At 49.4% G+C, this 288,358-nt stretch overlaps 1 protein-coding gene across 2 annotated transcripts; it reads right to left on the bottom strand.

Annotated features, from left to right (window-relative positions):
• Positions 1-63,534: 63,534 nt before the first annotated feature.
• ZFHX3 (zinc finger homeobox 3) lies at positions 63,535-199,048 on the bottom strand. Of its 2 annotated transcripts, XM_065745361.1 has the most exons (10): positions 198,894-199,048; positions 156,747-159,496; positions 152,940-153,436; positions 128,417-128,648; positions 95,031-95,138; positions 86,003-86,136; positions 85,599-85,799; positions 78,147-78,249; positions 71,394-76,844; positions 63,535-65,354 (listed from the first exon to the last, which is right to left on the bottom strand). In XM_065745361.1, the coding sequence occupies exons 2-10, from the start codon at positions 159,448-159,450 to the stop codon at positions 63,781-63,783; spliced, it is 11,004 nt and encodes a 3,667-aa protein (XP_065601433.1). In that variant the 5' UTR covers positions 159,451-159,496; positions 198,894-199,048; the 3' UTR covers positions 63,535-63,780. The 2 variants fall into 2 exon arrangements, with proteins under 2 accessions (XP_065601433.1, XP_065601434.1); XM_065745362.1 differs by lacking the exon at positions 198,894-199,048 and having other exon boundaries at positions 156,747-159,501.
• Positions 199,049-288,358: the final 89,310 nt, after the last annotated feature.

Below are 288,358 nucleotides of genomic sequence, written 5' to 3'. Positions count from 1 at the left end.
GCTCCCACTTCTGACAGTAGCTTCCTCTTCCCTTTGGGTACAGAGAACGGGGAACAGTAATGCACTAGTAGATGTGGGATTCCAGTGAAGGACTACAGATGGCTGTGTAATAAACAACTCTTCCTCTTCTTCCTCACTTAGCTGCCAGACAATAAATTCCTAGAAAACAGTGCAAATATCTTCATGAAACATTGACATGCAAACCTTTTCTTTGGAATTACATCTGTGCCTGGTGTTGAAGTATTCTAGCTCCTCAAATACCCTTTCTCAGCTCAGATAATTCGTTCAACTTAAAGATGCCTGGCTTCCAGTGGTGTTTTTGTCTGGAGCCTTCATTCCTTTACATGTAGTCCTACGTACAAGGCCAAGCCAGGCTTGAGGTACTCTGCCCTTGTCACGGAACAGAGGTAAGCCCAGTTAATGTGTCTCAGCTCACGGAAATCTGAGTAGTCGTTAGAAGTTAGTGCAACTTGCATTGGATTGCACAGACTCACGCCAGGAGCTGCACAATCCCAGCACCTCTGGGGAAACTGTACAAAGAAGGCCTAAAATTGGTCTCTCCCTGCCACCTTACAAAAAAAAAACATCTCTGAGAAAACACATAATACAAAATCACTGGTAATTTAGGGTGGAAGGGACCTCCAGAGGTCACCTCGTTCAGCCTTTTCCTCAAAACCTGTCTGCTCAGATCAGGTTACTTGGGAACTTGTCTGCATACGTTCAGCTTTGTCCATGAAGATAACAACAAAAATCTGCATATAAAAATATCACAAAATGAATGATTACTCTGGACTGGTTAAAAGCGCCCGTCTGCTAACACTTAGAGACAGATGGACCAGAGAGCCTTCAAAAGATCCCCAGGGGTTTACAAACTCCAGGTTCAGGGCAACTGATCTAACCTAGCTGCTATTTGAGCCATCACTTCTTAAACAGAGAAAAGAGATTATTCCCTTCCCCTTGGCAGCAGCTTCTTCATATTTGAAAGCTGTTGTCATATCAGCCTTCTCTACTGCTATTATGAAATTTGCACATAAGAGCCAACAGAACAAGACAGGAAACATTTTGGCATGCTGCCTTTTGTGCTTTTGCTGATTCATCTTGTTAGAAGCATCACACAAGCAGCCATTCTAGAAGCAATGCTGCATTAGCACCAAAGCTTTCCAAAGTTGATTCCTAGCCTCCATTTGCTTTCATAAATAAATGCAGACAATTCGGTTGCTATATTATTACAAAACACCACGAAAGACTGGTCCACAATAGCACTTTCCATCTAGCAAAGGGCTCCCACAGTTTCATTCACGCCTGAGAAATAACCTGTTCCATTTGCACAAGGACGCTGAAATGACTTGCTCTGGAGAGGTGAGCTGGATTCCTAAAGAGTTTGACCCTTTGTGATTCATAGTCAACAGATGCTCTTGAACAAGAGCAGGTCAGGTGGTAATCCCCTCTGTTTTGTCTGCAACAGAAAAGCAGCATAAGATACATCAAGAGTTTGCACTGAATTCCTGTAGCAAGTGTTTAGCTGCCTCCAGTAGGATGGCAGCTCGTGAAGCTGAGAACGGTGACAGCAGATATGAGAGACTGCAGTACAGTTACGCCTGGCCTGGTTTTAACAGCTCGCCATAAAGTATTTTCCTCCAGTACCACGTAACTAAGCATGCAGCACATTGCCTTTGAAGATAAACAGTCTTCTACGTCCACTAGAGGTCAAAAGGCATGGCTCCTACTTGGAGCTCTGTCATACACTTTCTTTATGACCTGGATCTATCACATGAAGGTTTAAGGAAGAACAAAGAACTTGAACAATACTGGAGCATTTCTCAATCACTTAATGGAAACACTTAAAAAACCTGATTGTAAGCTGCATTAAAAAAAAAACAAAAACCAAAATCAAAACAAAAAACAACAAAGGAAAGGCAGAAAAAAATACAAATCAATGAAATAACACCAAATGAATGAAGAACAAATAGCCAGCCAGTAGTTGGCAAGTGTCAGGGACCTGGCGAGTATAAGGAATCAGCAGAGACATCTCTGACATGTGGAGCTTGATGCCTGTGCCCCCCGCAGGGGCAGCGTGCTGCTCCGCACCGCAGCGCTGGCACAGCCCTGGTGGGCACTGCCCCACCTGCCACTGCTGGAGGCAGACCTGGACCCTGCAGGGTGCGTGTGGCACTGTTTCTATGTTTAGAAGAGGCTGATATGGCAGAGCTGTACAAAAGATTATCCTTCCTAAATTCTCATCTAACTTACTTTTATTGCCAAATGAACACTACACTGAACTGTGATTTGAAGCTGTAACCCAAAAGCCTACAGTCACGTAAAACCACCTTTTCTGTCTCCTCTATCTATTATCAGTATCTTTAGCTGGCAAATTATAAACTGTAACATTATTTTTTGTTGTTTTCAGTTATTTATTTTATAAAATACGTGTATGTTCTTTGCAGCTTTCTTTGCTCCTTTTTTCATAATAGCTTTAGTATTGAAGTAGGCAGATGTACCTTGAAAATTAGCAGGTCCAGAAGGAATTGACATTCAGGAACAATCTCTCAGGGTTCAGCCAGGGCAGAAGGAGAACTACAATTTCAGTTTGTGTAGATAGAATGAAGGGTGCCTTTAAACAGACATGCTTCTTTCGTATTCTGAAAGGAAGCAGATTGCATGGAATATCCCACCTGGGTGTAAAGAACCTGTCTGCTGAGTGCGACACAGAATCGCCACAGGAGGCTGGGGCACTACAAGAGTGGCTGAGATGCAGTGTAGTATTGAAAACACTGAGTGCTTTAAATGCACACAGTGCCATAAATATCTGCTGCACGGTGTCTGTGCTCTCCACAGCTGCACGCTTGGTGCACGTGCTCTTGCTCATGGCTGCTCTCTTCTTGTTCAGGGTAGAACGGATAAAGCCATTTCTCTTCTTAAGATCCACCAATAAAAACAGCCAACCACAGAAATACCAACAGTATTAATATTAAAGCAGGGAAGACAGATACCCAAAGCTCAGAAATGATGAAGACAAGCTGTTTGCATACACTACTGTCCCTGCAGGTAAGTCTTAATTATTCCCTCAGGTCCTCAGCCTTATTTCCCTGCTTGCGCTGGATGGCTGACAAGGAACAAGCCCACGTTCCCAGTCCAAGTGCCAATTCCATCCACAATGAAGCAGCTGTAAGACAGGACGACAGAAGAGACAAGGAGAGCCGTGCAATTGCTGCACCTCAGCTGTCAATGAGATTTTTGCCAGAAACGATAAATGGGAGCAAGATTGGCCCTAGGTGGGACCCAGCAAGCACGTTATTAGATTCCAGCTGCTTGGGAACCTCTTCATGTTTAGGTGCTTCTTTACATTTGGACATTAATAGCAACCCTAGTACTTTTTAGCATGTTTTCCACTATATCACACAAAACAAAGGTTATTGTTAGGCCAGTGCACAGACCTTTCTCCCCGTGCATTTTCAGCTGCCTCCTCTGCACTCCACCCGAGTTCCTCAGCCAGTAGTTCTGTAATAAGCCTATACTTCAGGAATGTAAAAAAGCCATGACTATGTTTTTCATGTTCATGAAATGATGATGAACATGTTGTGTTCTTTTTCAGTAGCTGGACAAAAAATTGACTTTTTCATGTAATAAAAATAGAAGTAATCTGGACTGGAATTAGAAGGTTTGAGGATTAAATCTTGAACGTGTATGGGTGAAAGACTTAGCAGGCTTACACTGGAAATCCAGTGTCCATTTCTGGAACAGGAACAAGCAAATGAAGAAATATTTGATACAAGCAATTTTTACAGTGAAACCTTCATCAAAGCTAGGTGTGGCCAAATGGGCAAGAAGTAATGCCAGATTTCAGACAGCCGCTGACAACCCAGCCTGTGCTGCACAGGTGTGAATTTGATTGCTGAGAGCTCTTCCAAAAAGATGAACAACTTCTGGCACTGGTTTCACTGCAGTCAGTGGCAGCCTGCAGATCTTGTTATCACTGGAGGCACAATAGCCTCAAGTGGACTACAGCCATCTTCACTGAAAACACAAACTGGTTTCAATGCCTTAGTTCATGAAAGCTTTGAGGGATCCTATCAGAAAGAATAGCCATTTCAAAAAAAAAAAAAAAAAAGAAGAAGAATCTGCTAGGAAAGACGAAAAAATTAATTATTAATAGCTTTCTTTGATTACAAGTCTTTAATGTATATTTCAAAACACTAGCTGATAAGTTTCTGCTGTATGGAAAGTTGGAAGCATAAATAACCATCTAACTACATACAAGCAGAAACAGACAAACCACCCCTTACCTTTTCCACAAGTCAGACATCGGAAATGTCATAACCATATCCTACTCTGACCTTACTAAATTATTGTCAAATGCTAGGGCTCTAAGCACCTCCCAGTAGGTGTCATTTTGTAAAAGCAGTTCTCTGCAAGTCCAGTCATTAATTTAATACATATATTACAAATGTAATTCATCTTTGCCTCCTCTCTCTTCCATAAGTCCTCTTGCCAACCAGATTGTAAATTAGATGCCATACTCAAGGAGCTCCACATTTTTCCCAAATTTGTATAACTGCTGGATCCTTTCTGCTCCTTCTCTCCACTACCTCCAAAAGTCATTCCTCCAACAGAAGGTTTATTTTGTGTCCTTTGACCTCAAATGTTGGTCGAAATGACCTCCACACCTGTAGCTTTCCCAGGTATCGCCCCTATTTCTTGGGGCTTGCAGTGGAGCTCCTGCTGTCTGACGTGCCAGGCCGTGCTGTGAGCGTTGGTCCCTCCCTGAAACAGCACTGAGCTCTGCTGGCTGCATCTCCCCGTCCCAGCACCAGAAGCCAGGGGGCAGAGGGAGCAGCATCCCTATGCCACGCGTCCCACTGCGCAGGGGGTGCTGGACACCTGCTCAGGATGTTTGCCAGTCCTGAAGCGAAGCTCTGGGGCCTGGTTCTGCAGTGCCCTGAAGCCAGCCCATCTGGGCAGTGCCGCCAACAGTGCTGCTGCCCGGGGCAGGCCACGTGCCATGCTGGGCCATGCCTGGCTGCTATGCAGCTCTAGGCCTGCTTCCCACACAGCTCCTCTGTCTGCCCAGAGCCAGCACGGGGCCATGTCCAGCTATGTTGATCTCCCCAGAACAAGCTTCCCCAGAACACAAGCACTGCATACACCTAGAGAGCCCAGTACAGACAAACGGGCAGCACGGTAAACGCCATATTTCATCTGCACACCGCCTTCAGCTTGCCCTCCGTCAGAAAAGTCCCTCTGCATATGATTTTCCTCACTCCTACTGATCACTGTTTTAATTTAAAAGGTTTTTTAAAGGATGTGATTTTAATGAGTGCAAGGCTTAGACCAGAAATACTGTATTTCTTTCTCCTGAATGATGAAGTAGGCACTTGGACTCTCTGCATTGATTTCTAATCTGCCATTTCATACTCTGCCAGTGAGCCCTGTAAACCAGGCTCATTCAGCTGTCCCACGAAGGCTTCCATAAATAAGAATAGCTGAGGCTGGTTAGGGCGAAAGGAAGGAACTGAGGATGGGAGTCGCAACCCTTAATCACCTACGGCTCTTCACCACAGCAGACCAGAGTAATAATAATAACAGTAATAATAATGAGAGAAGATGTGCATGGACTTTCATAGGGAGGAACTCAAAGCAGAGCTGTGTTCCTTGGGAAGCACACATCCCCCCCTTCCCAGGGAGGGCAGAATGATGGAGAGGCAGGAAATTAAAATGGCAAGGATCTTCTGATAAGAAATGCAAATTCATGGGGCCTTTGCAAGTAGATTCGCACACGACTCATACACAGATGCGCTCTGGAGTGCACATGGATTTTGTCTTATTCACAGTGTGCTCCAGACATAGGGCTGCAGCATAGCAAGCCCATTCCTGCTTCCTGAGAACCCACATTATCCAAACAGCACAGCAATTGTGCTCCCTTCAATCGAAACTTCAGATTTCTGGGGAGAAGCATCTATTATTAAAGTGACCAATATCTTTCCTTTTCTCAGGTGTAAAAGGGACCTTTATTCTTTGCTACTCGAAAGCAAAGTCAGGGTTTTCCATTCCAGGTAGCTTTGGTTCAGAGATCAAGAATCATTGTTTTCCTTTTCTTCAATACAGACATGTCAGAGATTTAATTTGCCTGTATTCTGAAGAGCCACATCATGCACACACCACCTATCTGGGTCTGGCAGTCTGCAGTGCCATCGGAGCGGATCCCCTTGCGTGGCTCTCAGCCATCCTCGTGCCCACCGCAATCATTTTTGTGAAGCCAGAAATATTCTTTAGATTCATCTATTGCTGTAAAGTCGGAGCTGTAAAGTCAGATCTTTTCCCCCTTTAAATGTGACTAGCTATTTACTCCCTAACAATTCTGCTTCAGAGCTGATTTAGCATTTTTATTGGAATGTGAAAGCTCTTAAAAGAAGAAAAAAATCTAATCAGGCAGAAGAGATAGAAAACTTGCTGAATTTTTTCTCCCCCCTTTGCACCCCTTCAATCCTATCAAAAGCACATCTTCCATTCATTGCTTCCCGATGTCATTATGACAAGCGGCTACAAATCAATAGCAGAAGCAAAGGCAGGCCTACCCGCACTCACCAAGTGATAAAGATTCACTCTCAACCCCGATTTGCTAATAGCACATAATAGCAGCCATTGGCGCCCTGCATTAAATCATACATTTCACTCTGCGTTTATTATGGGATTTTTAAAACTCCTCACCAAATTGGATTTTCTCGACGGTCTCTAATTTCCACATTTATCATTTAAAATTAAACTCCTCAGTGGGGAGGGGGTTGGGAAAAGAGGAAGGAAGAGAGAAGCCATGCAGTTCTGTATTTTCCTCTTTCTTTTTATGAAAGCCCATAAATAATCCCAGGTATCACTGCCACCAGCCCTGAAGTTTTTATATATATAAAATACCAGAACTTAGGGTAGAATAGCTTTAGGACTCTGCTTACCTTCATGCAGTTCTGCAAAAGAAGAGGAAATTAAAGAGAAGCCAATAAGGAAACAGATTTTAAGTAAGAAATCCAGTAAACAAAAGAGTCAGCAAAGCCAGCTGGTATGAAAACATAACAGAAAATTACTGTGGGCTTCCTCCACTAACAGAGCTAAGCAGCAGGGATGGGATGGACCGAAAGGTTTAATAACAAACCAACACAGAAACAAACAAGAACCCCATTCTCTGTTTCAGTTCACAGAAAATGTGTTTGACAAATGAAACAAAAACGTAAGAGTTTCAGGATGGTAGGAATGAAGCAGACGATGAGAAATGTGGGTTGGTACAGTCTCAAAGAACTTTGTGCTTGATGAGGTGATACGAACGACACGCCCTATGATCTTGGTGATCACAGGTCTGTAGCAGAACACAAGCGACCAGGTAACATTTTCTACTCCCCATCTGCTTCTAGTACGAGAGCTGCAGCGTTCAGTGTGCAGCCACTGCTCCCACCCCATGCACTGCTCTGCTTGGCACAAAAGCACTGAGGTTGGCCCTGAAAGATACATTTGGACCACAAACTACTTGAAGTGCTGAACACTAAGACATGAATTTGAATCTAATGTGTAGAAAGGAAAGTGGCTTCTGAAATAGAAGACAAAGTGATAATGGCATGGTGAACTGAGCTTTTGCTGCTCGTGACACCCAACCCTGAGTCAGCCTGCTATCCAATATCCAGTTAGCATCACCACCCCAATTCATAAACTGTGCTGAAGTTTTACTCAGACTCTGCTTAAAAGGAGCTGAAGACTTTCCACCTCTCCGAAGTGTTGAGAGCTTTCAATGAATACAGTGGTTACAGATGTAGGACCTGAGCCACCACTCGGTTCAATGAGGCACAGACTGCATCTCCGGTACCTTCATAGAGAGCAATATCAGAACATGAACCTGTCCAATGCAAAAATCAAATGACAACCTTCTGTCATGAGAGACATCTGCTTAAAATTAGAACATCAGTAAGAGTTAATGTGGGCACTGAGCAGAGGGAGAGAATGAAATATTTCAGGTTAAGAGCTCCTTTAACTTCAGCCGTCCCATAGAGTAAACAGCAAAGACAGACACTTCATATTAAGTGATTTTAAGGATTGCTGGGGCCTCGTCTCTTTTATTCCCTCTGTCTACTTTTTTTTTACGGCCTTGCCGATTCAGTTTGAGGTTTTCTGTTACCGTTTCATTACTTTTCAGTCCTGTGTCCACATTCTGGCCTATGAACACCCCAGGTGTCAGCCTCTGAATACTTACCCCTTCCATGCCACCCATGTACAGTCGTACCATTTCTTACTGCTCCAGAATCTGAAATATCCTGTGGTTTATTGATTCACATAACCACACTTTGTCACTGATCTTTATCTTTTGCATTCTTCCTGACTAGTGCATCAAAACTGGAAGTGTGCAACACATTACTCTCCGACTGATCTGCAAGGTTTTAAGACCACACAGTCAAAGTTCTCTCACAGCCTCCATCCTTCTTTCAGTCGCAGTGGATGGAACAGCATCCTGAACTCAACATGCTGAATTATTACAGTAATTCTGCAGCTCTTGAATGGACCACAAGTGATGACTTTAGAAAACTGCTGCTTTGATCCTGAGCAAAATGCGTGGGGAAATGGTCCAACAAGGAGCACTGAACCAACAGTTACTCTGCATACTCTGATCTCTGCCACTGTAAGAACGCAGACTGCAATCGCCTGTGAATGCTTCACATAAGGAGGAGTTCTTGAAATGGACAGCAAAGTCGAGGATACCCAAGGCTAAGTGACTCAGAAAAAGAATGCCACAGAAACGTTTTCAGCAGTTCTGATGGGGAATCATATCCTGGGTTTGCACATTTGTAGTAAAAACATGACAACAGAAAGGTTGATCTCATTTCCATACTATAATCAGCAAGAGATGGAAATTCATCTACAGAAAGACTAAGCAGATCAATCTCTGCATGTGCAAAGAAAAGCATAGACACACCTTTTGGCTCAAAGACCACTGCTGGTCATCCAGGTCTATCCACCACCTGGCCTACCTTGGCACAGAGCTGTACTTCATGCTGGAATGAGCTTTGAGCACTAAAAACTCTTCAGGAATTATTTTCCCAAGGAAACTTCCCAGTTATGGTCTGTTCTTGTTTAAACTCTGCTGCTCAGACACTTCACATTTAGAAATGATGATATGTACTACAGTCTTTCACGCATGTTTTGCGGTAATGAAATCACACAGATCAAGCTTTTACATGATCTGACTACACAAATACAAACATTAAAAACAAACAAACAAACTCCCACCAAAGGTGACAGCATTAATTGGTACTGCAGAAACTCCAGTATTATTAAACCAGTCACAGCTACCATGGGATAGCAAGTGATCTACGTCCAAGCACTGTACTGCCATGCTCAGACATCCCAGATGAGCACTGTGAACATCAGGCTGCACAGGGATGCTTGTGCTCTTTCCTGTTGGCACTCAGGCACTTCATAAAATAAAGTGAATAATCACTGGGCTGATATTATAGCCCAAGGGTCAAAGTAGTACTTGGAACATAAAACAGTCAAGTTCAAGCCATTACTGCAACGAACACTGAATGACTTACAGAAATGACACGGCTGCCACCACGCAGACTGCAAGAGGCTCACTGCAGGGCAGCAGCACCCTGACAACCACGCGCAGGCTGCGTCAGGCCGCAGCCCCAGGCCCTGGCTCTGAATCAGACAGGTGCGTGCTCCGACATCTCAGACAGACTGGGGCAGCACTCTAGTTCTTTCATCTCTGCATTGTTTCCACCAGCTGGTGTATCTTCTTCATCCCCCACTGCCCAAAATCAGTTCCCTCCCTCTGCTCCTGAAGTGTATATCTGTCACTACACAAGGCTTCTCCAAAGCCCGCATGGACAGTGGGCAGCGCAGTGTTCCAGCTGCCCAATATCAGCAGGTCTTGCTCAAGATTTGGGACCTGGAAATGCACATGAAAGGCAATAATGCCATGCAGACACAGATTTTGAGCTGTATGACAAAAAAAAAAACAAAAAACAAAAAAAACCACAGTTAAACATATCAGAACCTTAAAGCTTTCAAATTCAGAAGGCAAACAGCCTTTCCAAAATACTTAATGACTTAAATAACCTTAGGGTCAGAAGACACGTAAATGGTGAAATCTCCCCCAAATTTGCTTTTATACTTATTTTAATGCAGTGAGTAAGAGGGCTAGACAAAACAAATAAAGCTGAATTTCTACCAGTCACCTTCTGATGCTCCCATTTATGGTATCAGTGGGACAAGGCATAGCAGTCAGTTCTTCCAGATCATCCCCTTTGGGAGAAACAGAAAATATGGCAGAAACCAGAAAAGCAGTAATACGTTTTTATTTTCCTACCTTATCTGAGGGAGTGCTGATGAAGTATTTGCTTGTAGCTTACGAAGAGACAAATTCTAAAGAAACCTAGCAACAGCCGCATGCCCTGCAAGCCCTGATGTCCCAGAACATGCCGGTTCTATCCTAGGCCCACTATGCCAGCAAGCAGACCACAAACAAATGCCACTGAAACACTGGTGGTGCAGAGCACCAAGTTTAATGGGGCACACCCTGTGATATTCATTAGCGTTTAACATTTCTGTGCATGATCTCAAGGACTGATGTTTAACACACAAATAATCAGCTAGCCAGAGGCCAAGATGCTAGGATTCTGCTTCCCCTTCCGTGGAACTGAGACAGCCCAGCGACCTGAGCCAGCACACCTTGGCTCCAGCTCAGCCAAGAATTAGACACAGGGCATTTCAACAACATGTCCTCGCTGTTATAATTTGTTTCTTTCATTCTGTCAGTGCTCAAACTTGTTGACCTTCCAATCATACTTGCCCTTTCTATCCTCATCTTCGCTTTCAGGGAGGATAGTGGTTTTATTGCAGGGCAATTGGGAGTGTTCTCAGCGTAGTCATTTGTCCGAGGCAGTTACTGCATTACTGTTACTGATCAAACAGTAACGGAGCCAGGACTCGGGTTAAGTGGCATTCCTACTTTTGGAATGCTGAAGGCCAAACAGAAGCACATTATCAGAGTGATGAAAAAATGCCTGCAAATTGAAAGCAACGCTGTGTGCCGACTGCCTGCAGGTTCCGGCCGGGGCAAGCCTCAATATTAAACACATTCATTGTAAAGTGCAAAGCAACATTTACGCTTCATGAGGAAGATGGGAAAGCAATCAGCATAAGGAACAGGGCTAAAGTTTATGAGTATATGCCATGCCTAAATTTAAATTGATTCATTGCTGTCTTCTTAATATAAAAGTACATACAAATCTTCCAAAAATCCAGATCTTCCTCAAAAACATTCATTCAAATGGGCTGCTACAAAACTTAGACTGGCTAGAACATTTTGTTGCTTTTAATTGTATGAAAGGTTTCTAGGCAATAAGAATGACCTACATTTTCACATTGTATTTTACAAGAGAAAAGGTATGGAAGATCTCATCCAGAAATGGCATCCCTGTGCTAATGCTGTGCCCAAGTAAGCTCTGCCAACCAGTGGAGCCGAGCAGCACGGGGTGAGCACTCCGCTGCCACCACCACGCAGCTTTCAGACACCTTGCAGAGCACACCTTCCTGCACAGGTCCTCCTGCAGTGCACCTGCGAGGCAAGAACACACGAAAGCTGTTCTCACAGTGAAACAGTAACAGATAAGAAATGAAGACCTGCACCTTTAAAGTTCTTAAGTGTTAAATCTCTGATGCAGAACTGCAATTATATCAACTTATTCTGCCGACATGGATCCCGGAGATGCATATCCAAACCAGCAAAGCTGATTAGTAGTGCAGGAGCTCCCTGCATGCTCCTTCAAAACACAATTAAAAAGAGTTTTATTCAGAGTAACGCAGGGGTTACAGGGTCAGAAGAGTTTCCATTTCAAAAGGCAGCAGGATACAAACTAGCAGGAAGGGGAAAGTAAATTACCCAGATTTTGTGCTAGAAATATCATGGGTATTTAAGCAGTTAGGCTTCAATTTCCTACCAAAATTTTATCATACTGTTTCTAAGGGATGTAAAACACAGTAAATCAGTGCAAAGACAAACTCCTCCATGTCCGAGATGCCGAATAACTCCTGTTCCACCTACAAGTACAGATTGTGCCATCTCACTTCGAACTTCCCCACTAATTCTCACAAAGAAGAGATAACAATCCTCGATTTTCCAAATTTTAAAACTTGTTATGATTAACACAGACAGAATACATTAAAAATATGTAGAAGAAGCTGCAGTGAATAGATTTCTTGTCTGGCACTGCTTTGAGATGTACAAAATGCAGTCTCCAAAACCCATTCCGCTCAGCATCTGGCAGCCAGCGGTTCATTACCCCATCCCGCATCCCGGTCCGGGCAGTGTGTGGCCCTTCTGTAGGCTGCAGAGAAGAAGAGCATGCTCTTAGCATCGTTAGATTTTATCTACATTCAAAGGGAAGCAGTGTGCAGTTTCTGTGAAAAGCAGGGATCATCTGCAGGGATGACTAAAATCATTAAAAATGTACTTGGGTATAACTTAGGAGATAAGAGCTGCTGGATCCCACAGAAGCTAGCCAACACCAATAAAAACCCAAACCAACCAGGAGTCACAGCAGCAAGGAATCTGACTTTATCTAAATCTGAACGACCAATAAATCTTGAGTTATCAATGTGGTTTGAGATCTGCAGATCTCTGCCTTTCCTCAAAGCAGCACAGTTTGGTGTCGCCACTGGAGGACATCAGGAGAGTGAGCTCCTTCCTCACTTGCTGCCTTGTCCTTCATCTCTGCCGGCAGTGCTGACATAAAGGTAGAAGCAGAGAAGGGCTTTTCGACATAGTTTCTCTAAATATGTCTGAAGAAATAAACAGCCTCAGAACTCAAGTTGGTTTCTGTTTGTTTGTATGCTTACATAGATGTTAGTATTAATGAGAGACCGAGCACTTTATGGTGAATGCTTCCATAGGACGGAACACATACGGAGCAAGGCAATGCAGGCAGCTGCAGGACTCAGGCCTGGATTGCTAAGAACATGCTTCATGTGTGTCGTGCACAGCCGCTCTCCTGCCTGGGCAGCTTCAGCTCTGAGTGCTTTTTTCTTACTGTTGCTCTCAACGGAAGAACCAAATACTTCTTAAATCAGTGCAGCTCAGGCCAGTTTTCACCGTCCATGAAATCTTAGCTCAAAGGGAACATCCCACATCCAGAGTAAAGTGAGAGAGAAACATGTAAGCATGAATATTTTGCAGGAAGTAATCGTGTAGTGAAAACGTTCCCTGGCTCTTATGTACATATTAATTATTCCATGATATGCGGAACGCATAAATATTTGTACTAGTTTTTAAGGAACGAGCCTCATAACGAGTGGTTTCATCGGTCAGAGCACAGAAAGCAGGATACCCACGGGTAAGGCTGCAAAGCCCAATCCCTGCATTGCCTTCCTCAGCCCCATCATTTCTGAGCACCAGAGCTGCATTCAGGCGCTCTGCTGCTTCCCACTGCAGCAGACCTGGCCAGGCCGCAGCACAGCAGGCTGCCCTTTGTTCTTAGGATCTTGAAATTTGTCAGCTGCAGTAAGACAAACTGGATTTTGTATTTAATTTCACAGAACCTTCCCTCCCACCTCCTCTGTGCAGACTACAGCAACTGCTTTTCCCACGCTTCCTTCCTGAGCTCCGGCCCTTGGGAAAGAGGACGGGGCAAAATATTTACAAACCACAGACCCATCTCAAGCTGCGCCTTCCCGAAGGTTCAGCAGTGACATTCCTGCTCATCTTACCCATACTGAAGATCTTTAGAAGTTTTTGTTTTCAGGCATATCAACTCAGTTTATTTTCAGCCTGACTGACACCCACACCCAGGGCATGTCAGTGGGGCTGCACGCTGCTTCTCACCCCAAGAGCAGAACCCGTTATAAATAACACTAAAACCTTCGTGAAGATGACTGTCCTCTCCACAGCTTGCAGCCTGGAGGCTTCATTATTGCATCGACCATAATTCAATTCATCCCTTGCTAAAAGGTCTATTGCTGCAGCCAGCCCCCACCCTTGAAAATACGTCCAACTAATAATTTCCGATTAATGCAGTCAATTACTAACTCTCCCCCAGCCCCTCGCTATCACCTGATTGGGCAGTAAGGAAAGGAAGCAGCAACTAAAAAGGGAGAAATAGAAGTAGGGGTAAAATAGCAATAAAAAGTAATTACATAAAAATGCTAAACATATTACATCTGTTAGTTTGCTTAGCCCAGTGGACTCGACAATTCCAGGTTTTGCTATTGTCCATGCTCAGACAGACAAGAATAAGAGAAACGGGGAAAGGATCTTTCAATAAGATTATTAAATCAGTGCATGAAAAATAAGTCGTCATTACATTGCAAAAAAGGGAGAGAGAAACTCGCTGAAATTTCTTTCTGCAGATTTGCCTTTGTGATCTGCAAGGTGCTGTTCTCCTGCTTACACTCTGTTACCCTGGCAACGTACTCCTGTAAAATAAAGATTATTAAAGCGCATATGATTATTTGGCTGCACAGTGAATGAGGCAGCCGCTTCTGAAATTCCTTATCAGAGAAATTCAATTTTAGGCCAAATTGTGTTTTCACTGCCTCTCAGCTTCTCCCTCCCCCCACAATACCAATAAAACCATCATCTCCCCAGCCGTACATGATATTTTGTCACTAACTCTTTCATGCCTTTCCTCTCCCGTTCCAGGTTTTATTTTCATTCTGTCAAAGCAGAATGCTTTCCCCAATTTGTAGGGTTTTTTTTTTCTCCCCCACACAGTATTTTTTTTTCTGGCAGATTCAGCCTTTTCTTCCCTGTGCACGCAGCCAGCATCACTCACTCAGCCACCTCCGGCACAACAGCTGCAGCGGGAAGGGCACTCCTTCCCCGGTCCGTGCGGGTGTGCAGAGTCAGACCGTGGCAGAGCCTGAGGACAGGGATGGGTCTCGGAGGGGCTGCCTACCCGTTCTGACCGCGTTTCCTGCCATCTAGAGCCTGGCCTGCTCTAGAGGTCCCGGTGGCTTCTGCCTGCAGCTCATCCCAAAAGCACCTTTGGAGAGCTGTATCCAGCTCACAGGAATCCTCTCCTAACACCTATCAGCTGCCAGAACAGAGCTCTGTTCCGATCCCCTGCCCGGGCTGAAGGAACCCCCAGTCCTACACACGACACAAGCGGTCCCTGAAGCACTGTGCCCGCACACCGCCTGGTGGATCCGGGCACCGCCAGGTGAACCGGAGACAAAGGCCGCTTCCCAGACACCTGCAGGCAGCTCCACCATTAAACACAAAGCACCAGGTGTAGGCACTACCAGACCTTATCTCAACAACGTGAACGGGTCACGAAGCACAGCCAAGGTCTGGGGCACGCTTTGCCCTCCAGTCGCCCACGAGTGTTTATGGCAGCGTCGCTCGGAGGCCCCGCGCAGTCCAGCTTCCCCGCCGCCTCCCGCGGCAGAGCCCGCTCCGGCCGAGCTGCCGTCCGCCCGCAGCCGCGCGGCGCAGCAGGGGGCGCTGCCGTCCCGCCGGGTGAGCGCCGCGAGCAGCGCCGGGAGCCCCGCGGCCGTCCCGGGGCGGCAGAACGGCGCGGCGCTTCGAGGAGCTGCGCGCCCAAGCGCGAGTTACTGTCGGAGCCGCGAGAAGAGCGGGCGCTGGAAGGCGCGGGACTCGTTGCCGTGCTCCATCTTGCTCCAGTGTGGCATCTCTCCCGGAGCGCCTCCCGAAAGCCGGCTGCTTTCACGGCATTGCAGTTTTCAGGACCTTTTATTCGCCTTGTGCAGTTTAATTAAAAACAACGATCCGTTCAAGCAGATGAACGGGAAATAGGAGACCGCGCTGCTCTCGAAGAACCCCCACGCCCTACGCTCCCCGGGGCAGAGGGCCCGGCCCTGAAAGCCAAGCGGCGGATTCTGCTTCGTCGGCTGGTGCTACAAAATTACACCGACTCCGGAAAGGAAATGAAATTGCTTCTTTTAATATCGAAGTTGTAATTGTTCCGATTTTTCCTCAGTGTTTAATAACTGAGCCTAAGCAACCAATAGTCTTTGTGCAGCGATCACTGGGCAGCTGCAGCACAGCCACAGTGACAGAAGGCTTCCGAAGGAAGCACAGAGAAGATAAAAGCAATTCTCAGAGCTAACGTGTTTTATTTATTTATTTTATATAGATGGAACAGAGAAGGCACAATTACCTCAGACTCAGAAGATCTGCTGAAGCCCTGACCCACTGGAGCTTCCCACACCTCCCCCATCTTAAAATGAGGGGAATAACCACTGCCTACCTTGCAGATCATTGCAAGGATAAATACCTCGGGGCTGAGAGTTAGTTGATACAACAGAAAAATGCCACTATAGTCAACGCTACGTACCCCACATCTCGCCTCCAGTTTTGTTACACCCTGCAGAAGATGACTACAACTAATCAATTAATAAAGAGAGCGGAATAGGAAAGGAGATCAAACGGCAACGAGGAAATTTCAAGAGCTAGAACACACAAAGATCCAAGAATGTAAAGCCAATGCTTTACAACAGGTAGTACCAGTGGGGAGAAAAAGCTGAAGAAGGGTTACACAAGGCAAAGCAGAGGTCCACATCCATTTATATTAAAAATAAATGACAGTGAAAACCAGTGCTCATATCTAATACCCCTACAAGAAGCTGGCACGCCCTCAGGTAAGGTTCCAGAGGGTATTCTGGACAGGTGCAATGGACAAGAGGTGCAGAGCAGATTCCCAAAGTGTGCATCAGCAGTATTTTCCTCCTGAAAGACAGCAGTCTGAAAGCTAAACACCCTACACATGCAACATTGCTGAGCTGCATTTCTTTTGGCCTTTTCAAGTTGTTTTCTTCTATCAGTGACACACAACACTGCTTCCTTGGCTAGCACTGTTCCAAGGAGCCAGCAAAATACCCTTCCCAACATGGGTTTCCCAATACGCTGTGGTTCCAGAATGGGTGACAGTCAAACAGCTTGCAGTCAAGAAGAGCACTTCTGACAGGAGTTAGAACATTCAGAACTTAAACCATAGACTTGTATTTCTATAAATTCAACTTACAATGAAAACTAAGATGGGACAAGAATTCTGATGCAGAATACAGTGTGCTGGTGCTACGCTGTCTTGGATCACCTCCTGGATCCAGTGATATTAGGGGACCCACAGCTCTGCAGGCTGAGGGACAAACCATGGAAATAAGAGAATCTGTAGAGGATTTAGGGGAAAGGGACAAACAGTTGACTGTAAGTTCCCTGACTGCCTATGTTTCTGGTGTCTGAACTTTTAAAAGGACACTGGAAAATTGGAGATGGTGCAGAGAAGAGCCATAAAAATTATTTCAGAAACTGGAATAACTGCCTCAGAATGAGAGACTTAAGGAGCTCAATCTGTTTAGTTTATTAAAAAGATCAAGAGATGGCTTGATTACGATGTATAAGTACCTTCAAAGGGAGAAAATACCAGGTCCTAAAGGGCTCTTTAATCTAGCTGAGAAAGGCATAACAAGAACCAATTGCTAGAAGCTGAAGCCAGACCAGTTTAAATTAGAAATAAGGCACAGAGTTTTATAGTGAGAATGATTAGATATTAAAAAAGCTACCCTATCAAAGGAAGGAGGATTCTTCATCTTTTAATATCTTCAAATCAAGACAGGATGCCTTTCAGTAAAGTAAGCTTGAGTTTAAAAAAAAAAAAAAAAGAGCTTAATACAAGGGTAATTGAATGATATTTAATGACTTATCACAGGTAAGGAAAGCCCTAACATCTCAATTTGGAATGAAAGCTTGAAATTTGGCAGCACACAGCTTTGGCAACTAGTACACTCCATTTGCACTGTGCAAGAAAAACTGCCTACATCTGGCTGTGTTATTAGCCTCAGAGAAATATCAGAATACATATGCAATCGGAGATTTGATAGTTTAAAAACTGATATCGCTTCTCATTATTTAGTACATTCCATCTCCTATAAGGCCATGTGCTGACCAGACCCATGGCAATGTCACTCAAAAGAAATCTGTCAAAGCCCAGGGCCACAAGCATGCAGCCATATTTCTGGCTCGTAAACTGACGTTCTGTGTGATCAAACAGATTTTGGCTGCAGTACCATCTACAGCTGAAAGCACAACACCAGCTGTGCGATGCAGGGGCCACCTGCATTCTGCCCCTTTGCTGTAGCTGGATGTTCCAGGACTCACAGTTGCCCAAATACTCAGACTAGTTCTAAGACTGAGGTGCTTCTGAGCAGAATTACCTTCTTTGCAGAAATGGAGCACAAACAATGAATTGGTTTTTGGACTCAGTGCTTCCAACAAGCCATCTTCCCAAGAACACTTACTGTTATCTTTGACTAGGCACACACATTGCTGCAGCAGCCTTAAACGTTCAACCCATCCTAGTGTAAACCAGCAATGCATCTAAATACTCCATGCCATCCATGGAGGACGCCACGAGGGATCAGCCCAAGCAAAGAACAGAAATGCCTCATCCAGCTCACCTAGAGGGCAGGCAAGAACATCCCCAAGTTCTGACATAGTTTGGAAGACTTTAAAAGAGTAACTTGTCATCTCACCCTGGACCCAATCCAAGAAAGCCAATCAAAAGTCAGATCTGCCACAACAGATTGTATGTCCTTGAACACCTCAGCCAAAATGGGGCTTACCCTATAAGGAGCAATGCTAGGGGCAAGGTGAGCTGCTTGACAACAGTCCGCGGAGATCTTCTGAGGATCCAAGTTATTGAGAAGAAATATTGATAAGAAATCTACACTTTGAGAAGGAAATAGAATGAGATTATCAAATTCTTTTGCTTCACATCACTTAGTGGGAGGATCTTTGGTGGAAGCTCTAGATTGCCTCAACTGTACGTATAATTGCACTGCAAAAGTCAACTGGAATTTAAAGCCCTTGTCAAATAGTTGTTATACTTCATCTGTACTCAGCATCATAAAAGGATGCTGGACTGGGCATGGCCAGAAAGTTTTAATGAGGCTCGTGACTTTCTGTTTACTTGGGCTGGCATGAGATAGCTAAGATAAGAAGACTTATTTCTCCAGAAGAATGCTCAGAGACAGACTGAGAAAATATGCACCATCATAGACAAAAAGGAAGATGCGTTATGACCACTGCAGCAAGAAGGAGCAGTATCAATGTTCTAACTGAGGTCTGTATTGGGGCATAGACTGTTCCAGGGTCATCTCCTTATGCTGACAAAACTCCTTCTTTGAGAAGCACGGAGGAGTCACCCCCAGGAATAATAAAAAGAAATTCTTTTATGGCAGTAGTGAGCACAGGGATCCAGGGAAACTCATCTGTAGCCATGTTCTCTGATAAAAATCTAAATAAAACCTGCTGTCGTGACAATACTACTGACCCAAGAGTTGTGGTGAAGCCAGTTGTGGAGGGAGAGAGAGGCTCAACTAATACTCAGTTCTTTTGTCCTGAGCATGATATAAAATATGGAGCTGAGCCAAAGAAACACTTGGTGTTAGATGCCAAACCATCAGTCTGTTTCAGCTCTGGCAGCAACTGACTCCTGAAAGCAAGTTGCTGAAGGTGAAAAAGAATGGGACCGGTTCCAAGTCTACCACTTAGGCTTTATCACTAGACAACCAGAGCCAGAGTTCTCTGAAGCTGTGCCAGGCACCCAGACTCAACTCTTGAGCTTCTGAAGAAAGACTCACAAACTAGGGCCCCTGAGCAAGTAACTGGGAACTAGAACGTAAAACAGCATCAAGATCTTCTAGCCCCAGCTTCTCTGCAGATTGGTTCTGGAGACACTAACTGGGTGGAGAAGCACATGCCTATACAATTTGTGAAGTCTCATTGCCACAAGATTCAGATGCAACTTCAGTTGAGAACTTGGTGGTTCTCATGGTTCACATAACAAAGGCACACTCACTCAGTGACTGTACATTTGAATTCTCACACAAGACATAACCATTGTACTAATGAAGTCAAGAGAAGACTGAAATACATGTTAGTTGTGCCATGGTTTCACCATAGTCTGAAATGTTAAGCACATTACAATTTCCTTCTTAGGGCTGAGCTACTCTACATACTCTACATACTCTACTGCCCTTCTCCTCTACATTGTAAATAATCCTGAATATTCTGATTTCTGCTCTAATTCTTGGCATCATTGCAAGTAAATGCCCCTTTGTACCATCAAATCTTTGAGCTACATATATCACTTCTGTCCTACTTCCCCCTCACTACAATAAGGATTACTGAGATGCTCAATCAAATGCAGAGAAGAGAAACAAAGAAACTATAAAACAAGACCTATGAAGATTGGCTAAGGGAACTGGGGCTTAGTCTAGAAAAGAAAAGGCTGAGGGGCAGAGCTCGTGGCTCTGTACGACTACTTGAAAGGAGGCTGCAGCAAGGAAGGTGTTGGTTTCTTCTCTCCGCTGATAAGGGAAACAATGAAACTGTCTCACATTTTACCAGGGTGCAGCTATTTAGGATATATTTCTTCATGGAGGAAGCAGTCAAGCATCAGAACAGGCTGCCAAGGAAAATGGAGTCCCCATCCATAGAGGGATTGAAGAGATAGGGCTGTGGCACTCAGGGGCATGGTTTAGTAATGACACTCAGTAGGTAAGGTGGATGGCTGGACTTGAAGGTCTGTTCCTAAGTTATTCTAACTCTCTTCATCAGATGAAACAGCTGTGATGTGCTTATGATATTTCTTACCTGTTTCAATGTTTTAATGTGATGGGAAGTACAGCAATAGCAGAGAAGCACAATCCTTGGCTGCAGCAAATGAGAACAAGCCCAAATGCAGCAGTCGTGGATGCAGAAACAAAGGAAGAAAAATCACTTAACTTTGGAAGGCCTCGGGTATGCAGGGATCTCCAGAGAGATTACCCTCACCTCCATTGCCAACCCTTAAATGAGGGCTGGGAAGGGCTGATCCTGGCTCCATCCCTTCCAGTCACTCAGGTGCATAAACAGCTGAGCTCCCCTGGCCTGGCCCTGCCTTCCCACCAGGTTCTCAATCACTAGTTCAAGCCCCAACTTAGCATTTCTGTCACACCTGTTTTCTTTATATTAGCATTTGTCTTCTTTCAAAATATTTCTTGCACCTAATTCTGTTTCACTAGTTGCTGCATTCCTAAAAATTTATCAGAACATTCTGTACAGGGAATTCAAGAATTGGTCGTATTCAAAGCAAATGCAGAGCTGCTTTTCCTCTGGTCAGACTTCACATATCTTACAAAGAGCTGCAGTTTTCTCCCTTTTCACTCACCCTTTGCAAATATTTTAAAGTAGATTAATTATAATGTTCTACTTCCATTCTATTCTGAGAAATTACTCAAAAGATCCTACAATACAAACTTGGAAGAGAAAAAAAATCATTTTAATTACTAAAGACAAGATGAATACAGCACTTAACCTTAAACCTAGGATAAAAAGTCATTGTAACATCTTCCATTTCAGATTACTCATCAGACATTTAAGTTTTTACTAAATTCTAATGAAATCAGGGCTGAGAAAGGTCTGCACTGCTTAAGATCATCTTAAATGTGGTTTGCCTGTTTCTACACAATGAAATGCATGCAATGTGCTTTCAGGGATTCTTCAAGAATGTGCTATCATGTTTTATCAACACACAGTACTTATCAAGTGTTGATGCAAAAAGCCCAAAGGAACGTGTGTAAACTGACTTCTGAAGAAGAAATCACGAAGGAGACCTGAGGGAGTTCGATATAGACACCAGGAGAAAGATTTGGTCATCAGAAACACTCTTCCAGTGCTGTACGTAGCCAAGTGACTGAAATAAATCTGATACGCACTTGGAAAGGAACAGGAGAACATAAAAGAAATGCAATGCAGATTCAGCAATACAGATAAATATCAAATTGTATATCTCCAACGCAGTTTTGTCAGAAATATTAGACTTTTGGTATGGCAGGATGGTAAGAACGGGAACTTTTTAAGAGGAACGTAATAAAGCGACGCATGTCCTCGTACTTGTGATCTCAGCATGACATTTTTTAGTAACAGGTGAGACACTGGAACAGGTTGCCCCAGGATTTTGTGGATACCCTCTCTCTGGATGCAGACAAGGCCAGGCTGGATTTGGGTGAGCAACCTGGCCTAGAGGAGGGTGTCCCTGCCTATAGCAGCAGCGCTGGAAGCAGATGACTAACTTAAAGGTCCCTTCCAACCCAAGCATTTCTGTGATTCTATGAATTGGATATTTTCAGTCAGTTAACAGACAGACCTACAGTATTAATTAACTGATTAAAAAAGCAAACAAAAGCTACTGCGAATTTAAACAGAAAACTTTAAAAAAGGGTGTAATCCTCAAAGACGTAGAGTAAATAGCCAGCCTTTCACTTACTGCTGAGTATAGACCAGCGATGGCTTGGAGGCTTCACCAGGCTTCCAACAAGCAACATACATATAAGAAAATGCAGAAAGTTAAGGGTCCCTCCTGAGGAATACAGCTTTTTATTTTATTTATTTATTTAAGAAAAATTTAGTCAAAGAAGAAAGTAAACAAAACAAAAAAAATTACCAACCAAAGCTGACAAGATGTGTGCCAAAAAGAGAGAACAGAGTCCTCCAAGAGGCCCATGGTATCTCCCCACAGTAAGATTCGTACATCGGAATCAATGCTACCATGAAAAAACACCACAGCTGTGGTTCATTTTGCCTCAATGATCTCCAGCATAAATTTGCTTCATCTGCATACACAAAGAAGATTTTCTCACCTTCTAGCTATGAAAATCTGAAATGAGTTCTGTGTTCTCTGGCCACTCATAATACAGTCTCTACAATCAAAATGCAATTAACAACATTGCTGCTGCTAATGAATCAGCTAGAAAAGAATCTACCTCACTCTTATCTAATGTTAATTTTGCAAGGAGAAAAGTGAGGGACAAAGGCAAGAACAAAAGTTACTGTTCTGAGGTCAAAGTAAGCAACTGCAGTATTATCAGAACAGTAGAAGTACAATTAGTTGTGGTTTGAAAGAAAATCTCACTAAAGAAAAACAAAGGTCTGTCCAACTTTCAAACTCTCCTGGTTTAAAAACTGACAAATGGATGTCCATTCTCTCTTGACATTACCTCAGTCTTGTTCTGAAAGGCAAGCATTATCATTGTGGCAACAAGTAGAGCATCCACACTACTGCTGGCACAGAAAACACTTCAAACATAGGGTGAAAGTAAAGGGGCCTGATAGTGCCATTACCAACACCTGTGAGTTGTCTACAGACCCTTACACAGCTGGTCTGTGAGCAAACAAGCAGCAAAGGCTGGTCAACACGTAGAAACAACTTAAGAAATATTTCCTATTGATGCTCAGACTTTATTTTTTTTATTAAAGCAGCTACAGCAAATTACAGAATCTTTCCCCATTTTATTCCCTTTTTTTTTTTCCTCTGTTCTGTCTATTAATTCAATCTCTTCTGTCCTCCCAAAATTTGAAAAACAAAGCACAAACATCCAAAGCAAAATACATTCTCATCTCCTCTCCTCTAGAATAGCACAGGCTGTTCTCAGCTTCAGGTCAATAACAACAGAACTGAAAAAAGCTTTTCAATATTAATTTTTTAAGTTAGTCCAATTAATGATAACACCTTCAATCTCCATTAAGCTGTATTTTCCAAACATTTTAAAACATTGGATGCAAAATGCTGATGATGAAAGAAGCTGAAAGCTTGCTGCTAAGGCCTGCCAGGAGTGAAAACTTTGTCCCCAGGGAATTGGCTAGCAATTGGCCACGTGATCCAATGTTACATCAACCTTTGTCCTCTTCCAAGGGCTTCCTTTAATCCAATTGTTTAGATACAGCTTGACATTATTATCCCAGATCTCATTACCACATTGCCAAAGAACAGACTGTAAGTCCTGAATCAAGAAAGAAGTACAGACTGCAAAACGTAGTCAGTTCTGATACTGGCTACACTAAAAAACGGTCTGCTAGCACAAGTGCATCCTTGCTTGGACAGAAAGGTGGACAAGAGCAATATACTATCAAGAAAACAAAGAAAAGAAAGTTTAAAGTACTTCTCTGGCTCTAAGTTTTTAGATACAGTTTGCACCTACCAGGTGCCAGAAGGGCCAGAACCAATTCTGCAAGGAAGAAGAGTGCTTCTGGTTATTAATGTTCCAGGAGTGCAAATGATGCATTTGGAGAGTGACACAGAAGACATTCCAGTATGGGAATTCCAGGCTGAGGGCCCTTGGAAGCCAAGGAGCCGTGTCTGTGCTGTCTGCTATCCCGACACATTCAAAAGCTGTGACCTAATAGCCAGCATAAGTGGGACTACGTGCAGAATAACAGTGTGCTCTTCCATGGCTGCTAAGCACAAGAGTCGTTGCACAGCTTTGGTTGCTGTCTCTAAAAAGAAGTCTAGGTCCAAATTTTTAGGTCTTCCCAGCCGTGCAGAACAGGAAAGGAGGCAGACTGACAAAATCTTTGTAAGATCAAAGATAAGGCAGTCTGATGAATCACGAAACAGATAGAGGGGGCCTCTCAAGATCAGTCCTAATCTGCTCTTACTCCAAGGGATCTTGGGACGTGAATGATTTTTGGGAAAGATGTAAAGTCAGAATGAAGATTTTTAGATCTTACTGGCCTGAAGTCAAGGAAAAAAATACCCAACCTTAAACTTTCCATGCACACATTGTTCTGTTCCCACTACACAGGGGACTAAGTGGCACTTTAAAAGGCACCGGTACCTGCCAGTAACCATCACAACAGTGACCAAACCTCTGCAAGCCAAACCATCACAGTGCTACAACCCCGCCGGCCAAATCGTACCCCTGCTGGTAACCCTGCTCAAATAGCACAGTATGGATTTTCACAGATGTTCAGAAGTGCTACAGACCTGGAACTTTCTACACCAGCAGTGTCATGCAAGGCTAGATGGGAGACTTACATTAGCAAAGATCAAATGGGGATGCTTCCCTCATAGCTGAAATTGTGCTGTGGACCAGATTATCCCATTAGTCCTCCCATGCGAGAAAAACGTACAATTCCCCACCCCTCCTCCAATGAAAAGAACAAAGCCCATTGATTTTTCTGTTTATAGAGAAGGAAAAAAAAACAACTCAGGCAAAGCCCTCAGTCTGTAGTACTTGTTTTAAATAAGATGTTTTTTTTTAAAATTATTATTACTGAAGCAACTGCATCTCAAACTCTGAAGGCTGAGTGTTCTCTAACTCACACCTGTGTCAGTGTGGTGATTTCAGGGACACCTCAGTAACAGAAACATTTCTGAAGGAGGAGGATATCTGACATCTGACACAATGGTCTTCTACTGGAAGAAAGAGAGGCTGCAACGCTTTACTGTATGAACTGATTTAAATTACTGTTCTTATCTACTTAACTATTTACAGTAAGGGAAATCTATTCTATCAGTTTCTAGGATGCAAACAGAGCCACTGTAGCACCCTGACAACAAGTGTCTTTGAAGCAACTTCTCAGTACAAATTCTTTACAGGAACTGCTGAACAGTTCTTGGTTACTGTGTGAGAGACCTGGCAAAGCACCAAATGGTTTTGTGAAATGTGGAATGAGAGAGTCTGCAAAAAAGTACAGCTTCAGGTGAACAACTCTCCTTTTAGCAGCACACACAGTGTTATGAGATGCACCATCAGAAGTCCCTGCAGTCCCATTAGAGACTGTAGGACTCATCCCTGGAGGTGGACAACATCAGGTGCACCATGTGGCAGCATTCTATACCTCCACAGAAGAAAAAATTCAATCTTTCCCAACAGTTGTTTCAACACAAGGAGAGCCACATCACAAAACGCTTTTCTGCTGAAGCAGTTATGTAACTCAGTATATGTAAAGCTATGCTTAGTTTACACTTAGTTCTACACTTACACTTAGTTTGATTTAGACTGATTTAATTCTGCACTGATTTGCAGAACTTAATCTGTTTGCAAATGAGACACAAATGCTTCATAGGTGTTTACTCCAGGCTGAGTTTTGTTTGCTTAGTATCTATGACTCTCTAGCAGTTTCCCAGTTTTATCTTGATTATTTGTGAAATTTATTGAAAAGCACAAAAACTGCACTCAGAACGTCCTCATAGAAGACTACTGTTCACTACACAGAAATGACAATGCTCTAAGTGCTAAAAGACAACTGATGGAGTTCACACAGGAAAAACTGACTTCAGGACAATTCTCCTGAATGCCAGTAGGCAATAACACCAAGAAGATGTTTCTAGTTTGGGAAAACAAATCTCTGAATGTAGAAGACAGCTGAGAATAGGTCTGAACACTAGTCATTAATGAATGAATTGTGATATCAGTTGTTAAAGGTAATTATAATATTTATCTCCCAAAGCATGGACTTCTCACAGAAGAAACAGTGCAGGGAAGTGCACTGGAAGTCACTGAAAGATCAAAAATTAATATTTGACTTTGTTTTTTTATTTATCTGTTTAATAAATCACCAAAAAAGCAAGATATAAGAGACACACGGACTCATGACCCCGTTACCTGCCTCCTATGAAAACAAAAAACCTCTGCACCCACAAAACACACATCAACCATTCTGCGAAGACTGTGACCTGGGAGAACATTGCTTCTTACTCTGAACAACCTCTTCTGCTTAAGGGAAACTAGAAAGGGAGAGCACACAGCAGCATTTGCACTTAGTTTGTATACCATTCACCTTGGAAGTAAAGGCTCCAAACCTTCATGAGAGGTAATTCTACTCAGACTTTACCACTGCACAGCAAAGCAAATGCTTTGTGTTAACTCAGCATTATGACCTGAGACCACAAGCCATACTCCAAATCTAAACTGGAACAGAGGCAGCACTGCATCTTCTACCTTTGTCTCAGTGCCAAGAGAAAATCAGAAGGTCTCAACTATCTGTAACTTTTCAGTGTTGTAGACCTTATGGACATTTTCATATACAGTCTGATGTGCCTCAGCATTGCGCCACAACTGAGGGAATAAGGGTTTGGCCCAGCAGGTGAAGCTGCCTTCAGCCCATAGCAAAGGTCCTATGGTGTCAGGGTTGTTTTTTTTATTTTTTATTTTTAGTTAAACAGAAAAATAATATTGGCAAGTGATTTTCTTGTGGACACTAAAGGACAGGACAGCAGTGGTGCAACCAGTATTTTGCAATTGCAGAAGTAAATTTGAGCTGTTATTTGTATTTCGATAAAATAAAACTCTATACCTAAAACAATCAGCTAAAGGACAAATACAAGCACTGATCTACATTGCAACATAATAATGTTTCCTCAATAAATAACACTCAGTGAAATTCCAAATTAATTGAAGTTCAACAAAAAAACTACAGGAAATAAAAGAGCCAGTGAGTCAGAACTGCTCTCCTGTATGAGGTACAGGAGAAAGCTTCATTCCACAAGTCTGCTGGTTTTGAAATCAAGAAACAATGCTTCGGTTTGTTTTAAGAAATTCACTGCCTTCTTTGCCAACTCCAGTAAATTAGGAACCGAAGTCCAAGACAGAAGCTAAATAAGTTTCCATTTAAGCACAAGATGTGAGAAACTTCCAGGTGGTCAAGACAGTGGGCATGGCTCCCTGCACTTCTCCTTGGAGCCATCAGCAGCACCAGTCCTGCGGAAAGTTCCTTTATGCAAACAAGATGCACCACAACCTGACATCCCATCACATACTTGGTGCAGTCAATATCTCCTGTCTGATGAAGCCTCGCCTCCCTTGTTTCTGTTGACATATCACCCAATGGGAACTTATAAATATGTGGAAGGGGTGTGCATAGGCACCCTAGCCCACGATCCCAGAGATTTCACTTCACATACATTTCTGTGATGAAAATGAGTAGCACTGAGATTCAGCTCTGAGCTGCAGAAACATTAATAGCCTTATGCACATCATATCTGATATTTACAGTGTACTAACTGTAACAGGCACAAAAAACAGCACGAAAACTATCTGTCCAGGTCAGGGGCCTAGTGGAAATCACTCACGGTTTCACTGCCAGCAAACGGGAGGCAGCAGGCTATTCCAGTGCACATGGACAAAGTTACAGGCAGGAGAGCCCAAGAAGTAAACAAACAAACACAACCTTCTGAGTACCCCAGATAAGCACTGAAGGCTGACTGGATCATTTAAGGTTCTGTACTCAGCACTACTGTACACAGTGCTCGCAGTTCAATGGCTATTTACTGTATTCACTTCAATCTTAATTAACTGAATGTTAAACCATGAAACACCACTCAATTCCCATTATCTTGGTGAAGAATTTAGGAATGCAGAACTGTGCTATTTTATTCCACCTGTTGGTGTTTCTTTTCTTACCACTTTAATAAATCAAGCACACTCATACTTCTCAGCACACATCGTAAACCTCACTGCCATCCCACACACATCCACACCGAAGAAGGAAGAAATGGGCTGTTTTATCTGAGCAGGAGAGGTACAAGGAAACGGCCTTTACATATGTAAATGCTTCTGACAGAGCAGAAACCTTTCTCCGTGTTCATGGAAAACAAAACAAGCAGAAGGAGGTACAAATTATGGTAAGGGAAATTCAGATTAAGCAATGAAAAAAAACTCTCAAATAGAAAAGATAATTAAACACTGGAATAGAATTCCATAAGGAATTAATCTGCAATTCTATAGCAAGATTTCAAGGCCTTTTCTATCCTTATATCCAATGATAAATCCTTGACATCTTCCTTGGCCTTTTATCTCCTTGCAGAGTTCCACACAGTTCTTCACCATTGTCTTATAAGATAACTGCAGGGTAAATAATCCCCAAGGATGGTACTCAAAAATAGTATGGAAAATGGTATATTTTGGTAGGGCTATATAGACGGCGCACACACAGTTAGCAAAGAGAGTAGCTCACCTTTAGGATGATAGAGGCTTGCCGTGGACTCCACATGGGAGGGATCTCCAAGAAGAGAACCTTTCCTGGTGGTGGTCAGCCCTTAAATGGGGTCTGGGAGGGGTGGAGCCAGGCTCCACCCCTTCCAATCACACAGGTACATTGCCTTCACCTGTGGCCCTGTGGCTGACTCGGTGCTCACCTCAGGTGACCAATCAGTGGTTCAGGCCGTGATTCAGCAGTTCCCATACAATAACCAAGTCTGATGTTTTTCATTTATCAAATGGTGCAGGGCAAGTAATTTTCTGGAATAAGAAAATGCTTGTCTAAAAGCCACAGGTGGTCCATGAGTCTGACAGGCTGCATGCAAGGGCTGCCAGCTCTGGGAGGAGGAGCCTCCCCCAGCAGAGCTGAAGAAGAATCCGGTTCCTTGGGTCCTCCTGCTCTGCAGCCACTAGATACAGAAACATTTGCACATATCCCCAGATTGTTTTAAAAATTATCATCAGAACTTCAAGTTTCCTTGCTGCAGTTTTGAATCCTACTGTATTAAGCTCATCTTCAGGGCTAATTTTAAATTAGGTGGTGAAAAAATTTTAATTTATTAGTCTTGAAGATGAGTTTTGAGTTATATCGAGCGCTCTTCTACTCTGGATGTAACAAAGACTGAATAGAAGTCTCTTCATATGTTTGTGCACAAACAATATTTCAAAAAAGCTACAGTTGTTTTGGCAGATTACACACACTGTTCATCGTGTGGAATACGCTCCCATTAAGTGGGACATATGCAGGTTCTACTGTTATAATTCCTTCAGAGGAATTGCAGATTAAGCATTCATGCCATACTCACAATGGCAGATACGTATCTGATCTGAAACTTCAGCACTGTGGTGGTTAAAACAGTGAGAGAAAAACAACATTGTTTTGCACTTAGAAACCTGTTTCTAATCAGCTGAGCTACTCCTATGGGGTCAAATAAAAATGATTAGCTTATTAAAAGCATAGCTTTACTATTTAATAAGCAAAAATGATTGAAAATTCTGTTCCAGATCCTGATAATTTTAGTGTTTCTAGTTAAGCCTGCAAAATTGCATTCATTATTAGTGTCTAGATTCATTAACAATTCAATTTATAGATATTAATGCTTATAATGCATGCTTCGCTTGCCAAAACTTGAAGAGAAATTGTTTCAATTAGCTTTCATGGATCATGAATCCTACCGGCTGGGTATTTTTAGACAAAAGATACAAACACATCCCCAAGCAATGCTAATGCACAGCTGGGATTCATATGTAAGGTCAGCTAGCAGTTTAAAAGGAAAAACAGTAAATGACTTTTACACAGAAGAGTTAGAGAAGAAGAGAACCAATCAAATATTTGCAAGTTGCACTACTCCTCTAATAAGAGCCAGGATTCTCTGTATTTTCTGCTGTATTTCTAAGAAGTCAGACCAGCAATATATGATTCAATGAGTAGGTTTAAGGATGTTTTCAGCATGTGACTAAGACATAATGGATACATGTACAGGCCCAAGGCAAATTGTTCCATTCTCATTTTCATTCAGACTATGTAATTAAAATCAGTAAAGATGCACAGAAATAAGAGAGAACATGATTTTGCTCAACTCCTTTTTTTCTTTCCTTAGGTCAGTTATACTCAGGCAGAGGAAAATGAAATCTACACATTTTTGCACTATGCGTGCAACATAAAGGAGCCACAAGATGACAATAACAGATTGTGTTAAGCTGACCAGCTTGTTGGTTCAGGCATATAATGACCAGTGCTGTGACCTAGACATGATCAGAAGGACTGGAAGTAGCCCAAACTGCTCCCAGTTACACTGCACAAGGAAGAGCTGAGCTCTGCCAAACACTGAGCACTTGCTCAATTCACTGAAGCACTGTACATGAACCAAGGAAAGTATGCAGCCCCAGGACAGAGATTAGAGATTTTATCTGAGCACTTAAAGGAAAAGCACCCAGAATTGCTTACATCCACATACTGACCTTATTAATTAAAAAAAAAAAATTACTATAAAAAGTTTGCTTTTACTATTGTTGGTAATCCATTAACCTTCATTCTCTTACTACTCCATAAACACCTTCTGAAAAAGGTGAGATTTTAAATGCAGGTACTCCTGGAAGGTATCACAAGGTACACTGGTACAGTGTCTCTGAAGTCAGAGCAAATCCTTGGAGATGAGAAGCAGACCTGTCGTTCCTTCTTCTTAAGCACAAAGGTACATGGTGTGAGGACTTTTGCCAAGCAAAAGCTGGCAGTCTGCACTGAGCTTCTGAAATTAGACCATCTTCCAAACCTCAAATGTTAAACTCTCCGTGATCATTCATAGAGCTGAACACCTAAATAAAATACAAAGATGCTGGCTTTGCTTTTATTTTTCCATTTTGATGGTCCATATCCATTTCTATGGGCAAAGTCTCTAAAAATGGTGTCAGAATTTCCAATTAACTCTTTTAGCAATGGAAGCAAAAAAGAGCATAAACCCACAAACCTTAACTTGTACTACCCATGATCCCAAGTTCATTACTTGACAACTCTAGACTGAACAGTATGTAAAAAGGAGTCAACTAATTTAATAAGCAAAGCACTTCAAAAATATACCAGAAATGAAATGATAGAGCTAGCCTTACTGCCAACAGCTGTGGTCAGCAATGAAATCATTAGCAATACCACATTACTATTCGAGACCATAATTCATTTGGTTTAGAAAGTCCACAGAGGACTGTCTTGCTTTACCATGAAAAACTGAGAGCAGATTCCAATTACATGAAGATCCTGTTCTTTACGTCCCCCACTTCCTACACACATGCTTCTGTACGTCTTTTACCAGCCTCTGAACAGATGGATTATTGCTTTGGCCACATGCCCCATCTAAAACCCAGAGACCTCACTCCTGTGTTCATCCTAAAGTTGACAATCTCTTTTAAGTTATTTTCAGATCACCAGATTTGCCATAACTAAGGACCTAATGTAATCACAGATAGCAAAAATTTTCATTGCCCAAATTCTGCTATCTTTGAACGTTTACAAAAAGAATTTATTTCCTACATTGTTTCCCAGGTTTATTTCCTACCCCTGTTCCTAAGAACACCTGTACCTGAATTATGATGTTCAGCAAATTCTGTCCAATATGTGATGATACTGATGTCTCGTATTTAGAATTGTGTATAACACCACTCTACAGCCCACCTGGAAACTAAGTGGATAAAGACACTCCAAAAGCAAAAGGAGTGTGTATTGTTAGATTATGGAAAGGCACTGATAAACAAAAAAAGCCATTTTTGTTATTGTTTTGTGTTTCCAAACCACCTCTTTCCCTGTGCAAGCCAAGGTGAGACAGTACAACACAGGGGGCACACAAATGATCTCAAATACTCTTCTTTAGAGTATGGAGTACTCCCTTTAAGCCCTGTGTGAATAAAACCAGGGGGAGTCAGATTCAACTCTTATGTAATTGGGCCACTGTGTTCTGGCTTCACCTGCCTCTCCAGATGGTCTCAAGATGTTGGTCAATCTACAGCTCATTCCAATTGCCTAGCCCTGAAGTGAGTAACTGAACTCGGGCCTACATATGAAAGCAACTACACAATTCCATTTATTTTATTCTGTGCAGATGGGACACCAGAACACATGCCATAGCTGTTAAGTACCCAGAAGCAGAATAAAAACTAACAAAAATAAATTAGGAACTTCTGTTACAAGCAACTTGTCTTGTTCCCTTAGAACTCTTTGCATAAACTTCTTCCAATCTATCAGCATTATTCCAGGCTTGTCTATTTCCCATACAATCTCACTGTCATCAGGTAAGCACTTCCTTTTCAGCAGCCAGCTTCCAAGTAGGAGGAGGTAAGGCTGAGAGCTGCTGGCAAGTAAAACACGTGCAGGCATGTAAAACACATTCCTAACAGATGCAGGAAAAAAAATAAAGAGGACTCAGAACCAATGGTTCAGCGCTCCAAACTGTCCTGTCCTAATGAGTAGTCACTAAGGGATGGCTCCATCTACTGCAAGCACTTAGATGCAAACTATCCAGCCACCCACAGAAGACCTGGGAAGAGATACACGCATGGATTTATCTTCCCCCATTGCAGGAAGGTGGTCAGCTAACAGGACATCCAAACTACATATTTAAGGTTGCCAGAATCTTCACATGAAAACAAAACGAGTCATCCCTATTGACTGGAGGATGTAGAACTCACTTGCAAGCTGTAAACCTTCCAGTTTCTGCAAAACATCAACAAACTGAAGAGTTGTGACACTTGAAGGGAGTGGATTGGAGCCGACAGGTGCTTCTCCAAAGCCTACCTCACACAGGAAGGGTGCCAGTCTGTATTCTCCAGTACCAGCCTTAGCAGCATCAGAGTGCAGATGGATTTCTGCAGCTTGACATGAGACATGTGCTCAAACACTCAGCACAAGTGGTGAGCCCCCAGTACTGCACGATGTACATTTCTGCTTAGGGTATCTACAAATTTATTCGGATTTATATTTGTAACAGATGACCATTTCAGACCACTAGTGCTTAAAGCTGGCTGCAAGGAGCGACAAACCTTGCCCTCTCCAGCCCAGCAAATTGTTTTCTCATGCACTCATTTTAAATTTAGTTTCTGTTTCCTTTCTTAATCCAGCAAGAATGCAGCTTCCAACATTTGCTTCTCTTTTTACCACGATTGTTTTTGTTATTTCTTCAACTAAAATGAATAGTAAGTGTGACATTCAAGATGGAGATGCAATTCCTTACCTTCAGTGAGAACGTTCCTTGGTACTGACTTCCTCCTCCCAGCTCACTTACTAAAGGAAGACTGTTGTACCGCAGCTTTAATCATTTCTTCCTCCCATGGACAGCTAGGACAGTTTAAAAAAACGTATTATGTTTTTCACGTGAATTCAGTATTTTTCCTATTTTTCCTTCTTATGGAAAGCAGGAACAATTTCTAGGGAGAACAGCAACACAGAGTTGTTAACAAGAAATTATGCTTGTAACTTTTCCATTACCAAAGCTACCTTTGTCACTTTTAGATGCTTCCTGCCTTAGAACACCATGTTTCATCATGCTCACAATCCTCCTCTGCAGATGCTAGACTGCACTACCTCTGTTCACTGCAGGGAAAGCAAAGGAGTCACTTCCACACATTCCAAAGTTTTGTAACTATAACTATTTAAAATAATAGTAAAGTCTTTTACATGCCCTTCCCCAGTTTTGTCTTGTGAGATTTCACAGCATTCTCTACAGAGAAGATAGTATGTGAAAAAATCAGAGTGGGATAAACCAAATCTCTCTGTGGAAATGTTCCAAATATCCCTCAAAGTGTCAATTTTAGAATTACAAAGCAACTAAATATTAAGCCTATTTTAATACTTAGTTTTTATTTTAATCCAAAGAAAAATGTACTTTGAAAGATTCCCATCTCAGAAAATCATCATTCCAACATGAAGAGATAGGAAATGTACAGCTTGGAGGAAAAAATAATAAAAGCTACTTGTATGCAGGAATTGCTGCTTAGTTTAAAACAACACCACACAACAGAACAGCCACCTTCTGCCATTCTGCTCCCACCAACCCACGCCCATGGCGGGGCACAGGCTCCTTGCTGGTATCTGAACTCCGGAAAAGGAAGCCACTTCCTCATTAAGACATACCCAACTATGGTCATAGCACAGAGAGCCAAAACTAGTAACAGATTTATTATTACCAGTTTGGAAATAAAGTGTTTTTTTCTTTCTCTGTTACTCAATCCAGTTCATTATCCATGCAAAGTAAAGTTATTCCTGGCAGCCACAGAGACAAAACCAACTTCAGTACTGCCGGGGGTGGAGTGGTTGTTATGCAGAAGAAGAAATGAAATAGTTCAGTAAATTAGCCCAAACAAGATATGCTCTGGGATTGGTCTCTAGAGATTCAAAATACCAAATTCAGTGCTTTTAGGCTTATCGTACTTTTTATTTAATAGAGAAATGCCTGATCTGGGACTGCTGCACATCCCAAAGACAGAACAAAAAGGTAATTTTTTTCAGAGAGTGCCCTGAGGGTAACAGGAAGAATTACAGAAAGCTTCAAACCATTCCTCTCCTGCAAGTATCCCTGCACTCTGCACTTCCACTTCAGCAGCAAAGCACAGCCGGCGAGGAATCTGTGGTGTTTGCCAAAGACGAGGATGGCTGTCACAAAGCACAGCACTGGCTGCCTCACCAGCCCAGCATTTTCCTGGAAAAGCACGGTCTGACTTTGGTGAGGGGAGGCCCAGGCTCAGACCACGCAGCACCTTCGGCCTCGGCACACTTCAGGGCCACGTACCCACACCGGGGCCCTCCAGGGGGCCCTGTGAACACAATGGAAAAGCATCTGACCTAGCAAGTGTCCCCATGGTCAAGTTTCACTTCAAAGAGATATACCAATGACAACTGGAGGATGGAGAGATGACACCAAAACCCCACACCTACAAAAGGTGCACGCTGAGCTGCGACCAAAAACAGAGAAAAACACAGAATCCAATGGAGGTACTTAATTCAGTGGTACGTGGGCACTGCAATTCCATAAACAACGAACAACAGGAACACAAATGAACGCTGTGGGAAAAGAAACCTCCCACGTTTTTTCACTGTAGTAAAGTACAGACCACCAAGAACAGCTCGACTCAAATACCCAGCATTAGTTCCCACACGAGAGTTGTTATTGTTGGCTTCGACACCACGTCCAACAAGAACAGTAAGAACATGCATTCTGCTAATGTTTGAATAACCCTTGCCAACAAATTGATCCCACAGCAGCAAGGCTGTAGGAGATGGTTGCAAAAGATTAAGTGAGAGGTGGAGAGGGGGAGACACATGAAGCACTAATTCTTTTAGCATAGCTGTTCAGTGGGAGCTCTTTTATTTGCTTATTTTAGGTAGATTGTTTCTTTTCAGAGCATTGGTGAGCATCTGTAATTCTACATCCAAGGGAGATGCAACTGCCAGGGAAATACAGATTCCACAGATGTTAACCCACTGGACAGCCCACATGAAGTGAATCTCTAAATAAGGGCTAGAAGGCCCTTTCCAAAGAAAAACAACATTTTTCCAAAGTAGGCAATGACAGCTGTCAGCTTAGCCCCAGTCCAGCAGACAGCCTTCTGTATTCACCTGGTTACTCTACCACAAATCTATCCCTTCAGTAGGTAAAAAAAGATAAAACAGGTCACTGAAATGGAGAAATTTCCTGTGTCTTCTGTGTATCACTTCAGTTCTCTCTGTCTGAGAGAACATTTTGACATATTTAAATGGACTTGTCTGACACCAGCAAACCCAGCTCCTCACTAGCACACGAAGTCAATTTGTTGTGGCATTGGAACATCCAGGGCTCTGCTGTGCAGGACAGCAGTGTGCGAGGCTGAGCCAACAGAGCTCAGCTACTCGAGGGCTCGAGCCCATGCTTCTGCACACCACCACACTGCGTAATTGCTGCCCCAGAGCCAGCACAACAGAGTTGTAATCTACATGTCCAAACCTGGTCTGTTCTCTTTTCAGTCTGACAAATCTGCAGAAAACATAAATTGAGTTGTAATCTTATTCTTTCATGAACGTTTCTTCCCTAGGAAATAGATAAGCTTCCTCCAGAAACAGGTCACAGCACTGAGAACACCACTGGCTTTTGATAGTTCTCTTCAGGTACCTCCATTGCGTCCCACCCCTCAAGCACGTTCACCGGTTTGGCACATGAGCTCATGAGTTGTGCGTGCACATATGTTGTGCCATGAATGCGAAGAAAATGGAACAGAGTGAATGATTAAAATTACATTAAGTTTATAATTTTGTTTTAAACTGGTACGCCCTGATGGCAGCCCATCACTAAAGAGATTTCACCCTCTCATTCCTTCACAAACTCTTAACATTAAATGGGGCTCTGTGTCTTTAATCGTTGAAGCGATTTTCCAACTCACACAAGTAAACCTTCTCCATAGTACAGTCCCTTTTTAAGTTAAAAATAAATCACCCAACTATTTTCTTTTTTCCCACAGACAAGAACATTAAAACATTGACATTTTAATCTGTTCTATACAAGAGTGAGTTGTGTCAGCACACTGCTTCCAGCTACAACAACAGAAAAACCCAAGTTTAATTAAAGACAGTGGAGAAGCTGCCTTGTGGTGTCTGAACCACATAGCTGCATTACACAGTCTGCGCACTCACCATCTTCAGGCTCAGCTTCCTTGTGGATAACTGCCTGGCAGACAAGAGATGATGGCAAAGAAAGGGGAGATGAGAAAAAAGCATCTTTGTCAGAGAGGAAATCAGAAAGATGAGGATCGTAACTTTCAAAAATTTTACCCAGAAATAGCGATAACATAGCACAAACACCCTTATCACAAAAACATACTGAAGTTAATCATGCTTGTGGCAGCCACACCACTTCAGCTCTAGGACTCCTACATCCATGCCTTAACACTGAACAAATACACATCCCTGCCGACAAGTTCATTTCCCCAGCAAGTTCCACTGACATTCTGTTTCTAACAATGGAACCACAAAACCCTGGGTTTCCATCTCCAGATAAGCAGCAGAACTCCAGGAGACGCTGTCTGCACGGCAGAACCTGACCCTTCTGCAAGGATCCTCTGGCAGCTGCCCAGCTCTGGCAGGCTGGAGGCCCTGGGGCTGCAGCAGGAGCATGGTGGGGCTGCAATGGAGGAGGAAGCCTGAGGAGAGCAGAAGTAGCCCCCCTCCCATCTCCTGCCCATAAGCTAAAAGACAAAATGTTTGCAAATCTCAGGTTATGTCTACCCGTAAGTATGCAACACCACCCTTTACTTGCTGGAGAAGATGCAGTGCCTAGCACTACGCTCAAGTGTTTGATCCTGCTCCCAGAAATTACTTTGGTTCTGAAGCAGGACAGTGGCTCTCTCAAGTAGGAGACAAACCAAAATGAGTAGGAGATGCGTGAATAGCAACAATATGGAAAGCAGAGATGAAACTCAAAAACAAGCAGAACTAGGAGAAAAAAAAAAGCATAGGAGAACTCTTCTTTATTATGAGGGTCTGCATCTAATATTGTTTGCAAACTCTGTAACAGACTAATTTCAATTAAAAGAAGATATATCCTGAAAATGAACCTGGAGGGGAACATACACAGCTAAAATTGTACAACTTGCCTGTGGCTTGTAGTAAGTTATCTTCTGAACTCTGGTTTTTCAGCTGAATGAACAAAATTATACATGGAGGGGGACAAAAAAATATATCAATTCACCTCAAAATTTTATAAATTGCTTTGTAAAATCGTTTCCTGCCCTATCTGTTACATAGAATAGGAAAGATAGCTATATCAAGAAAAATATATTCACATTCTAAGCCAGTTCCTCAAAAACCAAGGCAAACCGCAGCACTTGAAGTCCAAACAAACAGAACCCACCACCACCCAGCTCTCACTAAGACACCTTCAGAAGAGCTGAATTTCCAAACAGAGCAGCGTGCATGCAGCTGGCAGGCCCCCAGCCCAGCTCTGCTCCCAGGCTGCTGAGCGCAGCGGTCCTGTCCAATGCATCCCCTTTTCCACCTGCATGCCCCAGCTGCCCAAACAGCTCCTGCCAGAATCCTTCCCTGAGAAAGAGAGGTATGCAGTGTGCGCTGGGAATGAATCTGTGTTGAGCATAGAAGCTTGCTTACACACACACTTTCCACACATGGGCATGCTCCTCTGTATTTACAATTCAAAGCACGTCTGTAATGTGTGTCAATGCTGCAATTTCTACTGCACAGCATCACCATTACCTTAAATTGAGATTTGTGAATGTTAGATTATGAAGGAGTCTCCACAAATGTTTTCCCCCATCTTCTTCTAAGAAAAAGAAAATCCTAAGAAAGTCAGTGAATCCAAGCAGAGACTTCAGAAGTCTCCTTTCAGGCAATCAAAGGCAGGATTTTCCTACCAGGCAGCTGTAGTTCATTAGATCCGCCATGGACCGTGAAAGCCACTTGCCAATATTGTCGAAAGACTATTACTCATTTCAATCTCTCTGAAGAGGACAGCTCTCTGACAAAGCATTAGTGAAAAACAGAGTTTGGGGCTCTGACTGAAGGGCTGGGCACACAGGCAGAAGCTTTATGCTAAAAATGATGCCAAATTTCAAAGGCAGATTGATGTCCCAGCTTTTCACTTGCAGAGATCAGATCTTCCATGTAGATTATAGAAGGAATAAAGATAAGCATGCCACGTGATAATCATCCTATACAACCTGACAGAAGCGTATTCCTGAACAGGTTTCTGCACCCCTTACTAATATCTGCAATTGGCAGGAGGAGAAAAAAAGTCAAATCTGCTAAGAACTTCTCATAATCCAGAGAAATTAATCAAAATAATTAAGAAATCTCTCCAAAATTACTTAAAAAATCACAGCAAAAAATAATGAGGAAGACTGGAAGACACCCATTTTTTCAGTTCCTTGAGTTAAATTTCTGCATAAATGATCACAAGAATAAGTCCTCAAAACTGCATGATTCTGTAGCACGTGCCTGGTTGGGCTCGGCCCACCCTCGCACTTGGCCACGTCCTCCCCTTTGGTTGCTTGCAACGATGTCCCCCTTTCCAACACTTTTGCTCTTCTGAGTGCAAGCTTCCCATCGCTCGTGTCATGCTGACAGCGGCACTCCAGATGTTTTAACAGCAGACTCCTCAGTTCCAGGCAGCATGACGCTGTGGTCAGACATGACATGCAGTGATGCACCTCACGTGGAAGGTTAAGTGTGTTTTGCATCCCGGCTGTTCCTACCGTCGACTGTACCTATGAATATTCCAATTGCTGTGGCTGAGCACATGAACTCCACTATCTTGTATGGGACAGCGGCCAGAAGAGTTGTCAGAAATCCAGCATCTCAACTAGAGATAAGATGATTATCTCTCTGACGGTGTCTGTTAATGAAGAGAGTAATCACTCCACCCAAAGCCTCTACTTGTTAGTGTAAAATCTGAAGCAATGGAAAGGGCTGAACAAAAGCATTCTCTCCTCATCCTTGAGGAATCAATAATCCACTTCATACAGTTCACTCAGATTCAATTTTTACAACTCTGTTTTTACAGATCACCAGAGAGAACCCAAATTCCTTTCATTCCTAACTTACACCTTACTTCAGAGAAGAAACTCTACAAAAAACTGTGATAAATCATTATGCATACACAGCAAACAGCCAAATCTAACCAAGTGACACGAGGAGGTGTTCTGTTAGGATTCCAGAGAAGTGACAGGTATATTTCACAGGATTTTTGTACTGCAATGTAAGTGATACTGTGCACACAATGAAGTTGACTTTTCCATAATGTTTTTCTCCAATTTAAATACATTCTCTGAGGAGGAGTGATGGCGCAGCCAATGAACCAGCAATTGCCCAGCCTAGATAAGCATTGGTTTCCTGTCTGCATAGGAAAGTATTTTAGGAAAAACCTTTCAAGAGTCTGATGTCACAAAAGCTACCTTAAATGACCTCATTTGCACTTCATTAAAAAGTCAAACTCTATTGTACCGAAGCAAGTAGCAAACAATGATTCTTCTTATTGTGTGACTGGGTATCAAAGAGAATCCTTTCCAAGAGAGTGCCAGGAAAAAAGGCATTTGTAGTAAATTTTATGAGAGAAGGATAAAAACAGGTAGTTCAACAGATTCCTGAAATCCCAGAAGTGGTCAATAAATCGACTTCTGCTTCACATTATATGAAGAGGCTGTACTTAGCAAATCACTGTGTAAGCTGCCTCAATAACAGCACTCCTGCTATCAAGTTTACTTGCAATGATTCCAACAAAGAAATTAATTTCTTAGACGACAAGAAAAGGTTATCTAGAATGGGGAAGACACATGAGACAAAAATTTCCACTAATAAAACAAATATCAGGCTCTGAACTGAATTTAAAGCTATCTTTTTTTTCCGCTGAAAGATCTGAAATCCCTACAGCCCCAACACCAGAGCTACAAAGAAAACATCCGTCAAACTGCATTTCTAAAAATAGAAGGGAAGCAGAATGAACAGTCCCTTTTTCAATATGTCATTCACTAACGCATCCCCCATTCCTCAGGAAATGCCCACAACCAGAAAAAACCTACTGACTCTGCAATCAAAGTTCTAGACTTAAAAGCAAACCTAACTTAGAGCTACTGCTTAATTTACTCCTCAGTAATGTTAGTGCAACATAAGGAAGACTCTACGCTAAGAACATTCCAGACTTCAGAATATGCCCAGATCACAAGTCACAGCATAAAGGTGTTTTCCAAGACTGCAGTGAGTAATAAAACACACACCTTCCCAGTCTCATGTAACTGATTTCACTGATCTGCTTATTCCCTGGGGATATTCATAGGTTCATAAGGTTGAAAAGGACCTATAAGATCATCTAGTCCAACCATCCTCCTATCACCATCCCTACCCAACTACTAAATCAAATCCCTTAGCACCTCATCTAAACGCTTCTTGAACAGCGCTAGGGATGGTGCCTCACCCACCTCCCTAGGCAGGCCATCCCAGTGCCTGACCACTCTTTCAGAAAAAAAACGTTTCCTCCATCACCCATCTCATTTTCCTTTTGAGTTACCACATTTATTTTTCATAAATCTTTCCATAAGGGGACACCATTTTGCTCTGAGGCACTCTTTATTCCTCCTACTGTAACACTTAACCTTCAGTTGCTGTTCTCTTAAGGTTTGTCTTACACGTAAGAACTGAGCAAAAGTTTGATCAATGAGCAAAATGGTACGTGTTTTATATGCACCTCATCAGGAAGTCAGTTATCAGTGCAGGAAAACAGGTGTTCGACACAGATTTTTAAAGTCATATGAAGAAGTGGAGTGCCCTCCTGTACTGCTCAGAAACCTACTCCCACCAGTTTCCTAAAGCAATTCATCCAACTTGAAATCTAAGAGCTGCGTGATCTGTATATCGGTATCAAACAATTAGCCTCAGTGCTAGATGGGTTGATTACATTGAACTTGAGTGATCAATTTCCATAGACTTGGTTTTAGTTGTAAAATTTGTATTTCTGTATTTCCCAGCTGTACAAATTCACATCTAAATAGTAATCAAATATAAACTGAAGTGGTGCAGTCAAATGAAATAACTCAGAGATTCAGGCCCTCACCTTCACCTACCCAAAACGTAACGAGGCCTTGAAGGTCTAAGCAGAGCACCTGATGCTGTCTTTCTGGACTATTACAATGAGGAACTCAAGGAAACCTCAGACTGATGTGGATGAATGCAAGCTTAAGTCCCACGGGATTCTGAATCTCCACGTGATTCTGCGAGGACATTTATGTATTGAGTAGCCTGAATATGCCAGATGAGAAAGAGTTAAGATCTAGGTTTCAATTTCTACAGCGATTAAATGAGAGGAACTTGTCAGGAGAGCTGTTAGGACCACTAACGCTCATTTCTAAGTATGCCCTGGAACACACAATGTATTGGAGAGGACAGAGAGAAATAATAACCTTTTTTTTAATTTAAAGGATTTACGGTGATTTGATTAACTATAGTGTGGTCCATCTGACACTGTTCTCGGAGTCACAGAATGGCCAACACACAGCTCCAGATAAGAAAGAACTGGAGAGTAATGTAATGCTAATTACATGAATTTTCAGGAGATACATTCTTGGATTAGCTTAATTTATAATTATAAGTTTATTGCTAATTAAAAGCACAGATATAACAGATTTTTACAAGGCAGCTGACTTGATGGAAAATGACATTTGATTAAGAAACTCAAAATCAACATGACACATCAAGCAGGTTAGGGACAGATAGGCCTCAAAATTTATTTGCGGATGAGGTTAAATACTAAATAAATGTTTCCAGCTTATATCAATTAAATATCAAAACAACAGAGAATGGGTTCTTTTATCCTACCTCTGAGAGCCTGACCAGCTTTGCCCATGCATTGGGGAAAAAAGAGTGTAAGATGATTACTGAACAAATTTACAGATTACCGAGGGATGAAAACAAGGATCAGCGATAGAAAGGCATTTAGTTTGCATGGTAAAGAAGAGTCAAGAAAAGATCATAGTTTTTAATACAGAGAACTGTATGAAAACACATCTGAGCTACACTTACAGGCTGGTGGCCTGTCCCGAAAGCAGGAATTCTAAAAGGTCATTGCAGAAGAACATTCAAAAGGAGCTTCAGGGAGATATGGTTGGCAAACAGGACTGTGGCGATAATTTTACTTTCAAATTTCCTCCAAAGCTAAAATTACACAAGCAAGGCTTAGCTGGAAAAACAGCACACAACAGATGGCAGCAGATAGGGCCCGATGCTGCACAGAAAACAAGAGAGGGCCTGGCAGCAGCACAGGGAATAATCCAGAACACAGCCACAGAAGTCTCTGCCATCACTCCCTCTTGGTCTTAAAACAAGCATCAGAGGTTCCACTTCCCTACACTTTTCCTCATAGTATACATATACAAATGGAAACCTAAAGCATTAAAAAAAAAGAAGCAAAAACAAAACCCACAACAACAAAGTTCACATCAAAATGTATATGGACTGCTTTGTGTGGCTGGGGACTGACCTAAACCAAAGAAGAAGACAGAACAGATGAAATGACTGGCTGAAGTCATGGACACACAATACATTTGAGCAAAGCCCATTCTTCAGAAATAACCAAAACAGTGCTCTAATGAGGTACGGCCAATAGCATTGACAGCATATTTCCCTTTAAAATACAAAGACTGCTGAAATGCCAGTTGCTTTGGTCTTGGCCCAAAATGGGAAAATAAGGGGAACTGTGACAGGAAACTATAGACTGTGAGATACAACAGCCAAGAACCAGTGTGTGCTCTGAAAAAACTCCAAGTTACTGTCACTGTGCCACCTGCAAGTTCTCTGCCACACACAGCCTTTGCTCTCACCGGTATCGCCTGGCTTCCCACCCCACTAAAACAACCACTCTCTTCCCCCAAAGCTACCAAGATGTTCCTTGGTACAGAAGGAGGGAAGCAGTGCCTCTCCCACCCCAGCATGCCGTTACACTGGACGAAATTCAGACACCTGAGACACGGAGGAAGCAGCATAACAGTGTGCCTCTGAGGTCCCATCACACATATATTCATTCCCAAGCTCTCCCACTTTTTCCCTTTGTACAGCGCTTTGCAGATAACGCACTGAATTAACATTTCCTTTTCCTGAAAGAAATACTAAAAAGCCATACTTAAGAGGAGCTGCTTACATATGTATGGCACAAGATGGCCTGCTGTCACCAAAGGAACAAAATTCCGCCATAAGTTACACAATTTTTTCATCTGATTTGTTGCAGTACCATTCAGCACTCCGCTGTTCTCCGCCTGTTACGGACCCATTCACACATCCCACCCGGCTGCCGACATCCCCACGGCAGGACACTAGGCATAATAAGCGCGTCCAGAACATGTACTGCTTTGGGTTGGCCATAAATATATGAAAAAGAGAGGAATAAAGAAGCCTCAGACAAGTTGCCTGCAATCTGGAACTTCAACCAACAGCTCCAATACTTTCTGCAGCAGAAATCTCCCTTCCATTAGGAAGATCTTGCATACCACGATGGAGCCACCTAGAATCTCCAACCCAAGTTTGTCCAAATACAGCCAACCCACCTGTGAGCAAGGCTCCAGCTCCACATCGTGGTTTTCCTGTCTACCACCTGCCTCCCTGCAACGTCAGTATACTTCAGAGTCTGAAGGGATGCCCAAACAGAGCTGGAGGGGCAGGCAGGAATCAATGGCAAAACAGAAACAAGCAGCTTTCAAATGATTTTGGACTCTTTAAAGTGGGGAGTTCTTATTTTTAGACCGTGTACAAGTCTAGCTCAAGGTGCTTTTTCCTTCATCCCCATGACAGTAGTTAAGTGAATACACCTGCCTCACCTCCCTCTTTTCTGATGGTAAACAGAAGGTCTTGCATTTAGGGTACAACGTGGAATACTTCAGAGCAGCCCTGTGCCAAAATGGCACATTTCTGAGAGATGCAAAGGTATTCAATAAAAAGCTTTTAAAGGCATATTTTTAAACTTGCAGCAGGAAAGCTTTTCTGTGTCAAGACAGTAATTCTTTTAACAGCATTGATCAAAATGTCATTCTTTTATGAGTGTACAATACCTTTTAATGGCATACAACAAGCCATTAGGGTTATACACCTCCATACAGCAGACAGCTTACTGGAAAAATAGGAACACTGGCCAAGAGACAACCACTGGTCTTTGTGCTTCTAAGAAGGCAGCTTTGTTCATCTACCCCAGCACCCACAAATCAAACGATCCCCAAATTAAGCTGAACTTCTCATCTCTTCCACCAAAGAGTTATTTTCTCTGTAACCTACTTACTTTCTCCTAAGAAATACCTTCTAAAAATACAATGAATATTCTGGCTTTCTAAAATTGGATTTGATCACCAAGGTCACATCCACTTCTTTCTTCTGACCGGTGATGATACTTATCCCCAGATCAGCACTGACTGAGGAATCAAAGGTGGCTGAATTGCACATAATGGTTTGATTCTCAGAAACAGGAAAAAGAAACCACACGCCCTTTCCTCACACTCAGAGACTTGGGATGGAATCTGTCTACAAATCATCCAATTCTTTTCAAGTGCACCAACCCTTCAGAAAGGGTAAGAGCACTGGTGATTGCATTTGCTCTGCTTGAATGGAAGGCAAGTGTAGACTCCCTAGGTGCATTCAGCAGCACTCTATAGCCTTATTTTAGTTAGCAGTATCAGCAGGAAAGGGAATGATTTCCATCAATCCAAATTCAAGGTTTTTTACTGTAAGGGCGGGAAAATATATATGTGATTTGATCATCTACGTTAATTGAGCTGTGGCAGCACCACACTTTGAAATACATATGGATAGTACCACTGTCTTCTCAGCTGTTTTTGAGAGCGTACCTGAGACACTGGTATAAGCAAATGAAGAACAGATCCTGATTAAAACATGGGGAAAACTGAAAAGAAACAGAAAGCATAAGAAATTTGAGGCTATATAACACAAATGCTGGAGCAAATTTAATCTCAATTAAGAAAAGTTTTTGGGGCTGCCAGTTCCTCTTTCATCTCTTTGGTTCAGAAACACAAAGTGCTGCTGTGCTTGTGACTTCCCGCTACCAGACAGCTGCCACAGCCCTCACCATCACAGCCATCACATGCAGAGTTTAACATGAAAGTTGGGTTTTTCACACCATCTTTAAACATATATAAACTCATCTGGAAACAATTTATGCTTCGTAAAATGCCATTATCTCAAACGACACCACAAAGCTGACTGTGCTTATATCTGCCCTGCATTCATTATTAAACAGAGTCAAATGCAAAGAGGTCCCTCCAGGGAGTTACCAGGTCACCCATAAAGTGCACAGCTGTGTGATGGCACAGTCAGTAACTGGGACCAAAACCCAACCAGACCCAGACATGAGATCTGTACGTACACAGCACAAACATAATGATGCTGCGCTCAAACAGCAGATGCATCACATCTGGCTAACATTATGATAAGAGCCAAGCTGCAAAATCTCAAGCACAACATGGGGATGATGACCACTGCAGAAGACGGCTGTGACGTGGGCTGTGCTGCCCTGCAAGCAGCAGCACACGAGCACCAGTCTCAGGCACTGCCCACTGTGTGCTCCTGTCGCTGTATGTGCCACCTCTGTCCAGCCCTTCCCTGCATGACTCCTTACATATTCAACAGTGTAACTTGTAAAATAAAGCTTAGAATAGTTTCTGGAAGGCAATATAACCAGGAATATACAAGCTGTCTCAAGCTACACTGGCTTCATGGTTAGCAGGGATCAGTTTCTTACTACCACACACCACAGATTAGAGCTGCCCTCTCAGTTGTAGTCTGGGGAGTAAGCATGTATTCAGGTGCACACTTTTTTAAAACAAACAACTTACTGTGTTTTTAGATAGACATTAACTCCTGCACCATATCTTGTGATGAAAATGAATTTCTTAGTGAATTACACAAAATTCTGCACAATAAGCATTGCAGCAGGATGAAGTAACTGCCATCCTGGTCACGCAATCACAGAATGGGAAGGGCTGGAAGGGATCTCCAGAGATCACTGAGTCCAAACCCCTGCAAAGCAGCTCCCAGCCCAGGTTGCACAGCTCGGCGTCCAAGCAGGGCTGGGATGTCTGCAGAGGAGACCGAACACCTCTGTGTGCAGCTCCAGTGCTCTGTCACTGCACTGGGAAGAAGCTCCCACGCGCATTGGTGCAGAACTTCTTGTGCTTCAGTTTGTGGCCATTTCCCCCTTCTCCTGTCCCCACAGACCGCTGACAGGAGGTTGGCCACGTCCCTCCCACACTTCAGATACTTATAAATGTTTGTAAGATCACCTCTCTGTCTTCTTTTCTCAAGGCTGAACAGCCCCAGGTCTCTCAGCCTCTCCTCATACAGGAGGTGTTCCACGCCCTTCATCACCATGGCCCTCCTCCGGACTCTTTCCAAGAGATCCTATTGTTCTTTTTTGTACCGGGGAGCCCAGACCTGGGCACACTACTCCAGGCGAGGCCTCAGCAGGGCAGAGCGGAGGGTGAGGATCCCCTCCTTCGAGGGCCACGATCCTTCAATGCAGCCCAGGATCCCGCTGGCCTTCTTGGCCACCAGGGCACACCGCTCGTGGCCCACCTGTCGTACAATGCGGTCACCCAAGTGAGGAATCGCTCCCTCCTTTCCCACCCGCGCCCGGCAGCCGAGCGGCAACGCGACGCACAGCGCTTCGGACCGGAAAGACCCGCCGCCCAATCCCGGGGAGGGAAACGCGAAGCCCCGCCCCTCGGCACCAGGAAACCAATCAGCAATCAACAAGGGTAGGGGCGGTGCTCGCTGCTTCCCTCCTGCAAGCCCTCACGAGTCCACTGGCTACGGACGCGTTGATTGACGTGAGCGCTGCCCAACAGAAGCTCGGTCACGGGATCCCGTGCGTCGACAATTGGACAGCAGAGGAAAGGGGAAGAGCTGCCGCCGGAGCTCGGGGGACGCAAACGGAGCGCTGGTTGCCATGGCGACGGCGCGTCGGTGCCCGGCGTCCCGTTCCCGCCGGCGGCAGCTCCCGGCTCGGTGGGCGCGGGGCGGGCCCGTGCCTCGGAAGCTTCTAAGCGTTGCGTTGCAATGGCGGCGGAGAGCAATACAAGCGCGACCACGGCCCTCGGTGCGGCTCCTCCAGGGCCTGCAGCAGAGCGCCGCGCGTGGCTGCGCGTACGAAAGCTGCTGTGGCTGCTGCCTCCAGCCCGAGCCAGGGGTCAGCACGCGGCCGCGGGACGGCCTGGCTGCGCTGCCTCTCCCTCGTGAGCGGGGCAGCCGCTTTCAGCAGTGCGAAGGTGGAAGTAATGGCACGAACACAGGAGAAGAATAACGTGAGATTTGGAGCTGGGAAAGCTGCTAGACTCTATTTATGAGGCCACATAGAAAACCCAATTACCATAGGGGAGAGAAAAAAAAAAAGTAATTTACAGACAAATGCTAAATCACATGAAACAAACGAGCGTGCTACAAGGCTGCCCCAGCACTCCTGGTAGAGAGGCAGGAACAAACCAAGCTCACTGGAATCCTAAAGCTGTGAATAATGACGCTCGGTAGCAGGATGAAGCTCGGCTGGGCTGGGGAGTGCTTGCACATGGAGCTGGGAGACAATGTGAGAAGAGCAGCACTGCAGCCTGAAGAAGAAATGCAATAGAAATTCACTTTGTTTTCCTTCTTCTGAACTGAAGTGCGATGGCAAAATGTGAGAGTGCCTGGAACTTTGTCCTTGCTTTGAAGAGAAATGAAGAAAAACAAACAATTTTGTAATAAAAATGTTAATAAATGTTAATAAAAATTTCTGGGGCTTTGTAATTAAAAGGAACTTTATAGACTATTTGTGTATGCATACTAACCCTGTGCTAATCCCACTGGCCTCAGGCACACGAGGTGCTTATGAAATAACAGGACGGTTCCTGCTACAGCAGACATATTTATCTAGCTCATCAGAAGGCCAAGCAAAAGAACCATACTTGGTGGACCGTCACCACCATTGCAAGAAAAAAATTCAACAAAACCATTAAAAAAAGAGTTCAACTGCAGAATATCACTGTACCCAAAGCACATCAGTGAAATACAAGTATTGTACACATAGGGTAACATCGTGGTTCAGTACAGCGAACGGCCATTCAGTTCCTGATTCTTTTTCCAGTCTAGGATATCACTTTAATGCGTGAAGTCCAGCGATACAGAAAGAAAACAAGAGTACTATGGGGATTAGAGTGCAGTTAAGGCCACTGCTGAGCACCAGTCATTACAATAAAATTGCATAATAATTGCTACTGCACACAATTATTTTCCTCTCGCTCATAACTTCTCCAAAACTTTCTAACCAGAAACTTTCATATCTTGAAAATGTATTTAGAATGTTTTTCTTTCAATATTCTTTCAGCTGAATTGTTCAAGGGTCAAAAACTTGAAATGAGGCACAGCAGCAGTCCACATGGAAAAGCAGAACCCCCCTCTACGTAGGTTGGCTTTGATTTGCCATTTATGAGTGCATGAAGTTCAGACTGTTTAATAAGCTGATTAAGACAGACAGGGATGTCTGCTGCTATTTGTAGCTGATGCAGCTAACTCCTCAGTTGGGAAAAGTTCTTTTATTTCTCCTTCAAGGACACATTAATTTGAGCAAGTCTACAGAAATACACCACGGGCATGTCCTGCTCTGGTCACCCCCTGCCTGATGTCAAACTTTTGGTGTTCAGCACTGGTGTAAGGAAATTCATTAGCAACCAGCTCCCAGTTTATATGATTGCAACTAATAGACTAAATCCCATCATGGCCTGGAACTGAGCCAAGGCCTGAAACTGAAATTATTGCCTAGTGAGTGATTTGCTCCAGTCAGTGAATCCAGAGACTTCCATTCTCATCCTCCTAGACCTACAGTATTGACAATGTTAATAAAATAGACCCTTACCGAGGAGAAGTGGCGGGAGGCCAGGACAATGCATCAAACTACCTTTCTTGGAGAGTCATCCAGCGGGCTCCTGCAGGCACTGCTCCCCTGCCTGTTTGCCAGTCCCTCCTCAGCAGGAGCACAGCCGGGTGAGCTGTGAGCTGGTGATCCTGACCCACCTGCCAGCAATCATCAGGTGATGCACAATGCTGGCTGTTTGCCACAAGCACATGACTCCACTGCCACAACGTGCTCTCACTGAGGCATAACGAGATTGCAGGTGTGGGGACCAGCTGGACAGACCTCAAGCTGAGTGCTGACTGGTGACAAAATGCACACCAAAGCATGTCTCCCTCTCCTGCTCCCCTGTGGCCTGACTATAGATGGAGCACTCCCTGCTGTGACACCTTCACACACGTGGGCCATAATAATGTGAGCCTGCAGCAGGGCCGTGAAGTGTGCAAGGCTCGACTCACACAGTGGCCAAGAGAGCATAGGATCTGCTGGCTGGCAGCATGCATGCAGGCAGGGACAAGGGACTCAGCTGTGCAGGATGAGCAGGTCTGGCAGATCAGGGAGGGGCCACACTTTGAATGCCTCTCCCCCCCCACACCATCACTCCTTAGTGTTCCAGAATCTTTGTGGTTTTCATTTTGATCAAAATCCCCTCAAACTCCTTTAGAAAAATACTCCTTTACAAGAGTAACCGAGTTGGACAGTTAAACACTCAAGATGAGAAATGCTATGAAGTCAAGACTATACACGCAGCCCTTAACTCTACCCCTTACATGTCTGCATTGTTACAAGAGGAGCAATTCCTCAACTCACAAACAATAGTTTGTAGTCTTTTCAATCTTTTCTGTAACCTTGTTCATGTGACACCCTGCAGCACGCTCTACCATGGCAATGCAGCCCATACAAAGAGTCCATTAAAGTAATTTATATGAGAAATGTGTAGTAAATCACAATTAGACAACATGCAACTTGTGAAGTAAAAGAACAGAATAATAGAGAGGGTGACCACGATTTTAGAATTAGACTACATATTAAGCACTATAATGCCAATAACACCAGCACTTATGTTTCGAGATGTTTTGAAAGCACTGGCTCTAGAGAGGGAAGGGAAGTCCTCCCCTTGTCTGTCTCCAGAGTGAGCCCTTGAGCGCTGCAGATAGGCAGGGGCAGCCGGAGCAGTCCGGGGGAGCAGTGGGGTGCCACGAGCTAGCAGGCATCGCACAGGGAACAACAGAGGGAAGGGCACCTAGCAGGACACAGCCAGGTGGAGAGAGAACCAGATTCAGGCATGGCCAAGCCCTGTGGATTATACACCAGACCTGTGCAACATCCCCCATCAGGCTTTCTCAAAGGTCTGCTTCCACTTCACTGTCTGCAGAGAACCCGCTTATTTTTGTTTGAAAGTCTCCACGTGGTTTTCTCTCCTGGTTTGCTACCTGTTCGTTCTCAGGCTGAAATCTGCTTTCCTCAGCACCCAAAAAGCTACTGAAACGTTACAAATGCCCTCACAGAGGACAGAGAAATGCTGTTGCCTTCCCCAGTGCTCATGCCTCGGGCTCCTCAAGGTCCAGTCTGAGCTCCCAGACCCTCAGACAGCTCCATGACAGTGAGAGCTTGGCCAGAAATCTGCAGAGGTAGCCAGGAGTGACTCTATCACCTTCCATGCTCTGGCATTTGGGGTAAAATTGAAAGTTGTAATTTCAAGGATTCAATTTTTTTTTTTTTTTTTTTTTTTTTTATTTCCCTTCTGCTTTCCGGGGAGCAGTGGCATGAAGAAGAGTGTTTGTTGTGATTCCTATGAGGTGTGAGACAGTAACTAATTACTGGAGAAGATGAGATACAGCCCTGTGATTCTCTGGAATATCTGCTAAGCCTCAGGACAGTTTGTATATGTTTGAGCCCCTCCTTGCAAAGAAAAGATAAACACAATGGAAGGCAGCAAGCAAGCAAGCAGCAGCTCTGAGCAGTCACCGGTCTCAGAGTTAATCCAGAACCTGGTAAATAAAGCTGCAGACAGTTAATAAATTAGACGAATAAAGCCTAGAAATAATATTTTACAGTAGGATTGGTTCATCTAGAGGGTACCTGGTGAACTCATAGGAAATGTGTGGAGAGAGGTAAAAAAGACACTAAATTACCTTCAGCTCTTTAAATTATTTCTGCAGATCCTATTACAGGAGAGAAAGGAGAAATGGCTGCAGAACAAATCATATGAATTCCTGTATCTAACAGTTCAACAGTCCCTTAAAAAAATAAAAAAATAAAAAAGGAGAGAGAAAATGTAAGCATGTGGTGGAAGCAATAAAAGACACATTCGTGTCCCATCCATCACCATGTCATCTTCAGATGCATGCAAATATTGCTCAGCAGCGCAGAGGACAGCTGAGGATTACCATGGCCCTGCACCAGGGCACCCTGCTGCTGCCGGCTCTGCTGCAGCAACCTCAGCTGGCCGGGGCCAGGCGGGTGTGCAGGTGATGCTCCTGCAAGCTGACTGATTTTCGCTTGAGCACAAAGATTTCCAAGTCCTGAGCTACAGCATCTCCTCATCGTCTCATCTGCTTGATCTGCCATTGCATAGTCTGGCTTAGTAAGAACTCTTGCAGCAGATGTGCTGTGTGCAGGCAAATGCTGGTAACCAGGAGCAGGGCTAAGGTGTGTCACATGAGGTCCTCAGAACTAATTGCTTGTGAGTGGACACTGCATGCAATTAATGCAAGATACAGATCTAAATGAAGGTGCTTGAAAATGAACACGTTGTCAGGAGTTAGTTGCTATTACCTGGGCTTAGCCACATGAATGAGAGCAGCTTGAGCAGCAGCTGGTCTGATTCTGAGCACTGGGACTGGGCTGCACACAGTTAGAGCCAGCACGCTAGCCTCAAAGTGTAAAAGAGGTCAGTGCACGTGCCTAAACCGCTGGCTAATACACATCTACTCTGACCCAGAAACATCCAATTACTGCATTTTAATCCCAAAATACCAGACATGAATATTCAGCCAGAGTGGATTCAGAGCTGCCTGCAGGACATCACTGTCCTCTGGAAAGTCGTGGCCCTGGGTGAGAAGTGTGAAGGCACTGTGCTAACAGCCAGAAGAAGGACCATCTCTGTCGCACCGGTTCTTCAAGCGCCTGCGTATCCGGTCAAGAGCTGCGCACATTTCCAGACTGTGCTGGGGCCTCATTGTAAAATCTTTTATGAGAGTGATTTACAGCTCCTTGGAATTATATTGTTTCTCAATGTCATGTCCTGCTTCACAGGACGTTGATGCTTTTGCCTTATTCCTACGGTGATCTCTCAGGTCTTCAGCAGTTTAACTGTATGTCCAGTGCAATAGACAAAGTGATCCACCTTCACCTGCATCTCTCACACTCTCATGCTCATGCAATTGCCTTGGAAAATAATTACAGCACAGAAGCTGATCCTGTTAGATTAAGACAAATTAAGAATCTAATATATAGGTTTGCTGTCAGGTTCCCAGGGTCAGGGGTCGATACAGTATATTGCAATGAGGCTATAGGTTACCTCTGCCCCAATATTTTATCATAATAAACCAAATGGGGATGAAACACCCAGCAGTAGCCCATAAATCTATTAGCTGTGAACTGTCAATGTCCCATATACCAGGGTAATTTGTTAATTCAGAGCTGGGTCTCTTTTTTCACTAGACCTTGTAAACTCCTTTCTGAAACATCAATAAACCATCTGCTTTGACTTGTTAATCAAACGACTTTATTCAGTCCAAAGCAATTTTTTCCTAATAAAAACAGAGTATTTATCTCCATGGCTATAAAAGAGGATTGTTTTCAACTGTTCACTTATAGTTAAGAAGCACATTTAGTTTGGATTGATTTCCAATGCTTCGGTCATATCTTGTCACTTCCCATTTCTTACACACAGCATCTCAGTTTAGCTCCTCAGCAGGGAAAGCACAGCCTGACCCAGTGCTGCAAGTGGCTCTAGAGGAACATCAGCAAGCAGTGAAAAAGGTCATGGAAATCAAACTTTAAAAGGCTAAACACACGGCAGCCCTTAGTGATGCTATCCACAGTGCTCCTCGTCCCCTCTGGCTGTCAGGTTGCCCCTAGCTTTCTCCCAGTCTCGGAGCGGACTTTCCTGTGGCTGTATCCCTCTGGGCAGCGATGTTCTCATCTCCTCCCCAGTCAGGCCAGGCCCTCTTGGTGTCGGTCTTGCCAGCAAAAATGAGGCGAGAGCCCCTGCGGCCACATCTCTGCAGCAGCTGATGGGGAGCAGTGCCGCACAAGGGCTGAGGTTGGTGCTGGGCTCTTTGTACCGCACCGACAGCAGATCCAGGAGCATTGACTACTCATCCGTGGACAGCACTCATATATGAATTCACCCCTTCATTCTCCTCTCTCCAAAGGGTGGGAGTAGGTGAAATCCATTAGGACACTGTTATTGAAGCATGCAATTCCCCCGTGCAGCTCAGAGGGGGAGATAATGGGCAGGAGACCTGGGAATGGGGAGAGGATGGTCGGGGCAGGAGGCACGTGTGCAGCCCGCCGCTTGTTCTTCGCTCCGGCAGTGTAACAGCTGCAGCAGCCGCTGAGGCATTGGCAGCCCTCTGACACAGCACAGCAGTCAGAGCCACTCACACCGAGCCCTGGGCCGCCCGCAGGTTGCTCCCTGCGGCCGTCCTCTCCCGGCAGCTCCGAGGAATCGGTGGGAGCCCCTCCGCGACCCATCGTGAGCCAAACCAGAGCCGCCCGTCGAGCGCCTTCCGCCGCGGACTGAGAAGCCCCAGACGCTCCCGGCGCTCCCCACGGGCGCTTCGCCCCGAGCGCGGCGGCGGTTTCCGCGAGTGACGCTGTGAGCGCTGCGCCGGGTGCACATCCTCTGCCAGCGCTGGTGCGGCTTCACCCCCCCCCGCGCAGCCGGGCAGGGCCGCCTCGGGGCCTCGGCTGTCATCCCGGGGCGCGGCCGTCCCGGCGCGGCTCCGCTCCTTCGCGCCGCCGAACGCGAGGGGCGTCCCCTCGGCACCGCGCCGCCGCCGCGGCCCTCACGCGATGCAACGTCCGCCCGCCCCGCAGCCCCCGCAGCCCCGCACGTGGCCGCGGTCGTGGCCGCGGTCCCGCGCCCCACGCGCACCTGAGGGGCGCAGCCGGGAGCGGTGCAGCGGCGTCACCCGCTGCTGCCGGAGCGCCGTGGCCGTCTCGCCCCGGTTTGGGGCGGCTGGGTCCCCGCGGGGCTGGGGGCTTTGCGGTTCTCTCCCCAGAACGTGCAGATCTGGAGCCCCCCCCCCCCCCAGCCCGGATCGGAGCACCCCGTAGGGGGGAGGGGGCAGAGAAACAAAGTTATTTATATAATGTGTCTCCCTGCTGAGCCCCTAATGGCTGGCGCTTTTGTTCTGCGGTGGCTGGCTGGCTGTGATGGGCAGGAAGCCGCAGTCTCCCTTTGTTCCACGGCCTTATTCAGCAATTTAGATCCATCATAAAAATCAAATATGCATGTTGCAATCGCCTTGCATATAACAGCTTCAATTTTCGCCTTTCTTTAATTTGAACTCCATGGGAGACAGAGGCAGGGCCGGGGAGCAAGGGGCAGCAGGAGCAGCACTTTGTGTTTTTGTTCAGCGGACTGTGAAAATAGGGAGTAATGAAAATGCAGAATTTTTATCTTTTCCTTGTTGCTTAAAAAACTGTGCAGAAATCCTTAATAAAGCTCCTAATTAGGAGGACGGGCTGAGCGGGGAGCGGCCTGCACAGCCCCATCCCGCGCGAGCGCTGCGTCACCACGGCCGGGCTGGCCACGAGCTGCCGGGCGCTGTGCCACGCGTCCTGCTTGCAGGGCTGCTTTCTCTTTGCAGAGTGGTGATGATTTTCTGTCCGTTCTGATTTGGTTTTGGCCTCTCTCCGACCCAAGGCACCCGCTCTGCAGCCAGGAGGGCTGCGGCTGCAGTGGGTTTGCTTTTCTCCTTGCACATCCAGCACCGCGGGGACAAGGGGGCATCAGGGAAAGTGAGGCGGTGACGCACTCGCCTTGTGCGTGCCATGGAAACGAGAGATGAAGACCAAACCAGCCAGAGATCAGAAAACACTAACAACCAAAATGTGAATCAAAATGCTGCCCGGCAGTGCTGCGGTGTGTGGGTTGGCAGTGGCTCAGGGACCAGGGGCAGGAGGGGCTGAGCACTGTGTGCATGCCCACATCTGCTCGTGTGCCTGTGCGCCCTGCTGGACCGGCGGTGGCTGGCAGAGAGCCCCCTCCCTCATGCTGAGAAAAGGCCCTTTTTTGCTGTGACAATTCAATATAATTGAAAGTTTGCTTAGGAAAGAGAGTCTTTTTAACTGAACATGCTCACAGCTGAATCGATATGAATTATACGGCACAGAAGATGCCTAGGGTATTAAAACATTAATTAAGTAACATCATGCTACCATCTAACCAACAGCACAATACCATTTATAGGTACCGCTCTCTTTTCTCTGGGGCGCAGTGTGAAGCCTCTTCCATCAGCGCCGAGGCTGCGGGAGACCCAGAGCTCCGCCAGTTGCAGCCCCTCTGCAGCGCGGGCTGAGCTCCCCCAGGGGCACGGCGCACACAGCCCAGAGCTGGCTGCGGGTAGGGGAGGACGGCCTTGGGTTGTGCAGCTCTGAGCTGAGCCGCGTGCTGGGGCCGGGATGGTGGCAGCGCTTCGGCTCCGAACTGCCCCCGCAGAGCGCAGCCGTCTCTGGATTAACTCACCGCATCAGCCCAGGGAACTAATGCACCGATTCTGCAATATACCAAAATAGAAAGTCATTGGAGTGAAATCAGTGTCTTCACCACATCCCCTCTGGCAGAGCGTTAATTAAAATGACTCTCTAGTGCTTTAGATCATCAGGTGTACATTGTTAACGAGCTTGGAGGAGAGAATGGGCTCCATATTTGTAGTTTAAGTACTGATGGAGTTAACCCTTCACCACTGCTGGCACAGCCCGCGCCTGGTGGCAGTTTCTCAGAGCATCCATCTGCGTTAGACGAGGCAGCTTTCTTAGAGGACTTCAGATGCCATTTAGCAAAGATGTTAACACAGGGCCCTGCTCAGTTCAGCGGCTGCATCTGCTGGTCTCAGGAGAGGGCTGGCATCCCCCCAGGCCCAGTGGGCCCCTGCTGCACTCCTGGGGACACAGCGGCCCGCAGTGCACAGCAGAACTTCTGCGTGGCCTCACTGGCAGCTGTCAGCAGGCAGATCTGGGGGGGGTCTTTTGGCTTTGCCTTAGTCCCTGGGTAAATCCTCTGTGTCCAAGACTCCTTCAAAAACACAGCTCCTCTTTGGCTCCTGCACCCAGATCCAGCCCTGTGCCTGGGCTGCCAGAGGTTTGTGCGTGAGGTTCAGCTCCATGGCAGAGCCCATTTGGGATCCCCTGTGGAAAACCAAGGATGAAAGCAGAGACACCCGAGGTGTTCCATGGTGTCACTGCGCACCAGGTGGCCCTGTGCTGGGCTGTGATGTGGGGGCTGACTGAGCCACCTCCGCCGTGCTGTGAGCCCTGAACAGAGCCCCTCTTCTGTGTGAGCAACAGCAAACCACCAAATCTGGGAGGGCAAGGAGGTGTCCTCCAGGCGGCAGCTGCTGAAAGCCCATGTGCAACATCAGTGTCTTCAGTGGCCCAGCGATCATCGCTCCTTTTCTTCTGAGTCTCCTCCTTGCCTTTTAGGCGATGGCAGTGAAAGGTTATTTAAAAAATCACTCCCACTCTCCTCTTAACAGAATCACTGCATGGAAAAACCTTTTTGTTTGTGTCAGAAGTTTGCACAATTTCAGCTGATGCACTGCTCTAAGCTGAGCGGCACTCGCAGCGGTTTTACTTTGCAGCTACCAGAAGCCATTTACACCTTTCTGAGCATTAGAGAGGTGCTTCCTCAAGCGTAGCTGTTTTAAACTGGAATTCAACCCAGGAATAAATAGCAGTGTTACATAATAAACGTACAAAGCTGCAGGTCTGTGAACAACACTGAAGTCATTAACACGGCACAGTGCAAACACCCACACCCGGTGACCCCGTTCCTGCTGCAGTCCCGTCCTTTTGTAGAAGCTGCAGAATGGATTTTTCCGATTAATGGGAAGGAGCAGATCAGCTGAGGCAATCCAGATCCCCACCTGCACAGCCTCACAGCAGAGAGGAAGCGCAACGCCCGTGCCTGGGATGGGAGGAGGGGGCTGAGGGGTCCTGCAGATGGGGGCTGAGGAGCAACTGCTCACCGCTGTGTGCACTGCTCTGTTTGCAGCCGCAGCGCTGCCAAACGCTCGGGCTGAGCACCATCAGCAGAGACGAGGTGCTCTGTGCCTGGTGGCAAACTGCAGTGAGCACCACCTTTGGCATTTCTACATCAAGAGACACCAAACTTGCTGTTCTCCAAGTGTATTTAGTTCTGTCCAGGTTTGCACACCTGTCTGCACCCACGATTTCCCTTTTCTGCCTCTTGTCCCAGCCCCCAGCATGTGGCTGTGTCCCCCCCAGGCAGCGCTTGGCCTCGGCCACACCGCTCCCACGTACCCACCGGTGTGCAAAAGCCCCTTCCCGTGGGCTGCACCGCTGTGTGCCCTGCCCGTCCCTGATGGCGCAGAAAGCAGACGTCCATCGGGTGACATGGGGAAAGAATTGGGGTTAGGTGTGATCCGTGAAGAACAGCATGGGACAGAGGCACTGAGCATGGCCCCGCAGTGTCTGCTGAGGGCTGCCCGGTCCTGGAGGAGCTGCATCTCACGTGGCTGCATCTAAAGCTGCAGTGCGTTATTTCTGGCCTGTGCTGGAACATTTAAAATGGTGTCTGACTGATGTCAGCCATTAAAATCGTTGATAACAACTTCCAGTGTTCCTGGAAAAACCTGTCATGTTTCAACATGAAAATGACATTAAAAAGCACTGTCGTCCTGATGACCCAGAAAAACCCAACTAATTTTTTTTAACACATATATAACGGAAAAATACGCACCCTCTGTAACTGAACTGACCCGTGGAGGATGCACGTGGTGATACATTGCGTCCCCTGAAATGTCACTGCTCCACGTAACAGAAAAATAGGCCATCTTCAAAGAGCCCCATGCAGTTATTGGTGGAAAATACAGCCAAGCTCTTTTGGAAATCTCCAGGAGGGAAATTATTCAACAAGGAAAAACACGTGAGCAATGCTGAGCCATTACAGTGCTGCACAAACCCACCAAGCTACCCTTTGCACAGCAGGGGTGGCTTCGTTGATGTCTTTGGGTGCGTCCGGGCGCATCTGCTTTCGCCGCCTTGATGGCCGCGGAAGGAGCCCCTCCTCTGCCCAGGGCTGCACACTGAGGCCAGGTTCAGGTGACTTTGGGTTGGCACCAGGAGTCGTCGGGATTCAATTTTGACTTGCTTTATTCTGTAATTCATGTTCTGTTGGAGCCTGAATCCATACAAGTGTTAGTCTTTCTTTCTTTTTCATGCAAAAAGTCTTCAGCAACCCTATTATTGGATTCACTGGCCGGCAGGCCGACGTTCTGACCACACACACTGCATCCCTGCTGGCTGAGCCCTGTGCCGGGCTGTGTTCCTCTGTGGACCGAGGAAGCCCCTTGCAGCCCATCCAAGGACACCCGCACAAAACTTCCCATCCCACCTGCATTTTTCTTTAATTATTTACTGCCTTAGTTATAAATTAGAGATGGATGGTAGCCCCCAGGGCTCTCTGTTGGATGTAGTCCTTACTAACGAATTTCAAGGATTTTTTGTTGCATGGGGCAATTTTTGGCAAAAGAACCATGGATTTAACGCTCACGGTTTGACACATGTTCCTCCCTGCCTGCAAAGGGAGGAGCAGGGAATCTGCTACTCACCTGCCTTACCTTTGCCACCTTTTTCTTTCACAGCGGAAGAAAACTGCTGGTGATTCTAGTTCACTTTTAGCTTACAAGTTTCAAGATGACCCCTACTCACAAAGGCATCATGCCTTCCCTGTAGATGTCCATTACAGCAACGTGCCCAGAATTCTTACGCAGCCATTCAGTAAAATTAAATACACTTATAGCGCCTTTTTCTCACACAAAGCATCCCATAATAGGAACTGTGCTGTTTGGCTCATTACTCCCACTTTGACATTAACGCAGCACCAGCCCAGGCATGCTGCAGCCCCAGTCTGGCTGCTGGGAGGGAAGCGGTCGCGCCGGCACTACCCTGGGCTCCAGCAGCGCGCCCGCCCCTGTGCCACGCCGCTTCCCCCCGACACGGACCCTGCACGGCACAAGCGGGGACATTGAGACGAGAGCTTTTGCTCATTTTTTTTTTTTTAATGTATCACAATGAGCAGGAAACATACGTGATGAAATATTTCCAAAGGAGTATATTCAATTACCATCTACAGTCAACTCAACTATGACAACAAAGTCTTTTGTGACAAATTTTTTCAAAGTTTTGAAAGTTCCATGTGGTTTCTGTTTCTGTTAGTCTCCATGAATTTTGGTACAGTTTGAGATCAGCATTGTTACAGTAACAAAAAAAGCTAACAAGACTACATTATAGAAAAACACCAAGAACATCATTTTTGGTTTCACTTGCTCTATTTTTTGTACATTGCAAAGGCTGTTCATACCCCTCTTCACCTCATTTATGCTTTCTGTTCTACCCAAACTCACCCCCCAAAATAAAACCAAAATAAAATAGTCAAAGCTTTGTGTTTCACAGTGGGCAGTATCAGCTCCAACCAACCAACCAACCAACCAACCAACCAACCAACCAACCAACCAACCACCAACCAACCAACCAACCAACCACCAACCAACCAACCAACCAACCACCAACCAACCACCAACCAACCACCAACCAGCCAACCAACCAACCATCAACCGACCGACCAACCCTATTTCTGCTTCTATTTAAAAGTTTAATTTTTGTTTTCTAAAGCAAAATATATTTCTATGAACACTGGGTGCGCTGGCGGTGCCGGTGCCTCCCTCGCCTGCTCGCGCCCCACCTGCCCCATGAGCACAGGTGGCCCCAACACGCGCCTTTCACCTTACTTTATTCTCAGTTGTATGAAACTTTGGCCATCTTCACTACTTAAAAAAACAGCTTTTTATTAAAAATAAAACAGAAACCCGCTCAATGCTAAGTTTAAAATCTTCTCCCCACGCCTCGCTCTCCCCGCTCCCGGATGAAGGAGATGGGCAGATGGAGGGCACGCTCGGGGCAGATGGATGCGGCCCCACCACGCGCCCACCCCGCTGTGTCCCATGGGCAGCGGTGGCGGTGCATGACCACGGTGTAGGGGGCCATGGATGGGTCCCGCGGCCGCATCGTAGCGAGGGGAGGAGGCAGCCTCGCACTGAAAGTCTCTAGAAACATTTACAAAAAATACAAGGAAATGAATTTATAAAACCTTTTAGTGGGTGGGAAGGAGGAGGGGGAAGGAGGAGAGGGAAATTGCACTATGACCAAGCAATATAATAATAATAAAAAAAACACAACAAAAACCAACAAAGAAACCAACAAAACCAAAGGGTTTCAAAGAGACCTCTCAGAACTTGACAGATAAAGCTAGTGTTAAATTGTCAACTCGTATCACAGAATCAAAAACAAACAAAAAACTTCTATATGGTACAGACAGAGTAACATACAACAGTTAAATGGCAAAAAATATATATATATATATTTCATAGAATTACAAACAAGATAAAATAATGGAAAACCAAAACTGTACAACTTTAGAATTTAAAAAATGTTCATCTCAAACACGGGGAGAAATACAAGAACTTCTGTTAAAAGAAAACAGTTTTGTTAAAACAGCGAATGCGCTTCGTGTTCTCGTTTCTGTTTCGACACCTTATGCTACAGCTGATACTGGTAGGAACATCGGATGGACTCTCTTTAGTATCGTCTACTTAAAAAACAATTAAAAAAAGAATTTGCACTGTGCATTAGCCTAGTTAGAAATATGTACAACAGTTCAGGATCTCGTCTTCCATCAAACTAAAACCAAAAATCCATAAAAACAAAGCAGTCCCGCTAAGAAATGAAACCCACGTTTGTCTCTCGGGGCGCTGCGGTCCCTCGCGGCGACGACACACGGCCTCGGTGCTGGGGAGCCCGGGGCGGCAGGAGGAGCCCGCGTTCACAGTTATCCAAGTTCCCTTTGAAGCAGGAGGAGGATGAGGATGGCAGGGAAAAGGCTCTTGCGCTTTCAGGGCAGAGGACACGGGGGAAAGGACATCGTTCCTGTTGACGTTTGGCTGCGCAAGTGGAACAGCAAGCATCCATCTGTCTCCAGGCTCTGCGCCTTAGCAGCACCAGCTTCAACTTTCCAAGTCCAGGCCGCAGGAGGGGGGGAGCGCGGCCGAGCACAGCGCTCGCACGCGGCCCCGCTGCCGCCCCGCGGCCCTCAGACGCGGCCGGGTCCTGGGGGTGCGCTGCGCGTCGTCCCTCTGCTTGCAGAAGAAGCACAGATAACAACCTGGGTACTTTTTTTTATTCTTTATTTAAACTTAGACTCGTTTGTTTAATCAGAAACAAATTCTCAAGTAAAAAGAATCCTTTTTGCTCATTCTGCACCAGTGGTGAAAGGGTATGTCTTTGGATTTTATTTAAAGCATGAATTTTCTTTAGAGAAAAAAATGTAACAAAACCTTGCTGTTTTTTAAAGAAGGAACAGAGCGCAGCCTAATTACACAAACAGAAACAAACGCGAACGGGTCGGGAACAGTCTTTGAAGCATTTACAAATGAGGAAAAGAAGAGGAAGAAAAAACAAAACCAAAAACCCAACAGGAAAATGGAAAATAAGTAAGAGATAAGTGCACGAGGGTAACAGACATAGGTAAATCGTATGTATTCGCCTTAAAAAGTTTCAAACCCCCAACAAAAAATATTCTGCAGGGGATCCTACTGACCCCCAAAACCCTTTGAACTTCTTTCTTTAGTTTTTATAAAATAATTATGCAACCACCCTCTAAGAAATGAAGGTAGCGACCATAAGTGGAAGAGTACAGGATGGGGGAAGTGGGGATAAAGGTACAAAGGGAGAGAAGCTTGGGCGAGTCAATGGATTGCAATCTACCTGGCTAGGAATGAACAAGACAACATCGAATGAGAAGCCGTCAGCTGGACCATACAAAAGCTAAATGTACACAAAAGGGTTTTTTCTTTTAAATCTACCATACTGCTTCAGTTCATTTCCAATGCAACAATCTACTCAACACCAAAAATGGTCATATCTATCATAAATACAGAAAGTCAGTTGTTTTAAAACTCATTTTTTAAGCTCCGAGTCCTCAACACTCTTTGTGTTTTGTTTTGTTTTGTTTTGTTTTTCTGAGAAGTGGGAGTGCTTAACTTTTCCCCTTGAAATTGGCTTCAGCAGAAAAGCTACCCTTAAAATCCCCGAAAAGCCAAAGCAGTTCACATTGTTTTGCTCTTGAATACTTTCTGCCCATTTTAAATTAACAAAAAAGAAAAAAGAAAAAAGAAAAAAAAAAAAAAGAAAAACAAATCCTTTTCTGGAACAAAAACAAAACCAAACCAAAAACCCCCAAACAAACAAAAAGAAATTATATATATATATATATATATATAAAACAATGATTCTGAAAACAGAACAAAGTGTGAGCGATTGACCTGAGAATAAAAAGACATTACATTTCTTTTTTCTTTTAGCAAGCCATTGGTATCTGAATGCTAAGATAGCAAGAAATTTAAAACTGTAACAAGGTGGGCTGCTTTCCCATACAGTGCATGCCGGCCTCTGCTGTGCTATCGACGTGGGGCGTTACTGAGAAGGGGCAATGTACACGGGTACAAGGGGCTTCCGCTGCGAGGACGCGACGGAGGCAGCACGGGCTCTCGTCTCCCAGACCAACAGTACCTTCAAACGGACAAATGTAACAGGATTTTCTTTTTTTCTTTTTTTTTTTTTCTTTTTTTTTTTTTCAGTTTTATTTTATTAAAAGGAAAGGAAAAAAGAAATGTAAAACCCACCGGCATCGTTATATGGGAAAACAACCCACGCTTTTTCTTTTTTTCTTTTTTCTTTTTTTGGTTAGAAGCTTTGGAATTGCAGTTAGTCTATTTTTGAAATTGGTTTGTTATTAACTTTTTTTTTATTTAAATTCATTTTTATTGTTCATCTTCAAAGCTTACAATCTGAAGGTGTCCATTCCTACGCTAGCTAGACCACTGTCCTTAGGGCAGCCGGGCTCCCGGGGCCCCTCCGCCGGGCTCGCCGGTCCATCTGACTTTTGGCTAAGATCCGTGTCAGACTCCTCCGAATAGTCGTCTGTTGGCATCGAGGGCTGAACCCCTGAGGTGCTGCATGAACTTGAGGTAACCGTTGAAGATGAGGAGAGAGGAGGGAAGGGCGGCGGCGGCGGCTTCCCCGGCGGGGCGCGGGGGGCGGCCGGGGGCCAGGGCTTTCTGGAGGCGTGGGGGGAAGCCGGGGGGGGCCGGGGGGGCGGGGGGCTGTCGTTTGAGTGAGCGGCCGACTGCGAGGTAGATGCGGTGCTGGGGTCGGGGGGGCAGGCAGAGTGAGGTAATAGACTGGGGTGCTCTTTGGCGTTTCTTGCTGCTCTTGTGATTGTTCGGTGTTTGTGCGGGGCTGACTCGAGATGCTGACTGAGGGCTTCGTCCCCACACACCGTGCTCTCGCACGCCACGCACTGGTACGAGCCGCTGCCCTGGCTGCTGCCGGTGGGCACGTGAAGCACCATCTCCTGCAGGTTCGCCACGGACTGGCCGAAGAAGCAGAGGGACTTCAGGTGGTCGCTGGCCGCCTCCTGGTCGCCGAAGCCCGCCTGGCACTTGCGGCAGACCAGCTTGTACTGCACCTTCGGGACGATGAAGGGGTCGCAGAGGGAGTCCGCGCCCTTGCCTTCTGCTTCGGGCTCCTCGGGGGGGTTGGGCAGGAGGGGGGACACCTCGCGGGGTGCGTTCTTCTGCTCTTCTTGCTTGGGGGGTTCTTTGGCAGGGTCTTTGTCCGGGGTGGCGGCCCCCGCGGGGACGGGGGTTTGGCTTCCTTTGGGCTGCTGCGCTTTCTGCTGCTGTTGCTGCTGCTGCTGCTGCTGCTGTGCCTGCCGCTGCTGCTGCTGCAATGCCTCCTGCAGACTCTGCTGGTATTGCTGGTACTGCTGCAGCAGGGAGCCAGGGGACAGCCCCAGCAGCGCCTGCGACAGTGCAGGGCTGTATGGGAAGAGCCCCTCCATCCCATACATGGGCTGCAGGTACCCACTCTGCAGGGCGCCGGGGATCTGCGGGGCGTAGTAGGGGGAGAACCCGGGGACGAAGTAGGGCAGGAACTGGCTGGTCAGCAGCGTGGCGGGGTCGGAGCTCAGGGCGGCTTGCAGCGCCTGGAGCTGCGCCGGCTCCACCGCGTACTCCATGGTGGGCAGCGGGGCCGCAAGGGCACCCGCCGGAGCCTCCCCCTTCTCCTTCTTGGGACCTGGCAGGGGGTCCCCCTTCCCCTTGGGCGCCTTCTCCTTCTCTTTCGCCTTCTCGCCCTCCTTCTCCTTGCGTGGTGGCGGGGGCTGCTGCTGCGGCTGCGGCTGTGGCGTTGTCGCCGGTGGCTGCTGCGGGGCCATGGCCGTGCCCTGCGCCGGGGTGGGCGAGCTGAGCGCTGCCGGGGGCTGCTTATTTGGTAATCCAGAGGTGGGAAGGCCGGGCGAAGGGACGCTTGTGCTGGGCAGGCCCATCAGGTTGGGTTTGGGAGAAGTTAAAGCTGCAAGAGGGAGGAGAGAGAGGTGAGGAGCCGCTCGGCACAGGCGGGCAGCAAGCGGCCAGTGGTGGTCCCGGGCCACAGGTGCAGCCCCTTCCCCACGTGGGGCAGTACCAGCCGGGCCCTGGTGAGCTCGTAGTGCCGCATGCCCCCGCTGCCTGGCTGTGCTCACGGCCTTACACCTGCCACCATGTCGCGCACAGCCACGGACGCCCAATGGCTGCCCAGCATCGGGCCCAGAGTAGGATCGGTCACTAGCACTGGAGTAACTAAATACTTAAAACGCAGGCTGCCTGCTGCCCTTCCGCAACCTGTGGCGCTTCTTGCTTTGCTGCTGGACAAAATGGAGTGCTCTGCAGTTGGAAATGGTGTTCAGGAGCCCCTTCCTAGGAAGAGCAGCCATGCTTAGCCCTCAGACGCTCAGACCGCCTCTTTGGAGAGGATGGAAGGATGGACGGATGGATGGACAGGCATCTGCCACCACCCACTGCAGGGGAGCCCCCACGCTCAGATTGATCTTTCAGGAGCTGACTGCAGCTCCCTCCTGACCGGCAGCTCAGCCCACATCTACAATCTCTCTTTCCCTAAGAGGCAGAAGGCAGAGCCATACCCAAGCAGTCTCAGTCAGGGGCAGCTGAGTGTGTTTGGTGAGGGAGTGATGGGGATGCACAGGAGGGCTGAAGAGGAGCATGGGGGCAGCTGAAGGGTGCAAAGAGATTTGGAGACAGGCTGCAGGATGAGAGCTCGAACTGAGCACTGGGCAGCTGGGGCAGGGCACTGGCAGTGGGCTGTGGGGATGTGGCTCCTGCAGCAGCAGCTGGGTGTCCCCAGGATGCCTGTCCCCATTCCCTGCGAGCTCGCTTTCCCTTCCTGCATCCGGGAGGAGGGCAGCCCACCGTGTGAGAGCGGGAGCAGCCAACCAGAGAACACCACCTTTACAAACATGGGTCAGTCATTCACCGCCCGCTCCAGGGGGCCTCGTCTGAGCATGGTGCCTGGACCACATGACCTCCAGAAGCCCCTTCCAACCCAGACTGTTCTGTAATTATATAAACGAAGGGAAGAAAAAATCTCCCCACTTCACGGGCAGCTGAGCAGAGGCACAAACCCTGAAGAAACAGCTCAGACCACGCAATGCACCTGGCTTTCCTGAGTAGCTTCAGCCAAACTTTCTGAGCTGTTGTCCCCTGCATAATGGAGCTGTTCCAGTCCCCAGGCTTGTTCTCATCAGATGAAAACTTTGTTCCTTTCAGCTTACAACTACGGGAGCCATGGAATGGATTAAACAACTTTGAAAGGACCATTTCCCACAGTAAATTAGAAGTTGCTTGACTCTGGCTTAGTTTTTTTTGTTTGTTTTTTTTCCCCCTGAATGACACAGACACAGGAAGGTCCTGATTAGACAGCACCCTGAGAGGGTGGACTTAGGAAACCAAACCAAGTCCTTGTCCTCTTCCACACTTTCCCTTTCAGCTTCTGGCAAAAATAAAAAAAAACTCTAAGCACTGTGAGCACCAGCAAAATGCAAACACAGAAGGTGCATCACTACCATGAAGGGACACACAGGCTGACAGCAGCAGATAAACAGTGCAAGGTAAGGATGGCTTCAAAGGAAACCTATAGCTCCGGGTTTTCTCTTATTGAACACTTCCCTACTGCATTAGCTTGTCTGGCAGATAAAGCTGGAGACAGAAGGAACCAGAACGGAACCATTTACTGTAAGTGCAGACTACAGTTTCCAATTCCTCAGAAATCTGAAAAACAGTTATTTTGGTCCTGACCCCTCTGAAATTCCACAGTGATTAACAGCTGATGCCATGGACAGGTCCTTTTCTCACACCTGCACTAAATGGGTGTTCCTCTGGCCACACATGCAAACAGAAGGGAAGTGCTGTGCCACGTGGCCCTAGTACTGGCACTGCCAATCCTGTTACAATCTCCACAGATTACAGAGCCCTGGTCACGGTAACTGAACTGGGCTGAACGGGCACGGAAGGCAATCTGTCCTAGTTGGGTGGCGTTCATGAACCACAAACTCCTGACTGAACCCCACCCTTCTGTAAGAGGCTCTGTGCACACGACCTCCATGTTATTTCAAAGTTTGTTGGGAGTTCATGCATCTCCCTGGGGCAAGAACATCTTGTTCTGGGGGCAGTTACAAGCACTGTAATGCTTCCTCAAGGAGATGGATGAACGCTGGAATGCGAGGTCTGCCAGTCCTCCCAGCAGCACCAGCGCAGCTCCCGGGATTGATTTCTGCTCTCACAGCTGATGGCAGTTGGGGCCACAGGAGCACGGCTCTGAAGGACTGATGCATTAGTCACATCCACTGCAGTCGGTGAATGCACTCCCAGAAAGGAACGCTTTGTGCAGGAAGTCCCTCAGTGCCATTAGGAGAAAACAAAAATAAAACAAAGCTCCAGTTTTCTCACAGGCACAGCCCTGTACGGTCAATGACTCCACAGCCAGGAACTGGCTGCAGGATCCCACCCCTGCTGCAAAACCCTTCTGCAAAATCCATCCTTTCATTATCACACTTTCAGTCCTTAGAGCCGCAGCACTGGGAAACAGCGACGGCTGCACAGCAACTCCTGCTTTAGGTTCTGCCATTCAGGGGGAGAGGGCAGGAGAGAAGAAGGTGCCGTTCTGGGGCACAGCGGCAGCCTGGAGTGCTGCTGGGGGCAGCGCAGCCGCAGGGCACTGCTGTGCACATGGCTGGGTGCAGGCAGCAAACCCAGCTGCTGCCAGGCTGCTTCGGCCCGTGAGCAGCACAAAAGGGATCTGCACACAGATGGGGCTGCAGCCAACAGTTCACCTGAGCTTCAGCTGCCCCATTTATCCTGATGGGGACTTCAACCAGCATCACTGATCCTGAGCACCAGGCAGTGGCACCCACAGCCCCACCAGCCCTGCTGCCAGCAGGGAGCTGACACGGGGGTCCTGTGGAGCTGGGGCAGAGTGCAGACCTGCACAGTGGGACTGCAGTGCACTGTGTGCTCCTCCGCCTTCTGGGTGCTGAGCCCTGCACTGCTGCCTGCACAACTGCGCTGCAGGAGCCCCTCACACCACGGTGCTCTGCAACACTGCGCAGAACAACAGGAATTTCTGCTTCTCATAACACGGCAAAGGAACAGCCTCCTCTCAGCATCACAGGTTGGCAGCTAGGGGGGACACAGAGGTGTCCAAAACCCATCTGCACGACACCCTGCTGCAAGTAGTTCATTTATCCCTGGTGTCATCCATGTGCTGTTGCACTCATCCACAGGCTTTGGAAAGCCACATGCAGATCTGGCCTCCTGCACAAACAGGAGGGGACAAACCCACGTCCCTCTGCAGAGGACAGCCTGGGGAAGGAAGCCAGCAGCAAGGTTCAGTGGTGACTGAAGCAAAGCCCTCCAAAAACCTGCACTGCTCTTGATGCTGTATTGAGACAATAGCGACTCATAAAGATCTGAAGTGAGCCTCCACACTGCAGCCTCACAGGTTTCAGATAAGGATGCATTATGGAGAGATGCCATTGAAACGGACGTTCCCTAACTGAACAGCCCCACGAGGTTCGAGCACGGGAGCAGCAGCCAATTCATAATGTTCCTGGATGCACAGCCTTATCTGCTGCGACAGGCTCTGAGCAGAGATGGCCTGACCTTTGGAGCTTTATCTAAAGGCCACGAATAGTCTGTTTGACTTTCTAAATAGCTCAGTCCTGTCTAGGCAGTCACTGATTGCTTTTAACATTCATAGTATGTAGCCCCATCTCCCCAGGACACATCCTGGTCTTTGGAGAAAAATAAAGGCAGCAATATATATTGAAAAGCAAAAAAGTAATTTTAGATCTTATTATAAATTTGGGGTACTAAGTAAACAGTGCAGAGGTGATCTGAGACAGCCTGACAATATGATCTGCCAAAGAGATTGTCTTGGCCTACTTCTGGCCACTGAACTGAGATCCTCTGCAAGAACAAGAACAGCACAAAAATATCCTGGCACACAATGATCCCTTCAGGCACACGCATAAGACCAGGCTCAAGGCACAGCAACGGGCAGCAGCCCCAGACAGAATAGCTCACAGCAACTCTTTTTAACATGGCTTAATTACAATGGACAGTTCTGCACCCACAGTTAGGAACTGTTTTATCTCTTCATGGGGATGGAGGGAGTTCTTTAACTATGCAAAAAGCCTCGTGGAGAACCTAGCTCCTGACAGAAAGCCCTTCCAGATAAACTCACTCTGATCTCTTCTGCTTCTGACATGAACACTGGGAACCAGACTACAAGGTAATCCCTTCTGCTGCTCGAGTAGAGGGAAGGATCACGGCTCCAAGAGAGCAGATCATCTTTGGAAAGGCCAGAACCCGACAGATGCAGTGACTGCACATTTTCCATTTGTCAGCAGAAAATATTTTGGAGATGAACAGTGATGAAGGAAAAGGTGAACAAAAGCACTTCCAAGGGGAGAGAAGGTTGCCTGTTTTACGTTATGGGTCTCTGGTGCTTTTTTTAGGATGTTACACCCAGTGTCAGTGTACCAGCATAGTAAATGTAGGCTCTGGTGATGTTACAGTGAGCATCTCTACAACATAACTGCTGGTACCAGCCACTATCCTTTTGTCTAAGTCTTTGATTTGCTTATCCAAAGATTTACCTCCTGGATGACAAAGAAGACATTCATTAATTTTACACCATTGTTTTACGCAGCAGCATCAGCATTCAGTTCCTCAATCTGTTGAAACTGGAACTGAAGAGATGGCCTGCTGACAAAAAGCATCAGAAAGTCTTTTTGGAGACTGATACCACTCCAGTTTCTGATTAGGAAGCCAGGAAGATGCTTAGATCGTACTCAGACTTTATAGCATGAACTATAATTCATCATTAGCCTCATCATTAGTACAGTAAGAGAAAGTTATTGTTTCTGGATGCTGTCTAATGGCATTCGATCCATACCACTGCAGTTCAGAAAACAAAGGTACATGCTGGTATATGTGGTGTAATGGCCCTTCCAGCCTGAGACAGGCTCAGCCTGTTGCTGAGACAAAATGCAGGAATCACTCCTTTGCATATCTGTGCAAACAGAGCAGCCCTGGTGAAAGGTGACTCGAATAGGGATCATCAGAAGCAAGCAGAGAAGTCTGCCGTGGGAAAGCAGGTCTGCTACAGAACATCAGTCCCACCATCACGAGTTGCAATTCAGATGCAGGCACATCCTTGGGATGATACTGATGCAGCAGGGGTAGAAGGTGGCCCCTGGATCAAGTTTTTGAGATCTACTCTACTGAACACTACTTCCCACTTGCAGTATTTGCTATGTATCATGTACTTTCCACCCCTCCCTCAGGTACAAGATAAAACTGCATCCTGAAAAAACAAAGTCCAGCAACTGGAACTAGGCCATCCAAACAAGTAGGCCAAATTTCATTTTGCAGTTAAGAAAAACCTTATTAAAATACAAAGCAGATTTATCACGTGACTTCACCGTTGTTGGCTAAGAAGGTATTTGCTGGTGGTACCCAGCCCGTAGCTCAGAAAACAAGCCACTGCCCCATTGGGGTTTGTCCCAGAGGTCACTTTGACGACATTACAACAAAATAGTACAGATTCTGTTACCATTGCTGCCAGGTACATCACATCCTCCCAGTAAGCAGTTCAGAATTACTGAAAACTTGGGATAGCATTACATAAACTGAATTTAATATCAAAAGGAAAGATATAATGAACAATGCACTCAGCACATTTAGTTCTTCTCATGTTCTATTTGATAAATCCTCTATTTTCACTTTCCTTGAAGGTGTGTCAGAATTATTATTCTTTCCTAATGAAACGGATACGCAGCACGTCTGGATTTTGCTCTATTTCAGATTTTGCTATCAAACCTGAATTCGGGAATTAAAGATAAAATATCTGTTGCTTATCTGCCATCATGTAAACATGCCTGACTAAAGGGCCATGCACCCTCTTATCAGTCATTCTGAAAGGAACATCCAGCTGTGCCAAAGATGCATCAAGTTAATCTGTGTCTCTGAGCAGTGTGATAATATCCATACCCACCTGTGTTGGATGGAGTGAAGCCTGGTAAGGATGGGCTGTTGAGGCCTGGGAGCAAGACTGGAGGGATGCCCTGTAGTGCTGGGTATGCAGCAGGAAGGTTAAGAGCTTGCAGAGGGGTGTTATCGAACATGCCCTGCTGTTGAGCTGCCAGACCAAGAACCTCATTGGCTTTTTTGATCCGGTCCAGCTCCTGCTGAGCCATCAACTGACGTACAGTAGCTGGGTCAAAATACTCCTTTTCCTTATCCAACTGGCTTCCAATGGTTTCTTTAACTTTGGAGATATGCTGTTGAGAGAAGATATGGTCACGTACAGACAGTCGAGCGCTGTACTTGATGCCACACAAAGTGCACTCTGTTTTGGGTCCCTCATAACTTGTTTGGTTAATACCAAAATGCTTGGCCATGCTGAGTTTGGACTTCTTCTCTTTTGCCCTAGCATTCTGGAACCAGACCTGAACAACTCTCTTTGGCAGTCCAATGTCATTGCCCAGGACCTCACACTCCAGCATGGTAGGTGTCCTGTAGTCATTAAAGCATGACTTAAGAACTTTTAGCTGGAGATTAGTCATCTGAGTGCGAAAGCGTTTCTGTCCGGGCCGATCCCCGCTCTCCCCAGATTTGCTGGCTGAACCACTTGCACCAGGGCTGGGTGAGCAGGGATCCGCAAGGCTGGATGTTTCACTATAGTCCACAGTACCTTCATTATCGTACTCTTTGCTGTAAAAGCTGGGAGCTGGGCTGACCAGGCCAGAAGACAGCCGATCTTCGTATTCAGACATTGCTATCATGGCAGCTTTTGTAAGACCTTCGCTGGGTCCTGATGTCGATTTGGTTTCAGTTGCGATCCCTGTTGCGCTATCATTGTCTGCATTCCCTTCGTCTCCTGTTGTAGTGTCTGTGATTGCAGTGTTGACAGAAGAGCAGTCATCGTTGTCCAGCTTTGCTTGGTCAAAGCTCAGGTTGACCGAGGACATGGAGGGACTCTCAAAGTCCTCTATCCCTTCCACCTTGATAGAGGATGGACTCAGCAGAGTTCGAGGTGACAGTTCCATGCTCTTGTTCACAGGGGAGAGAGGAACACTCTGACCATCACTGCTAGTTGGTGGCACGTGGGAAAAACTCGCTCCGTCAAAGATGTCTCCCTTCATCTGGAGTCCCCCATCGCAATCTAAGAGCATAGCAGACAATGTCAAGTTATATCCAGCTCTCTTGGCCTCGTGCCAGTGGCGAGATCGGATGTGAGCTTCAAGAGCGGTCTTTGCTTTAAAGAGAGCTCGGCAGAACGGACACCGTCTGTGGGCTTGGGCAGGCCCCACAGCTCTGAACTGCCCCTTCCTTTCCCGCGCACGGGTGTTCTGAAACCAGACTTGCACCACACGTTTCTTCAAGCCGACTTCGTGTGCAATGTGATCCAGCATTTTCCGTGTTGGGTTGGAGTCAAGCAAGTATTTCTGATAAAGAATTTCCAGCTGCTCTGGGGTAATCGTTGTTCTTAGACGCTTATCCCTTTGTGGTTCTTCTCCTCCAGTCCCGCTGTCATTTTCTCCGGGGCTCGCACTGGCCTTCTCCTCCAGCTTTCTCTTCAACGTGTTCATTGTGGATGTTGGTGTCGATGGCGAAGTAGCTGAACTTGCTGAAATCTGTGGTAATGTTCCAGACAGCAGCTGGCTCGCAAGTAGTGGATTACTGGGATCAAAAAGCATGAAAGGCATATCCAGCGTCCTGTCCAGGAATGGAGGGTGGATAAACTGGTTTTGTGCACTCAAAAAATGAAGCTGCTGATGCTCCTGCCAATGCTCAAAGGAAGGAAATGCCAGCTTACACTGGTCACACTGGTACGGGATTAGCTGTGGAGGTAGGTTTGCCAGCTGTTGAGGGGTGGATGTGTGGATAGGTTTGAGGGAGAGATGTGACAGCTGAGACGGACTTGGGCTTGACTGCGACAAGGAACACTGAGGGGGCTGAGGAGGCGGAGGTGGCTGTTGAAGTGAAGAGGGGGAGGATAACTGTGAAGTCTTTTGGTGTGCTGAACTTGTCTTCTGTTCTCCTTGGTCCTGTTGCTGTTGAGACTCTTGCTTTGGTTGCACTTGCTTCTCTTGAGTTTGGTTTTGCTGTGTACTTGGAGGTTCAGACTGCTTTGGTTTCTCATCTGTAGCTTCTACTTTAGAACTATAGGTGGAGGAATCATCTGCCTCTGCTGTGAGCTGCAGAAAAGCAGAGGAGGTTGCATTAGCTGAAGATGTAGGCGTGCTGTAAGCTTGCGAGGGCATGGGTGTGCTGCAGGAGGAACTGGTTGGAGTCAAAAGCTCCATTGCATCCATAGAGTCTTCATTCTGGCTATCATCCTGTCCATCCTCATCCTCATCTTTGTAACAAAGTTTTTTCTGGTGTTTAATGAGATCAAAAATGCGCTGAAAGACTAGGCTGCACTTCTTGCACTGGTAATTCAAGTTGCTCGTTCTGATGTATCTGTCGTTCGTAAGCTCCCGCCGTTCCCCATCTTTGCCTTCTCCCTGATTCTCGTAGTTTTTCCTCGCTTTCTGACGGGCATTCTGAAACCACACCACTATGACGCGTGTTGGGAGGTTGAGCAAGTTAGACAGCTGCTCAAATTCATCATCCTTTGGATAAGCATTGGCATCAAAGAAGTCTTGCAGGACTCTGAGTTGGTAGTCAGTAAAGCGTGTCCGGGAGGACCGTTTGCTTCCCCAGTACTCCTGCTTTTGAGGTTCTGGAGAAGGAGGCCGTGAGTCTATCTTCAGTTCTTCCAGGCTGGTAATGGGAGGATTACTGAAGTTGTACGGGGAATCCTTGTTGCGCTGGCGTTCTTTGAAAAGCGTATTTCTGAACCAGTGCTTGATCACTTTCTGGGGCAATCCGGATTTGTCTGCCATCTCTTTGATCTGTTCCTCACTTGGGGAATTATTAATATCAAAATACTGCCTAAGGACTCTGAGTTGGTCGTCGGTGATTCGTGTCCGTGGCCTCTTGTTCTGCTGCTGCTGGAGAAGGCTTGGGTTGAGCTGATGCTGGTATAACTGGGCCAAGTCGGTAGGCAGAGGGTCTACGGGACCAAGCTGGGGGGGCAGCTGAGCAGGCAACGTTTGTAGTGGCATGGTTTGCATCATCAGTGGTGAAAAGATGGGGAGCTCCATTGGCATGGAGAGCTGGGTGAGTGGCACAGATGGCTGGGCTGGTGCAATTGTAGGAGAGGTAATCGGTGGGGCAGAAGTAGGAATGGTAGGAGTAGAAGCTGGCTGAGGAGGTGCTGGAGGGAGTGGAGGTGGGGGTGGCGGAGGCGGTGGTGGTGGCTCTGGGGTCTGAGGCCGTAGTGGGTACAGTTTGTCATAGTGTTCTCGGTACTGTTTGGCAAACTTCTCTAACTGCTTAAAGGGAAAGTAATGTTGGTGAACATGCTCTTGGTGGCTCTTCAGGATGAGGATGTTTGAAAAGAATTTTCCACATGTATCACACTCCAGCTTTTCCAAGTTCTCACCTTGCTCTGTCTTCCCATTTTTCTTCTGCACCTTCTGCTTGTTCTCGTTATACTGAATGACAAGCTCAAAGCCAAAGTTTTCCAGCAAGGCTTTTGTGGCATTCCCTCTTGCGTCAGATGCAATACGTGGAGGCAGTAAGGAGGGCTCTGAACTGCTGCACGGTACAAAGTCCTTCTTGTCTTTGGGCTTTAAGTTATCAGGCAGAGATTCCTTAGACACTGCATTGGTGTCTCCCCTCTCCGCACTTTCCCGTGGGGTTTCTTTTTCCTTCTCCTTCACTACAGGTTTATTCTTCTTCTCTGGGTGCTGACTCTGCTGGATAAGGACAGAGTGAGGTTGTGACAAGGACAACTGACCTTGCTGCTGTTGAAGGAGCTGTGGATGGCTCTGCTGAGGGAGTTGAACCTGAGCCTTCAGGTCCTCCAGTAAAGTTGGACCTGTACCAGTCAGTGTCAGTGCACCACTGGTGACAGGCAAACTAACTTCTGGGTTGAGCTGGAACTCAGCACTGGGAATGTAGAAAGGAAATAAAAGATGCTGCTGTTGTTGAAGCTGCAGAAGGGTCTCAGTGGTCATTGGAAAGTGTGGCAAAAGTCCTGGATTGAAGAGCTGAGACTGCAGGAGAGCAGCCTGTTGCTGCAGTTCCTGCTGCAGGTGGGCCTGGACTTGGGCCTGTGCCTGTGCCAAGGTCTGAGCTTGCTGCTGCTGCTGCTGCTGCTGCTGTTGCTGCTGCTGCTGCTGCCTGGAGGCAATCATGTCTGCCAGCTTCTTCCGGTTTACCTCTTTGGGCTCAGAAGGGGAGGAGATATTAGTGCTAATGGGGTTACCTATGGGAGGAATTCCCACAGTGTCACTGGGCACCTGATTGAGCAGGCTGGGAATGGGAGCTGTGCCTGAATTACTCGTGTTGGTGGTTGTAAAAGCATTACTGTTGCTAGTGCTCACTGGACTTGGTGTAGAGGAACCCAAAGAGAGACTGCTGTTGCTGCTATTGCCAGCTCCATTACTGCTGCCACTGCCCCCAGCTGCCTCTAGCTTGGCTGCACGAGCCTTGGTCTGGTGCAGGACAGACCTCATGTGGATCTCCAAGGTAGAGCTCTGGCTGTAGGCCACGTTGCATGTGTTACACTTAAAGGGTTTGTTGTCAGGGCTACTGGTAGGTTCAGGCTGCCCAGTAGCAGACTCTTGGAGGGCTCGTTTCAGTTTATGCAGATGAGAAACTGAATTGTAATGAACCAGGAGAATGTTCTTTTGTGTGAAAGACTCCTTGCAGACCGTGCACTTGTAAGGGCGAGATGGATCTAGGAATTTCTCCATAGTGAAGTTAGGACCCTTCCTGAAGGGTAAGGCCCTTTTTGGTTCAGAGCCAGAATCCTCTTGTACGGACCCCGAATCACTCCCTGTCGGGCTCTGCTTATCTTCCAAGTCGCTCTCTTCCTCCTTATCTTCCTCAACTATTATAGTGTGGTCTTCTGCAAGTGAAGGATCACCCATAGCAAGGAGGTCTCCATTGACCAAAAGACCACCGTACAGCTGCTGAATGTCGGCCTCACTCAGCTCCAGGTGACTGGTTTCCAGGTGCTTCTTCAAGGCCTGGAAGGTTCGGAAGCTGCGCTGGCAGAGGCAGCACATCGTAGCTGCCCGGATCACATGGTATTGGGAATGGAGCTGCAGCTTCTCAATGGTTTTGAATGCCAAGCTGCACTGGTTACAGCGGTACTTGTAGACGTGGCGATCAGACACCGGCAGCTGGGGACGCTTGGCATGAACGTCATTGAAATGCGTCTGCAGGGCTGCCGAGCTCTTGAAAACCTGGTTGCATCCTTTCTTCCAGCAGAGGAAACCAGAGTCCTCCCTGGCAGAGCTCTGATCAGCTGCAGCAGGCTTGGGTTCACCACTGTGCTCTGCACCTTCTGATGGTAAAAGGCTCTTTCCTGAGTCCTCAGAGAGCTCTGTGAAAACAAAATCACAACAAAATTGGAAATTACATTGACGCATGAGGACTGTTGTTTTTTCCCCTCTCCAAGACTGATGGGTATTGCCAAAATTTCTCCTCTACCTTCATTCATTTCTTTTGATACCAGCCCATTATCTTCATCATGGCCCACTGAATAAGCCTAGAAAATTTACTTTCTTCCCACTCTGAATATCTGAAAATGATTCACACATATACATCTCCTTAGCGCATTTATCACCTTTAATTCTCCCTTTTAAGTGAAAGCCATCCAGCCACCGATCTGTTTTTGCTTTATTTCTTTGATGTCCTGACTAATTTCCAGTAAGAAGGTTTCCCCAACTGAGAATGGTATTTGAGTCATGCTCCTTTTAAAGCTAACACAGGAATGCAATTCAGGTACTATAGGCAGCAGCTCAAAAGTTGTTGTTTGAGGGTGGGAGAAGAAAGATGAAGCACTCGGTGCACTGCCTCTTTTCCGGGGTCTCACAGTACAGTTCTGCCAGAAAAGGCAGCGAGATACTGGTGGGTGCTGAAGAGGGGATCCCACTGCCTGCTGCAGCATTAGGTGTCCTGCCTGTATGAGCACTGTCCCACCAGCATCACTGCCTTGGTACTGACAGCCTAAAGGGAAGCAGTGGCTGTCTTAGTTCCCAGATTTGTTATAGACTTGCCAGGAGGACATAGAAGGTAGACTGACATTGCTTTCCTGCCAAGTTTACGATGAGACACTACTGCCCAAGCAGAACGTTGTTCTTGGGATGCTCTAATGTTACACTGCAAACCCACGACTGAACTGTCATTGATTTACAGCCATGTCTTTAAAACATGTCTTTAAAGCATGGCAGCAAGGCAGATGGGAGACATCTGAGCTGGATGAGTGCAGCAGCAGCTCAGAGCTCCGGAGCGGATGCATCTGAGCTCTGGCAGCAGCACAGATGTTAGTGCAGTCTGTGCCAGCAGCTGCAACCCTGGTGGTTTCCCACCCAACTCTCTAAGCCATCTTACCACCTTCTTCTCATTGCTCCCTTCTATTCTCCTTGGTAAGGATTTAATACAATTTCCCCAGCAATCACCATGGTGCGTGAGCTGTGCAGTTCTGAGCTGCCCTGCCCTGCACAGGGACATGCGGGTGCTGGCCCAGAATGGAGACAGCCCCGCTGTGTGCTGTCAACTGCGGTCCTCAGGAGACGTCCAGGTGCTGGAGGTCACTGACAGGAGATGTCCCTGGCCACAGTCCCCAGCAGGTGATGGGAGCCTGGGGACTGGGGGACATGTGGGCCTCAGTGACCGCACTCACCAGACTGCTTCCCCGGCTCCTCAGCGGTGGAGCTCCCGTCCTTCTCTGGAGTGGCCGCTGGCAGAAACATGCTGCTGGGCATCATCACCTCGGGTGTCGTCACCTGCAGACAGGAAGGTGGGGATGGAGGGAGAAGAAAAGCACAGGAAAATATCTTTAACATTTTCAGTTGGCAAAATTAGACACCAGCATTGTACAGTCAGAGCATCACTTTTCATAGCTCACTGAAGACTCATGTTTATTAGACAAAGCTCACATCAGTCAAAAGTGTTTCTACAGTTACATTCTGGACATAATTAGCAGTGCACACTTGAAGAATAATCTTATTATTAATATTTTTCCTTTATGTAGAATTCAGACTTTGATCACTGACAATGTTTTGTCATGGGCTGTGAAACTTCTTGTGCAACCAATTAGGTAGATAAGTTGAAAGGCCCACCTTAAGCTGCTGAAAACATAATAAGGCCCCTAATTAAATCATACCTCGTAAAGTACACTGTAATCTTGAACTAGGGAGCATTGCAGCACTGTTTTCAAAGTGTATCGATGCAGGAAAGGGAGGGGCATGAGAAAGAAAAGTACAAATAAGAAGAGAGGTGACAAAGGAAAGGATGAATAAGGAAAGACTAAAAAGACAGCAAATTGTCTGTGAAATAAAAAGCTGCTGGTAACCCTTTCCTTGCTCTGATTGATACGTTCCCTTTTTCCTCTCCCCAGCTGACTGCCCAGAACGTACATCACCACTCCTGCACAGAACCTCAGCACCAACATTTGTACAGCGCTGGAGACACGTGTGGTTCTGTGGAAGTCCCAAGTGCTTACACTCGTCTTTTTCTGGAAAGCCCTGTTTCTTCACGTCTATCTGGTCACACAGACAGCACGGAGGCACCCAGCTGGTGGGGCAGGTACCTGCATGCAGGACAGCTTGCTTCCTGCACAGCTGAGGACCACGAGGCCTTGACAGAGCTGCACGAGATACTGACAAACCAAGGTGAAATTGTACCTGAAACACTGTACACTTCCGTGCAGGACAGGAAACCTCCTTTATCGATGTCCTAACCCACCGACCTAGGCCAGACCTTGCTTTCATTAAGTGAATGGAAGCAAAAGCAGTCTGCCAAAGCCCTCAAAAAGAAGGTTCACGAGGGACAGCAGCCATCCAAACCGAGCAGCGAGGGACATGGAGCCACGTCCGCCGCTCAGAGGGCGGCAGTCCATGCCTACAGCAGCAGCACCACGTCTACAGCAGCACCACAGCTACAGCAGCACTGTGCCTACAGCAGCAATGAGCCTGCACATGTCTGCAGGGAGGGTGGCACTGAGAAATCGCGCCCAGGGATTCTGGGTGCACCAAATCCACTCCATTTTACTGTAACCGTGATGGGTCAAGAGATGCCTGAGGTCACTGCCCATCCGTGGGGCTCTGAGGACGGGGAGAGCAGGAATGCTGAGGAAGAAAGGCACAGTGCCTCTCAGCATTATCAGCAGGGAGAGAGCTTTCCTTGGATCTTCAGGAATTACGAAAAATAGATGATGAGAAATTAAAAAAAAAAAAAACCAACAGAGTAGAAAAAGAATAAAATTATCTAACACCTCAGCTGCACATCATTATAGAGAACTGCGGGCTTTTTACACACATTACAGTAAGGCAGCCATCCCCACCACCAGACTCAGTACGACGGATCAGTAATTGTTTTCATACACTTTAATTAGAAAAACTCAGATGGCTATGAATAATAATGGAAAAGAGAGACTTTTGCACTTGAAAGGTTGAAGTCAATCAAGTGTGAATGACGGCAAAAAAGAAAAAAAAAAAGACACCAATTCATCAGGCCTCTGTTGTCTCGCCGCGTCTTTAATCATAATTCCTGATTGGGATTCAAGAAGGCAGTAAGCAGCGGTTCTTTGTCTGCCTTCACCTTCCGTCAATTAACTCTCCCCGAAATATAATCATCAACCTCACATGCTCCTCTGCATCTTAATCTGGGTCTCCAAACCAATAAGTCCTGCCCTATATGTGTTTAAGTAATTACCTTTATCTACCTGCATCTCCGCAGACACAGCTCTCACCCTGCTCCCGCCCCTCCCTCCACACACACACAAAAAGGCAGAAATGAAAAGGCTGCGGTGCACTGAGAGTGCTGCAGGCACAAAAGCCAAAAAGGCGAAAAGAAAAGAGCGTGGAGAGCAGCACAAGGCCCAGAAATGCTGGATGTGGGTGCGGGGCACAGCAGTGCAGACACCTCCAGTGGTTCTGCACTGATGCCAAGCTCTGGCCTCCTGGGTTTGAACCATTTATCAGTTCAGACTGCAAACCCGTTGGAGTACACACTGTGTCCTGTTTGTGCACATTGCTGCTGCTTTCAGTATAAACAAATAACAGGGGCAGGCAGGGGACAGGAAGGTGTAGAGGGCCATGGTCACCTGGCAGGTAAGAGGAGGAGGGCTGCTCTGGACACAGCGCTGTGCTTCAGGCGTACTGCAATCGCACTGTGGGTTCTGGTGACAGAGGAAGGAGCTCTGTGCTGGGGCCCTCCTGCCCCAACCCCATAGAGGCACTGCTGGGGCTGCACTCTGGGCGTCCATCCATGGCTGTGCTGTGCCGTGTCCCTGGGCTGAGATTTCCCTCAACACCAGCCTCAACACCACAGCAATAGGTCAGCCCATTTGAACTGCTGTTAAAAGAACAATCCTGCAGACCTAAGTCAGGCAAATGTGATTTATCTTCTTCCTTTCCTTCCACACGTGCCTTCTGCTCTGCTCAGTATTAAGCTGTGCTGGCCCTGCAGCTGCAGCCATGCCTTGTGGACCCCGAAGCCCCCAGCAAAGCCCTCAGTGCTGATACTGCTCTCACACCATGTTTCCTGAGGAAATGAAACTGAGGGATGGGGAAGGATCTGTGGCTCACTCATCTTATCTGCTCTTTCTGATGGCCCAGTGGCTGCGTGTGACTGTAACCATCAGGTTCTGTTCATCAGCACTTCCATGGCTGCAGTGGCACCTCCCGTGACATGTGTGAGCAGCTCCAGCAGTGCCCACGAGCGAGGCCCCTCCGCCCCATCCCGCTCCTGTCCCCCTGCAGCCCACACCAGGCACAGAGAGATGGCACTGCTGAGATGGCAGCCACTGCCGGGACAGATCTGCACCTCCAGGAACCCTGCCAGATGAAATTCAATCTCCTCACGGTAAAAAAGTTCCCTTATGGCCAAGAGATCCTCCTACACACTTGGGCAGACCCTGGCTATGCCTTTGAACAACAGTGACTTTCTGTCAAAAACACGAGGATGGACGTGCTGTGCTTCCTTCCCCCGTCCCACGAGCACCTCCAGCAGACACTGGAGTGTGCTCTGACACGCGGCCGGAGCCGCCAGGCCACGGCTTTGGGAACAACGTGTGAGCTGACAGTGTGGCCGTGGTGCTCCATCGGCAGCGATCCCACCGTACGGAGCTGCCGTGCTGGGCCGGCGAGCAGTGTCACGTTGGCCCCGGGGGCACACAGGGATATTCCTGGCACGTCCAGAAATTAATCTTTGGGTACGTGAACAACCAGCTCCGTTCACGCACTGCATCTGCTTTCTCCTGCTTTCCTCAGAGCAAGCGGCCACGTACATGGACAGTCCATGTGGCTCCTCTGTAATGGCCCAGGAACACCAAAATGGTGCAGCTTTGAAAAGGAAATCTCCAGAAGGGGTCTGAGGAGATACATTACGATCCCCATGTCCGCACAACCTAGGGGGAAACGCCATGCAAGGTTCCCAACCAGACAAAGGAGGTAATTTCCATTACAAAGAGAGAGAGAGGGTGCTGGAGTGAAAAGCTTCATTAGACTCAGAGAGGCAAAGCGATGGCAGTATACCAAGGTCACTTCTAATTTAGACCATCTAATTGGCAAACATGGCTCCAAATGGCTATCATCTCACAGGGCTCAGAATTAATGAAGCCCGATTATTTTCATTACCTTCATCCGAGATGGAGAATGAGACACAGAGTGAGAGGGAAAGGGGGGAGCGCGAGGGGGCGAGAAGGAGGGAGAGAGAAAAATTGAATGACAACGAAGGGAGAGAGTAATGAGAAAAGACAATGGGAAAAGGGAAAAAATGTGGAGATGGTGCGAGGGAGAAGTGCGGATGGCAGGAATGGGAAAGAACTGCTGTTGGAGCAGCAGAGAAAAGAAAACGATGAAAAGGAAATGCCGGAAACACTGGGAGAAGACTGACAACAGCAACGAGGAGCGAGGAGCACTCCGAGCCGGGGGAGGGAGCTCTGGGAAGCCGTCCCTTCTCCCGCTTCGAGCCCATCAGTCTTGTCAATCGACTGAGCCGGCGAACTGCACTTCACCCTCATTAAGGGGCTCTCTGCTGGAGCGGTGCGGGCCTGAGCCTGGCGGAGGGGCTGCTGGGCGGGAAGATGGCGATCAGAGCACAGCACAGCTGAGACGCCATCAACCCAGCCACGTCTGCGTGCAGCTGAGGGGGACGAGGGCTCCTGGCCCCCTCCGCACTGCTCTGCTGCCCCTGGAGCCCTGCCCGGAGCCGCCGGCCGCAGGACAGCCCCGGGCTGCGCGCTGCTATGAAAGGACGGGACACGAGCCACACAGATATGAGATGCTGAGCATAAGCAAGTAGCTGTTTCCATGGCAACAGACATATTAGACACTGCAGGTTCCTGAAAGGCGTCTGATAAGGTATTATTAACTGGAGCCTCCTCCAAATGCCGAGTGCAAAGACACTGTGTCGAAAGGGACCTTGCTCACATTGACCGGGCTGCGATTCCCTCGGCAGCACCGAGGCTCGATCCACACGTCAGAGTAAGACGGGAACACAGAATATGCAACACCACGAATGTGGCATGGTGCAGGTTCTGCACAAGCCACACTGATCTCACCAAATATTTGCCGTATGAACCAAAAAAGAGCCAACTTCTTGACCCACATGCAGCCTGATGTAAAGGAGAATTGGTCTTTCTACCCAGACATATCTCTGGGTACAAAGCAAACAGCCGCCCAGGAGCACAGTAGCAGAAAGAAGCAAGACAATGAGCTCCAGAAATAAGCCAGTGTCCGCATTTCTCAGCAGCACACTGCAGCAGCACAATGAGGTCTTGCTCCAGCACAGAAGATGCAACGACCTAAGAGAACTGTCCATACCATGGCAGCTGCTCTGGGCATGTCCCCTGGGCACTGCCCTGAGCTCCCAAGCAAGAGGCTTCTGTTAGTCTGCAAGCATCATGAAGGGCAAACACCTGTGAAAGCACTGTCTCAGCCAATCAATAGGTTTGTAGACCGCGTGCCCTGCAGACAGCCCAGCCCAAACAAACCATCCTCACAGCAGCACAGCAGGTACCCTTCGCAAACCGCTTAGGTTTGCTGGCCTAAGAAAGGGGCTCAGCTTCTGTTTAGAAGAAAACTTTTCTCACTGGGTCAAAACGTCTTTCTTCAATTTACTTAGAAGCTAAACAGATTTGTTCAAGTCCTCAGAAGGTATTTGCACATTTGGGCACCAACAACTGAAATGTATGTAGGTCCCAGACCGTCTTTGTGATGGGACAGTTCCTTTACCTAGATGTATGCAGAGCCTGAGCAGAGCAACCCTTGCTTGAGCCTGTGGGGTCAGACAGTTTGTAAACATTAGTGACTATGTTGGTCTGTCCTCCTAAGTCTCTTTATATTTTGCCGTTCAGAGAATGCTGGGTGGGACCTGACACCTTGGATGGGTCGGTCCAAGAGTGGTCACTGTGAGCCTTCACTGCCCCGTGACTCCCGCGGAGCCTGGAAGGCAGAGAGGGCAGAAAAACGAGAGGACAGATGGTTCAGAGCCAAGAGGGAAGACAAGCAGCACAGCATCATGTGAGGAGACACAAGAGGACAGGAAGGGTGCTAGAATGGGAAGACCAAGGAACAGTAAGAGAAAAGCTGGCAGAAAAACTGGGAGAAAAGCTGGGCAGCACCGCATTTGCTTGCTTAGTTGATGCCACAGAAAGTGAATTGACAAAAGAACATGAGTGTTATGACAAACATGTTGTTATTGCCCTTCATGATCAGCAATCAGCAAAGAAGGGAAAAACAAACAGACGTGGGGTGCAGGAAAGAAATCACAAACAAAAACACTTGTGCATTTGGTAATGTGTTCTTAAACGCAGCCACCACCTTGCCTTTAAAAACGTGCAGAGATCTGACAATGCATCCGGTTTGTGAGTTCAGAACGGGCTTTGAAAATGTGTGTTAATTCTGCCTGTATCTTAAAACTGGTTCTTACAAATGGAAAGGCACACTCATGCGAAACCCAAGAAAGGAGAACTCATGAAAAAAGCACGTTGGGACTTCAAGTGTTATCTATGGAAGCAAGCAGATGAGTGCTGGCGAACGCGGGCAGCCTCCAGTGAGCGCGACCGCGCAGTGCGTCCCACTGCAAGGCCCAGCACTGCCACACAGTGCCCCGAGGGCACAGTGCCATGCAGAACTGCAGCCAGGAGTGCTGCTGGGGCCAGAGCACTACACCACAAACGGCAACTTGTGTTGGTGATTTGCTGTTCTTCACTGCGCACTGGCCCTTGAGATAGTCAAATTTTGGTCCCTTGAATGTAGCACTGGAGAAGGGCTCCCAGGCAAGATGCTAAATCACAACCTGCTGTCTGAAGTTTCTGCTGCACATCAGAAGCTGCACAAGCAGTAACAATTGCAGCACAGACACTGCCACAACACTGACAATCCATGCTAGAAGTGGAGCCAAGGTTCCACCTCCCTTGGCCTAATGTCAATGCATCTCCTGCTCGTTACCCTGAAAAAAGTGAACTGTTACACACACACACAAAAAAACATTGTCATTTTGTATGGAGTGATTCCTGACTGAAGTAACAGATCTATTTCACATAATCTTGACAATGATCCACATTGAGTGAATGGAGCGCAGAACGTGGGCTGCACAGCAGGACTGGTTCTCCACCAGGTGAGGCTTCAAAGGCAAGCCACTTTATTGGTTCCTAAAATCATATTCTAAGCAGGAACTTGAAACCTAATTTCCTGTAATGTTACTTTAATCACTCTGGCTGTCCTTTCCAGGAACTGCTAACCAACTCCTGAGTACCTTTTCTCTCTGCAATACAACCAGCACAGCACATCAGCTGCTGCACCTCCCAGATGCGTCTGAGCAAAACACAGTCCCATGCAATGACCTCAATAGTTAAAGCAAGTCTTATTTATTCCAATATCTTCACAAGATTACTCACTCAGCACTGCAACACTGCCATTTGCCACAACGCCCAAGCACGGACAAGTTGGTCTCCGCCAAGAAAACATGCAAAGATGGGAGAAACCTCAATGGCAGAGTGCAAACAGGTGAGGGAGCTGCCCCGGAGCCCGCTGCAGTGAGCACAGCCCACTCAGGACAGGCCATCCCTTCACTCCTCACACTCCCTAGGAAGGCAGCAGACACGCCTGCCAACGCTGTGACTTACCGTCATGATGAGCTTCTCAACGCAGTCAGGGGACACACTGTGCAGGTGAGTGAGGTGCAGCTGCAGGTGGATCTTGTTGTTGAGCATGTCCTGGCAGAGCGGGCAGCGGAGCATGGGCTGCACTGAGTGCTGGGTCATGGCGTGCACCCGCAGCCTGTTCACATCTGTGTTACTGTACTTGCAGTATGGACACTGGTACATCTGCAGAACAGAAAACGAATCGTGCAATTGCTACGGCTGCTGCTTTCCTCTTTCCTTACAGCTAGAGTTCAGTAATTTGATGTCTTCTCCTGCAATCAGTTACCACCTTTCACCCTTTTTCATTTATTTTACTCTTTACTTTTGTCATAGATGAAGCAGTTACCCACTTGAAGATGTGCAAAAAGCCAAGTGCTTGTCCTTACCTGCTCCGATTTGGTCTCCTCTGAAGTTTTTGACCATTTAAAGGAGAGAGGCGACTCAGAGCTGCTGGGAAATGGTATTCGTTTAGAGGATGCTGGAGGCTCCATCAGCTCCTTCTCTGCCTGGGTGGCCGGTGCTGCAAGAAGAAGAGACTCTCATCAGGACATCCCCAAAGAGGCTGATGTTGGATGAAGATTGTGTTTCCATTTACAGTGCTGTTTCATCTTGAAACACACAGCTCCAAGTTGTGTGAGGATGAGTACACGCACTAACTCACAGCCTACAAAGCCTACCTGGACAAAGAAAGTTTGTTCTTCATTACCTCCCGTGGAAGGGGAACTGTGTCATTTATAGCCAGAAGCAGAGAAACCGCAGCTACTTATGCATGCTGCCTCCAGCCTGCTGGGCACGGGACTCCTTCCCTGTGCTTGCGTTCGACACACAAATGCTGGGTCAGATGTGAAGGCCAATGCACCATTCCTGCGAGCAGCTGGGCAGCTGCAGCAGAGCAGGATGCAAACCCCCAGCTCTGAGCATCTGAAACTTTGCATGTGAACAGCCTGGAGCGTGTCTGCCTCAGGGATGGCTGGAAGCCGTGCTTGTGGATGAGCAGACTGGGTGGGTGGTGGGTGTGGTGCCACGTGGCCCCAGGAGGATGGCCCCGACCCACTGGGCCCATGCACCCCTGAGGACAGTGCACACCACGGGCACTTCCCAGCAGTGGTTCCACAGAGCCCCAGCAGCAGGACCCAACCTGCAGGATGCAGGATGAGCACATCTTTCTGCGTTTCAGCAACACAGGAGAGGAACCCAGAAGCCAGAGCGAGGTACTGTGCAAGTTAAGGCTCTCAGAGAAGGCACATCCCTGACCTTTCCCCCTCCCCCGAACCCTGGCAGCCTGGAGTACATAAATTTGTGGGACATCTATTATTTAAAAACTGTAAGGACAAGTATATTATACACAGCCCCCGTCTCCTCCTCCCCGAACACACATTCATAACAGTACTTTAATCTGTCTCGAATCGACTTCAAACCCATTTCGCCCTTAATGGGAGTTATTCATTTTCACTTGAAAGGTAATATATGACAGCTGGATATTTAATATGATGGATCGGCTGCCGATTAACAAGGCACGGCAGCATTCTCAGACTGGTCCCCCCATATTCTTTCTCCTTCCTCTTCTCCTGGTGAGCTCACTGGTGTCTGTGCCTTGTTCAGAGGATGCAGTCAGAGCAAAACCCAGGTAAACCACTTCCTTCTCGAAGACCCTTCATTTACCAACACGAGACGTTTCAGAGGCACCACATCACAGTAAGGAATGTGATCTTCTGTATTTCTGTCCTTTCCTGCCAGGCCCCAGCCCTAAGCAACAGTCTGCAGAGGCAAACTAACTTCATGGAATCACAGAATCGTTCAGGTTGGAAAAGACTTCTAAGATCCCCAACCCCACCCCATCGTGCCCATATCCATGTCCCTCAGAGCCAAATCTCCCCAGTTCCCCGACAGCCCCAGGGACGGTGACCCCCCCGCTCCCTGGGCAGCCTGGGCCGCTGCCTGACCACTCTCTGGGAGGAGAAATTTTCCCTAATACCCAACCTGACCCTGCTCTGGTGCAACATGAGGCCATCACCCCTTGTCCAACTAGCTGCCAGGAGACAGAAATCAGGCAGAGCACATTGAGCACAACCTGCTGCAGGGAGCTCTGCTGCCACGAACGCCTCCCAGCAGACCCAGCTGTGATGGAGCATTTCTGCATAGAATGACAGGCCAGATCTTCAGCTCAGATCAGCAGGCTGAACCTGAACCTTCCGTTTGGAGAAGGTCACCTCTCCAAATGAAGGATGAAAACACGCGACCTCCTGCAGCTCAGCAGGCGCAGTGCCTGCAGCTGTGAGCAGAGCTCTGTGTGCCCCAGGAGCCCTCGTGCCACCCCTTCACTGCCCGCAGCTTTCCCGTGCAGCTGCTGAATCCCGTGACCCAACTGCGGACATTGTCCCATCCATGCTGAACACTACGTACAACCTCTGAAATCCCAACCATGTTTCCAACTTCCTCCCTGCTGGAAAGAACCAGTGCAGAACTGGGGAAAAGTGAAAAGCAGTTAAAATTGACTTTTACTTACCGATTCCAAAACGCCCATTTTTCTAAGTGCACGATCCACCCCTAACTTCTGTCCTTCAAAACCAGAATTATTAATCATTGTCCAGATCCCAGAGAAACTGCTTTGTTGCAGTGAATTGAAAAATACATACTGAATATTTCTTCTGAGTATCATTTTTTTTGTGCTGACAGCTCAGATGGGAATTTTAACTCAAGACCCAAGTTTATTGTTGATAAAGAGCCAAATTCACTAAGTGACACATTCAGTCCACATCACAGATCAGAGGAATTAAGAGCTTTCTTCTGCCTGGAGAATCGAGGATGTGCAGCTCCCGCGGCTGCAGCTCAGCTCAGCACCAGGCTTGGGGTGAAGCCATGGCAGGAAAGAAGGATGTGGGCTTACAGTATGACGGATGACAAGTTGCCTATTAGTACTTGCACTATTTTGACTCTCTAAGCAGATTATTTCAGACTGCTTGGCCTCAGAGATCTCTGTTACTCCACAAAAGCACCTGGAAGCCCTGTGCACCAGGATGGTGCTCCCTGCTGGGGCCCCGAGGAGACTTCTTGCATGTCCTTGGCATCCCCAGTGTCTCAGAGGAGGAAAAGCAATCTCCCCGGGCAGAATGGGACGCTTCCTCAAGTGCGGGTCCCTCCTTTTGCTAGGTGTGTCCCAAGAATCGGACTCCTCCTGGTTTGGGTGGGCAGGAGCTGCCTCCCCCACCATGCAGCCATCAGGCTCTTTTAGCTAAAGCACCGCTGACAGCCCCTTCATCTAAACTTCCATCTCCCAACCCAGCAACATAATGGAGAAGCCAATTAAATGATTATTAATTCATGCTGTTTTCCGTAAGCCAGAGGTTCTCATCTCCCTACATTCCGTAAACCAGCTTGCCACTTGCCCTAGAAATTTACAGTGGGGTTTCTGCTATGTCCATTGATTTAGAGAACGGAATGACCCCTCCCCCACACTCGGTCTCTTCCCACCGAGTTCAGCCGTCAGCCTGGGAAAAAGTTTTCAGATGGGCTGGGGAGCTGTGTTTTCATCGCCCGATGGAAAATAAAATTCCATATTTGGTGGTGCCTCCCTCCGCTCAGCTCTCCCTGATGTTTTCTCTTGGCGCTCCCCCCCAGCACCACGAGTGCGTGGCCGGACAGGGCCTCCTGCCCACGACAGCCCTGCACCAAACGCCCGCCAGTGCAGGAGCATCCTTCCAGCAGCTCTGCTTTCCTCTGGAAATGCTGAGGACTGTTCTACCTGCTCCCACGCTCCTGTGTGGGCAGGGCCAGGCCATGGCCGCAGTGCTGTGCATGGGGCTGCAGCAAGCTGCTCGCACAGTGCTGGCCGACTGCGGGTGGGATGCACGTGGAGGCAGCACAGCACGAACAGACGTGGGAGAGGAGCTCCTCCACGAGAGCCAGGCCACGCAACAGCTGTGAGAGCACGGCCTGGGCCTCCCAGAAATGGCACCTGGGTGTAAAGCACCGCTGCAGCACTGCAGGTTGTTACTATCGTGTTAATAATATATGGTTGGATGTTTCTTCCTGAAACGCTGTCTGTTTACATTCCCTATTCCCTGAAGGTACCATTCGTTCTAATAAGATGTTGTAGCCATACTAACAGGACTGCACATTGCCTGTTGCTCTACAGTACTTTTTCAAATCTGTATTTGATAAATAACGCGACTGTATGATAGACAGAGGTGAATACATGAGGATTTGCAAGCACACCTTTGTACCCAGACCATTATTGCTGTCTTTCAAACATATGGCTCTGAAGATGGTCATATAATTCATTTTTCTAATGCGATGTCACACCTGCAGCCCGCAGCGTGTTCCAACCATGAAATTATCACTAAATGTTCACACAGCAGTGCCCAAAAGGCCCAAGTGCCACGAGGCCGCTCCACACCAACACGAGCACCAGGACAGTGCGTCCTGCACGGCGGCACCGACCTGCAGGCATCCATCCCACTGCCCCCACCACGGCACTGTGCTGGGGCTCCAGAGGGTGCTGCCTGGAGGCAGCACAATGAGCAGAGAAATGGCAAGAGCCAGAGGCAGATGGGTTCTGAGTAGGTCCAAGGAAGACCTGGTCGGTACAATGCCAGCACGCCTCGGGCAACATCCCATGCCTGCAAAGAGAGGCACCAGTACCGTTCCTCCCAGCAATGATGTCTAAGATTACGGGTTTAGAACCATGGGATATCATTTGTTTGTTTTACATTACAGAGGAAACACGAGGTAATCTTTTATATTTACCTATTCCATATGGTCCTTGAACCAGCCATCAATCTGGGGGAATATTACCATCCAATTCAATTGAATAAATATTTCAACTAACCTACCATGAGAGTCTATATCAACTCATTTACTAAAATCAATGTGTAGAGCTTGGGAAAAGGTATCAACAGCAGTACTTGTACCAGCTCCTCCAGAAGAGCACAGGAGGGATGGGCAGTGCCAAGCAATTCTGCAGAGTAGGGAGGGCCTAGCCTGGAAGGACACGAGCTCAGCAGGGATGCTGGCAGCAGCAGCATGGACAGCAAAAGCACCTGAGAACAGGAGGGCTGACACAGCCACTGTGCCCAGTGTGGCATCTGGGCCTTGGGGTGCTCCTGGCTCCAGTATGGCCAGTGGCCAGCTGGGAACACAGAGCCTTGCTGGAGCCGGGGAGATGACTGCCATGCAGCCGTCACTTCCCTTCACTTCATGGAAACGTCAGAACAGCTCCTGCTGGCACTGTGCGAGCTGAGGGCAGCCCAGGTCTGAACAGCAGACAGCTTTCAGGCGGTCCCAGCACCCCAAGTCCCAGCCTGGCACTTCTCCTGGGCTGGAGCTGGTGCTCAGGAACCTTTCTTGCTTTGTAAATCCTCAGGAAAATCACAGTGGCACCGACTCTCCCACCCCATCCCCAACCCCATCCCCATCCCCATCTCCATCCCCATCCCCATCCCCATCCCCATCCCCATCCCCATCCCCATCCCCATCCCCATCCCCATCCCCATCCCATTTCAGGTCCCCTGCACATGCACTCCAGGGTCAAGCGATGCTCCATCGCGGCCCCCTGCTCCGCGCCCTGCCAGCTCTCTCCTTTTCTTTGCTGTGGTAGCACTGAGCATTCCGACCATTAAGTGCTCAACAAATGCCATATATTAAAAAAACAGAAAAAAAAAGCAGTGGGGGGCGGGGGGACAGTAATAGATTTCCGTCAGGATGTGCCTGACCTGTTTTTTTCAATTTCAGTAATTAGAAAGGCAGTGGGCCTGTAGGAATTATTCATAAACTGCAGGAGCTGTGCAGTATACATTTATGTTAAACATGTCAAATCCGATTGAAATCATGCCTGCCAGCACCATACTCCATAAACACACTTTTCTGCAACAATTTCCCAGCTCTCGGCAGCCCATTAATACCTCCTTTAATAGCAATCTACCACGGATTCGAATCAGGGACGCTCCATTGCACTAATTGCTCTGTGTTAGGTGAGCATCATGGATTAAAAAAAAAAAAATCATTAAAAAAAATAAAAGCCCTGCAGGCTACTCCTCCAGAAATATTTCCTTTCAATCCATATTTTAAGTAGAGTTTGTTTCTTGTTTTTTGGGAAAAAAAATTTGATATTCTACATCTACACGACTGACAGTGCATTAAGAAAGTCTCTTTCACAGCTGGGTCACCGCGGACTGAAGCGCTTCTCTTGAGCTAAAAAGCACACACAAACATACTCCAAATCTTCAGGTCTTGCACAGAACTGCTGGGGTTCAGACTCCATCTGGAAACCAGTGGAGATGGAAGTGCTTACAGCCTGACTTAAAAATGGAGTCAAGGAACAGCCACATTTCTTCCCTCCATGCTTGAGATATGCTGTGTGTTAGTCACAGTGAGCTCATTTCTAAAGCTCAGACACTGGGCAGAGCATTCCCTGTGCAGCGCTGCAGTGGGCAGCATGGTGAGCAGGAAGGTGGGCAGCACGGTGGGCAGAAGGGACAGTGGCTCTGGCAGTGAGGGCCTCACCATACAGTGTTCAGCAGCTGCTGTGTCCCACTGCAGCGAGAGACAGCCAGCAGGTCTGTGCAGACATGGGCCCTGCAGCCATCTCATCTGCACAGTGCTCTCAGAGTCACACAACAGCTTTGCCTCCCACGAAGCACTGCTGCCTGTGACACGTGCACAGAGGCAGTGTGTGCCCTGCAGAGAGCAGACTGCTCTGTGCTCAGACACACCTTGCAGGGGCTACGAGATGGGTGAGAACCGAACCGAGGCAGCAGCAATTCTCACTTGGGACAGAGCTTTCCTCTCATGTACTTTAATGGAAAATATTACTTGAAAAATGTTTTTGTTCAGGAATATTCTCTTCTAAAATAAGTACAAAAATGAATCGATAAATTTATTTTGCAGCTGAAAACATTTTGGCAAACTTACAATGAAAGCAGCGAGGTTTCTCCTTTCAGCAAACAGCAATCCCAGCACTACTGCCCCAGCTGTGCTGTAAAGCAGTCAGGCAAACCTGACCCACGGCCCCAGCCCCACCGACGGAGCCCGGGCAGACACATGGGGCCCTTTTTCAGAAATCTCACAGAAATGATCATGCTGTCCACAGTTACGAAATGGAGGTACAAAAGGTGAATAAACTGCTACGGAATGAGATGATCAAATTGCAGCACAACAAACAGAGAACAGGTCCAGCAGCTGCTCGCTGCCTCCGAGCACTTTCTCACCCATCTCCCACTTCCGTGGAGCAGCAGTGCCCACAGCATCTCCAAAGGGCACCCAGCGTGGGCAGCCCGTGCCCGCCCGGCTCCTGGCTGCAGCTTGCCTGCACTCCAGGGATGACTTCTCAGGTGCCTTCCCAGAAATACTACTCCAGTGTTTAACAAACTGTACTGGAGATGTTTTTTTATGATTGCTGAACCCCAACCTTCCTCCTTTTCATTTAGGGCCATTACTTCTTGTTGTCTATATCCCGAATACCTCTGTATTATTATCTTCCATTCAGAAGCATTTTATGCTCAAGAAGACTTATCTTGTCCTTCCCTCTGGTCTCTTTTGGAGTCAGGTAAACTCCTTTATTCTGCTTTCTCCTCACAGCTGACATTATACAGACCATGGTCTTTATTTTTCAGCTTTTCTGAAACTGCTCTACTTCCCTGACACCCTGAGCTCTGAAGCAGACACCGACCTCCAGAGGAGGCTTTCCAGAGCTGAAGAAACGCATCTCTTTTACAGTATTTTTATCTACATCACAATTATTTGAGCTTCATTTTGAGAATGTTCTGAACAGCACTGCCAGAATCCTTCCCAAGGAGAAGGCAGAAGATGCTGACTGCACCGAGGCCTTCCTCACATGGAAGGAAATTGGGTCGTGTTGACATGATTTGTTCTTGACAAATCCGTGTCGACTGTTCCTCATCTCATTATCTTCCAGTCAGTACTTACAAACAGTTGTTTGGTCAATTCCCAGGAAAATCTGGGGCAAACGAAGCTGGCAGGTGTGCAGTTCCCCAGCCACTCCTCTCCTTACAATAAATACCATGTCTGTCCCACCACAGTACTCCCCTCATTCTCTGGGAATTCACAGGAGAGCAGCTGACAGGTCGGAGTTGTTCCAGTCTCCTCCTCAGAACGCCCAAGGATGAAGCAGTGGTCACAGACGTGAATACACGTGGCTCTGCACCCTCTGCACCCCATGGACGACGAGCTTTCCTGCAGTCTGGCCAGCAGGGCTGCTGGTCCCTCCTGTAGTCAGCCCTTTAAGTCAAGATGAAAGCAGAGAAGGCGGCCGCTCCTCAGTGCTGCTGGCATCAGGGTTGACAGCATTCCCACTCTGCTGAGCTGCAGACCAGCTCCTGCCCTGTAGTCTTCTTACAGCAAGGCAGTGTTTGAGTGCTTCCTTGGTGCTCCCTATATCCTGGAATATCCCTATATTCCTTCACTGGCTACATCTCAACTTCCACTGCTGCATTTTGTTAACCGTGTACTGGTGGACAATGCTCTTCCATGGTTGTCAGGACTAACGTAACCTAGTTTCTATTCCCTTCCACGTCTGAAGTCCACAAGGACATGACAACGTAGCCAATGCTCTTCAAAGGAGCTTGAAAGCAGAAATAATGTAAGACTGAGGGGTGGCACCTGTTGAGCAAATGCACTGTTTAGGTAATGATTTCAGAACTTTTGCTTTCAAGTTTGTGGCTAGTGTTGGTACGTGTTTGAATGCAGGCCTCCAATTCAACAGTGCATGTGCAGAAACCTTGCTGGGGCATCATGCCTCAGGCTTGCAGTGGCTCTGAATGCTGTTTGTCCAGATACACCTACAGCAGCCTAGGCTGCATTTTCCATCATGTGAAGATTTAATGAAGCTCAAGGATTTTGCAAAGAGAAACCTTTCAGATTTCTACTTAGCAACATAAGGGTTGTTGTACACCTGCAGCTTGTTTCCTGATGTCACAGATCCAGCAGAAAGCATTCAGTTAACAGAGCACAAGCATAGGGTCTGCCTCTCTGCTCTTCTGTATCAAAACCCTCCTACCAGAGTTAGGACCACAATGGAAAAGTAGGTTAACAATCTCTCCAGTCTTAACTACAGGGTGGGGTTTCATGATATGCTTAATCCAGCCTAAGCACTGTCAGCTGCCAACAAGGGCAGTCCCTTTCTTCTCCTCCAATCCCAGATGCAGATTCCCACTGTCAGGCCCAGCACCACGTGAGCTCTGACCCGCAGCCCCGGGGCGGGCAGGGGGATGCATGAGTGACCACGGCTCAAACGACGCGAGTGCTGCGAATCTACACCCAAAGACTTGGCAGCACAGATGTCACACTGACAGTGCTGTGCAGCACGGGATGCTTAAAGAAAGAATTTTGCAGACCTGTGCTCTGCAACTCCCCACTTTCCTTTCTTAGAATTGAAGATAAAGAGGGACCGTAACTCACCTGTCCATTTACTCTGGTCCTTGTCCCCTGCACTCTCTTGCTCCTTGGCAGGCTCTTCAGCATCAACAGCTGTTTCATTGGGCCCTTCTGCATCTTCAGCGGCTTCTTCTGAAAAACAAGAAGCAGAAAGAATAACATAAAAATGAAGGTCAAACCAGAAGTTCAAGTAACTGCCACTGAGGTACGGTGAGAGCACAACCGCAGGGTGGCAGCTATTGATGCCACCCAGCATTCTCCGAGGACCACCACTAGCTGGTCAAGAGAGATGCTACAAGAAGATACTGAGGGAAGGAAATGAGGAATCTGGCCTACCTCTGCCACTTACAGCTACTGATGTCCCCTGTGGTGTAATGAGCAGAAAAACAACTGCCTGGAACGAGAAGGGTCTGCTCAACCACGGCACAGATCAGAGTAGTGCTGAGGCCTGATCAGAGCCTTCAGCACCTTCAGCCTCAACAATGCCCTCATCCCCAGCTCAAGCTCCTGGAACTGGATGGCACTGCACAGTGCTGACCCTGACCACCCCAGATCACCTCTGAGCAACTTGGCTCACTTCTGCTCAAAGCAGGGGGCAGAGGACATGGCCCTGACACAGGTCATGGGAGGAGGCTGTGAGGGGCCTGATTTTCATCCCAGCCATGGGAAAAGCTCAATCACACACAGCAGCAATGTGAAAGCATGAAGGAGAAACATGAAAGGCCACTGCTCAAACCATGAACAAAAGCAGTGGTGTGCTGTGGTCGTGGTGCATGGGGCATATCGACACGGCTGAGCGCAGCTCCGTGCACAGCCACCCTTGTAAAGCAGGACACAGGGAGCGAGACAGCCGGAGCTGCCAGACCTCTAACACCAGGATGTAACAGCTACATTATCATCTAACATCTCGGGTATTTATGTATAGCGCAGGCAGCTCGGCAGCTACCACGTAATTGACGGGGGCTACATCAACAGTGGGAGGAAAGGGTACTTTTAAGCCATTATATCCTCTTTTAGGCAGGAGAGTTCATAATTTTAACTTGCATTATGGTCATGGTAAATCTGAGGCTATCCTGAGGCTTTATCTGAACTACCTAACTAGTTAAATCATCTCCCTCCACACATCCTCCTCCTAACAATGACAGGGCAAGAAATTGGGATTAAAAAATATATATATATTAGGAGACTGCAGATACTCAGAAGTGCCCTTTGAGAATGTGGCAACTTAAATCAAGGAGGAACTTGCAAAAGCATCCAGAGATCCACAGTGATATTAACAGAAAGGACTATGATTTATGCTCTACCCCTCTTTCACATTTTTCTTACAAGCCTGAGAACTGCAGGGATCCCAGGAGCCTTCTTCTGAGTGGAACAGACCCCCAGAGCAGGAGGCACCTCTGGGGAAAGCGCGTACAGCAGAAAGCCACGTGTTGCAGACACAGAGGTGAGACAAGCAGTCTGCCTTGTGAGACGAGTGGTCAGGTTTAGTGGAGAAAGGGTTGTGGAATCAGCAGTTTGGTTCCTGTATCAGAAATTAATTTTCCATTTTTTTTACCCATCTGCAGAATTCCCCCCACCCCCCCCAACACCACTGCCTTGTTGCCTTCAAACCTCTGCGGTGCAGGGCGAGAGTGCGTCTATTTAACGGAGGCAGCTGGCGTGAAGAGCAGATTTATGCCGGCTTGATCAAACCCCTTCATTAAGAGTTGTCTATTGCTGTGTTAAATCCTCGCTAAGGACACCGGGGGGTCCCAGCCCCTCCCCGCTGCCCGCGGGCGCTGCGGGCACAACAAAGGTGCCCGGCGCAGCGGCACTCCCGGCTGCGACCCGGAGGTGTCAGCATCGGCATGGCAGCAGGACGGCGAGCTGGCTGCCCGCTCAGACGCTGTCTGGGCTCTAACCTGAGCATGTGGAAATAATATACGTCTTCAAGTGCACTGTCTGGTTTGAGGGAAATAAAATAGGACATTCATAAGCAGTTACACCATCTGTCTTTATACCATCATCATCATCAACAAGGGGAAAAAATAGCTCCTTAAAATGGATGAAAGCCCAGGCTGACAGTAACCGGAAAAATGTGAGCTATGAATACCAATAAAGGTAGAAAATGATTAAAAAACAAGGCTACAAATGGCAAATCCTTCTGCCCTGCTCAGCGTGCAGCCCCTCATTCAAGGCGCAGCCTGTCTCACTAGGTAGCCTTCAACAAAGCCACCAGACAGACACTCAAACCAAGCGCTCGCCGAGCCCTGCTCCTGGAAGCAGCTCCTCTCTGAGGATAAGATCTGCCTCCTTGGCTCAAACACCACTGTGCTGGACAGGCAGCAGCAAAAAAGCGCACGCATGCGCCAAAACCACCTCCTCCTCTCTCAGCCCTATGCAGATCTTTTCTGAAGAGCAATTTTAAAGCACGATGAGAGGGGAAGAGAGCGCAAGATGCATGTGCCCCGGGAGGCCGGGCTGGGCTGCGGGTCAGCAGCAGAAGCTCGGCGCACTGCTGCTGCTTGGCTGTGTCTGCGGCCGCCCCGGTGCTGCAGCTGGAGCCGCGCTGCGGCTGTGCCGGTGCTCCTGGGGGCTGTGGCAGCCGGGACCCAGGGCTGCTGCCGCCTGCATGGGGCAGGGAAGCGTTAATTCCAGCTACCTCGTGATGCTCTTCCAACAGACATTCTTGGATGGCTGGATTCAACTTTGCTCGCTGTGCTCAGCCCAACTTGTCCTGCAGCCATTGGTGTGTAGACCGACTCCAGGGACGGTTGGGAGCACGTCCTCCGCCACGCCAGCCCTCAGCTGGCCAACAGCACCCAACCACCCTTGCTTTTGCATTTCTTTGGGGCATCTTTCAGACAGAGCAATGCCAGTAGCACATCTGGCAGGGAAAGGTCCAATTTTCTACTTGATCTGTTGCACACACATCATGGAGTCATTGGGCTCCAGACTTCTTCCATTTTAATTGTCTGCAAATCCCAGTGGTATGTTGTTCCCATGCTGTACTCAAATGGAGCTGACCTCTGCCTCTGCCTAAAGCCTGAGAGCCCTGCAAGACAGGAGCAGGAAGAACACCCCATGGTCAACTCCCGAAGGCCAAACGGTCAGCAAGAAGCAGGAAATCTATTTCCAAATAACTATTCTTTGGGGCTGCAAACACTGTTTGTTGTACAGCTTGACTGTATTTTCAGTAAGGGGACTGATAAAAACTCTACCAGTTAGGTCCTCAACTCAAAATTGTTCTTCTTAAGAAGTGTGACAGCCAGGACTGATATCCAGGGGGTGCAATGCCCCTGCAGTACTTCAGCTGTATACTGGAGTCTCCGCAGGTCAAGGGCTCTGACCAGGACACAGAGAGTGTAGGGAGGGCACTGAACACAGAAGAGTGGAAGTCCTTCATATAGGATGTTTCATAGGAGGCAATGGGGGCTCTGGACAGCCAGAGATGCTGTTCTGGCCCACACACAAAGGATGTAGGAGCTGGACCGACACCCTCAGCTTCCCATCTACATGTGGTTTATGGGTTTGTGAAGGGTAAGTGGACTACACCCTCTGCAAGCAGCTCAGCAGAGCAGGTCAACAGCTGCCACTAAGGGATTTGTATGAGGGGATCGTGTCCCATTGAAATACAAATGCTACAGCCAGCCCATGGGTCCCTGTGCCACAGAGTGGACCACGAGGCATCCGACGTTTTATTAACAATTTTCTTAAAGGAATTTTCCAGCCCTGGGGCATCAGGTCAACACCAAGAGCGCGCAGCTGTAACTGCGGGGCATGCAAAGGGCCGCGGAGTCTGCTCCTCCATCGTGCAGAACCGCCCCATGCAAATTCCTAGGAAAAGTCTTTTCTTCCTTCGTGAATAAATCATTTTAGACAGTGGCATTTCCTTTTAATTTAAAATTAAAGCAGTCACTACGGGAAGGGGGGAGGGTGAAGAAGAGGGGGAGAGGAGTCTGGAAAACCACGGGCATCTTCTGACATCTGCAGATGTCGGAATCTCTGAGCTCAGTTACGCATTGAAAAGGCGCCCGAGTCCCCGTGCGCAGCACTTCAGTCCCTTTCTGAGCTGACAAAGTTTGCACGTGTGGAGAACTCAGCAGACGACGACTGGACCCAGGCCAGGCTGAGCAGCCGAGACCTCCCCCCTCCTCCTCTCCTCGCCGCTGCATTTTCCTTAACAAACAGAGATCTCATATCTGAGGGGGTAAGGGGCATTTCAGGGGTGTTGGAAATGTAGCGACAGGAGAGAAAGGGCACGCATTTGCCTCCCCACCCTCCGGCAGGCTCAAGAGCTGAGAAACATTAGCTGTCATGAACCACAATCAAATCAGGTTTGAAATATTTAGCAGTGGCTTGGAAAATGCGGCGGTGCAGCTCTGACAGGCGAGATGTGCAGACACCCATTTTCCATTATAATGGAAATATCAAGCCTGTTCTGAATATGTATAACCTAGAAAAATGTATTGATTTTTCATTCGGCATTAAAAAAATGAAATACCCTGCAGCTGTCAAAAGCCTTTTGTTAAAAGCTCATCTTTCCTGGAATGAGGTTTACCAGAAACAAGTTTTAATTGTACACAGGGTCTTTCCTTTGCAACAAAAAGAATCTCTGACGCTCCCCCTTTTCAGGGGAAGTCGCCAAAAAGCCCCGCGGACAGGAGCACGGGCCCCAGCCGCCTTCCAAGCCCGCGCTGCAGGGAGCGCTGACAGCAGCGACCGCGCACAGCGGCTGCATGGGGAGGGGGGGGGGCAGCACCCCAGCAGGGCTTCACCTGAACCTGTACAACCTTCTGCCGGGGGCAGAGAGCACACACACAGCGTGGCAGGGAGGCGAGCTGGGCCACCCGGACATGGTGCCCAGAGCCTGGCTGGCCGGCCGCCCTGGCACCGTGAGAGGTGGGCAGCAGCTCCCCCGCTTACAGGGAATCTGGCAACACTGCCGCAGGTGGGTGGATGTGGAAGCTGCTGGTGGCCTGAGATGGGAAGGCAGTGACGGTGAACCCCTCCGCCTCTGAATGCCTACTGCCTCAGAGCAGTTCTGTGAAAGAACAATGAGATAGCGCAGGTTGGGTCACAGAGCATCACCCTGAGAGCAATCAGGCTATTTCCTTGTAACCAAGTAACCAGCCCAACAAGAGGAATAAACTCCTCTTCCTGGCTTGCAGACTGTTTGCATGTGAGGATGAGACAATCCATCCACATGGAATTATTTTTCCGCTCTCCTGTGTCTCTTGCTGTGTTCAGCTTGTCAGGGGCTCAGCTGCAAGATGCGTACATATATGTACAAACTCATTCTGTACTATCTACCTCCTAACTATTGTTCTACAGAAACTTGTTATCTCCTGAAACAGATAGCGGAACACCAAGCAGTGGAAGCGCCAGGTACAGATTAAGGGAAGAACACCATGGAGCTCCGGCCCTGATGTAAGTAGGTGAGTCCCAGCACCTGACACAGGGCTGCAGGAAAGCACTAATTATCCTACATGCATATCCTGGATTAACAGCACTTCTAAGATGGCTCTGTTTGAGAGCATGGTCAGACTGCACTTACACTGCCTTCATGATGAAAAAGAAAAGGCCACTTATGAACGTATCCCAGACCAACACGGCCATCCCCACATGCCCGTATTTTCAAGGTGAGGAAAGCTGAGCTGGCTCCTGTGCTGTTACCAACACAGGCAAGTGCTCAGGTGAGCAAAACAAGAAATTCAGCAGCAAAAAACAAATCAACAACAAAAAAGTTTGCCAACTTATAGCTTCTATTCCTCCATTTCCTGCTCCAATTAAAATGTTAAGAATTTCCAGCCAGTTTTCATGAACAGATCTCAAAATCCTACAACAGCACCTATATCACTGAGTATCTCCGGAACAAGCTTCTTGCTCAAAAGAAATGAGAAGATCTTCTGCCAGATGCTGACATCTCCTTAAATACAAATGCTTTTACTAATACGGTTACTACTTTTGCATTCAGGCGCTTTATCTGATTTACCAGCTCTGCCAGAGGCCTTGCTTCCGAGCACTCTGTGGGCTCGCCGTGCCCGCAGTCAGTGCGCAGAGGGAAGGGCTGATAAAGCCCCACAACCCTTTGCTTTGTAATTCTGGCAATAAGACGTAGCAGCAGTAAGGAACAGAATAATCCGCTCCTGCAGTGCCATTACCGTGGTCAGCTGTATGTGTGTGGGAGCGGAAGGGAACCTGGATCTGACGGGCAGGGAACGAGCTCGGAAAAGGCCTCGACTGCTCTGGAACTCTTGATCTGCCAGGGCAAAGCGGGTGAGCGTGATCCTGCAGAAAACATGGCCTGGGAAAACAGCTCCGCACAAACAAGGTCAGCTTCCCCACGGGAGCAGAGCATGAGTCGCTCCCACCCCCCTGCTGCCCAGGGGCTGTGTCTGCCCCAGGGCTGGGGCACAGTGCTGCGCTGCCAGGTGGGCTCCCGGCTCCCCCCATGGGTCTGGAGGCACAGTGACCATCACAGAGCACCTCTGGAGGACGTGTGCTCAGCTCCACGTGCAGAGACCAAAAGCAGGAACCCACTTCCTCAGCCAGCACCGACCTCACTCTGTGCGTCATGGCAGTATCCAGTGTTTTTGTAAACTGGGCTGGGTTTTAAGTCAGTGTAGCCCAACAGGGATTTGCCCCCTTGAATTTCAGCAGAACTAGAAAGATGCTGCTATTTTCACACATGAAATGTAAAAAAAAAGGCAAATTCCTTGAGCATATTTGTAGTGGAGCGTGATGTGATTGTGTTGTCATTTATGGGAAATAATCGCAAGCCCATCTCTCCCTTTCCCCCCATTTTCCAGTCCAAATAACCATGAAAAATTACACTTCAATGTCAGGAGGACAACAAAGGAGGGGCTTTCTCCTGCGGCTTGACGGCTTTCCAGCACCCCCCGCTCCTTTGGACAAAAACTACCTTCAATTCTATTTCATTTTAAATGTGATCTAACAAATGCATCTTGACAAGTTCCTTTCTTTTTTTCTTTTAAACAGCATTTTGCACAGTTTAACCTAGCTCCAAACCGGAATCAGCTGGAAAGGAGACTCATGCAAATACACAAACACAGATCAAACAGCAAAACAAAAGAAAACGCATCTCCAGCTCCAGGTCTGCAGGGAAGGACAGCTCGGCCTCTGAGATGGAGGCGGGCAGGAGGAGGGCCAGGGAACAAAGGGAAGGGACAGTGGGGAGGGAGAGCAGGTGGGGCTGCAGCAAGGTGACGATGGAGCCCAGTGAACCTTTGGGAACAAAGGGACCCGTGTCCCCGGCCGGCACCGCTCGCTGCCGACCCCTCCAGCAGCAGCAGGGCCACCAGCGCCGGGCTGCTCCCACCGTCCTGGTGGGACTCTGCTGCTCACCCTGCCTCGCACTCCCTCCCTCCCCACACTGCCCCTCCTCAGCACCCGCGTGCTGGGAAGGCACCGCGCCACACAGACGCGACGAGACGATGCTGACACTTCACAACTGCTGCAGGCTTGCCAGGCTCTTGGCTTTTTAATAATAAAAAAGCCATCCTTGCTACCACAGAAAACATCCATGCTGCTCTTCCTCATGCAGCTCTCCAGACGAGGCTGCCTGCTCGCAGAAATTCACCTCGCACCCACGGGCTCGCTCCGGTCGCTCTGGGGAGGGCCTGAGGAACCAGTGACGTGGAACGCTGCAGACACAGCCTGCGATGAAGGCGTGAAACTCCGCTCATGTGCTCTCAGTCACAGCACTTGTGGCTGCGGTGTCATGGAAGCCAACTTCTCCTGGAGCGTATTTCCAGGGACTAGCACTATATTTGAGCACAGACCATCACAAATGCCATACATGATGTGCATGTGGGGTCCTTCTGCACCAAAAGAGGAACAGTCTCACAGTCTTCTTCATGAGCTGCCTGCAGAAAAGGCTCACGGGCAGGATTTGCAGGTGGTGAGACATTCAGCTGGGCTCTGCTTCATCTCAGCCTGGAGACCAACACCGGAGCGTGACATGATCCAGGGATGGACCCCGGCCCCATGAAACAAGTAAAGCCCAGCTCCTCAGCTCTCCAGCTCTAAAATGGAAACAGCATTTGTCTGTCCCTCTGAGCTGCCAAAAAGATAAACGTGGCAGTGTTCGAGGACCCGACACTTCAGTAATGGAGGCCGTGGCACAGCTTATGCAAATGAAACCGCAGAACATCCGTGCTTTCATCTGGGAGAAAATAACCCCTGCACAGAGCTCCTGGGGCAGATGGAGGCTGGGAAGGGCAGGGGGCAGGGAAGGGGCAGAGCCGATCTCTGGGAGCGGGGCTGTGGCCAAAGCAAGGGCACTGCAGGCTGCTGGGCCAGGCCTGGCCCTCCTCAGCCGCTCTCAGCTGTGCCAGGGACTGCGGGCAGGCAGCAGGAACTGCGGCCAGCAGAGTGTGCTGGCAGAGGGAAGTATCTGTGTCCTGATATGTGTGCGTCCATGTGGGCCGTGCAGGCTGCCCCACACAAGAAGCCCAGAGCAGGAGCTGCTCCTGTGACCCGTACGGTAATTCACTGTATTCTTCTCTCCTGCATGCACTGGCTACGCTCAGCACAATCCCAGTGTATTTCTGGTGACTCCTGACCTTGCTGTCACGCTGACAGCTTCCCACGAAGCAGGACCAAACCATCGGATTGGTGCAAAAAAGGGAGAAAACACAGCACACTGCACACCTTGTGATGCAAACAGGCAGCAGAGGTGCACACAGTGAGTGGTTACACAGCCCTGGAGCCGCCTGTGAGGACACACTTGAGGAACACCACATCACACCGCAGCAGAGATGACCATGTCCAAAGGCTGAGATGCCCCATCCCCGGGTTCGGGTTACTTGCACAAACAGAATGTCAGTGATTGCTTTTCCACTTTTACTAATAAGCTTTCAACAGAAGAAGACTTCAGCTTCCTGCAGCCAACAGGCCCTTTTTCTCCACCTCTCTTGGCTTTGGGTAATTGAAAGCGACTGCAATCTCAGCCCGGGCTCTCCAGTATTCAGCAGTATGGAGAGGTCACGGGGTGTCAAGTGAAGCCCTTCCATTCACCTCCATACCACCAGCACTGCACTAATGGCAGCAGCCTGCTCCACAGCCCAGAGGAATGTGCAAAATTACAGGGGCTGCTAACGGCCATGGAAATCCTTTCGCAGCTTATCTGCAGCGGGGAGGAAGGAGTGCCAGCTGCGTCTCTGCAAAAGCGGCCAGCAAGCTGTGTCCAAACTGCAGAGCCCCAGTGAACCCCTGCATTTTTTTCAATTAATGCGAGAATATATTTAAGATTACATATTCACCCTTAATACTCTTGCAGCGAGCGAAACACATTCTCTGTTCCCGTATTCTCTACTGCACAACAGGGAAGGATCTCAACCCACCATCAAATCCACGACACGATGGGCTGTTATATGGCTGTTCCACCTTGTAAGTGAAGCACAGTGGACCAAGTGAAAGGGAAGAGCTTGGGAAAGCCCCCACGGAGGCCCTGAAGGTGCTTGCAGCTCACGAGCAGCCCAACCTCCAGAGCAGTGCCCATCGCACCCGGGAAGGAGCGCTTCGGCCACCCCCAAGCGCAACACCAGGTGCTCCAGGGATCCCAAATGTTCCTGGAACCTGGACCGAGGCGCACGTACAGGTGGTGGCTCCAGCAGAGGCCTGTGATAAGAATTTATTTCTTTCAATTATGAGCTCTTGTCCCCAGTCTCAGTTCATCAGCACGGCACAGCCGAGTCAATGAAAGCTCTGTAATGCAGTAATCAGATGCACAGCGACTTCCTGGAACCGCCGGCTGCGCAATGCGGCCAGCAGAGCTCCTGAAACAAGCAGCAACTTCGGAAGCAGGTTCCCAACCCTACCCACCCTTCTGCTCCAAGACACATGGCAGCTTCTGTTTCCACGGCCGAGGCAGATGCAGCTTTACCATGAGAACCACAGGCCTGCTTCTTCAGGAGTGGTCAAATGAAGCACTGCATCCTCACACTTTCCTTCTACTGCCCACACACATCCTTCTTTAAAGGAAGGCTTCCAGGAGCACCTGGTGTATTTCCAGATGAAGATTTTGGTTTTGATTTTTAATGGAGTTTGAAGTGAAAGATTTGATGCCATCAACTCAACAGCATTCTGAAATACCCTATTTCAGACAGAGAAGGAATCAATCCATTGCCATCAAAAAGCAAACGTAGGAGAAAAAAGCCAGAACAAGTATTACTGATGAGATCCCTTCTGTTCCTAGAAAAAACAAAGTCCCGTTTTGGAGGCCATTACTGAGGGTAACACAGCAGGCTGCACATAGCAGGAGGCGCGATGAAGCTGAGCATGGGCTGTGATGCTCCCCGGGTGCAGGTGCCAGGAGGCACGGCAGCTTTGCCATTACTCTGTGATGCTGCTGCCTCTGGGCTTCGCTTGGTTGGTTTGAATCAACCAACAGAAGCACTTCCCCTTCCAAAGTGAGCCCCAGAAACAGCTCCTGACTTCAGACACCACCCTGACTCCATCCTGGCACGAGCTCCCCACTCCCAGGGTCGCAGCCGCTGCACGGACCCATTCTGACTTCCCCAGGCAATCACCTCTCCCAGAGAGCGGCGCGGTGCTGCTCGCCCACTGCAGCCTGCTCAAGAGCTCTATTGATCCAACACACACTTGGTGCCTTCAAAGTTGTTTATGATCAATATGCAAATTGCCCATGGCATTGATCTGGTATTAATTTTCAATTAGGGAATCCACAAGGGGTCTCCCAGGGTCAATATCTAACAACACAAAGTAACTCCATGGCGGAATAGTGGGACTGACATTGCCAAGTGCCAGAGCTGCTCCTGCACTGTCAAACCCAGAGCTCCCAGATGCTCCTCACACTCTGCCCGGATGGGGACAGCTGCCCAGAGGGCTCCTGACCAGGGGACAGTCACGGCCGTGCTCAGGGAGGCACCGTGCAGCACACAGCCTCTGCACAGGTGTTTTGCCGTCTGGCACCCAAACCACAACCTCTGGGCTGTCAGAAGCAGTGCCACGGGCAGAGGGCAGCCCTCAAAACCCCATGCTGGGGGCTCTGTTTGACAGCAATTCACGCCCCTTCACAGAGGAGCCCTGGGCCCCGTGCTCTCCCAATGCACCGCTTCCCTCGCAGTGGAGGAAGGGGGGATCCGAGCGGCACACAGTGGCCCCGCTCACACCCACTGCTCCTCTGCAGGGACCCTGCCACAAACCAGGTCACTTCCACACGTGCTGGTGACACGAGCAGCAATGCAGATTAACAGCTAGCGGTTACCAACTCGAGGCAACCCCACTGCAAGCGTTTTTAGACAACAGCCTTCAGTGTACACATTGTGCTTTCTGCATTAGTGCAATGATGGAGCAGAGAAAGTATACACAATCATGCTCAGAACAGCTCCCACAAAGCTAGATGGAAGGGGTCAGGGTCTAGGCAGAGCACACAAGCAGCTTCCCAATGAAACAGAGGAGGTAAACAAACACTGTGCTTTGCCATCTGAACACAAGCTAAGTAATCCCACACATCTCCAGAAAACATGCTCAAAATGGAAAAGATCCTTGTGTGTACCACACAAAGGTTATAAAAAGGGAAGGAAAAAAAAATCGTTGATATTGCTTTTTAAATCTGGAGTGGTGTGGTCCTTCCCAGAAGACGGGCCCCATCCCACCAGCCATCCTCCAACTCGTCCTCTCCAGGGGAAGCCATCTGTTTGCCTAAATCCCACCGGCGGCATCGAAGAGGCGATGCCCTCCTCACACCGGATGGTCGGTCTGCGCACACCCACTGCTCTGCCACTCACTGCGCTAACCAGCACATTAGCTACCCAGGCTAATTGGTTTATGGATAACATTAATTACCATGTTGCTCATTAATGGATGAAATCTTTATTGGTTCCATTGATCAGCGGGACTTGTTAGCCGGCCTCCTAACCAATGGCGGATGTAACAAGCTCTCTTATTGGCATATCAATTAATGCAATCAATTTCTGGCCAGCGGCTGCCATTCGCTTCCCTGCTTGTTAGACTGTGGAAGACAGAGTCATGTCAAGTAAGCATTTATTTAAAGGGTTTCTAATTCTTCTTGAGCTGACTTCCCAGCAGGCTTTCTGCCACACAAGGGTTTTCTGCCTCCAGAGACCTTCCCCTTTCCTCTCGCTGCAGAATCAGATCTATAACAGTCACTGCAGACTAAATCATTTCTGTAAAAATATTTATCAGGTTATGCAAGTAGGACAGCTAAAGGTGTCAGATTAAGAAATCAGACCTGTACGACTGACCCAATTTAACACATTGGAGAGATGGGTAGGAGTATGAGCCCATTCCCAAAAGACATGCAGGGGCTCAAGAGCCATACCAGAAAGCCTCCCTGCACACAGCCTAGTTTTAATTACAGGGTCAGTTCCTCGAATTACCACAGTCTGCCAGAGAACAATAAGCTCTCAACATTTCTGCCCTACTCCACCTTCCAGAGTGAAGCTGGGGACTTGGTATCTTCACAAAGCCTTGTCACATGGATCTACAGACCCCAGCATCCCAAGTGGTGCCTGCAACCGCGCTGAGGCCAGCAGCCTCAGCTCCAGTACACAAGCCCTGTAACACAGCAGAGCACAAATGGAGTTCTGACAAAGAGCATTAACCAAGGTCAAACTCTAGGGAATCCTCTTGGCTATAGCTAATCCTCAACAACTGGCTACAAGAGACTCACTCAGTCTTCTCGTATTTTCTGCACTAAACCCAAATCTGAACGGAATGATCCAAAACAGCTGAAATACATCAGGAATTCAGAGTAGTGAATGTTCACCCATTTACCAAAGACCTGAAAAGGCTCTGATAACAAAGACTGCCCATAAGCCGCTCTGCTTAGGCTCAAGAGTCCTTAAATCCTCTAAGACTTTAGAAGCAGCTCTACTCTACTGAAGTCCAAAAATTAGCTGCATCCAATGCTGGTGAACAGATGGAGAACACGATGACATTGGCAGTGCTGGTGCAATGCTACCTGCAACACAGGATCACTCAGTACCTCCCCACACAACCTCTGGGGGAAGAAATGCGTATGAAGAACACTAGACCCAAACCTCCCCCAGACAGAAACTGAAGAGATTGGTTCTGCTCTCCTGAGAAAGGTGACGAAGGGACAGTCTGATGAAAGAACATAAAATGGGTAACAGTCTGAAGAACACTAAGTGAGATTTTCAAACCCATTTCTCCCAGAGCAGGAAGGGATATTCAGTTAACTTGACATGAACCAAATGATGTTCCTTTAAGAGCCCCTGCTTTGACCTACAGAGACTCTGTGCTGTTTTCCCAGGCCTCTTGGCCAACCAGATTTCAAGAGCAGAACAAATTCAAAAAGAGCTCACATACCATCCTGCTGGAGTTTGTTTCCCTCTGCCTGTGGGTGGCCATGCTTTGCAATGATCTTAGCTACCTTCAGCATCTGGCTGCTGAATTTCTAGCTGACATGACTAGACAGCCAGGGGTCATCTTGTATGCCCCAGCACGTGATGAGATCCTGCAGCCCAGGAGGCTGATGCTGCTCTCAGACGTGGGCTCGCTGCCAGAGGAGATAACAGCAGGCTCGAAGATGTGCCACATCAACTGTCTCAATGCAGGAGGCTCTGTTTTCCTTGGGAGTAGGTGTCTGCACTACAGCAGTACGTCTGGTAAACGTTCCAGCAGCCAGACCAAGATGGAAACGTCAGCGGGCTGCCCATTGCTCCTGGCCTTCATCCCCCTCTTCACTGCTCACCTTGGATCTGCCTATGCAGCTCCACACACGCAGGAAGCTCAGCAGCTAATGGATCTGCAGGACCTCACAGGTGAAGCAAACACATTTTCCCCACAGAATTAGACTTGGTAATTGAAGTGTAGAAATCAGTGCCACAAATGTTGCTGTGGACAGGATTTCAGCAACATTCGCAGAAGAGATCAGATAATTAAAGTTAGTATCTAAAGATATAATTGCTAAATCTAACAGAAGAATTTGGAAGCGTACAAGCTTTAGGGCATGTATGAACTGCCTTCTCACCACCGGAGTTTACGTGGGCACTCTTGTGGCAGCAGGTGAGCTCGAAGCTCTTTTCTCACCCTGTGGTCTTCCAGCACTGTCATTTCCTGGCCCCTTCCAGCCACACTCTGAGCGCTGCTGGGTGACAGCTCACAGCTGAGGGGATGAGGCCCCAGCATGGCAGCACGTGCTCTGCATCTTGCCATGCTCAGGTCCTGCAGGCAGGGGTACAAGTGGCACCACGGGGATTGCAGCAGGGGGCTGATGAGCAGCAAGACATCTTTGTCCATGCTGCACCTCCAGGACCTGGGATCTGTGGCAATGTCTGTGAGCCCAGCCCAAAAGGGCACCTCTTGCCTAGGCTGCTTTTACAGCAACTTAATTCAGATGTCAAAGTCATGTGTTATATGCAACAACTGCACATGGGAATTGAAATGAAATAACAATCATTGCCATGACAATCAACAAAACCTTTTTGACGCTTCAAAACCTAAGCAGGGAGCTGCATTACGCAGGAGATGTCCTGGAGCTGCTCAGCACAGCGCATGGTGGGTGTCACCCTGCCACCAGCCTCCCTCCATCCCACTGCCATCCTGCCATGCCTGCCTGGAGCACTGCAGCAGGCCAGGCAGGGTGTGACAAGTGGGCCCATGGCAGCTGCCAGGCAGAGCCAAGCTGGCCCTGCAGCCCCAGTGGGCGACGGCACTCCTCGGCCACGCTGCTCCCTGCTCACCCAGGTGGCTCTGCAGGATCTTCCACGCCAAACGCGGTAATAAATCAAACCTTATCAGAGCTGAACTATAAATCTGTGAAGACTCCGATAATTTCCAGCCCTGGGAATAACACCACAAAAGTACTTTTTAAACTAATTACTCAGATTCCGAAGTGCTGCCCTAATGAGCCTTCCTTCTGCCCAGAACTTACTAAGAGAAAAAAAAACCCTACCTTCAGCACAGTAATTACTGCTTTCCCCTTCAAACTTCTAACTGGAGATCAATGCTGCATTTTAAGACTCATTGATTTACAATTAGCCTGGCTTTCCTGCTAAAGTGTTTTTAAAGCAGAGTTTACTTTTATTTTATTTTGAAATCTCAAAGATCTGGTTCTTGGATTTTACATCCTCACGAGAGGTGCACTGGAAACTAAAAGAGGAAGGCACACATCCAAGCAGAGGAAGGAAAACAGGATTACTGATGGCCGGGATGGAAAGAAAGGAGACCCTTAGCTAAGGGATAAACACTGAAACTGAGAGGGAGAGAACCAAAGCTCAAAGAAAGGGAAAGCAGATAAAGAAATGCGAATGAAACAAGGAGAAGTGAACTGAGGGCTGGGAGAGCCATGTCACCGTCAGGTGGACAGCAGCTCTGGCTGCCTCTGCTGTTTATCAGCAACCTTGAGGAAAAAAACCAGCAGCTTTGTGCATCGCTGCAAAACAAAGTGCTAGTTAAAAATAGCGCGTGCAGCAGGGACAGAGCGCTAACGGGAGGGTCCTGGCAGCCTTTGCATTTGTACAATCTGTCCCACGAGGAGAGCAGAAGTAAGTGGAGCAATTAAGAATTCCATGCTGATTGCTTCAAACATGCTTCTCTACGCCATAAAGATAATAGCAGCACCGATACATCCGCCTCCTCTCTCCCTGCCTGTTCCCATCCCAGCAGCAACTACTAAGCACCCCCTGCTGCCCTCCTGCTGCTGCGGGGACGGCTGAGGGTGCTGTGCTGGCAGGACGGGCCGCAGTGCAGGCAGCTCCCGGGGAGCTCTGAGCAGAGCTCGACCCGCCAACCTCTGCCAACCTCACCACGCTCAGCGCGGGGCCGCTCCGTGCCTTCTTGGCAGGAAATGAGCTATGCTGGACACACCACCTTAGCTTTCCCTGTCCCTCCTTCACCTCCGGGTTCTTCCTCCAAAACAAACACTGGGAAGGTTTGCTAGGATTAGCATAAGCGGCAACCTGACAGGAGCCAAACTGGGAAGCAGAGGAGCAAGGAGAATTGCCTCCGATGGTTTACAATTCTGGAGCTGCCACAGCCTGCCATTTCATCTGCTGCTCTCATAAATTTTGTTCTTTACTACTGTCGGGTCCCAGGAGTCAGTGGCAGACGATGATCCCAGAGTGATGAAAGCAAAAAAAAAAAGAAAACAGAAAAGCCAGTAACATCTCTCCTTTTTTATACTTTATTTTACAGAAAGCTGCTTAGCCCCATTTCAAAGAATAATATGAAAAAAGTGCAATTAAATCCTCGAAAAACTGACAGATCAGCAAAACAAAACCACCCGGAGGAGAGCACGATTGAGCCTCATTAAGAAAGAGTTCAGTCTGTTTTTAAAACCTTTCTTAACACTTAGCTGGGTACCTCTCAGCAGCAACCGCTCCCAATGCGCCCGGCATAATTAGTGTCAGAGCGGAAAGGAAAAAATCAACCTAGGAAATAGAAATTAAAACACCAGATTTAAGTGAGAGAAAAGGGTTCAGCTGCAGCAAAACCATCTGAATTCTAACAATAACCCCTCCTTTCCATCTGCAGCAAAGAGCTGCAGCTCCACTGTATGCATAGACAAATACGTGCCAATTAAAAAGAAAAGTGGCCGGGGCAAATCTGCGCTGTAAAATTTCTATCACTAACCACTCCCAGTCCCCAAACAATATCTGCATGGCAGTCACATCCACCCATGAGGTCAGGTTAATGACAGATGGACAGTAAATTACACTGACCTCGACAGCAATTATAACTATCACAGTTGACAATAAGGAAATTAAGATACAGGGACGAATTCTGTGCGCTCTCAGCGTCTGGATCCTGTGCAGGCTGTGCATGCAGACACACCGCCATAACCCATCGCTACATCGCAGCCTATAACAAGAGCTATACAGCTGAGATCTATTATTTCGCAGTGGGGGTGGGGAAGAAACGCATGGGAGATAGAAAAGATGGCAGAGAGATGAAGCCATTTTATTAAATCAGGCAAATTCTAATTTATTCTGGGGAGATGAAGGAGAGAAAATGGATTCACTCTCAGCATGCTCCCTCTGTACCGTCTGATCCAATCCCCTCCGCCTCGCCAGAGGGGGAGGGGGCGGCAGAGTTCTGCAATTCTCCCACAATTGGAGAAAAAGATTACAAAACAAGGTGATTTTCTGTTCGGGGTTTGAAGCAGCCGTGGGGACAAAGCCTGTCCTGGGAGCACGGGGCTCGAGGGCTTTGCTTCACAGCTCCTGCAGGACACCACGGAGCAGGGCAGGCACAAGCACTGCCCTGGAAGCACACCCTGCGGTCCTGCTCTCTGCCATGCTTGGTGCACGCCAGAGCACGCGCCTCAACAAGTTCCACAACTGTCACCATCGCTTCCCTTTGCCGAGTAAGGGATGCTGGGGTCAGAGCACCACGTGGGCAGTGCTGTGGAGGTCAGTGCTGCCTCGGCCACAGCACTCCGCACTGTCCTGTGGCATCGGCACTGCTCCTCCACGGCTCTCAGCAGCAACTGCTTGAGAACAGCAGAGGGATTCGGGCCCTCCTCCTGCTGCAGCAGGCACCTCGGGAGCCCAGGGCACTCACGGGCACGGCTGTGCAGCTCTGGCTGGGAGCCATGGGCTCCTGCTCCTCTCGCTGCCTGTGGCTGAGGTTATCGGAAGTGACACCGGGACCTGGAGGCTGTCAAGGAGCTCCCACGCTGGGAGATCGTGGTGACAGCCAGGTGCGAACACGGCTCGTTCCAGGCACAGCAGCCAGCTGAGCTCCCTGCCTTATGGACAGGGTGACACGCACAGCTGCCCACGGAGCCCAGCAACCCCCTCCCTGAAACCACCATTGTTTGCCTAAGCTCAGAACAGAGCAAGTACTGCACAACGTCCGAGCAGCCGAGACTGCCACTGCCTGAGAAGACACCCATTGCCTCCCCAGCATTCCCTAGGCAGGTCAGACCAACGTCAGCGTGTGCTCACTTAGAAATGACGTGCAGCTGCACGGCTCCCCATTCTTCCCAGCTGCAAGAAGCAAGCTCTGCCACTGGAGGAGCAGCCAGACCCGTGCAGGGACAGCCCTTTCCTCCTCTCCTCCGCCGCTGCCCCTGCCCAGCCCCGGTGCTGCAGCCTCCCAGTCTGGCCCAACAAAGCGTCCCCAGCCCCTCTCCCCAGCGCCAGGCAGTGTGAAAGCAGAGGCAGTGGGGCAGAACTAAGCCTTGTGCTGGGAGCCAGTCCTCCTCCCTGTGCTGCCAGAGAGGCCCTGTCCACGCCGTGGGGCAGCCCCAGCTCCCTGCGAGGGGACGGAGCGTGGGGATGGAGGTGGGGGCCGGCAGCCTGGCAGGAGGCCGAGGCGGTACCGTGGGTGCAGATTCCTAACTGAAGACGTTCCTGTTTTGCATCCGACTCTGGTGCGGGCGGTGAAGCTGATTTTATGACTTATTTATTTATTTCATCTTTGATGAACAGAAGGTTAATATAAGAACAACTCCTTGGCAAACCTTTAAGGGTAACTCAAGCGACACTGATGTGAATCAATGTTCCCTTTGTGAACGCATTACTTGGCAGAAACTGGCTTTTTGTAACCCCCTTAAACCTAGCTGGCAAAACAAAAAGAGAAAAAAAAACGTCCTTCAAACAAAAGGATGAGGTGAAAATAAAGAGAGAGTCGACTGCACTTTATTCTCTTTCATAGAAGCAAATGGATTTGGTGCTTTTTATACATTAATCAATCAATATCACTGACTGTACATCAGCAGCGCAGCCAAGTTATGAATGACCTTTCTGGCAAAGAGGACACTTTTAATGCTCATAAGACTGCTCATAGCTTAGCAACTTTCCGAATTTATGCCTGCATGATTACCCCTTGGAGGCAGGCGCCCGTTAGCACTGCACTAGATATGACAAGGTTAGTCCTTGCCAATTTGTGCAGAAGAAAGGAAACTGTTGACTGTGTGCGCGCTCCATTTATGCAGTTGGCTGCTGCCTTTGGAAGGCAAGGACGAGCACTGGGTGCCAGGCAGCACCTGCACGGCCGCGTTCCTTCAGAGCAGAAGGAACCTCACGGGGTGAGCCCTAGCACCGGGCTCACAGATGAGAGTCCCCTTGTGCAAAAATCCCAGGGAGCAGAGGCAGAGAGCCGAGCTCTGCCCCAGCCCTCCCGAAGGCAGAGCTCAGCTGTGGGGCCTGTGCTGCATTCCTGACACTGCACTGCCGTGAGCACGGTGTGTGCCGGGGCCAGGCCATGCACAGCATCCCCCTGTCATCACTGGAGCTGGAACCGCTGTGCCATGGAGCCAGGGACAGCACAGCTGCAAGTCATCCCAGCACTGGACTCTGGGCAACCGCTTCTAATCCCTGTATTCCTCCTTACATTATTTAACTGGAAACAAAAAAGGATCCAGATCTCTGACTGCCAGGGGGTCACCACGTCCCTCTGAGCTACGGCCCAACCCCAGCAGGAGCCCACGAGTTGGGGTACTGCCATGCATGAGGTCCCTGTTCCACGGTGCTGACTTTGAGGCATGCTCAGAAGCGAGCACAGCCCATGAGCTCTGCAGCTGCTCCAGCCCCTCTGCCCAGCACTGTGCCCACTCTGGGCTCTTCCTCCCAGCATGGGGCATTGCCAAACCCACCACGAGGAACCCAGCAGTGTGCTTCTTCCAGAACCATTCTTATATTTTTTTTAAATACGGTGCTCTTTCACTCAATTTCTAACGCTTCTTTTCCTTTCACACAAGCTTGCCATTCTTCTATTTTTTTCCCTCTGCAACTTGCACCATTTGGAGTGATGCTCCACCTGACACATGTCCTGTCCATACAAGTTACCTGCAGGGGCCACAAGCGGCTGCCCTCTCCCTGGCTCTCAATGTTCCTGTCCAGTGGTACCCAGCTTTGGAGGGCTTGAAGCTCCACATCCAACGAGGGGCACTACAAAGCCCCACAGTGCCGTTCAGAAAGCACCTCCCTGATGCACAGATGCTTCCTGCCTCTTCAGTATTTTCCTGCTCCTGCCACTTTACAGTGACCCTGGCCTTCCTGGTGAAGATTTCCCCCTCCCCATTCACCAATGCAGCCCATTTGTGCAGGACGGCCCGGCCCGGCCCGCCGCTCCTCGCCACTGGCTGCAACCTTCGACCTCACCAGGACTGGAGCAGAATAAACCCCGAACGATCCTCCATATCACACACACAAAAGGGGAGGGAAGAAAAGAAAGGAGCAAAGTGAGTAGGTGATGTGGAAAGGAGAGGTGGCTGCACAAGTGAAGTGGAACGGACAGGCACTGTGCGCTGCCAGATTGCCTGCCCGCTGCAAAGGCCAAAATTAATGCCATTGTTTTGTCACAAAGGAGGCAGCAAAGTAGCAGCGGAGGCCAGAGAACAATCCTAAACACCAAGCCCTAATTCACCCTTCGTAACAATAAAAAGGAGGATGGAAAAGGCCAGAATGCTTCAGCTTAATTGGTAACCAAATGAGAGAGAGTAGCTCCCAGAAAAGGAGCAGGAGTTCCCAGTCCACACTGAATGCCGGCAATCAGAAAAGCAAAGAAAGATGCTCTTAAGTCACGCTGAGCCCATCCCCACTTTCTGTCCAGGGCCACTCTGTCCTCTGCCCAGCAGTGTGCAGTAGGCCGAGTTCAGCAGCTCAGAGCTTTCAGGGCGTGGGGTCCCAGCACGGGCCCAGGAACACGCTTGGGGTCTCTGCAGAGCACCCTGCGCAGAAGGGGCCGGGGCACTCTGCAGGCAGAGCAGAGGCACCGACAGCTGACATGCTGTATGTGAAAGAAACACACTGGGACACGTGGAATGGGATGGAAAAGTACTTAAATTACTTCATGTAGTGACTTCAGATGAATGGAAAGGATGAGGAGAGCGGATAGGAAGAGAAGAAGATTAGAGATGCTTGGTCTGAAAAGAAAATCAGACAGCCTTGACAGGAGTGACCGAGGTTTGAAGGGGCTGGACCAATACTATTCCTCTCCTCCTCCAGTCTCTGGAGAACTGATAATGAACACAGAAAAAAAAATGCAAATTTGGAGCAAATACGGATAATACTTTCTCATACAACTCCCAATTAACCTTTGAAACTCATGGCCTAAGAAATCATGGAGATGAAAACCAAATGGCAGGGGCACCAACATGTACCAAAACAAAGACGTAAAAAAGCAAACTGGCTATTTGGAATAAACACAAACCCTCGTCCTATCGCCACACACTGCTGAGAAGAGTCCAGCCTCGTCCCTTTGCCTCCCGCTCCTCAGATATTGATAGATGTGGATCAGATCCCTCTCTGTCTTCTTTTCTCAAGGCTGAACAGCCCCAGGTCTCTCAGCCTCTCCTCATACGGGAGGTGTTCCACATCCTTTATCATCTCTGTAGCCCTCCTCTGAACTCTTTCCAGGAGATCCTGGTCTTTTTTGTACCAGGGAGCCCAGAGCTGGACACAGTACTCCGGGTGAAGCCTCACCAGGGCAGAGTAGAAGGGGAGGATGTAGAGTGAATAACCCAAAAGAATAGTATTCAGAGAAAATAGTGAGGAAGATGGTATATTTTGCTAGGCTTATCTGGAGGGTAAACAACCAGTAAATAAATAGAGGCTCATCTTTTGCAGATGATTGAGGATGGTTGAGGACTCCTAGCAAGTACACAGGAGACTGTGCCCCTGACACACATCAAAGTATGCTCAACAGCCTAGAGTATGGTGGAGCAGGTTGGGCCAGCCGTTACTTCCAGCTCTGTGCTGGCTGCTGTGAAACCTTCCACAAATCACCCCACTGATAAGGTACACAATCTCATTTTGCCTATGGCTCTTAAAGAAGAACAAAATCAATTTCAGAAACCAAGCTCTGTATCTCTTGCAATTAAATCTATACTCCTAATAAATGAGCTGCAGGATGAGAATATCTTCCATGTTGATGACGCTTCATTTGAACAAAGACCTCAAAGCATTTCTGCATGTAGATCAGGCACTCTCTGCCAGTCCTGTCAGCATGATGAAGACCACCAGACCTGCTGCTCCCAGAAGGCAGAAGGGAAAGGAACTGATGCTCAGCAGGAATACTCCTTGTTAGGGGGGAAGGATGTTCTCTTCCAGTGCTCACACAGTGGACTTGTGTTGGCCTTTATAAATGGTTCTTCTGTATAGGAAAATGAAGCCTATGCCACAATGCAAAATCACATGTTTAACAGCAACAAGTTTAAAATCCACCTTCCAAACAGCATGGCACTTCAGTGTGCTGATGCCATGGGTCTGGGTGTGCAAGGCCTGGAAAAGCTCCTTCCCACTTCTTTCTGCCTGGGAACTGCTTTGGCTGATCAGCTGTGAGAGAGGCCTGGTTAGAATTAAAAACCATTTGACTGGGAGGACTTTCCTCGCACTTAGGACACTTCTGTGTCCCTGAAGATCCAAAGGAAAGTCCATTAGAACGGCCTCAGCCTCTCCCTTTGAACTTTCAAAAAGAATGTGGAAAAGCTGAAGGAATTCCGTTTCACAACTATGTCAGAGAGCAAGCAGAAACTCTTCTCGTTCCATCAGTGAAACCCTGAGTGTTCAGCTTTCTGAAGTTTTGGTTCATCTTTTTACAGCTCTTGAGAACTGCTAGAACAAACCAGCAATATTTTTATAATTTCTAAGTAGAAAATGTTTAAAACATTGCAATACTAATGCAGTGCTATTGGATGCTCAGTACCCTACCTAATCCAAGGCCCAGAGGTTGCTGGTGACCTGTCCATCACTATTTGCATTGAACATCTGGACAGGAGTTCCCCCTGCAGCAAGAAGCTGGTGAAACTGTCTTTGGAAAACCCACAGGACGTTTATGTTCCAACCAACGATTTAAATGCACCACAGGATGACAAATGAAGAGATCTTGTCCTGCAGACTCCACTTTGATGAAAGGACAGAGCTGGATACCAGAAATCCAGCACAACTACACGGTGTGATAAACAGAAACAAGGCCATGAAATCACTCTGTGCACCCGTACAAACTACACAGCTTTACCTCTGCAGGAAGCATGGATTTGCTTTCTCCAGCACACACCATGGCCCTGCAAATTCTGGTAGTGCCCCAGGCAGACTCAGACAGCTCTGTTTAGACTGGCTCAGATGATCTTTTCTATATAAAAGATGTCAGGTTATTTTAAAAGTGTACATTTTTCAGGAAAAAGGACTTACAAAAAGACACAGAACTACAGCTACACCAAGGGAGACTGCATCCAGCCTTGTGTATACAGCTCTCGAGAAACACCAACCGTCCCACATCCTCCTTCCCTGTTCTTCCTACATCTCAATGAAAACAGAGAAGGAAAACAAGCTTGGCAATTCTGCCTAGCGGCATCCTGCCAAACCGGTCCGTAGGAGCCACCAGTAACTGAGGGAGACATCCAGAAGCAGGTCTGGCCCCCCCGAGCTGGCACGCTCCTGCCCACCACTTCCTGACGCTCTGTGGATGCTTCCACAACATGGAAACTGCAGCACGTTGCTGGCGTTGGCGGTTTTTTGGGTGCCCCCATCTCAGAAGTTTCAGCCCTGTTTCTGTCCCTGAAGAGCAAAGAACAGTGGCACTTCTGGAGCACAGTCACAAGTCTGGACAAGATGTCTGGCTTCAAGAACAACTTTCATTTTTATGGCCCGTCGCAGCAGTCAGCCAGAAAGGCTCGCTGCTGACGGTGCGTGCAGATGGGCAGGAAACAGCTGAGCGGAAGGGGCTCCTGGAAACTCTGCCACCTTCACGGGCTGCAGCCGTGACACAAACCACAGGCATGCAGCCAAGGCAAACCTCATCCAGGGGAAACAGCCTCTGACACTCCTTCAGTGTCAGCCTGTACGACCGAGGGGAGATGAGACAGCAGAGCACCGTGCTCCCACATCTGCCAGCAGTCATAATGTGAGACTCCACGCTGCTGACTGCAGAGACCAAAGCGCATGCAGAGCCCTCAGCTGCGGCAAACCCTGAGACACCACTGCCAGGAGGGGGTCCTGCTCCCATTTCCCACCTCCTCTGGCATGGGCCCAGCATGCTCCTGCGTGGTGCTGCACAGCCAGGAGGCAGCAGGGAGCCCAGCCTGGCTGCTGCAGTGGGCACGGCTGTGCCAGCCGGGGAGCGGAGGCACAGCCTGCCCTGAACGGCCCCTCCTCACTCTTGCCCACTGTTTGCTTACAGGCGAGTTAAACATCCTTGTTCTCTTGAGCACAAAGCCTCTGTCCAGCTCAACGTGACTAAGATTTTTTCTTTGTCTCTGTTCCCACCTAATGTGTCACCAGGCAAATTAGCAGCAAGAAGGAATCGAGGAATCAGCACTTTTTGGGTCTGGATCTCTGACCCCTGTGGCTGAGGGTAACAGCAGAACAGGAGGAAAGGCTCCGAGTTAATGTACCAACAAAAGCATTCAAGTGAGGTAACCCCCAACTCATTAACCTGTTAACACAGAAGAAGGCTTGTTCACCTCAGGTGTATTTACTTTGGAGCCCGGTGATGTAGGCAGAGAACAGCAAAGTGCACGAATGGCTACAAGCAGCCAAACATCTAGGAAAGGCACTGGAGATGAGCTGCTCCCATGCAATGCTGTGGAAAGGATGGTTGTAAATTAGGGTTGACAGGAGAACACAGTCTGCTGGAACAGTTCCCATCTGTATCCAAACTTTTGGAAGCTTTCCTTTTCTCCTTGCAATGAGAACATCACAGCAGCAGCTCAGTCAGAAACCCTGCCCTGCTTGGTGAAGCGTGGGCTGAACAGAACCTGCACAGGTGTGCTGAGGGGACTTCAGACATGAGCTGAATCTGCTGCTAAGAAGAATCTTGTGCTGCTCATGCTGACATCTAACCCTTCTCCAACACATCCAGAGACACGGCTGCAGTATCATTCAGCTCTCGTGGCAGTGCTTCCATGGCTCTACTGTGGTCCTTCAGTCCTGAATTCAACCTGCACCACTGCAACAACCACCTGAAGTCCTCTGGACAGAAGATCCCTGTTCTGAAAGTGAGAGTGGGAAGAGAGAAAAAAGGGAGAGAAGCAGAAAATGCTGCTGGCACTAGCAGCAGAGGTTTTGGTGACCAAACTCAGTACTAAGAGTGAAGTATAGGTAAAGCACACAGCTTTTCTGTCCCGGAGGTAAGAGCAGTTGGCTTGAACGCAGCAGAGCGAATGCTGACAACCTGGCTTCAATCTGGCTCCAGACTTCGTTTTGGTGGGGATAAAAACAGAACAGGAGGGGGACCAAGATCTTCCCATCGCTTTACTACATCATCTGGTGCTTTTCCCTGTACTTTTCTGAGGTGGAAAGAGCTGTAAGACGCAAATGAACAAGAAAAGCATTCTGGAACAAGTCAGCCATCAGAGCTTCCCCTCTTTCCACTTAATGAAAGCCATGAGCTCCCAATGACAAGTGTCTGCTGGAGTGAGATGGGGCTCGGTGAGATTCCCACCACGTTTCAGTGGCATTAGCACATGCCTCTGCTCTGCCTCCTCCAGCCCTGCTATCTCACCACCTCCCTCCCACCAGGCGCCTCCCATTAGAGTTTCATTAAGCGAATGCTCGGGGGGTTGTGTGGATCTGTTACCCCCCCCCCACGCAATACCAGGGGCACATGAAAAAGTCACAATAAACTTTAATAAAAACAAAATTAAAATGATTAAACCTTTCATATCCTTTGGAGATTATCTATATGCTGGTGGTTGGTCAGAACAGAGCTAGGACACAACCGCTTTCTGCTTTAAACTCAAAAACAACCCAAAAAATAAATAACAAAGGAAATCTGTTTCTGCCAGATATTAAAGTGGAACCAACTTCACCCCTGAGTTCTTTGAAGCCAGACCAGACATCAACTGTCCCGTGGTGTCCTACAAGCACAAAGACAGAAAGATGTCACTGAGACAGGCACGGTGTACTGCCACATTTGGGCAAGGGGATGCACGCAAGGAGGAATGGCTACAAACAATGCTGCAGAATGACTCCAAGACAGAGAAGTCCCTCTGGCTTCTGAAGAGACCGATTTTCCCAAGTCATGAGGCTTTAACCTCTCATCACCATCCTTCCAGGAGAACAGCCCCAGCAACTCTGACTTCCTGCAGCAAGTAACGTATCTCTTTAATCTTGAGCACCGTGAAAACATGAAACTGAGACAGAATGAGAACTTTCCACCTGACTCTGTACCCATCCTTATAGGAGAGAGCTTGCTACCTACCCGGTCTCTGAGAACATCCTCCAGAGGAGGGACCCTGAGCAGAAACACTGCAACTCCCAATAGGAACTTGCTGGAAAGGTCCTTAAGCTGTTCAGTCCACGCTAAAAATGAAAACATTCCAGGGTTCAGCAGAACAACAGAGGAAAGCAACAAGCTGTCCTCCTGTTTTAAATGAGCATGCATGACAGGGGATCATGGAAAACAAGACGATAATCCTGCATGTGGGGGTACTTGGTGGGGTTGGCACAGAGATCAGAAATGCTTCAGTAAAGGGGAACTGCAAGTTTAATCAGCTTAACATACATATTGCCACGAGCTGTTTTCCCTCTTTGTTGCTATTTCACGTATGTTATTGCACCGTGGGTGAATGTTTTCTCAAAACAGGACAATAGCTCATCTTACTCCCCGTGTCTGAGGACGAGATGACAGAAATGGATTTCCTCTTCAGAGAACAAAGCTGCTGCACACCCTGTGCCACAGGACAGGACCCCGGCAGAGAGCTGGGTGCGCGTGCCCGGGCGCCTGCGGCCGTTCTGGCCCTCTCCCAAGGACCTGCTGAGCCCGTGCTGCTGCTCTGCGCGCCTCTCTCACAATTTATACACTGATGATTTGGTTGCATTTACATGCAACACTTCAGAAACAACTGAGCAGGCTGCTGCCTTCGGGGGTTTACAGATAACATATTGGGAAAACACAATATTGGGTTGCAGGATGAGAGAGAGAGGCAAAAAGCCCAGGAGAAGCTAATGAAGCTGGGCAGCATTTGATGTTTGCACACAGGAGCTCAGACTGTCATTTTGGTTGGTAGATTATTAAATGTGTCAATCAAGGACAAGCCTGGAAATGGCAAGGGGAAGCCTGTGAAACGAGGTTAGCTGTTAAACACCAGAGGAAGGAATCCAGTTTGGAAGAGGAGGGGATGACCAGCAGCAGCACGTGATGGAGGACCTCTCTGGTTATTAGAAACAAGGGCAGTGGGAGGAGGCGGCATGCAAAACTTCATTTTGGAGCTCTTCTTATGGGGAGATGGGAAATCTTATAATGAATTCTTCAAAATACACCTTATATGTACCCCTTGGGAAGGGCTGCACCACACAGATGTTCCAACCTGACAAATCTGTGCATCACCTGCAGGGCTGGAGCTGCTGTGCTCCTGTCCATGCGGACACTGCACTACAAATTCTGCACACTGTTCTCTGGCAGGCACTGTACAAGCAATCTGCTTTGGGAAGTTTTTAATTGCTGTGTGCAATTACATCCCATGAAAAAGTAGAGAGAGGCTTATAAAAATCTTATTGCTTTCTGAAACCCTCCATTACCTCTATCAGATGGAGCACCAACATGCATTTCTCCAGCATTAGTGATGACCGAGTAGAGGACATCACATATTAATAAACTTGAGTTATTTCAAGCAGGGAGAAATATCATTTGGCATTATCAAACTTCATTTTAAAAGTTTTTAAGTTCCGCTGGAAGTATGGAGACTGCAATCATGTAAGATACACTCCAAAGGAGCATCGTGTATCCCTGTTGAAACAACGCATTAATAATTCCTTGGTGCTTGATGAGTGCGTGTGAGAAATGCCTTCATGGCTGCCACTCTGCAAGGCTGGAAAGTATCAGGACAGTTCCCCTCCCAGAAAGTTTCTGTGGAAGATCTCCTTCCTCTTTCTGAACCATGTGCCTCCCCTCATTTTACAGATGGCCTGATCACCATTTCTAAGTGCAGAGCACGGCCACCAAGGGAAGGGAAGAACTAGTGAGCTTGGATTGGTGAGAGGGAAATTCAGAGTGCAGCACCTCTGGCCTCAAGGAAAAGGGTAACACGTTCTGTGAGACCTGCAAGTCACAGATTGCTACTGACAAATGTGTCCAACATCAAGATTCCCTTCCGCTAAGTATAATTATTATTTTCTGCCTAAGAGAAATCTCTTCACACTGCAAACTGCACCCTGAGCATTTCACAAACAGATCTGCTCCAGATCCCAGGGGAACTTGCTTGCATTCCCATTTACCATCACTCTTTCCCAGCAGCGATGCCTCCACAGCCCTGCTGCAGCTCCAGAAACTGCTTTTAGGAAACAGGAACAATAGCAAAGTGTTTCATATGACTCAGAGTGAAAACAGAGGTGCAAGCAACTTCAGCACGCAGCTGTCTGTAGCCACCACAGACAAAACCAAGCTGAGTTTGGTAACCACTATTTTAAACCACAAGGGATTTTCTCATCTGGCAACAGTTTTAGCTGTATTTGTTTACATACTTGGTTTCATTAGAAATTCACATCCTGATTTCAGGCTACAGCTTTCAGTCCTTCGCAAGGCTGAATACATGAGCAACATGTGGACGCTGCACTCACCCCTGCTCACAGGGCAGAAGGAGAAAAGCTGTTGCAATGGGGTACTCCATTCTTCCAGGAGCTCTGGGAACAGGGCAGATTTCTAGCAGAACAGAGTTTTACAGTAAAGGTATTCATCTAGGGAACTTATTCAATCTGATCAGAGTGGGCAGTCCTCACTGTGCACCACAGAGTGCTGGATGCTCCAGCAAGACTGGGATGGGCAAGGGAGGACACAGAGGCAGTGATCCTCCTGACACTGCTCCGGCTCCTTTCCTGCCCAAACAAAGCTCCTTTGACTGCACTTGGCTGAGTTTAGCAACTGCCTCCAGAAAGCCTGCCCTCAGCCTTCACATGCAAGGACCCCTAACAATGACTTTGTGTGTTGGAAGAGGATGGCTGCTCAGGATTTGGCAGAGGTTAGGAGGACTGCTGAAGCAGTATGCCCAGCACAGAGGGCCAGTTCCCAGCGCAGTATCCCTCTGCTCTGCAAAACATAGAACTTTTTTTTTTTTTTTTTTCAGAAACAGCAAGTGGTATTACTGTCTGGCTTAGTTTGGTCATAGGGGAACACTCCCATGTCCAACAGGACAAAGGGGTTTTCCAGAAGTATACAGTGCTAGGAAAAAGCACCTGAAGTCCCACCGAAGTTGTTCTTTCACTTGCTACCTATGCAGGACACAGTCTACAGGATGACTGACATTGCTGAGATAATCAGCTCTTCCCAGGGAACAGAACACGACTTCCAGAAGTGTCCAGAAGCTCCGTGAGGTTTGACTTTAAGTATTCTCAGCAATCACATAGACTGTGTCCAGATTATGCTACTCAAACTTCCTTGGAAAAGAAGAAAGGAGCACACCTGCAGGTCAGGAGTAATTGCTAAAGGGGGAAACGTTAATTACAATCACCACTCAGCTACTGTGTCTGTGACAACGCACGTCCCACGTGCCAAGAGCGATGGCACCGGGCGAGCAGCACGCTGCGTCCCGCTCCCAGCACGGCTGCAGATCGGGCTGCCTGCACCCACTGCCTTCTACAAGGAATCTGCCGCAAAGCCGCACTGAAAATTCGGCGTGGGTTCCTTCATTCCTTCATTTCTATCATCACCTAATGAGCTGTAAGTGCATTCATCCCTACATCTTGAGAAGCTTTCAGTTTTTATTAGTTTTTTCTTAACCCCCCCCATCATTAAAAATCAATTAGCTTTTGGGTAACATTATATAGATGCTTCTGCAGTAGGGGGCTGACATCTGCAGCAGCAGCAGCCTGGACACTACAGCAATAGTCCAAAAATACCCCACAGAAGAAAATGAAACTCCCGCCCCCTAAAGCTGTACTCTTTCTGATCAACAGAAGCGCTGAGCGTCCAGGCTGGGCCCTCCTCCCTCCTCCTGTGCAATTAGCACACTTCTCAGAGCAAGCAGAAAAGTTTAATTGTCTTTAATTATCCAGTTCAAGGAGGACTGAATTTCTTGCTTGATGTCCGTATCATTTCCCTGACAATGACTTCACCATCCCTTTACTGGAAGTGGAGTGCAGCTTCTAAAGCTCTCTGCCATAAAAGACACAAAAGTTTCAGTGAGGGCTGCGCAAGCGGAGACAAAGCTCCTTGTATCTGCAGGCTGCTCTGGGGCTGCTGCATGTGTTTCCTGAGGGGTGGGAGGGAATGAGTTGCAACTAATGTGCAATCAAGAACCATCACAATTACAAATGTAAATGAACAGGCAATTGGCACTGACCTTTGCAGATTGTTAGAGGACTAATTAAGGTATGATCAGACACTCTCTTCCAACAGACTGAGATGCTTCTACACAAGCAAATATCTACATACTGCCCCAGTGACAGCAGTGCTTTTGTTATATGCTTGCACACAGCACTGAGTTAAGTACATGCGGACTCATGTTGAACCCTGGCACCTTCTCCCTGCTACAAAGCACCTGAGGATGGAGCAGGCAGGGGAACGACGTGACTCCATCTACTCAGTGCATGCATCCTGTTTAACAAAGGTACAGCAAAAGGGCTGAGCTACCTTTTATTGCTCTAACCAATGGATTTATGTAAAGTTAGAGATTAAAACATTAGCAAAAGCTGGAAGAATTTAGGGAAAGAAAAAAAGAGGTAAATCAAAGCCACAGAGGTCTCCAGAATCAGAACGTGCAACCGCGGCTGCTGCACTCCCTGCAACAGGAGAGGGCAGCTCCTCAACTTGGCACGCACCACGCCAGGGCTGTGCCTTGGGAGCAGCAGCGGACCCCCACCTCTCACACACCCCCACTCCTCTGGGCCCAGCACTGAACATGGAGCTCTGCAGGAAGGGACCGCAGAGCTGCGGTGCGTGGGCTGGGCTGGGGCTGCGGTTGGGCTGGGGTTGGGCTGGGCTCCCTCCTGAATTTTTGCAGGAGGTGGAAGAGGGTGAGGGATAAAAAAGGCTTCAAGAGTCTGCGGAAAGAGCAGTGGTAACAAAAGGGGACTCAATCTGGAGAAAATGAAAGCCAATATTGTATTTTGTAAGGAAAACGGATTCTAAACAAATATAATTAACCAGGAGAGGAGAGAGAATCACAGCAATGATTACCGGGGAGTAATAGCAGGCATCAAAACAAACCAGAGCACTTGTAATGCAGCACACCAGCAAAAAGTCACTGTCCCCGCGGGCCCCGCTGACAGAGAAGTGTCACAGATCAGAAAAGCACTTTCTACTCAAGGCGTCTGAAACACAGGAAAGATTTTCTCATGTTATCAGTTATCACAAGAGACTTCTCATCACAGAGCAGTGAGAAAGGTCTGCCTAGCCCACAGAAAAGAGGATAAAAAGCATGAGAGGGAAATAGCAGAGACAGCACCGCACTGTGTGAGAGGCAGTACTGCAAAGGGTGCGCGGTGAGCAGAACCACGGCACTGGGCCCCGAGGGCTGTGCACAGAGCCCACGCAAGGAACCCACACACAGAACCCACACGTGGAATCCACACACAGAACCCACACACGAAGTGCGGTGGATAAGTGCAGGTGATCTTGGACCCAAAACAAATCAAAGGCCTCAGTGGGCCCTGGGACACGCCTGCCCCGCCACTCAGCCCTGCAGCACAGAGATACTGAGAGCACCAGGCAGAGAAATGCGCAGCAGAAGCATCTCTCAGCACTGAGTTTGAAAGTTTGGAGAGCAAAGGAAAGGTCCTGCTTTCTGTGCATGAATGGGGAGCACGGGACGAGGCAGCTCTGGGAAGCCAGGCACTGCTCCTGCACAGGGCCAGCCGCATCCCTGAGATTTCCTCTCAATAATTAATTAAGATCTGTAGCTTTAAAAAATTACATTTTTTTCAAGTGGTTGACAAAACCTTTTCCTTTGTAGCTTGTGAGTTTCTGTACTCAGTACCTGCAATGCCATAATCCTGGCAGATGCACAAGGAAAAGATATTTCAGAAGTAAAAAGCAAACAAACAGCTTCAAGACACAGGAGGGCACAGACAGTGTCTCCTCTCTGATCTTTTTGTTTTTAAGAAAAGTCACAAACCGTACAACTCTGGTCAACATGTCCTTTCAAAAGCTGACTGTTCTTTCAGAGCAGAGCATCGTGGAGAGGCAGAACTGCTCTCAGAGCTCCTGTCCCCTCCGGGATGGTGCGGTGCCCGCGCTGCACTGCCCCTATCACCGCCACCTTTGGGATGGCACAGTGCACTCCTGCGACTCTGCTGGGCCTCCACGGTCACAGATCAGGCACTTTTTTCCCGAAGATGTCATTTAATTCCAAATAAAAAATCTCCCCATTCACTTTCTGTCTGTTTTGCAGCAGTTTCAGATCATTCCTACCAACAGGCTTAACAGCAAAGCAACCCAAGTGTTAGTTCAAGGGACATTACGACGACCCACATATGTTTTCCTTGAGCTGCTTTCCTTCCTCAGCAGCTTTAAGCTCCAGTCGCTCATCCCAGCCTCTCACTGTGGCTATTCATTGCAGAACATCAGCTTCGCAGAGCACTGCTCTGTGAGGTTCACCCACATCTGCAGCAGCCATGGATGGAAGCCCAGGCTGCAGCTCAGAGGTTGCTGTGGTGACCTCCATCCAGCTGCATGCCCTCAGCTGCAGCATCACACCTGACAGCACACGTAGCAGCCTTCCTGGGTGACCTCTCCTCCTCCTCCCTCTGAAGAGGCCTTCATGAGATCTTGATTTTTTTCCTAACACAAGACGCTTCCAAAACTTTTAAATGATTAAATAAAATACAGTTTCTGTTTCGGCCACGCTCATTGTCTCCTTTAGGGCATTTTCTCTCACTAGATTCACAGCTGCAATCCCTTCCCTATCCCGTTCTGCACAAGGAAATGCTTGCACTGTGCCATTCACTTTGCCCACTTGTCAAGAGGAGATGTGGATAACTGGCAAGCACATCTGCCACATCTGCCCCTTCTCCTGCCTAGCCCTCAGGCAGATCTTCCTCCACGTCAATGTGACTACTGTACTGAACATCAGCAGACAAGTCAACAGGAATGCAGCAGTGTGCAAGACATCACTTGACACAATGAGAAACACCTGCAGAAAGTACAGTACTCTGATATGCTAGAGGTGCCCAAATGTTTCGGCAAACAATACTCCGCTGCATAAGACTGTAACCTGAACGCACACTTCTCATATCAAAGCTACATTTAACCCTACAGGAACTGAGAAAATCACCTACAAGTATGAAAGGAAGCATGGGCAGAAGCCCTTGGTGCTTCAGACCCACAACCATAAGCCCTGTGAGGCAGAGCTACCTGCAACACCACAGGTACAACAGCATTCTGTTATTGCTGCAGCACAGCCACGGCTTCCACGGCTTATTATCCATGAACAACAAGCATCATCCCCACAACAGCGAGGGAAAAAAAGAGAGAATCACTGCTTGCCAAGAAATGCCACAAATGGCCCTAAGGTCAAACACTGTGACACACGAGCAAGAGCCCAACGCTGTGCGAACAAGAGAAGCCGCACTCACCCGCGTCTGCAGCCGGACACTTGCGGATGGTGAAGATCTGCCCCAAGTCCTCCTCCTCTTCAGGGAGGCCCTTCTGCAGGCGCTGCAGCTTGCGGAGGCTCTCACTGCGCTGGTGTTTCATGGAGCGCACGTGCTGGATGAGGTTCAGCTTGGCCTTGGTGGAGTAGTTACAGAGGACACAGTGGTAATAGCAGCTTTCACCCTCAACCCCGCTCTCGTGATGCTGAAGGTGCTGTGAAGAACAAAGCAGAGAGATGTGAATTTCCTGTACCATCTCCAGGTTAGACCACTGCAAACTGCTAAAAGCCACCTGGGAATTAGGTAAGAAATCACTTTTTCAAAAAGAAGCACTACGACCAAGACTGTTTATTCTCAAGATACCACATGCTCTCTGGATCAGAAAGCAAAAGGAACACAGCACGTCAAAACGAGCACAAGAGGCAAAACCAAATAAAATAATAAAAAGAAGAAAGATTGGCAGGATAACTTCGGTGAAAGAAAACACCAGATCCAACATTAACTACTATTTATAGCACACATGTAGCTAACTCCTTGATACTTAAAGCTGGGAAGGCATTCAGTTTCATGTCAGACAGACACACTCCAATGGGGAACTCTGCCCCCAGCACCCACTGCTCCGCTCAGATGCTGCCCCATGGCCCTGGAAGCGGTGTGGGCACTGCCAGCAGTGGGGATGGCACCTGGGAGAACTGCTGTCACCCTCTGAGGCCGTGCTGTCACAGCCAGCACAGCTGCTTTGAACATACACTCTGACTGCTTGGCAAAAATCTATCAATTCCTTCGCACAGAGGTCCCACCATTCTAGAGAAGTGAATGACTGTTCCATGTCACAGAGCCCAGGGAGGCAGCAATTGTCTCTGAGAACCGCAGGGAAGAGCTCTCTGCTTGCGGGGCTGCTTCTGCTCAGATGGGGCAGTGGTTCTGCAGTAACATTCCCCACTCCCGCAGCAAGGCCTCATCTCAGACACAGGAAAAATGGATACCAAGGGACAGGGGACACTCCTCGGTGAAGGCTCCTTGGTGCTTCCAGCACAGACCTACGTTGCAGCCAAGCAGCAGTCCACACCAGCTCTGACTGTCCAACCTCAAGAGCCCTTTCTTGGCCTCCATGTCACCCCACAGAACTCCTTCCTCACCACACATTCGCTCGGGGCACATAAGCAGGGCAATGTGGATATGATCTCAAGGTTTGTCAATCAAAAATATTGTCTACGTGCAGACAGGACCTTCTGGTAAAAATTCTGAAGGGTATTATCTCAGTTACAGCTCAGATAAGATTAAAGACATATTACCCAGCTCTGTGTGCTTAGCTAACACGGAGGAAGGAGAGCCCTCTGAGTCCAGGAATGATTAAAAATAGGATAGGAGCCGATGCTGAGGCTTCTGATTGGGAGTGCGAGGGAAGAGAATAAATGTATTCTAGATCTAGCTAATTAGACTAGCCTCTTTTGGGATCACGATGTATTTAATTAAATTCACTGTAATATTTGAAGAATCCACCAGGGCACTAATCCCACTGGTGCCCTCGGAAGATTTTTTTTGCTGTTTTCCCTCATAAGAACTTATTCCTCCCCTTATTTCTATTGTTTGCATGCATTACCTTCTTCCTGAGCCAGAAAAAGAGCAATGGCTTAAGACATGAAAACGAAGGTTGGTGAGCCGGTCACCAAAGCCGCGTGACGGCACGCACAGCCCTGCTTAGCCAGCCCCGCTCTGCTCCGCTTCCATTCCATTTCTGCAGTAAAACCTCCTCCTGCCCTATTCTCCCACAAGCTGCACTGACTCTGCTTCCTTCTTCAGCTCAGAAACACCTCGGGGAAGTGCCCCATCCTACAGACATCTCATTCAGGACCAGAAGGTGTGAAAGAGCTCAGAAGTGGCTCTCGGGCATGGGCAAGAAGGCACAGAAATCCCCGGGAAGCAACCACAGAACCATCAGGTCAGGAGCTCGAGGAAGCATTAAGGATGGGCTTTGTGGGACCCAGAAGCACAGCCCGAACTGCTCTGATTTAAAATGGAGTTTCAGTAAAACGTTTGTTCTGAACAGTATCACAAACACGTCTCATTTCCTGCTCCTCTTTTGTGTCACAGGTGTGAGCTATGTTCACAAGCCCCTCATGCTTGGGTCAGCTGCACCTCTCTCAGTGCTGCAGCACAAAGTCACCCCAACCACCACCAGGACCACTACCACCATCACCACCACAACCACAGCACGACATCAGCCACTGTGGTCCACATCTGTCTTGCAGCACTGGCCAGAATAGGACCAAAAGCAAGAAGCTGAGGTACTGGAAATGATGGACACTGCACTATGAGTGCAGTTCTTGTCCATCATAATGTGAACCTTTCCCAGTGTGAGAATCTATCTGTATCACAAAAAACACCAAAATATTAGACTAGGACTTTGTTAGAAGACAAATCAACTTGAAAATCAAAGGAATATACCGTTTCTAGGAAAACCAACTAACTTCTGTCAGAGAACATTGATTTCTGCAAGTTTGAGCAGGGTGTTCACCTCCCTCCCTTTCAATGATAGGAAACTTCCAACATCTGGTTCTTCACGCATGGCATGCAAAATATTGATCAGCTTTAGTCAAGCTCCACTTTAAATCAGAAACAGACAAAGAACGCTCTGATGGAAACCATACGGCTCACAAGTAACGCTTCCCGGGGGACAGGAGCCGTTCCTGTACGTACACGAACCGCAGTGCACCTCCGTGTGGCTCACAACACCTTCCCCTGCACCGCAGCACACCAAACCCGGCCCATCGCCCATGCGGGGAATGCACGGATCTGTGTGCAAAGCTGTGCTCTCTCATGAAGAAGGACGTTGTTCAAATATCCCATTTATTTCATTGGCCATCACTGCTTCCTCCTGACCTTTAGCACAGACCTTGCTCTCTGGGGTACCAACTCCTGATCAGTTATGGAAAGAAAGCTTGGTAATTTCCTGCCAACATCAAGAGCTGTCCCCTGGGACACAGCGCTGCAGAGGCTGTGCAGGGAGAGCCAGGACTGCCCCTGCCGGGCTCAGCTGCGTGGCACAGTGCTGAGCTGACCTCCCGCATGTGGTGGGAATGTTGGCATGCAGCAGCGCCCACAACTCCTCATTCTGCTTCCCATCTGGGTAACAGTATTTGGTACTGCCACTGCACAGCCCCTCACTCAGCTGCCACGCTCGTGCCAACAGCCAGGACAGCTCCAGCCCTGCCCCACAGAAGTGCCGGGTCCACGTTTGAGGCCAGGTAAGAAACTACTGTGGAACCACCCTGCCTTCGCTATGTTTTGGGTTTGGCTTGAAAGAATCAGCACATTCAGAGGATCTGAGCACGGAGACCATTTAAATCAGCAGTACAGAAAGGCAGTGTAGCCATGGGCCGGGACACAGCCGTCCCCACTGGGCACCGCACCGCACACAGCCCCCAGCACTGCTCCAGTGGGGGCACGGCACACACACGGATCACAGCAAGGCACTGCCAACAGCCACGAGCACAGCCACGAGCTGATGGAGTAGAAGCACAGAAGCAGAGGAGGAGGCAGCAGTGCGGGCATGGAGCAGCACAGTGTGGGCCCGCCCCACATCCCTGCCCCAAGCCTGGCTGGGACCTGGTTTCTGCTAATGAGGAACAGCACAGGGTGTACACCATATGACTGTGGAAGTATAACTTTTAAACAAAGTGAGGAATGACGCTATACTCCACTTTTCTTTCTCTCTCTCTCCATCCCACACGTTCCCAAACTGTTTATTTTATCATCCATCTTTTCCCCATCCAGCACTGCCGCACCCACCGTATTTTTCAATAATGGAGAAATGTAATGGAACAGCTGTATTAATCTGCCTGCAGCAGTGCTGCTCATCCCCGCGCCGTACATGTGCACTAACTTTTCAGAGATGAGACTGTTTTAATAACAAAGGATTCATGTGGCCACCACAACACCACTGATACGCTCTCCTGCCCAACAACTTTGTCAGTATTTTTGTAGACGATGTTTGCCATTTCATGCAGTCACTAAAAACTTTTGTACGTATTTTAAAGAGGAGCGAAACCCGTGTCTGCTTTGGACCTCTTTTGTATTATGCTCCACACAGCCTGGGGCAGCACGAGCTTGATTCTTGCAGCAGCAGTGCTCGTTACTGATCTCCACTGCTGGAAGGGATGAAAGAAGCTCCCCAAAATCTATTTGCTGTGTTCAGAGGGTCAGACATTGATCTGCACTGTGCCCCATGTCCACTAGAGAAGTGCAGTAATCACTCTGAACCATCTTATCCTTTTGCTATTTACTATTCATTAGAAAAGAAGTCACAGCTGTCCCAGTTGCCATGTTCTCCTTTGGAGGGTCCTTAGAAGCTGCTGCTGCTCAGCCCGTGCTGCCAGGCAGGATGCAGCAGCAAGGTGCCCCAGTAACAGCCTGCCCTCCCAGCTCCCTCTCTGGCACACAGCTGAACTGCTCATGTCAAGGAGTTTGCAGGGAGGAAATGCAGATGAGACAACGGGCCCACGGTCCAGAACCCCAATATTGACACAAATGTCCTTTTTGTTTACGAGCTCCAACCGCGTGGTGGGTGCACGGTGAACTGAGGAACAGTCTGAAGAAACCTGCTTCAGATCACTTTGAAGTCGCACTGTCCCTGGCTCCCGTGGTACAGAACAGCCCCTCCACAGAGCTGGGGCTGCTGAGCTCCCAGGAGCACCTTCATGGGGCACTCTGCTGCAGCTCTCAGTCTTAAACGTCTTTGGAGGAACACCATTAGAGATCAAATTGTGTTTTTCTATTCCACACAGAGCATTTCACCGAACTCAGCACATCCGCTCTGTTCCAATGGGTAAAATCAACAATGATTTAGAAATGGACAGATGCAGCCGAGGAAGAGAGAACCAAAGTGCGTGGAGGGGCAGCAGGAGCTGCACCAGGGAGCACTGCCCCGACCTCCTCCTGTGCACACCGCAGCCCCAGGTCAGCACAGCCCTACTGACCCAGGACAGCCCCATGGCAGCACAGCAGAGATAGCACACAGTCTCAAACCATGCCTGGTTCTCTGAAAGCCAATGCCAGCATGCAGCCATGCCCAGGAGGAGCTGCTGGAAGCACACCAGCACTACGAGCACATCCTCAAGAGAGGAGGATGCCAAGGGCAGACACGGGTAATTAGCAGCAGAGCTGGTAGGAAACGTCTCATGCCAGCAAGAGCTGTGCCCAGAATGACGTGCTCTCATGGAGCTGGAGGTGACGCTACAAGATCTCGTGGAGAGGAACCAGACCTGCAGCACAACTCAGCAGTGTCTGTTGCCCCCCCACGCCTCCAATCTGCTGCATGAGATAAATCACACATTCCTAGAAGAGAAGAGTTTGAATATTTAATGAAAGTCAGGTGGAAGCAGCTGCCTGATCCCAACCCGTTCCAAGTACTCCATAAAAGTCAGGGCTGCCCATCCGTCTTGCTCTCCTTTCACACCTGCAGGCCTGGCTGGAATTTCCTGCAGCCGCTGGGAGGACGCGCGGGTGCTGGAAGGGCTGCAGTGCCGCAACCGCCCCGGCCCAGATGTTGTGAAAGGAGGAGAAAATCGATTCTCCATACGGCAGGTTCAAAAGATGAACTTCTGCTCCTCTCTATTCCAACGTCCTGCAGTTGTTTACTGCTTCTGAAGAAGTAACGTTACAAAACCTTTGGCTCCTTCCAGCCTCTCCAGCTCCTTGCGTAACAGCCCCCAGCAGCCTGCCAATACCACGCAGGGCCGGCCTCACTGCTCTGCACTGCAGCTGCAGCAACCTGGACGGGCTCACAGTGAGCACGGCCGCCCGTCCCGAGGGCTCCTCGGCACCATCCAAACCCTTATAAACACCGCCACCAGATGAAGACACACAGATTCTGCACAACAAACCTGGATGCTGATTTGCTTTTCGGTTTCTATCTTTGGTTTTCTGCTCAAGAAGGCTGGAAACGCAGCTCTCTCTCCTGCCAGAGAGGCTGCGATACTTGGTGCAAGGCCCTGAACCACAGAGAAAGGCTCCAGGAGCACTGCTATGAGCGCGGGTAAGAGGCAGACCCTACACTCCACCCTCCAAATCCATACTTTCACACTGAGGAACAGCAAGCCCCTTTCCTCACGGAGGATCCCAGCAGCAATGCACAGGGCAGCTCAGCAGAGACCTGGCACGCTTAAAGCAAGGTCAGAGGCAGTGCACAAAGCTGAAAAACTATCAGCATCTCCCAGAGACAGCCCAGCACCCTCACAGCACAGGACAGGAGCCATGCCCTGGGAGTGGGCCAGGCAGAGATGTGGGCACGATGCTGGCACCAGCCATCCTAGAACACTGTGGGGTTCCCCAGCAACTCAAGGCCATCCAGCAGCACTCTGCGTTTGCTCCACCAGCCCTTGAAGTCTCATTAAGAGCCAAATATTGCTCAGCCTAAAGATGGAGAGCTCAGCATGGATTTTACTGAACGTTAAATCAACCAGCAAGCGTAGCCAGCAAACTCTGTGGCACTTTAACTTTAAATAATGCAATAATTATTGAATTTCCTTTTTATAACCGAAGTGCTGGAATGTAAACAATGGGGCTGTAATTGCAGGAAGGGGGGATCAATAGAGGCAATCGTTTTCAGCCATGTTAATTGTAAATACAATTGCTCCAAGATGTCAGCCTCGTTCTTCTCGCTCCCAGAATCATCCTAACGGATGACAGAGTCCAACTTTCCCATTACAGCTGTTCGTTCCTTTAAGAGGTTCTCAATCAGGTCTGATCAATCTGTCAAGATAATGCATGGAGTAAGTAAGACTCTTCCAAACACAAGCTCCCAATCAATAGCCCGGACCTGCTTAATGAGGAGGGGCTAAAGCCCAGAGGGAGGCACAGCCCCTGCTTCGCTCTGCTCTGGCAGCTAACTTCTTCACAGGGCCCTGCTAAACCCATCAGCACTTAACGAGGACATTGTTTATGCGGGCTGTGATGAGCAGATCTCCTCATATTTGCGGTCCCCCACGGCCAGTGGACAAAAAATGACACAGATTAGCAAAAAACAAGAGCCAGGAAAGGTTGAACGTAACCTCTCCACCACACGCACACCTTTTTAATTGTGCAGCCGACTTGAAAGTGCTAATTAATCATTCGTTAGGAGAGATCCCAAAAGATGAAAATCTGCATAGGACCAGCGGAAGCCTGACAGCATCACTAAGAAATTCCCCACGCACCTGAAGAACACATCTGTGGGTCAAGCTGTGCTCACATGACTGCATGTCAGCCGGAAACCTGCTGGGAGGAGAGATGTGGAGGGCACCCAGGTCACTGAGATGCCATTCTGCATCTGTTACTTCATTCTGGTAGCACACGTATCCCTGTGCAGCTGGACAGCACAACACACGCTCACTGAGAGTGAAAGGGAGAAAAGGGAAAGGTCCGTCCCCTGTTCACTGTCACAGAACTTTCTTTCCTCCCACTGTTGCTTTACCAGAGCAGCAGCCACAGTGCATCTGCTCTTGGACAGCTGCAACTTCCGAGAATTTTCCAGGTCCCCGAAATCTGCACAGCTCTCCCCAGGGAGGCACCAGCGAAAGCACTGCTATATGTGGAGATGGGCAGGGGAGTGCGTGTATCGATCTCGCTAATTATAGTGATAAAAACAAAGCACAGCTGAGAGTACATTTCCTATCAGCTGTTCTAGAAAGTGCTGCCCTCAACCTGTGCTCCTGCTCTGGCCGCAGCCCTGCTGCTCCCCGGGGGCTGTACAGGGACTCGCAGCTGCTCACTGCATACCTCTGACAGACAGGAACCCCAAAACCTTCCCATGAAGTGTACTCTGTTACAAATGAGGGAAATGACATAAGCTGAACATCACTTGGCTGTTTCTGCAGAGCAGTGTGGTGGTTTGGGGGTGGTGGGGTTCCTCTGGAGTTAACGAGTCACCCAACATCCAAATCGGTGACATCCGGCTCCTGGGGAAAGCTGCATTCGGTCATTTCCTCTTTCCATAGAAGCTGTCATCCCTGGGGCAATATGAGAGAAAAGCTGTACGTTGCTTTTAAAAGCAGTGCCTAGAAAGTATTCCATGGGCAGAAACAGAATGAAGCTATAAAAACAGCAACAAAACGTTCACCGTGACAGAACCCTATCTCTACGGGCAGGCCAGTATTCTGCCCAGGGCTCCTCTAGCTCCTGGGGACAGCTAAGAGCTGAGGCACTCTGGAAGCCACATCTTCTTCAGGTGTAGTGAACAGCAGCAGCAGCAGAACAGCTGAACGTGAAGACCAGGCGCTAAGCAAAAGCAGGCTCAAAGATCCCACTCCCAACAGCTTTTCTGCAACGTACTTTGTATGCGTACTTTAAAGTGATTGCTTCAGTGCAAGTTGTTAAGCTGTGAACACACAGGTGAACTAGAGCACCCTGTGAATATGGAAAAGCACTGGAAAAGGCAAATTACATAATAAAAAGGGCTGGGAGGAAATCTGAACAGTCAGCAGGACACAAATCTGTTGCCCACATTGCAATTATGGGGCTGTTGAGTGATTGAAAAAGGCATCCTGTAACACAGAACACGCGTGGGACAGTCTGTACAGGTGACGCACTGCTTCCTCCAGCAGCACGAGGGACGGCCGTGCGTTACCCTGGCTGATGGCAGAGGAGGATCCGTGGGATGCACACGTGGCACCGGGCTGGGAGCACTGCCTCAGACAGAGCTGCCTGAAATCCCTTCTGCATGTGTGGGACTGCCTTAAGATAAGACATAAATAAAGGCAGCTGAAAATGCCACTTTACAGCTCTTGGAAACCAAACCATCACTTAAATTGGAATAACATTACTTGAATGCAGAACTTATGCTTTAAGTTCACTTGGAACTTCAGGTTTCTCACTAAGCCGATAACCACGTCACTCTGCAGCAGTTCCTGCTCTGATGATGCTTGCTCCAGTTGTGCGCCTGATTTTTCAACAAAAACTCTAAAGTCAATGCATTTTCATAATTCATTACTTGTTTACTTTGAAATATAATTAGTTATTAAGAGGAATTCCAGAACACATCAGAGCCCACATGTGCTTGAGAACAAGTTCCAGCACACACTCCCTTTCAGCGCACGGCCCCTCCTGCAGCAGGGGCACTTCTCTTTGCTCTCAGTGCTCAGTACTCCTTTCTGGCAGCAGGAACACTCACGTTCCCCCCAGGAGGTGCTGTACCCCGCAGGGCCTGCCCTCCACCTTTGCCATCGACAGCGCAGCTCAGAGCACTCCTCAGAGTTCAGCCATGATCCACCACCCCAAGTCCTCTGAGAATTGCACACACTTCTGCCATCTCGGCTGCACATCCCTGAAGGAAAAGGCTGCATTGCACTGCACTGCTGCCCACAGCCTTGGCACGGTGTGCCAGGCGGCCGCGAGGGAGCTCGTGCCAACAGGGACACGGCCCCGTGACAATTTGCTCCCTTAGCACTGAGGGCAGCCAGGACTCGGCACGCAGAAGGAGGTGGGATGCTCAAAGGAGACCCCCACAGCCCTTTCAAGTTCTGGTTCAGCTCCCGCTGCCCACAGCGCACCACGGCCGTGTGCTCGCACCGCTGCAGGGCTGCGTGGCGGGGCAGGCGATGCTGGCAGCACGTGCTGCTGCAGACCTGCACACAGCAAAGGGACCATCGTAATAATGCTCCGAAAACCGTGTGGGAAATTGAACCAGCCACAGAAAACCACACCGAGTCTACGTTATTTAATAAAATACTACAGACATAGATCAGCTCCCCTTGCCCAGTATTTATTGTTTCATTTATCTCTAGAGAAGTTACAAGCGTTATGATAGACTGAAGATTTCCTTGTTTTCATATAGTTTCTTTATAACTTCCTACAGCTACATACCACCCTGAATCCCAACAGATAACCATACAATAACAACAACAATACACCAGACAATTTTTTAATCCTCTCCATAAGTCAAAGAATATCAGTACCAAAGAGATGGACGACACGAGCTGCCTCCATGCAGGCCAGCCAGGATGCACGCAGGAGCAGCAGACCAAGCTCCCCCTTTACCACCAGTCCTCCCAGAGAATCAGCAGAGAAACGCTTTCCACATTCTTCCAACCAACTGGAGCTCTACATGCAACACGGGCTGGTAAGCAGCCGTCCTTCTGCCTTGTCACAGCATCCCCAGCACAGCAGCACATATCCCTGGACACAGAGCCCTTCCAAGCCCCCATCTGCTGCAGCGCATCCTCAAAGCCACGAGGACCATCACCGCCCTCTGTTTGGTTCTCTTCTCCAGCATCCCACACAGCGTACATCTTCTCCTTACTCAGCACCCCAGACATGCTGCCCTTACAGATAAGCTCAGGTCAGCCGGGACAATGTCTGCACTCAGGGGCACACTGAAAGTTGCTGTGGTGAAAGGAAAGCTGGACAGTGGCGGCACAGGCGGTGTGACTGCGATGGTGAAAAAGTGTGTGGTTCTCACTCCTCCCACCCCACCCAAAGGAGCACCGAAGGAGTACAGCAGAATGGAAGCAGGAAGAGGAAACGTACAGTAATTCCAAGAGATCAGAGCTGGGCCTTGAACGTGAACTGAAAACTGTTACGGAGAGATAAAACCAGTGAAGCCCTCCCAGCAGAGCAGCACTTCTGAGGTAAGGACCACAGGGCTGGGCGCCAAGCGGGGCATCTAAAATCACAACCTTTGATGCAGTTCCTGTGCTTCTGTGTACCCAACCCACAAGGAGAGGAGCATCATTTGATTTCAGACAAGTACTGTGAAGGTAAGTTCATTAAGTGGCTGTGAAACACACAAACAGAACACAGAGCACCACAGAAATGCCCATGAGAAAATAAATAATTCTTCATTCAGTGAAAGCTTTGGATTGTATTAGACAAAGCCTGGGGCAATGCAATAAAAGAAGAAGATAAAAAGAAACAGAATAATTACTCATTCACAGAATAAGGCAAGAATCCTACTGGAAAAAATATGTATGGAAATACTTATAATTAAAAACTACTATAATGCGCCTGAGCACAAAGGAAGGACTGAATTAAGGCAACCTGAAGTAAGATATGTTCTGTGCTGAAGACGGTTGTGAAAACTTCCATGAACTGAATGGACACCAGTGTGTCTTAAGAATTGTGTAAATAAATTGAGGCAATTGCTCCTCAGCCCACACCACCAAGCAATCACTGCAAGGAAGCCCATAGGGGCTGCTGACGCCCAGCTGCAGCCTCAGCCACATTTAACTGGAAGATCCCTTCAGCCCTTGAACACAAAACGCTTCCTACACACGTTCTCAGGCCCAGATTCCACAGAAAGGACAACTCAGTGGCAACTGGCAGCAGCAGAACCGCTTGGCCTGTGTGTTACACACACATCACTCCACCACCCCATGATCTACGCATGGGTTGATTTTGCCACAACAGGCCATTAGCTTGCAAGGCTGCCAGGAACAGAGGCACTTTCTTTCCACAAGCCCAGGACGCTGGTACGAACGTGAGATCAGACACTCTGGGAGGCTGGAGATGGACTGATGACCTTCAGAGGTCCCTTCCAGCTCTAAGGATTCTATGATTCTGAATGACCTGCACTTCACTATCAGAAAAATCACAGTGAGCGTGATGGTACGGAGCTGGAGAGCCACTTGGATGCTGATGGGCTTAGCTGCACTGCCAGCACAGCCATCTGAGCACCACGCAGATGGGAAAGGGCACCTGAAATAGAAGAGACAACCTGGAGTAGCTCCTGCCCCTTCCCATCCTGTCACTCTCCATTGCTAATCACTTTAAGCACAAGAAAAGCAGTCCCAGCAAAGAATGAGGAAGAATTCCTGTGCCAGAACAGGTTAAGCCTTAACCTTCCGGAGTTTGTATACAGTGCTTTCTTTTGGTGCAACAGTAACACTGATTTGTGTACTAGAAGTCCTATGTGTATGTGAAGATTAATTCAACTGTCATATACTTCTATAAGAGGACCTAGAGGAGACCAGAATTGCTCTGAATATTAGTTCCAGCTCTTCCCTGCAGGAGAGACTACAAAAAAAAAGGAAAATACAGATCTTGTGGAAGGCCACTGAGGAATAAAACCCATGATGACAAATGCCTCTGCTCTTTGGTGCTTCCTTTGTTCAACAGTACCTACATCCACTCGTATTTGCTGCATACAGGTAAAGAAGCTCCTGGGGAAAGCCTGGTACACTATTTATTGGTTTTAACAATTCTGGATCTGCAATCCACAGTGTCAGGTCTGTGGAGGCACACACAGAGCAAATGATAAATACAACGAAGGCAGCACTAAGCAGCATTAAGAGTACTTACTGACCACCACAACTCAGAAATAAAATGGAAGCGGCAAAACCTTTTCGGGAACAGTGTCCACTCACCACATAAAAGAAATGTAAAGAGATGGCAGATGTCTAAATCCTATTTATTAAATTGCAAGTGTAACTGCATTTGCTTTAGTGACCTTAAGATTCTCATTTCTGGTAGCACATACAATGAGCTTCCTTGCAAAAATATGTGCTCAGAGCTGATGCCTGCTATTTCAGAGGGCTTCTTATGCTGATAATCTACTTGCCCAGCCCAAAGACAGACATTTTAATAGGTCTTCCTGGGCAATACAGCAGATATACCAGAAAATCCAGGTAAGTGAAAAATAAAAACAGTTTTGTGAGAAGGTATGGCAACAATAAAAGCAGAGGTCCTCACACAGCAGACCACTGTGTGCAACGTGGACCTTGTAACCTGAAACATAGTCTGCAAGACTCCAAAATCTTTGCTCTCCCTCAACCTATGGCAAATGCACACTCAAGAACTCTCTCGGGTCTCCCCAAAAGGACTTCCAGTGGTGCACAGACATCATCCTCAGCTCAGCTTCTAAGAATGCAGCTGGTGGTCAAGAGCCAAAACCACTCAGAGAACCGCCTCTCTCTGTCCTCCTCTGGGCACTGCTCTCTGGTTACGTACCATGCAGCACAAGCAGAAGCACCTGCAGCCATCTGTGGAACTAAAACACCACTGTCCCAACACGGAGTGAGTGCACGCAGCATCTCAGTTCTGTGAACCGGCCCCACAGCGGTGAGCAGCCTGCGTGCTGGGATGGGGGCACACTCAGAGGCAGCAGGTCATGGCCAGGGCAGGGAGGTGGTGGTCACCCCACAAGAGCTCCCAGCATCTCGCTCCTCCACATACCCTGTGTAGGGACCCTCCTTTCCATGGCACGTGCATGAAAGAACAACAACTCCTTTGAGTCAGGGTCAAAATAGAAAGAAAGGCCAATCCAAGAAGCAGTAATCTCCAGAATCAGGAGCTTTCCCGCAGCACCCACAGGGGAGGGGGAGGGCAGGCAGAGGGGCACAAGGCCGCAGAGAGGTCCAGTGAGACACAGGGATGGGGCCTGCCCGACGGGCAGTGACACCAGTGCCACCCCAGTGGTGTGCAATGAGAAGCTGATCGCCCCACACAAGAGCAGGGAAGCCCCAGCCCAGGGCTGGCAGCACGCAGCAGGGCCCAGCTCCAGCTCAGGGGTTGCCTATACCCGCAGTACCCTGCCTGCCCCAGGGCAGCTGCTGCCGCACGTGCCCCGAGCACGGCCACGAAGCCAGCACACCAGCTGCAAGACAAACGCTACGCTTCTTCCCCACCAAAAAGCCCGAGGCCTCCTGCATGTACGCTAACCACAAGCCTTTGAGAGGCTCATGTATTTACAAACCGAGGCATGTTGAAATCAAAGGGGATACCATATGACATAATTCACATTAAAATGTCAACAGGCTGACAATTTATAGAGCTCATCCACCGAAGGTGGGGGAACTAAGACGTGGTAATTGTTTAATTCCCGCTTAAGCCAACAGCAGCTCTACCTTCAAAGGCCGCGAGGCGCAGGCCCCGGCCATGATGCCAGCAGCTGGCGCCCAGCCAGGCGTCAAGGAGCAGCGTTAACTATGGACAGGCACATCCTGCTGCAGGGCACGGGGCTGCATGCAGCCCTGAGAAATGCACCCATGCCACAGCAAACATCTGCCTCCGTGGCAAGGACAGCCTGCTGTCTGAGGGCAGACACTTCCCTGTGGGCCAGCAGCTGGCAGGGCCTGACCACGCTGCTCTGACCCAGCACGCAGCGAAGGGCAGCCCTGGCCTGGCCCATGCTATGCCATACACAGTGCTCCAGCTACATCAGTGCAAGGCACTTATGGACTTTATACCTCAGGTAGATAGATCTCAGAGCTTTGCCATATCCCATGCATGGTGCTGTTCTGCAAGATGCCTGGCTCGTGCTCCTCACACTGGGCTGCTGGTGACACGCCTGGCAGTCTGCAACGGTGCAGAGGGAAGGCACGAGAGAAATACGCACTTGTGGGAAGAATGTTACCTGAATAAACCACAGCCAATAAATTTTCTATAAATGCTGGCTAATGCTGTCCCTTTGAGAGCAATGGGAAGGGACTGCGTGGGCTCCAGAGCCCTCTGCACAGACTTGCTGTCTGTACATAAACAGTAACACCTCATTCTCTCTTCTACCTCATTAACTGAAACGCATTAAAACAAGTGTGCACTGGGAGCAGAAAATGAGACTGTTAAACCAAGCTGATATAATCCTCATCAGCTGTGGGAAATGAGAACACATCCATTACACTGAATCAAGTATGCCAACTGTGATTTACCGATAGCGTTAAGACCCCGAGAAAGATGCTCTTTCCCTGGACTGCATCTCTGCTGCTGCTTCCACACACGCTGCTCTACCCGGTGTCTATGGACCATGTCTCCTGCTGTACCCAAAGCAGTGCTGCTGTGTTCTGACTCCAGCAGCCAAGCTTTGAGAGCAGTGCTGTGGGCCTTTGACCAGCAGTGCACACAGCTGTCTGTGGTTTCTGTCCATAGAAGACATTCTCACTGGGAAGTAAAGAAGTGGAATAAAACGCCAAACTAGAAGAGCACACGCCCAGAAAGCATCCCAGAAAAGGGGGTATTTAAGGAACAGAGCCTCACACTGGGATGACCAGATGCAGCAGGACAGCATTTAACAGCACCATGGGTTACTTAGGGTCAGATATGCTGCTTGAGCCTTCACTCCTGGCCTCGAAGTCACCAGCCCTCAGAACAGCGTTACGGACACAGAGCACTGCAGCGTAAAGTCACCTCCAGCACCGAGTAGTTCCAAAATCCCCAAATTCTCCAATTTTGTGATCAAACACAGCAGGAGATCGAGTCGCAGACTGAGTCTCAAAGAGGTGACAGGAGCTGTCACAGCAACCACTGACCTTCAGCTCCGCGTGAGGATCACAAAGCGTGCCCTTCTCCTGGTGTGACCCGTGGACACATCCACGGCCCCGATGAGAGGCGACCTGCTCAGGATGGCTGAGAAACGTTCATTTTTTCTTAGCCCAGAGAGACACGGAAAGGGAACCTGCCTGATGGCACGGGAGCTGCTGGCTGGAACCAGACCGACCGCATTTCACTCAGACAGACAGCGGCTTCAGGCGCTGCAGGAGTGCATTGGATTTGAACTGCTGACCTTAAGGGAGAGGCTCAGGTTTCCAAATTGTGTTCTCCTCGAGCCAAAGTTGTATGGGGCAGCAGCCTCCTGTCCCCGACATCTCCACCACTCTTGAGTACTTTCACAGTAAGAATGTAAACAACATCTTTAAGACTTGCCACTGCTGTATGGGACCTTTCAAACCCACGGTAAGCACGATGCGGCATTTCTCTGCACGCAGTTTGTTTTGAGTGAAGTCTAGACTGAACTCCAGGGCTTCGCTTCTCGATACAAACCTTGTGAAACTAACAACACACGCCAGGGTCTCAAACAGCAGTTTCCAACAGCCTGTGCAGGCATTCTGAACAGCGTCCACAAAGTCTGTTTAACCAGCATGATGTGTGCAACAGAATCACAAAGAAACAGGCATTTAAAGTGACATCTGTTGGATTAATTAGCTGTGTAATTAGCCTCCCCTCTGTGGAAATAGGCTTTGTTACTGCTGCCTGAAACTTCCCCAGGTGATTCTCTTTGTAACTATCGCTCTCCAAGCATGAGAAATAGGAGTGGGTGGGACAGGGAAGCAATGTGTATTCAGGAAAGAGGCAGAAATGAAGCATGGAGGCCACGAGGCAGCTGAAGAGAACCGACAGCGGTCAGAGGACCCGAACCACCATACAAGGGTACCGAAATCCAAACAGATCACGTGCATCAATCTTTGCGAATTCTACAACCGCAGGATGAAAGCATAAAACACAAAGTTTTTACATTCCCTCAAATTAGATCAGAGCATCTCAGCCTGTCTCCCTGCCTCAGCTCTCTGCTCTTCTCACCTCCCCTGCCTGGGAGCCACAGGCTGCAGGAGGGAAGTGGGAGCTGGCTCCCAACGAGCAGCACAACAGCCACGCTTCTGGCCAAGCCACGGCACCCTGCTCTGCAGGGCCCAGACATTCTGCTAGAGGCAGCGAGGCAACCAGGATCCTGGGATTAACTGCACTTCATGGGTGATCCAGAGGGCCAAATAAGGGGGCCTTCTTAGAAATCCACATCCCCGTTTTAATTGCAGAGCAAGAGAGGGAAGGAAGGAATCAAGACACATTTTTTACTATCAGGACAAAAGCAGTTCAACAGCTGAGGTGTAAGACAACTCCTACATAAATCAAGCCAGCACTGAAGCAAATATTTTTATTGCAAATTGATCCCAGCAGCCTTACCATATTGTGCCACAACATCCAGACTGCTAATTCCTTACAGCTTGTGGCAATGGGAAGGATTCAAAGTGCAGCTGAGAGAAAGAGTGCTGGAGAATGATGATACAATGCTGAAAAAAAAAAAAAATCAACCGTCTCCAATGCCTGCTTATTATCCCTGCTCTGCACAGACATGCTGAGTGCCTCCCAGAGCCACATGGGACAGAGTCCCTCACCATGAATCACCAGCACTGCCTTCCACATCTGGGCAGAAGGACCTGCAAACACGCCGTGACAACAAGGGACAAAACATCGCAGCTGAGGTTTTAAATAAGCATTCACTTATGAGATGGTGGCAGTGTTTCAGGCACTGCTGGCCCTCCCCACGCACAGCCCGTGGCACTGCCCGGCCCACACAGCCGTGTGTCAGCACCAGGCTTGCCTCTGCGGTGCGGCTGCCTTGGCAGAGAGGCAAGGTAGCCTGGAGACAGGTATCTTCAAACAGCTGCAGCACTGCTTACCAGGGCTCGTCCAACTGCACCTGAAGGCACAGCTTTCAGAGAACCTGTTGCACAAGTGTAACTTATTGCCTAATCTGAATTGCAGAACTTGACTGCACACAATGCAATGCGAGAGCAGAGGTTTTAAGGACCAGCAGGTATGAGAAAACAAAGCACTGCAGTACCGAGTTATGTACTATGCACACATTACTTAATTTAATCAACTTCCGAGGAGACTGCAAACCTAGAATGTCCTATGCTAGTTTCACATTAAGTCTAGCTGTTAGAAAGTTTTCTTCAGTGATAGCTCAGTTATCTAGAAGGGGAGAAGACAATGCTCCTTGTAACCTGCCAGCACTAGCACAGCCTAACAGAAACCAAGAGTCGTTTCCTTGTCACACCAAACAGGCTGGGGAAGCACCCAATGCCATCCTTCCCGGCTTGCCCATCAACCCACTGGGAGAGATGAACATTAACAAACAGACAACCATTATTTAATGGGGCATGCCATCAGAGCCTGCAGCTGCACTCAGTCACCTGGCAAGGGCTGCTGCCCAGCACAATGAAAGCTGGAGAGGGTGCTGAGGTGCTGGAACAGACTGCCCAGAGGAGTTGTGGATGACCTGTCCCTGGAGGTGTTCAAAGCCAGGTTGGATGGGGCCCTGGGCAACATGACCTAGCGCTTGATCTGGCAGCTGGCAGCCCTGCCTGAGGAAGGGGTTTGGAACGTGATGATCCCTGAAGTCCCTTCCAGCCCAAGCCGTACCAGGACTGCGTGAAAGTCTGCTAGAGATGCTGTCACCAGCCCTAAACCAGAGCAATGACCACAGCTGCCTTGTCCTCACCCCCACCACCGCTGGAGACTCTGCATTGACAAGCACCAGCTTAAACTCCTTGGCCTTTCTTTTTCCTTTCTGTTTGACCCGATTCTAAATCTGAATTTTAAACCTTGCTTTACAGAGAGCTGTGTCTGGGCTGGCTGCTGACACCTGATGCTGGGCCCTGGCTGCCACTCCAGCTGCAGTCTCTGATTTGTTACTCAGGTTGCTTTGACACCAAGCTGCCGGCTGCACATGGCACAGTACTTGCTGGAGAACTGTTGACAGAACAATCTAAGTGCCCAAGGGCCATAAATAAAACAGTCAGCACCCGGTGCTGAGTATGCTCGGTAGTTTCGATTTCAGCCCTTTCATTAAGAAGTATAGAGAGAAAGTATGATTTTTTTTGAGTCATAACACTTCACTACTAAAGGAAGGCAAAAAAACAACACACAGCAGCACTTCCCTCAATGATGGGATAACGGATCAGAGCAACCCAGCACTCAGAAAAATTGCAGTCCTGCGAGGGAGGCTTCTGAAAGGGTTAAACAGACAGTGAGTGGCTTTTGTATTAAAATACCTGGCTGTCCCAGTAGGACATTAAAGTAAAACAGACCACGGGGGTCCAGTCCTCCCATAAGTTGCTTTATGGCAAACAGCAACCGACTGTGCTGAAGGCAGATGTGTCCTCCTGGGGACCAGCACTGGCCTGGAGGGGTACTGGGCTCAGAACAGCCCCAGGGCCACGGTGCGCAGCTCAGAGACCTTCTGGGGTTACGAGTCCAGCAGCACTCCAGGTCTGGCCCAGATTTACGCACGCTGTGGTCCTCACAGTGGTTTTGGTTCGTAAGCTCATCCTCCACTAGGAATTTATCCGAGGCCAGAGGGTGGAAAGGTTTCACAGACCAGCTTTAAAACAGTTTTGTGGGGAGACATTTACTGGATCTTCACTTGTGAAGATGCCATAGGAATTTTGAGTTTAGGCATTGTAGAAAGCAGTTAAAAGTCCCCTTAATCTGCAATTTAAATGGGCTCCTAGCTAAATCCACATTCTCAATGCAGAGCTCAGATGCTGCACCTGCAGTTTACTTGCAAAAAGAAACAGCCTGGAAATTAAAGGTGAATATGTTCTAAACCCTCTGGAATATGCACGACAGACTCTGTGGGCACCCTGACCCCAAGAGCCCTAAAACGCAAACACCGAGGGAAGTTCTTGAAGCAAATCAATCATTAACCACACTCCCCTCTGCCTTCATCGAACCACGCGGGTACTTCAGAGCGGGGTGACACCAACTGCTGGGCCCTGGCAGTGCCCACTGCTCCACGGGGTCCCCGACCGGCCCAGCAGCGCCAGCCACGCTCCCCCACAGTGTTCTGTGTGCTCAGCAGATGCTGACGGATGGAGCGATGTGGAGTGCCCTCCAAACCTCTGGAAGGCTGATTAAAATGCATTTAAAAACAAAAAGAAACATAAAAACTTTCCACTTCAGTTTCCTGTATCACTGAGTTCAAACACAAGAACTTCTTTTCTTTGCTTGTCATTGATGCCGTTAACTTTCTGATTCTTTTCCTCTTTCTAAAACTTGAAAACCCAAGACACTTCCTTAAACGTCCTTCCTGAAAAAATGCAGAGCTTTCAAACACAGAAACACTGACTGTCAGCCCAGAGGAGGGGTGAGAGCTCAGCTTTGCCATCTTACAGAATTCTGGCCCACTTATCCCACATTAACACAAAAATAGTGACCAGATTTTATAAACTGTTGATTTCTCATGCCTGGAGCATTTATCTTATGCATATTAAAACCAAGCAAGCCCCTGAAGATGACAATACCACAACAGAGAGTCAGGGACAAGCAGCACATTGCCCAGTGCGACAGGAGCATCAGTAACACTACAGCCATAATGGGTGCTATCAAGGATTGATCCATTCCAAATCCATGCAGAGATCAGCCACTAGCAGTGGAGCTCGTAAGAGGAAACAAGGCAGATATGTAACAAACCTTTCCCAGTACATAATCAAAGCTTCAAGCTACCCGCTATTTGAGAACCTAGGAGCCAGAGTTTGCATCTCAATTACCATTTAATGAGCACCAATGTACCAGCTCCTCACATATCTGTCCTGCTCCTTTTTCAATCCATCTGCATGTCTGCTCTCTGTAACAACCCAGGCAGTGAGTTCACAGACAAATGATGCGCAGCACAGAGAAGCATATTTTTCCCTTTTAACCCTGCTGCTAATCATACCAGGTGCTCCATATTGTTCTGCTTTCAGAGTAAGGTGAGGAACTTCTGTCCATTCCTCTGCCCTGCTGCAGCCTGGATCTGAGCATTAAGCTAATTCCAAAGTGTACTCACAGCCCATCCAGCTGTTATACCTGCCACTTCTCTGGGCTATTGCTAATGTTTCATCTTTTATCTTTCCCGAGATTAATCTCTCCTGTTCAGCCTCTGCTCTCAAAGGACAGAAGCACATTCCTGGGGCGGGTGGTAGGGTGGTGGAAGGGGACTGCCACCACCTCCAGCCGGGTTTGCAGCTGCCCTTCAGTTCTGGTCGCCTTTGTTTTTTTCCATGACAGCACAGATCCAGAAAGTTCCACCGCTGCTAGTTTCCTGACATTAAGGAGCCTCCTTCCCATTTGCTCTGTATCTCCTTGTTAACAAAGAACCTCTCTGAAGGGCATCCTGCAGCCCAAACCCCATTCCAGCTCCTTCAGATCCCCTTCTCTGAAGGGCTGACAGCGCTTGGAAGGGCAGAAATGGAAGACGCCGAATGAACTGAAGGCACGCACTCAGGGCAGTCTGGCCAGCAACATGTTTCCTCAGTTGTTCTTCATTTACACCTCTTCTGATGGAGTTACAAGTTTTGAACTAGAGGTTTTCAGGAAGCTGTAGGAAACATTCAAACTCGGCTCATGCTCTCGCAGATTGATCCCTTCTGGAAATTCCACCTGTGCTTGTTGGGAACTCGCTCCTGACCTCTTCCAGATGTGGAGCTTTGCTGCCAAGGCTGCTTTAGACTTCAGTGCTCACGAGGAGACAAGAATTGCTTCTGCGGCACTAATCCTGCCCTCGTGAGGAGTCCACACAATTCCTGCCTGTCTGCTCAAACCACTGCCACAGCTCAACCCCAGTGGTGTGCCACGTCACCAGGCTGTCCCAGCTGGGACGAGAGGGGTCCTCTCAGCTGCCACCAACGCTCCACAGCCACCTCTTGCCATCTCAGCAACATCACCGCATGTTTACAGCTGTACTCCTGCTTTCCAGCAAGTTTCTCTGAGAAAATAAAAGCCTCCTTCCACACAAAGGAGATGAGGGAACACGGTCAGAGGCACGAGTACGGTGCTCTCCTGGTAAGCAACACATAAGTAACAGAATTTCCAATTCAGTACCACCAGGATTTCAGTGGGACAATGGGGACTCTGGGGAACAAAAGGAAAAAGGATCACTGGTTCCTTGTTGGACCCCACACCTGTGCCTCTGACATGGGAAGAGGGCTGATGAGAACTATTACAATATGCAGGATAGAGATGGCAGCAGAATACAAAACCTCCTCCTCCAACCCTGGAAGCAATGCATGAGATCCCCTAAAGATTCACCAGACTATGGGAAACAGCGTTTCCAGATCACATTTCTTGCAACAAGTAGCACCAAGAGAAGAGGCTCCTGGGCAACACAAGCAGCCAAAAACAGGTAATGCAAGATGAAAAAGGCAAAAAAAGCAAAATAAGGAGGATTGTGTGTGATAAGCCTAGTATGCGCTCTCACCCAGCAGCATCTGGAGAGGATTTTCTCCAGCAGGCAGGGAAGAACTCGATTACATCCAGTTAACTGTGCTCTAAACTGATTATGCATGTGCCAGGCTAATGGATTACATTAGCAAGAGGAAAAATAACATCCAATCAATCTCAATTTACTGCAGACCACACCAAGGCCTGAGAGAAGAGAAACCATTCTGAGAACTACCCCCACTCCTACTGCACCTTTTCAGCTATCAAAAGAGACACAGCATTACAGCCACTCTGAAGATGGCAAGAACTGCATGGAGGACTCAGGAAACAGCCCACTTTATCCGTAAAGATCAAGCACTGATTCCCACAATGCTGGTGTGGGATGCCCTGAATCCTGCCTTCTGCCATCCTGTGCCATAGCAGGCAGGCGGGCTGTCAGGCAGAGCTACGTGAGCTACGCTGTACGTTGAAATAATCTGAAGTTCATCAAAATAAAGAAAATCCCATGCTGGGCATTTCAAGACTTTTTACAGACACACAAGAAAGCTCACTGTAATGCGACAGAAAGCGCTGCTATGACGGCGTAGTAGCGAAGTCCTAGGCTGCAGCAAGTGAGGACCACAGCCGTGGGCAGAGAGACAAAGGAAAGCATCTGCTTACTCTGGGAAGGCCTCAGGTAGGCAGGGAGGCTGAGAACACACTCACCTCCAATGCCAACCCTTAAGTGAGCGCTGGGAAGGGCTGATCCTGGCTCCAGCCCCTCTGGTCACTCAGGTGCACTGCATGCAGCTGAGCTCCCATGGCTGGCCCTGCCTTCCCACCAGGTGCTCCATCACTGCTTCAGGCCGTGACTGAGCATTGCCACTACACTCATGTATGGACCACACAACAGATTTCACTCATCTGTGTTATCCTTTGGCATTTCACTGCTTTCACATCAAAGACAAAGCAGGACTGAGGCAACTCTGAGAACTGCCAGGCCCCTTATGAACCTCAAAATAACAGTTCCTCTTCACCTGAGCAGAACATTACAGGAATTTTAATGCATGAGGCATAGGTGTTTATGGATGTCCTACAGTCTTTTTCTTTCCTCCAGCTGCAGTGTGTCTAGAGCTCTAGTGCCCCGACTGGCTCTTCTCCAGCAGAAACCACTATCGATAAAGAGTCTGGATCAAGAACTTTTAGTAATTTGAGAGAACAATGTTAAGTGTCAGAACTCAGAGTTTTCAAATACCTTCTTTTGTACCCCAAATTGAATTCCACACACAAGACTTGATTCCTCAGCTGGCTTTTTAAAGTCTCAGTGCAATACTTATGACTCCAGCTTGCAAGGTGATTTTACTGTCTCAGGTCCCTTGCCTATCTGAGCAGAAGCACAAGGGAAGACCTGATCACTTCAGAGCTGGACTCCTGAGTTACGCTGGTTCCCACCACAGACACCTTGGTCTTGACAGCAAGCTCAGCAGAAATCTGTTCTGTTCTTCATCTGACCACTTCCCTGTCAACTTCAGAAAAATCCAACTATCACATTTCCAGGCAAACCTTCTGAAACAGGCCTGGTGATGTCCTTCCTCTCTGCATACACCGCAGCTACTCACTCCTAGGAAAATCCCAGGAGCTCTGAAATATAACATATGTGCACCGTGATGGGGGTGGGACACTGTACCACTCACTGTCAAGTTTTAACGGGCATGAGGAAAAATAACTGAGAAATAATCAAAAAGCAAAAAATACTATCTGCTTACACATACGTATTTTGATATTAAAAAAATATCACTGCATTTAAAGAAGGAGTATGAGGGCAGAAAGAAACCTAAAAAAGATGAGAGGAAGAAGGCAATGAATACAATAGCATGTGTGAATGGAAGGTATGCAGCTGCTTAGATTTATGGCAATTCGTACCTGATTGATCATACTAAAGCCATTATGGGATGATTAGAGAAAAAGGTGAAGCTTTAAGTCCAGTGAAAATCAATAGAAACGTCTGGAGCAATTCTGCTGCACAAGTGAAAGGACTATTTACTGTATCCGGAGCTCCTCTTGGGTTACAGCCCACAGGGTTCAGGCCAGCAAGGGGAGGGGGCTGTGAGCGAGAGATGTAAGTCAGGGAAAAGAAGATGGCTATGAAGACACAAAATGAGGCCAAACCAAACAAACACACGAAGAGAGGAAGGAAAACAAGATGGCAGTCCCAGGCCAAGTATTACCACGGATGAAATCCTGCAAGGCCTCCAACCATCTGGCCACATGCACAATCATATGCACATACACAGGTTTCTCTTTCTACCTTTTCCCTTTTCTAGTGTCAAGCAACACTTTCCCTACAGATCCCAGCATTAATATATGCAGAGCACAAACACACAGTGACAGCAGCCCTCTTCCATCTTTCCTTCCTTCCTTGCTCCCTCCACTCAGCATTCTCAATGCCAGAATAACTCATTTATTTGAGGAGAGCAAAAGCCGTCAGATTCTCCTGAAGCACCTCATGTGGGTTAACAATCCACCTTATGGAAGGGAGCTAGCCATGGCTAATACCATCTCACGCATTTTCAAAAACGACTGTCATTTTTTGCATGTAGAAGTACCACCTGACGCACACACGATACTAACACATTCAAGACCCCATTAAAACATCCTGAAATCAATGCTCATTGGCTGAAGGCTTTAAAATCTGCAGGCGCTGCGATAACGAAAGCAGAGTTGCACAAGTGCAACTGGGTCCTGGAGAGAGCTGAGCAGCTTGTCTCCAAAGGACCACAATCCACTGAGATTCAAAGGAGACCTTCCTTTGTTCCAGCACTCAGGCAGCGAAGGAAGACGAAGCAAAGCCAACCCTTACCTTATAGAGCTTCAAGCTGGCCTCATGCCTCGAGTTCACTGTGTGAAGACGCAGCTTCTCTAGACTGTTGGTGTAGTAGTCGCAAGCATTGCATTTCAGGTGTACCGGATTCCCAATGGCCACACACTTCAGCCTCCACTCGTTGGCCTTCCCACCCTCCTTGATGTGTGCTACCAGCTGGTATTTCTGAACATGCTTGTCCGTCTTACAGTGGAGCTGGAAGTTTGCCTTGAGCTGTGTGTTGTAGCGGCACAGCTTGCACTGGTATGAGTCTCCCATCACTGCCTTCCATTCGTCTTCAGGGAGGCTGCGCTCCACGTTCATGTGGAGGCCCAGCATGTCCAAATTATCTGTAGTGAACTTGTTGCACACAGCACACTGGAAGAGCTTCAGTGATGGGTCATTTGTCTGCGTGAAACTCTCACCCAAGTTCATTAGCTCCTCAGACACCAGCTGTCCACCGCCTAACCGCATGTCCAGGGGGATCTCTCCACCCACTGCACGAAGGAAAAAGGGGAGAAAGAGGTCAGAAAAGCTCAATCCTTCACTTGCCAGAACAGAACAGAGCGGAACATATGCTCCCAGTGCAACTCTTGCACTCACCAAAATCATAGCAAAAGCAAAGCACTGCTGTCCCTTCATTTATTCCTTGATTTCAGAATATATCTGCAGGAAAAAGAGCAGCTGGCACGTAAACTTGGGACAGGACTGAAGTAGCCCTTGCTACCTACCTTGTAGACACCAAGCTCCAAAAGAGAAGTATCCAAACCTCTGCCCACGAAAGGTGACAAGAAAAGCTCTACGTCTTACAGTGCTTATGAGAAGGAAAAGTTCCTTAGTGTTGCACTGAAATTCTCTGTGGCCATATCAGGAGAAGGACAACACTTTATCCTATTTTTAATTGCTTACCTGGAGAAGCAAGAAATGTTGCCCCTGAGCACAGACTCAAAAAGGAGAAACAAGCAAAGAAAAACAGACCTCGCCCACAAGTATGAGCATTATACAGTAATGGCTACATGAGCATTATATAGTTTGGTCACCGCTCTGCAGCCAGAAGCAGGCAACATGCAGAACATGGCGTGTACAGAGCGCAGCCTGAGCAGTGCCACTCAGATCTGCTCTCTTGTCCAACAGTTTGAAATGGCAGTCTTCTAAAACCAGCGCTGATAGATGCTCTGTACATCCAAGGAAAAGACAACCGTTATTATTAATGGGAGTGCAAGAACATGTCAAGGAAAGCCAGCAGGGTGCTTACTGTCCTTAAATGTCATAGACCTACCCTTCAAACCGAGAGCTGAACTCTGTTCACTTACAGTAAATGAATACAGCAAGCTCTTATTTACATCAGAGTGCTTTGAAGATACGGACAGAGAGACTTTTTTCTGATATTAACTTTTTATGTGAAAGCACAGAGAGCCACCATGAGCCTCTTCTTAGGACCTTTGCTCCACTTTGCTCTCTTTTTCCATTTTGAAGACACTTATGCTCCCCCTGCAGCTTTTTGGTATTCTGCTTTGATCTTATGTCATAGCTTGGCTTAAAAACCTGATTTTATCAAAGAAACCTTCAGGTCAACAGTTGCCCAGCCAAACAAAAAGTTTCTCATGGTTCAACCTGTTTGCTGAGAAAGAGCCAACACTGTGGGGCCACTCCGCGTTGGGGTGGGTACCAGAACTCCATCCCAACTCTCCTGAAGGACACAGCCACAGCTGGTGCACACATCCACATGGGACAAGCACCAGCACCCTGCCCTTCTGCCAACACAACCATGGTCCGCTTCCTCAAATCATTTCCATCTCGCTGTGCCGCAGCACAGCTCCACAGCCACTCCTGCACAGCTGCTCACCGCACACCAGAGAGCAGGGAACCCATCAGCTGCCTTCCACCACCTCTATCTCCTAATCACAGTAATTTTTCTAAGCATTCCTCTTAGAATGCATCTTTAAATCCTCTCTTTGAATCCATCTATGCTAAATGCATTGTGCAGTAAAAACCTGTGAGCAATATCTTCTGATTTATTAACGTTCTTCTTAAGCTCGGTTTTGGACTGAAGAGTAAAAATGGGAAAAATGTGCTTGATTTCTAACAAAGTTCACAGTGTGCGTATGAGTTTAATGAGCTAAACTTGTGTCAAGTGCTTATTGACATGGGAAGGGCCTCCCTCCGTGATCCTCAGCTTGAGATTTATAACCATCAAGTGTACAGCTCACAAATCACTTTCCAGGCAAGCTCACAGATGCTCAAGGCCTTGTAATGCACTTCAAGAGGTTTCAGTTAAAATACTCCCAACTTCTCTCGTGCCAACCTCCCATACTTGAGCAGTGAGGCTCTGTGTCCCAAAGGGATGCACCCCAGGGCACCGCTCACACATGACTCCCTAACATTACGTGCTGCTCTCAGATACGTTACAGCGCACGACAACTTGGAGCTACTGCAAATATACCAGAAAAGTGTATGTCCTTGACCTCGCAAAGATGCAAGCTGGGACATCACAGGAAAAAAAAAAAAAGCAAACAGAGATAATTAAGATAATTACTTCAAGTTATAATCACTTGAGTTCCTCCATTTTCTTTTTCAATTTTTTAGTATCTTGTGTTGTTGTTCTCTCTTAAGACTTCCACGTCCTTCTGGACTAATAATAAACTGTACTATGAATAGCTGAAGGAAAGGAGAACATGCATGAGACCAGTGAACCAGTAATGTAGTGCATCAGTAATAATAGCATCAATGGATGGACAAGGTCAGAGAGGGCAGAGTGCAGCACAAATAAATTAGTTCAAAGGAAGGCAGGTAAGTGGCAGATTTCTTTTCACGTACTTTCTCAGGGCACTCTGAAAAACCCTCAGCAACAGAAAAACAATGCAGAAATAAGTCATTTCCATCTGCCATGCCCTAAGTGCTGCATGGGACTCTAGGATGAAAGCAGAACTATAACAGCGCACAGCAGTGGCTGCTGTCAGTCTCAAGGGACACAAAAGCAGCTTGGTGGAGGAACTTAACAGGAACTCACTCCCTACCCTATTCTAATTCTTGGGCTGAACCGTGTGGGGATAAGGGTGTGCCCCCCACAGTGCCAACACAAACATGATGAATGCTTGCTGTCAGGAAAAATACATCTGGTAATTTATTTCAAAGTGCTTTTGTCAGTTGATGAGAGAAATAATCTTCCCTCCCTACAGCCATTCCTCTTCCGTTTAATGGCTCTCCTCTGGTCCGGCCTCAAATCTTGCCCATCATGCTGGCGGCAGAGGGATGGCTTCAGCTCAGTTTATTCAGCACAGGAACACCTACCAAATTCATCACAACTCTCAAAACACACTTACCTTTTCTCCTCAGGGCATCACAACACAGCGCACCACCTTAGCCTCCAGCCCTGGGAGCACTAGCAGCTCACAGAGCCACCTTCCCTTACCAAACCAAACCAAACCCATCAGGAAACACAGCGAAAGCATCCTGGCTGCAGAGGAACATCCGGTGTGTGTTAGCTACAGCGTGTAACTGCTGTTCTATTGTCTTCCTTCCAGAACTTTTAGAAAACACACCGAATAAAGCAACATGCTTTCCCAAGATGACAAAATGTTGTGAAAGAATGCAGAAGAGAATTCTACTCCATCCCTACTGCACAGATTCCATCCTTGGCCAACACACACAGGCAATCCACAACACTGCAGCTGCACTTCACCGTGAGGTGCAGAGACAGAACAAAGTTCATGGCACATTGTGCCCAGCCCACAACTGGGCGTTTTAGGGCAACACAAACAATTCCTCCCTTACGCACAGGGACAGTGGAAAACCCTTCAATCTCACCTAGAGATGGAGCCATGGTTGCCATGGGATTGGTGGGATCAAGCTGGAATCCACCCATCATGAACTGTGCATCTGAGGAAGTGCTATCCATCTTCAGGTTGGGAAGGTTCATGTTCTGTGCCAGGTAGTACTGGTAGAGCTCGGCCTCGGCAGGGGACGGCAGGCTACCGAGGCCCAGGTGGCGGTTGTGTTGGATCTGGGACATGTTTTGCTGAAGCAGCATCATGTTGTGCATGTGCTTCTCACTGGTCATGTGAATACGAAGGTTTCTGGCTACGTTGGTCTCATAGTCGCACACCTCACACCGCCATGTGGGTTTGGTTTTTGGTTTGGTGGGGGAGGGGGCCCCACAGGTGCTGCCAATGTTGGCGGCCGCAGCGGCCGCGGCTGCTGCAGCCGCTGCTGCCGCCCCGGCGGTGTGGCTGAAGACTTGCTCTCCCCCTCCGTTCTGCAGGTTTTGCATGTTGTTGAGATGCTTGTCAGACTGCATATGAATACTGAGGTTGCCTTTGGTAGTAGTGGAGTAGTTACAGACCTCGCAGCGGAAGGGCTTGTAACCACAGGTGTAGCTCTCACCCCGTGCCAGCCGTGGGTGCGGCTGCCCACTTTTGCAGTAGACACAGGAGCCCCCCGGCTCAGGATGTTTCTCCTTCATGTGCGCCTCAAGCGTCTGCTGGTACTTGTAGTGCCAATTGCACTTGGGACACTTGAGCGTCTTACATGAGTTGCGAGAATGCATCATAGTCATGTGGCCACCCAGCGACCGTGAAGAGCCCAGGACCGTGTCACACTTTGGGCACTCCACGCCGCTCCCCGAGGGGCACTCCCCACCCCCAAGTTCACAGAGGGGGCCAGCATGCTGGTGATGGGAGATGTAGCTCCCGTCCTCGCCCTCTGTGCTCTCATTTGGTTCTGGTGCTGTGGCATTGTCTTTATTGGCACTTTCATCGATAAAGTCCAGCCTCCTGCTGCCCTCTGCCACATTGGCTCCGCCGCCCTCATTGTTAAAGCTTAAGTGATTCCTCCTGTTTGCACCATCAAAGACAAAGGAAGAAGCAGAATTAGAACTAGTAGAAGCTGTGCTCCGTGACAGGGTCTGGAGCACGTTAGGCATTAAGGGAGAGTTAGAAATGCTTTGGTTTGAGAGAGCAAGGTCCTTTTTGCTGCTGCTGCTGCCGCCTGCCACAGCCCCAGGGTCCTCCTGGGGCCTGTCCTCCAGTTCATCCTCCAGCTCGCTTGGAAACAGTCCTTTGCAACCCTCATCATCCTCGTCTTCTTCCTCTTCCTCCTCCTCCTCTTCCTCCTCCTCCTCCTCCACCTCCTCTTCTTCCTCCTCCTCCACCTCTTCGACAGGCTCTGCCTTCTCTGAGAGGCTGTCCTGGTCGCCCCCCTCTTGCTTCTCCCCCCCCTCTGCCACCCCAGGGTCCTTCCCCTCGGAGGATTTGGTGGGACTGGAAGCCAGCGGGCCCAGGGGGACTGAGGTAATTGGAGTCTTCAGAGCCGAGCTGGTCAGTCCACCCAGGTTGAGGAGCGCACCCGGGGCCAGGACGCCTGAAGGCGGCGGCTCTGCTCCGCCGGCCGGCCCGGCCTGCAGTGCCTGCTCACCTTCCATGCGAATGCCACTGAATTTACCATAAAAACTGTGTCCAGGGCCTATGAGGTTAGCTGTGGAAACAAGAGGGTGCTGAAAGGTTTTGTTTTTTGGTTCCAGAAAGCTGACGAGAGGTTCCTTGTCTTTGCCTATCCCTTGGATGATAGCGGAGATGTTCTTATTGCTAAGAATTTTCCGCTCCTCCTCACTCAGAGTCATTCGGTGGTCGTGCACCGCGTGGGTCACGAATGAGCGGACATACCCAAAGGAGAGCTTGCACAAGAAACACATCAGGATGGGCTTCCTCTTCCCGTAGAGCACAAAGCCATCGAATTTGGACAGGTCCACATTGTTGGGAACATCTTTGGATACGCAGGAGCTTTTGGCAGAACCATCGCTGTTCAGGTAATCCTTGTTGCTTTTGTGTCGCACATCGAAGACGCGGAAGCTGTGCAGGACGGGGCTGATGCCCGCCAGGGCTGAGGTATTCGGGAAGGTCTGGTCTGAGCCCTCAAACCACTTCCCGAAGGATGAGGCTATGTGGAAGGTGTTGATGATCTGTGGGTAGACGGGGGCGGTGGCGGAGGGCTCCCCCTGCTTGGAGAGAGAGTTCGGGAGCAGCGAGGGGAGAGCCCCGCTGCCGCAGGCGGCCCCGCTCTGCACCAGCTGGCTGAGGCTCTCCACGATGTAGGCAGAGCCGTCCGGCTGGTAGACAATCTCGCCGGCCAGGTTCTCCACATCGCTCTCCTCGTCCCCGTCCTCGCTGCTCTCGCTCCCGCTCTCCCCCCTCAGCGGCGGGGGCGGGCGGGCGCTGGCGCAGCGGTGCTCCATGTAGCTCTGCAGGCCGGCGAAGGAGGCCGCGCACTGGCCGCAGCTCACCTCCTTGCTGGCGGGCTCGGCGCCGGGGCCGGCCGCAGCGCTGCTCTCGGGGACGCGCTCGGGGAAAGGGACCCTCAGGCTGTCCAGGGGGCCGCGGCTCTCCGCCGCGGGCTGCTCCATGCTGCCGGCCGTGTCGGGGAGGTGGGCGCTGTTGAGATCAGTCCATTGCTGGTGCTGAGGGATGCCGCACCCATTGTCCTTCCCGGGGATGACGGGCGAGTCACAGCCTTCCATGGCAGGGCCGGCACGGAGCGCTCATTGCACCCGGTACGGCTGGGACCTGCAGGCGGGAGAGAGGAAGAGAGGCAGGTGAGTCAGAGAGAAGGCAGCGCCATTAAGACCACGCACCACAAACGCCACGCGCATCCTGCTCTTTGGGATCGCAGGGGATGGCACGAGAACCGGAGCCACAAATGGGGACAGAAGGCCTGGAGGAGGACACCAGTGCAGCACCAGGTGTGCAACCACTCGAAACAAGCAATGGAAACTAACAGGTGCTTGCGCCCACCACGCTCCTGTAGTCACAGATTGGAGCAGGAAAGGCAAGAGGGTGATCGAAGAGACCTGGGAGTGTGGGGAACCCCTCAGTCCTTCCCTGGGGGTTCGGGCAGACTGAGGAGCTGCACCGCCACCCTCAGTGCCTTCATCTTCAGAGGTATCTTCAAAACAATTTACAGGAAAGTTTCTGAGAAAAGTGGAGTTAGAATGCTACAAAAGAACAGGGCCGAGCTTTAAAACAATGCAAAAATTATTCTCCCCTATCTGTGGCTTCCCAAGTCAGACACCACTGCTTTAGGGCAATTCCCCTCCGTTAGCAGCTCTGGGAGCACAGCACACATCTCCATCTGAGCCGCACACACGGACCTCTGTGGCAGATCACGAGACCCAGAGAAACTCTCAAGAATTTCGGTCACAGCGTTCAGTATGCACGGGAGATTTAATTGCTGTGCTCTGGACAGAGTTTAAGAAGAGAGACGTCAGGAGAGAAACCAAACAGGAAATTCCAGATCTGACAAGGGTCCATCCTGGAGACTGCAAAGTGGTCAGCACCACATGCTCCAGGAAGCTCCCAGGGATCCTGCAGGGTACAGCGGGTGCACAGACCGCTCCCCCCACACCCCTAGATGCAAAGAGATGATGCAAGTTCTTGAGAAGGATGGTCACCCCCCTGCTACGCTCTTTCACCAAATACGAGACCTGCAGAGCTCCCTGTGGGCAGGAGCCAGTGTGCACAGGCCATGTACCCAGCGGCACAACCCCACTTGCTGTAACCTCATGCGGCCTCCTGCACTGCAGTCCTAATGCAGCCTGGGCACAACACCTTCCTGGAGTTAACAGGCCTATGAGATTAGGTCCCCAAAATGCTACTGCTGTGAGCTGGAGCACGGTAAGGCAGACCACAGATCAGCAAGGGACTGCACTGAACTCAGAAGAGGAATTCTGTTGCCAAAAAGCCCAGCTGTCTCAGATGCTGTTTTGCTTACCTTAGCTAACATGACACTCTGACACTGCCTTGTGGCAGCCCTTGCTCTCCCACTGAAAATTCGTCCTCAGCTACATGCTCGCTTTAAACTGATCCCAGATTCTTCTGCACTGAGGCTGCATATTAATCTTCCCACAACATGACACATCCTCTCCACCTCAGCGCTACCTTCTGCCTTCAGGACAGCGATCCAAATCAAACCAAAACAAATTCATACTGTGTGAAAGACTGAGTAAAGCCAAATTCCATAAGCTTTGCGTTTCTGCCAAGTACACTGCTGGGAGTAGCTATGCAGACTTCAAAACAACGTGGAGAAAGAGCACCTCACTTTCAAAGCACCCAGACAAAATAACATGCAGTTTACCAGCCTGGTCAAATGAGTCTCTTGCATCAGAAAAGTAAAAATTAAATATATATATCTATTTATATGTATCAGCATTAAGCAGACAGTAGAACTGCAAAGCACAGCAAGCTCCCCGGGAACACGTGCAGATGTGACACAACATGAACCCGAGCATCTGCAGTACCAAGAACTCCCGACTGACAGAAGATGCCTGACTGACAGCGGGGCCAAAAGGGCCAGCAGGGCTGGTGGGGCGGGAGGGTTAACAGCCTGATTGCAAAATCAATGTCATAAATGCTTGGTAAGTTACAGGAACATGCGGGAAGAGGAGGCCGCGATTGATAAAGGACTGCGGCTTTGATGCTGCACTGGGGACTTGTTTATTGACAAGAAAGCCGATCTCTTCTCCCAGCCAGGCCAGGCCAGGCAAACCTGCAAGCGCTTACCAATTAATTGGTGGGCTTTGCTGCCATGGGTGGCTTTAACGTGTCTCCCCCCACTGCAAGTTAATCAGCGCAGGAGGTGCGGCTGTGGGGGGATCGGCAGACAGTCCTCAGCAGGTGTGGCACAGCCTGCAGCCCCACGCACAGCCCTGCACACAGCCCCACACCTCCCACCCATCATTTCTCCAGTGCTACTCCCAGACAGCAGTGCCTCAGGAGAAGGCACAGATTTATTCCCATTCACCCGTGAGCTCTCGGTATTACCTGTCTTTGAACCAAAAAGAACAGTTCAGCTTTTAAGGAAACCCGGCTCTGAGCAGTACAACCCCGTCAGCTCGCTGTCATGGGCTGTGTCTCCTGCCTGGCCCCACACCATCCCCAGGTGACCCGGACGGGACAGCAGAGTGCTGTGGACAGCCCCAGCCCACACACTGCGTGCCCCCCGCCCGCCTCACACTGTTTATCAGCCAGTCAATAAGAAAAGGTAGTTCTTACTTAAGGAGGCAGAAGTCAACTCGTCAGGTCGATCAGCACTGTCTGTAAACACGGTTTCCCGTAAAATCAATGAACTCCAGTTACAGAGAGAGCAGCCCGAGCGCCGCAGACTCCCCATGCCCCCAGACCCGGCAGTGGGGAGGGCTCTGCCTCGGTCCCTTCTCAGCCCCGCACCCCATGGCCACCCCCCAGTCCCACACCACTCCACAGCCTGCAGGCAGTGCCGCGCCTGCTCTGTCCCTGCAGCCCCCCAAGCGGACAGGGTCTGGCAGATAACGGTCCAAGGGCAGGCTGCAGCGGGCCAGGCCCCCCAGGGCAGCAGGTCGGGCAGGCAGCAGGCAGGGCAGCAGACAAGGCACTGCAGTGTCCCTCGGCCGGACAGCCCTGTGTCCCTCGGCCCCACGCTGTCACCAGGCACTGCTTCCAACCATGGCCGCTTTGCTCCGATGGAAGGCGGGCAGTGACCCCACGCTGCCCTCAGCTCCCCCAGCCCCATCTCCCTGCACACACCACAAATGCCATCTTTCAGCCACGCTGCTCCCAGCAGCGGCCGCAGCTTGGGGCGGCCCCACGTTCCCCCCCGGGCGGTGGCGGAGGGAGACGGTGGGAGGAGGGGTTCCTGCTGTTGCCCAGGCTTCCCGAGAATTAAATATGAACAGCCGTGCTGTGTAATTTTAAATTGTTAATTAGCACAGGGTTAATTAGGCGGCCCTTTCACAAGAGGCTGTTTGGCAGTAAACCAAGACTGGAAGCAATGAGGAAGGAGGAAAACAAAAGGAGAAAGAGACAGTGAGAAACTGTTCCCTCTGCTAATGACCCACATGGCACCATGAAAAAAGGGTGCTGAGGACAGGGAAAAGATACAAGCAGATGCATTACATCCACGGCCATTACCCTGGAAGACACCCAGGCAGCCCCCCCGCTCTGCCCGCAGCACACAGCGCAGCACGAGCGGGGTCTGCTCCCCGCGGCCGGCTCTGACCCCACGCTTTGTGCCAGGGCTGCGCAGGAGACGTGGCTCACACAGCCACAGCCACCGACCCGGCCCGAGCGCTTCCTGCTGTAGAAAGCTGCACAGCGGCCTCTAAACTTTGTAAATACACGCCTACCTGTTGTGCCAACAGCCACTCCATAAATCAATACTGTACACACAGGCTCAGACTGCCCTCAATGAGCTCCGGCGCAGGTGCTGCTGATTTTCAGGGGATGAGGAAAGAGACAGAGAAGACAAAAAACCATAAGGGTGGAGGTGGGCCGGGAAGCCCCGTGCACCCCTCCTGACACACTCCTCTCAGCCTTCGGAAACTCAGAGGGACACGGCACAGCAAAGTGCAGATGTCATAGCACCGTTAAGGCTGGAAAAGACCCCCACCATCACCAAGTTCCGCCACACACACTGCCACAACCACGTCTCACCGAGAAGCACCAGGCTGGGATGGAGAACTGAACCTCGGGAGGGCAGGAACGAGCATCGCCCAACACATCCGGAGTGGTGCCATGACCCTGGGGCACCACAGCCTCCTGTGTCGCTTCCCAGCACCTCGTGTGCTACAAAGCACTCTCACAACATGCTGAAAACTGTGTATGGAAAAACATGATTAAAATCGTTATGAAGGATCAAGTATCCAAAAGTTAAGGAAGAACAGAATGTACGCTGTTGCCAAAGCAACTTTGATTTTGCTCAACTATGCATATGCATTATGATACTGTCTTTAATTACACGATCACACATTGCCTCACTTAGCAAATAGGACGGTCACATACGAGGGTAAGATAAAGTTGCATAAGCATGCTGTCACTTCATGAGATTTATACAGTAGCTGTTATCACACAAACATGCACAGAGTCACTTCCTAGAATAGAAGGATCTTTTGAAATCTCCCAAGCAACATGAGCTGGATACTGAAGCTCTGCAGAACACAGAGATAGCTTCAACTCCCAGTTTCACAAAATGCTTTACCTTCAAGATGTCTCACAAGATACATGTTCCAGCTCCTTCCCATTTATTAAGGTGCCAGAAAGATTGGCAGATGTTATTACTACAAAAGAGAAACGCTGAGCTTTCTGTAACAGGACTTGAATTATTAGGATAAAATGATACACATGAGCCAAACTTTATATGTGATAGTGAATGCAGATGCACGGCACCACGAGTGCTCTCCAGTTACAGGCTTCCATCCATGTTTGACCATATCTTCACTGATACTCTTCTTATGCAATTCATCAGAAGACTGAAAATAATGGTATTTATTTGCAGGGTTCAGTAATGTAAAAACAACTTCTACAGTCATTTCTTTTTTTACATGGTAGGTTGCATCTTGCACCTCATCCAAGGAAGACAGTTGTGTTTTGGCACACACCTGAACACAGGGGAGTTGCTTCATCAACAGATGTGGTTTGCTGAGTATCCATAACCAGGAGCCTGTGCTGCCAAGTCCTGAACAAGCTCTTTATCTGCCCTTCCTATTCCGAGCTTTAGCTTTACCTACTCAAATCATTTAAGCCCAGCTTTGAAACTCCTGGAGTTTCTCTGCAGGCGCTGCTGTGTCAGAGTGCTGTGTGCAGCAGAGATGTGACAACTCCATTGCAGCAGGAGGAGAACTAGAAAGCCATACATGCCTGCTGCGGGAAGAAGGATCCAACCAGCAGTGACCCACAGGCTCCATCACACACTGACCAGAGTTCAGGAGCTGCAAGTCCTTACCGACCACCTCACTATCCTGCCAATGCCAAGAGTTCACCGGCTTCTGAGGGATTCAGGCTGGCCTGCAGGGGACACAGCAGCCAGCAGGAAGCTCCATCAGGCACCTGTGATGCCAGGACCGCCCTCGGGCTGCAGGATGGCTGCACAGAGGGCTCGTGGCCAGCAGTCACCGGATCTGAGGCCGGAGCCGGCAGGATGAGCAGTGCTGCACTGCGCACGCTCATTAGTGGGGCACAAAGCACGAGCAGTCTTACACCAGGCTCACACGCACAGGCACAGCGAGTTCCTCAGATCTTCACGGGATCATTAGCATAAACAGCTTTTCAAGCAGCGGGAAGCAAAGGAAACGCTGAACAAAACAGGGCTGGAAGCTGTAGGGCTCAAGCACTTGGCATGGAGCTAAGAGAAAGGGTCTCCTTGAGAAGGTGAACCTCCCACATTACCCACATTTTTTTCTGTCCTTCACACCAGCTCAGTTGAGCCAATGAGCACACCGCAAGACGCAGGCTGCTTTTCAGAAGGCATTTTGTTATGAACTATTATTCCAAGTTTGCTGATCCCTTTGAGCCAGCTACTGTACTACACACAAAAATATTTATGTAATCGTCAACCCACTGCCATTGAGAATAGAGTAATCCAGAGGAGTGCCAGAGTGCTTTAGTGAGCAGCTGGGGGAAAGCGCACTTATTCCTCCAGAGATGCTCTTCGGAGTGAAAGCGCTTCGTAGCAGAGGTGAACTAGCTGCAGCTGCTCTTCTCTCCACAAAACAAAGTAGAGCACCGCTTGGTTTCTCAGTGACGTGTGGTTCACATGCTCCCTGGACAGGCAGCATGTTTTCACGTCCTGCAGGAGCCGCCCTCCTGCGTGTCAGACAGCAGGGCTTTCAGGTTTTGTTCCAAAACATCGCACATCCCTTGATTCTTCAGTTTGCGCAACGTGCTCTAAAACCCCAACGTTTCTTGTCAAACCTTGTTCCCAGCCTCCGCTGCAGCGCTAATAACTACACCCGCATCTGGTACCCATTTTCAGTGCAGCATTATTGACAAACTCTGAAAGTAACCCAGCAGCGCGTGGGCCAAACCGCCCCGCTCAGCGGCCGTCTGCACAGCGACTGCGCTCCCACTCTCTGGGGACATGGTCCCACTCTTGTTCCCTTGTGCCAGTCTGAAGCTTGCCATTCTTCCCCCTGTGATTTTTACCGTAGTTGTATGATCAGTGAAAGCTGTCACAGCTCCACGGGACCACTTCTGCCCAACCACAAATGGCAGCCACATCCAACAAGGCCACGTGCTAGGCACCATCCACAGCCGCCGAACCCACAGAGATGCCCTGAACTGCTCTGAGTTTCATACGACGACACCGTCTCTGATACATTTGTTTGTACTTACACCACCAGATCACTGTTCCCTATTCCAAGAAAGCGTAGCATTTATAGCAAGACTACAGGATGCAAACCACAGCAATGACTCCTGAAAGTGAGAAATTCCAGCTGGCTTTTGCGGCTTTGCTGATGGTTCATCCATTCCTTCTTCCAGTTACTGGATGTGCTGAGCAGTCCCACCCAATGAGAAACACATGGTACATTTGCACTGCTACAGAGAGCGAACTCCTACAAACCATGACAGCCAAGCCTCAACAAGCCCTGCAACGAGACTCCAAAAGCAGATGCAGCCAACCTCAGATGGCCCCGCTCGCAAAGCGAACACTGTGCCATCAGGCAGCGCTCCTCACAGCACAGTCTGCAGACTCGCATGCCTGGGGAATAAGTCCTGCCAACGCTCCTTCCTCTCTGCTGATTTACCCAAACAACTCATGTGTTCCAGAGTAGTGTCAAGGGCCAAACGGAGGGTAAGAGTTAGATTCCTATGTCATGCAGACGTCCTCTGCCAGGGCTCAGATCCAGTCCTTGTTAGGAAACAGACGCTGCCTGGTCCCAGGCGCAGCCGCTCCTTCCCACCCTTTGGGGAAGCCTGTGGTGCTGGACAAGCGGAGCATGCTCAGCGGGCACAGCTCAGCAGCATGAGGTCATCTGGTAACCATCCTGCTCGCTACTTACACAAACACCACGATCTGCTAGTTCTGAATTACACACCGGGGGTGCAAAGCCCCACTGCAGAAGTCATGAGCACATGTGCTCCAATCCACTATCAGCGTTCAGCATGGAGTTACCCTGATGGAAAGGAATCTTCAAAAAGAGATAAATGAAGAGAACCCTGAAGCAGGTAGAGCAATCTGCCAGACACATGGGAAACCTTCCCAAGTGGGCTGCACGTACGGCACTCAGTAGATCTGAGAGGTCCCAGTGATCCCAGGTTCCCACAAACAGAGCATCTGCAAATTCATCCACTTAAAAACAGTGCACTGCTCTGATCTCCAGACACAGTACTCTCTTATTTAAGTATTTTCTTTACCTGGTCAAAATAAACCCTTCTGATTGCAGCAACCAGGAGCCACTCAACAGGCTCAAAGTCTCAAGTTCATGCTCTCTAGGATCACAGCAGGCAGCTGCTGCATCCCTGTAACACTTCAGAGCAAACAGATCTCTTGTGAAAGTTTAACTATCTCACAAAGGAGAACTGATACCGATTCAGATAAATACAGGTTTCAAAGCACATGCCCAGTGGATCTGTACAGAATCCCAAACCCAGATCCAACCGCATCCCAGCACACCTAATAGGATCAGGCACCTTCAGAGCTGTCACTTCAGAGTTGGGGAATGGACTTCCCACACGTGCTTCCTGACACCTCCAGGACTGAAAGTGTTACTTCTGTTGCTTGCCCTCTTGCTAATTGTGGGTTTTATTTTTATTTCCTATTACCCTCCTGCTCTCCTGATGAGATTATCTTACCGGAACTGACACAGTTGGAGGCTGTAGCCATACACAGAGCCTCTCAGGAGGCAATGCAATTTTATTTTCATTGATCAGAAATCAGCAGGGCAGTAAATGATGGGAAATTCCATTAGGAGAAATACTGGGCCACGAGACTGAACTACCTAGGTATGCCCAAATCCCACCAAGTCCTGTCTCAAAGCCCCATCCGGATCCCGACATAAAGAGCCATCTTTCTTCCTCCCCTGACAGATAAGCTCCTACTAACCTGCTACCCTGAAACCGCTCTGCTGGAAGTAGAGGCAATGCTGTCAAAACAGCCCCAAGGGTTCACTTAGTTGAAACGAAAGTCTTCGGTACACACAACAGTGTTTAGCTCTCCCAGCTCAGCCTCGCTGGCTGCTGTGGGATCAATGGAGTTTTATGAGCAAATGTCCTGTTCCACAGCCACGAGACAGCACTGCCCTCATGTCAGGCAGGTGTGAGACGTGCCCACACACCAATGCATTACCCAGCTCTCAGGTGGTCCCACAGGAGCCAGGGAAAGCCAAAGGGATGTCCCGGCCTCTGGCAAAGCATTACACCTTCACTGCAGAAAGAACGCTTCCTTTTCTTCAAGAAACCCTGGGGCATACACTGCTTTGGCAAACCCTCTTCTGACAAAGCACCACCGCATACAGTGATGACCCCACGTGGACTGAGAACCACGCTCCAACTCTATTTTAAAATACCACGCAGACAGAATTTCACTCTATTTCACATTCCCGGATTAAAATCCTGCCCTTACACATCTCCCAACAAAAGCCCTCTCTGAGCTCATCGACTGTTTCTTCCTGCTGGCAGCCAGGCTGTGGCAGAGCCCCCCACCTCCTGCGGCAGGACGGCCCCGTCAGCACAGCACGGGTTAACAGGAGCTGACCGCAGCACAGTTGTTAAGGTAATCAATACCAGTGAGATACTAAAGCAGCATAAGCCACATTATTGATTGCCAAGCAGATGATAAAACTGTTTATTATGATAATTGCAGGGTGCCTGCAAGATGCTTCTAGTGCTGTCTTGAGCTTTTTACAAAAATAAGCATTGCCAGGGGATAGGTTGCTGTCTGAAGAGCTCCTGAACCCTGGTTAAAGTCCTCCACTCTGCTGTGCCAAAGCAGTAATGCTGAGCTACCTGCAGCTCCAAGCTTGGACGCAGAAGGTCACACTCCAAGAGACAGCCCCTGAACATCGTGCATGCACCCCCAGCCCACGCTCACTCCTACACGCACAGACCTGCTCTCACTATTCTCTTGAGCAATGTCTTCCACAGAAGGAGAAGGACCAAAACCATAACTTCAGTTTTCTGGTCTCCTTCTGACTGGATGAAATTCAGAACTTTCATTTCCAACTCCAAAACGCTTTATTTACTATTTCCATTGCTTTTTCTCTCTATTCTACACTTTCTCCAGTTCATTTGCTAAAAAGTTAAATATAATTCTTTCCTCTAAGGCCAAAATTATTGTGCAACACATTGAAAACTACTTTTCAGATGACCAAAATCAAGATATACCTGGATGAGGACATTCACCTCTGCTAAGCTGGGTCTATGCATGCTGGCTGCGCCTCAGATGATGACACAGCAGCTTCTCACCCTGGCTCCAGGTGTCTGCACGATGAGCAGTTGATCTGCCAGGATGAAATGTGATGACATTCTCATTCTGAAGCCACCACAAATTCCTAAAAGTCCCTCTTGAGCTAAACACAGCAATGGGCATTAACCAGCCTTCAGCAAACAAGCAAAATGCAAACTGCCAGATGGCATCCGCTCCAGCAAAAGTATCTCTTGCTTCAGGAACAGGAATGGAAACTATAACATAACTGGGCTCCACGTTAACACTACTGTCAAATCACAGATGAAAATGACTTCTAACAAGGCCTGAAGCTCCAGGGTTCTGTCAGCAGCTCTACGGGAACTAATTATGAAGTACAGGTCCCATTATCTCCCAGTATGGACAAGGCTGTGACAGCTTTGTTGTAGCACGAACCCAAAGGGCCATATGCTACGGACTGCACACAGTGCCTGATGCAGAACTCCACTCTTCTGGCGGGCTGCTTTCAGGCCATTTGTGTCACGTTCTTCAGGTAATTAGCATCTACAACTGCAAAATAAACTTTACTCCAGTCAGTGCAGCCCTACTGGCCTCAATCTGCATCATGCCAACAGCGGTGCTGCCGGCTGGTGCTCCAGCCCATCCTCCTCCTCATCTTCTCCCATGGGCACTGGGATGACTTCCTTTTTCCCCAGCACACCCCCATTCCTTATACCCCCCCACCCCTTTTCTTCCACTCCCTCCTTTTTAAAGGCTGGTGAAAGATTTTACTTCTTCAGCTTGCTCACAGAGTAGGTAAAAGGTTAATGGCAAATTTGGCGATGTGATCAAAACCGGCACTTGGTCAGCAAGCAGCTCACAGCACACCATCACTGCTCCAGAGGCCAGAGGTATTGCCAAGAGATGCTGAAGCTGTCCCCCATCACCCCAAAACAGCGCTGACAGGCCATAAAGCTCAGCACCGAGGGCCAGGAGGGCCAGGGCTGCTCCCTCAGACTCCCGTCAGTAATTCTGAAGATAAAGCGAGACCAAAACAATCCTTTATATTTTATAGCCTAGAGAATGGGAGGAGATATTCCCTCCCTACCACTCTTTGGAGGATCAGCCACCACCATTCCCCTCCTTCCAGGCCCAGGAGGAGCAGAACAGCTGATGCACAGCCAGCACCAAGCAATGATGTGTCAGGTTCTCCAAGACAAAGCATGCTTTGTTCTTCTTAAGAAATCCAGCACTATTTACAGCCAACCCCTGCTTCACCCACAGGTACAGCCCCTTGAAGGCCACTTCTCCGTCTGAAGCACAGCATGTGCAGCTCAGCACAGCTCAGCTCCCTGTGTCACACAGCTCGCTCTGTGACCGCTCCTCAGCCACAGAGTGAGCACAACCCCGGCTGCACACAACCATCGGCCGGCCCGAGGCGCAGTCTGTGAGCCAGGGCCCCGCAGGTCCGTCCTGGGAAGGGAGCCAAGCACCACCAGCCACGCTCATCAGGACTCGGGCTGTACTCTTGTTGAACAACAGCATCTTTCCAGTTCTTCACAAACCACAGCTGACAAGAAACAAAGCAGCTCTGAGCAGCGGGGCTTCCATCAGTGTTTTGTGCCCTGCAAGCACGCTGCACCCAGGACAGCCGCAGCACTCTGAGCTCCGGAGCTGTGAAGCATTCAGCTTGGCTGTGCTGTGCTCAGCCCTCTCTGCTGCTGATGCCCTTTCCACCCACTGTGCAGCAGCAGCCGCAGCCCGGGCGGTGCAGCCCGCTCTCAGCTTCCCCCCACGCACACCATTCCTGAGGAGCGATCCCTGCGTGGCACAGCAGGAGCTGCCGTGTGTCCCCAAGCTGCTCCCACAGCACGAGGACGTGGGCTGTGCTCTGCCTGCAGAGGAGCCAGGGACAGCAGAGCGGTGTCCCGGCACCACTCACTTTTCTTGAAAACATCTGTTTTCATTATCAGTATTGCTTTTAATTAGCACTTAATTAATTAGCCTCAAGCCCTCACACAGCTGGAGGAAAATTCTACTCCTAAACGAACAATTAATAGGTGCACTACGGGAATTTTTTCTCATATCTTCAGCAGTGTGTTTCTCAGCAGAGCTGTGGGGCAAGTGCGCGGTGCGCAGCGCATCCCTGGGGCACCACCAGCACGCACACAGCACAGCACACACATCACACAGAGCACACATCACACACAGCCCTGCACTGCCCGCTCTCACCCGGTGCTCGCTCAGCACAAACAGCTCTGCAGCCCGAGCCCGAAGTCAGAACGGCAGCACTGCTGACGGAGGGTCCCTGCACCGCGCTGAGCCGCCCCTATTCCTCGCCCGCTCGCTGAGGTCAGGCAGCTTAATGCTCACCTCAAATGCGGAAGGCTGCTGACAAATCAATCTGCTCAAGAGTTGGGGCAAAGCACAAACCAAAAAGATAGAGCCCTATGAAATACAAAAGAAAAGAGGTCCGTGTGAAGCACACTTACAGGAATAGGGTCTCTGAAACAAGTGTTACTTTGCACAACCAGAACCAAGAATGGCCACAGGAGCGGCCCCAGCGGGCTGCCTCAGCCTCCTCTGAGAAAGCAAGAAAGATGGAGAAGGTGAAGGAAACGAACACTTGCAGTGTCCAATGAGCCCAGATACCAATCAGACCACAAGGCACCCGGGGGGGGAAAAAGGAAACATGCAGCAATTAATTCTTGGCTTCTTGTTGTAGCTGTAGGCAAGGGAAGGTGTGCGGCAGAGGAGCCCGCACCACGCGGAGCCTGGGACCTGCTCCAACAGCCCAGGGGCGACAGCGCTGGCTCCCAACCCGGGAAACCCAGGGCGGCTTCCAGCAGGTGAGGGCTGGGGCGGCTCCCTGGGGAGAGGGAACAACCTCAGCATCATTTCTTCTGACTCTCCTGTGCAAGGTCAAACAGCGAGAAGTCCCTTAAAGAGCAAATGGGGGCTGCAAAATAAACCCAACTCCTGCTACTGAGCTTCAGCTGAAAACTGAAGTAGAAGGGAAGTGTCAACGAAGTACAAATAATTCCTCACTCTTTAAAGAATTTCTCAAAGAATAAAAATACAAGAAAGCAGGTGGAAAGGAAATAAACCTATTCAACAACCAAACTAATGTACACACTGGTATAAACAAAGGAAGGAGCTGGAAGAGAAGGACATGAGAAATCCCCCATTTCTACATAAGCATGTACCAGGAGGCTTAAAATCCACTTTCTCTTTCCAAAGAGAGCTTGTTTCTCTTTGCAGGGTTCACATAGAGAAGATGTGTGAAACCCGTGCATAAATCATCCTGAACTGCTGGCTGTGCTGCTGTGCTGCAGGGAGAATGTCCGATCATCGCATACGTACAATGACCATGATCAACACCCCAAAGCTGGCAGAAGTCAGACAAGGCACCTCTGTGAGACAGAAAGTTAAAAAACCAACAAACCTCTGTCACAAGATAGTCTGGAACAATGTGCACCTCCAACTCAACAAAGTTCTATTTTCATTCCAACAGCTCCACATAAAACTTCTGTGACAGCAGGAACTCGCTCAGCCCAGAGAAGCTCTGCCCCGCACTGAAGTCCGGCAGCTGCCCCTTGGGAGCCATCCAAGCAAAGAAGAATGTACTGCCCACATCTGTTCCTCTTTCTGTTTTCTTCCCTTAGCACAGGGACAGTCACAGCACATACTGGGAGCCAAAGCATCCCTGTAACACCACAACCAAGAGCACAAGACTTTGGTGAGAGCCTTCAGAGATGGACAGAAGTGCGAGAGCATCCAGCAATAAGCCCCTGCAGGAAAGAAGTTCCAGACCCCAAATGAAGAGAGTGCCAAGAACCCTCACCCCATGACAGGGCATCTCCTTCCAGCTTTCTTCTGCTCGCAATCCCTGCCCAGCCACGAGGCAGAGGGACCAGCTTCACAAGTCAGGCAAAGAATGAATGGATTTACAAAACAACTCTCCAATTCACAAACTCTCCTCCTCACCCCCACACATCCCTTCCCTACCAGGCAGGGAGCACCAGCAGGCAACTTGCCATGTTCTTGCAGGCCAGATTTTAACTTCTTGGATAAGTGAGGACAGGGAGTGAGCCTCCAGGAAGCAGAGTGAGAGAAAGCAAGGCCTGAAGGAATCATTAGATCATCCCGTCTGGCGCCCTGCATGTCAAAGCTAAAAGGCTGCGGCTCTTCGTCAGCTATCCGCCGAGATGATCAGTTTGGGAGGCTGGAAAGTAGTCTGCACACTTGTTCTTACACTCGCAGAGTGCTTTTGTCAATGGAAATAGGAAATACACACTTTTCAAAAGCCACATAATTACAGGTATGGTCCTGTTAAAACGCTGAGGACTTTACTGATTAGTTTCCTGTTACAAAGATTCAAATAATAACAATTGAGGTGTGTTTACATTATTTATATGAACAAAAACAATGAGAGTGTACAAGCCATACCCAGGCCCAGGAGCTGTGCTCTCAACAGCAATCTCTAGCTCTGTAAAAACTCCATGGGAAAGGACCTGCAGCAGCAGTAACAGGGGCTCCTTGCGATCTCAGCCAGAAAGAAGGCACGAGCACAGCGCAGCTGGGATTGCCCTGAACCCTCCCCTTGTGCTTCTGTGCACACCCATGCCAGAAGTTTCACCAAGAGAAAGTACTCTGAGACAACGCAATGAACGGTTCATCTTTCACCTCAGCAGCATTTCTTCTGCTCTGCAGAAAGTGCCACTTACAGGAAAACGGCATCCTCTGCCCAGACAAAAAACAAGCCAACCAAACTTTCTCTCGTGCTGAATCTTTTTAATGAAGGTAACTTTGTGGGTCATCTCCTGAGTTTCAACATTTCTTCTGGCAATACGTTTCTGCTGGAGCTGGAGGTCGTTTTCCAGCACAGGAGTTAAATATCTCAGCAGGTCACAGGTGGAACAGCAGAAAAATGGGTGCTCACCCACCTGCAACACAGACCACACCGAACAACCCAGGGCAGCTCTGAAAATCAGGCTGCAATGTCACCGAGCACCCTCCTAAAACAGGAGCGCTCCACTCTGGAGAAATGCAGTGAGCAAAGGCCAGCAGCTTACTCAAGTCTACCAGGAACACAAGCACCACCTGAAACTGAATACAAGTCGCCAGAACCAAAACTACACAACAACTGCCCTTTCCACTGAGCTTCCTTCCTCAAGGACACGTGCTGTGCTAACAGCAATACACCGGTTGCTTGGGAACTCCATCTCCGTGATGCTCAAACCCCGCACGTCCTCTGCTCACACATTGGAAACCTTCTGCCAACATACAGAACCACCCCGACCGTCCTGTCTCAGTGTCCTTCTGTCCATCCTCAGCGTCCTTCTGTCCATCCTCAGCTTGACTCGGGTCCTTCCTTTTCAGTGAAAACAAGAGCCAAATCATAGCAAGAGTCATCTGGAGCCCAGCCAGCCTTGCATTTGATCTTTCAGCTCCAAGGGGACATAAAAACAGCATTCAAGTCTTTGGAACCAGTCCAACCCGTGACAGCAGCATCTGGTGGACTGCACAGCTCATCCTTTGCCACAGATGATGCAAAATCTTTTCCAGGGTCTCTGCAATCTGGGACAGCCACTCGGGATCTCCGTACCACCCAACACACCATCTTCCCAGATCTCACCCATAACTCTTAAAGTGATGTGATTATGTTTAAGGTATTTTACAAACAACATTTCCTGAAGTCTGTTACCTAATTCCTTGCCTGATGTGGACCACACCTTGCAACAGATAATTCTGTGGATGATTCTCCAACCTATTTTAAAATATCTCTGGTAGAAACAGCATAGGGTAGCATTGAAAAATACAGCTGGGAACAAGAAATTCAATTAAAATTGAATTTTAACAGACCACAAAGTGGGAATGAGTAGGAAGATGAAAACTAACAATGCATGACTACCTTTTCTTCCCCCAAGGACTATGATTCTTGAAAAAAAAAAAAAAACCAAATCAGCATATCGGTGTTTTGCATTCTGAGATGCACAGCACCCACAGAACGCACGCTCACCTGAGGCCGCTGGGGATGCCTGGCTCGCCAGGTACCCGCTGCAGCAGCAGATCCTTCCCTGCTGCTCACACCACACACAGCACATGCCAGCAGTGCTGCGGGGCTGGAGGGGACTCTGTGAGTTTGCACAGTGGGAAGTAACGAGCACAACCAGAGGACCTTTACCAACAGTGGAACTGCTGCTCTCTCCACAGCAGCCACAGCACATGTAAAGTTGGATGCTCTGAAAGCTGAGCTGCAAATCAGTTCCCTTTTCTAAATGGGGGAGATGATCTCGGTGGCAGACACTACCCACAAGTGAGACCCACAAGGCCTCTGTGGGCAGACTGAGCACTGCCTGAATGCTGACGTGATGGCTCTGAATTCCCCAGAGGACCAAAGACAGAAGGGAATTTCCTGGGTGTGATCATAAAGCAACAGTAATTGCAATTCTTACCCTCTGGTCTTATATGATATTAATATGACCTTAGGATGCCGTTCTGTTGTTTGTAAAGATAATGGCATGCAAAGGCCACTGCAGGACCTCTGCTGCTATTGTCTGGACCGCTGCGACCACATCACAGAAGAAACTTCACCTGGGGCCGGTGCAGAGGGCAGCCTGCAGCACCCGAGCACAAAGCTGTACGGTGTGACTGAGCCATGAGAATGAGGTGGCGGAACTCAGGAACTCCTCCAGTGAAGCAGCACGGCTGCAAGCCGCGTCCGAGCAAGGAAGTCACTACATCAATATTTAGAGAGAACTGCCTGCTCCAGCAGTGGAAGGAGGGAGCCTTAATGACCCAGCGGTAATGTTTCCAAGAAGAGGTAACTCAGGCAACCCTAAAAACACAGGAGATTTGTTCTGGCAGATTTACATTTCCACTCTAGATACCTTTCAGGAACCACTGACAGAGCAGCCTTCAGCCCCCACTGCTTCTGCTCCAGCAAACTACCAGCTCCCACAGACACAGCCACCCCAGCTTTAAAACTGCTCTGGGACAGCATTCTGGGGAAAGCACAGAGCGAGGAGACGCGCAGGGCTGGAGGCACAGTGTGAGCCCCGAGCCATTAACCACCAAGTACTTCTCTGTTTTGTCCAAGTTGGGCTCCTGGATGACATCAGCTGGCAGCCGTGGCGCAGGCCTCGGGCCACACCACCGCAATTGCAATAACAGTTCATTGGTTTATAAGTTAACTTTCCTACTTTTCCTTGTTTATTTCTTTTGCTGGGAGATAAGTCAACAGGCCAAAGTGATTGTGTTGTTGATTATGCAATTGTTTGTCAGTTAATATTTGTGTTCCAGCGAGGCAAGGACCAGATAACGGCCCGCTCAGCTCTGCTCCCCACTGCAGACCGAGGGCTGTGGGGAGCTTCCACCTGCCCCGGCCCGCTCCTGGCTGCTGCCCCGCACGGCAGAGCAGCACACACAAACACGGGCCCTTCAGGCCGAGCTCTGCTTCTTCTGGCTCCAACTTCCACTGCAACATGAGAATAATGGCGGCAATTTCTCCTGGCAACAGCCAGAACTAAAAGGATTAATCTGTTACATCTCTGTAAAAGTACTTCAATAATTAAGAGGAGCAACTGCTGAACAAGATTAGCAACAGACTAGAACAAAATATAACAAGCAACAGGGGCCTCTGCAGAAGCACTGCGGTGCCACACCTCCCGTGGCTGCGCAGCATCCCACAGGGCTCCTCACCCCTCTGCAGACATGCAGAGGGCATCTGATTCTGACATTTCCTCCTCATTCTGCTCTCCCCTCCACCACTACCGCTGCAGCTCTCCCTCATGTGTCACCAAGGTTGGTTTGGCACAATTTTTTTTGCTGGACACATCACTGACTTAAGCTGATGAAGGAAGGCAGCACTGCCAGCGGGCTTTACTGGCACTCAGGTCCCGAGGGCTCCCAGCTGTGCTCCCAGCCCCCAGGATGGGCACAGGGACGTGGTCAGGCCGTGCAGGGAGAGGGGCAGCAGAGCTCAGCTGTGGGGCAGTGTGCATAGATCAGGAAGCAGCAGGTCATGGCAGGGTGAAGTGATTCACCACATGCAGTATGCGCACTGGGCAATGCACAGAGCCCCTGCTACCAGCACTGCCCACCTGAGCCCTGTGCTTAACACATCTCAATGGCACTGTGCCCTGCAGGCTGCCCCTCGCAGTGGGAGCCCTCACAGCCACACACTGCTGCTCTGTGCTGGCAGTTCTGAGCCCTCAGGGCAGCCCCAGCAGCAGCACTGCCCTCCCGCAGGGCTGGGCACAGCCCGCAGCCCCGAGCGGCCCACGCACACTGCACTGCACAGCACGCTGCAGGCACAGGGCACCGAGCATATTTAAAACATGACCTGCAATATGACCTAAATTTTGCTTCTGCAAAATGGAAACCGTAGCTCCAAGCGTCTTCCTCAGGCATCACAGTTGCTTTGTTGCCTGCTCTATGTAGGACATAGGTTTTCTACTCCTCCCAGAAGGTTTGGGCAAACAAATGGAATATGAAGGGCAATGCCACAGTTGGACAGGAAGATGTTTCTCCCCGTCCCCTTTCCAGCTGCTGCATATCAATGCTCCAGTTCTGTTTTCATCCCCTGCATGTTATTTTCCATTGCAGGGAGTTGGCTCTTCAGAGAAGTATCCTGGATATCGTTTTCCTCAACAGTATTTAATAGCAAACGATCGAAGGAGCTTCCTACAAGTTTTGTATGGATGCAAGAAGAACCACCACAGCCCACATGTGCCAGTCCCACAAAACAGAAAAGCAAACCAGGAAGGATCCATCCTAAGGCCTCACTTAAAGTTTTCAGGATAGGGACGGAAGGACCACAACACCCACATTCTCTCTTCTTCACTGAACATGTGCCAGAAAACGAGGTGCATTTGCACAGAGTTAATTCCATCAGCCTCGCAGAGCAGCAGTTCCCCACTGCCCCACAGGAAGGTCTGTTCCTGCCGGCACAGCGGAGCGATGCGTGATCGGGTCCTCCTCTCCCCACCGCTGGGAGCACCAGCACTGCTCATTCCCTCACACCTGCATCTCTGCAGCCTGGGGAAGGGGCAGGTGTTAAGGAGAGCCCAACAGTGGTTTAGCAGGAGCTGCACCTCTGGGAATGGATTCGATGTCAAGTGTCAGCAAGTAAATTGCTATTGGCTTCTCAATAAGCAGCAGTAGTGAGCTAAGTGTTTCCCTGTGTTGTGCAGGCTCTCTCCGACTCAATACAGTGGTATTGACAGCACAATCACAGAGTAATCCAGGCTCCACTAATATCTCAGCACTTCCTCATTGAAAATACACTTTCCACTTGGACATCAGCCCATTAGCACGGGCTGAGCCATAAGCATCTCCCCCGGCCCGCGAGGATGTGCAGCGCACGGCCACAGCTGCTGCCCAGAGCGCAGCCGAGATCACAGAGAAGAGGCTCTTGTTCCAATGAGAAGTCACCAATGGAAACAGGATGAAAGGTAATCAGAAAGTCTTTACAACTCAAACCTCTGTAGATTCTGAAAAATTGGTATTTTCTTGCTAGACAACAGAAGTTCATTCAGGGAATTAACTCTCCTCTTGCCCCTTACCCTCCACCTGTCATCCTCCCTCACTATCTTATCTCTAAACTCAGACCATAGATTCCTCCAGGCAGAAGCCTCTCCTTTCATCCACTGAAAGCTAGAGACCACGGAAATCCCGACATCCAGCTCCCACCTATAGGGCACAGTAACACTCCTCTGCTGGCAGAGACACCACGCGAGGGACGCGATGCTGGAAGTCCTTTGGATGCCTTCACCTGGAGAAAGCCCCTCGTGCTCTCCCACAGCTGCTGCTGCCATACCATGAAATATGCCTTCTCCCTGTATCAGCTGCACTAGAGGCCTAAGTAACACCCAGGGCCCCCTCAGCACATTGTGCCATGAGCAGCCACTGCCCTGCATGGGGACATCCCAGTGCTTTTGCTGGGGCACAAGAGCGTTCACATCGCTTTGAGCCACTGTACTAAAAATCACCTAAGTTATCTGGGTACAGAGAAGAGACAGAGGAAAACTTGTGAAGGACAGCCCAAGTTAAACATGTACGTCAAGAACGTGCAAGAGACCTCAAGCATCCGCACTGCACGCTTCTTGGGTAACCTACAAACCTCCAGATTAGATCAGCAAAGCAGGCCACCTTTAACTCAACAGCAGAAACGGCAGTGCTCGCTTCCACAAACCAACAACGCAGAGATGAGAGCAGGAAACAAAATGCAGGAGAACTGCCTGCAGAGGGGCCCTCTGGCTGCGCTGAGGGCGGCACGCGGGGCCCGGCGCAGCGCTCTCTGCTCGCAGTGCGGCCAGCACTGGCACGCGGCCCCGCGTTCCCCACATTCAGAAGTTGCATTCATGTGGAAAGCTGGTGCCCCACAGCAAACGGCGAGGAGAGGGGCCTGCAGAATGGGCTGATACATTGGCTTTAGCCTTAATCTATTTTGGGAACAATAACAGCAAACCCAGGAGGACGACCGTCGGGAAGGCCAGCTCGCAGCGCAGCCTGCGGCCGCCCCACACAGCCCTCCTGGGGACCGCCCCACGGCCTTCACCACCACCGCCGCTGTAACAGCCAGGTTAACCCAAGTGCGCCTTCCAGCTCTGCAGCACACCACGAGGCGCCCGGCACTGTGCCAGACTGTCGACCCAAAGGATTCCCTGTGAGCAGCACCTTCTGCCTCACCAGGCCTGCAGAGCTCCAGCACAGCGGGTGAGCTCCGAGGCGCAGTGCCCCGCAGCGGAGCTTCTGCTGCCAGCATGAAGGCTGTGCTGCCTGCAGCCAGAAGGGGAGCAGATTTCTGGCGAGGAAAAGGTTAATGCTGCTCCAGCCGGCGATCTGATAAATGGCTCTGCAGAAAGCAGGTTCTCTCACTTTGAGATATGATGTCACTAACCTTTATTGATCCACAATCAGAGAACTTTGCTTATCTCTCTCCTGTGATATGCTGCCCTCCTGTACTCAACTAGTGTTTAATACACTGCTGGGCATCTCGCACTCTTTACAGCTCACACCACCTCTCCACCAGGGATAGTATTTTATGGCTGTGCCAGCCCAGCCAACCTGAGGGATGAAGCACAGCACGCACGCTGAGCCCAACTCCTACCACAGCCTCAGGGCCAGGAGCAGCCCTCAGCAGCACCCAGGGGAGGACCGTGCCCTCAGAAGGTGCTGCTCCCACCTTTAGCTCTGCATGGCAGCAGAGCATTTACTGCACAGCTGCACACACAAGTGGCTCCTGGAGAACGGTTAAATGGGCAGGTGGCAAAACCTGTAAGGGACAGTGGCATCAACCACACGCTGTGATGGGGCCTCGGAGACCCCAGGGTGCAGGTAACCCCATACAGCATGCTTCTGCAAGATGGCACACAAATGTCTATCAGCAACTGATGAGTGTTTCTGGCTTTTATTCTCCCAGGAGAAAGGTTTGTGCCTCACTGGGGATGAATGAAAACCACACACAACCCGAACTGTGCAGGACATCAAAGGGACCACTGAGCCACCACCACACATGGCAGGAGACCGGGAACACCAAGGGGACAAGCAGAAAGTGAGGAGGAGGACTAGAGCTAGACAGAGGTATTTAAACACAGTAAGTGGTAGTGAGAAGTACATCACCCCGTATCACCCAAACCAAAGCGACACCGCCCATGTCTGGGACGCAGTGCCAACAGCCATCACTGAAACCAAGACATGGCACAGGAGGAGGGGAAGTAAGACGCGGTGAAACGTTCCAAGGTTCGCTTTGAAGGTTACATGAACTGTTCTGTTTCAGTGGATAACTGCTTGAGTAAAGCTTTATAAGAGAAGAGACAGAGTAATGTTTTCCAATATACAGATAATTGCTATAAAACAGCTATGACCTATTTTACTCTTCACACATCAACACTCCCCCCTCAAAAGACCCAACTGTTCATATCGATGCAGAACAGGTTTCAGGGCAGGAGTTGGGCTTTTCCTCCAACAGCACGTGATGAAGCAGTGGCACTGGGACGTAAGGACAGGCAGCTGTGCTCTGAGCAACGCCACTCCACTCCAAGCCTTTACTTCTGGGACTCTAAAAATACACTGCTACACAGACAGGTCACAAAAGAGGAAAATTAGGAAGAAACATCTATTCTGCACAGGTCAAATTACCACAAATTACCGTCCTGATCCAGTCTGGTGATTCTTATAGATTCAGACACGCACTAAACTCTCTTTTTTTAATTAAAGGTCTTTTGAACCACAGACTTCTCAAAATAGCAAATTACACCCTTCTCTGATTCATGGAAATAAACTAGGAATGCTGTCCGAATTACCAGCCTGGACAGAAAGCACAAAGATCCCAAACTTAGATTTCCTGCAAGCCAAGAGACGTTTGAATTATGGGTTCTGGACTCTAACCTGCCCATGCTCCTGCTCAGGCATTAAGTTCACACACAGAGCACCAAGCATCTCAGGATTCACAGCAGCAGAATCACAGGGCAGATGCTGAATCGCGCTCTGTTACTTCAACAGCTGATCACCACAGACCAACCAGAAAAATGCTTTGGCAGACCCTGATCCTAAAAGCAAACCCTGATAGACACAGAGATGCTGCCCACAAATGTTCTTCATGCTGGTGCTGTCTCTCCCTGTCAAGTGCCATGTAATATTTACAACAGAAGTCACCCTGGATTACTGCTCTGCTTCACAGAGGTGCGGGAAGCAGTTACCAGCCTTTATGAACAGCAGTGCTGAATTCCCAGCCAACTATGGGCGCTGAGGGGTGACCCACAGGTGCTCACGAAGCACTCTCCCAGCACGGCACTCAGGAGAGGCTCCTGCTGCCTGCAACCAACTGCTGTGCCATGGGCGGCCTGGGCTGCGGCCGCAGAAGTACATCCCCAGGGCCGGAGCCAGGAGTGGCTCCCGCACGGCCTTCCCTGCACCTCCAGGACACTGCTCAGCAGCTGCTGAGGAAGGACTTTGACACGCAGCTTTCAATGACATCACCCAATTACCTTAAAACAATGGCACCAGCAGTGGAAGTGCTGAAATGCCCATTCCTGTATCGACCACAATGGCCCAGGACTCAGCAACACTCTGCTTCCAGAGAAGCCCTTTGCTCCTTCAGACTCTCCACTGCTGAGGCAGAACGGATCAAACTAAGTTTGCATCTCCAATTAAAGAGAGTGGGGGGAAAAAGAAAATAATCAAACCCTAAAAACATATTTGGAAAGAGTGGAGACCCCCAGTACCGACCTGCCCCAGCCCGGGGCACCGCCGCCATCGGGGTGAGCAGCATTCAGACACAGCACACAGCACTCAGCGAGCTGCAGCCCTCAAGCATCTTTCAGCTGAGGTTCTGCTCAATACCAAACGCTTCCTTCAGCTCTCCCATCGCCACCGCTCCAGTGATTCACACAGCTGTCCAACCCGGGGAGGCCTCGTGCCCCAGGGCCTGGGACTCGCGCTCCACGGCTGCTGCTCATCTCATGCACTGAATCACCAGAAGTGGAAGGAAAGAATTCAGCCGCACTGAGCGCTCAGATGTTTCCTCCACAGGAAAAAGAAGAAAACAAAAAAGCCTCTGATGTAAATACACCCAACTGCAGCTCAGCATCTCCCCTCCATTAGGGACAGATCACGAGACTCAGCAGATCCCTGCCAAAACAGCAGTATTTGGAACAGTTACAACTTTTAATGTACACCCTCTGCGATAACTCCACAGCATCAGGAAAACACAACTCAGCACAGCTGGCACCGAGGGGCCGGCGGAGGAGCTCCGCTTCTGCAGGACGCGGCTCTCCCGCAGCTGCCGTGCCGAGGGACCGCCCCGTCCCGTCCGCAGTGCCACGCACGAAGCGTTCAGCAGTCACGGGACGCGGCCCCGCACCGCGAGCTCCGTCCCGGCCCACGGGGACGCGGCAGCGGGGCTCAGCCCAAAAGGCGCAGGAGGGAAGGCAGAGCTTCTTCCTGTTCCGTATTTAAAAGGTGCTGCTGGAGGTAGGAACACATGAAAGTCTGTGTAGGACAAGGGAAGGTATTATCCCTCCCATTGATTTTCGCTCTGGGGTATTAGAAAGAACACAGCATTTATCTGGAGATTTCTTCCCAAAGCTAACTACGGACTTTCAAACGTAAATGAGACTTGAAAGGGGCTTATCGGGCGAGCGATCCGCCGCAACCATCAGCGCCGAAAGTGGGAGCCCCGGCGGGGAGCTCTGTGATGCCATTGTTCCGCTCCGGACATCTGAAAGCCGCCATTATTGTCCCCGACTTCAAACGGCGGCCAAGAGGGCCCGGCCGAGGAGCGGCGGGACGGGGAGCTTTCCCACACGCCTTCCCCTCCCGAAACCATCGCTCCGCTCTCCCGGAGGATCCCCCTCCGCTCCGCCGCCGGACCCGAGCTCCGCGCCGGGGCCGCCCCGGGGAGCGGGGCACGCGGACCGGGAGCACGGAGCGGATCCGCCCCGGGAGCGAAGCGCGGAGCCCCGGCGGCACGGAGCTGGGAGCCCGTAATTGGTGAGGCAGGAGATTAGAAATATCGGCAGCCTCTAAGTAAGACTTTAATTTACTGGCAGATCAATAGCGCTAGGGTTCTATTGGCAAAGTGTCTACAACTCTATTGACTCACGCAATTCCTCTTATCAATTTATCAGAAATCTGGAAGCCAGAAGATATTGTTTGAAGAAAAAAGGCAGCAGGAGTTTGAACACTTAGCATGGGCTGCCCAATCAGGCTCTCAGCGCTAAGCATTTTACGGCAGATGTATCTGCTGTGAAGGAGGCTAATATATGATATGATTAAGAGCTAACTCGCCTCCTCATGCCACGCAGCCTTTCCAAGCCGCCCCGCACCTCAGCCCTTTGCACTGAGCACGCCGCTACGACACGAGCAGTCCAGCAGCCCCACACAACGCGGACACCCGGCGCCGCGCACCGCCGGCTCCTCCGCTCAGCGCGCAGTCCCGACCGCACCCACTGAGCTCCGTTGCCCTTAAAAGGAGCCCTACGGGACTCCCTCCAGCGCTGAGAATCTGCTCGCAGGGATTTCAGAGAAGTCAGTCCTCCCACACTTACACCGAAAACGAGGACAGGGCCGGTATACCCCCAAACCTTACTTCCCACCCTCAGATGAAGGACTCGACTCGCAGGGACCGTTCCTTTACCCGTTGTTACAGACCGGCAAGTTACAGACCCGGTGTTTAGCATCAGAACGAGCCCCTGGGGGCCTGCTTCGTTCCGTTCACAGTCACACTGGGTCTTTAACGGGGCAGCCTGATGCCAGGAGGACAGCAGCGGAACTGTTTGCATTTGTGCAGTGTTACCATGAACAAACTCCGGCACCAGGTGCCACTCCGGGCCCTGTGCATAACTCAGTGTGGGCACTGCCTGGCTCACCGCCGTCCTGAGCCCCAAAAACAGCAGCCGCCCCTGCTGCTGGGGCAGGCCGAGCCACCATGGAAACACGAGTCTCCTCTCGGCCACATCCAGCCATGCCGCAGCACATCTGTGAATGCAGAGGAAGGACAGGGGCTCTGGAGCACTCATTCTCCAGGAGGATGCCCAGGTCCTGCTGCCATTGCCCACCCAGAGGGCAGGGACTCCCCAGCCCCTGCCAACGGCCAGCCCCACCACTGCACCCACGCAAAACAGGGCCTCGGTCACGTCCTCCACCATCACGGAGAGAGCGAAGCACGGGTGTGAGCTGCCCTGGAAAGCAGCTCACAAAGCAGGTCCTGGGGCATGACCTGCAGCTCGCTGCCTACGCATGGGCTGGATGCATCTTGCAAGAGACCAGCTCAGCTGTAAATAAAGTTTCAACTTGATTGGAGACTGTCCCAGCTGTTTAATGGCCCTCCTCTATTTAAATGCAGATTTGAACTTTTCACCCAGGGTCAGGCAGCTGGAGCCCGTCCTGCCCCAGCAGGGTCCAGGCGCCAGGCCCGCTCTGCCGCAGCGGGCAGCAGGACCCCCAACGCGAGGTGCAGCCACTCTGCGGGAAACCCCATCCAGAGGGCCACGACGACTCAGCCAGGCTGCCCCAAGCGAGAGCATGGTCAGCTCAGCAGAAAGCAAGAGCTCAGGCAGAAATGGGACCTTTGATGCAGGCCCCACAGCCACAACGGAGCCAGAATACCGCAGCCCATGGCATCACCCGGAGCTTCCAGCTCTGTGACGGGTGAGGCTGCCTGGCACACGGCACTGGCACAGGCTGCTGCCAGCCCCATCTTGCTGTGCTGCCATGTGCCAGCACAGCCCTCCTCACACCAACCCACCGGGCTCACCAGGAATAGGTCAGCCAGAAAGGAAAGAAAGGAAAGCCATGGAAATGCCAAGCAGGTCGAGGAGAGCGGGGTAATGTCAGCACATTCTGGAAGTACACACATTCACCATTCTTTACAGATCCTGAGTGACAAAACCTCTATTTGTACTTTCCAGGGAAAACATCTCTGAGCTGGACTGCAGGAGCTGCAGAGCCCACCCCAAGGTCAGCAGGAAACCAACACAGGTCAGAGGTCCACACCCAGCACGGCCCAGCTCACAGACCAGTGCCAGGCACCAGTGACCCACACTGCACTGTGCCAGCTTGACAGCATGGCTGGAGGCCTCACTGAGTTGCTGCTTTCCTTACTCCAGACCCAAAGCTCCTCCGTGCAGGTCCCCTGAGCATCAAAGCTGAAAGGTGGGTGGGACAGAGACATGTCCAGGCAGCCTGGGGTGGGCACAGCGAACACCAAGTTTGCTCAGCTTCTCTTGTTAAACTCAGAACTCACGGGTGCTGTCCCAACTATCAACCAGCACACTCCTGTTCCCTGCTCTCGCCCAGCCAACCTGAAGCAGGCAGCCACCAGACCTGCCCAAGGACACGGCAAAGCCACCAGCACAGCACAAAACCAAGCACTGCCCTGCCTTCCCTGAGCTGTGCCAGCAGGGTTTACCTCATCCTGGAGTGAACACTAGCACTACCTGCACTCCTCTGCTGGTCCTCCCATAGGAAGAGAGCATACTGCGCAGAAAAAGGCAAGGAACAGGGGTAGGGGGAAGGCATCTGTCAGTCAAAGCCTCCACAAGTGCTGCTATGAAAAGCAGCAGTGACTTGCCACAGTGGATGAGCTTTAAAAAACCACCCGTGACAAGTGTGGTAGGAGAGCTTCGTACACCAGGAATAATTGCCTCTCCTAGAGCTTTAATCATCGAGGTTGCTATGAGAAACTGACTTTTCTCCCCCTGGATTAATCAAAACCATGTTGTTCAGCATGGCAGCAGGACAGGTCTGCAATTCCACATCCCTTTGTCTTGCAGGATATGAAATAGGAAAAGTAGAAGTAAGGGCAGGGGAAAAACCATCTCCTGGGTCTAGAATCCAACCAATGACAAACCACTGGGTGTAAGAAGAAGCTCTTCAATGCAGAAGGGCATTAGAGCAGAAAGCCAAGGTAAAATACACTACCAATCCCTCTTCATTTGGTAGTCATAAGGTGATGGCAGAAATAGCTGGCAATCAGGGCTTTTATCTCAAGTAGAAGTCTCTTGAGCAGCATCCCACTGCTTTCGGTAGCTTTCCTGCACCATGCCCACTTCGGTGCATTTTTCTCTCATTGCTGGATCCAGTGCTGCACAACTTACTCCATCACACCATGAATTCACTCTTCCACAATCCCACAAAGAAGCACTGAGGCTCTAAATATTTTGTATGGCAGAAAGGAACAAAGGCTTACCAGGTTCTGCACAGAATTTCTCAGCCCTTGGCTTCAGACTGCAACTTGCTTCCTTCCCGTGATCTAGACCGGACCTCAGAAGCACTCAGAACCAGAATACTCCATTTAAGTACTTTATTGTCCAAACAAAGTGCAAGCTAACTAGCATGGAAGTAAAATACAGGAAAATAAGTAAATAGGGCCAAGACTGGAACAGACAAGATGTCAGAGTGCCTGGCGCAAAGAGAGCGGGTCACTCTCCCCCTGCAATAGCCCTTGCACCAAATGCTCACCAGCACTGCCCAGGAGAGCCCCGCGTGGGCTCCTCTGGGCCACATGGGCTCTGAGATGCAGCTCAGCCCCCCACCTCTGGCCTTGAGCATGGCAGGCAGCTCACCGGCACGCAACTCAACCCCAGCAAAAGCAAACACCTGCACAGACTGTTAAAAGCAGGAGGGAACGAAAGATTAAAAGGAGAAAAATCCTCAGGTCCAAGCTAGTACACAGAAGTGTCATCCCCAGGAAAAGGAAATGTCTGCCTGTCCCTCCCCAAAAGCCAAATTCAAACTCCAAGCTGATGTCAAAGGCCATTAAATTCCACTCCATCCTTGTCATGCCCAGCTCGCCAGATAGGCCTCTGGAGCCTCCTGTCTAAGGAGGGACATTCATCCCCGCACAGGTAGCACTCCCCACGTCGATGTTAAAAAGCAAACACCACTGTCCAGGACAGGAACTTGGGTTGGTTTGCATCTGCAAAGCCGCAACAGCCTGGGCCTGGCAGCAGGGTGCTCACAGCACACTGCCAGCACATCACAGCCAACCATGGGGGGCAGCCCATGGGGCCGGGCCTGGGCTCCCCACACCAGAGTGGGGCCAGCAGCACAGTGTGGCATGGCACAGCGCTGGTGACACAGCACGGCACAGAACAAGCACCGCTCCAGGCATTGTCTGCGTGGCAGGGACAGGCCCGCATGCAGGCAGTGCTGCTGTGGGGGTGGGCAGGTCAGATGCCTGAATTGGGGAGAATAGAGACCTTTTGCTGAAGCTCCAGGAAGCACTGAAAAAAAACGCTAATTAACTCAGCAGCAAGTTGTTAGTATTTGCATATAAATGCCGTCACAAATCATTATAAACAAGCTAGGACAAGCCAGGTCCATTAGCATGCACAAATCCAGCCCGGCCAGGGTGGGTGGGTCGGATTGAGGCTGGCTGCCAGCTCCAGGAGGGCAGCAGACGGCGGCCTTATCTCCACCAGCACTCCCCTTACCAGCACCAACAGAAGCCATGGGGATAAGGCTTCTGCCCTTCTTATAAACAAAACACAACCACATGCACAGAAACACATAACAACAACGGAACGGGATAAATTCTTCAGCCTCACATAACAGCAATGCAACAGCTCGAAGAAGTCCCAAGGTGGTGATGTCCCTGCAGCAGCCGTGCTCCCCACGGGGCAGCCCTGCTCCGTGCAGTGTCAGAGCAGCACGGCAGGGACAGCTGCTGCCCGCGGTCCAGCTGCACACCAGGCCCAGGCAGGCAGATGCCAAGCAGGGAAGGGAACCTGGTGGTTTAGTACTCTGATTCCCTCTCTGTTCTTCCTCAAGGGAGGATGAAGGTGGCACAAAGTGAAGGTGACGCATCCCACACCTGGCATACCAAAGCCAGAAACAGTAACCCAAGCAGGACAAGCTCCGGGGACGTGCCTATAGCTGCACAAGCTCACCTCCCAGGCTCCCCAGTGGTTGGCTTTATCACTGTAGGGCAAATAGTTCTAAAGAAAGGAATTCAGATGGAATAGTATGGAGGATGGTATATTTCCATATAGCCCTGTACAGATGGTACACAGGTTATTGGAAAAGAAAAGGAAGGCTTACCTTTACGATGATCAAGGTGTGCTGATGACTCCACTAGGGCAGGATCTCCAACAAGAGAACCTTCCCCAGTGGTGGTCAGCCCTTAAATGGGGTCTGGGAGAGGTGGAGCCAGGCTCCCCCCCTTCCCAATCACACAGGTACATTGCCTTCACCTGTGGCCCTGTGGCTGACTCAGTACTTGCCTCAGGTGATCAATCAGTTCAGCCCATGATTCAACAGTTCCCATACAACCACATGCGTCCCATTGGAGCTGGTCTCCCTGCTCTCAGTGCCCAGGGGCTGCTACACACAGCAGACTACTCTTCTCCCACAAAAAGCCAAAACCTGCAATTTCACTGTTTTGGGATTCTGCCGTTTTTTCCCTCTCCAAATGGCATCTTGGGATTTAAAAGCAAATTCAAGCCATTACCAGTTTACATCGAGACTTAAAATAAATAAATAAATAAATCCACTTTCTAATTTTAAACAGGAAACTCTTCCTGGCAAGATCCCAAGATCCCTTCCCCAGTGACTTTCATGGAACACAAGTTTCTCGCCCCCAGCCCCGAGCGCTGCGGGCTGCAGCACAGCTCAGGCACGGCCGTGGCTGCCGCTGTCCCCGGACTGCCCCCACCAGGAGCACAGAGCCCCTCCAAAATGGACAACGTCCATTAAACCGTGCCCAGGCAGGCGCTTTCACAACGGTGTTTAGAAATTCATTACCTCTTATCTGCAGTCAACGAGCATGCCTGGCTTCTTAGAGTGGCTGCAGCATGACACATCCAAACGGGAGCCAAGTTTGAACAATCAAGCAAGACAGAAAGGACAGGCTTCTCCACAACAGATAATGCATATCTAAATGGTTTTAGAACAGTATTAAAGTGGAAACATTCCAGGCTAGACTTCTTCACCTAAGAAATCACAAAAGCTGCTAAGAGCATCTCCTACTCTCATGCCCTTCACCACCTGATTTAGAAACTACCCTCCTTGTTCAAGCTCTTGAGTGTGTTTGCAGGTGTAATGAGTTTTATTTGTCCAGGCTGGGAAGTCAGTTGTTAAGCTCACATTTTCACTCTGGGCTATGAAGTTTTTCTTCACTAATGACTTCGTACAGAACAAACCACTAAGAAATCTTCAATCCGTAGTAACAATCAGAATCTGATGGCTTTACACAGGAATTGCTCTTTAACGACCAGGAAAATGGGCAGCTATACAAAGACATCCATTACTGTTGGAGGACAAAGCTGAAGTGATGCGAAACTGAGCTGAACGTTGTACAGATGTAGCTAAATCACTATAGCAACTGATGGAGGTAAATTGGCAACACCCTACACGGACAATCAAGTCTTAGTCAGGGGAGGACACAACAAAGCACTGCACACAACAAGCGGGGCCACATGATGCGGACGCACCAGTTTATTCCCACTCAAAGTATTTCAGCAAAACTTTCTGCCTTTGTGAGTCCTGAGTCAGTACCCACTGCAACCACGCGGCACTGCGGTCGGAACCCAACACGGCCGCGTGGCACTACTGCTGCGGGCGGCCGCCCCCAGCGAGCTCCCTGCCAACCTCTGGCATTCAGATGTGTGTGCAGACAGAGCCAGCATCTTGCTGCACAGCCTCAACACGCCTGACTTACAAAGACAACAAGAGTAGTATGCCAACACGGCTGACATCCAGGAGCAACATCCAGTCCCAGCACAACCTGCCAGGGAGAAGAACATGACGCGTGCTCGGGCAGCCCCCAGCCGCACACCTCCTTGTCACCCCTCCACTATAGACAATGAAATTCCGGAGCATTACAGCGTTAGCAGAGATGTGAAGGACTGCCTCGAAATACTATCTTGAACTGCTTAAATAAAAACAAAATCAGTTCTGAAACCTGCAGCACAAATTTGTTCTGTCACTGCACAAAGCACTAAACAGAAAAGCAAAGGGCTCAAAACTGATCAGGACTACCAGGATTCTAAATGGGACTTAGCATCCCCGGGTCAGTCTGACCGCAGAGGAGGAGGACATGGAGACTCCCAGAGAGGTTGTGGACGCCCCACTGCTGGAGGCATTCAAGGCAAGGCTGGCTGTGGCTCAGGGCAGCCTGCTCTGGTGGTTGGTGACCCTGCCCACGGGTTGAAACTCAATGATCTCTGAGGTTCTTTTCAACCCAGGCCACTGTGATTCTATGATCAGGACAGGCCTGGCCTGGACAAGAGGCAGAGGCTTCTTCTCAGTGATGCTGACCACAGCCACTGTAGAGAGAGGAAGCGGAGGGCTTTGTTTGTTTATTGCTGGGACAAAAGCAGAAGTGAGCCAGGCTAAGCAGTGCTCAGCAATGCCTGCCTTGGGCAGCAGCACCAAACCCACAGCACACAGAGGCTCATGGCAGCACGCTGCACAGGTACAGGTGCAGGAGCAGCCCAGCTCAGCACGCAGCCACTGCTGCACGTGGCTCCGGAGGGAAAGCTGCAGGAGAAACTCGTGATCACCAGCAGGAAACCCCACACAGCTGAGTGTGGAAGAATCACCACTGCACATTTCAGCAGTTCCAGTCTGCAGCCACAAACCAAGATGCCTTTTTTTTTTTTTCTTTCTCCCTTGGCAAAGTTTTTTTTAACCCAGGTCCCTTCCCTAAACTACTTCCCGTGCCTCAAAGTCCTGTGCCAGCAAAAAAAGAAAGCATCCAAGGCAAAGCTGCTCCGAGCAGCAACTCACTTCAAGCACACACAGCCACAGCCTCTGAACCACCGCTCACTTCTGACTGCTGTCAGTCCTGAGCACAACACGGCATCGCTGAGCGATGCACGAGATCTGCCTGCCAGCTCTCTGTGCACATGAGCAAAGGACAAATCCATGCATGCAAATGCCGCCTGGGTTTCTCACCGTGGTGTAAACCTGCGTGTGGATGTTCTTATTTTGGTTTGGAACCAACCAGCTTTGGTAGAGTCTATAACTGTTTCCAATTCAATTAAGTCAAACTAAAATAAACCATTCTTGAACTGAAAATAATGTCCACAGGGCATTCTAATGTGTAAGTAAATCCTTTGAAAAAATAATAATAAATCAATGCAAACTTCTCTAAGTAGGAAGGTTTGCTGGTAAGAAAAGCATATTTGTAACGAAAATCTTTGAAACAGTCAGAATTAGAAACCCAGCATGGCTTTCACACGACACTTCTCAGAGCTGAGCTGTATTGTTTACTTAAGACAGTTAAAAGGATATCACCAGCGTGAAATGAAGTCAACTTCAAAGTCACACAGTTTCAAGTCCTAAACATGCCACAGCAATCTCATTTTAAGAAAACACATGCTCTATTTTTGTTAAAAGTGTTTCTCTTCCTCCGCTGTGCAAGAGGCTCACACGAGGAAGACGGAACCTTAAATCAAAACAAAAAACCTTTCACAATCAACACAATGAAAACGTTCAAAGTATAAAATCTGTCCCGTCCACTGCAGTATCCAAAGCAGCCGCTTCCACCGAGAGGCCCCATGGGACCATTCTCTCCTCCCCCTGTGAGGACCTGTCCCACCAGGCTCCCAGTACTCCCTGTCGCCCTCGAGGCACAGCAGTCCCCGCAGCCACCAGCAGCCTGGCTGCCCGCGTTCCACCCACTGCACCTCTGCCCACTGCTGCCATGCGCTGCATCTCCTGGGCCCGCAGCTTCCCCAGGGGTATGTGGACACCAAACCCACCCGGAGCCTCCCCTCCCTCTGGGGCCCCAAACCCAATGCTGGCAGCCCCCTGCAGAAGCCAGGAAAACCAGAGCCCAACACCACAGAAGGAACTGTGCGACGAACAGGAACGTTGCTCCCAAGCCCCTCAGCCAGGTCCTTCTCATCCAGGTGACACGTCCCCCGTGGCTGGGACTGCAGCACCCACTCACTGTGCCCTGCACAACAGCTCCCTCTGCTCAGCACGAGGCAGCCTCGCTCGTGCCCTTCCCCAGCCTCAGACACTCAGCACTGTGCCACCACACTGTCCCTCCCCTGGCACACCAGAAGGGGCCCAAACGCACTCCTGGCAGAGCAGAACACAGCAGACAGCCCTATCAGTACTGAAGGCCAGCAACAGAGAAACCACAGAATCCACAATCTCCACAAGACAGCCATGGCTTCTCACAGAACCTCATCAAACACATCTCACTGGTCACCACATCCCACCCAGCAGCACAACGGGGCCACGACGGAGACGGCTGGAGGAACAGCAGCAGCCTCACAGCTGCTGGAAGCAGCCAGACCACACTCCGTGGGACAGGAGATCCCAGCTGCAGGCAGCACCAACCCTGCTGAGATGCAAAGCAACACTACACGGAGATGCACCGGGGAGCAAGCAGCTGCCCAGGGCTCTCCCACTTGCACCGCCAACACCACGAGGACCCCACAGGAGTTTCAGGCACAGCCAGGAGCTCAGGAGGAAGCCCGAGTCCTGTTCCCATGGGGCTGAGCCTTCCTTCGCAGCGTGCTGGGAGCACTTCCCTGGGCACCGTCAGAATTTGGCTCTGTTAAACATCTGCAGTTTCAGGCGGAAGCACAGCAGGCCTGCCACGAAGGGTGCTTTTCATGCAGGGCTGTGCTGGCACCAGACCCACCTGGGGAACTGCCAGGATGCCGTGCAAACCTCCAGGAAGAGGAAGCAGGGAGGAGGCTGGTCAGAACATGGCAGACAAGGAAAAAGCTGAGGATCTGCACTGTGGATGGGTGGGAGTGAGGCACTGGGATGCTCTCTGGGGCCAGGCCCACACCACTGCCATGCAGCACGTGTTTGAGCAGGGGCACAGCACCCAGCAGTGGTATGGGGTCTGGTACGGCTCCCAGTGAGCCCATCCCGAGGAGCAGGACGGGGCACAGCAGTGCACCTGCTGCATCTGCACGTGGCCCTGTTGAGATTTGGACCTCTGGAACAAGAAGCGAATACGAGCGGGCCCTGTCACCAGGGCAGTGCATAACCCTCCTCCTGCAAAGCACCCAAACAAAATCCCCCAGCATATGCACAGCACAGGCAGGTCTACAGCACAAGTTGATTCTCCTGTGCCCAGAGGAGGAAGGTCATCCTTCTCTGAGGTCTGCTGCAGAACCACAGCCGGAGCAGTGCAGCTCCAGGCAGGAGGACATCCACATTCCCACCTGGAAGCAGTGGGAGCAATGCATAACAGCTTGTGAACTGTTTGGAAGGAAAAAAAATAGGAGAAAGGAACAAAGAACAAAATGTAAGAATACAATGGTGCTTCAGGAATTCAAGACACACTATGATTTTTCATAATAAACCCCCACTTACAGTCTCTGCATGTGAACTGAGAATTATCCCACTACGCACTCCAGCTGAGGCAAACATTTGGTGCTGTGCCCAAAGTCAGCGTCAGCCCTAACACAGATCCTCTGACTTCCAAACAAGCTCACAGTGTTAAGCTGCTTCCAACTGTCGGTACGGAGATGAAAAACAGCGTGAAGCAAGGAACTCGGGGAGGAAGTATGCAAAACCAAGAGGAACAGAATTAATGGGGGAAAAAACAAAAGAGGAGAAATTGGTGCCCGGACATCTGCAGGAGCTCTCGAGGAGCAAACGCCACAATGCTGCAGGCCTGAATCCCCAGGGGAAGGCCGGGATTCCCTTTCCTTGGTGCCGATGGTGCAGGAGCTGACCGTGGCACCCTGCGGGGGCTGCTGCCCTGCGGGGCTCCTTTCTTTGAGCACGGTGGGGCCCCAGCACAGCCGGGTGCCCCCAAGGAGCATGGGCCCCCAGCTCTGCCCCACTGCTGCCCAACAGTGCGGGCACCGCAGCTCCCAGGGGCACGGCCGCTGCTCCTGCTGCCGCCTGCTCCTAATGGCTTTATGTAAATCGCACCCGGCTCCCGCAATTTGCTGCGCGTTGCGCTGGGGGGGCTGGGGAGCGCTTGGCGTTCGGCATCAACAAAGCAGAAGGTTAATTTGAAACTCGCAGCCTCGCTGCCGCACGCTGGGCTCTCCCTCGCCCTCCCTCCCGCTCTCCTTTCTGTGCAAAGCCTGACATCTACAGTTCTGTCTGGCACAGTCAGGGGCTGCTCGGCGCAGCGCGCGCGGGCACAGTGGGGCAGGCGCACGGTGACCCCGCAGCCAGGGCCCTGCTGCTGGGGCTCCCAGGATGGCGGCTGCCACGCACCGGCCCAGCAGCCATGGCACACTGTCAGATGGAGAACGCCGGCCACGTCACACCGCGCAGCAGCCGCACACAGGAACGCACTGCAGCGGGGGCAGCCGTGCCGTGCTGCTCTGCTTGCGGCCCAGGGGCTGCGCGAGGCCTTCTGCAGCACGAGGTGAGATGAGCCAGTGCTGAGCCTGAACCGCCCGCAGAAATGGCTCCGCAGCACCGAGGAGCCGGCACGCTCACCGCCCTGAGCTGAGCCCAGCCCTGCCCATGGCATCCCAGCAAACCAGCAGCAAGATACACCTGGCACAGCTCTCACCCAACGGCATGCACCTGACCTAAAACCTAAGCTCTCTTCCCAAACAACACACCTCTGACCTCAGCTCTCTCCCTAATAAGATTAACCCGACCACAACCGAGGCCCAAGCTCTCTCTCCACCAGGTGCACCTGGCTGCGTCTGCACTCCCCCCCCTCCCCTGCTGTGCCAGGAAGGCCGGGCCCACCCCTAGTGGGACTCAGCCTGTTGCCACAAGCACTGAGATGTGTGCTCTAGATTCTCAGCCGAGCACTGCTGTTTGCAGGAGGCTGTTGGTGATGCCGAAGGGAGATGAGGATTTAGGCGCTGCCATCCAGCCAGGCCGGCCGCCATCTTGGAGCCAGCAGAGCGGGGCTCGAGGCGCTGCAGGCCACGCGGGTCAGCTTCCTTGGTACCAGAGCAGGGGCCGACCTCCGCATCCATTGGTGCTCCTTCATCGCCTCCATCAGAGGACTCAGCACAGCTCAGTCCTGATGGATTTATGACCCAAAGCCGCGGGACCATGGGGCTCATCTTCCCACTCCCCAGAAGCATGAGCCACGCAATTCAGAGCACAACATGTTTTTCTCCCCGGAAAACAAACATTGCAGCGGCTCCGCTTTGCCTTTCGTTACCGAGGCACGTCTGGCACTTGTGACATAATGAAACTACAACTGGCGGCCGAACACCCTTCCTTCCTCGCAGCAGCGGAGCCGAGGGCGCAGCACAGCGCAGGGCCGTCCCGCAGCATCCTGCACAGAACCAACTCACTCGGTGGAGCAGTACTGACACTGCCTCCGAGGACACGGCTCCCGCCGGCCCCGCTGTCAGCCCGCGGTTGCTGTGGCGATGGATGTCCTGCCCTGCTTGCAGCCAGGCCCAGTGCAGCACACAGCTCTGGGGGCACAGCATGGCCGGGCAGGAGCGTGCCCAGCACAGCATTCTGCTGCCCAGGAAGCCCTCCTCGACCGCTTTTTGTTTCATAAAGAGAAAATGCAAGAACAGCCTGGGATGGATCCATATCTCCAAGCCCCGCGTACACACGAGCCCACCTCAGGAGCGGCTGAATCGCGGAGCAGACAAAGCAGGAGGTGGGCTGGGCTCCTGCCCTCACCTCACCCCTGGAGCAAAGCGGTTCTGTTTGGGTGCACCACGGCCCCTCGGGCGCTGCGCAGGACGCGTGTTTCGCACAGGACAGACAGCAGCTCCGCGCTCGGCTGTCCCGATTCCCGCCCCGACGGCGCGGCCGCCACGCGTGGGCCCGGGCTGAGCCCCGTGGGCACGGAACTGCGGGGAGTGGAGCGCGGCCGCCCCGCACAGCCACGGCGCGGGCACTTGGGAGCCCGCGAGACGCTGCCCCTGCGCGGCCCTCCCCGAGCTCCCGCGCGGAAATCCCGCGGCTTCGAGCGGCGCTGCCCACGGGGCCGAGCGGTTCTCCCGCAGCACTGAGCCCGGCGCCGGCAGAGCGCGAGCCGCGGCACGGCCGTGCCGGAGAACGGTCCGCGAGGAAGGCTGCTGCTCGCTTCTCGGCTCCTCCGTGCGACAGCGCTATTATTAATGTGTCCGCTGTCATTTTGGGAAGTAGAACGAAGCGCGAGCGGGCCGAGCTACGCGGCCGTGCGCCCGTCGGTTCGGACACCGCTCCCCGCGATGCCGCCCGCAGCGCGGCCGGACCCCGCAGCCGCCGCGAACGTCCCGGTGCCACCGCCCGGAGAGGGGGAACCGCGGCGCGGCCGCGTCCCGGAGCGCACCGCATTCCCTCCCCTCCGCCTTTTGTCTGCTTTCGCCGCCGGCCGAGGGCCGCCCGCCGCGCGGGACGGGGCCGGGGCGGCACGCAGCCCTCTCCCCGCAGGAGCCGGCCCGGCCCGGCCCTGCCCGCCGCGCCCCCGCCGAGTTGGCCCCGCAGCGCTCCGCGGCCCCGGGCGGGCAGGTGTCGGCCCCGGGACGCGGCCGCTCCCCGCGCGGAGGTGCGGAGCGTTTGCGGCGCTCGCGGTGCGGCCGTGCGGGCTCTGCTGCGCCGTAATGCCCCGCGACTGTAAATCTATAACCGCTGCAATGATTTAGTGATTAAAAACATGATAACATATTGTGTAACTGCAAACCACAGCATCGCTGCCAACTCTCCTCCGAGATACAGGAACAGAAATAGTGAAAAGGCGTTGCTCGCAGCGGTCTTCCCAAACTCGACTGAAAGATTTTAATAATAATAACAGTAATGAAAAAAGAAACCCCGACACCTTGACAGCAGAGCAGGGCTGTGCGCGGCTGCGAATTAAAATTAAAGGCAGAGTTTTAAATAAGGGTTCTGGCTGTAACAAATTGCGATCTCGACGTGCCTCTCTTTTTTCTCTTTTTAAGTTTGTCGTAACTGGAATAACTGGTCCTGTGTGATGTCTTGCATATTCAAAGTGCTTTGTAATAGGATACGGAGACCGAACCTTATTTGCCTAAACTCAATGGGTTTATTTTTTCCCCTCTTCTCCCCCCCCCCCCCCCGCCAATTTCTTTTTTCTTTTATTTTTCCCTTCCCCCCCCCCTCCCCTAAAAGGCGGCGGGGGGGTGGGGGGGAGGGCAAAGGGAGAGAGCCGTGAGCGGGGAGGAAAATACCTGGGAGCGGGGCTGCGGCGGAGCACGGCGAGGAGCGCCCAGAACTGTCCATGGATCGCTAAAGACGGCGGTGGGAGCGCTGCCCTTTGCGCGGCCGCCGTGACCCCGTTGTGTCCCGCGTTCCCCGGCGCTGATCCCCGCAGCTCCGCGCGGAGCCGAACTCGCCGTGACCCCGTGGAGCCGAGGGCCGCTCCGCTCCGCGCGGGGCCGCGGGAGTGCTGCGCTGCGGCGCCCGGAGCTGTGCGGGGCGGACACGGCCCCGGGGCGCGGAGCGGGAAGGACTCCAACTATTCCAAAAAATTAAATAAAAGCCCAACAAAACCACCTCCCGGTGTATCAATAATTCAACGCTTCCCGAAGCCGCGCGTACGTGCACACGCACGGCGGCCCCGACCCGCGGACGGGCGGCTCTCCGGGCTCGGGGACGGCGCCGGGGCCGCGCGGGGCGGCGGTGCGGAGCGGTCCCCGCGAAGGAGCGGTCGCAAATATTTCGATAAGCGTTCGGCGTTAAGTAATGAAGAACTGAAACCGAGCGCGGGGCGATCGGCCTACGGCGGACCCGCTGCCCTCACCTCTCCCATCCCCCTCGGCCGCATTCTTTCCCAAACGGAGCGCGCCCGCGGAAAATAGAAATCGCCGCCGCTCTCCTGCGCGGTTCCGTCCCGGCGCACATCCCGGGGACGGAGCTCTGCGGGCGGCGCGGCCGCGGCACCCGGCTCGGCCCGAACAATTTTAAGTACTTCTTCGGCCCTTTGTTTTCAGAGCGGGGGCTGCGCGGAGCGGAGCGCTGCTCCCGCGGGCGGCGGCGCGGCCCCATCGCCGCGGAGCGCGCTCCCCGAGGGCCGCCCGCGCTGCGCGGCCGCGGGCCGGGCCCTCCGCCCGCCGCCCATCGATTATGCAGATGGCGCGGGTCGATGCCCGCCGCCGGCCCCTCCGCTCCGCGCCGCTCCGCGCCCCCCGCCCGCCCCGGCGGCGGCGCACAAAGCCGGGCAGCGCCGCTCCGCGCCCCGCGGTAAGGCGGGCGGGGCGGGGGCTCCGCGGGCGCGCGGCGGCCCCCGCGGCGCCGGCACCTGCGCGTCCCCGGCGGCGGCGGCGGCGCGGGGCTCCGGGCCGGAGAGCGGCACAAAGTTTGCCGGGGGATCCGGGGCGGTGGGTGGGAGCGGGAGGGGGGGGGGGGGGCCGGACCAGCCCCATGCAAAGCAGCCCGGGCGCCCCGAGCAGGAGGAGCCCGAGCGGGGGACAGGGCAGAAAAGTTGCCACTTACGCGGTCGCTGCTCCGGCGGCGGCGGCGCTTTTAATCCCGGGCGGCGGCGCGGGGGCTACAGATCCCATGCAGGCTGCGGCGGCTGCGGCAGGAGCGCGCTCCGCGGAGGGGCCCGGGGCAGCAGCAGCGGGAGCCGGGGGCAGCGGCCGGAGCCGAGCGAGAGCCGCCGCCGCCGCTGCCCAGCAGCGGCATCGTTGTCGGGGAGTTTGCAGCCCCCCGGAGAGAGGGGGCCGCGGGCGGCGGCAGCAGCAGCGGCGGCGGCGGTCGGGTCGGGGCGGAGCGGCGCGGAGCGGAGCGGGCGGCGGGGCTGGCGGTCGCCGGAGCAGGAAGCGCCCGGACTCAGATCTGATGATTGGGAAGAAAAAAAACTCTTTGGATCTTTATTCTGCTAATTAGTTTCCTGCAAAAAATGGCTGATTAGTGCAGTGCGCATGTGCCTCATTACCCAGGCACGACGGGAAGGGCTAATTAGCCACCTTCTGGATCAATAAGATTCAGCCCAGGCGGCGGGGGAGGGAGCGAGCGAGCAGGAGCGGGCGGGGGGAGCGCGGCGGCGGCGGCGGCGCCGCACCGAAACTTGGGGCAGCGGCCGGCCCCCAGCCCGCGGCGGGGGGGGGCCCCGCGCCGCGCCGGGAGGGGGCTGGCGGCCGCCGGGCGGTTCCGCACCGCTCCGCTCCGCGCCGCGCCCCGCGGCCACCTGCCCCCGGCCCCGGGCGGAGCCGCGCCGCCCCGCGCAGGGCAGGGCGAGGACGACCCCCGCTGCCGCCGCCGCCGAAGTTCCCCGGGAGGAGCCGGGAAAGTTGCGGGCGGCGGCGAGAGCACCTCGGGGCGGGCGCCCCGCGCGGCGCGGAGCGGAGCGGCCCCGCGGCATCGCATCCCCGCGGCGTTGGGCGCTGCCCGGCCCGGCCCGAGCCCGTGCAAACTTTGCGGCCGCCTCCGCGCGGGACAGCTGACGGATGCGGGCGCGCCGGGAGCCGGGCTACAGGTTTCACCAGCCAGCGCTGGCAACAGCTTTGTCATTTTCTAAAAATAAGAAGCTAAAAGTTATTGTAGAAGAAGGGGCTTTTTTTGTCCCCTGCACAATATGCCTTTTGTGAGTTTAATGCCATTCCGGGGCTCTCTATAGCCCCGGACAATGGGGAACTCCAGGAGGCGGCTGTGCCTCTGCCTTTTTTCTTTCTTGCTTTCTCTTTTTTCCTCCCACCCCCTCCTCATTTTCCCTTTTTTTCCTTTTTTTTTCCCTTTTTTTCCCTTTTTTTCCCTTTTTTTCTTTTTTCTTTCCTTTTTTTTTTTTTTTCTTTTTCTTTTTTTTTAGGAAAGGATGCAGCATTCCTGCAGTCCCAGCAGAACCTCTGGTTTGATTAAATAAATACTTCCCTGGTGTTACGGTAACATTTTTCATGTTGTGTTTGCGTCCATTTGTGATGATTATTTAATTTTTCTATTTCCAGCAGCTTTTCCTTCCCAACCCAACCCTGGCAAAAAATAGAGGTGGATGCTGGGGAGGGGGAATCTCAATTTCAGGAGGTGAACCAGAAAAGAACCTCAGTCCAGGATTCAGGAATTTGTTTTCTTCATCCTCCTGTAAGAGACTGTTTCATTACTGGCAGGAATGCAGCTGAATTAAATCATCTCTTGAAAATCTAAGGAAGCTTTTTAAATGTTTTTTTTTTTCCTTTTTTTTTTCCCTTCTTTTAAATAGTAACCCAAATAATTAACTTCCCGGTGTGTTTCGTAGCGTTGAACGAGGAATGCAGTTGCGGTCAGTTTTTCCATTTGAGAGAACCTTACTGTAGCTGTGTTTTATATGGGAGGTAATAAGCTGCATGTTTGTTGGTATTTCAGTGGAATGCATCGAGCGCTCCGTATTTCTCAGTGTGGCGGCTGTCGCTGGGATTGTGACGCTTCTCTTCGGTGGGATGGGGGGGTAACAGAGCAGGAATGGTTCCTAGGATTTGCGGGCGGCTGTGCTGGGTGCTACTGGAAGCGCCGTGCGTTTCGGAGGTATTCCCAGTGCTGCGGATCAGGGTTCAGTGTGTACCACGGTGGTGTGAATGTTATAAATGCGGCACCGTGTACGGTTGGATTGCGCATGCTGTGGGTTCTTTGCTTTGTGGAATGGATGGACCCAGCGCAGTGCTGGCTCCTATCCGGCAGCCGCTGCTCCAGATGTGTCTGCCTGGCTCTGTGGGCAAAAACCCAACACAAAATACCCAAAGCAAGAAGCCCTCGGGCAGGCGGATTGTTGGGGCTGCTCGGTGCGCTGCGTATGGAGGTGCACGTAATGTCTAACTGTTGTTCTGAGTGTGAAACAAATGTGTTCTGGCGACGGAATTGGGGTGAGAATGAAGTCACCCCTGTCCCCAGAGCTCGGTGCGGAGGCTGCAGGGAATGGGTGCTGCCTGTGTGTGCTTCTGTGGAGCAAGGAAGAAGTAAACAAGTGGGGAAGGTGGCATGGGGACCTATAACTGATGCTGTGGGAACAGGCACCTGAGCCCACGCACGCGGATGCAGTCTGGTAGTCTTGAGCGTTTGCTTTGCATTTGTGTCGTGTGTTCCAGTTCTGCGTTGCCGTCCTTTAATTTCCCATGACAACATATGGATTCCATAAAGGCAAACATGCCGAAGTGCATCTGTCTGGGTTGCTAACACAAACCAAACCTCCCTCCCCTCCCAGCGCTGCTCCGGCCGCGCGCCGTGCCCTCCGTGACAGCCGCTCCCGCATTCCTGTCCTTTTATGCTCCCATGGTGATCCCCAGAAGGGAGGAGGGCAGCGGTCGTGGGGTCAGCGCCGGGAGCGGAAGGGTTAAGCGGGAGCGGGGGCAGCCCGTGTCCACGGCCCCCAGGAGCAGTCCGGCTGGGGTCAAGGCCGAGGGCACTGCCGTCCCCTGGCGCGGGCAGAGCCGGCAGCGGCCGGGAGGGGAGCGCAGGGTGAAGCTTTGCCCTCGCTCTGAGCACACAGAAAGGCAGAGTTCCCATTTTCCCATTTCTGCCAGGGCGCCGGAAGAGGCGGCAAGGTGTGTGCGTGTCCGGGTGTGCAAAGAAGGGCGCGAGCAAGGAATCGCCGCGGAGTCGAGCAGCCCCATGCAGCACCAGAACACATCCAGGGAATTAAGGAGCAATTTGTACAGTAATTGTTGGGTACAGCTTTCAAACACACGTGTGCACACGTTTCTCCCCTAGCAAATTTACTTCCATTAAGACTCCTTTGTGCTGGGTAAAAAGACATCCTGGTTCCAAAAATACAGGGAGAGCACTCCCTGCGCTGGGTGAAAACCCTGCCAGCCCTGACTGCTGCGCTGCGGGCGCCCCTCGGCTCTGCCCGCCTGGCTCTGTCCATCTGCAGAGGGCATTTCTGCTTCCAGTCTCTCTGTGCTCAGTAAGAAGAACCCCTCGGTATCAGAGCTGCCGGAAAAATAAGATTTTTCCTGTGAGAAACTTTCTAAAGATGCCCAAATTATGAGATGAGCCCCTTTTGTCATGCTGCACATCTGATGGATTGCACGCAGAATCGTGTCACTCATGTCTGTGTTATTTTGAATAAACAGAGCTAAATACCTGTGCCATAAAGGAAAATTATTTGTTCCATTATGTGAGGACTAAGAGGAACAATGTTAATGCAGAATGTTTGTTTCCTGCGGTGGTGCACGCGGCTTTCTGGATGTAACTTTTCACAAAGGTGGCTGCTTTCTTTAAGATGCCCCATAGGGGTGGGGTGAGCGGCCTTGGGCTCCCCTGGCCCCGCGAGGAGCGCTGGGGCTCTCCTGCAGCAGTGCCACACAGTTCAGCTCGAGGTGGGAGCGGGCAGATGTGTGCAGGCAGCAGTGATTTCTGGGGAGCCATGGCCGTGCTGCGGTGTCCCCGGGCAGCGCATGGCGATGGGATGGAGGCTGCTGGCCACCCTGCACGGTGCTGGGGAGAGCACGTGGCCCTGGGGCAGGTGCGGTGAGGAGAAGGTTCCAGGCTTTTAAAATTCAGGCTTTAAAAATGATTGTGGGGAAAAAAAAAAATCTCCATAATATCATCCACTTACATAGCCTTGTGCTTCTTGGAAATACGTCTGAAGCATTAGAACAAAGCGCAGAGGGCTGGAGTCCTTGAAGGAGCTCCAAATGATAAAGTCTGCCATTCATTTTAAACACAGCGTGCATTGTGAAAACACAGGTCAATTTGAAGGCATTTGTCAGATTTCCAGTTCCCTCTCCTCCTTTGCAATGGAAATTTGCAATCAAATCCCTGCACTGGAGTTGGGATGTCTGCTCCATCGGTTATTACCTTATGCTCAAAGCGCTGCCCAGGTATGCTGCCTTTTTATTCAGGAAGTTTGTTTGCGTGAAGTTGCACACAAGAAGGGGGGAAGGCTGACATGAATTGGGCTGGAGCAGACGCTTTTATTTAGGAGTGGGGAAAGGGGGGAAAGTGCAGCTGATGAGAAGCGACTGATTGCAAAGGGCTGCACGAGCCGCAGAAGCGATCTGATACCATTTAAAGACGCCCAGCAAGAGGCATGGATGGGGATATTCCAGCAGCAGCGCGTTCATTGTTGGGATGCAGAAATGCAGCAGGGCTTAGAACGGGGCTGGAGAGATGCACTGCTGAGCAATCCTGGCAGAGACGCGTGTTCCTTCTGGCAGCACGTCCGTATTGTTGTGGGCAGGGGAGAGATGTGGGGAACATGCATATCGAGAGCAAATGCACGCAGGAGGATCTGCGAGAGATTTGGACTGGGGGGAATATTCAGAGCAGTTCAGAGCACCGTTTACTCTCTTCTTTTGTCTTCAGTACACTTGTAGTTTTGTACTTGACTGTTAAAATGAACCTGTCTGTCCATTTTGTAATCAGTGGGCTCAGAAAGCCCTGGTGCAGTGGGACACAGCAGGGCCCTTCGCACCTCCACACCTCCGCCGTCGCTGCAGTCGGGCTTGGCAACAGCCTGAGTCACAGAGCACATCTTCAATGGGAATGTGCTGTTTTGCAGGCCCTAGCACAAGATGAGCAGAGGTGTCTGCGATGGAAATAAACACTTGCCATACATCTGTATGCTTCTTTGCTTTTCTTTTTAAGAAACGAAGAAAAAAGTCTTGGCATTTAATTAGGACACACTAACCTGATAAATATTGAACGTCATTTCTTCGTGAGCTGCTCTGTATGCTCAGTGTACTCTGTGGATGTATTCCACAATTGCACTTGTTTAATGCCTATATCACCTCATGCCTATTGTATTTATGTTGTCATCAATGTCAGATTTTAATTAAACAATTAAATCACTGTCACAGTAATTTCCCTAGAAAACTATTTTAAATGAAAAATCCCACAATAAATGTTTGGGAACCATCTTAAAAGGAAAGAGAAGGAAATAAGTTACAAAATAAAATTACAATTTGCACTAAGCTAGGAAGAAAAAAAAAAGGTTTTCAGCACCAGGAAGAATCCTTTTTTACAGGGTCGTGTCCACAGCGTTCAGAGCGTGTCAGTACGGAGCTGTCCCGGGGGGGCTCCCTGTGGGACCCCACACCGCAGCACCGCTGCTGAGAGCCGGGTACCACGCACCTCCGGGAGCATCCCCGCTGCCTTCCCCTCCAAATTATTTTAGATTTAAAATGGAGATTTGCAGAAAAGCCTGCATCAAATTGTTCGATACGTTGAGCACCAGTACCAGCTGCACTTACTGTATAGTAACTGTGTACTCAGAGCCTATGCTGTAAGCAGTGGGAAATCTGATCCGATATAGCATCTTTGCTGCAGTTAATCAAATAGTTCATCTTCACCTCTTATACATACGTGTTTTTGTTCCTCTAAAGCCTGAGCTTATACAAAAGGTGGAAACGAGAAGGCAGTGTGTACTTCGTATAAAATAAATCACAAATAGGAGATGCAAAATTCATCAGACAAGGTATCTGAAATAATCATGCTCTCAAACGTACACTCAGAATATTACCTGTATTTAACATAAGCACATCTGACATTTGCAGCACAGCCTCAGACATGAGGCGTGCTTATTGAAATTCGGATGCCGGCATGTGATTTCAGGCAGCAATGTACCCTGCAGCTAACCCTGACCCTCCCCTATTAGCCCATGTGGCTGCTTTGATTTGTGCCCTCCGAGGGCTGGAGCTGGGAACCAAACACCGGGGAGCGGCGGCGGTGGAGGCTGCGAGGGCCCAAGCCCGGCCCTGCAGAGCAGCGAGGAGGGACGGGGCTGCCTCCCTGCCCCCAAAGCCGGACAGGAATCCCAGGCAGCATTTCTTTTATGTCTGTACTGCATTTTTATTGGAATGCAGCTTTGCAGATCGGTTCTGCCTGGGATGCGTGTGGTTTCTATCAGCCCTGAAGTGTTTTACAGCTGGAGATGATTTGGGGGGCACATCGAGCCTGTCCGTCTGCAGCCAGGTCTGACATTTGTCTGCTGCCGTCTCTCTAATTCTTTTCTATGTTGCCTCCATCAAGAGGTGAGATTAACTGTATTGCACCGGGGGGGCAGGGGGATGGACAGGCGCGATGACACCAGGCCCATCCCTCCCTCCTCCTCATTTTAGCTTGCTTCTTGCAAAAGCAATCCACTAACAGAGCCGCCTCCTTCCTGCAGCCAGAATGCATCAGGAGCTGCAGAGGTACCCGGTGAGAGCCCAGAACAAAGAGGTGGCCACGGAGCACTGCTTGCAGAAGCTCCTATCACGGCCCTCGTGCTCCCCTTGCACGGCCGGGGCACGCGACCCAGCCCACTCTGCAGCCAGCGAGTGCTGGGCTGGTGATGGCAGGGGGCACGAGCTGCACCAGAGCCTCCCCGAGCAGCTCCTCCTAGGAGCCAGCCAGCAGCATCCTGCTTTTGTCACGTACGGGGCTGCCATCAGAAGAAACTTTGCTGAACACAAGCACACAAATACGTATTTTTGTGCAGTGTAAAGGAAAGGGGAAAACAGATGGGGTTGCACAGAACCCTCCTCCAGGCAGGAGTGGCTGTGCTGGAGGAAAGCATTGCTCATAATGACACTTAAGCCCAGACACTTGAATGCTAAAGGTTAAACTTACATTCTTCAAGAAAGGGCTCCTTGCCAGCTTGAACTGTGCTGTGTGTTCACTATTGCCTCCTCCTCCTCTTCATCCACTCTCAATCCACTTTTGGTATTTGTTGAAATAACTGAGGTTATTTTTGTGTGTTTTTTTTTTCTTTCTCTAAGACATGTTCTCTACACCAGTCCTCAGCCTTGTGTCTGTCGCAGGGTTAAAAAAAATAAGAATCAGTCTAATGGCAGTAACAAAGCTGTGCATGCTTTCTTAGCTGAAAGTTACTGCTGCTTCAACCCAGCACAGGGCAGTATGAGTACGTTTCTCTCCTCCACTGACAATCTATAGAACTTCATCTTCTCATTTTTGTGCTGAGCTTAACAAGCAGAACGTATACTCCAAAGGGCCAAAAAGTTAATATGGATTTAAAATACAAATTGAAAGACCCATATAAATACAATAAACAAGAGAGTGGAGAAGGAACTTGTAGAGACAACAATGATTGCGGCTGGAAATGAAACTACTGGCAATGAATGACTCCAAATGCTTGAGCAAAAAAAGGACAGATAGGGAAATGCCCACAGAGTAACAGCACCGTAAGACAGATGACAGTGTAATATGAAGAAGCACAGATGCTGCGTGGATGCAGCATTTAGAACCTAACGATCAGAGAGCACCTTCCCCATACACTTTCATGCTTTTCCCCAGGGATATTTCCCATTAAAAAAAAGAATGTCGGGAGCATTATGGCTGCCTATGGAAGCAGCCCCTTCCCTCAGCACCATGTCAGCGCTGGAGAAGTGCTTGATGGTGAACAGGGGCTCCCATTCCTGCCGGCAGCTGGGGCAGCAGGTTGGGGGCTGGGCGGGATGGACCGCGGCCCTGAGGAGCGTGGAGCGGAGCCACTGCACGCCCAAGCACTCAAATGCAGTTTTATTTGGGTTCAGTATAAATTAACTGATAAAGGTGGTGACGCTCATTTTCTGACTTCCTGCGGCGGGGAATGGGGTGCTCAGGGCTCGGCATCCCTCTCAACAGCCGCCTGCTGCAGTGTATTTGTTGGCACGGCCCTGATTGTATCTTCTGGTCCCAGTGGAAGTTCACACTTTTTAATATCTCTTATTGCTTTGCAACTGCTGCCACCAGTCTGCAATCACAAACAGGAAGCGGTGACTCAGCAGAGCCACAACCACGCACGGCCAGCGGCCGAGGAGACGGCCAAACCCTGCCCAGCACAGCGGGGCTGAGGGCCAGGCGGCTGCGGGCTGCCAGCCCCGGCCCATGGCCTGGCCACGAGGGCACCGGGACCGAGCTCCTAGCGCTGCGTGCCCAATGACACCCAGCACAGGGCAGAGGGAAGGGGAGGGAAGGGGAGGGACCCGGGGTCACTCAGGGCCTGGAGCAGTGGCAGAGGCTGGGACTATCTCTGAGAACCAGGAGCCCTGGTCTGTGCCCACACCGGGGAAATAGGACGCTGGTGGCACTGCATGTGGTCCCTCAGGGCCGAGGCAGCGTCCTGGGGGGAGATCTGTGGCAGCAGTGGTCTATTCGCAGCCCGATCCATCCGCGCTCTAACTGTATTTAGCAGCGAGTTTCCTCCAGACTGAGCCTGCGTGAGTGCGTACGAGAGGGCTGAGGATTGGCTGCAGCAGGCGGAGGGCTCGCTGAAAGGCTCGTTAAGGAAGCACTACTGACCACGCAATCCAATTACATAATGCTTCAAAAAATAACTGTGCTGGGAGCCTTGTCTGGGCAGCGCTTTTCGGCAACAGAAAGAGGTATCAGATATCCTCCTCCCAACCCAAGGCCGATAGGATATTTGCACCACAATCTGACACTGCACTTCAGCTGCAAACTGCTCGAAAGAGGAAACTTGCTTCCAGGGGAAATGTCTGCTGTTCCCTTTCAAGGCAGTGCTGCACCCTGCAGACCGACGTTATTTGAGTCCTTGTAAAATTACCACTAATCTCCGCACTTGGAATGCCGTGCATTTTATGGGTCCTTGCTATGACGGCAGCTTTGTTTTGTGGGGTAAAGGAAAGTGCTGAGCTGGCACCTGGCTGTCAGTGGTAGCTGTGACCGCTCTCCCAGCCCTACTCTTGCAGCGTCTCCCTGCTGCTCCAGAAAGGGTACACACAGGGAGGATTAATGGGACCATCCTGTGACACCTGGAAAATGCCTGAAGAAAAACTCCATCCTGCCTGGAAGCACACAGCCCCATCCTGGACTGCAACACACAGCACTGCGCTGCCGGCTGGAGCTGCTGCACTGGGGGGCCAGGCCTCCCCCAGCTGTGCTTGGTGAGCAGGCATAGACAGCACCCTGTCTCCAAGCAGCACTGTAGTTCTTCGTGCAGTTACTAATTTTTATTGTTACTAATTCTATTTTTATTCCTACTTGTTTTTATTTTTACTACTTCATTTGCAATCACTAGCTGCCAGGCTGCTCTGAGAGGCATCACAGAAAAGGCACATTTCTAGTGAATGGGGAAAGAGGCAACCAAGAATGATCCTGGCACTTGCAGAGCTTCTATACCTCAGCTTCACTTGTTCAATTGCTGTGAATGCTTCACATGATATAAGTGATCCTCTGCACACACCATCCCCTCCCAGTATAACCTGTTCCTGGCTCAAGGCACAGCGGGGCTCAGTGCACACAGTCAGGGAGGCTGGGTCCCTGTGCAGCCACAGGGCCACGGCCTCCCCCGGACCCCGAACAAAGTGGTGATAGAGCACTGTGCTGGGGCAACCGCCTGCAGGCCATCAGCCTCTGCCTGTGCTGTCAGTGCGTCCCGATGTCTAAACTGCACTGCATGACAGAGCTCGGTGTGCTCTCTGCTCCTGCATTTGGCAGTTCTTGTGCCTGGCTCCAGGCCTGGAGAGCTGCCCACAAGGATGGCCGTGGCGAGGAAAGGGTGGAGGCCACACTCCAGCTCGGCGGCGCTCCATCCGCTGCCTTCCTCCCAGCTATTTCGAGACTGTTTACCTGGCAGGCACACATGACCGGCCCTGAAGGAAGCTCTGACATCACCCTGCACTGTGCCCGTGCTGCCCGCAGCTCAGCCCCTCCTGCACAGCGCGGGGATGGGCCCTCACTGCAGGCCGGGGTCGGTTGCTGCTCCTCACAGACACACCGTGCCCAGCCTGGCAACACCACTCGGCATCACCAGGCCCTCCACTCGGGCAGAGCTCAGCCCACACCAAACCCGCACTGACAGCTGGCTGAAGTGCTGTCAATGGCGGGCAGAGAATACAGCTTTCAAGCGCCAACATACCATTCATCTGCTGCAACGGCCTTAAAAGCATCACTGCTTTTTCCTTCAGCTCCAGCAGCTCTGCAAACCCCTTCCCTGGCTGACGCCAGGCCTGTCCGCCAGCAGCCACACACAGCCGTGCCATGCTCGCTGCCACCTCCACATCGCGGTGTGGTGGAGCACAGCCACGCCACTTTCTGCAGGTGCTGGGCCGTGCTGGGGCTGCTGGTCATGGCTCCGGCCTCGAGCTGCTCTCTGGAAGCTTTCTCGGTGCATTTGGGCACGCAGCCAAAGTATGCAGCTTGAAGGAAATGTTTAATAAAGACGCAGGAGCCTCAAACTGTTTATTTTTCCTTGCAGAAAGGTGGAGGGATGATGTCCCTGGAAACCAACTCCTGAGGCAGACGGAGGCCAGAGCGGCCGCGGAGCCTGTGGGACCGGGCGGCCTCGGCCGCTCCCTCCCTCCCCTCGCAGCTCCGGCCTGTGGGGTCATAAACGCCGGGGGAAAAGGCAGCCTGTTAGGAACTCTATTAAGTCTCCATTAGTTAGGTGTGAACTCATTACCCTAATACACTCAGAGGCGGGATTCCACCGGCAGGACATTAGCACTCTAATAAGCACATTTGGCACTGGGAGGGACACACCTTGATGGCTGCAGCACATGCATGGCCTTCTCACCACTCCTCCGTGTGGGCTCTCTGACCCCACGCAGCACCAGCACGGCCCCACACAGTACCACCACGGCCCCATGCAGCACAGCCCTGACCCCACACACTCCTTCCCACAACACCAACAGTATGCAGCCCCTCACATCTGCCCATCTTAGTGACTGCACAGGGAGAGAAGGGAATGCAAAGTGGCTGCAATGTGGGATGAGAGGAACAGAGAATGCTGTCGGGAATTTGAGGTGTTCAACCAAAAAGAAAGAGATAACCATGGCACGAGCATGCCATGGCCTGCCCGCTCGTCTGCTTTCTCTTAGGAGTGCTCTTTCAGTTGTGTCTGCATGGGCATTTTCAGTGTGTTTGCTCTTTGTGACAGGAACTGTCTTTCCATTGCCTGCGCACTGTGAGGAAGTTACAGCAATCGAAATAACGAGCTTATAGGAAATCAATTAATTAATAATAGATAGGATGCAGGAGCAGGGCTTGAACTGATTGCTGACTTAGCATACTAAAGCCTGACCATATGTAGGAAATGGGTGTACTTGTCCAGGGCGTTGTGAGCTCCCTGGGAAGGGCTCAGCGCTGTGGCTGCACGCCACAGGCCGGCGCTTCTGGAAGCTTCTCGTCTGCTAGCACAACGTCAGCGTATTTGGTAAGGCGGTATACAGCAATGGTCCCACTGTACTCAAATCTGCAAGGTTTTGTATCTGAAGATACAAAAGCAGACTGGAGATTTCAGAAGAGAAATCCGAAGCTCATGGCCATTAAAAGAAGCCTTCCTTTGCTCCCCTGCCTTGGTACCCAATGGCAGTGACCTTCTGCCAAAGCCCTGCTCTGAGCCCGCAGAAGTCAGAGCCTGCACCATCTTCTCCACATACTTAATCACACGTCAAGGCTGCACAAAAGCACTATCCATACAGAACTCTTCCCAAATCTAATTTTGAAGCCCTCTTGTTCCTAAACAGGGCCAAACTTATACTATTCCCTGAAAAAAACTGTCCAAGATCACAGAAGTATAATTTTAAAAATTATTTCAGGAGGAAGCATGATCTTGTTTCTCAGAACTTTGACCAAAAAAAGTATGAAATTAATGGTATTAGATGCCTAAAAATACTCTTGAGGCTCTGGGACTTGGAAGAAGGGCCTGGCTTCTATTCCTAGCCACGCCACAGACTCGCTGTCTGCTCCACAGGACCGGCACAGCAGTAACACAGGGCATGCTAAAAGTGCCCCGAGACAAAGGCATTTGAGGATGGTCTTCAAAACTCTCCTCCACTTTTTGTCCTGTTTTCCCAGTCTGTAGAATGATAATCATACTGATCTGACTTGAGGGAGAAGAGCATGTACAGTGTTTGTGTAAATCCTCCTGATGTGTTTCCCCACACGCAGCTAACATCCACATGGAGTACCATGAAATCCTATGGACTCACAGCGATCACTGATCATTCTCACTCACACTTTTCTTCTTTTCCTATTTCTATGGAATTAATTCTACTGCTCAGTGCCTACGACTGAGTGGCAACTACAGTAGGAGGAAGGCTTACTAAGTCCAGTGCCCTGTAACATTCATGATTAAAGTGTATCTTTATCCCATGGAACAGGACAGCCGTGCATCCTCCCAATGGGACGCTACAGTTGATTTTAGCTCTGGAAAATTTTGATATATTCATATTTTTTTCCATTATATTTTATCCAAGAAAACTATTTTGCCATTTCAAGATGGTTTTATGGATCTCTCCTCTCACATTGTTTTACTGTTCTGTAAACCAGTGTACCTGTTTCTATGTGAAATGCCATGCAAAAACAGATTAAAAAAGAAACATTTGTGAAAGTTTCAATAACTTATAGTTGTAAGGCATGTAACAATACAGCAGTTCATTATCAAACATCTGAGCTGAAGTTACTGTGGCTTTTCTGCTTTCAAAAAAGGGACATCCCAAAGCTCATTTGACAGCATCTCAGATCCCTGAACTTCCCTACGCATCTCAGCCCTGAAAATTTTTGGCATAGTCATTTAAATTGCTAAAGAGAAGATTCGAAATAGCACACTTCAGTGACAAATGGTAAAGTTCACGCCCCAGAGTTGCCCTTTCAGACTGATGGGTATGTAATCTCACCTTGTCTCTCAAACGTTTTCAGATCAAAGGCTAATGGCTACTTTGGTACGGGGAGGGGGAAGATGAGGAAGAAAGATGGCAGGGGGCAATGGTGGGGCAAAATACTGTGGAAGTTCTGAAAAGATCCCAGATCCTGCAAGTTTTTTTCATCAGTAACAGTACTCCAAGAGAAATAAAAAAGAACGAAAACCTCCACTCATTCTGCAGAAGGAAGACTTTGATTTTTCTGTGTGGGACTCTGTCCTATGAACTCAAGTATTTAAATGACTTCTGTTTACACGGTATTTTGAGAAATAATGCTAATTTGCAGAATTGGCATCTAGGGTACAAGTATACATACCCTGGGAGAGCACTTACAGAGCCTTTGTGAAGCTAAGTAATAAACACTTTGTCTTCACCACACTATTTATGGGTTGCTTGGGGGCATCCTGCTCTCTCTCCTTCTGCCCCTACCTGGGCATAAAATTATTGTAGAACTAGGCTTTAATAAGGCCAACAGTAAATCTGAATGACCACACATGCACAGCTATTCCCGCTTCCCTGATCTCCAGCATTAATTATAAAGTGGAACTATTTATACAAGTACATACCGCTTTCCTGACTTCTTTCTTGTTTATGTCTAAACCTTTATGGACATAAAACTTTGGAATTTGCTTTTGGAATAAAAGTGCAATTGAAACTGCAGTAACTGTGCTAGAAAACAACTTTGCCATTGCCGCCTCGATTCTGTGGTTTGCTTCTCCCCTGGAATCTCTCCTGCTCAGCGGTGTTGTTTCAGGTCACCTCCTCGCTGTCCTGTCTGGACGGCTCATTAGAAACTTGAGCTTTGGATGGCTCAGAGCGAATGCTCCAGTTTTTCCTCCTGTCTCCTCTGCTTTTCTCTTTACTCCACACCGCTTCTCAGCCCACTACGAGCTTCCTTGTAGGCTGGCCAGAGGGGGATCTGCAGTGCTCCCTCATACCTCTGCTGTAATGCTGTGGTTAAATTTGTCACACTTTCTAAGATGTATTAAAATGGCAGTCGCTTTGTTCCTCTAGATTAAAACACTTGTCTGTGCCCTCAGACATTCTCTCTCTCACTCAGAACTTTCCAAAGAGAAACATTTTTCTTCTACACTAACTTATTAAAAAAACGAGAGACTTCCATCTGATGGCATACACATGTGGATACCAAACTAAAGTAACTCATGCTTCGTAAGCGCTAAATTATTCCTTGTCACCCTGGCCTGACCACTTATGCAGTTGGGCTGTCAGATTAAAGTAATATGTTTGCTGTTTGAGGCCGAGAACCCCTTTTTTTTCTTTTTTTCCTATCTGTTCACCAAAACGGATCCTGCATACCCTGGATGCTGTATGAAAATAGTATAAATAATAATACAATATTAATATGATAATGTAAAAATTATAGCACATAGGTTAGGTATTATTCTTGTCTTTCTTTCCATTGTTTTATTCTCTCCATCCTTTGCCCTTTCTTTGATCAATTCATCTTCCATTTACTTTCTGTTTCTGTCTGCAGGTTTTACTCTATTATGTGTTACTCCAATATTCCAGCCATGCCACGTGCTTCAAAAGTAAAACTGCAGAGGATTTACTAAGTAAAATAAATGGAATCAGCAAAAACTCCAGGGGAGAAGAAGAAACAATTACTGTAAAGAAATTAAGAAAGGAATTGAGGTTTTACCTGATGCTGTCTCTTACGCTGACTCGGATGCCTCGAAACTTCAGTCAGACTTCCATTACTCTTCACACACAACACGGAAGCACAGAGACTTCATAGCCAGCAGAATCACGTGGACCTCTTCACGCAGACAAGTTTTGGTGAACCGGTGTTTGACCCAATCTCTCTGGGAGGTGAAATCACCTTTTAATTCTGGAGGGCCACGTTGTGATTGGGATGAATAAACTCCCTCTTCATTTTAGCGTCCAGCCAGCGGGAGCTGCACAGGCACTGCGTTACGTCCGTTCAAATTCCTTTCCTCCCTGGCGAGGTATTCCTACCTAGAAAAAGAAGAATTAAAAATAAGACCATGTTTGGCCTCAAAATCTCCCATGGTGTTTGTGCATTCCACTTTTGAGGGCACATGTCTGACCTCAGGTTTAACACACAACCCCCCAGAAGCACCGTTATAGTAATGATGAATCATTAATCAAGGTAAACTTAGTATTTTAAAAGTCATAGTATCTTAGCTAATAAAAAATAAAAAAAAAAACGAAACACTTATTTACTTTTCTCCTTCTTAAAAAAAATGAGCAAAGAAGTAACATTTCAGTACTTATTGATAATCAAAATATCGCAGCCTCACACCAATTTGGGGAGGGGGCCGTGCTCTGGGCTGTCCCCAGGGCCCCTCCACGGCGCTGCCCATGCCCACGGCTGCTGCAGCTCCAGACCTGTCTCTAGAAAAGCCCCTCCAATTCTGGCACAGATGCTGCTCACGTGCAGGCCGGGCTCTCATCTTTCTTCCTTTTCCCCTCATGGTAAACACTGTGATGTAACCAGAACACAACTGGATACAACTCTTAATTAGAATTTGTAAACATTAATCAGATGCTTTGCCAGGAAAGCTGGTCCCAAAGACTCAGGGGAAAACAAGCCATGTCTTCTTACGGATTTCCTCGCGCCCCTGAATTCTGCACAACATAAAGGGCCTTTTGGGGCCCGGGGATCAGCCTGGTTGTTACAGGCAGGACTTGGAGCCATGGGGCTGAGCCCCTGGCCCTGTGAGGTGCCGGAGTGCTGCCACCCCAGGCAGCTCCCGGGGGATCAGGGCAGCAGCAGTGCAAGGTGTCCTCCTTCCAGCACCTCACCCCCAACCTTCCTATTCCACGTGGCTGTACAACAGTGAAGGGCAGGGCTAGCAGATGGCAAAGTTTGAGCTGGGCTAATTAAACATACTGAGCTAATAACCTTCCATTTTGGGACTGGTATAATTCATAATTCAATGTATTGCTGCCGAGACATTAACCTTTCAACAGCTGGCACAGTGCCCACCGCAGCCTTAGTGCTGACCATCTTTCAAGAAAATGAGTATTATTGTTAAAACACGTATAAATCATTCATGGCTTCAGCTTCTGTGTCAAACTGTACATGAAAATAAGTAGTAGGCTGGGTAATTTATTTACCTTTCGGTGGTTATTCTTATGATTTTATATCATATTCTGTGATTAATAAACATTGGCAAAGTGCCATTTTGTTGTCACTTTCCTTTTCCACACTGCAGTGGTTATTCTGACGTTCATCTGTAACGGGTTCAAGACTGATGCAGAATTGTTTGGTACAGGCACAAGCACTCATTCCAAGGAGGAAGAACTTACTGTAACCTAATTCCACAGCACTCGGTGCAATCATTGTTGACTACCAACTCGTCACTATTTTGCTATAACACATTTATCTCTGAAGACCAGTGTGTAAACATGCACATTAAAACACTTTTTAAAAATAATGCGCATAGAATACACAACTATATGAACAGGTTCTGGTTGAAAACGGCCCAGGATGCTGGAAAGAAAGGCTGTGAAAAGCTGAGGCGCCGGCAGCCTGAGCCTGGCACCGACACGCCGGCTGCGGGAGCAGCACAGGCTGCGGGCGCCCTTAGCACTGAGTGCTGGAGCCCTGCTGACCCACCCCGTCACATTTCCTCTAGATGAAAACAAAACAAAACACTGACTCTAACGATCTACATTGTAGCTGGCAGTAACACCTACACCGATGGTTCAAGCCTTAGGAAAATCCAGCAGTATAAAAACTGGCCTGCTTTCTCCCGGCTCTGCTCGGCCGCTGTCACGACAGCCCAGCCCCTGCTTTCCCCAGGAGATGACCAACAAAAGTTGAGGTTTTTATCTGTAGGGTGAAACTTCAACACCTGTTTGCCAAGTTCATCTGCTGTTTCTGCGGAGCCAGAAGAGGACAGGGCTCTATAGCTGGAATTCCATCTCATTTTCAGCCAGGCTTCGATTGCTCATAGGAATGCAACAGTTTGTCACCTCTTAGTCCAATATCCACTCTGAATGAGAACAGCAGCTCAGTCTGTGGATTTCCTCTGCTTTCACTACGCTGTGCTCTGGGCCCTGTGCAGAAGCAGCAGCCAGGCTGCTCACATGCACTGTGAGCTGGGAACAGAGCTGTGCTGCTCAACTCGCAGCCAGCGCTGGAGCAATGAGCACAGCTCTTTATGAATCCGCAGCTATAGGATTCACATTTTATTCTATTGCTACTCACAGATTTCAGACTGAGTAAAAAATATTAATACAGCTTTTGTTGTTACTGAGGGTGCAGATAGATATATAACCCTGACTACACGAATGGTGCATAACTCAATGTCTGCTGGAGTCTGGGCAGGCCTTGGAGGAGTCAGGACAAGGGTGCTCTGCCTCTCACGCTAGGTCCCACAGCATCTCTGACCATCGTGGTTGGCAATCGAACCTACTTTCAAAGATGGTGCTTGGCAGCCCCGTACAGAACTACCTGAGAAGTAAAGGTTCTTCTGCATACCTCCCTCATACTGCAAAGACACAGAATTAGCCACAAACAAACAAACAAAAAATTATTCATGAGACAGCAGACAGCCTCTCACTCCTGTGAGTGCTCACCTGCCCCTGTTGCTCCATACCCACATCACGGGCAGCCCTGCCCTGACTACTGCACCCACGCTTTGGGTTTTGAGAAGCATGGCTGAATCACAGCAACTGGACCAAAACCCCTTCAGCTCCTTGTTCCGCAGGCAGCGTAACGTCCCTGCATTTCACTCCCTCTGCTGGCTCCATTTCATACATTGACGATTTTCAAGACCTTAAATGTGTCTAAGACTGGGACACCTCTGTGTCCAGCTCAGTGCTCCTCCGTGTCAGCGCTCTGGTTGCAGGGACAGAGCCCAGGCCGTGCCTCCACCCGCTGCTGGGACACGGGGCACCGCCTGCTCCCACTCCCAGGGTGAGCTAAAGCTCTGCGCTGGTTCTGCTATCCCAAAAGGGAGCGGGGCTCCATGACTGCTGGCTGCAGGAACACTTGGGTACACACATGTAACGTGACAACACACCACGTGAATACCACCAAAGTCTGTTTGCTTTGTGTACCTTCCAGAGGAAAACACAGAATATTAGAAGATGTGCCCTGGACGCTGCAGCGCAGTGTGCTCCTGCGGTGCCCCACCTCATGTTCTCGCCCCTGCCCACGGCCACGCCTGCTGTTGCTCCATGCAGCAGTTACACAGGAATCCTGGTCAGTCCTCACGGCAGCACTGCTCCTGCTTCTCCCTGTTTACTCAGTAGTATTTTTACTTCTGCAGCAATGACTGCACAACAGAAGGACGCTCATTTTGAGCTGCTCAGGACAGGGAAGGCGTGCGCTGTGCCTCGGAGCAGCAGGCCATGCTGCTGCAAGCACCGCTCCCACGCTGTCCAGGCTGTGCTCCCACCATGGGCTGGGAACCCCCGAGGCTGCTGAGGGTCAAACTCTTCAGAATGGACAAACAACCCTAGAGGGCATTGCATTTTTTTTCTCCGTAGCTCCCTGCACGGGAATAGCGTTTACTTTCCTGCTGTAGTTCCTGTTGAAAAAGGAATGCATGGCAGCTCTCTTCTGTACGTGTGGACATATATATATTCTGTGAAAGGAAATGGCCTTCAAAGGCAGTATTTGAAAAAGGAAAGGAGGTACAAAACAAACCAACTTTAACTCTGTAACACCTTCTAGAAATGCACTTACATGTCTGACAATACCTACACAGAGGCCTGCAGAGCTGCGTGCTCTGCCAGGCAGTGAGAAACGTCAGCCCTCTTAGGCAATGCTTCCAGGAGCATCTGAGCCAGAGCTGTATCCTTGAGCAAGTTCCTTGCCTTCCAGCAGCCATGTGACTTTCTATGGCAAGAATTACTTAACATAGTTCCTGTCTTCAATGTCCTATCCAAAATATTCAAAACAAGCTTCAAACAAACCAAGCATCTCCACCTTCTGCCAATACTATTTAGGCTGATATTATTGATATTTTACAAGTGGGAGAAATGATGCCATATTTTTTAGGAGGCAGAAGCTGTCAGTACGCTGACACCTCACACCCTCAGTGATCGCCCACTGCTGGGAACAGCACTGAAACAAATAGGATTGAAGAGGCTGCATATCTGGGCACAATTCCCCCCAAACCTTTGGTGCTTTCTGCCACACAGTCACTCTGCCGCAGTAACATCCTGTATCTCACTGCTTAAATAATGGTATGCAGCTACTTCAAATTTCAGATTTTTGGTGCTTCTTCCTCAGTAAGACACCTGGCTGTATACCATAATGCCAGAGCAAACGCTACCTTCTGCACCACGGTTCTAAGGGAGTTAAAAGTTCAGGTTTCTAATTGCTCTCTTGAGTCATTATTACTTGTTGATGAGGTCCTTTTGGGAACAGCATCAAACCTATAATAATAAACACTCATTTCAGTGGAAAGTTTGCAACAGCCGTGCAGCTCTGCAGGCCCTGTGCAAACCGGCGCGGGGATGGCACCCCGGAGCGGTCTGCTGCTGTTCCACTGCTAACTGCTCTCCGCGGGGCCTTCAGCTCTGGCTGAGTCTGTAGCAGCCTGATTAAGGGTTGCGTGTTCCACCTTTGGCACAGCCCTCCCTTTTCTGCATGTTCCACTCTGCTTTCCAAGCCCACACAAAAAGGGACTCTCATCCAGGGTTTGTCTCGCGGAGCACAAGTTGCGCGTGCACCACGTGTGCAGGCAGAGCTGTGCTCGGGCCCACGCTCTGCGGCCACCTGACAGCTCTCCAGCTTCAGGGTGGGCTCCTTCCCTCCCCAAAGGCTGTGCAGACCCAACAAACATTTTCTGAGGCAGAGAACAGCCTCAGCTTGGATGGATCACTTGATAGTCGATATTTACATTTGGTGAGCAGAGCGTGTCAGCACCACTGCCTCTCCCAGGCTGCAGCTCGCTGCTGAGGCTCCTACAGAATGTTTGCTGGCTCCTGGACCATGGCCAGCCCGGGGCTGCCGTGTCCCCCCAGGGCCTCTCGCTGCCCGTGGCATCCTGTGCCCATTGCCAATCAGCACTCACCTCCTTAATTTTCAGAAACGAGAGTTTCTCCTGACTAATTAGTTAGAAGTGTAATTTTCTGTACAGGTATTTTGAAAGTATTTGGACAACATCATTTTTATGGGCTGAGTTTCAGAAGAAGCAGGGTAACGCCGAGGTGTGGCCGTGCCGGGTCTGTGACGGCGGCCAGCCTCTGCAGCAGGGCGCCGGGTCTCCTTGAAGGCCGCCGCAATGAATCAGCCCGGAGTGAAGCCGGAGTTTATCTCGGCGCTGCCGCAGGAGCTGGCTACCTGTTGGAAGAGGGCTGCGGTCGATGCGGATGAGGGCAGCCGTGCGTGAGCTGTTACACAGGGCTGGGTATCGATCAGAGCTAACGGCTGCCGATAGGAACGCGGGGCGGGCTGACAGCCGGAGAGAGGGAAGGAGGAAACGGCCTTTGCTGGTGGCAGCCGTACAGAGGAAAGCCGATAAAAAGTCAATTCCACTTAACAGAATAGCTGCTAACTAAATATTTTTGGGGCCAGAGCTCGGCTTCCCAGATATCGTCTGTGTGCTGGAACTGAGACATCAGGTGAACGTGGCACAAGATAAGGGATGCAGCGACAGCACGGCCTGCCTGGGGAGCGGGGCAGCAGGGAACACTGCCTTCTGGGGAGGAGGATGGCAGGATGGCTGTAACTCAGCTCCCTGCACGGCACGGATCTCCCAGCCCCTGCCCACTAAGACACGTCTGCAACAGCCCGCTCCCACCAGAGCCCATTTCTGTGCCAGGAGCAGTCGGAGAAGCTTCCTTCAGCCGCCTGCTGCCTTCCTCAGCCTCAGTGTTGCTTTGGGCTCTGCTGTGTTGTATGGCCACATCTTGCAAGGAAAGACTAAGCAGTCTAGAGCTGTTTTTCCTGAGCCCAACGCTCAACATTTAGAAAACGTTTCAGGCCAACTTTTAGGCTAGCTCAGTGCTCACGGCACCTAATATTAAGCAATTCTCCAACAGTTTGATTAATAGTGTCACAGTCATAGCTTCAGTTCAGGTTCAACCTTTTTAATGTTTCATTATTTTACAAAGTAATAAATCAGGACAGCGGGAAAAGACAGATGTAGGAATGTCCCTGCCTATCCATCTCCTCATGAAGACAATGGGTCAGAGGATAATTGTTTCCAGGGTTGGGGGAGCTGATATTAGAAAACATGCTAAGAAGGAGTTTGTAACAGAGCTGGCAATAAAGGAGACAAAAAGGAAGCTGGAAGGTGTCGGTGCCTCCTGCAGGGATGTGGCTAACGGGCAAGTGCTGGTGGGGGCTCCCAGGAGCTGACCAGGACCAGATGTCCCCTGGCAGAATGCAGGGGGAGCAGAGTGGGACACCACGCACCTCATCCACCGCTCCCACTCTGCCAGAGCCCGTGCGGCCAAGGTGGGGTCACCGCACAGGTCCTTGCTGAGTTCAGCACTGTGATGATGGAATTAAGGAACAACACGTTTTAAAGGAAAAAAAAAGTCCAGTTTTCAGGTCCAGAGCAGATTCTGAAGAGAGGAAAGCAGAATTCACAGTTCAGACTGTGGAAAGTGATGTGGATGATGCAGAATGGAAGAAAGTACTGAGATGTTTTAAGAATAAGAAGTCATAGAATGAATCACAGAAGGGCTTGGGTTGGAAAGGACAGCAAGGATCGCCAGGTCCAACCCACTGCCACAGGAAGGGTCAAAACTATCGGAGAAATGAGCGCTCCTCTCCAATTTGTGACAAAGCTGATGGGAGGAGCATGGGAACACGAAGTAAAACAGGAAGGATAAGACTGAAAGAGGTGAATGTGAGGCTTGCTTTGTTAGAAGGAGGAATGGAGAAAGAATAAGAGATCTGAATGGGTACAGTGGAAAAATGAGAGGCCACGAAGTGTGCTGCAGCAATGTGTTCTGCACAGGCTGAAATGCGTGACAACAAAAAGAAGCGGCTCAGGAATGCAAGTGAGGGATGGAGGCATCTTGGGAAAGAGATTTGTGTTTAAACAGAGAATGATCCAATCATTCAAAAATGGGGACAGGAAAGGAATCTGTGGGGAAGGGCAGGATTCTGGTTTGGGGATATTACATTAAAAACTCCACAGAAAAGCGACAGAAATCCAATGGATGTACTTTGCTATTCCTATCAACTGATTCGTTACATGCAGTGCAAATTTTGGGACAGCTCACGCAGATAAAAAGAAGAGAACAAACCAGATGGGCATTGGGAATTTGGGCTTTACTTCACTTCTTACATGGCAGAGCAAAGCAAGCTTTACATAAAGCAAACATTTCGCTGTTCTCCAGTGTATTTTAACAAGATTTAAATTTGCTTCTAAATTCCAGTTATTCCAGAGAAGGGCCCTGACAGCCCGATGCAAAGGCATTCACTATCTGCTACTATAACTTAACCTCTGTTAAAAGGGTGCTATGCCCTGATTACCAGAACACACAGTGTCTTCAGAACACACACAGCACGTGCTGGACAAACAGAAACTTCACACAGTAAAGAAATCATTCTATATTTCCATATATTTTCCTGCAAAATAGTATGCAGTTCAAAACTGGATTGAAATGCACACGGTAGAGCTAAAGCCTATTTTATTCTGCTTGCTTATCAAGATGCATCTCGATACGATGTTATATTGTTATGTTTTAGAGCTGGCACAGTACAGGAAAAACTAATGAAATCTATTAGACTTACAGTACAAAAGGGGAGAGATTTCTAAGAAATACTGCACAAAAAGCACAGATTAAAAAATGGAAGCAGTGGAGAACAGCAACTATGTGCCACAAAAGACAAATACAAAAAGCTCTGCTCTCTCCTATAAGACACCCACAGTCCTCCATCTGTCATCTCAGCCCTTCCTCTCCCAACTGTTCTTAAATTAAATGAATGCTTCTAATGGGAGATTTTCTCATGAAAGCTTATGAGAATTCATCCAAAGACAAATTAAAACAATGCCGTGTAATCATGCAGTTCACCTCTCTAGCAGGTTGCCTGGCTTCTACGTCCCATTTAGAAGAGGAAAAAAACAAACAAACAAACAAAAAACCAATAATACAAACCCAAATAAAGAAAAAAAACCACATCAAGAGCAAAGCTTCCACAGGCTGCAGCGGACACGGACGCAGGGAGCTCCCTGCCATCCCCTTACCGTTGTGCAGCTGACAGTGAAGGCTGTGTTGTGTATGGCTGTACCTGTCTGATGTGACCATTTCATTCCCTGTGGGCCTTGCCATTGGAACACTTACAAAGGGATCACCAACATGAAAACAACATATATTTTTTCGTCCTGTAAATAAAAGTAGCTCATGGCACTGAGTACAAAATATCTTTAAATCCATTTCCCTATGCTTCACTGATCATCTCAGTTGCTTTTGGCATCTTATCTAAGTTGAATAACATGCTCAGACTTACCTTTTCACTTTTGTTTCTTGTTAGCTTAATTTTGGGGTTGCCGTGCAACAATATGTGCACACGTTGGTTGAATGTGCTTAATTCCTACTGCCTGCATTCCAGATAGCCACAGTAGCAAAACTGTAATGAAATGTTTCTATCAAAACCAGGTATAAAGGAGCATAGTTGCAAAGGAAATGGATCTTAAATTTGGACATAATCACCTGACACCTCTTTAGTAACAGGTCTTCGTTTCCTCTACATTTCACCTTTCTGCTGTCTGGATTCACAGCAGGTAGGTTGGTACCAAATGGGTTATTTTCCTAGCTAATAGTCACTCTAAATTTAGATCTAGCAGCACAAAGGAAGTCAGAAGAAGACAGACTGTCTCTGCCCCCACAGCCCTCAGCACAGCCGAGGCTGCTGGATGAAGGACACGTGGCCGGGGCTCCGCCGCGGGCGGACATGGGGGCCATGCGGCCGCTGGGCCCACACCTCCACGGTGAGCAGCAATGTGGGCACTGCAGCACTGCACAGCATCCCCACCACCAGACTGCCAGCCCCAAGTGACTGCTGCAGCCCTGCCTGGGCAGCCAAGGGCTCCCGCTCCTGTCACCTTCGCTGCAGCCCTCTATTTCACCACCTCTATTCTGCTTTCTTTCCTGCTCCCTCTAAGCAGCTGATTGCAACGCTCAGCCAAATTAAGAGTCTCCTTGGATTTCCTTCACTGTTCAGTTTAATCTCTCCTGCTCCTTTCTTGTTCTCTCACACTTTGCATGATTTCTGCACTCGCCATCTTCATTATCAAAGTCACTCGGACCATACGAGTTCACCCCGAAAGGTAACGAAGATGCTCCCCAGGCTCCCCTGCCTCTGTTCCTTTCTGCGTGTGCTCTTTAGCAGTTCCTTCTGCTGCAGTCCCTCGCTGTTGTACTTAACCACTGTGAGTGACAGAAATCCAATGCTGACCACTTCATTATCCGCCGACCTTGTCCCCCGGCCTCCTGCCCCTCCATCTCTCCTGGGCAGCCTGCCCTACGTCACAAGGCCTTGTTAAAGGTCAGGACCCCAAACCATCAGAATCGGTCGTGTTGTTTTACTGTATCACCAGAGAAATCAGGTCTGTCGGATCTCATTAAGCCCTATTTGTGGGTGGAACACCACTCTTGGAGCGGGATGAGCTGCTACCTTTGAAACGCAATCTTCACCAGATCAGATCAGTACAGCACGGGGATTATATTCCACCAGTCAATCTCTCATAATCACTCCCACTCTTATTGGCATGGCTACTGCTGTCCCTGCATGAGAAAGGAAATCCTCTTAAACAAATACTCTCTGCAGGAATAAGGCTCCCCCTCGCCCTGGGGCCGGGGCTCTGCAGGGCAGGTGCCCAAAGGGGCTGAGCCGCGGTGCGACGCCGCACCTCACTGCAGCCAACCACGTCACACTGAGCACAGCACCGATGATGGAGAAGTGCTAACTGGTCCTCTCAACGCTCCTGTGAAATAAACAGGGAACTATCTCCGCTGCTCTGCGGCAGGGAAGTGACGCGACTTCCTGAGCGTGACAGAACAAACGAACGCCCGTGCTGACACGGTAATTGTTCCCAGGCTTAGAAGGACCCTTTAAATCACAGCTATTAGCTTCTTATCTGACACGAACCTTACAGGGGGAGAGAACCTTCCTCTCCAGGCACAGACACGGTAACACTGCCTGTGCCAAAAGGAATCTGAGATCACTGTTAGGTACACAGATGCTAAGTTAGGCGGTAAATAACATAATGCTTTCTATGTCATTTGTGCATTTCAGAGTGGCTACATGTTGAAGAAGGCAAAAAACGATATAAATTCATTATACGGATTCTGAAGACAATGAGAAATCTCTGTGGCCTAAACAAGAGAAAGTCAGAAAGTAAACAGAGAAAGGAGACCAGCAAAACCAGTAAGAAGAGCATTCAGAATCAGGTCATGTCTGGTCAGCGGCAAATCAACCTCTGCATGACACAACAGGATGAGGAAAGGCAGCACATTCAATTCCCAAACTGTAGTTGTTTCATTATTTAAGTGATTTGTAATGGTCACCTCCTCTGCCATGCTGGGGACTACAGGACCACATCTATACCCTCCCATTGTACATTTATAATATTGTAGCTCTCTTAGCCTGAAACCTTCTACCCTGTTAGCTGGTGGCTCCAGCTCAGGAGGGGTTAGCCACGTCCAGCTGATGCTCAAAGGAAGATGCCACTGCTGCTAAAAGCGACAGAATGCAGATGGAAAAGAAGCAATTATTTGAGGAAAGAGGGGCTAGACTGCTCTGATCTGAGGAGCCAAGCCCCAAGACGACGTCTGGATGAGTTTATATAACATCTTACAGAGTTTTTGGTATTCAGCACAATGTCTAAAAAGATGAACTCAGCTATTGCACAGTGAGTGGATTACTTTTGCACAAGCACGGTTCACACATGCACAGCAAATTCTGAAGAATTCATAAAACCAAAAATAATAAATAGAGGAAACACAAAGAAATCCTCTTCTAGACAGAAAACCAGGGATGATCTTAGCAGGTCTAATGGACAGACCTGAACCCGAAGCATGGAGCTTCAGTACAATTTATTAAAGCCAACAGTACTGTTTTCTACATAGGTCACTAATTCTGATATTTTTGCATCAGTTTGGGTCACCTGGGTCATAAGATACGAGCTTTCAATTTCGCAAAGTTTCTTCCAAGTCATTCTCCTAAGAGCTCCTTTAATCTGTTCTTAACCAGACACAGTGGGGCTACCCCAGCTGGCTGCCTTTTACATTCTCATGCCCATTTACAGACACTTACCAAAAAGAGGAATGATTTTCAATAGGAAAGGAAGAGCTGAATTAGGCTAAAGCGTGTTTTAATTTAACTTAATTTAATTTTTGCTAATACTAAAAATAAACATATATTGTATCTGTCATTGCTTAAGATTTAAATATTTGCTCAATTAGCAATGCCAATGAGAATAACTTGTTCCTAATGGTGGCATGTTCCTTTGGAAAGTTATGGAAGAGGCATCTTCCTATCCCAGAAGAAAAGCGGCACGGGATGCTCACTGTGGCTCTGCAAATCTTACTCTGGCTGCAGTGAATTTGCTGCTTGACTGCAGCACTGAAACTATCTGTCAAGTCTAAAGCAGAAAGAGAGTTTGAAAGGCAAACGCAATCTGTGATCAATACCCTAACAAATCCAAAGGAAGCCCCAGCTCCCGAAGGGTTAATCCAGAGAAGAAAAGGCATCCGAATGTTTAGCGAGCTAATGTGTTTATTGACGGGCAGCCCTTTAAGTCCTCAACAGGGAAAAGCGTGGACAAGTGAATGAAGCGTGAGTCAGACAGGCGGGTTTGCTGGAACGTGGTTGGCTTTGCGGCTCTGCTGCGTTTTGGGTTCCCCAGGTCTCCCCCAGGTGCCCTCGCCGTGGTGCCAGGCCAGGTCAGAGCCCACCCAAGGGCAGCCCGGCACCTCGCTGCCAGGCCTGGTGGCTCTGCACACTGCTGCAGGCCATTCTGTGAACGTGGCACCCCTCAGCATGCACTGCTGCATCCAGCATCTCCTCTTGAAGACAGCGTCCTAACTGCTGACCCAAATTCTGCACTCGATCCAGGACCCTAATGCTGGTTGTATGGGGACACTTGGTCACGGAGCACTGCTGCTCTGGCTGGAGCCTCAGCATGACGGCCGCGCTGCACTGCGGCTCGGTGCCGGCGGAGCGGCTGCAGACCACCTTAACTCCCCTGCGCCCAACCATGGGCTGCGGGTCAATGCCAGGGTCAGGGGTCAGTGTCCCGCCTGCTAATGGAGTGTAAGCTAACATTGTCCTCAAATTGCTGGAGTAAAAAGACAATGCCCACCTCCCGCTGATGGCCGTACCCTGGGGGAGGGGGTATCGGCTTTATTGGAAAACTGCCAGTCTCAGAGGTGATGGAAGTGGCTGATAGCAGCTAAAGACTGTTTGATTGTTGCTGGAGAACTGGTCGGAAGCCGTCTGCAAGGCAGTTCATCGACTGACCCCACGGAGCTGCTTATTGACGCCAGGTTTTCCTCACTCGATGGATCTCTGAGGCCCCGCGTGCGGCAGCTCCGGCCCAGCAAAGTGCAGACAGCCCCGGGCTCAGCCTCCCACCACAGAACACTCCCGCTGGGGGCTCACAGGGCCATGCAGCAGCGTTCACCCCAACCACAGGACCCCCGTGCCAGGGAACCGCGGGACGAAAAGGCACCTTCTGCAGGGGAACCATCTGAAACTGCTTTGAAAAAACAAGAGAAATCACAAAAAGAGGAGGGGAAAGACACTACCAGAATTTGGGGTAACTGTGCTATCCGAACTCCAATAAATGTAATTCTCGGCGTGTCCTGGGCTATGGCATGCCCTCAGCTCAACACAAGAGCAAAAGGAAGACTCTTCCTTTGGATGACAAACACCTGGCTACCATACAGACACAAGTATGCTCCTCATGGATTTCCAAGACCTACCATGTTGGAACAGTACTGTAACTGAACTAGGCATATCAGCTAAATGATGGCGAGAAGAAAAATTAAACTCATGGCCCATCCAGCCGACATCCAATCCTCAACAGTGACCAGCAACAGAGCCCTGTCAGCAAGAGAATCAATCAGTGAGCAGACTACGATGCTTCCCCAGAAGCTCCAACAACCTGTGATTAAAGGATTTTAATGATCTTTATGCTTTTTTCTCTACTTCTTTCCTAATGATCCCTAACAATGTTTGATCATTTGATTACTGCTAAGCACTCAAATGATGCTAGAGAAAGCTACTTACTGTAGCCCCAAGATCTCTCACCTGAGAAGCTCCACGCTATGATGGCTTCTCCTGCATTGCCATTTTTCAATAGACAATTTCAAATTTTATGGCTTCTATAGAATACTATCGTAGCTAATTCTCACATTTTAGTTTCACTGCAGAAATACTGCGTTGTGTTGCATTGTCAGAAGCTCTTGTTCAGTTCTTGTGTGCGGAGATTATCAGGAGACGCCTGTGTCCCAAGTGCCTATTCAGGAAACAAATAAATACACTGGAAAATTGTTCCCTTTAGGCCTGGCAATCTGGTTTAGAACAGACACGAAGGGGCACGTGAGGAGGAGCACCACAGCAAAGAGAAGAATGGGCAAATTCCATACTGGCACCTCCACGGATAAAAGGCGTAAATTGGAAATATCTGCATTTGAGAACCATTTTCTCAAACACCAACACCACATCAGTGTGAAGCTGTTTCAAACAGTTCTTCCACAAATCACAGCTGAACTGAGAGGCAGAAGAGCTGCAGCAGAGCCCAGCCATAGGCAGAACAGTGTTGTGCTGCCCCGGGGTGAGGAGAGAGCTGCTTCTGGTACGAGGAGCTCCAGGCACCACAGCCACCAGTGAGCACAGACCTCGGCAGGAACAAGGTTTCTAACACAGCTGATTCTGCTGCAGTTTCCAGTGGCCACACTGGAAGCAAGGGGACTGTTTTGCAATGGCCTTCATCACTCTGAGACATCTGTAAGAGCTGGGGACAGATGGTGCTTCAGACTGCACAGTACTGAGCCCAGAGGAGCACTTCCCTTCTGCAAAACCCAAACTGAGAGCCAGGTAGAGGCAGGCTGTGGGCAGAAGCAATGGAATCTCAGAATCACAAAGCTATAAGGGTTGCAAGGGACTTCTGAAGCTCCCCCAGTCCAAACTCCGCCCCAAAGCAGCTCCCTACAGCAGCTTGCACAGCGTCCTGGTGGGTTCCCAACATCTCCAGTGAGGGAGACTCCTCTGCCTCTCTGGGCAGCTCTGCCACCTTCGCAGGAAAGAAGCCCTTTCCCATGTCTGTGTGGAACTCCCTGGGCTCCAGTCTGTGCCCACTGCCTGGACACCCCCAAACAGAGCCGGGCCCCAGCTCTTGGAGACAGTGACAGTTGTGGGGGGTTTTTAGCTTTATCAAGGGGGATTATTTTTAACCCAAATTATTTTGCATTGTAAATGTTTAAATCCACATCAAATCCAGATTATGAATAAAATAGTCCAAGAGGGTATTTACTGGAAAAAAATATCAATAAATCAAAAGATTATGGATAACTCCCATACAAGTGTTTTAAAAACGGGAAAGTCTGAGATTTTGGCTAATATGTCACTTTGCACAGAAGATTCAAAGAAACCTCTTTCCAAAAGAGCCAAAGTTTAAATGCAAACTGGAACCCTCAGTACTTTTTCACAACATGCCTGGAATTAATAATGCAGATAAATCCTAAATAAATCAGGATTAGTGTTCACTGCATCTTGAGGTTTAATGCTCTGTGTGAGGGTGGAGGGCTGTGCTGGAGCTATGGCAGGGCACTGGGACACTGCGGGGCCATCGGTGGCACGCGGCCGTGGGATGGGCTGCGTGCTCTGCAGCCCAGCAGTTCGGGTCTGTGTTCAGAGGTCAGTGGGACTGCAGCATTTCACCATCTTATCAGCAAAAAGATTACATTTCTCCTCACGGTTAAAGAGCTCAGCCCCACTCTGAAGGAAAACATAAACACGGCTGCCAACATGCCGGGCTGGGAGGAGCTGCAGCTGCGGGCACAGAGCTGCGCCGGGAGGCCGCCCCATGGTGTCACAGCCCCATGGTGTCACGGCCCCATGGTGTCACGGCCCCACAGTGTCATGGCCTGCACGGGGCCGCACAGCCTGGCCCATATCAAGCGGGTTCCTCCTCCTTGCCATGCCCACGGCCGCCCCTTACCTGGCCCCATCTGTCCCTGTTGTGCAGTGCCCCATGTTCCTCAGGTGCGGGACCGGCCAGAGCCTCTGCAGACTTTCAAGAAATCTCCTCTGCCATCTGTTTCCTGTTCCTTTTTTCAACACTTCCTCAGCTCCCACACCAGCCCTGTGCTCTGAGGAGACAGAGGGCAGAGCTGCGCCTTCAGCCCCAGTGAAGGGCTCACACCTGCACTGTGCACCGCGGACCCGCAGGCGCTGAGCGCGGCACACGGACACAGTGCGCAGAGCGAGGCACCCCGGGCTGAGCCAGCAACCACGCACCGCACCGCTGCTCCAACAGAAACGTGGAAATGTGAAGTCTGGGAGTAAAGCTGCATCCTGCGTCACGCTGTGCACGCCATGTGGGAGGCCACCGAGATGTGAACATAGAGCGCAAAATGGCACAGCGATGCATGTCAGAACGAGCAGGCAAAACCAAGGGAGTGAAATACCTCAGCTGCGACGCGCCAACAGCCAAGCTCGGCTGTACGTGTGAGAAGGAACACCCGCGTGCCTTTAAAAGGAGCAAACTTCCAACACTGAGCACACCTGTGTGCAGCAGGGATAGGAAAACCGCGTGACATGAAAGCTCCCACTGCAGAGGTTCACGTTTCAGAGCAGCTCACTTGGCACCCCCAAAGCTTCCAGTGCTACTCACAAGGAAGTTTATATGTCTTTGCTAAAAGAGGATATGAAAGCGGTTATAAAAAACAGGACTCAAACCATAACAAATTAGAAAGGGAAACATCTGTGACAATTAGTCTAAGCCAGAAGCTAATCTCTATGGCCGACGCGTAGGAAAAGCCGGCAGCACCGCTCGCACATCACCGGGAGTTTTGAAGTCGCCTTTGATATAAGAAATTCCTATAATTGATTATTACCTACAGTAATTAACTGTTCCTAAGCAGAGGCTGTAAAAATGTCAATAATTGTGGAAAAACAAGTTACATCCAATAGAACATGCCCAGTGCCTGTCTGCAACCCAGCTCGTCACTGTAACTTCATGAAGGTCACTTGGCAGTACAGGTGTCGGCACAACAGTGTCTGTCAAACCTAGAGCTTCTTACATTACTTCTCGACCCAATAACTCTAAAGGACTCATTTGGAAACCCATCACCACCTTCCGGTTAACGCTGACACACCGTCAGATGTGGGAGCGTCTCCAGGGGCGGGGGACAGCCAGGCTGTGCCTTCAGAAAGCACCCGGCCCTGACCTGCGGCCTGACGCCAACGCTTCACGCAGCAGCAGAGAGACGAAGGGTGGAAATATGCTTAGAGCTAATTACCATGATTGTATTGAAAGTACCTTACTATTAATTGCCTCAGCAACGATCACTGAAAACGCGTACATCGCCCAACGGAACTGGTGGAAACGCTGTAAGCCAGCACCGAGCCGCAGCTTCCCAGACCTTCCCTGACATCTCCAGACCCCAAACCATGTGGGGACACCACGGCGGGGCCGAGTGACACCTGGGGGTGGTGGGACACGGGGAGGCCGAGCAGCGCTGCAGGGCTCAGCACCACGGCCTCCAGCGGCCGGCGGGGATCACCGGGGTCAGCTTCAGCCGTCAGGCAGCGCGGCTGCGCAGGAAGGGAAGTCACGTAACCGAGCACATCTCAAAGCAAAACGTCTGACAGCGATGCAACGCATCCGTGACACAGGTGAAACAAGTGCCAGCTCCTGGTGAGGTACCCGCAGGGCTGGGAGGCAGATGGCAGCAAGCAGCTCTGCTTCGGGAGCTGCCCCTGCACTGCGCTCCCACAGCGGGACCACACGGAGCTGCTTCTTTTCCTTGTTTCCTTTTTCTGGGGTACACATAACAGTGAGGGAAGGGGAAGCTGGGAAACAAGGATTGTCATTCAGTCAGATTTTTAAACATTGTAAAAATTAACCGTAATAAATGAATAGCAATTATAGTCAATTTCGGCAAAGCAAATAAGGAATGAGAGAAACATTGGCCAGAGTGGAGTATAATGGAGCAATAAAAGAAAAGTTTTCAAAGCAAAATGACAACGGACCTATTTCAGCAACCTGATTAATTTTGATTTTCATGGGCTTTACATATATACTTAATATCTTTCCTGAAAGGATATGGATTTTTAATGCAAGTATATGTGCTTCAATGAATTGGGGCGTCTATCTTCCACCAGATAATTATGAAATTAAACAGCAAAATGAGCAGAGGAGGAAGAGGAATCTGATGTGACCAAGGCGTGAACACAGACACACTATGGAAACAATACAATTTTAAAATTAAAATTTTACACCGAACACATATAGATTAAATGCTTTAATTTATATAAAGAAAAAAGATAAATAAGGATTTCTGAAAGCTCTTAATGCAAAATTCCCTAATAGATCAGTTAGGCATTAAAATTACATCTGATTTTTGTTTGACTTCTCACAAGGAGTTTATTTTCTTCAGCAGAAAAGAAATATGAATATTAAAAGGAACTATAGTTATGCTTTTATGAGAAAATTGCTTTCTTATTTGAAATTTTGACTTCTCCGGAGAGATGTCTGCACCAAAAAACCCCAAAACCGAATGCTCCGCTTATTATGGGCTGCAGCTGCCACACTTCCAGCCCTGCAATGCAAAACCTCATTGAGCAGAGCCATAACCTATGCCGGCAAACCACGAGCCCCCTCCCACGTCTGAGCAGATCCAACCCAACCTGCGCTCTGCACCTGTACTCATTCCATTGCTTTGGAAAGAAGAGCTTTTCCTCCCAGTCCTGGGAGCAATTCCTTTCATCTTCTCAGGGCAGAGGGAACCTGTGCACCCCCTCCTCTCCCGTGCCGACTCAGTGCCGGTTCCCGCTGCACTCCCAGCCGCCGGCAGCCGTGCCCCACTCCCCTGCAGCCGCAGCTCTGCGGCGGAGCAGTGCCTGCACAGCGGCATGGGCTGCAGGGTGAGCGGCCTCCCCTCAAATGCAAGATCTGCAGGGCATCAAATGCAACCCCGGGCTGATGAAACCAGCGAGCACCAAACCCCCCGAGCTGCCCAGCCGCCTCCCTGGCATCTCTGTGATGAACGCTCTGCCACGACTGCCTATGGACTTCCCTAGGTGTCAGATCTTTTATGAGGGAATTTGGCCTTTGTTTTTAAAAATATAAAGTATGAGAAATCTGTATGTCTCTTGAAGTTGCGATTTCTGCACGAACACCTCATGTGCTCCTTCATGTAAGTGGGGTTCCCATCAGAAGATCACTTCGGGGAGAGCACAGCAGCGCGGTCCGAAGGCCGCCCCAGAGACGCGCTCGGATGGGGGACGGGCAGCTGTGCTCAGTGACAGAAAGGAGCTGCTTTTGGAAATATTGAAACAAACTACGTTTCAATAAAAATTCTGATCTCTGTGTGTCTGTATTGAATTTGATCTTCCTTAGTTGTTCCCTGAGGATTTTACAGCCCAGCACTGCACGGTCTGTGTACAGCGCCTGCAAAACAATCCTGTTTATACCAATTGTTTTTTGGTGCAATAAACTGCAGAAAACAGAGTGAGCTCATTGTCAGTATCTGATACCATTAAAATATTTGCATGTAGAAAATAAGCTGCGTTTGAGTTTGCTGCTCAATTTGGCCAAACAGACATTGCTGAAAAGTACGTGCCAGAGGAGCTGACGGGCTGCAGTCGCAGAAGGAGCCTGTTATGGAGACATTAACTCACAGACTAACCTGAAAATTACATTCTTTGCTGCCAGAAGCAGCTCAAGCAGTAAGTTCCAGATCTGTTGCAGTTTTTGCCATGCAGAACTTACATTTCATTGGGTTTCTACACAACAAATAGCTACAACAGATGCCTCCTTCACACAGTACAGAAAAGGCATTATACCCTATTTTTTTTTCATTTTTTTGGCAGACTTTTTCAGCTTTGCCATCTCCTATTTTCTGCTGGATAGTCAGCCTATGCATCACATGATGTTTGTGAGTTCAAAAAAAGCATACTGTATATGTATCGGTGTATCAGAGAGCGATAACAACGTTACAAAGATTGTACAATCTTCTGGCTCATCTTTCTCTTTACATCTAAGTCCATCTGAAAGATCACTGAAAGAAGCAATTTCTTGCAAAGCGCACAGTTAAAATCAGCGTAATAGAGTCTTCCCCACACCTCCTCCTATGGGTCCTTCAGCTCTTAACCAAATAATGATTTCTCTTCCCTCTTTCCTTTTTCTCCTCTGGAAAGAACTAGTTCTCGCACTTAGGATCTCCCTCTCAGAATCTGTAATAGAGCAATAGATTTTTATGTCAGAAGAGATAACAGAAGATTTAAGTTCAGTTGCTCACGGAGCAAAGGTCCCTGAACGAGGGCTGACAAGCCTGATCTGCAGCTGGGAGCCATACAGACTTCAGCACTGATCCTGAGGCAGCGTGGGGCTGTCCATGTCACCAAGTGCCGCCGTGCTACCACACCTGCACACAGCTATGCTGCATCAGAATGCATTGGATGATGGGGACGCATCTCATGAGAGCTGGCTCTGCCACTCTGCACACACAAATGCAGTTCTGCTCACCTTGCATGCACCAACAGAGCTCTTCTGTTCAGTCCTGCACCGAGTCCATCGTTTTTCATGACAAGAGCATTCAATCTTCAATTAAAAATGCTCTGGCATAGATTCCTTCATCTCCTTACAGTCTACGGGTTTCACTGGGTAAGACATCAAGATAAGCTTGCCACTGACAAGCAGATGTTGTAGATCAGCACTCCTTGTTGCAGCTCTTCTCTAAACTTTATGGTTTTCTCTTCGAGGAACACTCACCAAAGCTAAACTCACTGACACAAGCCGGAACTCTGATGGCAGCGGTGTCTCAGTGTCTGCTGTGTCCGTCTGGTACACGGCAGCACCTCCTCAGCTCGTACTGTCACACCCCTACAGCACTCATGTTCAGTCACCCGTGTGCAGCCTGCATCCTCCCCTGCCCTGGGCCTACTGACTGCTGATCAGGAGGGGTAAGAAGCTGCAGGGGGGCAGCAATTGGGAACCAAAATGGGAGAGAGAAAAGCAGCTGGAAATGCAGGGGACTGGGAAAATAAATAAATAATAAATTAATTAATGCATGCATAATAACTGACTCTAGAGGCAGCATTCAGAGAGAAGGAGGGAAGTATTAAGGAGTGTGGAAACTTAATGTTTTCCTGTGGCATTTAAAACACAGTATTTCATTTGGAATGATTTTCTGTGCTCATTCCTTGTGAGGATGTCATCTTCACCTTCATCACCTCCTCACCTCCGTATTTTTGATGCTGTCATTGTTATGTGGTCTTAAACCAGACAGCAGTATTTTCAGAGAAACAAATTTTCTTGTGATCCCACACAGCAACACACTCTGAGAAACCTGCACCCCTATTTAGACACTATTGTCATGAAAGTTGTATATATTAACAACTATTATTAATAATAATTAATTATAACAGAATAAAGGCCTTCAGCTGAGATCCTATTATCACTGTAAAACATTTTATGGCAAGTGAATGATAAAGGGCACCACATTGTTGCAAGTAAAACTGAAAGGAGCAGTATTCTTCCCAGGGTTTGACAATGGAACAAATAATAATGAGGTCAACTCGATGAGCAGATTCAATGATAATTCTGTCATCATTCACTGCTACCCAACAGATGTTGTCTGTATCGCTTCTACCTAAAAATCACAAGTATAGGTGTATGCCTACAGATGCACATACTTCACGGGGAGTACAAAAAGAAATCCAAGGTGATGCCTGATGCTAATGCTTTGGAAGGGGTTAAAAGAATGCTGATGCTCTTGGCACCAGCTAATTAACCTGTGCAACACTAATAAGAGAGACATTGCTGAACAATAAAATAAACAGTAAGGACTTGTATCCTCCACCCTGAGCCTGGCTCGTGTTGTCTGGCCGGATTCTCCATAGGGCCAGAAGGAAAAGCCATCTCCCTTTTGCCCACCAAACCACATATTTAATCCATGCACTTATGTCAAACTTAATTACAGCATATTTGGCATAAAATAACAATCCACATCCTTGGAGAGGGGAACTTAAGTAGTTAATACATGTGATTGAATGAAACTGCTTCGCTGAATGTTTATGAGAAACCCAAGAGGAGTGAAATGTGACAGTGGTTTAACTCTTTGAATACCAGCTGTCCCCTGGGGCACAGGAGCTCCTCTCCCTGCAGCACGGACCCTCCGTGCTGTCCTGGCAGAGAGCTGCAACTCAGCCATGCACAGCAATGTGAGTGTCCTCTGAGCTGAAGGCCTGCGATACCTGCTGTCCCCTCCTTGGTGTCCCCATTTCAGAAGGCACAAAACTCAGCTGCGAGGTGCTGGGGCGTGAAGACAGACATTTGTGGTGCTGGGACGGGGAGATGCAGCCGGCAGAGAGAGCTCAGTGCTGCTTCAGAGAGGGACCAACGCTCACAGCACGGCCTGGCACGTCAAACATGGGAGAGCTCCACTGCAAACCCCGAGGAACGGGGGCTGTGCCGTAATGACATGGAAGGTGGAGCAGGCACATGATGGGGGCACACAGGGAAAGGACGAGCAGCCACGGACAGAGTTTTGAACACAGAAAATTCCAAGCAGACACTAGGAAATATCGTGAAAGAAGGAGGAACGTGGAACAGGTGTCCAGAGAGGCTGCAGGGATTTTAATGCGTGACTGGAGAAGGCCCTCAGCAACTTGATTTCTGTTGGCCTTGCTTTCAGCAGGGCTCTGGGCAAGGCGACCTCCCGAGGTCCCCTCTAACCTAAATTACATGGCGATAACCAGGAAGGCTAGAGATGTGGAGGTCACACAGTCAACACCTGAGATCACAGAATGAGGAGTAAAGTTTCTGTATAAGAAATGGTTTCTGTAGATAGTGCAGGGGAAGAATAAAAAGCGTTCAGCAATGACCTTGATAGAAGGAGCAGGAACAAAGAGGAAATAGCTGAATGTGGCAAGAAGGTTATGAGCCCTGGTAATGGTCTGCTCCCGCTCTCATACAATGAGAATGGAAAATCTCCTATTAACTTCAGTGACACTAGACCAAGCTCTAAAAGAGCAGACACTAAAGTGGATGACAGAGTCAGAAAATAGAGGAGGAAAGAAGGAAAAATTTAAGTTTCACTTTCATCATGCTGAGTAGGAGTTAACTGCTGAAATTCTATTGTTCGGTATTTAAAAAATGAAAATAAATAGTTTGCAACAAATACTGAGGAGAAACTGCCGCTGAAATTAATTGGCTCTGCATCTTTACAATGACTCCACGACGTTCTTGTCTCCACAGACCGACTCCTGGTGATTGATCAGAGGCAGCCCCTCAACCCGAGGAGTGCACGTTGGGTTTCACATCCCCACCACTACAATTCTTACCGTGATAGTAAAAAGCACAACGGTACGACTCTGTGTGTGTGTGTGTGTACATCTCAGAGGCAGCAGGGTATGGAGCACAGGTTGGGTACAGAGCCTTTGATTTGTAAACGTATATATTACACAGTCATGTATTTCCATGACTTCCAACAACAGTACACTGCATTCAGACTGCGGGGTTTTTAAAAGACAGTTTTAGCTCAAGTGGCTGAAACACTGCCTGGACTAAAGCACAGATTACGTTTTTTGGTATGGGGAAGGTTCTGAGGGAAAAATACCAAGATTCATCAAAACCCCTTTGGAGCAAAGCTCTGCCATAGCCTGGGGTTATTGCTAGCTGCTATCACTTGTTCTGTTTGTTGCGGTGTTTCCCGTTATTTACGCCTGGTGAAAAACCAGTGGCCTTTTCCTTTAGATCCACAGGCCGTGCTCCCCTTTGCCCACACAAAACAGAACGGCAAATATCTGTGTTGAGGTATAACAGCAACCGAGCACTTCAGCACCAACAAAAGCTGTGCCACAAAACCAACCACAGCCATTACCCCACAGCGCTGCCCCACACCGGCAGTCCTGCACGGGGGAGGTGCTCAGGCACAGCCCAAACTGCTGCCCAGGTTTCGTCCAAGTCACACAGAAGCGCAGACCTGGACCCAAAGCGGGCTCCCAGCTCCCCGAGCAGCACTGCACCCCGCAGAAGGCTCTCCCCATGCCTGCCATAACTACCCACCCCTTTCTGACTGCAAACAGAAAAGTAACTGCCCTGCCATCCCCAGCCCCTGCGAGTTACGTCCTGGCATCTGCCAAGTGTGATGCCCTCTGTGCTGCGGTGTCGCTCCCCTTCCCACGTCTCTGGGAAGCCCTGTCTGCTCCGACAGATCCCAGATTCCAGGCAGAGTTTTCCCATGCCATCGTCCCTCAGAATAGCCGCGCTCTTCGTATTTTTAGCAGGACTCTAATGGGCCAATATGTTTGATTTTCCACTGATTCCACTCTTGCTCACGTCTCGCACCCAGGCAGTTTTCCTGCGTTTCTGCTGATATGTTTGGCAGTGGTGGAAGGGAAGAGGGACGTAGGGTGGAGCCCTGAAGATGGTAGCTCTGAAAGCAAGAGCTGCTTTGCATATTTGGAGGTCTATAAAGCTGATTCTGAGAGAGAGAAAGACAGAGAAAGGGGTTTCTGTAAGTAGCTGAGACAATGAGAACAAGGCAGGCACTATGCCAAGCACGGGATGGCTGCCAAAACACATATCATTAGCTTGGACCAGCTATAAGCAAGGAAATGAGAAACATATGTTGGAGAGCAAGGTTAGGAGCGAGGGACTATGGGTCAGTGACAGTCGTCCGAAAACTTTTCCCTTGTTCTTCAGCTGTGGCCCGATGGTGTCAAATGTCACTGTGACAGCCCTCATTTCTCATGACGGTCGGGCTTATTTTGGCCTGGTTGGTTTTTGTTGTGTTTTTTTTTCCCCTCCCCTTATGGGAGTTATTGAGAGGAAGAAGAGAACGCATAAGAAAGATTTTGCCATTTTTTTTCCACAGTTATGGGAAAATAACTTTGTTTGCTGTGATGTTCTCTGAAATCCTCACCTCTCTGTAAAATAACGGTGTCTCAGGATTGGGATTCTGTCTGGCTCTTGTGAAAAGAAAAGGGTGGGTAGTGTATTCCTAAGTAGTTCTTGCTGTTCTTTCTTAAATATAATTAGATGCACCTCATTACCTCAAACTAAAGGCCTTTTGTACTTCTTCAGGGCTGTATTTCCTGAAAGCCAGGGCATGCCATGGCTTGTAGCATCCAGTCTTATTTTATCACACTAACAGTGTATTTTTAACATTTTCACCCTTTATCCAAGCTGTTTTCAAGTGATTTCATTTTTCTCCAAGGACTACACCCAGATGATGCGTTACTCACTGACATTTAATGAAGTGTCTGAAGTTCCTGCTCCCTTTCCCAGCACCATTATGTCGCTCCTTCCTTTGAAGGAGCTTCCATGAGACAGCACCAGTTGGGCTCGATGACCTTTGCAGGTCCCCTCCAACTGAACTATCCCTTATATTCTGTGTTAAAGGACCGCTGCTGCTTTCCTACCAATGCTGAACTATTCCCACACAGGCCAGCGTAACAGGAATCTTAGACAAGAGATGTGTGTGACTTGTGTCACTACTGCTCTGAAGCAGGCTGTGTTTAACTTGGAAGATCCCTCCAGTTTGTCAGAGCAGTGCTGTAGGATGGGCACACTGTAGAGTCTCAAACAGTCTCAGTGTGAACTGCAGAAGAGGGGCTTTGGAGATGTGTGAGTGTGGAAAGAAATGCGATGAAGCAAGGTTAACCTGATATAAAACACAAGCAGTATTCTATGCAGAAGACCTTCCACCAATGGAGGACTCGAGACCATTGGGTCAAAGCCCTCTGCTTCAAAGACAATGACTGCAGCACAACTTCTTTTCAAACTCACAATCATTAAGACCTAATTCCATTTTCTCTGCTGGTTAAAAAGGTCCAACCATTTCTGCGCACCCTCTATATGTGGAGGTGAAAGGGAACTCTTTGTTTGGCTGCTTTTTATAAACCTCAGCAACTCACTCGTGGTTTACAGTGCGGCTGCACAAACAGTTGCATCAGCACAATTGCAAAGAAGGCAAACTGCAGCCTGGGAATGGCAGAATGTAAGAGCAGGCAAGGAGGCCCGCGGCCAGGATGCCGAACGTCAGCCTCCAGGCCTGGGACTGCTGCAGAGAAGGCGATGGGCTGTGTGTGTCTCGTGGCTATGGGTGCTCAGCCCCGGTGCCCGATGGCACACGAGGAGCCTCAGGCAGCTCAGCCTGCTAATCATCTGCTCCCATTGAGGGATTAAGGGGGTGCTGCCCTCCCTCCCCATGCACAGGTTCCCTGCTTTTAGCAGCACCTTGCTGGCTCAGCACCCACAGCACCCAGCATCACAGCAGGGGGGGAAAATGAACAGAAAAGAGGGAACGGGGGCACGAAATCCAAAGAATACTTATTTTCCTTTCATCATCTGAACTATGATTATGCTACCGTGAGACAGCGTCTCAAAGCAGATTCTGACTGATTAAAATTACAGCTTCCAGTTACAAAACACCTAAGCAAAACTAAGTGTGGACTAAGAAGACTGAGGGAAACAGTACGGGGTTAACTCCACTCTCAACTGCACATTAAGTTTCGCTACGTTCCAAGTACCAGTTGCAAAGAACATGGATGTGCAGATGGATGCAGGAGTTCCACGATTACTAGGACTCACTAAAAAGACAAAGTGGAAGCCCCTGTTCACAGCCTGAACCATTCACCTCAAACATCACTCCTGTGACACAGAGCTGGGGCCTCCGGCACTCTGCGAAGCTGCTGTGCATGGCTGATGTCATATTTAGGCTCCTCCTCGAGCACAGCTTGGAGAGGCCAAGAGCATACCCCGGACACGCCAGATTGGCTTGGAATAAATAAAGATGGGCTGCACTCTGTCAGAAGCTCATGGCTTTGGGTAATGGTTTTCGGGAGAGAAATACAGATGGCACTGGTAGTGTATGAAAGCCAAAAAGAAAAACAGCAGTCAAAAGTAGGAACGAAGAGACTGTCAAAAGGACTTAAAGTGGTATTATTTCAGCATTTATGCACGTGGAACTGCTTGTGAATTGTTCTGGACAATTACTCAGAAGATAAATAGGGCTCAGCGCACTTTGAGTCTGTCTTACCACCTTCTATTTTGCTGGGAAATTTCTCCTCCAGAAACCTCCGAACCTATCACTCAACAAAGAGGGCACTTTCAGTCAGCAGCTGAGCCTCTCCAGCTGAAATGAAAGGTCTGAGGAAAATGGACGGACAGAGCAGGACTCGGACTTAACATCACCCCTTCCTACAGGAGGTCAGCCACCAGGGCTGGAATCCCAGCGACGCTCTGGGCTGACGCAACCACAGACAAAGCTGTTTGCTGCAACAGACGTCACTGAGCTCCGTTTCACAAAGTGAAGTGAAGCCATGACAGCCCCCGAGGACACAGCCCGGGGGCACGGGGCTGGAGTCAGGGCACCGAGTGCATCTCATGCCTCTTCCGACTGCAGCGCTGGATACTGGAATATGAAACGCAGAAATCTGATGATTACAATTAAACCCAATTTAGGGCTTTAAAAATGAAATAATGAATAGATTTACAAACAGTTCACAGCACAATTATAAGCAGTAGGAGCTTAATTCTTTATTCCATTCAGTAGATTCAAAGAAAGTTATATAGTGCAGTATTGGGCCCCATGGGAAAAATCACCTTGGTAATTTAATTATTATTGTAGGCAAACTATAGGAGAAACGATTGTTTAGAAAAATCACTATGACTGCAAAAATTGGTAATTTTGAGGCTGCGACAATGGAGTTTTTTCAAGGAAAACTGTGTCTTGATGTTTATAGAACAGAGTTATCAAAAAGAGAGGGGACAAAGGAAGAACACAGTATACAATTCCAGTGCCAGGCCCAGGGCGTACACGGCTCCCACACATAGGGCCTGAAGGTGGCTGCCTCCCAGCACCTCCAGGAACAGCACTGGGACTGAGAACAGCCACCTCACCCCGACACGCAAATGTGCAGGGTCTGAAGTTGGAAATAAATTCATCTTTTACTTTACACAGCGCGGTCACTCGAAGCAAGCACATTTCATGTACAGTTCCTCCTCCCACTCCACATGTGTTTACATCAGTGATTCTGCATCACCAGGAGAAGTACAGCGAGTACCAGGACAATGGCAGAAGTGCCACGACCAGATTCCTATGGCTGGGATTTAGCGGGTAAATGGAAAAGCTGAGTCTGAGAAACTGAAGAAATTGCCAGTAGCCCAGAGACCACAATCTGATGATGCTTCACTCTTAATCGGGTTATAAAAAAATATTAAGTTGATTTATTTTGCCTTTCCTTCAGGCTGTCCCACTACAAAGCTACGTAGGAATGTGGTCTGAAGTTAAAAAAGATAAAGACTGTTCTAGAGAGGCTCAGCGCCCAACCAGAGCTGATACACAACCTGAGAGCTGGGGGCCCCCAGAACCCCGGGGCTGAAGGAGCTGCTCCTCCCTCGGAGGGGAAGGGCAGGTGAAGGAAAGCCATGGCTGCAACCCGGCCCTGTAGGGCTGCCCCTCCTCCACTGAGCCATCGCCCATTTCAGACACAAATGTCCACCACTGTTCTGAAAACTATTATGCCCTTCATCAGATGAACAATGGTGTATGTGGGAAACCTTAATGGAAGAGCTTCGTGAAGAGAACATGCTAATAAAATACAAAGCTCACACAGAAAGAGCATCTCTGTGAGCAGAGGAGGTGAAGTGGATGAAACACTGAGCCCAGTTCGAACAATATATTGACTAAGTTTTCTCTAGTGTCAAATTCATACTAAAGGCACAGAACCATTAAAACAAAACATTATTAACACATCAGTTATTAATAAAGCAGGTATAGAAACTACAAAAATACTTTCATCTGAAAGCTTCGTTTCCATCCTGTCTGATTAAGCCCAAGAACTCGGATCGAGTTGGTGACTCCACAGAAAGTACGGATACTTTGGAAAGAGGGAACTATTTCACACTTAGAAATGGCTCTGTGGGCGTGAATGCTTCTGCAGCTTCCAGGCCAGGCAAGATGACCTTCCTGGAACTCATAAAATCAGATCAAATAAAAATAGGTTCAGACTTTCTTAAAATGAAACTGCTTGAAAAAGAAGCTCAACCACTGCAACACTGGAGGAAAACACAACATGCCTTAGCAAATATACTTAACAATGAAATTCTGAACTTGGAATAATGGCAGTAGTTACATCTCCATCTCTTTCTCTCACTCCTGCCATTTCTAGATCGCTCTTATCAGAGCTCTGTCAGCCCCTAAACTGACATTTTCCCATCCTGATCATTCCCAGGATAGAGAAGGATTTTTTTTTTTCTCTTGGCTGATGCAAACAGCAGATCATCCTACAGAGAAACGTCAAGGACAGTTTGGAGCCCTAATCCCTGACCTGACGGCCCCTTCCTAACTAGCTATTGACATTGAACTTAAAAAGCTGCAAAGCTGAGATGAGATAATGAATTCTGTTTGCTTTTAGTGTGCAGGAGGAGGAGGGTGAGAGAGAGGAGGAAGGGCTCTGCATGTGAAGGTTCTGCAGTGCTGCAGAGTGACTTTCCTCTCTTAATACCTGAAACTTATTTAAAGAAAATAAAAGCTTTTCCCCCTGGAGTGCAGGTGAGTGGGAAGGACGATGCTGGCTAACAACAATCCTTCTGCTTTTGGAGGCTCTAACATAGCTACCGGGGAATGAAGCCTGGCCAGCCTGCGGGATGAAGAGCTTGCTAAACGTGTGCAGAATCCCTTGTGCTAACTCCACCCTTTGGTTTTTTAGCATTTTTCTTGTTCTGCTTTTTGTTGTCATCCAGCTCTGTAAGATCCCATTGACCACAGGGCCAGGCTGCCCCAGCCTGGGGCACTGACACCCTGCTCCACTTCCACATCTCAGACCACGAGTGCTCGGCTGACTGACAGCCCGGGCTCCAGGCTCCTCTGCTCCACCTCCCCCCAGGACCAAGTGCTGTGTCCCACAGCTCCAAGTTCTGCTCTTTACCCCTTTGTATTTGCAAGCAGTTCTGTGCTGGTTTGTAAATATCTAGGACAGGACACTTACTGTATTCAAACTCAGAGAGTCGCTCACCTTCTGCTCTAACACCACCCCCTCCCAAAGCACTCCATAATCTCAGGTGGGAAACAATTCCGTTTTGCTACCATGACCCCAGGAGCATCCAACCACCCACACTTTCAGAATGTTGAGTCAGAACACCCATATGTTATAGTGTACATTCCAAGACTTCATGTTTTAAAACTGTTTTTGCTGCTTGTTTTTGATATTTGGTTGTGCACTGATAATTTTACAAAGTTTTCTATTACAGCCTCATTAATCACACCCCAATGATAGTGATTCCTATATCTGGACACAGAGTTATTTCCCAATTTTGTATTTTTAGGGCTCCACGTTGACAATTAATGCAATAATCCTAAAACACCGAGTGAAAACAACACAATTAAAGTTACCTGTTACCAGAAACAGCAACAAAAACATACCTCTACATCAGCTCAAATTCTGAGAATGCCATGGATATACATCTCCTCTAGATACAGCTGGAAGCGAGCACAGAGCAAAACGAAACCAGCTCTGGGATGACTCATTAAGGAGAGCGAACGGTTGCACTACATTATGTAGCGTCGTGTGAATATATTTAGTTACTTCTAAGGCACACAGGATATGCGGGATAAAAAATATTAAACTCCCTTATTTCTTCTTGCAGCTCGAAGTAATTTTGTTAAGTAGGTATTACTTGGAGGAAAGGAATGACTTTCAGTTGCATTTGTTGAAGTTTACCAGCTTGTAGAAGTTGTTATATGCTGTGAACAGGAAACAAAACTTTGAGCGATTTCTCTCCCTCAGTGCTACCACAGAAAGATTAGATTTTGTCTCATCTTGGTCTGACATGCCACAACGGAAAGTCAGAAACCGTGCATGAAATGCTGGCTCTTACAAAGTCAATAAGACTTGACTACAAGCTAAACTTCATCTTACGAGTCTAAATTCTCACCTTCTGCTGAGTGTACCTACGTGGGAATACTAATGAGGAGAGCATTAACCTCTACGCAACAGAGGGATTAACCATAAAGGATTATCCACGAGCCTACAAATGCACAGATCAGATCAAAACTTGACAAATTTTGAGATGCAGCATTTTATCGCTCTGACCCTCCTCCAGGAGGAGAACACAAACTCAAGCTGACAAGTGGGGTTGAAATGGTTAGTCACTTTTCTTCACTGGTTAGATATGCCCACCCATTCTTTGGCAAACAGAAAAACAAAACAAAACAAAGCCCAGTGGCTGAAACAGACCTTTTCTATCACCTCCTCTCAGACATGCTAATCAACATAATTCATGGTAAGAAGGGAAGAAAATGAACATCCCCGCATGGATATTTCATCAAGATTCTGGTGAGCCTCATAAAGCAGCCTCTTTTAGAAACCATAAAATGAAACAAGACATATTTCTGGGGTTGTCAGCAGGTAGATCCACTGGTTTTGTGGTAAGTAATCTCTTTGGGAGGAAGTCTTTGCTCTGATGTCTGTGTTGAACGTTGCGCGGCTCCCCCAGCCGCACCAGCGCAGGGCGCTCGCTGGCGGAGGAGGCGGTGATGATATTGCTTCTAACAACCAGACTGAAGTATAGCCTGAGGCAATCTTCCAAAGCCCCCTCCAAACAGCCTCTAATTAATTTTAATCCTGCCACTCCAATGAGTCCCAAGAGTGCAGCAACCAAAACAAAAAAAACCTTCATCAAGTCATTCAGAAAAGCTTTGACGGCGATGCTTCAAGATTTCAGAGCTCCAAGCAGAAAGTGCTACAGAAGCTTTTAAATCCATTTTTCCTTCAGTTTCTTTATTTGCTGTCCTGCACACTGTGGGCAGCAGCACATCCCCGCACGCTGCCCCAGCTGGGAGCGGCTCCCACCGCTGCTGCTGCACGCCGGGCTGTGCCCCGCAGGGCTGTGCCCCACGGCCTCCTGCAGCCCCCATGCAGAGGGGCGACTGCAGCAGAGGATGCAGAACCCAAATGCAGCAGACCAGCAGCAGTCTGACAGCGGACATCCAGCGCTGTGGCCTGAATGCTCGGTGCAGCTCCTGGCTTTAACCTGGGCGAGCTGTCTGCACACAGCAGGAAGAAATGCTCTGAGCTTGCGAGCAGGCCTGCTCACGTTGTCATTCTTTTCTGAGAAAACGCAAACTCTCATTCTACTTTTGCCTAGCAGGATTGCTCAGACCCTTGCTCACACAATCAGGCGAATAAGAAATGTTGGGAATACTCTGAAACTTAGCAGTAAAAATACTTCGCATCACCTTTCCACCAAATTTTGTGCAATTTGATTTGACTGAAAGTAATACAGGAAACAAATTTCAAAATTGCTGTGGAAGAAGCTTCAGCAGGCAGCACCAGCAACTACACCATGACTGGGATATGTGGAGAATGCCTCCTTCTGAACCCCTTCTGCAAAACATGTACTCCACTGTTGGTTTATTAGTTTTAGATGCTTCATGGAAGAATTAAGCCATAAAGGTTTCTTGGCAGGAGGGCGTGGGTTGGCTGGAGACGCGGGTGTGAGGAGGCAGAGGCATGCACAGCAGCCTGCTAATGACTTAATGGAGAAAGGAATGTGGAAGAGGACTGGATCCGAAGTGCAGACCCACACCCCACTGCACAGGTTATACACCGAGGCCCCTCAGTATATTTTCCCCCACAGTTCCACAGTTTTCGCCTCCTGCATAGAGCAGATGTACACATTTCTTTCCCTCACTGCCCAATGCACAGACTTCAGTCTCTACTTCACACAATTCAAATGCTGCCTGGACGTGCGCTGCTGAGCGCTGGGCAGGCATCCCCTCCAGCCCTGGGATGCTGTGAGCCCCCCAGCCCCGGGATGCTGTGAGCCCCCCAGCCCCGGGATGCTGAGCCCGCAGCACAGAGGAAGCGCCTTCTGCCCACGATGGCAATTAGTAGAGGTCTATGGTGCGATTCCTCAGAACACCGCCTGTGTGCAAAGGGCTCCGGAGCAGTTGCGAGTACAAATTCAGCTCCGTGCATCTCAAGTGAACCATGAAGGGAGTGAAGAATGCCCAATTAGTAACAGTCTGTGAAAAGTTAGGTTGCAGCGAGTTAACCAGCGTCACAAAGGGAGAAAGGTGGCAAAGGAAGGGAAAGCAATCGCTTTTCCAAGGCGGCATTCGACCGTCTCGGCCATCACACGCCCCTTCCCCCGTCCCGCCCCACCACTCCCGGCTCCCGGGATGGCACCGGGGTCCCGCGGCCCGGCCCCGTCCTCTGCCGGGCCCCAGCAGGGGTCACTCGGCGCCCAGGAACGAGGACGGCCCAACCGCCGGGGCCGGGCCCATCCCGCCGGGCCGCGCTGCCGCCCCGGTGCCGGCACTGAGCCCCGCAGTGCCCCGCAGTGCCCCGGCTCTGCCCGGGCACGCAGCTCCTCAGCACTGCGTGCCACCTCCGAGCACAGCACTGCACGGGACGAGCTCCTCCTGGCTCCAGCACGGCCCTTCCAACCCACCCGTGAGCACGGGAAGTTTATTAGAGAAGGAACACGAGTTTACTCCATAGCTTCCGAATGGGGTGAAGATGCCAACGATACCGAGACGATGGACGCTGTCACAAAGACGGTCCACCAGGACCAATGCCACGCGTGGACGCGTCCCCCAGCATCGCTGATGATGGAGCCTTGTGGGAATAGGGGAACAAACCAAATCTGACCCCGAGGGAGATGTGCACAGATACTGCTAAAGATACACATCTGCAAAGGCCATGCACTGCTAATCTTAACGTGTCAAATTTGGGCCAGAGATTTTTTGGAAAAAAGTTTGGTGGAATTAATGAAAAAAAAAGAAAATAAGTACTCCTCAGTGACTTCTCGGAAATGAACCAATTGCTTTGGCCGGGAAAAAGAAATAAATGTGAAGGTCTGTGGCAGACATGAGGACTCCTCAGTCCAAGCACTTTCTGTCTGATAGAGGGGGAGGCAGCGGTGGGAGCCCGGCTCGCGAGGTGCGGCGCTGGGAGCTCCGAGCACCGGGACCTTCTGCAGGGCGGGGGCAGAGGCTGAGCCCCCCAGCACGGCGGGGCAGGACGAGCACACAGCCCAAGGGCCAAGCACTGCCGCGTGCCACTGCCTTAGGAATGGTCCTGCAGTTTTTCCAATGAATATAAATATGGGATATTCTGTATTTACACCGATGCGATCCTCGTGTGTACAGAAATGTTTTCTGCTTCCAAAGTCTCCATATTCTGTCCCCTCGAATTCCTGGAGACCTTTTTAGTATTTACACGCTACCTCACTGCAAACAAATCTGTAGTATCTGGAACGCTACGAAGTGTCCCTGCCAAATACGGTGATTCATTGCACTGCCTTAATAATGGGCAAGAAAAGAGGCTTTTGAGTTCTGTAACCCATAACAACTTTGAATAGAACAAAGGGGCCTCTCCAAAGTCAGTGATGTTAATAGAGCTCTTTTCACCGCAGCCTAACCTGAGTTTGTTGAACAACTAAATATAAGCTCCCTGCCTTCTCACTCGAGACACTCTGTAGCTGTGGCGATAGCAGCTGTTCATTTTCTGCATACTGCCATAATGAAACAAAATCATAGGAGGTTAAACAAAGAAGCTGATGGTCTATAGAGGTGATTGGAGCCAATGAAATGGAACCGGTATCGCCTTAACCGCCCGCTCCCAAACGCACCAGCACTACCCCGCATCTTCCAGAAGGATTTTTCAATCCTGTGTCTGCTTAAAGAGCAGCCATTAATCTATATCACACAGGTCACTCATGCACATTAAGGAAGCCATTTTCTCTCCCCCTTTTCCAGGGGCTGCACCTCCCTGCCCAGCGCTGCGAGGTCTCACCCGCAGACAGTGCAGAACTCCGCCTCTCGAGGCAGCGGAGAACAGCACAAAGTCACCCCGACAGAAACAGCCACGGACCATTGTTGGAACCTGGTGCTAAGGTCTTTCAGGACCCAGCAGCAGCTTGCTGTCTTTTAAACCTTTTCTTTCTCCTTACAGAGATACATGGAGAGGACAATAGGCTGATGTGCCGTAAGAGGTCAAAGTGAGGAACTCCCCCTTAACACCAGAACACAAGCTGTTTTACCTGTAATAAGAGTGATTTGATTTAGTGGCATTTGGGTTAAAATAAAGCATTTTCATTATCTCAAATATCCATGTGGAAAAACCTCATCAGCACCAAGAACTCACCCTGCAGATGTCACTGCTCACGGTTCCTTTCCTCACTCAGCCCATGACACCTTGCTCCAGTCCAGCATTCTCCTTTCAGAAGCACCTGCTCTCTCCGAGCCTGATCCCCCCGTCGGTTCCCACCTCACTCCCACATTCTGCAATTTCAACCAAAGCTGAAAGAACAGTAAAAGTCTCAGAGGCACTCTGTTCCTACAGACACTGAGGAACTGCTTGAGCATGGCAGCAGCCCGGCAGCCCCAGCACAGCCAAAGGGATGGACACGCTGCTGTCACTGCCGTGGGAGACACCCGGGGACACGGTGTGGCTGTCACGGAACACTGAGCATTGTGCACACATCTGCCCAAACCAATTGGTTTTACTGTGTATTAACGTATTTCAGAAATGCATAGTCCTGGATTAAGAAGGAGCTTCCGACACTAACAAGTGAAGAGCAAATTCAAGCATCTCATAAACCTTCCGTCTGCTCCTCGTAATGTTCTGTGAAAGCACCATGAAGGCCTCGGTTTCCTGGCAGAAGGAGATGCGTTCAGCACAGCATGGGCAGTGGGAGGATTACTGGGAATCTGAAGCAGGCTTAAACAGTGCTGGACGAGGATGACTGTAGTTTATGGCATAAAAAGGCAGAAAAACTACACCTCCTTCTTCATTAGAAGAGTAAATGACTACCTAAATCACCACAGCAGAATGCTCTGCACTCTGAGGGCGGGGGGAGAGACTCAGAATTGAAGAGGAAACGCATCCGGAACCTCTATACTGCTCTTTTGTATTTCAATTTTCTTTGGCCAGTGGGGATGATTTTATAGCATCACAGCAGAACATTATCTTTTATACTTTGACAAAATGAAACCGAGTCCTTGGGATTTTTTCACCCATTGCTCTCTTGGCTACTTCACTGCAGTACTATTTCATTACTTATTGATTTTTCAGCATGCTGTCTGCATCGCTGTAATTTACACAAGTTCTGATAGCCCTCAGCGATTCTTAACACCTCAGGGTGAGATCATGGAGTTCACTCGAGATACCAAAGGTAGGCAACAAGTTCTCCAGAAGAGATGACAAACTGACAAACTTCATAGTCAAAGAGGAAATTTGAGGAGCTGAAGGTATATCACATGCTAAATTATCGAGATATGTTTTCTAGCATCATCGAATTAGCAGCCTAGAAATACTCTCTTGCATAAAACTAACAAAAGATTGCAAAGTCTACAGCTAAAACCCAATAAATTAATAATGCATGTCCTTTATATGGCAGTCAAACTAATGCTATTTTTGTAGTAACTGGAGATAACCCCTGGTTGTCAGATATGTTTGTTACCCCTGAGAGACATCAAGGACAAGGACAGTGAACTACAAAGCGCTTCTCTTACAGTGAGGTAAGCAAGTGTTTCTTTATCAAGCACTTCTCCATGTTTCTGCTACTTCGAACAACTCTGAGACGGTCCCTTGTGGCAAGAGGGGTGCTCTCTGAACAAAAAGGACAGCCCACCTCCACGACTCTGATACAAAGCCACATTGTAAGGATGTGTGCGCCCATCCCATGTTGTGTGTGCTCATCCCATGTTGCTCTGAAGAGGGCTTCTTTTGCAGGAAAACTGGTAACAGCTTAGTGACAAGAGCTCTGATCTTATCAGGGGGTCTGATCCTACCAATATGAGGCACTGGTGGCCCTTGAAATCGCTTAGGGAGGTCGGAGTTGGCACTGACTCAGCCCTTCATCACTCTTTTTGAGAAAACGACAAAATGCCTGAGACATTTCTGAAAGACCCCTTCCTGAGCGGGTGGAATAACACCACAATGAGTGATCTTGACTTTTTACCCTGGTTTCTCTCTCACTAAAATATAATTTAGGAAAAAAAATGATTTATATGGAAGTCTGAGATAGCTTTTGGGTAAGGTCTAAAGGTCTCACAAACTCTGTGCTAGAGAGTGATGTTCCTACAGATGCAGGAAGTCTTCTACTCCGTAATAAAACAGGAGACTGAATACCGTGATGGTGAAGTACGTCCAACAGCTAACACACCATCGATGCTCTCCATACACCAAAGTCACAAGAAAGGTGAGCTTAATTACAAGAAAAAGCATACATAAGACTTGCAGATTTCATCTAATGAAAGACAGGAATATCTTGTTTGAATCTTTATGGGTGGATATTTAGTGTACTCTGTCTCCACCTGCACAGTAAAGGACTGACAAAAGTAATAAAAGAACAGCACAGGAACACAGGGACCTTCCATGGCTTAACTAGCGGGCCGGACGTTTCAGTCTCCTTACAGCACCATACGTAGACACGGCTGAAGCTCTCTATGGTACAAAACAGTAAAATCAGAAATTCTGAGGACAATTTATCTTCAAGGTGACCAGCAGCAAGCACCATCCAGGCACAGGGCAGCTGGGTACAGCCCCCATCCTTCCGAGATGTCCCACTGAACGGGGGTAATGCCCTGTGGGGTGGGTGGGGACGCTCCCAGGCTGCTGCTTCCCGTGGTCTGCCAGGGCTGTCTGTAATGGGAGACACTGCCCTAACGAGGGCTTATAAAAGAGCACGGATATAATGAAACATCTGCGAAATTCAGTTCAAAGGCTGCGCAGAACCGCCCACTTCTTCTCTTCAGTTGGGACCTCCATGTAGCTCTCCCTTTTCAACAGCACTTTATTTACTCTAAAACGCTAAGCTGAAATGAGGTGGTTCTTTACTTACACCATTCCAGTGCTTTGGGCACTCCAGCAGCTGCCACCCAGCACTGGGTGCTGTGAACCCTGCCTGCCCACTGTGCATCCCCGCAGAGCAGCGGGGCTGCCCGGGTGTGAGGAAACCGCCGGGATTAGGACACGAGAAGCACTCTGGTATTGCTAGAAACCAGATCTTCAAGCTGCACTTCAGCCTAATTTGGACTGTTCTAAACGCTGGAATTCTGCATGAAACCCCACTATTCTAGAAGCTATATTCATTATAAGTATATAGAGTGATTTACTGAGTAACTCAGAAAATCGAATTACACATAATAGCTTTCATTCCAGGAATATCAGTGCTTCATAAAACCCAGCTCATATCTTCAGAAGAGATTTAATTTTGATGTAAATATTTTAAGTGATAAATAATCTATGTTTCTTGATAATTTGTCCCAGTGCTTAACCAGACAACCTGTACCAGCTCCACACTGCATCTCTCAAACTGATTTACAAACTTTCCTAGCTTGGTTAAAAGCTCTCTGAATCAAATACTTTCCTCTACACCCTAATTTTTTAGATCCCTCATTACAGTAAGATTACAAGCGCTCCTGCATTTAACCTCGGAAACTTCTCTGGTTTTAAACATCCTTTCAAAAGCGCGGATGGCTCTTACAACAGGGAGCCCTCTTCCAGTAGGGGCTGTCCTCAGGGCAGAACCGATGGCTGCGACACCTCCTCAAAATGAGAGCAATTAAACCCCACAGATTGGGGAGGAGGGGAGGAGGCAGTGGCACACACGGCTGTGGGTCACAGGGCAGCGCGAGGCTGCAGGCCGCACTGCTCACCGACAGCCATCAGCACCAAGCAGAAGGAGCTGATCTCCGCTCTGACGTTCCTGATGTCAAGGAGGACAAACCACATCAGATTAGGCTTCTTTTTTTATATTAGAATTACTTTGGGGTATAATCCTTGAACAGCAGATACTTGCTGTTCCATGATGGAAACAAACTGCAGCCTGCTCCCCAGCACTCCTGCAGGGGAGGGCAGCAGGGGGTGGTCCGGCACCTGGACACCTTTTCTGAAGCTCCAAATGTTTCCTGCAAACCCTCTGTAGGTATCTGTTAAGTGCAGAGTCCTCACAGGTTGAATATGATCAAAACAAAGAGCAGCAATCTGACCCCATGGTGACTGAACAGGAACGGCGCTTTCATTGCACTTTTCTTTGGGAAACCTGATCACAAAATTAAAGATGGAAAAAACCTTGCCTATATAACGCCAAAGTTGCAGAGTTAAATAAAACGTTTAGAAACTAAAACCAGAAAGCTCTGCAGTTCCTGGAGGGCCACACTGGCCTTGCTCTGCACGTGCATTTCTGGTTTTATTTACATTTTATTGTTTTTAATCAAACAAATACCTTAAGCCACTGCTTTTAAAAAGTGTCGAGTATTTACATAACACTGCAGCTGCAAATGAGGCCGAGTGAACAATATCAGCATTTACTGACTCACAATATGTTTTATTCCTTAACTTTAAAGTAAAACACGAATGAACTTTATAACTGCATCACTTCCTGACTTTGCTTTCATTATGATTCCAAAACCATATTAAAAGCTTTCTGTGCCTCACAGACGTGTACTTGGACACTCGCGTGGACGTGCACACCCATACTTATTTACAATTTTGATTGCATGGAACTGCTTATCAACGTTGTGCGAATAATGCCAGGAAAAGATACTCTCCAAAAATCAATACGTTGAAAGTGCTGTTTTAGGGTTGCAGTAGTTGTTGGTTGTGTTTCTGAGTTATTCCTATTGACCTGAGTTCAAAAACAAGGTATTGATTTATAAAGTACCTTCAGTAAATAAATGCACATTCTTTCTGCTAACCCTACTAACCTGTAGCACACAGAGCGGGGTTTCAGCTCAGCTCAGAAAGGTTCTGCACAGTGTGTCAAGAGTTTCCCAAACGCCGGCAGACTTTTTTGACAAAAGGGATAATGGAGGTAACGTTAAGAAAGCAACGCGAGTGAATGGGATGTGAGCAGAAATAAAAGGACACAGAGGAAACTGATATGGTTATGACTCTTTTTAAGAGAAATACTAAAAATTATTAGTTTAGATTTGTTGTGCATTTGCAAGTTACACACAGGAACAAAAACAGTCGGCTGGTATTACCCGACAGCGTGCACCACGGTTTGTACCCACCTATGACCAGCTAGGAAGTGTTTTGAAACTCTCACAGTAAATATAGAAATTAATTTCTCTGTCTGAAAGATAAAGCCTATAAGAATTCGTAGGAAAAGGTTTTAACTAAAACTCAAACATCCAGCAAGTTTTAGAACAATACTGCTACCTCTGAACAGTCAGCACTTTGTAGGTGAGGGAGCCAATGGTACAATGCAAACTGAGCACCGTGGTACAGAGCCGGCCCTGACCCCATGGGTGGCACTGACCCCACTGCCACAACCAGCACAGGGCTGCCCCAGAAGAGCAGGAGGAGACACCTCAGCACCACGCCCCAAACCACAGCACACTTACATAGTCTGCTCCAGCTGCTCTCCCTAGTTTGGGATTGCCATTACAAGTGTGTTTGTCACCAGCACTGCACTCCTTTACCCCACGCCAGTTTTCAAGAGGAAGACTTCCCTCGTTTTCTCTTCACCTTATGATGTCACATGAAGCCAGTTACAGGGAAAGGATAACGAAACACTCGTGTCGAGTGACCTCACCTTTTCTGATAATCCATTCTTTAAGTCTCTCCTGATATTTACTGTCCCCAGAGTCAACATAAAGCTCTCCCAGCATGAGAACATGGCTACACACTGTGATTATAAATTTCTTTTACACTTGTACTCCTGCGACGAATTGCCACTGTTCCTCAGGAGCTGTCGGTTTGCCTACAAACCTGATGCCAGCAGGAGCTGAGCACAGCAGCCCAGCCCATGTGAGCGAGCACCGGGCTGAGCTGCACCCACAGCGCACAGCCTCACTTACACTGAGCTACTTCTGGCATCACTTCCCAAATCGAGCACTGATTGTGAGGCTCTTTCCTTCACAACCAAGTTCGCACTGCCAGCAAACTGACAACATGACAACAATAAAGAAGATCGTTATTAAAATAAGAGAAACAGAATTATCAACAAAGCTCCACTCTCCCTGTATTTCAAAGGATAGTTTCTGTTTCGCTCTTCCATAGCATCTTTCATCTTATTTCCTGCTGCAGACTTAAAGGAATTAGACAGTTCAAGAAGGCAAGTTGTAAAAACAAAGCAGAGTGCTTTGCTCTGGGGCTCTTTGCCTTGCTGCTGCTTAGAAATCAAACTGTTTAGAAGGTACCAATGTTCATTTGAATTTCCATATATTCAGAAAGATTACACTGTCTATATATTGTCCTCATTTTTATTGCTATGGAATGATCTTGTCAAAAATCAATGGTTGTTTTACTACCAGTCTTTACCTCCTGTTACTGAGGCGAACCCATACCTGGTGCACAGCTCCAACCTGCAAGTTTTCCAGCATGCCACTTTCCCATGAGATCTGTGGGGCTCAGGACTGCCTTGTGGGGGTGTGTTCCTTCCGTGGGGGGTTCTGGCAGCCCCTGTGCACCCCATGCCCGCCCTCCTCGCACCCAGCACAGCCCACAGCCATCGCACACTCACTGGCACACAACAGAAGCAGCAGTCAGCAGGAACGGGGCAGGCAGAACCCTGCACGAACAGGAAATGTTTCTGAGTGTTGTTCATTAGAATGTATTGATGCAGCTCATTAGGAAGAGAGAGAAAAATGCATCCAAAATTAATGGAATGTTTCAGACAACAGACTTTCAGAACGGCATGTTCATTTTAACAGAGTATGAATTTGAAATGACCTATCTACTCCTATTTCTTCCTTACTCCTCAGCCTTTGTATTACAAAATTTATGATCCTGCTACAAAGGCCACATACGAACAAGTATAAGTCCTCCAAGATCCGCTGTTCAGAGGTTTAATTGATGCTGTGGACGCAGCAGTGTTTCTAACTGCTGGTAATCAGGACACTTCACTGGCAAACTTTCCAGAGGATAAAATAAATATTCTTATATTCATGCTTCACTGTGTATACAATCAGCACACAGTTACATCAACACCATTCTTACAAGAGCGAGGCCTTGATGCCACTTCTTAAAGATGCAGATGATTGCACTTCATAGGACGCAAGCCACAGACAAACCAACACAACTCCCATTGCACCTCCTGGGTCCCAAAGCTGCACTTAGCACAGGACCCAAACTGAAAGCAGTGCCCACAGAGGAGGGCAGCGCGGGGCAGCCATGACCTGCTCCTGTGCCACGTGTGGAAATCCTCACACAGAGACACACAGTGTGTGTGCCAGGAGTGTGAGTTCTGCGTGTGACAAAACAAAGGGACTGCGCCTTCCTTCCAACAGGAGTGCAGGAAGGTGAAGAAGTATGAGCTCATCATGAGAAGGCCCCATGGTGGGACTGCAGGATGAGGCTGCCCTTCCCCTGGCAGCTCAGAGCAGATGTGCTCTCATGGCAGCTCCAGAGGATTCCTGAGAAAGGACAGCAGTGCAGCTCGGGGATCCCCACGCTGCTGGGGATCAGCAGAATCCGAGGTGCACCCAGGAGCCCCAGCTGCAGCCTGGGCCATCCTTGGCTGCTGGGGGTTTGTGGTGGGCCTGCAGCCTGCCTGGGGCCCACGGGCCTCCAGGAGAGCTTCATGCAGCTCGGGGCACAGAGGTGCTCCCCGCAGGCAGCCCACCTCCCCGGCAGCTTTTCTATGGGTTATGCTGATAATAATGTTGGAGTTTTCCCTGTGCTGAGAGCGGCTGGCAGTCGGCTGAGGAGCCTGCAGCCCCTGGACGGATCGATCCTATCGATCCCAGAGGCTCCGTGTCATTTCCAGGGGATTTGCTAAAGAAGCTACTTACGTCCCTTTTTCATTTTCACCAACTCATTACCAGCTGTGGCTGCTCCGCGCACTCCAGCAGCACCTGCAGGAATGAAGCCGCCCGCTCCTCTCTCCATCCTCATTTCGATACCTTTTCCACAGCAGAACACGACTGCTCAGCCCCAACCGGGCTGGGTCACGCCGGGCACGCCTCCCCCTTCCCCTCCCTGCAGGCACACACATACACCGTTTTTTCTTTTTTAAAGGGCAGCCCAGCACCAGACTAAGCAACTGATCCCCCGGCTTAACTTTTAAATTAAGACCATTGTAAATTTGGGAACTTGAGAAGAGATAGAGAGGACACCCATAATCCTTTGCAAATGTCAAGTGGCTCTCAATATTGGTTACTTTTCAAAGGTAGCTAGGCTACAACGTGCGACGGTAATGAAAAAGCCGTGTCAGGCCCACTCCATAGGGCTTCAGTCAATATACATAATATTATTGAGCTCTGAAAGGATTACAGATTGTTTCTCCTGCTTCCCATCACTCCGCGTCCCCCTGCCCGCAGCCCCAGCGGAGCTTGCTGCCCGCAGGGATGGGAGCAGGGCCGGACCCGGAGCTGCGACGCGGGCACATCACTGCCCTGAGCCCCACGGGCACCGAGCAGTTGTGAAAACAAAAGCTGAACACCTCTTTAAGTCTTCTGTTATTACCAAGACATGAGGGCACACTGGAGAACACTGAAAGAGTTGCAAACATACCATATTTCTCAACACATTACTCCGCAGAGTTAACCGATCTGTGTTCTGACGAGAGTTCTGTTACATAAAAACCCACCAAATATGAGGAATGGCACTAATCAGGACATAGCTGGACCTCCTGGGGCTGCCCCCCAGGCCCTGGTGGCTCTGCACAGCACCAGAGCCCAAAGCAGGGACAGCCCCACGGAGCACCGCAGCCCCACGGCATCGGGCGCGGCACCGTACTGCGAAACGACCAACACTGCGTTCTCCCGACTTTGGATTTCCTCGAAAAAAGCAGATTATTTCATTAAATACTGCGAGTTTTCTTCTTCAGTACCTCTGTTCTATACGGATTACTTTGCGGGGTACCTCCTGACTCTTCTTTTTAACAAATCTAAATTTAAAGATTGTTGGCAAAGCTCTGCTCTGAGAAACAAAGACCCTGGGATTCCCACGAAGCAGAGAACGGGCTCTGGCAACCTCTGTGCCGTCAGTGCCTGAGCTGCAGTACGAGGTGTCCAGCACTGCATGGCAGACGGGGCTCTGCAAGGCCCTCCAAGGATGCCCTACCACGTGTGGAAGGATCTCTCACCACTGAATCTCTACTAAAGTCATTTAATGGTAACTACTTTACAGAAAAAGGTGGTTGAACGCGTCACTGTTGTTCTCCTGTGATTCTTAGGATAACAGTCTTCAGCAACTGAGCTGGATCTCAGAACCTGCAGACTCAGGGAGGTGAAGAAGCACTATCCAGGATCTGTATCACTGACACGTGGCATGGACCAAGTCAGATTTCATAGAATCATAAATCATCACCTACCCCAGAAAACAGCATGAGCAGCAGCAGTGCCACTCCAGCAGAAGTCCTGGCACAGGGCAGTGCCCAGCAGGAGCTCACGCTCGTTGCTACTGACCATGCTTGTCCCTATGGGACTCCGCTGGCAGATTCGTGCTGAAAATTACCTGGATGAGCAACTTTCCATTTCGTGAGAAGGCAGGAAAAAGGGTGAGAGGAACCAGAGGAAATGAAACCTCAACAAGAGGGCTTCTGCAGGTTCAAAGCCATTCATCCTAACCACAGCTTCCCCACTTCAGGGGCTGATCCAACAGCCACCGAATTCAAATTAAAACCATACAGATATGTCTGCAAATAAAGCCTTTGATTTCAAATACCTATTTCAAAAAGAAAAATGTCATATGAAATGCAACAATAAATAATAATACAACAATTATTTTGATAGTTCTGCTATATCAACAGAATTGAAACAATCCCCCCAAAATATCAGTTTCTCCTTATTATAATGCAAATTCCTTTTAAAAGTTCTGGATAAGAATGTAATAAGACACAAGGATCCAAAACCGAGACAGCCTGAGTTCTCGGGCATATAACTTAACTGCTCAGAGCAGAACATAACCGAACACATCATCTCAATGTTCCAACTTTCTCTTGTGTCTGATGCTTGTGGGGACAGACACAAAAACAGTGATGCAGAACACTTCAGCTGCTGATGTCCTTTATGAGGTGCCTGAGACAGCAGACAGTTCCATAACATCTGCTACACATTGGCATGGGAGTCCCACACAGGCTTTAATAGCCCTACAAAGCCCCACTGTATGGCTATGCCACAGGCATCTGCAGATCAGAAAGCACATGAGAAATGAGGAGAAGAAAGAGAACCAAGAGAGCAGAGAGACCGATCCAAAGACTGATGACATGGACACTGCGTGGAGATAACGGGGAGAAAAAGTAATAAGGACTGAAAAGGTATCTGCACAGTGACCAGGAGAACAATTCGCAAGTAAAGCCTTTCTATAGACATGTCACTGCTGCTTTCTCCTTCTGTGGTCACAGAAATCTCACACTTGCTGGGTGCTCCCTGCCCAGCGATGCCAGGACTCGGGACTGACCCGTGTTGCCTGCAGCTCTATCGGCACGGGGCTCTGAAGCAGGGCTGTAAAGACCCAGCACTCACTGGAATAAGTGAATACAGAAAAAAATCCCAAATGTGCAGACTGATTGTGTAACAGATTAAGGTTTGAACACCAGCCGTTGTGCATGGACCACTTTGGGGATTTTTTTCATTTTAATGGTAATTCTGATCTGAATGTTCAGGCCAAGCATAGAATTTCTTTAGAGACGATCTGTATCCCCATCCTAACAGTTTCCCTCAAATAACTAATGGATCTTCACAGTGTAAACTCTGATTTGAAAGATCTGCCTGTAAGAAAATCCCAATCTCGAGCAAAGGGAACAATGCTGCAGCTCTCTGAGCCAGTGATAAAAAAAGCAGCCAGTTCCTGTCAGTTAAGTTAGCGGGTTGCTGGTAGTGCCTCCACTTACCACTGACCACCCGAGCACAAACACCTCTGCCTTGTGAGCAGAACTGTCCTCAGCTCTGGAGGAGCACAAGGCCACGCACGAGGTGTGTGGGGATGGGGATGAGGAGGGAGAGGTGCGTGCAGACCTTTGCCAACAGACGGCTTCGCAGCGCGCCAGACCGGGGGATGCAGCAGAACGGTAAAGTCATTCATCACATGTATTTAAAGTTGAATTTGCCGATATTTTATGGTATTGGATTTTATTTCTATTAACATTTTATGCTGAAATTACAGAATGATTCGCGAGTACTGAATTTTTGATTGCTTTTACACTTGCTGGGACACTATTAACGTTGATTTACGTTAATAGCACTGTAAGAAGATATTAACAATGAAATTTCCAAAAGCACTTAGCATCCCATAATTGGAGTTAAATGACAAAAAAAATGAGGGGATAATAAAGTAGAGAGAGAGACAGAATTTTTGACAATACTCCCTCTAAACTGTAATTTTAGGGAAGAATCCATGCAGGACCATCTGATAAAAGAGTAAAGTCACCTATCAAGGAAGAGAGCGCTTTCCTTACTGACCAAGCAACGTGACAGCAAATGGAGACGTAGGTCAGGTCCCACCTCACTCAGGCACTGTAGACAAACTCGGGAGGACAACACAGTTGTTACATCCTCACACCAGATGGGTGCCACCGCACCAAGCCTGGAGAGAGCTTTTCTGGGCTGAAATCTGGGGAACAGCAGTGGGCAGCTGGCAGAGGAATGGCACTAAGCAGAGGATAAATCAGCGACGTTCCATCACCTGCACTGAGAGCACGCTTCTCAAGAGAAGGATAACAAGCAAAAGCAGCACAGGGGAAACACAGAGAGAGGCGGGACAGCGAGCAGAAGGAAGGTCTGCCCATCCCTGATGCTGCACCCATCTCAGAACACTGAGTGAACGCATCCACAAAACCAAGGGATGCCCCGACACGGCCGGCCCTGCCCAGAGCAGGCTGCCTGCTCCCACTGCTGCACACTGTGGGAGGTGGTCCCAGAGCCCCCGTGGAGCTGCGGGAGGGGTGGGCTGAAGGAGGGCTCTCACTCCACGCTTTGGATTTTCTGTGATCTCAAACAATGCTAGAAACACTTTTTTTTTTTTATTCCAGAAACAGAATATCCAAAGATTCCACTTTGATATCATTTGTGTATTGTTTTAAAATCTTCTCTTTCCATTAAAAAAGCATCAAAGTGGTTTTTTTTTTTTTTTTTTTGTTAAAAAGTGCTGCAATGCATTCTCTGCTTCCAACACACGGCGTTAAACTGCTCGTTTAGTCAAAGCACATGTAGGGCAATGTGACAAACTACATGAAAACTTGCAGCAAAAGTAAACCTGAAACAAAAATATTAAAATAGACAAGAGAGAAACAACATAAACACTTCATCAGCTCTGAGCAAAACTGGAAAAATGCAGAAAGTCTTTTGTTTTAAGTGACAATTTTGTGACAGACAGCAGCACATTTTCAGCCGATTTCAAACAAGAAAGTACCAAAATGTTACACTGGACGCAGATCACTGTGCTGATTGACTCTGACCAGGGAGAAGACTTGGCCAGTTTTGCTAAAGAGAAATCCTACCAGCAACCTTCAAGGGTCTGCCACAGTGTAAAGGAAAGTCACATCAGAAGTCAAACTGCACAGCAGCATGATGCGAAGTGCTGGCTGAGCTTAGGAAGCAAACAGCGGCAGCGAGCTGACCAAAGTGATGAAGCATTGGGAATGTGATTCAGAAATGACAGAAGTCAAGGAAATCTGAAACAGAATCAAACTCAGCCCCAGTTCAGAACCATGGACTCACTGGTTTTATGCTCAGAGGGAAAGCCGGGATGCTACAGCCTAATGACTTCATTCCAAAATTTAGATCTGAGGCTTCTATCTTTTTTCAATGAACAAATAATATTGAAAGAAAAACGTTAATCTTAATGTAACAGACCTCAGCTGCGCTGCTGCTGGGGGTGTAGGCAGGCTGACTGCCCTCTCCTGCATGGGCACAACTCATCCCTGCCTGGATTTGCGCAGTGCTGGGTTCCAGCCGTAGCAGCGAGGTACCAGCTGAGGGAACGAGGCCTTTCGTCAATAAACAACAGTGTCCTGGTCAGGAAATGCAGGATTTGCTGTCATACCACAGTGAAAGATGATTTTGTTTTGAAAAGTTAGGAAAGACGTCCTTTTACTAGAAAAGTAACTATTTTGTTCATAGAGCTCTATGTGGGCTTTATCTATCTTCACCCACTTAAAATCAAACCAACCAACCAACCCCACACTGTTCTACAAGCAGGAGCCGTATCTGCTCCCACAGGTGATCTGTCAGCAGGCCATGGAGACAGACTCCTTTCTCCAAAATCCCAGTTTACCCATGCATTTACAAAGTGGTTTTGTGGACTTCATACACAGTCCTATTTCAGTAATAGGGAAGAGTATAAATGCACAGAAACACAACAGCAAGATCTGGTGGCACCAGCTGGTGCACATGCTCAGAGTGGAGCGGCGGGCAGGTAGCTCAGCTGAGCTGAGCACTGGATGGAACAAAGCAGCAGATCCAGGACGGGGCAGTATCACTGTCAGAAGGCTGTGACAGACACACATCCAAAGCAGCAGCAGAGCACACTGTAAACGGGCACTGAGCAGTTCATAAGGAGCTGATACACAAATGGACAGCCAGGTGACGGTGCCAGGGAAACAAATGGAGGGGTGCCAGAGTTTAGAGCCACACACGGAGCCATGCAAGCAGACAACGGCAGGCAGACATGAGCACACTACGTGCTCTGGCTCCTTTTGCCCTCCTGGGAGCTCTCCTGCTGCTGCTTTCAGCCCCCAGCAGCGGGATGGTGCTGCAGCTGGAGGGAACCTGCCCCAAAGGACAGAACCAGCAAAGCAGCACCAGAAAAGTGGTATTTCTGGAGCAGAAATATTGAAATAGGTGGAGCAGGTGCTGGGTGAGGCAGAGTGAGCAGGGACATTCCCTGTGCACACATATCCACCTGTGCAGGCTGTGCCGCTGCCTGTGGTGTGCAACACCTCACGTGGCAAAGCAGAGCACAATCACAGCCCTCCTTACTTCGCTCAGCCTCTGCTCTGCAGCACACATGTGCAACATCACGGCCAATTTCTCACGACAGACATGGCATGGGGTTCGAGCACACCCCGGCCACCCCGCCTGCCTCGCTCGGGCCTGGGGTGCACAGAGCTGCGGCGGAGCCGAGCTGCGGGACCTGCTCCCAACTCCTGCATTCGTGTGCACCATCCTCTGCAAACCCACTCTCAGAGGCCCAGGGCCGTAATTAATCCATGTCACAGCAAAGATGTAGTGTCGGTAGAATTTATGACTGGCTCTGAGCCGCCGTGATGAGCAGGGGCACCTCAGCCCCTTGTGATATAAATGCCTCTGCTAATTGGATTGCAGGAGCTAATCAGAAGCGGGAGGGAGAAGACGCGCCATCGTTCTCCCGGCGGCTGCTGCGGGCTGATAACGGCAGCAGTGCTGCGGGGAAGGACGGCAGGGGCTCGGCCGCCATGGCTGTGGCAGGGGTCAGTGGTGGGCGGCCCCGCCATGGTGGCACAGGGCTGCTTGGATGCCCTGCTCCGCTGGCCTGAGGGACCGAGCAGTGCTCTTTGTGCCGCCAGCCTCCCTGGGGTCGGTGCTGCTGTCCCCTGGCCTCAGAGAAGGGGCCGAGCACGAGGCGGTCCTACAGCTGCATCCTCCACCACCTCCAGCATGTGTCCTTTCCCATAACCACAGGAAAGCCGGGGAGGGAGGGACGATGTCGGGTGCGCTGCAGCCGCCTGCTGGCAGGGGCAGGGCCGTGAGTGCCATGCAGACTGGCCTGTGGGCAGCAGAGGTGGATGGAGGGTGGGCCGTGCTGCTCCTGGGCCCTGACCACAGCCCCAGGCCCCAGTCCTCGCCACCTCGGCCTCGCCTCATGCGGCACAGGGCAGGGCCCGGCCGGAGGGACTCAGCCCCGCTCCGTACCCGCGTCAGCACGGAACAGCACCCGTGGGAGAACGCACTGCACAGCCTGAAGCTTTTCCACATTTAAACAATTTCAGCCTTCTCCAAGTCCTTCTTATGGCCCTTTATTTTCCTTTCTATGTCCCTTTCTTTCAAACGCATGGATTTGAAAGTAAATCCTGAAAACGATGACCAGAGACAGCGATCCCTCCCCACGTAAATACTTTTCCATCTTTTTAAATCTTTCAGGAGACGCAACGGAAAATAACCCTTGTATTTATGCAAATTCTGAAGTGGCGTGTGATGATGGAAACAAAACAGAGCTGGACCGCAGCCAAGGCATGGCACTGGCGGGGCCTCTCAGCTGCTCGCCTCCCGATTCTTCGGAGGAAGCAGCTGTAGAGAAATGAAAATACAGAAGCCCCCGCGCCCGCCCGCCCGCGCATGCATTCCAGCACCCGTCACCTCGGAGGCGGCAGGACGCGGGCTCTGGACCCGGCTCTGCGGCAGCCGCTGCCCGGAACACCCTGTCGTCCCCCACAAGCCTCCCTGTCCCGCGCTCCCGATTCCCCTTTCAGGAATTTACAAACATTTTCCGCAGATCAATATCTGTATTGATTATTCATTGTGAGCGAGTCGTGTGTCTTTGGTGATCCAACCTGGCAGAGTGAGCAGCCAAAGGCTGCTGCAGTTGCACACAAAAAAATCCACAGAAGGCGAGAGGGACCCAGACCTCGCCGGGCTTACCGCTGCCAGCCACGGAGACGGATGGAGAGGAAGGAAGAAAGAAAATGGGGAAGGCGGAAAGAGGAACGAAGGAACGAGGGAGCCGAGCAGAGAAAGCAAGAGCAGGAAAACAAAGTCACCGCTGGAGAACTGGTGCCGGGGCATGCTGGCAGCCTGGAGAAATTTCCAGCCTTGTGCTCGCCGTTCTGCACGCAGATGCGATGGACTTATTGCTCTGGGAGCGAAAAGTGACTCACAGTTTTGGTATCTGCTACGTAAGAGCATTGGGGGGATTCCTTGTCTGGCTGACAGAAAAGGAAGAAAGCAGCAGCAGAGGTAAAACACGATTCCTTCCTCCTGCCTTCCTGGGAACGCGGCTCATCCGGGCTGGCTGGAGCAGCTCCCTGCTCTCTTATGATATGCAAAAGGAGAATAATTAAAAGCGCCAGCATCACTTGCAAAGTGAGTAAACACAAAGCCTTTCAAAACATGCTCTTCAGCTAATGAGAAGCTGTAATTTCTTATACTTAAAGGCAAAAAAGACACTGATGAGACTCAGCGGAGTGTGTGTGCATGCGCGCCTGCCTGTGTGTGCATGTGTTTGTAGATACGAGAGAATCGGTTAATTGTTGATGATGTTTAGAAAAGGGATTATGAGAAAAGACACTGAAATGATGACAGGAAACATCTTGGATCAGAGCCAAAGAAATAAAATAATCAAGGACAATCAAGCCTGCAGCTCCGGGAAGCGCCGACTGTTCTGCCGGGGACTTGGAAGGAATTTCCCCGTGCTGCTGAGCTGCGGCTGGAATACGTGCTTGGCACCAGGAGGGAGAACTGCAAGAAGCAGTTTGCTTAGAGCATGAAACAACAGAAGGCAGAACTATGGCGCTGTGCTATAATTCAGAGGTTAAACAGCTTTGTCTGCTTCTATGTCGGATGGAGACTCATTTTTACCCACATCTGACCCGGTCTGTGAAAATGCAACTTCCGAAGCCCTCTGAATGCAAGCAGAAGCTGATGATTCTCCATATGCCTCTCCAGAACTGCTGTGACATTACAAAAACAAAGAAAAGGGGGCTTGAGGAATTAAGTTCCCTTGTGGCTGCAGGATCTGCTGGACCTTACCATGTGAACTGACTCTGGAAACAATTCTTACTTAATTCTGGAATTTGGAAACCACTTATGCCAGGTTGGGGATTGCAACTCCCTGCCTCCAAGCTCTCAGGAAAAGCAACCATCATCTGCAACGACAGGAGCAAGCTTTACTTCCCACCTGGGCATCTGATCGCTGCCCTAAATGAACGGATTGTAATAAATGCTTTCTTTCTCTTGGGCTGAGGTTGGGTGGGGAGAGAGGACAGAGGGAATTTTAAGCCTCCTGGTGACTGTTACATTGCGTGTGAGCTACAAAAATGCCATGCCTTTGCTTTGGATGTTAAACTCCATCTTGCTTCATTATTACTGAATTTTGGTGCATTACATTCTGGGCTTCTCCAGCATCAGAAACACATGGTCTATTAAAGGGGGAATCTTTGGGGACAAGGAGGCAGAGAAATGAGCCAATCATACATGACTTTTCCACATTTCCTATTTTTCAGCATCTGCAGGAAGCTTTTCGGATGGTACGTACGCGTGTGCACCAGGGAGGGCAGGAGGGGAGGAGAGGGAAGAGGGTGTGCAAGAGGGAGAGAGCGCATGGCAGCAGAGCCGCTCGGTTTGGGTGTGTGTGCAGTCGCTGCGGTGCGGTCGGAGCTCCAGGCAGCCACCCCTTCCCGGCGCCGCGCTCCGCACGGACCTGATCTGAATGTTAAATGTGAGAGGCTGGATTAGCATACTAACCAAGCCATATCAACCCCAGGCAATCAGCAAATGGCCATCTCCTCGCTACCACCGGTGCGGTGGAGCCTTCCAGAGCTGTAAGCGTTTCTTTGTCAGATCGCCTGCTATGTCTGCATTTGCCTTTTGTTTTCCAATCAGACTCCAGACGTTCACGAATGAGAACGAAAGGAAGAGATGCAAAACCTATAATGAAAACAAATGACACATTTAAACGGTGTTCAGGCTGAAAGGTGGGGTCCTGCGGCGCTGGGGTCAGAGCAGATGAAAATCCTGCAGGCTGGAGGACACCCGGAAACACGCGGCGTCCCCTCCAGTGCCAGGGCTCACGTGAGAGCCGCTCCACGTCAGGGTGCTGCAGCGTTCGCTGTGCACAGACTCCAAGAGATGCCAGCAATTGGCCAGAAGAGAAGACTTACTTGTTCATGCTCGGGCTGCTGTTAATGTTATAATTACTACTATCACCACTAATGAACTTTAATTAGAAAAAACCTTCAGTGTCTGTAAGCGTAAACTTATAAAATCCTTTGAGTCCCCTTCCAGCATCCCTCCCTCCCGTGAGCAGGGCCGGCCGCACTGCGGGGCCGCGCGTGTGGGACGGGGCTGCGGGCGCTCACACTGCTCCCCTGGCACAGTGCTGTTTGCACAAACAGCTGTACAGATGTGGAGCCATCATACGACTGCAGAAAATAAAGCAATTCAACCCAAGCACAGCCTTTGTATCAGCACCTATCAAACAAGGGAAGGTCTGAAATAACCTCTACTGCATGATGCCTGCTTTTTTTTAAGGGTGTGTGTAGGTGCTTTACACGCCACAAAGGCATATGTCAGCAGGATTTTCATGTGAATATGAATGCGGAAAGGAGGAGTCAGTGATCAACCCCAGATCTCCCTGGGTAGTCTGAGCACACGTCAGCCTGAGCCTTACTGCTCCCTGCTCTGCAAGGTCAGGAATCGGGGCACAGCCCAGGGACGCTCTCCCTGCTGCTCACCTCTAACTGTAGGAATCCAATCCCAGCACCACTTGAAAACGTGCTGCAGCCACAGGAATTTCCTCAGCTCTGAAATCCTGTGCAATACATACTACTGGGAAGCAGGAATGTTAACAGGGAGAAAGGAAAATGTATTTCAGAGTCCTTTGTCATTTTTCCATGTTCTTAGTGCAGGTTAGATGAGACAGGCAAAGCTTCTTAGGCTGTGTGGCTAATGAGCTATCTCCACTAATTTCAGTGGAGTCATGCTGGTTTACACCAGTCAAAGAGCCCACAGCCTGAATGTTTTGAAGACAGACAACTTAAAGATGTTATCTGTTGAAGAAGTTGAAAGAAAACCTCTCATTACCTGCCACATGCCTGTATCTCCCAGTAAGGGAAACAATAAGAGAATCAGCCAGTGTCTAAGGAAACGTCTCTAATTTATGCACGGTAGGGACATCAATGTAGTTTCATCTGCTTTGACAAGCAGACAAACACATCGAAACCATTAAATATCTTCAAAATTTTTCCTCGTCCACAGCAAATCCTTACAATCAAACTTGTAACTGTAAACACTGCAAACAGGGACGAAGCACTTGCTGCTGTCCATGGGTCATACTGCTGGGCAGCATGCTGACAATGTGGGACCAGACAGTTCTGGAGCCACTGGAATAAAATCCAACTTTCACTGTAGTTTCTGAAAGAGGCTCTGTGCCAGCTGAAAAGAGTAGGCATCTGGAAGATCATATGAGAACTGTCTGTCACATCACATCACACAGATGATGAGCTGCAAGTATATTCCCACTCTATTTTCATTATTGAAACAAAATACAGGGAAGCTACCATAAAAAACACATTATAGTCTTATGCCAGAAGATCAAGACGTACTTAAACAGAAGAACAATCCTCAGAAAATATCAGCAAATAGAAAGGATGTGGCTTTGAGGAGCAGTATCTGATTTGTGATGTTCCTTAAGGATGTTTCTTGCACGCCCCATGACAACTTTAGGCCAAGCCTGGAAACAAACATTTTCCAGCCTTCTTCTTGCTGTCAGTAACACCCGCAATTCAGAGCATGTGCTGCACTGCCTGACTGCAAAACAGAACCGTCGCACTCAAAGAGAAAGCTGCAGCACAGACGTTATTTGCCCTCTGATATGGAAGCACGAATTTCTCTGGATGGAGCGGTTGCCATGGCCACGAACCAAACCAGCCCAGCCGCAGTGAAGCACTGCTGGGCAGTGCCCGTCGACTCGCTGGGGGGGGGATGACGTTTGTGCTCCCATTTTCCCTGGATGCTGCCCACCAACAAGTGCTCTGAGAGCAAAGGGAGCGCTGCCCCGGCAGCAACAGCGCGTGCTCACAGCGGGACCCGACGGGGCTGCGGCGGGCCGGGCAGTGTCCTGCCAAGCAGGATTCCTGCCGAGCCGTGCTCTGAGGCCGGGCCCCCTGCTGCCTGCTGTGACGTGGGAGGTGATGCGGGAGGGCATGAACCACACGCTCTGACCAACGTCCCGTGTCCACTGAAACGTGGTCCCACGTGCTCCGCTTTCTTAGCACTTACTGACGAACAGTTGGCCAATAAGCGTATTAACTGCAATAATAATAATAGTCTATGACAAACAGAGCAGTGATATAAACAACAGTTTTCTCACTGCTGTAGATTGAAATGATGCCTTCAGTTCCAAGACCATGTCTATACCAGGTCCAAATTGAAAAATAAAGACAACACGCACAAGTGAAGGTAACAAAGGCTTATTCTACTCAGACACAGCTTAGTCTTCACAGAACCAACACTGCTGGTCTTCCTGAAGCTGGTTAGGGATTTGGGCCTCTTCTTGAGGCCTTCCAATCTGTCAGCACTTGGCCAAATAAAGCTATACCTGCTCGTACCGACGGGTTCTACAATTTTCAAGCGTTACAATTCAGCTGAACAAGAGCCAGTTTTTGCCTGGACATTCAGAAATACTTTTTGTCCCTCAAGACTTCCTCTTTGCCAAACTGCAGCCTGACTGTTAAGTGTTACTGGAGCTCAGAAATATTTCCTGCTAACAGTAACTACTACATTGGTGTCATCCTTAATGCAGCATCGTGCTGCTTAAACTGAAAACACATCTCAGGAGGAGATAATGAAAGTTTCTATAAAGTAAAACAAAGCTAAAAAACAATGGATGTGGTAAAAATGGAAACATGCCCTGGTTTCTAGCAACTGTATCATTTCTACACACTTTCCCTACAAATTATTCAGATATAAGATTCTGGTTACCACTAATAACACAGGCACAGCTACCTGCTCACGTAATGCCGTGTGTGCATACCCGTGTGCCATAAATTAAACAGACTTCTGCCCCATTCCCCCCCGCAGTGAAGTACTGCCCTTCTAATCCCTTCCTCCTGGTTTTTCACCACGTGCATTTACAGATGTCTCTTCACCTGAGATGCCTGAACCAACCACCCCAGAGTTACCCAGCGTGGTCATGGGCTGTCCTCTACCTGCTCTACCCATATCCTTCCCTCCTGCCTTGCCTGGTCTCGCTCTGTCGCAGCCCCGCCTTCCAAGGGCACAGCTGATGCGCTGGGCCACGGGTTCCTCCCCGCCACACTCATTAACGAAAACTGTAACAGATGGGTCCCAAAATTTGTTTCATTTATAGATATTGGATGTTTATAAAGAATGCAACAATTTACAATATGACAAAATTAGTAATGGCACAATTGCATATAAATGGCACAAACGACCACGCAGTGTCATCTCCCTGAGGTGTTTGAAACATTCTGCATTTCAGCCGCTTTTATCTTTCTCTTCCATCTCTCACCTTCTGCCTGCTTGTCTGTACTTCCTCTGTTTCATCAATCTTTCCTTCTCATTCTCAGATCAAAGTCGAGAATATTCGTTCAGGCTCAAGGAAGGTGGGTTTGCAGTGTTAATATTTCTCACTCAAATCTCTGGATTCAGTTTACAAAATCTGAAGACCATCATACATCACACACAAAAGATACAAACATTAGAAAAGTTTCCTGACTAAACAGAGGAAAGCAGTTGCTTTCCTTGGGATCTTCTGAGACAGAAAGGACACAGAGAGCCCACATCTTTGCCCATCACAGAATTTCCCAGGGCTTCCATTTAATTTGTAAAACTGATGATCCTCAAGAAATTGAAGCGTGCACTTACATTGTAAACAAAATACTTCAGATACAAACGTATAAAGGAAGCAAGAGAGAAAGCTCCCTCAAGGGATAAAAAAAAGTAAACTGAGACAAGAATCCAAACCCAAACTTGCACCTTCCATTTCTCAGTCTTGACAGAACTTACCAGCAGGTGTTTCGTGAAGCCTACCATTCATCTTCCTACTGCTATCAATATTACACCAGCACTGTTCTGGTATTACAGAGCATCCCAGCTTTTATGAATGACTCTATAATGACTCGAGACACACACATATAAAATCAGGTACTTCACTGTGACTCGGTGAATTCTAGTTACATAAAAAATCATTTTGAAAGAAATTACAACATTTGGACAACGGGTACATCTTCAGTGCCAAATGTAATGGGGAAAGTAGAGAGAGACTTCCGGACTAGCAAGAAGAGAAGGTTGGTTTCTAACTACGTTTCTTCTGCCAGCACATCATTTACCGTAAGTGTTGGAAACGGAATACTTAAGATCTGAAACAGATCATCGGAATATGATTTACTTTCAACAATTCACATGCAATATGAAACAGGCCAGAAATTTTATTCTCTCATCTTTCCTTATGCCTGTTTGATTAGGGCAGAAATTCAAGGGACAGCTTTCTTGCTAAGAAGATTAAGCCAAGGACACTGATCATTTGGCCTGTCCTTTAATGACAGGAACTAAGAGTTAGGGCCGAGACAAATAATTAAACAATAGAGTCCCTAAGGTAACTCTCTCGCCCACACAGAGCTATAACCTGACAAGGCATTGACCTGAAGGCACACAGAAAAAAACCAGCATGTTATCGATGATCTTGTTCAAAAAACACCTTTTCATTCACCTCACTACATGGAAAACAAGAGGAGCTAGGACTACCACCCAGCAAGCCATGTGCTAGGAAATGCCTCATGCAGATGGCATTTACCAAAAACAGTCATTTAAGAAACGACTGCCATTTAAGAAATACAGCCATTTAAGAAAGAGCAAGCAAATACTGCTGCTTACCAGAATGGCAGAGGATAAAAGACACAAAGAACTCTAAGATCTGTTTGAGACAGCAGCACGGTTGCATTACATGTAATCGCATCTCTTTTAATCCACGTTATTTATATTACACCTCCCAGGAGGGTGACCAACACAAAAATCACTTCTCCAAGGCTTAAGAAAATGAGGTCACTGAAGATCTCCCTACCTCAGTATGGAAACGTGAAGATAATGTACCAAGACCCAGCACCAAAGAGTGGGGATGGAGCAATGGTTCCTACTCAGCCTGGAAACATTCGGTACAAATTCTCCGGATCAGCGCCTGCCAACAAAAGAACATCAGGTGTATGAGGAATGCAGAAGACTTTGGAATATCACACAAAAGAACCAAAAACTTTGATCACAGAGTAAATAATACTTTTAATTTGTGGTCAGCTCAAATTCAGTCAGCATTCCCAAACGTTCCACCGCACGGAACTGCACGCTGACGTCCAGCACTTTTATATGATAGGTTCATTTTGCCACAGAGCTGCACCTCCCAGCTGCCTGGTTTCATACATAAAAGGCTGCACCAGCCACACACAGGTGGCTTTGCCAATGATCGACCTGCACGTTTACGAGTGCCACGGCCTCACTCTGACTTGTCTATCACACAGAAGTTCTGCGGTCTCACTTTTCTGCCTAACCACTGCAGGCCAGCACTGCTTGTAACAGGCATGGTTGTAGATGCATAAGGAACAAAACCAAATACAACAGAGAGTTAGAAGGAGTCATGCTGAGCCACCGTACCCCGAAGGGGAGGAGAAGCTCCAGCGCAGAGCTCGGGCGCTCAGAGGGAGCACGGCATGGCAGAGGGATGCTGGTGCAGCCCACCCCACAGGTCACAGGCAGGGGACCTCCTCCATTCCCATGGTGCCCCAAAGCAGTCACACCTCTGCAGCAGCTGTGAACTTATGGGTGGGAGTTTCAGACACCTGGTTTTCCTCTCCTCAATTTTTTACCCCTCTCTTTACCTTCTCCAACATTTGAATACATATTGTAATTTCCTTTCTTGGTAAAAACCCTGTTTTTAGTGGTAACCTAGTGGTTACCAGAAAAGCAAAGAGCGTGCAGAACTCCAGCATGGGCTCCGGAGAGCAGTCCTGGCAGCAGATGGACCTATCCCTGCGGGGCTGGCCTCCAGCAGGGCTGCAACCCACCAGGGCAACCCCGAGGCAGCAGCGTGCTGCTGGGGAGGGGCACAGGGACCGAGCATGGAGCATGGATGTGAGCATGGCACAGCCAGGGGAAGGTGACAGGCACTGCACAAGGCGTGGGCTGAGCACAGGCAGGAGGAAGCTACTAGAAACAAGTGTTACCTTCAGAAAAATGGATGTTAGTTGTTTCTAAACAATGAAAATGGAACAGGACATAAATCTAGCAAGTGAAATGTAGAACCACGATAAGGCAAGCTGAGGATACTGAAGAACAATTGCTAGAGTTAGGAGAGCTAATAAAAACTTCCTAAACACAAAAGCAGGAAGCCTGTCAGTCACACGGCACAGCTGATGGATGACCAGGGCGCAGAGGGACGAATTCAGAAAGATAAGGACACAGCAGCAAAATTAAATTAATTCTTTGCACTGAAGTTCTCCATGGAGGTCGGGAAGGTGGGCACATCGGGAAGGTGGAGTGACGCATCACCCAAAGCAGACGGTCCTCCCTCTGAGTTTTAAAGCAGTTCAGAAATGAAACTGACGAACGTTCTTCCTTTGTATCACAGAATTGGAAGGTGATAAATCTTTAGAATGAGTTTTAGGACCAACCATGAGAACTGTGGAACGGAAAAGTCAGATTTTCTGAACGGGCAAAAAGGCAGAAAACAGCGGGGCTGGATTAGCACACGGGAACACACGGGGTTCTGGGGGAGCCCCATTGCTGAGGCTCCTGCACAGGGGTTCACTTCTCCCAGAGAGCCCCACACAGACGAGGTTTGGTCGGACACATGCGGGCAGATTTTTTGCTCACATTTTCATGGCACCCCTCACTAAATGTTCTTAAGGAAACTAAACTGTCACGGAGCACAGGATTAATGTTCCTGACAGTTCCTGATAGAAAGATAGGGAAGAAAGGGAATGAACAGAACGGAGCAAGGGAGGGGAACAGAAGATTTAGCACTGCTCCTGCATACTCATAAACAATCCAGAAAGAGATAGCGAGGTGAAATACAGATAATGCAGCTCACAAACAGTTCTTCAGGAAAGTCAAATTTAAAACTAACAGGGAAGAGCTCCTGAAAAACTCCCAGAAATCAGTGACTGGGAGATAAGGCACAGGCGTGCAGCCCTGATTGAACAGGAGCCTGATTTTTTCCACTCCAAGGAAAGCTTCCCCATGCTGCAGTAAAGGGGCTGGGTCAGTGAACAGCAACACCAGCACCATCTGGGCTAAAGGGAGAGGGAAGGTTAAGCCCTACGCCTGCGTGTCTGTTTTTTCGCACACAGAACAGCATCCCCAATCCTTAGGGGATCCTTTGAGGAACAGCAGAGAAACAGAAAGCTCAGGCTTCTCATTTTGGCCATATAACAGGATTAATTACTAGGATTTTGGCAGGTATGTGGAGAATAGATTCCCTCCGTCACTGCTGCCATACTGGAGATGAGAGAGCAGCCCCATTGCTGCCTCCAGATTAGTTACAGGAGAATACATTACTCCGTCCTCCGGCAGATGAGATGAAAGCAGCAGCATTCCTTCCCCTGCAGGCTCTGCCACACATGGGAGAACCCCCCCTCCTCTCATTGGCAGCAGGGAGGGCAGCACACCCCTCCTGCCTGTGGGGATCGCTCCCTGGAGCGGGGTGCAGGCAGCAGGAACCCCTCAGCAGCCCGGGGCTGGGTGGGAGCTGCCAAGGGTGCTCCGAGCAGGAGGGGCTGAGGCTGGGGCAGTGCCGGGCGACCCTGCGTCCTTTGGGAGACACAGCAGGGTGCAGACAGGGAGACGGCCCTGACCCCCACACAGCGGTGGGTTTGCAGGAAGGGGCTCCGGTGGGACCGGGGCTGCTCCCTGTGCACAGAACTGCCCCTGGGCCCCGGCGGTGTGCAGGACCCTGTGCCAAGCCATGACGTGATGGCCGGGCTCCAGGCCCAGGCCTCTCGACTCAGGCACAAAGCGGTTGCCTGGCACCTGCCCGCGGCCGGCAGCAATGCGGGGCAGCCCCTGCTCCGAGCAGTACGGCTCTGGCAGCGCCTGCTCACGATTTGCCCCTCCACGTGCCCGCACACTGGGCTGCCTGTGTTCGGCCAATGGCAATTAGCAGCGTGCTCAGTGCTAATTCAGGCAGACGGGCATGTCACACCCTGCCAAGAGTTACGGCCAGCTGTGGGGCACATGGGCCCCGCGCAGTGCCCAGGGGCAGGGGGACGCACGGCCGTCCGTGGGTCGCTACCCCTCCTGGCCTGCAGTGCCCAATCACAGCATTAAGGAAAATTCACTAAACAAAGGACACTGAAAACAGAGAGGAGCTCAGCGAGCTGCAGGAGCAGAGCGGGGAGCAGCCCCTGCCTGAGCACCAGGGCGAGGGGTACGCTCCCCTGCACGGGTCTGCCCACACTGCAACAGACAGCAACTGCTGGGGGAAAGCCACCCACCACTATGGCATCTCAACAAGACATCTAATCATTACATCTAATTACAACAAGGCTGAGAGCTGTGGGTGTTCAGCCTGGAGAGGGGAAGCCCTGGGGGGCCTCGCCATGGCCCTCCAGTGCCTAAAGGGGCTGGAAAGCAGAAGAGGAGGAAAACCCTGCTTGAGTACGAGGGCTGGATGGGCATTAAGGGCCCTTCCAACCCAAACTGTACTGCACTGCTCTGATTTCACAATCCCATTTTCCATTTCTTACTGCGCACAGCCAACAGGGCCTGGCCCAGGGGGTGGGCTGGGTGTGCAGCTGACTTCAAGCAGTGGGCATTTGATCTGTAATTGTTTTTCAATGATTGTATCTTTTCTGCGTTATTGCTTTACATGACTAGGTTTTGTAGAATATTGAAAATCAATGAAAATGCATGAAAAAATGTTTTTCTTCCCCTTCAAAACCTCAATAGCCTTGTTTGGATGCCAGCACTGCTGCTGTACAACTGTTACCTGCATCCCCCCCAGCTGTGGGTTACCTGCTCCCACCCGGCCAGGCCCAGCACAGTGCTTCTTTCTTGTTTCCTTAGGTACACAAAAACCCAGACAGAATAAAGATGTGTGCATGGGGGGTGGGGGGAGAAGAAAACACCACTATTGACTTTCAACTCCAGATTAGGATTGGGATATAGATGCTACATGAGGTAAAGAGCATGATGAGCTGAGACTAGGGTAGCTACTTAAAGAGATTAAGGGATTCACTACAGTGTAATTGAAAGGACCAGCAGGCTCATTGTGGCCATTAAGCTGAAGGAGAAGGAGCGCAGCACCAAGCACAGAACCAGCGGGGTGGTAGAGCCGGGATGGTGACACACTGGGCTGCAGTCTGCACCCACACACGGCCTCTGCGCAGCATCCCAGCGACCCCACGCTCACAGGGTCTAAAAACCAGAACAAACATTTTTTCTTAATTTCCTAAAATGTTTTGTTCAACCGCCCATGTCTCATAGTTCCATCAGTGGCTCAGAACTGTTTTCTGAACAGGAAAGGCCCTGCAGAGTTTTCTGCAGCGCTGCACCACCGGGCGCGTTCGTACCGCACGCGTTGCAAAGCCTCCTCTGCTACGGACACGTGTCCTCCACAGCCAACATCACCTGTCACTCTGGTCTGTGGATAGGTCTGGCTCTGCAGTTTGGACTTCTTCAGGAATTAAAGCCTTATCTAGACATATCATTTAATTTTACCACAGTACAATAATGACTTTTAAATAACTCTGTAATGTGTTCTATAATCTTTTATAAGTGTGTATTATTGCACTGTCACAGTCCCAGCCGCCCTCCAACAGTGCAGTCAAAGCAACAGATACGAAGGAAAACACAGCGGCGAGGGATGGAGTGCAAGTGGACGCCTCCCCAGCTCAGCAGCTTGTTTGTCCACGCAGCCAGCTGCTCTGAGGACAGGCTGCACCAACTGTGGGACACTGTGCTCTTACACGAAAATATTTTTCAGTCAAAGCAACACATAAATTATTTATTCATTTGTATTTGCATTTAAATAGTTGAAAAATGTCCAAATTAACTGCTTTGAAAATTGTTCCAAAATTCCCCCCTAGGCTGTGACCTCGTGGCCACGTTTAATCTCAAAGCAAATTGAAGGAAGGGTTTCGAGCTGAAACGTCAAATGGCTCTGAACGTGTTTTGCTTCAGAGAACTGTCTTATTCTGCAAACTTGGTGAAGCACACCCTTTGAGGACTCAGGTTTGGTTCACAAACATCACTGTTCTATCGAGTCACTCAAATCTGGGGTTGGCACTGCACGGTTTTATTGCAGAGCTTTAATGCTGTGCAGTGTGGAGGGTTCCCTGACGCAGATGCTCCTGGGCTCACCCAATAACACACAGAGCTCGGCCTTCCCTCGATAAAACATTCCTAATTCTCATGGTTGTGCTGAAAAGTGACGAGCCCGGATCCACAGCAAAGCGGGAACCGCACGGGCTGTACTCATCGGTAAATGCATCAGAGCTGGAGCTGTGCAGCTCAGCTCACGGCCACGCAGTGCCTTCCTGGTGCTGGTGCTGGCGGGGCCGGGGCTGCTGCCTCGCGGTGACCTGGCTGCCGGAGCCGCGGGGAAGCAGCGGGCGTGCTGCGCACCGCACGATGGCTGTGCCTTTCATGTGCTTCTAAGGGCTCTGATTCTTTGATACATCCCGTAGAGAAAATATCCCCGGCCCTCCCCTCCAGAAACTTGCCAATTTATACAGGAGAACACCAATTTTCTGACAAATGCAAAAAAATCCAAACAGGAATCAGGAAAGCATGTTAGGCGTTGCAGCTGCCCACAAATAAGGAACCGTTTAAAAATGGAAGACACAAAAAAACATTAAATGCCAACTGGGAGTGCTCCCAGTGCCGGGCACTGGGCTGGAGCCACGTGCAGCCCCAGCCCCTCCCCAGGGCCCCGCAGCGCCCAGCTCGGGGGGAGCACCCACCTCCCCATCCCCAGCACTGCCCCGCTGCATACCTCCCCCACCAAAGTCCCACAGCGCTCTCGTTTCACTGCTCCCAAATCCCCATCTGTCTCCCACCCGCCCGGCTCCCGCAGCCACGCGTTGGCTCTCAGACTCTATGCATCTCTACATCAACAGCAGCAGCAGCAGCAGGGGTACTGCCGCACAAAAGCAGGCACCAAGAGCCAAGATTATGTCTTCAGTATCTCGCAGGCTCATGCAGCGCATATATATCTTCTGTAAATAACCCGGCGTTTTCACATGGATTATTTAGACTTTCTGATGAAACTGCAGAAATGTCAATGCGGAGCGCGCGCGCCCAATCAGGCGGCAGCTCGCTGACCCCTGCCCTCCTCTTCTTCTGCGTGACTGCTATTATCTTCAAGGGGAAAAGCCCTCCTTCTCTCTTGTTATACCTTTTTTATGATCTAGGATTCTGTTAATAATGACCCCGTGTTACATAAAACAGATACATTAATGTCACCGAGTCCCAAAAGTACTGAATCAAGCTGACTCCTTCAGAAAGGAAGAAAGTGATGGATACGGGCGAGGGAAACCTTAATAAGAGCGCAGATCCGAAAGATGGGAAGGGCTCCACCAGCTCGCTTTCTCGTTCCCATTTGAAATGGGATATTTAAAGGGCCACACAGCTAACGAAGATCAGAGTGGCAGCGTGATGGCTGTGAGCGTGCCATCAAAGAGAGCGAATGGCAGCTGTGGCTCTGGGCGGTACTGGAGGGCTGTGGCCCCTCACACTGCTGCTAATGGGGACAGCAGCTCACGGGGTCCAGGCCCCCACTTCCACCCCACAGCAGCAGTGCAGCTCGGGCTGCGAACCCGTGATGTGCACGGCCTGGGCTCAGCCTGGTGGAGGAGCAGCCACCTCGGACCCGTGCACGTGGCCGGGGCTGTTCTCATGTAGCTGGAGCAGACGCAGCAATTAAAACGACACCAGACATTGTCAGCAGCAGAGAAACCTTAAAAAAGAACAATAATCTCTAATCAGAGGTATGAAGATATTTAGAGGCAAAGCTATTAATATCTGAGAGCTTCAGATCTTGAAAAGAAAGTGCAGGACAGTCTGTGAAGGCCATCTGCTATAGAAATAGTGCGGAACAGTGCTGTGATCAGACAGCAGCATCGGTGGTGCTCAGACACACCATACACAGCCGAACATCAAAGAACTGCAAATTACATCCAGGGAACACGAGAATGGATTAACGAATTTGTGAGCACTCTCAAGTAGTTTAAAGAAAAAAAAAAAAACAACGTGGGAAACCACGGAGTGGTCGCATCCTTCTGGCCAGGCATTGGATCTCCTTCCATCAGCTGCCATTTCCATTCCCATCTCTCTGAAGTGGGGAAACGGTAAAATCTCAAGGCCGAGATGAGGCAGATGAAGAGACAAGGCATCTGTCACGGTGTCTTACAGAGATGAGGCTCAATCTGACCCAGCAGAAATGAAGGAGCAGAGGAGGGCCCTGCAGAGCCACGGCTCATTTTTGGCTGTTTTTATTGTATTTTACATTTAACGTGATCAGATGTGGAGCCCTTGGCAGCCTCCCACCTCTTGCTCGGGGTCAGTGTGGAACGTGTTTAAAATTAGCAGCATCTCCTCATTAATCTTGGTGTGTCAGAGGCAGCGGTGCAGCTCACAGCGCAGGCGGGCTGCTCACCTCTCCAACGTGCTGCTGGGCTGCAGCAATGCCCGCTGCCCTCCCAAAAGGAAGGAGGGTCGGGACATCTGTTCATAACGGCAGAAGTGGAACCAGGGCAGGGAACTACCACTCGCCATGGGACGTGCAGCTTCCAAACAATGCAGGAGTTACCTTTTGGACGTGTGTAACCAATAGGAAAAGCCTGAAGTAAAGGCAGAGGTGTGACCGAGGGCTGTGGCCCCTTCCCTGCCCTGGGAGCCGCAGAGCGCCGCAGCGCGGAGCAGCCCTGCAGCAGCTCGAGTGCCACTCAGTCCCATCTGTACAAACAAACCCAAACCCTGCTCCCTTGACACAGACCCTCCAGAGCATTAGCTCTATTAAAATTTGTATTTTGCAATTACTTCAGTTTGCTTTGCTTCTTTTCTAGGTTTTGTGCTAAATTACATGGATGGAGAATCACGCTGCACTTAGGAAATGTGTTCTGCTGGGCTGTGCCACTGTTAGAACAAATTTCCGATCGTGTGATACAGTCACCATCGCTCTGATTGACAGGTTCACCTCAGCCCAAACTCGGCACATGTAACACTATGCACTTAACGTTATAATTCCTCCCCTAACACAATGAACATGGGATGCCAGCCACTCTTCCGAGCCCACTGCTATAGGACACCTGGCAATGCTGAGCTCTGCTCTGTGGAATGCCACGACCCAGCAGCTATCACCAATTCAATTCCTTTGGGCGAAGAAGTTGCTGTTTCTGTGCCTCTGTTCCCAATTTACCAAGGACATACAAGCAGACACACCAACTCCGACCCCAGAACCAGCAGGAGAATTAATCTGTGAACAACCCTCGGTTTTATGGATGTATTTTAAGTGCCAACAGCCCCACAGCAATGGCAGGAGGCAGTACAACAGCAGCACGAGCACAGCTCTGCTTGCTCTCATTACTGCGTGGACAATGCCGGCCCTCAAAGTATGCCAGGCATCTTCCAGATCAGAAGAAAACATGATCCCTACTCCAAGAGCGCCTAATTTAAAAAGTCAGAGATGAAAAGAGGGAAAGGAACTCACGATACAAAGAAATCTATGTAGTGACAAGTCCCAGCTTGTTATTTTAATTAAAAATATGCTAAGTCCTTCCTTTTCCCTCTTTCAGCCCTCTCGTCCAAGCTGCCCGCAGCCCTGCCGCGTGCCCCGGGGCTCTGCGCAGGAAGGGGCCCCGCAGCCGTGCAGTGTGGGACACGCTGCTCCGGGCACCATGCCCCAGCACGTCCCTGTCACCCACACGTGCTTCCCTGTGCAGCTCCACAAGTATGTGGCTGCTCCAAAAGTAATGCCTCCTGCTTTACAGCCCTGGCCCATGATGTCAGAGGCAGGTGATGATATGGCAGTACAGGCTGAACCGCCCTGCCCACACAGCGCTACGTTTTGATGCTGTGCAACAGATGGCAGCAGAGGGGTGGTCTGACACAGTGGCATCTGACCATACAAAGGTGTGTCACAGAATTCCTCCATGCAAAAACACGGCATCCAATGACATCAACTGACTCCTGTGAACACTTATAGGGACTGAAGAGTGGGTGACAGCACAGTGAATGTTGGACTGCATGTAAATAAACAGGAGGCATTACTTTTGGAGCAACCTACATACTAATGATGAGAGTATGAGCAGCAAATGCCGTGCCACGTTACACCTTCCAAAGTCCCCCTGGGCCGGGGATCCCACTGCCCCTGCTGAACCCCTGCCCATCCCCCCAGCCCCATGTCTGCAGGCAGTGCCCCAGCTCCAGGTTCGCTCCTGCAGAGGTCTGACAAGTGGCACGCACAGCCGAGGCTCAGAGATAGTGATCAATACTGCGCCCGCAGCCCCGCGCTGAGGGATTAGCCATCCCAGCGAGAGCAGACGGCTGAACATGGGAATCATGACTCCGAATACCGCCTGGGGTTTATGAAGTTGGAAAGCAGCCTCCGGCCTCCTGCCTCCAGCTGCCCTGGGGCCGGCACAGATTGTCCTCCTGAGGGGGCTGAGCAGACAGCAAGCAGAACACACCCAGTGCCTGGCAGCACGGGGACAACAACAGCAAGGGCAGGGAAAGGTGCTGGTCTGGAGACAGGAAAGGTGAGAGCAGAGCCCTGCAACACTGAGCAGGACATAGGAGGAAACAGGGCTAAGAGATGGGTCATGCTGGCACCAAAGGAGGAAACATAACCCAGCAATGGAGGAGATGGTGGATTCTGTGCTGCCACTGACACGTGCCTGCGCCTTACACATCCAAACACTGCAGGAAGAATCGCTCCTGCGGGCACACACACAGTCAGGATGAGCCACCTGTGTTGTATCAGCCTTGTTGCTCTCTGCTGCCCTCACTGCATGGTTGTGGTTGCTCCGCTGGAGCTGCAGATGTGTTCCTCTATCTCTCTGCACTGTCATAGGTGGGAAATAGGGACTGCGGAGAAGTGGAAGGAGAAGTAACATTCTGAGAGCCCTCGAGATGCAGTGAGGCCTAAGGAACACATTCGCATCACTGGAGAGAGAAAGAGCTCCTTAATGACCTCCAAAGTTTTTGCACAGCTTACAGCCAGCACTGAGTTTTGCTTCCTGGACAGCTCAGCAAATGCTAACTCTGTGTCCGGGGCTGAGCAGTGCGTTCTGAGAGAGCCTTCAGCCCACGTCCCAGCAGCGCCGTGCTGGCTGTAAGCCAATCAGTGCATTGATTGTCCGTGCGACTTCCAATGTCACTCTGTGAGCGCAAATGAATTCCTTTCAATCCAAATTTCACCCAAGGTGAAAGAAGAGCAATGAGACAACAGAGGTGTGGGAGAGCAAAGCTCAAACAGTGCGTAGAAAGATGCCTCCAGGTAATTCCAGGTCACACACCTCCATCAAGCGCTACTACGTTTTGTTTTGCTGCCTCATTTTTCTCAGGTGAGTTAGCACGGGAGGAACGAAGGCGTCGATACTTCTCAGCATAGCAGCTGAGCACACAGCACGACAGAAAAGGAGCGAGATGCCCACTGACACCTATCTTCCTTGAACCCCTTCTCAATTATGACCGGAACACTCATATTATTTCATTTCCCACAACTGCTCTACCTGTTAGTTCTGGTACGGCCAAGAGCTAAAGCTAAAGGTGAGGTGGAGGCACACAGACGGCGGCACATCCACACGTCCTGAGGCACTGTGCCTCATCCACAGCCGTGCCGCGCTGCTCCCCACGGGGCCATCAATCCATCCCCACCGCTCCCTCTCTGCATTATCCTAAAACACGGCCCCACACAGCCCCGGGAAGGCCGTCCCCTCCTCCAGCACCGCCACGCAGGCAGCGTGTCACTGCAGCTTTATGGCCGCGTTCCGGCTGCGCCCGCGCTGCCCAACCGCGCCGCGCAGCGCCCAGCAGCACAGCCGCGCTCCCGCCTCCGCCAGCGCCGCGACCCCTCCGCCGGCTCCGCCATAAATCTGCCCCACCTGATGGGAGATGGGCTTTTTAGGATCTCTCCGGGTGCTCGGAGGTAGCACTTCTATGAACTCCGTGCCACAATAAATAACGCTGCCCGCAATATGTCTTTGGGAACGTGTCAGCGGCGGCTGTCCTGCCATGAATTTTTATTCTTTCGCCGTCTGGAAGATGGATTCCAGATACAGCGTTTCCCCGCACTTAGTGTCAAATCTCTTTACCCCTTTGCCCCGGCAGAATGACAGGGACCACAAATAAAATAAAATAATAAAAAAGAAGCATAGAAAAAAATGGCCTGAGAACAGAGGAAAGCACTAACCTCCCCCTGCAGCCGAGCAGCTCCGGGATGACAGCTCTGCGTGCCTACCGATGGGCAGCGCGGGGCGGTGCAGCACTTTGGGGGCACTACGGATGAGATTTCTTCTCATGGATTCCACACAAAGGAGCGTGAGGGCAAAACTGCCACAGGAGCACGATGCGCACAGGGCAGGAGATGTGCGCAGCTACGGGTGTGAACCGACCGCTGTGCCACAGATGGGGGAATGCAGTGCTGACCCCAATGCAGGAGGGGATTTTGCAAGGAAAACAAACCTTACTGCGGACAAAAAATGCCACACAGAAAGCCCAATGAAATGGATTAGATAACTGCAGATTTGGCACTGCAGATACGGTACCGAGGTTAGAACTGAAAGGAAGGGTGTGGACCTGTATCAGTTACCAGTGGAAATCCAATGCAGAAAGGAATAGCTGTTGACACAAAAAAGTTGCATCATTCATTTTCATTGCTGAAAACTGAAGTGCAGTGCATGCCAGGGCTCAGCACCACGGCCAGCACGGTTTGGCACCATCACCATCACCCCAGGCACCACAACACAGCACAGAGCCCACGGCCCTGCAGGCAGTGATGGGCATCACGGGAACACTGCCTGTGCGCTGAAGAGGAGCTTCACGTGGCCCAGCACGACCCCATGACTACGGGACCACCCCAGCATCTGTCCTCTATTTCCATCGTGGGGGCCCCAAGGGCACTTTGTTGGGCAGAGGTTGGAGCCACAGCGGCACCGCACAAAGCACGGGGATCCCGCGCTCACTGAGTGCTCAGCGACGGCCGCTGCCACGCGGCACAGCTCCTGGAGGAGATTTACAAGGTCACTGACAAATGCAAGTATTGATTGAGTATTAAAGTGTCTTGTGATTAATACAGCCTTCGAAGTAATTAGTGCAGAAGATCTCTTATATCTCACCATGTTTAAATAATGTATCTGTGCACACGCAGGCCCCCTGTCAATCACGGGCTGAGGCCAAACACCATCTCACCTGACCGCACGTCTGGAGCTGGGCCTCCTGCCTGCCGAATATCTTTCAAAAACAGCAGCTCTTCCCTAATTGCCTGGGGTGACCTATATTTAGAGCCTTGCAGTTCACTGTGGGGGTGGAGAAGAAGAGAGGGAGAAAACCGCTGCAGCGTGCTCTTCCTGCAATGGGAATCTAACCCGGGAGAACCAGTGGTGCCACACAGATCGGGCGCAGGGACCGCGGCAGGAGCACACAGGTGGCACTTCTCAGCACAGAGGCTCTATTTGCACGTCTGATCTCACCACACAGCTCTCTTCCATTCACACCAAAGTAAGGATCTGGATTTTCTTCATACAGCTGTCAATGGTAAAACTAGCAATCGTGGAACTGCAGTGTTTGTTTAACTCAAAGAAAAAGGGAAGCCAAAATAGATGTGATTTCTCCTGAGCCTCCTAAATTCTACCTGGGGGAAAAAGGTATTCAACTGATACCACCCCAGCTATTTCTGCATCGGGCTCCCTAGCAGATCCCAGAAATCTACAATTAGAATTTCTATTATTAGAATAATAGAAAGCAGAGCTGAAAAGGACCTCAGAAAGTCACTACATTGATCTCGCTACCCACAGGCAGAATCAATTAAACCTAAGCAATCCCGTATTCTGGCACCCCAGACTGGAAGGAGGGGCTATGCTCCCCCTGACAGCAATCTGGGTGTAAGTGTTGGTCAGTGTGCACTCCCCTGCATCCTCACTGCTTTTCCCACTCCCTGGTGCTGAGGCCAAGAGGGTCACATCACGTCTGCATGCAGCCAGAGCCACGCTGCACTCTGTGGGAGTGCATGCAGTGGTCCCCAGGACTGGGAGGGAAGCGGCCTGCAGCAAGGGTCACTGCAAATCCTGCAGCTCCACGCCTCCGAATCCCTTTTGGAGCACCAGGCACTCATCTCATGTCTTCCAATCTCTTTCTCGTCATCTTCCTTACACAATTGCAGTCTCAGGGCTTCTCTGAAGCCCACTTAGGGATCGTTAAACATTTACCAGTTACTGGGTAAATAAGGCTGTGGGAAACAATTTTCCTTCAAGCTCATTCCTTTTTGAACTGCAGTCTGGTTCCAGCCCCAACACAGCGAAGCGCTGCCCTACGCCCGAGGTGCTGCCCCGACCCAGGGCAGGAAGTGGCAATGCAGCGTTCGGAGCACGTGATCAACAGAACCTGAACAACTGTGGTTAGCGGTAGCGCAGGGAGATGAGGCGGCCGCACAGAGATGCGCTGCAAACAGCACAGGGCACCACATCCCACAGCAGCCAGCCCACCTCCACCAGCACTGCCTGGCTGTGGGCACCCGGCTCCACCTGAGCCAGCCGTGGTACCGCTGTTAACAAGGCTCTTTCAGCCCAGAAGTTATCACAGAGATGTGCACATGAAGGCTGAAGTGTCTCACAGCAACGGCCCCTTTCTTCCTGATGCACGCAGGGCACAGCTCGGGCTGAATGCACACAAGTCCAAAGATAAGTTTAAGTTTGGTGTTCTCTGCATTATCATTTTCTTGTTGCTGTGTCATTGATGACCATCTGCTTCGGCAGCTTCGACATCGAGCTGACTTTGGGAGGGCAGTGCTGCCTGTATCGAAGGGCTCCAGGTCGCAGGATATGCAGGAACCTCTGGTTTTGACTAAAATCAGAACGGCACCAAACCAAACAGTCTCCGGACCCGAGTTCCATGTTCAAAACGAAGAGCCTGAAGCACTTACCCCAGAAGCAGGTGCCAGGGCCAAAACCTGGCCACGATTCTGGAAGGCAGCCTCCCCTATGGGCACAGAGGCACCTGAACTCAGCAGCACTCCTGCACAGAGCTCCCAGGGCACTGCACAAAGGCTGCACAGGACACAAAGCCCCCAGCCCCCCCAGCCCTGCTGCCGCACCGTGACCCCTCCCCGGGGGACCATGGGCAGCGAGCCGGGCGCCGTGCTCCTGTTATTATTTATTTTCTGCTAATCATACATCTGAGGTTTGGATAAGTAACTAAGAGGAAGGAGCTCCTTCTTGGCCATCCTGATGCCGACAATTAAGAAACCTCAAAGTAATTTTTGAAAATGTCAGCGTCTCATTTAGCAAACGGATAAATAATGAATGAAGCATAATCACTGTCCTGTGCTGGTGGTACAGCTTCGCGGTGTCATTAGTAAACTAACGGTATAATATCTTCGTGTCACAGTTTAATTATATCTTGTAATTAGTTTCAGCAATGGATTGCACAGAGTCAGGCCCCCTGAGCTAAACAAAAGGTAATAGAACTTTCAGAGTCCTCGCATAAATCAATTATGAAGTGTCCTGTGCTACCGGAGGCTTGTTTGCTGTGATTTTATGTACAACGCAGAGGTGATCCCCGCAGCCCACAGAGGGTGACTGCCCCCAGCATGAGGCTGGAGGCAAATCGAGACACACACACCGCAGGCACAGGGTGAGCAGGCACAGCCATTCCCATCATTAGGGAGCTGTGGTGACACAGCCACACCAAGCACAGCCTCTCGTGCTGCTCCTGGAGCACTGCCTCGTGCACAGCCCCTCGTGCTGCACGTGAGCGTGAGCATGCGTACCTCAGGTACAGATGTGCCCGTGCAGTGGTGCTGGAGGAGCTCTGCCATCCTATCCTACAACTCATCACACAGTTCCAGGGAAAAAGAGCCACCTCAGTGGAATTAAATGACTAAAACGGAGTTTCACACCTCAGCCCTACACTGCCATTCATGTACATTGTGTTCCACTGCACGTGGTGCTGCTGCTGCTCACGGGGCCCTCCCCACCCGGCGTCGAAGCATCTGAATTATTCCACACTCCTCCTGTGCTCCCGCTGCATGCTGCTGGAAACTGCCCACATTACATGGGATGAAGGATGAGGAAAAAATCAATCCAAACCACTCCAGAAGCCTAGCTGTGACCCAATGCCACCTCCACACCTCAGAGGCCACGGCCACGGTTGCCCCACGCATGGCGGAGCGCCGGGGATGCACAGAGGCCCCACCAGGTGCCCCGGCCCTGACTCAGCACACACTGCCCAGCCTCGTACTGCAGCACACAGGTCAGCACGCAGAGCTGCTCGATGAGGAGGCCGGAATCCTCCCATTGTGAGCCCTTCAGTAAATTTAACAAAAGGAAAAGCACTGCCTGGAAAAAAGGGAAAAAAAGTCCACTCCTCAGAGCGGTGCTGCAATCCAGCTGGTTGCCATGGAGACGTGATGACTTGTTCACATGGCAACATCCCTTCGGTCCAGCACTGGCGGTGAGCGTGGCTCCTCAGCCACAGGAGCCGGGCAGGGCAGCGGGTTGGGGACAGCACACAGCATTGGGTGCAGCACAGAGCTGCCTTCCTGAGACACGGGGTGCTCCGCTCCTGCAGGAACGCACTGCACTGGGAGAAGCGACCTCCACAGAGTGCTGCCAAAAACACACGTGGGTGAGCGTGGGGGAACCACCTGAGATCCCACAACACTGCTAACTGCGTGGAAAAGAAACCGAAGAAATCGCTGCCACAGCAGTAACATGCAGTCATGTAATCTGCCACTTCCATTAAAATCCCAAACTAGTAGCAAGTGGTAAACTGGGCAGCATCTATTGAGTCGGAATGAGTAGCCAGGACTGCAAAAACATCACTGCAGGAACACAGCTGTGCTTTCTGCAGTTCTTCCCAGAGAGTCAAACAGCGTCTGCTGAGAGCTCGGAGTGCTGGGGAGCAATGCCAGCGCCCCATGCTGGGACAGAGCACCACGAGGACGGGAGGGCACAACTGCCCTGAGAAATATAAAATATAACATTTGAGAAGAAATGCCTTTAACGCTGATTCTACTTGAACTTTGCTGACTGTTCTCAGTACTGGTGTCTTTCCCACTCATTAGCTGTAACACAAAAGTTTAGCTTAAAATCATGTTTAGGTAATGCAGTGACTCAGAGCAGTGGCAGCTGGAGGACACCAGCAGGAGGAGGGCAGCTCACCTGCACGAGGACCCTCACTGCTGCTTGGCCCCACTGCAGCCCCAGCCCATGGCCTTCCCCTGCTGCAGCTCCTTCTGTCTCCTCCAGACCCACACACAGCCTGGCAGCCCCATGTCCTCAATTCCAGCACGGTTGTGCTGCTCCCCATGAGGTAACATAGCAGGGTTGGCCGCTTTCACCCTTACTGCTGAAGAAACAGCAGCTTCATCCTGCCCTCTGAAACGTGGAGCAATCATTGCCTCCTACGGACGGCACGCTGCACATGGAAGAAAGGAAGAAAAACGTTCCAAAATCTGTCAAGCTATCCTGCCAGCTGCATGCTTATTTCCTCCTGAGGACCAAAATAAATACGAAGTGCGCGAAGTCATTAAGCACACAAAATCCCAGAGCTCGGCCTGGACTAAAGCTCTCACTTCCCAACCAGAAGGCATCCACGAGCAACGGCTCTGATCTCTGCTGCCGCCTCCCTGTGCCCTGCACACCCCATACTGCTCCCTTCAGAGCCCCACTCCCCGCTGCCGCGTGGGCACAGCCAGGCCCCGGGCAGTACCCTGAGTGTGACACAGCCCCGGTGGCACAACCGTGATGTGTGTTTGGTGCAGCTGGGTGACAGCAGAGCCGTGCCTGTATCTGACCAGGGAAATCCAAAAGCACAGAGCAGGCTCCACGTTTCCATTCTGCAAACCGATACAGAACTGTAGGAAATGCACAAGTAGTGTTTTTCCAATTCAGATAATCCACAAACTTTCAAAGTCTGATCTGATTTTCAAACTTTTAATGGCAACTCTCACTTTATAATGGCACCTCACCGAAGGAATTTCAGCCACTGTAAGAAGTTCACTAATGGAAAGGAGCCCGAAGGTTCACCAGTGACACAACAGGTGTTTAAACAATTCCTTCCACCTACACTCTCATGTCGACTTTATTTTCAAGTTTCACTCAATGATGGAGTTGTTTCTTAGCTCCTTGTGTGCTTAGCCATTTAATTAAAGCAATCCATATTGAATTCATGTCCAGATGCCTTGACCAGCAGAGCCAGATCCTCATTGGCATGCCAGCTGCTCAAAGAAGAGCACGGCCCCGTGCATACTAATCAGAAGAGGCAGTGATTCATCAGCCCGCGATACTGCTTCAGCATCTACAAGCACTTATGACATGTAATTGGTGGTGCATAAGCAAGCCAGGCCACATTAAGAAGCCTACAGATAGTCAGAGATAAAAATTAATGACTTTTGCTTTGTGTAATCCTGCGTGCATGGGGCGGGGGGGA

Source organism: Cyrtonyx montezumae, unplaced genomic scaffold, assembly GCF_038088225.1.
Source record: "Cyrtonyx montezumae isolate F1298 unplaced genomic scaffold, pur_monq_1.0 scaffold_35, whole genome shotgun sequence".
Classification (NCBI taxonomy): Eukaryota; Metazoa; Chordata; class Aves; order Galliformes; family Odontophoridae; genus Cyrtonyx; species Cyrtonyx montezumae.
This window is presented reverse-complemented; position numbering and strand designations above follow the sequence as displayed.

What these genes read in the sequence shown, in the direction of transcription:
- ZFHX3 (XM_065745361.1), bottom strand. Translation starts at nt 159,450, where the DNA reads ATGGAAGGCTGTGACTCGCCCGTCATCCCCGGGAAGGACAATGGGTGC. An exon ending in GGACCAGAGTAAATGGACAG is followed by an intron (nt 86,137 to 95,030) that starts GTGAGTTACGGT and finishes TTCTTCTTGCAG; the next exon opens with CACCGGCCACCCAGGCAGAG. An exon ending in CTTCACTCCATCCAACACAG is followed by an intron (nt 65,355 to 71,393) that starts GTGGGTATGGAT and finishes TCCCTCTTGCAG; the next exon opens with CTTTAACTTCTCCCAAACCC.